The following is a 227,168-nucleotide window of genomic DNA, read 5'->3' as shown; positions in this document are numbered from 1 at the left end:
AGCAGCGTGTTTTCCTGCTGCTCACCTGTTTGAAGGTGTGCAGCACTTCCTGCCTCTGGCTGAAGTGCCTGAAGAGCAGCTGCAGCGCTCCGGACACCAGAGGGGCGTAGTTGTGCATCGTCAGATGGATCAGCACCCGCAGGAACATCCGGCCTCCTTCGTCGTCCACTTCCAGGATGCTGTTCATCTTCCTGCACAGACACAACTCCTCAGCACCCGCAGCCCTCAGGAAGCAGCGGGCCAACATGGCCGACCACACATACCCGACTCCAAACATGGCCTCCGCCTGGTCGCCGATCTGCTGCAGGTTGACGGTGGCCTGAAGGAGAAGAAGCCGTCAACAATCACAGAAAAGACGGAAAATCTCAAACATTTTAACAAAGAGTTTCAAACTCTCACCTGCTTGTTCCACGTTAGTGGTGGCGTCAGCTTCAGCCATGGGGTAAACGTCCAAAACTCCTTTTTGAAGACGGAGAGCAGGAAGGACAGACGGTAGTCCAGCCGGACGTTCAGGATTGAACTGAGGAAGGCGACAGCGTCACATGTTCAGTTACCAATATGAACTAAAATAAAAAGTTAATGTCAGGGTCTGTAATTCATTAATATCATTTTAATCTAAAACTATATTAACAAAATAAGCAACATTTTCAAATCAAAAACGCTTTTTGCCGCTAAATTGTTGAATAAACAGACGTCAAAGTTCAACAGAAATTTATTTATAGTTTAATCTTCAGGTTCTTCAATCATCAGATTTCCAGAGTTTCTCTGATCGTTCATGGAGATTCTTCAGAAATGTAGAAATGTGACATTAGCATTAGCTGCTACACGTTTAGCATGGAGATGCTATTTTAGGCTAGCATAGCTTTGCTAACAGGCTATCTCCTTTTACCACAACCTGAACACAACAACAGTCTTTTCCAGCATCAGATCATCGTTTCGACCAGAGGAGCCGTTTCCATCGCCGCTGTTAGCGGATGTAGCGTGTGCGTCAGATTTACCGGTGTACCAGAAACGCACAAATACAAAGGTTCCAGCTTGAGACTTTTGTATGTAAAAAAATAAAATAAAATTGTAACTATATACAAGATTGTATATATATATACTGTATATATATAATACAATATATAATTAATTACTACACCGACGTCCCGTGTGCTTCCTGTTCTACTGCTGTCACTTTGGATAAAAAGCAGCAAAACTCAACAACTATAAATGTGAGTGAAACGTTTGTTCCAAAGAATCACTTCCTGAAGCACAATTTATACAAGTAGAAGTGAAATGACATGTTTTATTCTGTAGAGGGCGAGATACTACGTCATCGCAAGTGTCATCGGTGAGTATCAACATGGCTGATGTTTAGCATTAGCTTCAGCTAAACACTGTGTTGATGCAGATCGTTAGCGCTGCTCATCATTAGTGAACTGAACTGCATTAGTCATTTAAATAAATACTTTCCTAACCTGTAAAATCTCCAGTATCTTCAGCTTGGTGTCCATCACCGTTAGATCCAGATTGTCGATGCAATCTTTGCTGCCTCTCTGTCCCTCCAGCACAAACCCGGCCCCCTCGGCCCGGCGCCGCCGAGCGTGGACTGCCTCCGGTTGAGGACCATGGTGGACATCATCTGTCCCATCCCATGGATGGTGCGCCTTACGTTCCTCCCTGTGAAAACAAACCACAGTCAGCTCTGATGCACTGACCTGGAGTTCTGCTGAAGTACTGACAGCAATATTTCCTTTAGCTGAGGTCTACAGATGCCATAATGCTGCGAGTTTGTAGAAAAGTAAAGGAATGCTAACTGTTGGTAGGCTAAAGGTTAGCCAGACAGATTATGTCTACTTCAGGTGCAAAACATTCCCAGAACCCTAATTTAAAAATCGAGACTATCTCTTTAAACCCTGGTAGAAGTTTCAGCTTTCATAAGGTAGGGGGATCTGTCCCGTCCATCTGTCGCGTCCTCTAACAGGGTCCATCTGTCCCGTCCATCTGTCCCGTCCTCTAACAGGGTCCATCTGTCCTGTCCATCTGTCCCGTCCTCTAACAGGGTCCATCTGTCCCGTCCCCTAACAGGGTCCATCAGAATCAGAGGGTCGTACCTGAGCTTTCCTCCTGAAACGGGATGCTGCTGTGTGCAGGGTTCGGTTTGCAGTCAATGATGCCCAGCAGAGTCCTGGTGAGTCTGAGCAGCTCAAAGAAACTGTAGAAACCAAAGTAGATCAATGTCTGGCTAAACTCACCACCTGCGTGAAGAGGAGGACAGACAGCGGGTGAAGAGAGCGGCCGGATGGATTCTGATCGCCGTAGCAACGGGAAGAGAAGAGAAATACCTCGTATGTGAGTTTGTTTTTCTCCTCGTTGTGGAACGGAAGCTCATCGTTCAGGACGTTGTTCAGGTACTCCTCCATGAACACCATGGTGTTCGCAAAACGGTTCTTCTTGTTGTCTCTGCTGTCGTCCAGGTTGGAATCATAACTGAAATGAGAGACTAATTTCATATGATCTTATAAAGATCAGCAGAAACTGATCTTTATAAGATCCAGATCCCACAGAGATCATCCAGATCTTAGAAAGATCATTTCCTGATGTTTTTCTCTGTTTGTTTAGTCTGGACCAAAACCTAATTTAGTTTTTTTTTTCACTTGGTGCCGTTTCCTTTCATAATCATTTGTAAACAAACCAATGCAGGTGATGATTGCTGCTCCAGTGCTCCCAGTGTCTCTGTCACACTGGTGTGATTATTGACAGTTTGGTATTTTTGTCTCCTGAAAACGTTGGAAACTATGAGCTACAGAAAAGTTTCGTGGTCTGACTGAGGGCTGGTGTGTGTCGGGCCCTGATAGGGCCTCTGAAGACGGAGGCAAGAGGGAGAAGAAAGGAGCGAGCCGGCCAAGACGGATGGATGCCGAGGCCACAGAGCATGCTCAGACGGGCGGGGGTCAGAGGTCAGAGGTCAGGCTAATTTGCAGCTTATTGAATGGAAACGCGTTTCCTCTGATGGATGGGTTGGGAGCCAGCTCTGGTTTTTCCACATGGATGCCGATTGTTTCGTTTTAAAACCAAACGTGATGACAAGCCGGGCCTTTGGGGTGGCGGCCATCTTTGAATCTCTGGTTCTGATCCAGAGCAGACGGAGCTCTGATCACAGGATGGATCTGCTGAATCCCAACAGGAGCTGATGGACGTTCAACACATTAACATGGTTATCAGAAACAGTCTGGGGAGGGGAAGCTGCTAAAGAAGCCAGGAGAGTCCAGATTGACCCAGTAGAAACTGTGCAGGAGGAGAAACTTGTGACAACTTTGGTGTCGGTGCTTTGAAAATGAGTGATGAGCTCCAGCAAGCTGAGCTAGCAGTTTAGTTTAGCGGTTTAGCTTGTTGGTCTGGCTTAGCGCTTTAGCTTGTTGGTTTAGCTTAGCGGTTTAGCTTGTTGGTCTAGCTTAGCGCTTTAGCTTGTTGGTTTAGCTTAGCGCTTTAGCTTGTGGGTCTAGCTTAGCGCTTTAGCTTGTTGGTTTAGCTTAGCATGCGGTTCATTGCATCATGCAGTGATTTCCGCGTTGGGACAGACTCACTCAGCATGACCTGCTGTTGCTTAGGCTGATAAAATCAGTGACCTCTGAACTCTTCAATTACTACATGCTGTGATCTTGTTGGGGGTCGGGGGGAGCAGGGGGGTAAGGTCGGCCTTGTTGCCCCCCGGGGTAACAGTCGGGGGAAACTCTGGGTGAGAACAACCTGAGAGATTTCCTCCTGGAACCAGTTAAACCTGGAATCGTTTCCAGTTGTTCTGGATCCCTGCTGGGATTCTGGATGCAATTATTCCCAGAACCTGGTGGACTACTGCGGAAACATTCAGGACTACTGGGACCATTACTGGGACCATTACGGCAGTGCTGATCTTATCTGGAGGGTAGTTAGCAGAACCGTTAGCAGCCGTTCTGTTCTTGGTTCTGGAAGCTGAGCAGCAGGTTTATACCAGTCCCTTCCAGTACCTGCAGACTGGGAGCCGAACATGACAGAACTTCAGAACCGACGGTATTTGCTGGTACCCTAACGAGGCTCGTGAACCGATTATCCTCAGCTGCTGTTCCTCTGTGTGAAGGAATCGAGAAACGTTCGGCTCCGTCGCCGCTCCACTGGTTCCTGACGGATCCGTTCGGTTCCGTCGCTGCTCCACTGGTTCCTGACGGATCCATTCGGTTCCGTCGCTGCTCCACTGGTTCCTGACGGATCCATTCGGTTCCGTCGCTGCTCCACTGGTTCCTGACGGATCCGTTCGGCTCAGGAAGCTGCTGCCTGTTCGTTGAGTGTTTTATCCACGGTTCACGATGCCACAGGTTGATATGGCTGCATTTGTTTCTGCCGCCGTTTGTCTCCCAGTCGATGATATCGACATGATGAGGTTCTGCTGGGAGACGGCCCAGTGTTTCTGTTCAGGCCCAGTTGGACTTGAAAAGGTGAAATCTTTAACAGCTGTGGAGTTAAAGTCTTTCATTGGGTGGTGGAGATGCTAACCTGCTGCTGCTCTCGGCCTGTTGGCGAAGTTAACCGGTCAATAATTATCGGCAATAATCCGAGTCATTTATCCAGTCAGGAGAAAATAATGAGTTTGTTTTTCAAAGTTACATTTTTACAAAGTTATTAAATTTCACAGTTTCAAACTGAATATGTAATTATCAAGCTAGTATTTAGCTAGGAGCTAAATGTTTAGCTTGAAAGTTTATTTGCTAAAAAGTGGAAATGGACTATCAAAATAAAAGCTGGGTTTGTGACCCTCTATATCACAGGGGTCAAACTCCAGTCCTGGAGGTTCGCTGCCCTGAAACCTTTCGATGAGCCTTTGCTGCAGAACCTGAACAGAATAATGAGGTCATTAAGGTTCTGGAGGACCGATCCACACCAGGAGGAGGAAATGAAACCGTTTTATTCCAGGGTTTTCTACCTGTGGCTCATCTAAAACCTGCAGGACTGGAGTTTAACACCTGGACATATGAGTCCTGGATCATTAAATGTTTTTCTGTAGACTGATGGAAACGTCACGTTGCCTTTAAAACGACTCATTCTGTGTTTTCACCTGAAACGAAGAATGATTCATTCAAAATCATTCATTTAAATAAATGGTGACAGAAATGACAGGCAGTGTATGGAAAGCAGGATTTTATAAATAGATTGGTTTGAATGTGAACGCCAAGCGGACCAGAGACCTAAGCTCGTAACTCTGGGTGGTTTAGGTGGAGGAGGTTCTGCAGTACCGTCTGCTCCCTGCGGTTCTGGACTCGGTTCAGTCCTAAGGAGCGGAGATCAGCTGTGCTGGAGCGGCTGGCTTCTTGCTGATGCTGCTGGAGGGTTTCAATGTTCCTGAGGGATGATGGGATGTCGCCCTGCAGTACTGACGGGCTGGTTCTGATCCGTCATGATCCCAGCTCTCATCCCGGGTCACCAGAGTTCGGTTCTGACAGAAAGAGGAAATGCAAACATTAGAGAAACTTTCTGATTTTCTTCTGGGGAGGTGGAGCGAGCGGTCCGATCCGGACCCGGTTCTGATACCTGAAGGCTTTACTCAGATATCGCTGGAGGACAGACTTAGTCTTCCACCCTTCCTTCTTCTCCTCCTCCATCATTACTTCATTTTTTCATTTTCAGCTTCATGTTTTCTCTGGTTTCCTCTCGTTCTGCCTCAGCTGCCAATAACCAAACATCCTCCTGATTTTAACTTTTTACTTTTCATTAACTTAGAAATTTGTTCATCTGTTTCCTCCAGCCGGTCGTCAGATGACTGCTGGTTCTGGCTCTGGTTCTGGTTCTGGTTCTGTTGCAGGTTTCTTCCTGGTAAAGGAAGATTTTCCTCTCCACTGTCGCTACTTTCCATCAGTATGAAGCCAATGATTCATTTACTTAGAAAATGTTTAAAGTAATTTGAATAATTAATTGAGCTTATTGTACCGTTTGATCAGCAGGATCAATCAACATGTGTGTATTGATTGTGTATCGATAAAATTAAAGTGACTCGTTTGTCCAGGACTTTGCATTGACTTTGTTGTGCTTTTGAAAAACAGATTGAAGTTGGAAGAAATCAGAATCTCTTCTTGTTCTGGAACATGAGAATCTCAGCTGTCAGTCTGTGAATCTGGTCGTTGTTCTGATCGTTCTCCTCTGGAGTTTCTGGTAAAACTCTGACTGCTGTAAGTCAAGAGGAAGTTGACTCGGTCCGTTTCTTTCTGGACGATGGAGTGCTGTCTGAACCGGGCCGATCGGCCTCCTGCCGGGCCGCCGAGCCTGGAATGTTTTCGCAGCGCGGAGATTCTCTGAGACAGAAAGTGATGCTGATATTTCAGGCATCGGCGTCGCTTTGTGAGGACAGGCAGGAAGCATCCAGAGACCAGAGTATTAAATGCTCAACGAGACGCCTCTGACCTCTAATCTGAGCCGGTCAGAACCAGGTGACTCAAATTAAAAGCTCAGTGTCCTCGGCTCCAGAAAGCATCTTGATCTGCTGATTCTTCGGCCCACTTTAAAGCCGAAGGATCCAGTCCTCTGAAGATTCGCCTCATGTGAAACAGCTTTACAGAAAACTGGACCTGGTGACCAGGAAACTGGACCTGGTGACCAGGAAACTGGACCTGGTGACCTGGAAACTGGATCTGGTGACCTGGAAACTGGACCTGGTGACCAGGAAACTGGACCTGGTGACCTGGAAACTGGATCTGGTGACCTGGAAACTGGACCTGGTGACCAGGAAACTGGACCTGGTGACCTGGAAACTGGACCTGGTGACCTGGAAACTGGACCTGGTGACCTGGAAACTGGACCTGGTGACCTGGAAACTGGACCTGGTGACCAGGAAACTGGACCTGGTGACCGGGTCGTCGTTAAGGTGTTGGTGCTGCAGCAGAACATTTTTCACTTCCCAAACAGACTCAGGCCCTTTGGTCTCACTTCAGCTGGTTAACGTCCGGGTCGGTTCCGCTCCAGTTCCGCTCTGTTCCTCGGTACTGTGGGCCGGTTCAAGAACTGCGGTGCAGGATGTTTACAGCATCTATCAGCCATAGATCTACAGTGTGGCTCCACGTTTTCATTTTTTCAAACATGCAGCCAAACGATGACCACATGACCGGCCGGCACCGGCAGAGCCGCACAGCTAATGCTACTGGAGATGAGTCAGACCCAGCCGGACCGGGCCAGAACCGGCTGAAGCCATGCTGATGGAAAATGGCTTCAGTCCCTGCAGGGATGGTTCTGGATCTGCCTGCGACTCGTTTCCATGATCCAGTTCCTCTTACCAGAACTTCTCATCCCCAGGCTTTGGGTCAGAGCCTTACCTCTGAAGGATCTTCATCCTGACGTCCTTCAGGAACAAAACACCAACTCACTGATGGTCCTGAAGGCAGGCAGGATGTTCTGTCCCACCCGGAGGAAACGGGACCCGCCTCATCAGACAGTGAGAAGCAGAACGTTCTCTAATGAGCTCCACGCTCGGGCAGAACTCCTCAAACCCAACACATCAGACGCCATCTTGTTGTGAATCGCTCACAGTTTGCTTGTCTCCAGGAAATTTGCTTGGCCGTGGAATCAGAGGGAATCATTTCCAAAGCAGTGTGTGACAGACGAGGCATCGAGAACGAAGCCAGAAGATTTTCCTGGAATTGACTGAAGTCTTGCGGCCGTTGGATTTACAATCCTCAAATTAACAAAAATACAAAACGGAAGACAAGATGAAACTTCCAGTGGAAACGACTCACATTCTGGAAGCACCGAGTTTCCATTGGATGGTGTTTCTCTGTGTGAAGTGTCTGCTGGACAGGAAGTCTCTCATCTAAAGCGATGTTCCTCCATGCTGAACGTGGCTGCAGCTCATTGGTCAGTCAGTGAAACCTTCTCTGATTGGTCGAAGTTCCATGTGACAAAAGTCAAACATTTTCCAACATTCTGTTTGTTTGTATTTCTATGTGAACAAGCTCAAAATGTCACATGTGTAACTGTTGCTTCCTGGGTCTGATTGACTTTAATGGGAGCAGAACTTCTTGATTCAAACGTCCTGGAGCGAATCGGACCTCCAACCCAGCCAGCGTTCTGCTGAACAGGCTCCAGTCCAACGTCTCTCCTCACTGTGCCTCATTGTTTCGGTTCTCAGTCACACAACACTGCAGCGCATTATTCAGACCTAAATCTTCATAATGCCCCTTTAACCTCCATAATCACATGAAGATTAGATGAGTCAGAAAACCTGAGCAGACAGAAACAGGCAGTCGTCACGTGAAGCTCTGAGTTCTGCAGAGAAACTCGTGTTAATCGAAGCAAAAGGCCAAAGACCTTTATTTTTGGTATTTTAGTTTTTGAAATATTAGTTGTTTTTCTGAGCAGATTTTGTTTCTTCTCTGCTGTCTGCTGGTTCTAAATCTGCAGCTGCAGCAGTTTTCTCCTGGTGGACCCTGAGTCGCTCCGCCGTGACGTTTACACACATTTACAGCCTAATTTCATGTAATCGATGTCTGGGTGGATTTGCATGGTTCTTCAGCAGAGAAGGCCACAAGCAGACCTGTTGTTCAGCTGAAACCCGGCGCCGCCTCCCCCCTCCGTCCTCCGTCTGTTCGCCAGCGGCTGCATGAATACCCATGAGCCACCAGGAGCTCTGCCAGCAGCTCCATTACAATCTGCACTCCTTTTCATCCCGCTCCATTCTCTCTCTGCGGGTCCAGATCTCGGCCAGCCTGCGCGGTTCGCGGGCCAGAAGCTGAACGCTGCAGAAAGCAGCAGCGTGTCCATTCCTGTGTGTTTAATGATGTGAAGGGATGAATCACCGTCTGCAGGCAGCGGCCGGCCTCCACAGCATCTACGTCCCGTCAACATTCAACATCTACATCGTTTATTCACAACGTTTCTTTAAAATGAAATGAAATTAGTTCTCATGAAATGTTTTAAAACCAACAAACGTGAGGATTAAACCTGCAGACGTTATTAGCTGAGGATATTTTTCAGGTTAGTTTTAAATGATGAGCAGTGAATTATTATGAAAACTGCATTTGATCAAAGTGAAGAAACCAGCAGGTCATGAGATAAAAACAGTTTAAATCATAAAAAACTGATTAGTGAAAATAAAACTCTGAAACTGACATGTTTAGTTACATAAGAGACTGGAGATTCAGCAACACGTAACGTTTTTACAGTGGAGTCCAAGAACCGAGCCGAGCCGGGCCATCAGAACCATCAGAACCATCCACCTGCAGTAGCCACTGTTCAGCCTGAAGAGGGCAGCACTGGGACACATTCAGGCCAAAAACTGCAAAATTATGCAAATTATTTGAAAATATCACAATTTCTATAAAAACAGCAGGGAACAATTGAAACTGTCTGCAATAAAACAGTTAACTTTGATTTAGTTACTCTTTAAAATGTTGAATGAAAAGAACCGAAGTGTAAAGAATCTGCAGCCAACCAGACTCAGCAACAAGAACTATTATTATAAATACCAGACGGTATTAATAATGTCTTTAAATATTGATATAACAAATGCAGGTTTTAGCAGCTTTTTAGTGAATAATTTGTGGGGGACCGTTTAGACTTTATATCAAGGACCATCGTCTCATCTTCCATTAAAATATGATTCTATTCTCTTTCCTATGAATATTTTGTTTTGTTTTGTTATTAAAAAGCACTGCATTTCATTGTCCATGTTAAGCTGAACATTCATTTATATACACACATGTATATATATATATATATACAGTATATATTCTGGCTGAGAGTGAAATGAGTCATGATCAGGAGCGTCTGCTGAATCTGGTTGGCTGATCAGAAGTTCAGACTGAAGGAGCAGCGGCGTCCAGATCCAGAGCTTTCTAGATGCGTTTCTGCTCTGGAACCCAGGATGGAAAACATCCAGCTGCTCCTTTCAGTCTGGACCAGAGATTCATCTGGAGGCAGCAGAACCGCCATCAGTCTGGAGCTCCTACTGAAACTAACCCAGAGAAATCTTTCCACTTTATGACTGAGACAAAAACTTGACTCGTGTCACATGACCTGCAGCAGCCAATCAGGTCTGGTTTTTTGGATTTGCTGCAGACTTTATTTTTATTGATCTGTTTCCGTTTTGCTGCTCTGACAGTTTCAAACCGTCTGCATGTCTTCCCCCAGGATTTGTCTGGTTTGGTCCCGTTTTCGGGTCGTCCCTCCAGCCGGGGAGAGAGAGGAGTCTGCACCTCCTCATTGGTTCACAGGCAGAGCAAAGTCCCTCCTTCCTCCTGAGGAGGAGGAGCAGTGAGGGTGGAGGGCCAGGCGTGCAGACGTGTTGCACAGATGGCCTGAGCAGCGGCGGCGGCGGCTGCACCGCTGAACTCTGGGACGGCGCTACACTGAGAGGAAGAGGAGGGAGGGAGGAAGGAGGTGTGGGAAAGTCCGAACTGAGGAAAACTTCCTCCTGCTTCTCCTCAGCAGGAAAACATGAGCAGAAGTTCTAGTGGATCCGTAGATGGAAGCAGCAGTTACACAGTCTGATCTTCATCTTCCTCCTCCTGCCGGTTCGGTCAGAGAGGAAAACACCTGCTGAACCCCGGAGGAGTAAAGGAGGAGGAGCAGAGGAGGAGGAGCAGAGGAAGAGCAGAGGAGGAGGAGCAGAGGAAGAGCAGAGGAGGAGGAGCAGAGGAGGAGCAGAGGAGGAGGAGCAGAGGAGGAGGAGCAGAGGAAGAGCAGAGGAGGAGGAGCAGAGGAAGAGCAGAGGAGGAGGAGCAGAGGAAGAGCACTACGCTGCAGGAGGTGAGTTTCTCCTCGTTTCTCCACTTTGCTGCTTTCAGTTGTTGCTGCGTTTGTTACTTCCTGCTGCGGAGCGTCAGCTGACAGACTGCAGGAGGAACAGAGGAGACGCCGGTCCTCCTGCAGACCAGGGCTGTCAGGGATCATTAACACACAGAACCGCCATCAGAACCATCACCAGAACCACCATCAGACCAAACAAACTGAAGGTGTGAGAAACGAAACGGTTTCCCCGATGAAGGACGGAGAGGAAAATCTTCCTCTGCTGCGGTTTAAACTGAAACTCTGAGCTGCAAACGTTCATCTAAGGTTCAAAAGTATTCATACCCCACAATGGCTGGAAATTATGGCATGAATGTGATGAAGACTCTGGAGGGAGATGAAGATTAGGGTGATGGCAAAGAGGGCCTCTTGAAGAGAAAGCAGCTGTTTGGTTTAAATACGAATTGATCATTGATTTATGATCTGTTGCTCCTGGGTTTGAATCTGACAGGATTCACTTCCATCTGTTCAGTTCAAAATGTGAATCAGTTTGAACTGAACAGTTCTTTAAATCTGGTTGTTTAGTGGAAACCTGGTAGCCTTCCTGCTCAGGTCATAATATTAATAATAATGTTTTCATTAATGAATCATTATAATTTACAACAAGCAGCAGCTTTATCATCCGACCTGCAGGCGTTACAGACGCAGCTGTTGGCACCTCAGATTCAAACACTAAATGCACTTTAGCAACAAAATGAGCAACATTTGCTGCTACATGTTTAGCATTGAGAAGCTAATTCAGGTTAGCATAGCTTCGCCGGTAAACTCGCTGCATCCAATCAGATCATTTTTTATTGTCATGCCAAGGATTGAATATTTAATTACACATCAAACGGTTCAAACTCTGGATTGTTTTTCTCTGGTGGCGTTTAGATCCGACCAGCAGATCAGAGCGACATGAAATCCACCCAGCTTCAAATCCACTCAGCTTCAAATCCACCCAGCTTCAAATCCACCCAGCTTCAAATCCACCCAGCTTCAAATCCACTCAGCTTCAAATCCACTCAGCTTCAAATCCACCCAGCTTCAAATCCACCCAGCTCCACATTAGAGAAAAACTTATAATATCAGTAAATATCGGTTATTGGCCCAGACGGCAGCATTATAGTCGGATATTGATATCGGCCCAGATTTTCACATCGGTGCATCCCCAGAAAAAAACAACATAAAGGCGCATTAAACATAAGTTATCGGTTTTTATTTACATTTTATTGAAAATTAGATGATAAAACATATTTCTGGTTAATAACCAATAAAAACATATTTTATTTATGTGAATGTTTCCTCTGGTGATTACTCTCTGAGAGGCTGGAAGGCCTCCGTACCATCACCCTAATCTTTAGCTCCTCCACTGCAGCGCAGCTTTCAGGATGAACACAGACCAAAATGAAAAATGCTGCAAATAAAAAAACAAAAAACAGGAAGCATAAAATGGTGCAAACTTATTCCACAGAACAGACGTCCTCCAGACCACCGCGGGGAGTCTGGAGTCAGAAATATCACCTACCTAAATATGCTGCTGTTCTGTAATATTGTATAAAACTGCATTATTGAAAAAAACGTTTGTTTCTTTAATTTTGACTGGACATCCTGGACGGTGGCCGACTCCCCCTAGTGGTCTGGAGGACAGCATTTTCTGTTTCTGTTTCCTGTGTTTGCAGCATTTTGTGTTGCATTTATTTTGTTTGTTGTAGGTTTTTGCTTCTGTTTTATGCTGTTTTTTCTGCTGCATTTGTTTTTTCTGTTTTGGAGTTTCCTGTTTCCCGTTTCCTGAACATTTTTACTCGTCGGCACAGAAAATTCTCCTGAACTCTTGAAAACGGAGGAATGGACTGAAAATGATCCAGTTTGAGCAGAAGTCAGATTTCATCGACTGTCTTATTTTTATGTTTAGCAGCAGGACGTTTGGCTGCGTTACTCTGGTAATAAATCTCAACCTGCAGAGCAGGAAGCCCGGCCCGGTCCAGTTCGGTCCAGCCCGGTCCGGTCCGGCTCTCGGCTCCTGATAGGTTTGGTTCAAATGGTTGAAACTCGGGTTGAACTCGAGTCGTTCTGCAGACCCTCTGGACTCCGTCGGTGTTTTTCTGGACCGGCCGATCGGACCGCTGAGGGCAGGTTCTGTTTATATCCTGAGGAGAACAGAGAGTTGGATCAGAACCTGCAGGGTTGAGCTGAATCCAAACACACACACACCGTTGCTTCATGGCTGTGGAATCAGGCGCGGTGATTATTGATCCGCCGGGTATCGATCGGGTCAGAATTGAGCCTCTGCAGATGTTCGGTTTCTGACTTCGGTCCAACGTGAAATAAAATCGGAAGCAGCTGCAGGAAGGAGTGTGATGATGATGATGATGATGATGAAGGCTGCCGTCCTTTGACCTTTTGACCCCGTGTTTGATTGTCTCTGTTGCATCAGAGGTCATGACCTCCGATGGATTTAAACTTTATTTAACCTTCGGTCTGTTTGGACCAAACTGAGTCGACAGGAAGATTCGTCACAAAGTTGATTTATTCCGATTTCATTTTCTATTTAGTTATTGTTAAATTAGTTTTATTCTGTTTTTAATTTTAATATGTGGAGTCAAACCATCAGCCTGTTGAGCTGAAGCGACGCAGCGCCGGATTACAGCCTGGATTATTTTTAACTTGCCGTTTCTCACTCTTCATATTTATTCTCACATCATTCTGCAGTTGAAGACATGAAGGAGAAACTTCTGCATGTGGAGGGAGAAGTTCAGCAAAGAAATCTGATAAATTTCCTGAAAATACTCTGATAAATGTTTTCATGAGTTTCTATTTAAAGAATCAGATATTTAATCATCAGGTTTGTCTCATTTCTGGCTCTTCTGAAGCTCAGCTAGTTTTGTTGTTTCTCACAATCAAAGAAGAAGTCCGCAGACAGGAAATGATGTTTTCTGGTTAGCAGACAGGAAATGATGTTTTCTGGTTAGCAGGCAGGAAATGATGAGCGCGCTCAGGACGTGTTGCAGAAACCTGCTGCATGCTCAGGTTTTTTTTCTCGCCTGTGGGTCATGATTCAGAAGTTCGTCCTTCCAGGTTCAACAGCGCAGAACCGCGTCCTGCAGCTAGCAGCTAACAGTTAGCTGCTAGCTGCTAGCAGTTAGGTCCAGGTGTTGACGTGGTCTGCATGTGTTGCAGGTCTCAACCCGGTCCAGACTCAATGTTTTGTTTTTTGTCCTCCAGTGGATTTTGTGACTGACTTGATTCTCGTCTGGACTGCAGTAACCTCTGCAGCCTTGAGGGGGCGCTGACACGCTAACTGTGGCTGCAGTGTTTCTGTTTCTCACCAGCGGCCCATAAATCAGCTCATAAATCTCTGCCGCCTTAATTGTCCTTCTCACTTGGCTTCATTTGGCCGAAGGTCGGTTCGCCGGCGTTGGGTTTATCTTTAAACGCCTCTGATTGGACCTCGCTCGGCTCCTTCGCTCGCATTAGGAACCCCCCCTCCGTCTTACTGAGGCAGAATTGATGAAATTGCTAATCGTTATAGACTGCTGCTTGGACCGGCCGACCTTCAGAGGAGGAAGAGGAGGAGGAAAAATGCTGAGGTTCAGTTTTTTAAAGGGAGTAAATTCTTCATGAAGCAGTTTGTAAACCCAGTTAAAGTCCAGATCTGTAGTTTGACGCCAGGTTTCCACATGAATGTGACTCAGCTTGGTTGGTTCTGATGGTTCTGTCTGAACTGTGTGTTAGCATTCACTGGTTTCATTATTAGCTACATTGGCCGCTAGCTACCTGCCTGAATTCGCACTCGGGACCCAGTTGTTGATTGGTTCTGAGTTGGTGGGGTTAGCCATGTTGGTGAGTTGCCAGCATTTAAACGGCTAACGGCTAACAGGAGGTTGAGCCGTCCATCAGTACTTCAGTGCTGCTGAGTAGAGATTTATGAAGCTTTTTAAAAGCCTCCCAAACATCAGAGTTCAAATCATCAAACTGAAGCTAATCGTCCTCAGAGAGCAAAGCTCCACCCGAAACGAATCCTGGAAAACTTCACCAAAGTGGGCGGAGCCAGCAGATGCTGAGGGGCGGGGCTAAGTGTGTGGGCGTTGCCATGGGTTTGGTTAGAGTGTTGTTAGCTTAGTGACGTTTTATGCTTAATTTATGGACTTTTCAGACCGTCTAGCAGCAAATCTGGACTTCATTGTTGACATGATGAACGACTGAATGAACTAAATGAACTAGTTCTCACTGAACACTGAGAACTGAGGTGAACCAAGCTAAAACTACAGGGTGCAGGTATAAAGTTAACGTGATCCCAATCTGTAAGCTATGAAGAAATTTCTTAAATGCTGCAAAATATGTTTTCATAAATGTTAAACCGAACAGTAATTTTGTCCATATTTGCTTGAGGAACTGTTTGGACGTCAGTGAGATTTCTAGCTGCTTCTTGTGAACGTTCATTGAATACGCAGAAGAGACAAAGTTTCTTTTTTTGTGTTGTTTGCTATGGAGGTCAGATGCTCAGGTTTTCCTGCCTCAGGTCATTGTACGGCGGTGAGGTCTTGCGTTTTTCACCGGCCAAGCAAACAGGTAGTTGAATTTCTGCTGACCGTCGTTCTTGACCATCATTTCTGAATGGCATTTTTCACTCCTGATCACAGGAAATGCAAATGAATACACACTTTGTTTTAACTGAAAGCAAACAGTAGTTTGTTTGTTTTTTTTTTTTAAAGGTTTTGTTGGCTCTAGTGGCCTTTATTTGAAAGTAGTTTGACAGGAAACAGGGTAATCAGAGAGGGGGAAGACATGCGGCAAACGTCGCCAGGCCGGGAATCGAACCTACGACCACCGCTACAAGGACTAAGGCCTCAACATGGGTCATGCTTTGCCCCTGCGCCACCACAGCACCCCAAACAGTAGTTTTAAGATAAGTACATGAAGTGTGAATGGAGCTCAGTGCTGCAGTCCAGAAACTGGAAGGGAATCTGATCTACAGATCAGAAAGATGAGAATGAAATATATGTTACCAGACATCAAAAGGAAGAGCTGATTAATATAATAAAAACCCCGACTGACTTCTGAAAGAGTTTTACTGTAACAAGACAATAGCGAGCAGGTAAATCTGAACTTTGTTCTTCGTTCGTGGCTGAGATGAAAAGTTTGAGCGTGTCGGTGGAAACGTTGTACTGAAATCTCTGAGTGTGTTTGAGGAACATCTCTTCTGTTTCACGGCTCTGATCTCTGAGTGTTGGGTGATGAAGAGCAGCGGCTGCATCATCATCTCACGATGCCGCAGCAGCCGTAAACCCACACTGCGACGGCAGCGAGTTAAACTCTGCAGCGGCGTCTCTGGGAGAGCTGCAGATCAGGTCGCTGTGTTCCTGTGGATCCATTAGCCGGAGGAGAGTGATCCACCCTGACACAACGAGGTGAAGAGGAGCAGCAGGAGGCAGGAAAATGAGCGGCAGATGAAGGTCACGGACGATTTCTGTGACTCCAGGGGGGGAAACCTGTTGGTGGTCAGACAGACAGACAGTATCCCAAAATAATCCCCTGGGTAGCTGTATTAGCTTCTTCATCTCTCCGAGGAACGGCCCCATAAACTGAAGGGTAAATATCATCGTGAGCTGTTAGACCCAAATAAATGATCGTTTCTGAGGAATTTAACAAGTAGACCAGAAAAAGCATCCAGCCTGAGCATTACACACCTTCCTCATACCCCAGTAAGATCATCATTCTCTCACTTTGTGCAACATTTTACCTCAAACTCATTCCCTCATGATCTGACCTTGAACTTTGATGCCAAACATCAATTATACACCAACCTTATACTTTGAACCTAAACTTTATTCCTCCACCCTGACTCCATACTCCATCATACTTCTCTATTCCACAAATCTGTTCAGCTTTAGATCATCATACCCAGCGTTGTTCCTACCGATGGACCCAACATTATACCCGAGCAAAGTTCCCCAATATCCTACTCAACGTCTTCCTCCAACGTCGTACGCAACATCAGACCTAAATAACGTGAGGTACAACGTCTTTCCTAACGTTGTACCTCACGATGGACCCAACAATAAACCCATTGTTGTACCCAACATCAAACCTGAACAACTTTCTGCGACATCGTACCCAACATTTAGATCATACCCAACATTTAGATCGTACCCAGCTCGGGTTCTACCCAACGTTGTACCCCAGCATCATACTCAAACAATATTCCCCCATGTCGTACTGAACATCAACATCTTCCCCCAGTGTTTTAGTGCAGTCAGTCCAACCCAATGCCGTTCCTCGGCCTCAGAAAATGTTCTGATCCATCGATCACTACAAGATGAACTCAGAGAGACAGTCTGAGCAGTTTCTATCCTTTAGATCAAAACTGCACATTTCAAAACATGACATGAAAAGGAGGCAGCTGAGCAAGCTAACTCTGACGTTAGCATTAGCATGATGAGTATCTACACAAATTGAGTGATAGACGTCCAGAACGTCTGCTGGTTTTTCTCCAGGTTGGTCTCTGGTTGGATCGTTGGTATGATGTGCTTTTAAAACCAGTTGTTTATATTTGGATTATTTCTGGGTCTCTGTTGGTGCTGCAGGTTTTCCATACAGTTTGCTCCCTGTGTTCAGTTTATCAGTTATTTCTCTGTGAATTTTAGTTTTTTACAGTTTTTACTGCCAGTTTGTGAATCATTTGGTTCATCCTGAGTTTTTATCCTTCAGCAGTTCCTCTGTTTAAACTATTATTAGGATATTTTCCTGTTAGTTTCTCTCCTTAGGAAGGTTTCTGCTTTGTTTAAAAAGCCCCGCTTGATGAATAATCGGCTGAAATTTATTGTTGACCAATCATTTTACTGCTTCAGGCAGCCAATCAGCGTTTGGAGAAAGAAAGTGGCTAAAATATTAAAATGAGTCTGGATTAAATGTTTCAGACGGAGCTTCAGTCTCCAATCTGAAACAGAAACGGATGAATCTTCACCTGAGCTGCTGGAGAGAAGAGAGAGGAGCTTTAGAGAGGAGAGGAAGAGAGTCTGACCTGCTGCTCCTCTTCCTCCTCCTTCTCCTCCTCCTCCCACATCACCCCCGGTGACCTGCTGGCGCCTCCTGGTGTGTCTGGAGGCGTCGGTGCAGCATCCGTCGATACGAAGTAGAAACTGGAGATGGACTTGTTCGGTTCTGATCCGAGTCCTTCAGCAGTCCGACTGATGCTTCCTTTCAGTCCGCCCACGCGCCGCCATGTTCCTGCTGCTTCATGTTGTTTCTCCCATTTACTTTGTTTCTTACTTTGTTTAAAATTTTACTTTGAAACAAAGTTTTCCAAGCAAACTTTGGGCGACTGAAGCTCATTTGTCATTTCCTGACCTTTAGCCTGCTGGGGAAAACCAGTTCAAATATCCATGGAAACCACTGGTTGGAATGGGAATACTTTGGCTTCTGGTAACAACTTTCCAGAATGTTTCCTTATTTTTTCCATCAGCAGCAGAAATTTGCTCATTTCTGCAGCAGAATGAAGAGAAAAGACAAAATGAATCTTGAAAATCAAATAAACACTGTAAAACTTTTAGAAACATGAGCAAAAAATACATAAAATGTATATTAATTTGAGCGATTTTCAATCAGCCTTGTGACTTCATATAAAGGTAATTTGTTGAGCTAAATTATATTATATATAATAATATAATTTATATATTATTTATATATATAACAGAACATAACTTGACTTCCAACTCAAAACTGTCACTGGAAAACTTTGATCATTTCTGGATAAAGAAGAAAAGATTCCTAATAAAATGTTTAAAATAAAATAAAAATGTGATTTTGAGTTAACAGAGATCCATCAGATAGCATAGATTTTTAGTTTATGCAATATTTTCTTTACAACAAATTTTTGTCTGTTTGTAGGCAGAAATCAGAACCGGTAAAAGTGGACCTGCAGCTGGTTTCTCTGTGTTGTTTTAACAATAAATGTATTTTTATTTCCATTAATTGTTTGTTTATTAGGAACTTGAGCTCTAATAATCAGCTTTAGAAACATTCCCGACCTTTTCAGAGCCGGGTCGATTCAGAATCGAGTCCGTCTGGAGGTCAGGTCCAGGTGAGAACCTCCACGGCCCGGCCTCGTTATCCAGCTGCCCCCCTCCGGCCCCCGCCCCCCTGTTTGGACCACCATCCCGGCTAATTGGAGGCGCTGCATCGCCTCTCCCCGGAGCCTTTTGCTCTTTCTGTTTCTTTTCCACAAACCCAGTTGGAACTGGCAGCTCTGAGCGAATCGGGAGCCGAGGCAGAAAGTCATTACTTCAGTCCGCCGGTGTGTGTGTGTGTGTGTGGGCGTGTGTGTGTAATCCCAGCATCAGTATGCTGCTCAGGCTTCGCAGCAGAAGGAGGAAATTGAAGAGAGAGAGAAAGAGAGGAGGGCGAGTCCAGCATGAAGTTCTTTTGATTACAGATGGTAAATGTGCCTCCATCGTTTTCTCACTCCGGGGATTCAGGCGACGTGAGACGAATTACTGTGTGTGTGTGTGTGTGTGTGTGTGTGTGTGTGTGTGTGAGTGTGTTTGTTCTGTTTGGGTTTTATTAGAAGCAAAGCCGGGTCACACGGGTCGACACAGAACATTGAACCACCTGAAGCTTCATTAGATTCTGTCATCCGAGCTCCGAGTCGGGCAGATCTTCATCACCACCTCTGCTCCTCTTCATCACCCCCCAATAATGACGAAGGATTCAATGTGTATAAAATAAATTTTTTGATTAAAAACTCTGATCTCAGACATTTAGAAACTTTATTGAGTTTATGCTCGACACCGGTCCAGAGCGGATACTCTGAACTCGTCCTGCAGGATTTCTGTCCTGGATCCTCTAGCACACAGGTGTCAAACTCCAGTCCTCGAGGGCCGCTGTCCTGCAGTTTTTAGATGTGCATCATGTACAAAACACTGGAATGAAATGGCTTAATTGCCTCCTCCTTGTGTAGATCAGTTCTCCAGAGCCTTAATGACCTAATTATTCTATTCAGGTGTGGTGCAGCAGAGGCACATCTAAAAGTTGCAGGACTGCGGCCCTCGAGGACTGGAGTTTGAGACCCCTGCTCTAGCAGGTCGGGGAACTTTAGGGAACCTTCTGCACAAACTCTGGATTAACTTTTTCTAGCCAAACTGGAAACATAAAAATCATTTCCACAACTAATGACTAAAAATCTGAAGGAAAGAAACAGAAGAAAAATAGTTTTTTTTGTTCCTGAACCTTGAAGGCAGCATTCAGCCCACTAACTCGACTCCAGGCCGTCTGCCTAGTCAAAGTCCGGTCCGGTTATTGAGGTGTGAACACTAATCGACCTTTGACCTCTAGGTTTAGTTTGAATGTGCAGACCGGAGACCGCTCCAAAAGCAGGAAGTGGACTACAGCGCAGGGCATTCTGGGTAAATCCAGCCAATGCTAGCGTGCTAGTCTAGCACTAGCAGCAGAAATGGCTCCTGGTCTTCAGCCAAAGACTAAAGAGAAATCCTCCAACACTAAAATCTGACGCCTCCATCTTGTTTCCATCTGGTGAAGAAGGAAGTTGCTCTCAGTGTCTTCAGAGGTTTTTGTGTCGTTTCCTTCAGTGGTTCTTGGTGCAGCGCCCCCACAGGCCAGGAGGGGAACAGGTTGGTTTAGGTCAGAACCACAGCAGCTGGAGGTGGAGCAGATGATGGAGTTCTGGTTCCAGTAGAACCGGGTCGACCGGACCATCAGGAGGGAACAGTCAGTTTCCTGATGAGCTGCCCTTCTCTGTGTTGGTTCCTACCCTCCTCTGGTTCTGTTACCCCAGGTGTCACCTGGTTTCTGAGCTAGCTGTGTTTAGTTAGCAGCTGGTTGGAGGTGAAAGGTCAGTTTGTGTTGTTGGTTTTGTTTGTGGTTTTGATTTCAGCGTGCTGCAGAAACAAGCTTTGACCCATTTCCATTCGAGGCGTGACGCTGCAGAAAGGAGCTGAAAGCTGAGCTGCTGATGCCACACCGCTCCTCTGGGACTTCCTGCTCCACCGCCGTCTGTGCTTACGCCCCTCCCACTGCTCTCTGGCAGCCAATCAGGCGGAGGCACAGGTGTTGGTCTGGAAGAGATGGTTCCCTTCTGTCAGGACTCAAACTGGATCCGATCTGCACTTTGTTCTACTGCTAAGAGCAGAAACATCCAGCCACAAAGACGGACCTGAACTGACCCAATCACAGGAAGCTTCCTGATTGGCTGCTTGGTGTTTTAAAGGGACGGCATCAAGTAAAATAATCTGTTTTCATCTTTTTATCATGTCTTCATGTTTTATCAAAAACATTTTTGTAGTGTTGCTCTGATTCGTTCATGTTTGAGAAATCCTCTAATCTCCATGGCAACCATTTAGCTGTAAACACCTTGGTGGACCTAGCCCCGCCTTCGAGGTGAAGCTCCTCCCCCACTCAACTCCTTCAGACTAGCCAGCATCAATTAGCAAACAGCTGCTGAGCTCATGATAGGAGCTGCTGCTCAGAGCAACACTGGTAACAATGTTAAAGGGTTAATAGAGGAGCCATGTTGGATGACTTCCTGGAGGCGGGGCTTCAGAGAGAGCAGGAGTTCTTAAAGAGACAGAGGCCCAATTTAAAGGTCTTAAATTACAAAGTCAAATCACTCGAAGGCGGAGCCAGGTCCACTCTGGCTTTTTGTACAGCTGAATGGTTGCCATGGAGATTAAAGGATTTCTCAAACATGGAAGAATCAAAGCAACACTCCAGGCTTGTTTTTGATTAAACAACATTAAAATATGATGTGAAGATAAAAAATATAAAATTTAAATGACACTGTCGCTTTAATAATTTCTGAAGCCGTGTGGTTCTGATGGAGGTTCTGATGGTTCTGATGGAGGTTCTGATGGTCCTGATGGAGGTTCTGGTGGTCCTGATGGAGGTTCATATGGTCCTGATGGAGGTTCTGGTGGTCCTGATGGAGGTTCATATGGTTCTGATGGAGGTTCTGGTGGTCCTGATGGAGGTTCATATGGTTCTGATGGAGGTTCTGGTCGTTCAGAGTGTTGGTGTCCATCAGCTGTGAGTCTCTGCAGCATCTATGTTAGCGTTAGCGTTAGCTCCGCCGCCTGAGCGCAGTGTAAACGTCCCAGAGGTCCCAGCTGAGCTGCTGCTCTCCATCAGGCTATTTCTGTGTGAGTGGGAAGGATGATGCTGCGCCGCAGGCGGCGGAGGAACCAGCGGCCGCCGCTCCGTTTGCTCCCACTGAGGGAAGCGGATCATCTCTCCTCTTTACACATTTATAATCCATTTCTCTCCGTTATTTTATTCTTCTGAAACTGATCCAGTTGTTTCCGAAAGTATTCAGTTTATTTTTATAAATTCACAGCGAATGTCGTCTGGACTGATGTTATAATCCATGGAGTTACAGTATATAACTAAACTATAATGATTAGACAAACTATTTTAATTAATTTGTTTAATTCAGTTAGTTGTAGTTTTTAGCGTTTGCTTGTTTTTATTAGCTAATATTGTTTAGCTTCTGGTTAGTTTTTATTAGCTATAGAAGTAGTTTTTGTAGTTTATTAATGTTTTTGATCATGAATTTACTTTAAAAGTGAATCTGTGCAACTATAACATAAATGTCACCATTTGATGCTCTGTATCAGATTATAGCAAAAGTTAATCAGAAAGGTCACAGTATTGTGGTTAGATAAACATTGACTGATTAATAAATACTCAACAGAAGATTATATTTAAAAAAAAAATGTTTTAATTATTAACAAACTGACTGGATTTTTCTCCAAACTTTTTCCGTTGCCATTTTGTAAACTATCGTTACAAACGGCACCGTTAATTACCGACATAAAACTGATCACGTTAAAACAATCTGTTTCACATCAGATCAATAGATTCATATACACAAAAACAAAGGATATTATATTTATAATTTCAGTATGTTTTAGTTTTAAAAAAGCGTGATATAGTTCCAGTTAGTTCGTTTTAGTGGAAAAGTTCTCAGTTTTTCCTGTTAAGCTGCGTTTCCAGATCCTCCCTCCACCGTCCGTCCTGCTGCCGGTCGGTAGGAGCAGCATCAGCCTGAGGGAGGCGGCGGCACTGCTGCAGCTGCTGCTGCAGCTGCTGCTGGAGCTGCTGCTGGAGCTGCTGCTGGAGGACGGAGAGACGCAGCTCAGAGTCTAACTGATGACCTCTGCTGCCGCAGCCTGCAGCTGTTTGTAAGAAGGAAGATAAATAAATAAAGAAGACAAATGTCCCGTTTTCTGTGGAGGACAAACTAAATCTTCCCTGAGGCTCTGCTCTTCCTCCTCCTCCTCTTCATCCTGCTGCTCAGAGGAAGAGCAGCAGACAAAACCTGGGAATCACTGTTGGCCTCAGAAACCTATATCTCTGCTGCATTTCTCTTCATTTATTCATGTATATTTATTGATTTAAAGTGAAAAAGAAAAAGCATAAAGAGAGGAAGTGTAACTGCTGCGTAAACAGTCATTTCAAAATAAGAGCATCCATATAAAGGTCTGGCTATTTTTGAACAGTCAATAACTAAAAGTTTAATACAGTTGAATTGTATTTAACAGCCGAATAAATTAGCAGAAAAATTTAATTCAGGGGAAGCTAAGTGTGCTAAACGTTTTCAGAGTTAGCTAAAGCGCTATAGTGCTTAGCTAACATTTAGCTTAGCGGATTAGCAGAAGTGTGTCTAATGGACGGTCAAACAGTAAAGAAAAACTCAGTCATGATGTAGAAACCAGCAGAGCGCCCCCTGCTGCTGCTGTGAGAGTCCTGCTGGTCCAAAACCAGGAGTCAGCGCCAGCTAGCGGCTAGCTGTTAGCTGTTAGCACTCGGCAGGAGGTCCAGTTGGAGGGCAAATGGGTCCGGCTGGCTGTGGTTCTGGCCGGGTTGTGGGGAATTGGGTCAGTTTGTTTCCTTCAGCGCCGGCTCTCAGAGGGCCAACGGTTCTGGAGGGTTTAACTCAGCTGCTGTTCACACACACACACACACCCACACACACCCACACACACACACACACTCGGTCCGCTGTGACTGGATCTGGTTTCTCAGGCGCCTCAGTGACTCAAACTGGAAGCTTCCTCTTCCTCCTCCTCTTCCTCCTCCTCTTCTTCAAACGATGTATCTTCATGTTTCTGACTCGGCGCTGAACGTTTCACATCAGAACCTCAGACGGATCCAGGCGCTGGAATATTAGCCAGAGCTGATTCAGGTTGAAGCTATGAAGCTACGTTTAGCCGTAGCGTAGCAGCAGCGCTCATACAGCGTGGAACGTTTTTCTGCGTTTTCTGTTCGTATTTTCTGTTTATATTTGATGCTAATTTGTGTCAATATTGGAGAATGAAGCGTCTGGGTCTGAAGAGACCTGAGGTCAGGTGATTGGGTCGTCACATGTGATGATGTCACACTGAGGAAACGGCGGCAGCAGCAGAGCTGACTTCACTCTAATCAATGACATCATCATTTATTCCAGGAAGCCAGTCTGCTTCATTCAGTTCACACTGACTGGAATATTTTGTGTCAAATAAATGTTGTTTATTGCCAAAAGATGATTTAGAGAAAAAAACACTTAGTTTGTTATTTTGGGCAGATGATGGTTCTGGTTCTGCTGAGGTTCTGGAGGCCCAGCTGGTTGACGGCGAGCTGCAGGTCGTCTTCTTCGTTGGTTCTTCTCGACGTTTTCTGGGTTTTCTGGGATCAGATGGAGGAAAGTCAGAGTGGAGTGCAGAACGCTGCAGCAACAAGGCAGGATGAAAAACAATAATAATAATAATTAATAACATTAATAATAATTAATAATGATAATAATAACAATTAATAATAATGATAAGCATCACAAATGTTCCAGTTATTATGAATCAAAATCTAAGCAGCTGGTTTCAGTCTGGATTTAAAGGAGCTCACTGTTTCGGATGTTGTTCAGTTTTCTGGAAGTTTGTTCCAGATCTGTGGAGCATAGAAGCTGAATGCTGCTCCTCCATGTTTGGTCCTGGTTCTGGATGCAGAGCAGAACCAGAACCAGCAGCAGCAGATCTTTCAGGTTCTTCAGGTGACAGAAGGCCGACTTTATAACAGTCTTTATGTGACTCTGAAGGTTCAGGTCAGAGTTCAGCCTGATTTCTAGATTCTAGCTGTAATACCTGAATCTATGTCTCTAGATCTACATTGTTCCTCCTTGGGTCCAAACATCATAACTTCAGTTGGTTCTGATTGTCTGGAAAGAGATCTGCCGTATTCTCACTGTGGCACGCAGCGATTAGCATAATGCATGGTTACCGTGACAACAGCAGTTAGAAAAGACACGTTGCCTCAGTGTCAACAACAACAAGACGCTGAAAATAAAAGCATAAAGCTGGAAACGTTTTATTTTACACACAACTCGACATGGACCGAATAAAACCGCATGAAGATGATTAATAAACACAAACATTTTTTAAACAAACTACAAACCAACAAAAGTCTCATAAATAAACCAATAACAATATTGATCACAATAGACAGGTGATCAATATCAATAAATAATACATCTGGTAGAATATTCACAGAACCGCATGGCATTCTGGGACATGTAGGCAGAGGAAAGGCGTCAGCCGCTCACCGCTAAGCTAAGCTAAGCTAGCTGGGTGGAATCAACTAACGCTCATGCTTTGGTTGCCTAGCAACAGCCTGCTCATTAACTTGCTAAGTTTCAGGTTTTCACTTCATAACTGCTTGAAAATAATAAAACATTGTGGAATAAAACTTGGATAAAACGGTGAAGCTAAAAAAACTAATAAATAATTATCAATATCTACTGATATGAAATGCTTATGATGAGTTTTTATCGTCCGGCCCAAACTAACGACTCTGACATCCGACTCCTGTCAGTTCTAACTATTTAACTAAAGTTAATTAACAAATCAAACAAAATGTTTTTATGATTTTAATACTTTTTTTGTTTTATAGTTCATTAAACTAACAGTAACAAAAACTGAACTTAAGAAAATACTTTCATTAAGTAAATAAAAACAGTAATGAAGTGAAACTGAACTATAATGAAAACCCAGATCTGTTAAGACCCTGCTCCGCCCCCCAGGCTCCGCCCCCCAGGCTCCGCCCCCCAGGCTCCGACCCCCTTCGTGACCTTTGACCCCAGGACTCCCTCTGAAGCTGCTGACTCTCTGCTCTGACCAGTCCAGCAGGCTTCCCCCTCGTTTCCATGGCGATCTGCCTGCTGTGATTCAGGTGGGCTCAGTGGACCAGCGGTCCGATCGGACCGGCCGGCCCCTCAGCCGCCCCCCTCCCCCACCTGTTGCCATGGTGATGCTCCTGCTGTCTGATGGTCCAAATTTTTACTTTCACTTTCACTTCCTGTGCTGCGGCTCTGCTGCTGCTTCTGGGCTTCAGCTGCTCCGCTCATCCAGAACCTCCTTACACACAGGCTGTCCGGTTCCGGTTCTGGTTCTGGTGATCCAGAACCTTAAACCGGGCTCTGCTTCTCCAGCAGGTTTCTCTCTGGACCTCAGCTTCTGTTTCCTGTTTCATTCTGCCTGTGAATGAATTCACAACGTAGATTTCTGGGTTCTGACCGGGTCCAGACAGAGAGGAACCGGCTGGTCGGACCGGGTCAAACCGCAGCAGGAATCAGCGAGCAGCCTGAAGGCGGAGGGACTTTTTCAGCGGCAGGAAGCAGGAAACAGGAAGCAGGAAGTGTTCTGAATTTACATCAGAGAAACGATGAAAACATGAAGCAGAAACGGGTCAAACGGACCAGAACCGACCCGGATGGTTCTAGATTGGCGCTGCTGTCACAGAGCAGGTCCACGAGTTTACACCATGAAAACTATCATCAGGTTATCAAAACCATAAAGTTTGAGATGTTTCAGTTCATCAGAGACGATAAAAAAAATATTATTGTTATTAATATTATTGTTATTGTTGTTAATATTATTGTTATTGTTATTAATAACACTAATAAGTCCTGCAACTGAAACACGTCTAAGTTTGAAATGTTTCCTTTTTCATCCTGATTTCCTCTGGATTTAAAAAAAAAAAGTTTTTTCAAGATATTTATTAAACCTGAAAACTTTAAACTGTTGCATAAAGAAATAAGTTATTAATGGACAGACAGTCGTCACTTTTCCTTCTTTTTTGCCACAAGAAAATATATGATTATTTTCATTTCTGTTTATTTTTATTTTTGTGAAGAGTTTTTAAATTTCCTGATCATTTCCGTACCTCCAACCTTCAGGCGTCGAAACGTTTCGTCCAGTCAGAAAAACTCGATTGTGATTTTATTTAAACAAAACTGAAATATTTTATTTAAACAATTAACAACTTAGATTTATTTCTGGAGAAAGATCCAGAATGAAAAGTTGCTTCAATAAAATCAAGACGTCCAAATTGTTCTGGTGAAAAAATAGAGAAAATGAATTTTGAGCAGTAAGAACAGGAAGTGGTCGCTCTGTCTTTGGAATCACTTCCTGTATTTAGTAAAACTTCAGAAATTAATTTTGCTTCATGAGTCAAAGTTTCGTCTTTGTCTTGGTGGTTTCCGTTGTGCGTACGGCCCAGTACCGTCTCCGTGGCGACCTCAGAACGTCACGGGTTGTTCCAGGATGGACGCCGACAGGCGGCGGATTTTTTCACACTGATTTTTAATCAGAATAAATGAGAATCAGGATTCCTGACTGTCGCCTGCCTCTTTACGCTGCAGCAGACCAACATGTTGGCCGCTGATCATTTCTGCTCTAATTCAAAATAAATAGTCTCCATCAGCGCCTTGTTCTGAGGGCCACACAGAATCTTTCTAAGGTCCCCTGGTGGCCCGGGAGCCACACTTTGGACCCTCTTAACAACGGAAAACCTGCGTTTGTCAGAATGTTTGGTTTGTTTTTAGTCTGGATTCAGATTTCTCTGGTTCTGCTGGTTCAGATTTCTTCTTTAAATAGAAATCTGATTTTGTCGTTATCCTGTTTTCGCCCCCTGCTGGGTGGAGGTCAGTACCGCAGGCATGTTCAGTCCGGTGGTTCTGAAGGCTGCAGGTGTTTCTGTAAAACCAGGATCATGATGCCATCTGGACTCTGGTGTTGGACCAAACCAGGACCGGGTGGAACTGGGTTCTCCAGCAGAACCGCAGCGGTTCTGCTGGAGAACCCGGTTCCTGCTGCGGGTCAGGCTGCTCTGCCGTCGCCATAATGACACTAAATTACAGTTTTCAGCTCCTCAGATGGAGGCTTTTAGCTGCTCTCTCTCACAGAGTGGTGTCAGAGGTGAGTGTTTAACATGATTTCGCTGCTCTAATGGAGGCAGTGATCAACTCCACACATAAACAGCCGCTGCTATAAATAAATCAACGTTTAATTTTGAGCTTTAAGATGGAAAATAGTTGAGAAATGTTTTCCCTCCTCAGCAGCAACAACCTGGAGACAAACATGAACTAAAACCAGCAGCCATGAAACATCTGAACGTTCATTTTTTATTTGAAAAAAATCAAGAAACTATCATATTTTATTTTCTATGTATTTGTAAAAAGTTTTGTTAGTTTTTATCCTTTAATTTTATAGCATGAAACCATTTTTTCTATTTTATTTTATCTGGTTTATTTTCCATTGTATTTATTTCAGTGTATTTTTATAAAAAGCAGTTTTATTTTACTTTTTTAAAAATCCTGAAACTTTCAAATATTAAATTTTCATTCATATTTTAGTTTTTATTCAAAAGAAAAAAGCAGGATTTTAAAAAATTAATTAATTTTTATTTTGTTTAAGTCTGAATTCTCTGATACTCAGAAACACTGAACTCCTGCAGTCCAGTTTAACCAGTTTAGCAAATAAAACCAGTTCATGTGGTTTTTATTTGAGGAGAGATTATGGAAGATCATTCAGGTTGTTATAAATCTATAAAAAGAGCCTAAATATCATCAAGCAGAAGCAGAAATACAGTTTTTGGAAAGGTAAATATATTTTTTTTTATTAGCCTAACAAACATTCAGTCTCAGTTTTAGTTTTTAGAAAAATCATTTTTATGTCAGAAATGAGAAATAATAGATTTTATGTGCAGTAAAATGCTGCGAATGTCTCTGAAGCTTTAATGAGAACTTCAGGCCGGATGGATGAATAAATAATCAGATTACACATCAAGTCATATTAATTCTGCAGGCGGAGAGAAAAGTTCAGCTGTTTTTTAATTAAAAACATGTTTTCTAATGTCATTTACTGAGGAATAAGAAACGTTTAGTCAACATGAAAACATGAAACTTCAGATTCATTAAAGCCAAAACAGTTTATGAAATAAACAGATTTCTGACTGCAAGACATTAAAGCTGCAGAATATTCAGACTGTCTCCATGTCAGATCATCTGAAATAATAAAGAAAAGCTCCTGACAAAAAACAACCAATCAGAGCCAGGAGGCGGGGCTTAGTGATGTCAATCATCCTCATGTACTCGCTGCTAAATGTGCTCATGGCAGAGAAACAGCTTACCGCCGTCATCAGTGGCTATGCTAACTAGCGTTAGCATTCATGACAGGCTATGCTAGCTGCAGCGTAGCAGAGAGTGATGGAGAGTGATTGACAGCGCTAAGCCCCGCCTCCTGGCTCTGATTGGTTGTTTCTCACTGAGGAGATCAGATTATCACCACATGGTGAAAGTTTCAACTAACAATGATTTTCTATGGAGTTACATACTGCAGCGTTAAAGAACCGCGGATCAGAACCGGCAGCCAGAACTTCCCGGCTCCTGGGTTTCTGCATCATATTTAACAAAAACAGAGTCAGAAATGAAATGTTTCAGGTTTCAGTTTGAATCCCGTCCAGCTGCAGACGGGCGAGCTGCAGGAGAGAGAGAGAGAGAGAAACGGAGAGATGAAGCGATACAGAGACAATAGAGAGAGAGAGAGAGGGAGGAGCAGTAGAAGGAGGCGGTGGTTTTAACGGTGTGGTTGTCGAGGCGGTTACCACGGGGATCATTGCCATGACCGCCACCACGGCAACCGCTAACGAGCTGTGAGGGAGAGGAGGCTCAGGTTGCCGGTTTGGTGCCGGGGGGCCCAGGAGCCAGGCAGCAGGAGAGACGATGAGGAGGAAAAGGAGAAGCTGAGAGAGATTTGAGTTTGAAACGTCAGCTGAGAGGAAGCGAGGAGAGGAAGAGGAAAGCAGAAGTGACCGGCTCTGAGGAAGACGGTTCTGCAGAGTTTCTCCTGCCGGGTTTGGACCTTCATGCTTCAGTGAGTCCGTCTGGTTCCCCCCGGGTCCGGAGATTTGTTCGGGTTTCAGAGAGGACGGATGAGCAGCTGAAGGTTTGTGGTTCTGACTTTAATCAGTGAATGTTTTAGATTTATTCTGAGAAAAGCTTCACTTCCTCCTGATTCAGGCTCAGAAACTGGACCCGGGTCCAGTTCTGGTCCTGTTCGGGTCCAGCAGTCAGACGTTCGGTGCTGAATGTTTCTCTGATTTAAACGTCGAGTTAATTTCAGCAGCTGATTTTCATTCAGGTCAGATATAAATGTTTAAATGTTATTTTAAACGTTTCTGTGGTTGTTGTTTCATTTCTGCTTTTTATGTAATAAAACTTTATATAATAAAACTAAATGATCATATACTGAAGCTGGTTTGGAGAATAGAGGAGCTTTAAACGGATCCAGAACATTTCCTGCTCGGGTTTCTGCTGCAGTCACACATTTAAAACTAAAAAAACTAAAATGTGTTTCATCATTATCGCAGTAAATCCCATTAAACTGTTCCAGCTCCAGATCGGCCGTCCCTGATCCAGTAGTTCTGTTGGGTGTCTGGATCTGACCCGCATAATACCTGAGGTTCTGGAGGCGCCATGTTGGCTGTGGGCTGGGTCAGAATCCCATCTAAATATTGAACCTACTTCTGGCTAAATGCTAGTTCTTCTAATGCTAATGTGCTACACCAACATAACACCGATACCCACCATCAGTGGAGGACACCGCTAATTAAAGTTAGCTGTGCTAAAGTGTTAATCATAAAAATTAGTAATGCTAATGTGCTACACCAAAGAAGCTAATGCTAAATTTGTAAATTCAACCACATAGGTACCCAACATCAGTGTTGGGTACTGCTAACTAAAACGTTAGCTGTGCTAAAGCTAAAGTGTTAATCATAAACGTAAAGTGCTAAAACAAAACGATAAATAAGAGCCTGAATATGAACGGCTAACGACTTGAAGAATTTGAAGTAGTTCCTGAAATAAATGAGCTAAATTACCTCCTGATGTAAATTCATCGCCGTTCTTTGGAGGCTAAACCTGAACGTTGCTGCCAGACCTCAGGAACATTTCCGTCGGTTCATCAGAGAGACGTGATGTTCGCCGTCTTTAAGGAAACAACCAAACCAATCCGAACGTCTCGTTTGTCCTGAATGAAAGCAGAAGAACAGTTTCCTGTTTCCACAAACCTCCAGTAATTTGACCAGATTCAGAACGGAGGTGAAATTTTCATGAGATGTTTCTGCTGTCAGACGCGCAGCAGCTGTCTGACTTCATCTGTAGGAAGAAACCGGAGAAATCCACCAGAAGTGGCTTCATTTCTTCAGCTGTATGTTTAATTTAAGGACAATCGTCACCATGAATCACTTCCTCATTGTTGACATGTTGAACTCTGACGCCCGACATTTTCGCAGTAACTGCACATATTAAAGATGAGAAGTTTGTGATGCTGGTCACATCTGGCCTGTTTTCTGACCGTCGGTCTTCTCTGTTGAACGTCTCCTGTGTTTGGAAACTTAGTGTTGCAAAGTGTTTAGTCTGTCAATAAAGACTTTAATTTTTCTGAGTCATATTTTAACTATAATCACACAGTCATTCATTTCTAAATGTCACAGGTCCAAACTGTCTAATTTGCGAGTTAAATATTTAGCTCCAAACTAAATATTTAGTTTTTTAATTAAATATTTAGTTAACGAACTACGTTTTTAATAGCAATCAAAATCTTTAGTTCAAAATATTTAATTAACAAATTACATATTTAGCTAGCAAGCTATGGACCATCGTGTCCTAGCAAGCTAAATATGTAGGTTGTTAACCAAATATTCAATTAGTAACTTGATTACAGTTACTAATTAGCAAGCTAAATATTTAACTCAATTTAAATATTTAACCAGCAAGCTAAATCTGCAACTCTGAACTAAATATTTAATCAGCAAACAAAATATATAGCTTGACGCCGACATTTACAAAACAAAATTCTGCTATGATAATCTAAATAATCCAAATTCTAGCTGTAAACGTTTGACTGTGTAGGTTGTAAGAACCGTTTTCTGTAAGGACACGATGGTCCATCGCTCAGTTTGTGACCTAAATAGCAAACACAGCTAAGCTAGCTAAGTGTGCTAACTTATCAGTGGCCGGTTTAAGGCTGCTGATGATTCTTTACTGGTTAACTTTGTATTTCTTGTCAGTTTTCTGGGATGATCTGAAATGTCCTCTGGTCGGTTCTGGATGAAATTTCCCTGTGACTCTATAGATCTGGTGGTGGAGAGATTTCATTCAGCTCAGATAAAAACGTACGAGTTATTTGTTTAAAAGCTGAACCTCCTTTAGTTGCCATGATGAGTTGAACATTTTCATCCATCCTGTTCCAACCTTCAGTTTATTCAGCAGCTTTAATAAAACAGCAAATATCAACCCGCAGAATCTGAATTAACTGTTGGAAAAAAGACAAGCAGCTCTGACTGTGTACACACTGGTTACCATGGAAACCCACCGCAGCAGTAACGTCACGGCTTCCCCAGTCGGGTGACCTTTCACCTCTTTATTCTTCCCCCTGCTTGTGAAATCAGATGAATATGAATGAAGCACATTGTCTCTTTATTGGCATTCGCTTCATGCCGAGTCGGTTTGGCAGCCGCCTGCGCGCGGCGGCAAGCCCCGCCCCCTGCTTCATGAATATTAATGAGCGGGTAGCCGTGATGCAGAAGCGGCATCAGGATGACGGACGGCGGCATTTCTGACCGGCGGCCGCTGCTCACTGGACCGCGGCTCCATAAAACAACATTAATTCACACTTTGTGCATCACGTGGACATAATACGGAAAATATTCAGTCTGATCAGGAGGAAGACGTCCGGCTCCAAATGCTCCTGCTGAACATAAAGCAGGTTTATAGTTTAGATGTTTTCCTTCCTGCGCTTCTCTGCTGAGGAAATAAATGTTGGTTTTCTGATGCAGATTGATTTTTAGTCTTTACAGAAAATAACTGAGATAAAACAGAAAACTCACACAGAGTAGAAATATATTTTTGAAGCAATCAGATATTTTCTTGATTTCTCTGCTTCTTGGTTTTTTCTTTATCTGTCAGATTTTACACCTGAAAAACATTAATAAACTGTAACTGTGAAAAAGACAAATGAAATAGACAGTGTGGACCTGAGGCTCTACATAGAAATTAGCATTAATTTAAATTAATTACACTGATTTTAAACACGCAAAAAACTTTAATATAATTAATAAAAATATTTTTGTTTTACATACAAAAGTTCCGGGTGGAACCTTTGTAGTCGTGTGTTTCTGGTGCACCTGTAAATCTGACGCACAAACTACAACCTCCAACAACAGCGATGAAACTGCTTCTCTCGGCCCACTGGGTTTTAATTTCGGCTTCTAAACGATCTGATTGGTCGCTGGAAAAGGCTGTTGTTGTGCTAAAGGGAGTTAGCTTAGCAGAAGCCACACTAGCTTAGAATAGCATCTTGATGCTAACATGTAGCAGCTAACTCTGCAAGTTGTGATGTTTGTTTTTCTCAACTTTTGACTTTATGATGTTTTTAAAAATGTTTTAATGATATAAAGCACTTTGAAATGAAACGTTAAACAAATGAACTTGATTGATTGATTGATTGATTGGTGTCTGGTTGGCAGATCAGTCACGGTTTCCTCTGGCTTTATGTTCTGCTGGACGCAGATCAGGATATCAGAAAGTAAAACAGTGGGGAAGGAAGAACTGCACGTTGTTCTGCTCGTCTCTCTGAACGTGAAGGAGAGTGGAGCTGACGGAGGAGCTGACGGAGGAGCTGACTGCGGCGCGGCGAGGCGCGGCGGCACGGCGGGACAGATGTAGCCGTGTTGTTAGCGTAAACGCTCGCTGGTTATTAACAGTTTCATGACGTCTCATTTTCCTGCTGCTGACTCAGACGCTCTGCTGAGGTGAATCATCAGTTTTTGGATGTTTTACGGTCAGGATGAGAATCGGATATTCCCTCCCCTCAGAGGAGCGGCTGCGGTGAAAATCCTCAGAGTTCAGATGACTGAGGAGAAACCTGGAGGTTCATTTTAACAATTCATTTATTTATTTCTTTGTTGTTTTAACAAACCAAACGTCAGTGTCTCAGATGGATAAAAATGTTCTGATTGAAAGGTTCGGTTCAGGTTCTGCTCTCTGGTCTGGGCTCCTTTGGCATGAATTACTGATGTGATCAGGAACCGCAGGTCGCTTTAACATAAGGTTCTGTTGATTCTGGTCAGATTGAGGTCAGATTGAGGTCAGCATGCTTCCACTGATACCAACGCTAACTTTGTTTAGTGCTTTAGCATTTTTGCTAAGTTTGAAATATTTAGCACACCTGCTTCCCTTCAATAGTTTTTTATTTATGCATGAAGCGGTCCCAGACCCTCGGTGAAGATCAGGCAGACCCAGACGGAGTAATCCGCAGGCCGGCCCGGCGCCGGTCCGGTCTGCTCTCAGGTTGATTTTAGGTCAGTTTCATAATGAGTGACGTAACGTTGATGCAGTGGATTAGAGAGAGGCTGAAGCTGAAAGGTCGCAGCGGGACGGACGGACAGACAGGAAGACAGCAACATCTGCATGGCTTCCAAAAACACTAAATTTTTGCATCTTAGCAGGAGTGTGCTCACAACAGGCCCAGACTTTGACTAGGCCATTCTAACATGACTCAGTTTTGATCCAAACCATCCCATAATGTTTTAGCTTTTCTTCTAACAGTGTGTGAATACATTCCTATAAAGCAGCATGCCAGGATGACCTCTGACCTTTGTCCCAGTTGAGGAACTCAGCTGCTCCTCCAGAGGCAGCAGAGAGGTACTGCATGCTGAGGATGTCAGAGTGATTAATAACAATAATCAATAACATCCAAGATGGTTGCCGTGGTGACGGCTTTAACTCCTGGATCGATTCTGGAGGTTCTCCTGGTTCTGGAGCTCAGGTATGATCTTGTATCTCAACCAGAGCCGCCAGTCCTCCAGAACACACTCTCCTCTCAGAGAGAGAGAGAGTGTGTGTGTGTGTGTGTGTGTGTGTTCAGAGTTGGATCTGTGTGTTTTGGTCCAGTCGCCCCCTGCTGGGCCCGACTGAGCAGATCATAGGTTTATTATCCAGGAACCAAAAAGCAGCCGATGTTTCCTGCTGTGGTTTTAACCTCCAGATATTATATTCCTGTGTAATTACTGCTAATTAATATTTATTTACTTTGTTTCTACACATCTGCTCTGCTTTCTGGGGCCTAGTTAAAGGCCAGCTGAAACTTTTCAGTTTTTTGTATTTATTTTATTAGTCTTAATAATATTTCTGTATTTATTTTATCTTCAAATAATCTAAACTTATTTATTATTTAATCATTTAATCTTTTTAATTATTTTTTTACTTTTTAAATTACTTATTTAATCTTTTTTCATTGTTTTTAATTTATTTAATCTTATTTATTTTTATTTTATTATTTTAGGTTTGAGTTTCATCCATAACATACAGAGTTTGTTTGACTCTCTCTATAATCTTGACTTTAGCGCCCCCTGCAGGTGTTTCCTCCCTGTAATGTAAACAGTAATTATTTTTTCCTCAGGTTGACAGATCATCTGACCCTCTGATCAGAACCGGGCCTCGCTGGCGGCCATGGCGGCCCGACTACTCCTCCTCTTCCTCTCCCTCTTCCTGTTCGTCTCCATGGCGATCGGAGACGCTCAGTTCCCGCCCGGACAGCGGATGAAGCCGCGCATCCAGAGAGACAGACGCAACATCCGGCCGAACATCATCCTCATCCTTACGGACGACCAGGACGTGGAGCTCGGTGCGGGAATCATGGGAAATGTAGTCCTCATGTCTGACTGAGGCAGATAAACGTTTCAGTCGGAGCCACATCCACCTGATTTGTGTTTAGTTTAGTCGATTAGCATCATGAAGCTAACAAGCTGCTGCTTCGCCGTTTCACTTCTTGGTTCCTGATGGGCTTTTCTCCGTTCAGGATCCATGCAGGCCATGAACAAAACGCGCCGCATCATGGAGGAGGGCGGGACCTTCTTCTCCAACGCCTTCGTGACCACGCCCATGTGCTGCCCGTCGCGTTCGAGCATGCTCACTGGGAAGTAAGTCTCAGCCAATCACAGCAGGCTGCTGGGTCAGGTTCTGGTCCAAACCGAACTGAACTGAACTGGATCTCAGTTCGGTTCGGTTCATGTTCAGTTCATCACATTAGAAGTATTATAATTAGGTGGGAGGAAATCTTAAAAAGAATCTTTTTTTTATGAATTAATTTCAAATTAAAATTTTCCTCTTTAAAAAAATCTACAATGGGCTCTTTGCACCTGCCGCGCTGACGTCACAACCGCATGCGCAAATGCGGCTCTCTTTTAACCGCTTTGAGTTACCATGACAGCTAGAAAAGACAAAGTCTTATTTCAGACGCAAATAAAACAATACTATGAACATTGCTGTCTTCCTAATATAATGGGCTTTTAAGTTTTCATGGATTTCCAAGCGGTCCTGAATTAAGAAGACGGTGGCTTGTAAATATTCGTCGCTACCAGTTAAAGCTAACACTGCACAGCAAAGTTTACAGCCTTCACTTCACTCCGGATCAACTTCTTCAGCCTAAAGCAGAAGGTAAAGGAGCCTCCTGTGTTATTTCCATGGAATCACTTCTGTATTCAGCCTGAAAGAGTTTATGGGAACCAGAGAGCAGACCAGAGCCAGACAGCCGAGCTACTGATCCGCCTGTACACACTGCTGTAAACACCGTCCTGCTTCACAAGAAACATGCAAAACTAATAAAGCGAAATAACACGGAGACCTTAAGGAACACGACCATATTTTTCTAAAAGCAACAACTCTGAACCTGAACCGTCAGCTGAACTAGAACTCCGACACCAGAGCTGCTCTACTGTTAAGCTATGGGCTTGTTGTTCCTCAGGCTTCAGAAGCAAAAAGCCTGAACCGTAAAATCCCCCGTTACTTGGTCTCTGACACTAACGACAATAAACCACGTAATATACTTAAAAACATTGTCCGTTAGAATGGATGAAAAATGTTTAGATACTTAAATAGCACATTTTTACAAGAAAAATGTCAGAGAATATTGCCTGCTTGCATAAGCTAAAGCTAATGTTAGCCACAAAGTTTAAAGAAAGTAAAACTCACCTTCGTATCTGTGTATAACGAGGCGAACATCTTAAAACCTTTCTCCAGCTTATTGTCGGGGCTTCGGATCGATGTACATCATTAACTGTTACCTTGGACAAGCCCTGCAAACACCCAGGGTGAAGAGCCTTTTTCAATAGATCGGAAACGATCGAGCCGCTTTTCCCCGAACGCGGAAGCTGAGGAGCAAAGAGCCCATAAAAGAAAAATAATATCTCCTCCACACGGCGGTGCAGGAGAAGTAATGCTGCCACCTGCAGGTGGGAGGTGGAATCATCACTGTAAATTTTATGTTTTTGACTTTTGGGGAACATTTGTAATGAACTCAGTTAGTCACAAAAAATGCAAACATCTATTTATTTTGCATGAATTTCACAGAATCACAAAAACTGGAGCGACTGAAGAGTGGAAATATTTTAATTATTTTTTGTTGTTTTTACTTCATTGTTTTAAAAAATGTCCCATTGAAGAAAATAAGCCAAACTTAAAAACTAAAATAATATTTTTTTCCTTGGAGGTTTAGTAGAAACCAGCTGTTGCATTTTAAAGAGTGAAGCTGCTTTTGAGTCGGAAAGAAGTGATTTTAGCTGGACTGGAGGTCAAAGTGTCCATAAGGCTCGTAAAGGTCACTGACCTCTGGTCCAGTTTGATCTGCTGCAGTTTTTAGAACCGACTAGTTCATATAAAGTCAGTCAGGAACCAAATGGACCCAACATGCTGCAGTTAGAATCAACTGCTGCTGCTGGTTTACGTTTTTAAAAAGTTTTATTCTTCCGTTGATCTCGACCTGATTTATTAAAAGGTTTTATTTTCTAACTGATGTTTAAGCTTTGAGCTTCCTCTCCTCTCCGTCTCTCAGGTACGTCCACAACCACAACACCTACACCAACAACGAGAACTGCTCGTCGTTGTCGTGGCAACGCCAGCACGAACCGCGGACCTTCGGCGTCTACCTCAACAACACGGGATACCGAACAGGTGAGTGGACCGCTCCGACGGTCCGATCCGGTCCTGTCCAATCCGGTCCAATCCGGTCCAATTAGGTCCAATCTGGTCCAATCCTCTAATGCATTAGCAGCAGAGCTAATAGCTTTGAAAATGTTTAGCGCTCTTAGCTAAAGCTAATTTACTTTAGTGTTTTATTAACTTGAATACGTTTCAACATCAGCTGTTCATAATTCTTCAGATACACATTTATATTCATGCTCTTATTTTGAAGTGGAAAAAGACAGCTCCATTTCCTGTCTCTTCCTCTTTTCTTCCTGATTATTTTATTTACAACTAGAAATGTACAGGAACCATTAAAACGTTATTGAACATATAAGTTATAATAAAATGAATTTCTTACTCCAAGGTTGTAGTCTTTAAGGGCAGATATAATTTGAATTGAAGCTAGCGCATTAGCACTTTAGCATTAGCTTTTGCTAAGTGCTGTGTTGATATAATGCTTTAATTAAGCTAATGTTTATGATTACTGTTTAGTTTAGTTAGCATTCTCACCACTGATGGTGGCTATCAACATGGTTCATGTTAGCACTTTAGCAGTTAGCATTAGCTTCTCCTAAACACCATGTAGGTTTAGCGTTTAGCATGAGAAAAGAATGTTTATGATTAATAGTTTAGTTAGCAGCTGATATGAAACATGTATTTGGTTCTTTATCAAGTTATTCAGTAAAATTCTTTTGTCAGTAAATGAAGTGAAGTTAAACTCTAAGCGTCCAAAAAAGCACATTTGCTCGGATCAGGAATGAGGCTGGATGAGTGATGAGGAGAACCGTTTCCATGGAGATGAGGAGGGTTGGTTCCTGCAGCTCTGACTCTGTTCGTCGTCCCGGCAGCTTTCTTCGGGAAGTACCTGAACGAGTACAACGGCTCGTACGTTCCCGCTGGGTGGAGGGAGTGGCTGGGCCTGGTGAAGAACAGCCGCTTCTACAACTACACCCTGAGCCGCAACGGCGTCCGGGAGAAACACGGAGCGCAGTACCCTCAGGTCAGAGCGCCGCTTCTGATGCTTCGCTTTCAGATTCTCTGGGTTTTGATCAGCCAGGAACCAAAGGTTGGTCCGGTCCAGTCCGGTCCGGTCCGGTTCAGATGGTCCTTCAGCTTCAACTATATGTAGATTCATAAAATTAGACTTTTAGTGCCAGATTGAAGAGAAATACTGCTGAAGTTCTGGTTCCAACAGAACCGGGTCTACCGGACCATCAGGAGGGAATCAGCTTTTGATGGATCTCTGGTCCAACAGAACCAGCTGGTTTCCAGCTCTGAGGTCCGGTTCTGAGGATTCAGCCCCTTTACTCTGATACCACCGAGGGAAACCAGTTGTGTGTGATTTACTCTCAGTCCAAATGCAACGGTTCTATGAAGCCTAAGATTTGGATGAGAGCAACCAGAACTGCCTTTGGTCCAATAGAACCTGATGTGGACCAGCTGCTTCCAACCTGCTGCTCTCCTGTTTTTGTCTCTGTGTCTCCAGGATTATCTGACCGACCTGATCACAGCCGAGTCCATCCGCTATTTCCGCTCCTCGAAGCGGATCTACCCGCACCGGCCGGTCCTGATGGTTCTGAGCCACGCCGCGCCGCACGGACCCGAAGACTCGGCGCCGCAGTTCAGCAACGCCTTCGCCAACGCGTCACAGCACATGTAGGGGCCTCACACTGCTCTGTTCGATAAAACAAAACTTTATTAACGTTCTGGAGGAGAAATATGCTCACACACACACACACACACACACACACACACACACACACACCCACACAAACACACTCCCACTCACACACACACACACAATGGCACTAAGCCGGTGTAATCCAGCTGAACAATGCAGCCGCTCTGTTCTGCACCGCAGGATAAATCCTCAACCTCACAATCCTCCAGACTCCCTGAGTTTCTTCATGGAGATTTGACAGCGAGTCAAAGTCCGAGTTCGAGTCCTGAATCAGAAACGCGTGTCGGATCGTGTCAGATCGTGTCGGATCCGTTCCCGGGAAGCCGCTTAAATCCGCTCCCAGCGCAGCGGGTTTCTCCGCAGGAATCCTTTCTGCTTCACTCAGTGCTAGCGCCGCTAGCTGTCCAGGCTTAGGAACCAGATGAAGAGCAGCTGCAGTGTTTTATTTTGAAATAATCCAGATTAGGACTCAGATCTCAGGATGTAAATCTGAGGAACAAACGGCTGCCAGGTTCCCGGTGGTTCTGAGTAAAAACCGGTTCGTTATCAGGACCGTCTTCTGATCGTCCTGACCAGACGTTCATCCTGATAAATCAGACTGCTCTTCATTACAAAGCTGCTTCTGACTTTACAAAGTCAAGTTTATTTAATTTGCATCTTTAAAGCAAAACACCATGAAAGGCACAAAAATAAAATATATTAAATTAATACCCAGTGGTGGGTGTCGCTAACTAAAAAGCTAACGCTAAAGCTCTACACAAACACGGCATTTATTGGAAGCTAACGCTAAAGCGCTACATTGACATGGTATTTAGCTGAAGCTAATGCTAAATCAATACACCAACTTAATGGAAGCTAACGCTAAAGCGCCTCCTTCATATCAAATTATTTCTTCCCATTGAAATCATAAACCTCAAGCACCAAATTTAATTTTGACGATATAATTTACATATTTTATAAAACCCTCAGATATTGTATTTATGTTTATCTTGTTTTCTGTTGTCTGTTTTTATTTTGTTTCTTGTTTAAAATAAAACATGAGGAGAGGAAACAGCTGCTTATTCAGTCTTCACCACTTCAAAATAAGAGCATGAATATGAATGGCTAACTACTCAAAGAAGTCTGAACAATCGATAACCAAAACTTCAACACAAACTTGTTCAAATGAACATTTACGAAACAGCCAAGTAAATTAGATTTAGAAAAATCTAAGTTGCAGAATTTTTCTGAATTTTACATTCATAAAAACTGAAGCTGCTGCGCTAAATATTTTCAAAGATAAAATAAACACAAAGCGAAAAGCCAGTTTGGGTGTTAGCGCATTACCACTGTTAGTATTTCAGTAAATCTCTAGCCTTGTAAAGCCGGAGGAGCAACAGGAAGGTCGTCTGGGTCCTAAACCCACCTGGAGCCGGTCTGCTGGACCAGAACCGTTTAAACCCGCAGGTTCTGCTGCTCCTGTCAGCTGTTTCAGGGAGGCCAAACAGATGTTTCCAGCTGTTCAGGCAGGAGCAGCCGAGCTCAGAGCCAGAAATTAAACGATGCCACAGAGGAGGAGCGACGGGAGTCATTCATTATCCAACAGGAGCCTGAGTGTTTTTAATGAGTCCGCTGGCGGGGAAAGAGCGAGAGTCTTCCTAACATTTATTATGAAACAGAAACAGTTTTACATGACATCATTTGAAATGATGCAGGTTGTTTCAAACCATTTTACAGCCTGGAAAAGTTTACATGGCGTCTGAAATATTCATAAACAACAGAGACGCTCCTCATTTCACTCCACAGAATAAAACACATTTTACTTTCTGTTTACTGGAAAATCAAAATACAGACAGACCAGATTATTTTCTTCTTCTTCTTTAACTTCCTGCTGCTGCTGGTTTTAAAAGGAAAAACCTCCAGGCGAGTGAACCAGGTAGCTTTATGAGGCTGTTGGGTTTTTCAAACGTAATGTTGTCACAATGTAATGATGAAAGAGCAATAGTTAGCTTAGCTACTTCTGACTAAAATATGCTGCAGTGGTTCTGCTCTGACTAGAGAACAGTTTTTGGTTCTTAACTCGGGTCGCAACATGTCATCGATCACATGACCTTAAAAGAGCTGCGTTTTTATTGGCTGATGATCCAGGATATTTCTAATCTCAGATTCCTCTCCTCTTCCTTTTCCACCAGTACTCCCAGTTACAACTACGCCCCAAACCCAGACAAGCACTGGATCATGCGCTACACGGGCCCCATGAAGCCCATCCACATGGAGTTCACCAACGTGCTGCAGAGGAAGCGGCTGCAGACGCTGCTGTCTGTGGACGACAGCGTGGAGCAGGTAAGACCCGGAGCCGGACCGCGCCAAACCCGGCCACTGGAGCCGGAGCGGAGCGGGTAAAACTTGGCCACTAGAGCTGGACCAGGGAAGGTAAAACCTGGCCACTGGAACCGGACTGGAGCGGGTAAAACCCGGCTACTGGAGCGTCTCTGATCCGACCCGTTTGATTCTGTCTCAGCTCTTCAACATGCTGGTGGAGACGGCAGAGCTGGAGAACACCTACATCATCTACACGTCCGACCACGGCTACCACATCGGGCAGTTCGGCCTAGTTAAAGGTGAGGGAGCCACTCAGCCAGTCATATTTTGATATAAACTGTCATCCAAACTTTCCTGTGATTTTAAAACATAAAATTGCATAAATCTTCACCCCTTTTGGTCAGTATTTAATTGATACCAATAATCAGTTTTATTAGATGGTTTCAATCAGTGGACGTTGAAATTTTAAAATGTTTTAGCATATTTTGGCTCACATTTATTTAAGCTTATTTTAACCTAATTTTGTTTAGTTTAGAATAGTTTATCTTAACTTCTTAGACATTTTTTCATTTCAGTTAATTAAATCTTGTTTTAGTTTAATTCTGCCTTACGACTATTTTAGCTTATTTAGCTTGGTTCACTTTAGCTAGCTTAACTATTTTAGCTTATCTTATTTTACCTCACCTTATCTTATTTAGCTTAGCTTAGTTTATGTTAGCTTGCTTTAGTTGATTTAGCTTAGCTCAATTTATTTAGATCAGCTTAGCTTAATTAATTTTAGCTCAACCTTAGCTTCCTTAGCTTACTTTATTTTGACTTAGCTTATTCTGCTTTGCTTAGTTTATCTTATTTTGCCTTAGCACAATTAGCTTAGCTCACTTTATTTTAGCTTCCTCAGTAACTTAATGCAGATAGACCCACAGATCAGATCAGGTTAAAACAATGAAGAAATTCTGGATGACTGAAGTTCAGTGGAAAGAATCGAAACATTAGCAATGAATCTGCATCAACCAGAAACCTGAAGGTTTAGCACAAAGCTAACGTTGACCTCTGCCCCCTGCTGTGTGTTAGTGTAACGCTCTCTACTGTTGTCTGCAGGTAAATCCATGCCGTATGAGTTTGACATCAGAGTCCCGTTTTACATCAGAGGACCGAACGTGGAGCAAGGCGGCATGTAAGCTAAAACAGCAGGAACTCATCTGCTCACTCACCACTTCCCCACAGATCAGTTCAGGTGTTTAATGTGGAAATCAGGAAAGAGTTTTCCCCAGCATCAGTTAGATCATCTGGCAGAACTTTAAGGCTCTTGTGTTAGAAAAGTGCATCCAATAAACGGTAAAACAGATCAGTGTGACAGCAGAATGCATCACAGCGCAGCAGATTAGATTCCTGTGTTCTGCAGAGCGACTGTGTTGGTGGAGCTGCTAAAGTAGATTACTGGCCTCAGAGCCACAGACTTACCGGGTCGCTCTCTCTCCCCGCTCTGCTCCTGTTTCTGCTCTCTGCTGCGTTCACATGAATTATTTACTTCCAAATGTTCAACAGAACCACATCCACACACATTCACTCCTCCTGATGCTGCAGTCTCAGCTTTTCCAGTTCCACTTTTTAAAAGTTTAAAGCATAAAACAGAAGGAGGCTAACGGCTCTGAGGCTAACAACTGTTAGGCTAATGCCTATGAGGCTAACGGCTCTGAGGCTACCGGCTGTGATTCTACCAGCTGTGAGAAAAACATGATAACTTCCTTGGTACGGGGCGGAGACGTTCACACTGTGTGTGTTTCAGAAACCCCCACATGGTCCTGAACATCGACCTGGCTCCCACCATCCTGGACATCGCGGGCCTGGACACGCCGCCGGACATGGACGGGAAGTCCATCCTGTCCCTGCTGGACACGGACAAACCTGCCAACAGGTGACATGATGGAAACAAACAGTGGTTGTTAAGGTCAGCTCGGTTTGACTTATTGGACCGATACTGATGCTAATTCACATGGTTCAATAACGGATCAACAGCCTTTAAATGATCAAACTCTGAGATCAGCAGACTGATATAAATAAGATGCAATGCTTTAATGTTGACCTGTAGCATATTTGCTATCATTACAACTCCACAGAACCCCATTTCAGCAATTCTGAACTGGCCCTTTAACTGTTATACTGCATGATAAACTCAACATGGGGTCATAATTATAAATAGTCTGAAGTTTAAATAAATCCAGACACTCATCATTAAATCTGATCAGATTCATTGATTAGCTGATTGGTTGTTGCTGTTTCCAGGTGTGAGTCGGCAGCAACGATTTTAGAGAAGCAACTGTAGCCCAATGCTAGTCAGTTTTTTTTGTCATTTGTGAGTTTTGCTGAGGTAAAGCGATACAATAATCTCACGATACGATATTCTGATCACGATACGATATGTATCGCAATATTTGGCAAACGATACGATTCGATACGATTCGTTGCACTTTTACAATTTTCTGAAAGATTTTAGAGGACAGAGTGATTTTAGTGACATTTTGTGTTCCATAGATTTGGATTTAATTAACTGAAAACTGATTAAAAGCACCAACTACACACTACCTGACTGATTGGACAGAGTCTAACAGTCTACAGTTGGACAAAATGAATCAAAGATGCAGTGAGAAAATTTGTTTCTGCCATTTAATTCATGTGGATTTGAGATAAAACTCAAAGTTTCCACAGTGATCCAGGATCTGAGTGGGGAGATTATCAGCCTCTAGACTCAATATGCAAATGATGGCACTTGTGTTTTCTTTTGGACATAATGTGGCTGTAACAGAGCTAGCCGTGGCTGTAAGCTGTTTACTACTAGCTGCTGGGGGAGCGGCTCCGCCTCACCCCGTAGTGATCGACTCCTTGCAGCTGAGCGGCGCCGCCGTTCCCCTGCTTGGGTCTCTGAGTAGCTGCCTCTCAGGCGGCCAGGATCTCATCGTTCTCTCAGTCTCTGATACTCTTTGTCAGTTGCTAATAAAAATGATCGATCCGCCATCATGACAATCCTCACTGCGCCCAGACTGCAGGTTTCCCCTCTTCGTTTTCAAAACAGAGCGCCACTGCATGCAGCGCGTTCATTCTCCAGGTAATCCTTTATATACAGAACAGAAACCACTGAGCTAAAAACTAATCACTAAGCAGATGCCACTAGTCGCTCCGATATCCAAACGTTGCATTAATTTTGCGACCTCACTGCTTTTGCCGCTTCTCTTTCACGGTTACTTGAGCAACTTTACTTCGTTTCTTAGCAACAAAATGCAGCCCATCGTTATTTATTGAAGATTTGAAATTTCCAAAAACAAAGGAATCTGATGTTGCATTTAGTTTTTTACGTTTTTAAGCTCATTTCCTCTCACATAACTGGAAAAGCCAGTTTTTGACATTTCTCTGACATTCGAAAAATATGGTTTACTTATTTTAGCATAACTCTGGTTTTACTTGGCTTATTAACACAATTTAAAAACTGGTGTGTAGTTAATAATGTGCACTTTAAGCACAAGCTGAAAGTGAGACTGGGGGAGGCGGAGTCTTGCTGCTACACCGTCACAAACCAGACATGTTAAAAAGACGGAATAAGCCTATGGACCCCTCCGGTTTAACGTACCGATACTCATGAATAAAAAATCGATACCTTCCGAGGGGGAAGGAAAGCGATAAATATCGTAGAATCGATATAATTATACACCCCTAAAATTTAGTGATTTTAATTAAATCTTCATATAAAAGAAAAAAGGTGAAAATAACAAGCAGACAAACTGGACACCAATATTTTTGTTACATAAATAGTTCAAATTTTGTTCCTCCCACATCGAACTTAAACTTCAGGTAGAAGTTAGAAACACTGCCACCTGCAGGTGGGAGTCAGCATCATTTAAACCCAAAGTTATTTTTTACCACTCTTCAGAAAATTTGCAATACAATTATGCAAAAACAAACATCGGCCTGGGATCTGTTGATTATGTGTGAATTTCCTCAAAAAACTGGGAAGATTCAGCTGAAAGAAAGAGCTCAGGTTGGATATGAATGTTTCATACGAGGTAAACTGGAAACTGAGGAGCGCCAGCAGGAAGTAACGCTGCTTTTCTTCCCTCCAGGTTCCAGGTGAGCAGGAAGCCGAAGGTGTGGAGAGACTCGTTCCTGGTGGAGAGAGGGTAAATATGTCTGAAGCTTCAAACCCGCAGCCTGGCGGCCGTGAACGGTTTAATGATCCTGACAGCGGCCCGCCTCAAACCAACCAGGACAAACCGGGTCAGAAAGTCCTGCCGGTTCTGGTTCTGAACCTGGAATGAGGCGGACGAGGTCCGAGACGCTTCCAGGATCAAATCAATCAGTTTTCCATCAAATCAGATTTATGTCTAAAATCAGTTTCTCCTCCTGAAATGAAATTTAAGCAGCAAGGCCCTGTGTCACGTCATATTTACTCCCCAGGAAACAAATAAAAGTTCCAACAATCTGAAGAATGGAACATAATATTTAGGAGTTATTATTGGAACCAGAACTTGTTCAGTCCAAAACACCAGATGTAACACACTCATATTTTTCTGAAATGAACCTGAATTGCAATAAGAAGCAGAATTTTTTGTTGTTTTGACAGGAAGTTGCTGCACCAGCAGGTGGAGGGGAAGGAGGTTTCTCAGGAGGAGAACTTCCTGCCCAAACACCAGCGAGTCAAAGACCTGTGTCAGAGAGCCGAGTACCAGACGCCCTGCCAGCAGACCGGACAGGTAGCAGACACACACCGGGTTCTTCTGCTGGTCCGGTTACCTCACAGCCCAGCCGGTTCCCCTGGATCCCTCTAAAGTTTTCAATCCCAACCATCAGAAACTAACTGGCTTTATCGCTCAGAGGTTAAAATCTCAGTTTCTGTTTAAAATAGTTCACTGCTTTAGGCTGAGTCATCACCAGTAACTCCAGTCCGCTTTAATCCAACTCCAGTCTGTTTGCCTAGTCAAAGTCCGGTCCAGTTGGTGAGGTGTGATCGCTAACTGAACTCTGGTCCTCCAGAACTCAGTCTGGACCCGGCTGTCAGTCATTCATGGAACCGGTGCAGAACCGGTTGATTCAGGTTCTGAACGGGTCCCTGAGTGGCTCCGGGTTTTTACTGTCCGTGTCTCTGTGTGTCCAGAAGTGGCAGTGTGTGGAGGACGCGTCCGGAAAACTGCGGCTCTTCAAGTGCAAGAACGAAGGGGGCGAGGCCAAGGTCTTCCAGAGGGGCGTGGCCAGCCTCCAGCATCCAATCAGCATCAAGTCTCAGCTGTACGCTCCCAACCCAGACGCCTGCAACTGCGACTTCAGCGACCTCCTGCCCACGAGCCTCCGGCCCTCCGTGACGACGTCGTTCAAGAACAAGTCCTTCTTCTCCAAGAAGAGTGAGTATTACCGCTGCTGGCCAGCAGGGGGCAGCAGGAGTGGAATTTGGCACAGAGAGGTCAAAATCTGCCAGAGGAAGAGTGAGAGAGACTGCAGCTGAACTCAGACTGTTTCTGTTTTTCTGTCTCAGAGTTTAAAACCCTGAAAAGCTTCTCAAGGAACCGCTATAGCCGCTCGCTGTCCGAGCTGAACGGTTACCCTGGCAACCAGACCCTGGTGGGCGGAGCCAGTCAGAATGAACCCGAGGACGAGTTCAGCGGGATGGGAGGAGTTACCGATGCGCCGGCACCATCTAGCGCCGTCAGAGTGACTCACAGGTCAGAGAAGTTTTATTTTTCTGACCAGAATAACCAATCCGTCTGGTTCTGGTTCTGGTTCTGGTCTGACTGGGCCGCTCTCCTGCAGGTGCTCCATCCTGTCCAACGCCTCGGTGAAGTGCGACACCAGAGTTTATAAATCTCTGCAGGCCTGGAAAGACCACAAGCTGCACATCGACCACGAGGTACGGCGGACACACAGGGCCTAGTCAAAGTATTCTCTCAGGTCTTCCTGGGCCTGGCTGTAGTGACACAAGGCGACTAGATTGACAGGATGTCGGGCTGCAGCGGAGCAGCAGTACTTCCTGTTACAATCGGACTCTGAGCTCCCGGTTCTACTTGGGTCTGACTGGAGGAACCGACCCGAACAGACGGGATCAGATACAGAACCGCAGAAATAAAACGTCTTCTCTCCTTCAGATCGAGACTCTGCAGACCAAGATCAAGAACCTGAGAGAGGTCAGAGGTCACCTGAAGAAGTCCCGCCCCCTGGAGTGCGACTGCAACAAGTACCTGTAAGAAACGACCAGAACCCGACCAGTCAGTGGCTTCATCCAACCATCATCCAACCATCATCCAACCATCATCCAACCATCATCCATCCATCATCCAACCATCATCCAACCATCATCCAACCATCATCCAACCATCATCCATCCATCATCCAACCATCATCCAACCATCATCCAACCATCATCCAACCATCATCCATCCATCATCCAACCATCATCCATCCAACCATCATCCAACCATCATCCATCCAACCATCATCCATCCATCCATCATCCAACCATCATCCATCCATCATCCAACCATCATCCATCCATCCATCATCCAACCATCATCCATCCATCCATCATCCAACCATCATCCAACCATCATCCAACCATCATCCAACCATCATCCAACCATCATCCATCCATCATCCAACCATCATCCAACCATCATCCAACCATCATCCAACCATCATCCATCCATCATCCAACCATCATCCAACCATCATCCAACCATCATCCAACCATCATCCATCCATCATCCAACCATCATCCATCCAACCATCATCCAACCATCATCCATCCAACCATCATCCATCCATCCATCATCCAACCATCATCCAACCATCATCCAACCATCATCCATCTCCTTCCATTCTGTGATCTCATCCAGTTTTATTTTGAAATATAATCTGTACTTTGTTGTTAAATTGGACAAAATGGGCTGACACCTGATGGTGTGTGTGTGTGTGGGCGTGGGTGTGTGTGTGTGTGTGGGTGTGTGTGGGCGTGGGCGTGTGTGTGTGTGTGTGTGCAGGTACAAAGCCAAACTGAAGAAGAAGCTTCGCTTCAGAGGAGGAGGCCTTCATCCCTTCAGGTGAGTCAGAAAGGTTGCAGTGGGGTCATCCTCATCATCAGGGTGGTCACCTGTCAACACCTGTGTGTGTGTGTGTGTGTGTGTGTGTGTGTGTGTGTGTGTGTGTGTGTGTGTGTGTGTGTTACAGCAGGAAGGGCGGGGCATGGAATAAGAAGAGCTGGCTTCAGAAGGAGCAGAAGAGGAGGAAGAAGATGAGGAAGATGATCAAGAGGATCAGGAACAATGACACGTGTTCGATGCCCGGACTCACCTGCTTCACACACGACAACCAGCACTGGCACACCGCCCCCTTCTGGACATGTACGGCACACACACACACACACACCCACCCACACACACACACACACACACACGCACACACACACACACCCACACACACCCACACACACACACCACAACAGTGGTTTAAAGGTCATCCTTAGGGATGAAGGGTCATGTGTGATGACTGGGTGTTTCAGTGGGATCGTTCTGCGCCTGCACCAGCGCCAACAACAACACCTACTGGTGCCTGAGGACCATCAACGAGACGCACAACTTCCTGTTCTGTGAGTTCGCCACCGGATTCCTGGAGTACTTCGACCTGAGCACCGACCCGTACCAGGTACACACACACACACCCCCACACACACACACACACACACACACACACACACACACACACACACAGCCTTCACAGCGCCCTCTGGAGGGCTGAGCCCCTCATAACCAGCCAGTGTTCACAGGATGATCTTTTTATTTATCACACTTTGGTTGTGCAGAAAATTTGTAAAAAAAGTATTTTGTTTTATTTGTTTGCTATTTAGAATATTTACTGGAAATGTTCTTCAATGTGTTTAATTCTGACTTTTATCCCATGTTTGAATCAACATTAAAATTTAAATCCCTCCTGGAGGTCCAGAACCTTTAGTTTCTGTTTGAGTTTTGAAAATGACGGAATGCGAATCAGTTTTAAAACCTTCCTCAGCTGTTGGACCTCAGAGGTTTTGTCTCCGTTGAGAAGTTGCTCAGATTCTGAATCCGTGTTTTGTCCGTCTCTCTGTGTCTGCAGCTGATAAACGCCGTCAGCTCGTTGGACCGGACGGTTCTGAACCAGCTGCACGTCCAGCTGATGGAGCTCAGAGGCTGCAGGGGTCACAAGCAGTGCAATCCTCGCACGCGCTCAGTAGAGCTGGGTAGGACACACACACACACCCCCACACACCCACACACACACACACACACACACTATGAATCTCACCATCCAAAGCCGGATCATTTAAAACCGTATTTTAAAGTTTCATCATCAGATTTTTATAAAACCTGTTTTATAAAAATAGACACTTTGTCACAGTGGGCCAAGCACACGGCCCTGTGGAACGCCACAGTCCATTCTGAGGGTTTTCATGTGTTCATCAGCAACATGGTGATGCTGTTCAAGCTGCTAAATAACTACCAGCTCTGAACTAACTGGTTTCACTGGTTTCACTGGTTCTCTTCATGGGTTTTTCTTTGTTGCATAAAAGTTAGTTTGAAGTTAAATCTTCAACCACATGACATTTAACATCTCAGTTTTAGAATCACTTCTAGATAATTAACAGTCAGCATGAAGTTTGAACCAGACGGTGATTTACTGACAAAGAGCTTCAACTGCTCAGTAAACTGTAAGCAGGAAATTTGAATATTTTGCTCCAGACGTGATCGCAGAGAGGAAGGAAGACGCTAAATAAATAAATATTTATGTTTAAAGAGATAAATGTAACCAAACGGAACGAACCAAAATAATTTCAGCTCCTCCGTCTCGCGGACGGAGGAGCATCAGAGCTGCTGGTGGTGCGTTCAGGTGCGTTCAGGTGCGTTCAGGTGACCTCCGCTAAACCAGCTCAGCTGCTATCAGGTTGTTTTTTCCAGGAGTCGTTGCTTAGTAACCAATCAGATGATCTTTTCAGCAGGAGGGCGGGCTCATGGCGGCTTTGGTGACTACAGGTACAAACACCAGAACACACACACCGACACACACACTCTGAGTGCTGCATGACTTCCTGCCGGCGCTCTGAGGGATGCCGGTGCAGACGGTGTGTTTGGCTGAGTGTGTAACTGTGTGTGTGTTTGTTGCATCAGGCTGTTTGAGAGGAGGAAGTGGCCGAAAGTGAAGAAGCCTTCATCATCCCGAACGCTGTGAGTCTTCCTCCATGTTCTCCGTTGTGATTGGCCTGCATGGGGCGACTTCCTGCAGGACGCCTCCGTCCTGTCTGTCCGACACGCACACACACACGCACACACACACACACACCCCATCACAACTAATGTTTTTAATCCACACTATAAAGAGGCTGTTTCCACTGAAGCTCGTTGATTATTAGAGGAAACATCAGCTGACTAATCGTCTGTTCGAGCCTCATGTCACATTCGCTGTGCTGAGACAAACATCTCCTGACCTCAGTCAGCACAGAGGTTAATGTCCAGAAGTCTCAGCCTGCAGGAGACGACGGCCACTGGGAACAGAAGGCATTTGACTAAAACTGAACGATTCTCCAGATCTAAATGATCCAAAGCCGAACACTAAAGACACTCAGCAGACTCTGAGGGGATTTGCTGCAGCTCTTTCTTACTGAGTAAATCTGGTGTTCTGGTTCTGGTTTTGTTTGTTCCCACTGTCGCCATAACAACGATATTTGGGTTTCAGGTTGTTTGTTTCCGCCTCTTGCATGCGCCTCAGTCGTCTCCAACATCGGACCCAAAGCCACTTGCAGCTGGTTTAACCTTCAGCGTTCCTGTGTTTGTGTGCAGAGGTCCGATCTGGGACGGCTGGAAGGGATAAGCTTCCTGATTGGCTGACACCGGCTCCAGACTCCGCCCACCACAGCCGTCTGAAGCAGGAAGGCGTGGCCAAGGAGGTGACATCACAGATCGACCGCCACGACCCTGTGTCGGCGGTCAGCCAATCACCTTCTGCTACTTTTGTGACATCACTGGGAGGAAACGCTGGACGCGCCTCTTCATCATCTGCTCCTCCCTCCTCTTCCTCCTCTCCGTCGGGCTGCTGCTGTCGCTCCGAGGAGGAAGAGGAGGCTGAGGCAGGAGGAGCAGGAGCAGGAGGAGAACAGGGAAAGGAAACATTTAGAAAGCATCACTGTTAAAGTCACATCTTCCCAGATAAATTCCTCCTTATTCTTGTCTGATTTTGAATTAAATTTGAGAAAATTTCTTCTTTTTAGAAAGATGAGTCAGAATCCTTCCTCCTCCTCTTCCTCCCATCGGCCGCCTTCATCCCGTGTTTTTGTATTTAGTTTGTCTGCAAGGCGCTGAAGGACCGCTTCGTGTTTGACGTCGCCACTAATGTGGTCATGTGATTTCCTCCTTTAACTTCACTGTTGGTTACCATGGTGACCGACAGCATTACTAACCCACGGCGCGCCACCGCCGCGAGAAGACGACGAGAACTTTTCTGATTGGAGGAGGAGTTCCTGACGTCTCGTGAGCCAATCAGAGACAGGACTCTGTTTTTGTGTGTGTTTGATTTTTAACCGTCCAATCACCTTCCTCCTCCTCCTCCTCCTCCTCCTCCTCTTCCTCCTTTTTATCCACTGAGCTGATGGAGGAACGGATCTGGAGGAAGGAAAAGCTTCCAGGAAAACATGACTGGACTCACACAGGAAGTTGAGATGTCAACTTCCTGTCTGCAGAGTTTCTCTAGTATTCATTCATAAAGTAGTTTCTGTTCGGTAAGGGCAGAGATTTGCTCTGTTGGGCGGGACATGACGTCTTTACTCTGCAGTTTTAACTCTGATTTCCTACATTTCCCACAATGCCTTCATGAATGTGTGGAGTTGCTGTTCAACATGTCAGCTTCCTCCTGCTAGCTCTGCTAGCTATCAAAAATCAGAAAATGCCAAGTCATTGGTTGCTATGGTGATCCCCTCCTTAAGAGATGTGCAGGTGGAGAAATTCAGCAATATTATAAATCACAACATGAACATGATTATGTTTTGGTTGAAACTTGTAAAGACTTTATGGTGAATAAATGTGATGTTTTCTGATCTGCTCAGAAACTATGGAAACCCATTCATACCATGAAACAGGAAGTCATATTATTAATCTTTATATTATCATTATTGTTGTTACTACCAGAGCTTCTGTTAGTAATACTTTTACCTATGAGAATATTGAAGATTATTACTTTATTTAATGTACTGCATTAATAAAGAACCTGAGAGAAGAATGAAGGTAGAAAGAGGAAACATCGACCGATGTTTTTCAATAAGTTTATTCTTTTATCCATTCCTTTGAACGTTTATAACTTACTGTTTTGTTTTTGTACTTTACATATTTTGATGTTAATGTTCCATTAACATCAATATATGAATATTTTAAAATCAGAGGAAGCACGGCCGTTTTCCTCTTTATTCTGACTTTAAAACTTGTATTTATGACTTCCTGTTTTCTTTCTTTAATGGCAGGAATGGGCTTCCATATGAATCTCCTCTTTCTGCATTAAAAATGTTTTTATGATTTGAGTAAAACGGAGGATCTGCTGGAAGCAGGCTGGTTGATTCTGTGTGATTCGGACTCTGGACCTGTGAAGGTTCACGTTGGGTTCAGTCCGTCTGACCCAGAGGTTGCTGGTTCTGGGTTCAGTCCGTCTGACCCAGAGGTTGCTGGTTCTGGGTTCAGTCCGTCTGACCCAGAGGTTGCTGGTTCTGATCCAGAAGCTGTTGGAGAAGTTCCCTCCTCTCCAGTGTGAATCCAGTCCGTCTCGCTCCGATCCGCCAACCTCGGTTGTGTTTGAATGTAAAAGTTTAGATGTGTTTTTATTTGTAAAGATCGGGCCGGTTCTGACCGGACTGGACACGCAGAAGGACAAACTGCAGAGCACTTTGACTGGTGGACGATTGTTGCAGCCCCACTGACCGGTGGAAACACGGGTCACTGAGTTTAGTCTGTGAATAAAGTGTTGAACGCCAAACTACTGAGTGAAAAATGTTTCTGCACCAGGCAACGCTGAGAAGCTGCATAACCAGAAATTAACAGCAATAAGTTTATTTATTTAGTCTTTCCTGAAGAAAAATGGGGATTTCTTCCTGAAAGTCAAATTTCCACCACAGTATTAATTTATAAATTTATTCCAAACTACATATTTAGTAGCTCTGGTCTCGGCACTAACTGAATAGCTAGTTCAGTGCTAATTATTTAGCATCAGGCTAAATATTTAGTTTTAATCAATCAGTTTTATTGATGAAGCACCCTTCATACTAAAAGCAATATTTAGCTAAATATTTACCTCGACTAACTAAAACTGAGTTTATAAGTGAGTAGCTAAACTAAACCATCTCCTTTCTGACACCTTGACCCTTTGGGGTCACGAGGTGCTGGTGCCTCTCCAGAGGTCAACGGGCGAGAGACGGGGTCACCGACGGGTCACCAATCCATCGCAGGACAGAGACAGACAACAGCACACTGAGTGAGACCTACGGAGAATTTATACAAACCAGTTAACCTGACAGGAAACCAGAGAACCCAGAGAGAACATGCAGAAAGTCCGAGGGAATCAAACCCAGGACCTTCTAGCTGCAAGGTAACAGTGCTACCAACTGCACCACTGTGCAAGTTTATTTGGTTAAATATTTAACTAGCTTAGAGAAAAAAAAATATTAAGTTTCAAACTAAATAAATATCTAGTTATGAGTTAGCTAAATATTTAGCCTGTAGCCAAACATTTACTTTGGAGCAAAGTAGTTTAATTTATTCAGAAAGCTAAATATTATTTTGGAAATTAAATATTTATTTTGACATTGTGACATTCATAAGTTAATGTATAACATGATGAAATGATGACTGAACCTCATGTCAGGATAAATAAACCCAATCAGCAGCAGGAGCCCTGAAGAAAGAAAACCAACCAAACTGGTAAAACTGCGATAATTAAGGTTTATTACAGAAAAACAAAGACTAAGAGCAAAAGGAAACCGAACCAAAGCAGAGAGAAAACAGCGACCCGGTCCCAGGAGGAACCTCCGCCTCAGTCGCTCGTCTGCAGAAAAACAAACGTTTCTGTTAGTAACTAATAATCGGATGTGAACCGCAGAGCGGACCGGGCCGGACCCACCAGAACCACCGCGCCGCTGTGTTCGCGGGTCCGGAGCCGCAGCTTGTTCACGGCCGTCTCGGCGATGTCTGCTCTCTCCTCAGCACCGTCCAGATCCTGTTGGATTTTTCTGAAACGGACGCTGGTGTTGCTCACCTGCTCCTCCTGGCGGACAGATGGGGGAATGACACCAAATGAAACCACCGGATGGAGACGTTAAAACAAAAGTTTTACTCTGATCTACAGATAACCTTTGACCCTTCCTGTGATGCAGCTCTTTGCGTTTTTCAGGCTGCTGATGTTTCAGAATAAAAGCGCTCTGAGCGTTCCAGACACTCACTGCGGTCTCAGCTTGTCTCTTGTAGCTCTTGGCTTTGGCCTGAAGCTTCTCGATCAGTTCCTGCATCCTCAGCAGAGTCTTCCTGTCCTCCTCCGACTGCGGGACACAGAACCAATGAAGCAGCGGCCCAACAGAACCAGAACCAGAGCAGCAGCGGCCGGCGGCGGCTCAGACCTGCAGCGACAGCTCCTTCGCTCTCCTCTCAGAGCGACGAAGGCTCTTCTGAAACTCCTCGCTCCTCTTCCTCTCCTCCAGCAGCTCCAGCTGAAGCTCCCTGACCTGCAAACAGCAGAAACTGAGATACAGGCTCTGGAACAATACATTCTTTTATTTAACCATTATTTTGTTACATCAAAGGGTTTTTGTAAAAAAAAAAAAATTGATCAAGATCAATTTGCTAAAGAAATGAACAGTGGAACATTTTGGGGTTTGGAAACTTAAGGACATTAATGTGTGTTTGGGTTCTGAAGCTACAAGCAGAAGCTCCTCTTTCTCAGCAGGTTGTTTGATTTGGGTTCCGCCCGGATCCCCCAGAATCCCTCTGGGTTTAGCGGATCAGAACCGACAGCCCGGCAGAACTTCTCCTCACTCTGGTCTCCAGCTTGTGGAGCTGCTTCCTCCCTCCTCTCTGGGCCGCCTGCTCCGCCTCGTCCAGCTTCACCTGCAGGTCTGACAGAGCATCACAGCTCAGATCCTAATCTGGAATATAATCTACAGATTATTACTAATTCAGTTACAAGTTTATGAGATGAAAGAATTTAACTTTAATATTCTGTGGTTAAATTAATGAAAACATTTTTTAATCCCTTCTCATTCCCCAGCATCAACATTAATACTTTTTATCACTCATATTTACAGCACAATGCATTCTGGGTAACCAGCCAAACAGAGGTTCCTGTTTCCTGGTAGATCTAACATTTGTCTGGTCAGAGGAGGTGACCGGACTCCGTCAGGGTGGTGATCCCGGCCCGGGTCCAGACCTTTCACTGTGGCCTCCATGTTCCTCTTCATCCGCTCCAGCAGGCTGCTGCTGTCCTGCTCCTTCTTCAGCTCCTCGGCCATCAGAGCCGCCTGCAGGAACAGCGGCGTTCAGCAACCAAAGCATCAAACGCTCTGACCGAGCGCGGGGTCAGGGGTCAGGGTTCAGGACTGACGTCAGTGACGGCCTTCTTGGCCTTCTCTCCGGCGCTGCGGCTCTCCTGCACGGCCTCGTCCACCTCTCCGGTCAGCAGAGACAGGTCCGTCTCCAGCTTCCTCTTCTGGTTCAGCAGAGCCGCGTTCTGGAACGCAGGAAGCCTCGGGTCAAAGTCTGGACGTCGGCGACGGCAGAGGTCAGAGGTCGCCTGCGGCCGTACCTGAGTGCTGAGCAGGGCCGACTCTCTCTGCCGCCTCCAGCATTTCGTTTTCACACGTCTTTCGGACGCGGTCGGTCTGTTCCAGCGCCGCTCTCAGCTCCGCCTCCTCTGCCGCCATCAGCGCACCGCGGCGCTCCGACAGAACCAGCTGCTCCTGGAGCTGATTGGCCGCCTGGACTTTATCCTCCAGCTCCGCCTGCTGCTCTTTGACCTGCAGCAGAACCAAGTGATGGGAACTGACCCATATGTGCGGGTGACCGCCTGATCAGGAGGGATTACCTGTGTCTGCAGGTGTCTGATGATCCTCTGGCTCTCAGCCGCCTGCCGGTTGGCGTGCGCCAACTGGACCTCCATCTCGTTCAGGTCCGACTCCATCTTCTTCTTCAGACGAACCGCCTCGCTGCGACTGCGGCTCTCGGCCTCCAGGCTGGCCTGCGCGCCGTCCAGAGAGCGCTGGTGGTTCCGCCTGGATGAAGGAGGCCGAATCAGAGTCGAGAGACTTCCTGTCTGAATCGGCTCAGGGGGAAAAGACCAGGGCAGAGGAGCGACTGAAGATACGTTTAGAGAAACTCTGGACATGCTGCCGTTTCCTCTGACCAGCTGAGACTCTGGTTGGGTCGTCAGTGAGGCAGAGGAAACAATTCAACACCTTGAACTGGTTCTGCCACAGTCCACCTAAACCAGAACCGTCTCATTTGCAGATCCCCGTTTTCTGAAAGCAGCTCAGCGGTAGCAGCAGCTGACAGCAGAGATCCAGGACTCTGAGGACACGAGTTCTGGACCTGGACCAGATCCAGAGACTGACCTGAACTATAGATTTAATTTTCTCATGTTCACTGCCTCATGCTGTGTGCAGAACTTTCACCATCTCACATGCAGTTCATCCTCACAGCATTTTAAAGTCTGGCTAATCGAGAAACTTAAACGTTTCTCTAAACTTCAGGAGTTTTCATGTTGACTTTTCTGATCCAGATTTCGCTGGAATGATGGATGGACTCAGACAGTCCGTGGATGATCCGTCCAATCCTCACCCAGCTCATTGTCAGACCTGATGCTCCTCTGCCTTTGGGTTCTCTTTCATTTCAGAACCGATCTGTGCTACCAGATGCAGTTTGAATGTTTCTGATTGGCTGCTTTAAGGCGTCAGGTACCTGAGCGTATCCATCTCTTCGTCCTTCTCTGCAATCTTTCGCTCAATCTCATTCCGAATCTGCTGCAGCTCCGTCTGGAATCTCAGGTTCTTGCTCTCCTCGTGTTCCAGCGTTCCCTGGTTGGAGGGGGAACCGGTCCAGTCAACCGGTCTGGTGAGTTCACAGGTACCTGGACTGAGGAGGAGTCTTACCTCTGCCTCTTCCAGAGCAGCTCTGATGTCACTCTTCTCCATATGGAGGATCTTCTTCGTTCTCTCCAGCTCATGGATGGTTTTCCTTCTTCTCCAATCTGGTTGGTCAACTCGAGGATTTCCTCTGGGAAAAGGCAGAAATGAGGGATGTTTGGTTCTGGTAGGAAGACGTTTCTCTGATTCTCTTGTCCTGAACTCTAAACGTCCCCACATGCTCAGGCCCGCCGGACACGTCAACAAACGGCTCAGCAGTGAGTGGACAGGACTAACAGTAAGGTGTGTGTCTGTATCGATAGTCAAACATCATATTTAATCGTCCATCTGTTCTCTAAACGTTTGGCTCTGATCAGACCCGGTCCAGTAGACCAGGGTCTTGGTACCTTGGAGGTTTTTGTTTTCCCGTTTGGCCGTCTCCAGATGATCCAGAGCCTCTTCATAGCTGCTCCTCAGTTTGAACAGCTCTGTGCTCAGACTGCGAGACTCTCTCTGGGACGCCTCCAGCTCCGCCTGACCCTCCTCCTCCTTCAGCTTCCAGTCGCTCAGCAGCTGCGTCACACGTCACACACAGGTCCACTTTCCACCTCTACAGCTTGTTGAGTCAGGGTTTCTGTTTCTGGACCAACCTTGTCAAAGTTTCGCTGCTTCTTGTCCAGAGCCAGAGCGGCGGCGTTGGAGCGCAGCAGTTCAGCTGCCAGGTCGTCGACCTCGGCCTGCAGACGCTGCTTGGTTTTCTCCAGTGAGGAACTCTTAGCCTGAGCCGCCTCGGTGGCTTCCTCCGCACTCTGCAGTTTCACAACTAACTTCTTCCTGCAAACATCAGAACAGAACCCTGAGACGTACAGCACAGGGTTCTGGGTTTCAACCTCTTGCGCCACAGGGAGGAACCCGCAGCCAGCTGGGTCCAGGCTGTGTGAGCGACGGGCTGAAGGCCGGTCCAGGTTTTACCTGGGACCAGTTCTGTAGAGAAACTTTGGTTGTTCCACTAGAATCCTCAGTGATGTAAAAACTGAGATCACAAAAACACCACCAACATATAGAAACCATCCCTCTGACCCCATCGAAACAGAATCTCTCATCAGCTAAGTGAACATGTCTAAGCTTCAGAACCTGGACGCTTTGGGCCGGTTGGGTCGGAGTGGAACCATCAGTGTCTTCTTACTTTGCCTCTTCCAGCTCCTCTATCTTCAGCACAGCTTCTGTCTCATACTTGGCTCTCCACTGGAGCGCCTGGCCGTTGGCTTGAGACAAGGCCTTCTGCAGCTGGGCTTTGGCTTCCTGCTCCTCCTCCAGCTGCTCCTTCAGCAGGCTGCAGTCGTGACGGGACGCCTGGACAGCGTGAGCCAGAGCAACCCGGGCCTTCAGCAGACATGCAGACATGGTGAGAGACTCAGCAAACATCTTTCTAGATTGTTGTCTCCACTTAAAGCGCAGAACTTTGCATGGGATGGGTTCAGTGTTACCTTGCTGTCTTCCTCCAGTTGCTTCTTCAGATTCTCAGTGTCTTGGCTAAGGCTAGCCTTGAAGCGCTGCAGCTGACCAATCAGGGCGTCCCGCTCCTCTAAACGGCGGCCATACTCAGCTGAGAACAGAGCAGGAATGATCTGATTATCAGTCTGACCGTTTCTTTGTGTCCTTCAGGACAGAAAGTTTCCACAGACTCAGCTGTTCTCGGTTTTAGTCAGCAGTGCTGCTGTTGCTTCTGTCATCGATCTGATGCAGATGACATTCAGCTGTTTCCACCAGATGACCAAACAATCTCAGATCACCCTCTTAAAGTAAACCACAGACCGACACAAACACTTATTCTTCTAACCTCCATCTTTCTGTGGGAAACATTTGTTCCCTGAAAGCATCAGGTCTGTATCTGATGCAACATGCTAACATCATGACTTTCTTCTCCTGACCAGAGCAGGAAGTGGCAGCAGGTCTGGTCTCGTGTCTCTGCTGTCCTGATCTCTAAAGCAGCAGCAGGTAGACTCACCCAAACTGCCAGTAATGGTTCCACAGTGACAGAACGATGCTGAACGTTTTGGAAGGACTGGAGTCTGTCTGGTTCTGTGGAGAACCAGAACCTGGAGCCCTCAGAAACCTGACTAATGTTTACTCCAGGACCCAGTGGGCTTTAGCCTGAGTTTAATGTTCACCATCATTGATGATGGCTGTTTGGTCGTTCATTCATTCCATCCTGTGTGTTTTACCGGTTTGGGTCAGAGCTCGGGCTTTCTGAGCAGAAACCTCAGCCAGCTGCCTCTGCAGCTCGTCCGCTCTGCTCCGGCTTTCATTCAGCTGGTCCTCAATCACCCGGCACATCTTCTCCACTGTCCCCTGCATCAGAGGAGCATCAGTCAGAATTACCTGCAGGCAGCAGAACCAAACCAGCCACGTTAAAGTCCTGGTTCACCTTGGCTCGGCTGAGCTGCTCCACGCTGACGGCCAGGTCGTCGGCCTCCAGTCGGATCTCGGTCTTTTCCTTCTCCAGTTTCTGTTTGACTCTCTGCAGAGCGTCGATCTGTTCGCTGAGCTCCGCCACCGAGTCCGAGTGCTTCCTCCTCAGACTGGCAGCTACGGCCTCGTGGTGAAGCCCCGCCTCCTCCAGCTCCCGCCGCATCTTTTGCAAGTCTGCCTCTCGCTTCCTGTTGAGCAAATCGACTAAAGTTACTGGAAACAGACTGAGCAGGTTTAGTTTTAGCCCCTTTATCCTGTGACTGCTGTACATCTTTAAGAGCCTGAGACACAGGAAGCTGCTGCAGTTGAGCTTCCTGGCCTCCATCTTCCCTGATGCCTCATCTGACCGATGATGCTCTAACTGGACCTGGTGCTGCATTCTGTCCCTTCAGAAGCGTTCCTGGATCCTTCGGGTTGCTTATGATTGAGCAGTGGGTTTTCCTGTCATCACTCTGGAGGTGAACTACCTGCTTAGAGCCACCTGAGCCGCTGAAGCTCCTCCTGCCTCCTCCAGCTTCTCTCCCAGCTGCTCCAGCTCCGTGGCGATGTCGTTCCTCTGACGTTCGGCTTTGACGCGACACGCCCGCTCCGCCTCCAGCGCCTCCTCCAGCTGCTCGATTCGGGTCTGCAGGAGCAGCCAAACCACTGAAGCATCCAGGATCAGAGGAAGATCCGGAAACCTTTGGTTCTGTGACCCACCTGCAGCTCCTTCATCTTCTTCTGAAGCTGATCACTCAGAGTCTGCTGGTCCTCCAGCCTCTCATGGAACTGAACCAACTCAGAGTCTTTCCTTTGGAGCAGAAAAGTGGAATCACAAACATTAGTTTTTGCCTGGTTACTTTTAGCGAAAGGCTGATCTTACTTCTTCAGTCTCTCCTCCAGATTTTCCTTTTGGTTCTCCAGGTCCTTCACTGAGTCCATGCAGAGCTTCAGGTCGCCCTCCAGCTTCTTCTTCGCTCTCTCCAGGTCACACCGAGTCTTCTTCTCCAGCTCCAGGGAGGTTTCAACCTGCACAGAGGATATGACATCACAGCGTCCCGTAGATGAACCACAAACTGTTTAGATGAGCAGGAACCTTTTCCTGCCATCTGGAACTGGTTGGTTTGACTAAAGTTTAGAGCCTTTAATTTCACCAAAACTGGAGTTTTTCTGAATAAACTCTAAACTGACGTGTTTGGCTGTTCTGTAAACTTTCACTTGAATAAAGTGAATAAACTTTAGCTTGTTAATATTAGCTTCTACTAAATACCGTATTGGTTTGTTGCGTTAGCATTAGCTGGTCTGATTAGTGACTTAGGTTTGGAACAGTTAACCTGCTGGTTAGCGCTGTCCAAAGCTGCCCAGTTGAACTTTTCTTACGTTATCCACTTGCTGCTCCAGACGGGCTTTGACCTTGGCCAGCATGTTGACCTTGTCCTCCTGAGCCTGAAGGTCGATCAGCACCTGCTGGTGAGCCTCCAGCAGAGCAGCTTTCTCTCTGCTCAGAGACGCGATGGATTCGTCCAGGACGACCATCTCGTTGGTCAGGTTCTTCACCTGCAGGGAGCGGAGAGGTTCAGCCTGCGGGAAGCGCAGCAGCAGCAGCAGCAGCAGCGAAACGCTGCGAGGCGCCGCACCTTGTTCTCCACTCCGTGCCGCTCCTTCTCCACTCTGGCCAGCGTCATCTCCAGATCGTCCACGTCTCTCTTCAGGGACAGCACCTCGTCCTCCAGGTGACGCTTCTTGGACGTCAGGCTGGCGCTCGCCTCCTCTTCGTCCTCCAAACGCTCCTGCATCTCCTTCAGCTTGGACTCCAGAGAGATTTTGGACTGGATCAGCTGGTTGCAGCGGTCCTCTGCGTCCATCAGGTTGTCCTGCTCCTGATAAGGAAGATTAAAAACTAGACTCTTAATATTTTAAATAAGATTGTTTCTATTTTGTTGGCTCCGACCCAAACGGCCCCGAAGATCTTTAAAGTGTTTTATGGTCTGAAGAAGGAAGAAAGATTTGGAGGTGAAACTGAAGGCTCAGTGTTTCTTACAGCTTGCAGCTGCAGAGCCAGATCCTTCTTCTCTTGGACCAGAACCACCTGCCGCTGCTCGGCCTCCTGCCGCTTGACCTCTGACCTGATGAAGAAAAGCCCAGCAGTCAGAGAACTCAGGAGAACCTTCTCCAGATGTTTCATTCTAACATGGAAGCCGACCGTTCAAACGCTTCCTTCAACTTGGCGAAGTCGTCCTTCAGAGCGGCCAGCTCCTTCTCCACCTGGGCGCTCTTCAGCAGGGGGCGGAGCTTATAGAAGAGCATCATCCACGGCCAGGTGCGCACCGAGAAGAAGGCCCTGAGGTTGAACTGGATCACCGTGGAGGCGTCCCTGACAGGAGGAACCACAAACATCCGGCTTCACTGTCCGGTCCGGGTTTTACCAGAACCGCCTGAGTTTGAGTAAAAACCTGGATCTTCTACACATGAAAGATTGAACATTGTTCTCCAACATGGCTGCTGCAGGAAACAGGAAGACTGATGGCGGCCATATTGACCTCTTCAGCTTCAGCTCCTGAAGTTCCATCCTCATCAGTTTCCCCCGGCACTTGGCCTGAACCGTGGTGATGATGTGGGACAGACGGCTGTCCCTCATGTCCTCCAGCTGTCCCAGCAAACCCGCCTTAAAGAAAACCTGAGGAGGACAAATTACTGAATCATTCGTTTGGGTCAAACTGGGACTGAGTTGGTTTTCTACCTTTGTGTGTCCGAACTTGTACTGGTTGTGGTCGATGTCCAGGGATCCCAGCAGCTTCTCTGCAGCCTTCCTGCTGTCCATGTACGAGTCCTCCGGGATCGCAGACGGGTTCAGGATCCGATACCTGACAGGAAAACCACGAGTCAGGAGAATCCCAGAGCCGAAGGTGAAACCTGAGCGATGCATCGTCCTTCAGTTCATCAGCGTGAAAAAGATTCAGCTAATAAATGTTAGAGATTAAACCAAAAACATGTTTATATCCATGTTTAGGCCCGTCACAGTAAGGAATAAATCAATTAATCACCTGAGAAATGAAAACAAACGCAATAATTTCATTTTGCTTGATTTATTGAATGATAACTTCTTCAGTCTGATGTTTTGGTCTGAGTTCGTCCTTTTATTAAAGGATCATTTTGTTTCCAGAGATTTCATCTGTTTTGTTTGGATATTTAAAATGTCTTCAAGTTCCAAATGTTTATCAGTTTTTAAATGTGTTCTTACATTATTATGCCATTATTACCATCATGTTACTGAAAATGGTCTCAAAACAACAATATATCGTTTATTGGAATAACTTCTGGGGCATTTTATCCCATGTTGCCATGGTAACAGGGAGGCCATTTTAACGGGTTATTTGCCAGTTTTATGACATAACGTCATCACCCACTGACATTCGTGGCTCAGAGTCGAGTGAAAAAGTGAAAAGGTCAAAGTTCAAAGAAGAAAACCCTTCTGAGAGCCTGGGGGGCTTTAAAGATGGCCGCTACGTCCAGATCACAGGGGACCGGCTCTGACCTTTGACCCAGAGTTCCTGTGTCGGGTTAAATTTCGGGACTCACCGCTGTTTAAATTCGGCGTAAGCGATTCGGTTGGGAAAGCCTTTCCGGCAAATCCGGATCCCCTCCAGGACTCCGTTACACCTGAGCTGGTGGAGCACCAGGAAGGGATCCATCACACCTGGGAGACAAACACCGGTCCCCTCAGCAGGAGGCGCACACGCACACACACACACACACACACACACACACACACACACCCGTCCAAACGACCAACACACGTTCACCAGGAAGACCAAGTACCCAGAGCCATTTCAGGAACATCATCAAACCTGCCGACTGGTTTCCCTGGTTACTGGTTTCTCTGGTTACTGGGTTACCTGGTTACTGGGTTACCTGGTTACCGGGTTACCTGGACTCTTGGTCTCGTTTGGGATGATGCAGCGAACAAAGTGAGGCTGAGTGCTGCGGAGGTTGGCCATCAGCTTGTTCAGGTTTTCCTGCCGTTAAGCAGAGAGAAGGAAACTTTACGCCGTGCGTAAATACGACTTCCTGCTGGTTAGCGCAGGACTCAATGTGAGGACGACTTCAGGAGACGGACGGACGGACGGATCTCAGATGTCTTTGTCTCTCACAGTAAGGCTGAAACTGAAGACACAGATCCTCTCATGTCTCATTAAACATTCGTTTTCCTCCAGAGGGAAGGAGAATTCAGACTCCATTTTGTTTTTTATATATTCTGTCATCATCCGTCTCCTCATGACAATGAATGAGAAACCTGTAAACTATCTTGTGATTTTGTCATTAAAAGAATGTCAGCGATATCTCAGCACATTTTCCCAACAATATGAAAAGAATCAGATAAAATGCGACAAAGACTGAACGTTTCATCATGAATGGCCCCGTTGGTCCGGTCATCTCCTCAGTTGTAGCTTTTCTCACGCCGTTCTGACTCACCTTGTGCAGCTGTGAAACCGTCTGGAAAGAAGCAGCCTTCCTCTTCCTGTGCTTGGTCTCCCCCTTGTGGTCACCAGCTGACACTGCGGCTAACAGGAGAACGGACTGTTTGTTGCTGCCGGTTGCTGGCGGTTTGTGAGTTCGGTGCTGCTGTACCTGTCTCAGAGCAGACGTAGTTCTCAAAAAGCCCGGCCATCAGCTTGTTGGAGGATTTCTGGAACAGAGCGACCACCGTCTCATTCAGAGGATCTCTGTTCTTATCCAGCCAACCGGTGATGTTGTAGGGAACCTGCAGGCAACGCAGCAGGAGTCAGGGCAACCAGGGGCCGAGCATCCAACCATACATCCAACCAACCAGCCAGAGGCTGAGCATCCAACCAACCATCCATCCAACCAACCAGAGGCCAAGCATCCAACCATACATATATCCAACCATACATCCAACCAACCATCCATCCAACCAGCCAGAGGCCAAGCATCCAACCATACATCCATCCAACCAGCCAGAGGCCAAGCATCCAACCATACATCCAACCAACCATCCAACCAACCAGCCAGAGGCTGAGCATCCAACCAACCATCCATCCAACCAACCAGAGGCCAAGCATCCAACCATACATATATCCAACCATACATCCAACCAACCATCCATCCAACCAGCCAGAGGCCAAGCATCCAACCATACATCCAACCAACCAGCCAGAGGCTGAGCATCGACCAACCATCCATCCAACCAACCAGAGGCCAAGCATCCAACCATACATCCATCCAACCAGCCAGAGGCCGAGCATCCAACCAACCATACATCCAACAAACCAACTAACCAACCAACCAGGGGCCGAGCATCCAACCATACATCCATCCAACCAGCCAGAGGCCGAGCATCCAACCATACATACATCCAACCCATCATCCAACCAACCAGCCAGAGGCTGAGCATCCAACCATCCATCCATCCATCCTCCCTTGCCTTCAGACAGCCTCAGGTGGAATAGCTACCAGGAGGCCCAGTTCTGGGTCTGAAGTGATACCAACTGGACCAGAACAGAACCAGGTACCCACCACTCCCGCGTAGTGAACCAGCTCAAAGTGGGTCTCGTATTTGCGCTTCTTGTCGGGCCGTGGGCGCTGGAAGTTGGGGGATTTCCCCAGGTGGTGGTCGAACAGTTTGGTTTTCAAGCTGTGGTCCGTGGCCTTGGGGAACATGCACTCCTCCTCCATGATGGACAGGATTCCCATTGGCTTCACACACAGACAGCAGCAGTTCAGTGTTTGCATGTAGACTCTCCTCCTCCAGGCGACCAGCAGACTCACCCTCTCAATGAGGTCGATGCAGGCCTGCAGGTCCAGACCGAAGTCTATGAAGGTCCACTCTATCCCCTCGGTCTTGTACTCCTCCTGCTCCAGGATGAACATGTGGTGGTTGAAATACTGCTGCAGCTTCTCGTTGGTGAAGTTGATGCACAGCTGTTCGAAGCTGTTGAGCTGCAGGAGAAGGAGACATGATGGATGTGAGGAGCGTTTACCAGCAGGAGTCCAACAGGAAGCCTGTCTTTAGCAGTGGGACGCACTCTTCTGCTGATGCGCTAGTTCCATTGCTAATTTTTTTGGTTAGCATTGTTGCTAACATTGAAAACGTTTAGCACACTTAGCTTTCCTAGCGCTCCCTTCCAAAGCACTAATTTACTGGGTTGTTTTGCAAACTTTCAGTTGAATAAAGATCAACGTCTGTTTTGATTTTCAGCTGTTAAGAATATTTAAGAAGTTAGCTGTTTATATTCATGCTCTTATTCTGAAGTCTGTTTATGCAGCAGGTCAGTTTCCCCACATTCTCCACCCATGATGCAGTGCAGCAGATGATATGTGTTTTGTACCCAGAATCCATTGCTGTAGAAGTACAGTAAATGTCTAAAATGTACTGGTGTGATGCGTGCTAACAGAGTTAGCGAAACCCAATAACTACAAACTGAAGGTCTGTTCCACAGAATGTGTTGTATAACGAATCTGATTCTGATATCAACATGGCTGAAGTTAGCATTTTAACACATTAGCTTCTGCTAATTACCATGTAGGTTAATGTTAGCGGAACTGATGTTTATGACTAGTGATTCAGGGTTAGCGCAGTTAGCGGTGCCTACCACTGAGGGAGGGTATCGACCCTTTAGCATTAGCTTCTGCTAATTAACATATTGGTATAGCATCTGAACGGAACTAATGTTTATAATAATGTGCAGCTAACTATTTAGCTAACCACTGGTCTTTACTAAACACTGTGTTCACATGTCAGTTGGACCTCCTGACAGTTTTAGGTAGCAAACTCAGATTCGTTGGCTCCTTTGGTGCAAATCAGGTTCAGAAAAACTTCAGTTTCTTTAAATCAAACTAAATCTGCTAATTCTGCTTTGATTTTCTAAGTGCAGACATTAAAACCTGAAAACATGATCCTTTAAATGTTTCTTGGTCTTGTTTCTTCTTTACCTCGAAGATCTCGAACCCAGCGATGTCGAGGACTCCGATGAAGTACTGACGAGGCAGAGCGGTGTACAAAGACGAGTTGATCCGCCCCACCAGCCACTTGAACATTCGGTCGTACGTGGCTTTGGACAGAGCTGCCACCGCGTAGTTCACCTGGACACAAACATCCTCCGGTCATTTTAAATCCACTTCACCGCGGATCTGGGCCGGATCTGCTGATCACCTGCTCCACTGTCTGCCCTTTCACTATGAACTCGTTTCCAACTTTGACTCTGGGGTTCAGGAGTCCTTTCAGCAGCTCCGAGGAGCTGATGCCCATCAGGTACGCCGCCTTGTCAGCACCTGGAAACACGAGACAGACCCAGAAAGATCCAGGAAGGAAATCACTTCATATGAAGCTTCTAGTATTCATGGGTCCCAGAGATATCAGGACTGAGGGATTCATCAAGGGTCTATGCTGTGGTTAGCAAGCTAAATATTTAGCTAGCAAGCTAAATATGTAGCTAGCAAGCTACATATTTAGTTAGCAAGCTACATATTTTCTTTACAGGTAAATATTTAGCACCAAACTAATTATTTAGCTTACAAAGTAAATAAATATTTATTTTAATGGTAAATATTTAGTTTAGACATAAAAATTTTAAGATTTTGTTTGTAAACTAAATGTGTAGTTGGGGCTAAGTATTTATTTTAGAGGTAAATATTTAGTCTGTAACTAAATATTTAGACTTTAGTTTTAATCTGAATATTTAGTTTGTGGCTCCCTGTGTCTGCTGAAGGAAACCAACATGTCTTACTTTCTGTCCCATCGGCTTCAGCCTGCTCTTCTCTCTGCTTCTTCTTGAACTTCATGTTCCCAAAGTGCATAATGGCTCCAACGAGTTTGTAGCAGCCGAGCTTCTCCTCCGCAGTGAATCCCAGAGTGTCCATGGCGCGCTGCCGCAGACAGACAGGAACCACAGATTATCCCCCAGCAGGGGGCAGACAGGAGGCGGGTCGGGGGTCACCAAGGTCGCCTACGTCAGTGAGACTCAGCTCCTCGCCGTCATTGACGCCCTCCACCGTGGTAACGCCCTGGGAGCAGAAGTGGTAGTCGTAGGGGTTGGTGGTCACCAGCAGCAGGTCTGCAACACATCGACCGAAAAATCAGGTCCAAACAGCAGGGGGCGCCACATCTACAACAGGTAAAATCAGGTCCAAACAGCAGGGGGCGCCACATCTACAACAGGTAAAATCAGGTCCAAACAGCAGGGGGCGCCACATCTTTAATCCAGAAAATAAGATAAAACATTTCCGAGTTTCCATGCCATAATGCCAAATATTTAGCTTAGAGATAAATGTTTAGTTTATGCTAACTCCATAGTTTCCATAAACACATCCTGTGAGATCTGAGAAGATTTTCTGCTGCTTCTTCGCTGCTTTTAATGGTTTTATTGGTTTTAATGTGGAGAAAATGTCCATCTGGTTTGTTGGGTTTGAAGCAAAGGACCAAAATGAGGCAGAATGCATTAATAGAGAATTTCAAACATTTAGATGAAACTAAATGATTTTAAGACGTTAATTCAGAAAAATGAACATGTAAAATCAGGTCCAAACAGCAGGGGGCGCCACATGTAAACAGTAAAACATGCTGAGCTAACATGATAACAAGAATTTAAAATGTTTTTTTAAATGCTTCATGTTGATAGTAAAGAAATCTGACAGAAGGACCAGATATGAAAACTTTACTGAAGAAGAATTTATATAAATACAAACAGGAGAGTTTTTGTTTAGACAAACTGATATTATTGTCATTTACGTTTGATTTTCTTTAAGATTTAATCAGATTATTATTATTATTATTAAAATTATTCAGTTTATTTTTCAGTTCTCGGTCCTGCAGGGTTTTCCGGGTCTGTGCAGGTCGTTCTCTCCGTCTGTGTTTCAACCTGATTTATTCCAGCTGTTTGATGATGTCATCGCGGTGGGCGTGGTTACCTTGCAGCTCTGGCTTGTGATTGGACAGGATCTGGTAGTAGATGTGGTAGCTTCTCTCTCCTGGTTGCTGAAACACGACTCTGGATTTTTCCAGGAGATCTGGAGGAAAAACACAATCAGGCTGATTTTCTGCTGTCAGTTCTTTGTGCAAATTTCAAAGTTGTTGAAAATTGCAAAGAAAATCAGTTTTTCATAAAATAATCATTAAACTTGTTGCCTTGAAGCTCTGGACGTCCTGAAGAGTTTAGATAAAATAATTCGACTCACAGATGTTGATGTCGGCAGACGCCAGCCTCCCAGTTGGACCAAAATGGATCCTGATGAACTTTCCCTGAAATGTCCAATCAGATTCAGTCACAGGCTGAGCAGTCCCGCCCCCTCTGGAGCTACTGGCCAATCAGATCGCGGCACTCACAAAGCGGGACGAGTTGTCGTTTCGGATCGTTTTGGCGTTTCCGAACGCCTCCATGGCCGGGTTGGCTTCGATGATCTGGTCCTCCAGGGAGCGCTGGACAGAACCAGAACCAGAGTCCAAACGTTACCAGAACCAGAGTCCAAATGTTAACAGAACCAGAACCAAAGTCCAAACGTTACCAGAACCAGAACCAGAGTCCAAACGTTACCAGAACCAGAGTCCAAATGTTAACAGAACCAGAACCAAAGTCCAAACGTTACCAGAACCAGAACCAGAGTCCAAACGTTACCAGAACCAGAGTCCAAACGTTAACAGAACCAGAGTCCAAATGTTAACAGAACCAGAACCAAAGTCCAAACGTTAACAGAACCAGAACCAGTCTTACTCCTCTCTTGATGTTCTCTCCCAGCGCCGCCACGGTGGCGAAGTACTGGATCACTCTCTTGGTGTTGACGGTTTTTCCGGCTCCAGACTCTCCGCTGGATCAGAACCGGCCCGGTCCAGAGAGAGAATCAGAGCAGCTGGATTTATTTTTTCACTGACACCAAAATGTCCCAACATGGTTTCAACAAACATGTAAAAATATGTACAAACTGCAGCTTTACGTAATAATTGTTTTTTTTTCAGACTTACGTGATGAGCATCGACTGGTTCTCTCGATCTGTGGAGGGAAGTTAAACCCGGAATGACCAAATCTGAAGAACCTTTCGGTAGTTTGGGTTTAGTAATTATTGTTTTCTGTATTTTGTTTGGATGGTGATGAATGTAAACAGAACCTGGTGGAACACCTGAACTCAGGTAGGTGAGTTAGAGCTGCAGAGTTACAGACTCAACTTTACATCAACACATTTAGCTGCAAATAAAATATTCAGGTTAAAATATTTAGTTTACAAACTAAATATTTTCATTAGAGCTCCAAACTAAATTGTTAGCTAATAACTACTTTACAAACTAAATATTGAGCTTGCTAACTAAATATTTAGTTTGGCTCTAAACATTTAGCTTCCCAGCTGTCTAGTAAATTTGGAGCTAAAAACTAAATTTTCTGACCTCAGACTTTATTTACTTTCCAAACTAAATATTTAGCTTGATAACAAAGAGTTTTGTTTGTTTGGAGCCAAATATTTACCTGGCTAACTAAATTGAGCCTAATGCTTAATTTGCTAACCTAGTTTAATTTTGAGCTAAATATTGAGCTTTCTAACTAAATATTTAGTTTCAACCCGAATTATTGCAGTTGATGTTTGAGTAAGTTTGCAGACGGCGCCTCCAGCTGAGGTTGTTCCTGACTTCCTGCCTGGCTGCGGTCAGTCTCCGCTCACAGTGACTCACTCTTCAGCAGGTCGCTGTAGGCGTTGTCAGCGATGGCGTAGATGTGGGGGGGCGTGTCCACTCGGCGCCTCCCTTTGTAAGCCGTAACCACCGGCGACGAGTAAACCGGCAGCCATTTGTAGGGATTGACCGCCACGCAGAACAGGCCGGAGTACGTCTGCGGCACAGAGCGATGCAGATGAGAGGAAGTGGTTTCCTGAGGTCCGGCTCCAGAAGCTTCCTGTGATACTTGCATAGATGATCCACATGCTGTAGCGCCTCCGGAGGTTGAAGAGAACCGACGCCTCGTTCAGGTGCGTCAGCAACGCCATGTCCTCCAGCATGTCGAACTTCGGCGGGTTCATCGGCTGCAGGTCGATTTCTTTAACCATCAGGAACTGAAACACAGCAGATCGTCAGGAAGGCTGGGTCTGCCGCCGTGAGACCCTCAGCAGGACTAGAACCAGGACCAGGACCAGGTCCAGGACCAGGACCAGGACCAGGACCAGGTCCAGGACCAGGTCCAGGTCCAGGACCAGGACCAGGTCCAGGTCCAGGACCAATACCAATACCAGGACCAGGTTCAGGTCCAGGTCCAGGACCAATACCAATACCAGGACCAGGTCCAGGTTCAGGTCCAGGTCCAGGTCCAATACCAGGACCAGGACCAGGTCCAGGTTCAGGTCCAGGTCCAGGTCCAATACCAGGTCCACGACCAGGACCAATACCAGGACCAGGACCAGGTCCAGGTTCAGGTCCAGGTCCAGGTCCAATACCAGGTCCACGACCAGGACCAATACCAGGACCAGGACCAGGTCCAGGACCAGGTCCAGGACCAGGTCCAGGTCCAGGACCAGGTCCAGGACCAGGTCCAGGTCCAGGACCAGGTCCAGGACCAGGACCAGGACCAGGACCAGGACCAGGTCCAGGTCCAGGTCCAGGACCAGGACCAGGTCCAGGTCCAGGTCCAGGACCAGGTCCAGGTCCAGGACCAGGTCCAGGACCAGGTCCAGTCCAGGACCAATACCAGGACCAGGTCCAGGACCAGGACCAGGTCCAGGTCCAGGTCCAGGACCAGGTCCAGGACCAGGACCAGGACCAGGACCAGGTCCAGGTCCAGGTCCAGGACCAGGTCTGCATCTTAAACATCTTCTCTAATCAGCCTCTTCATACCAGAGGAAATGTTTTGGAGTTCTCAGAAATGACGTCCCCAAAATGAATCTCATGTATCTCAGAATCTCAGGAGCATCATGGTTAGTTTAGGTTAGTTTAGGTTAGGTTAGTTTAGGTTAGTTTAGGTTAGGTTAAGTTAGGTTACGTTAGGTTAAACTTTATTAATCCCATAGGGAAATTGAGGTTATCTGGTTATCATATCAGTCTTTATGATCAACTGTTTGGGTTTGTTTCAGTTTTCATGTTGTTTTTTTTTGACTGGTTCAGGTTTCAAAATAAAGGTACTATAGTTTGTGTGGGCAGAACTTGTTGCTGCGTTTTTACCAGGTGTGAGTCCTTAGCATCTAATTATGTTTTTTTAAAAATGCTTAGTGTTTGAGTTGGGTGTTGTTGAGGTAGAATATTTTGTTGTTATCATTTAGATGAGCTTTTGCCCATTACATAGATATGCAATATGCCTATATTGGTTATTATATAGCAGGTGCTTGGATTGATCTTGTTAGCAGAAGTTCTGCATATTGGGTCGGTTTCAGACTGTAGTGTTTAAATCACACAAACTAAATAATCAATGCTGTGCTGCTGGACATTCATATTTAAATCAGGAAAATCTGATTCTTTAAAGATTTTTTTGACCTTTGACCTTGTGAGATAAAAACAGAATCACTTTGACTTAAAGCTGCAGTAATGAACATTTATTAAAAAATGTTTTTCTTCTATTTGTTAAAACTGTCAGCATGTGGTGATAATCTGTGAAAACATCAACAATATTATTACCACCAATCCCTCCAAAAACAACCAATCAGAGCCAGTAGGAAGGGCTTAGTGCTGCCAATCATCCTTGTGAATGCGTTGCTAATTGTTATTAGTGGTTACGCTAACTATCTTTAGCATTCACAACATTCACTGCTGATGGGGAGAAGGTGTAGCACAGGGGAGAGTGAGGCGGGTTAGGGTGAACGGCACGCACACGGGCTGATTGACAGCGCTAAGACCGGCCTCCTGGCTCTGATTGGTTGTTTGCAGTTAGCATCAGGTGAACGAAGAGCTCAAATTTTTTTCTGTTTCATATTAAACTGTTACAACATGGTGACAGTTTCTACAAATTTATAAAAAGATTATTCTTTATAAAAGTTTTAAGCACCCAAGCTTAGTTTTCCCTAAATAATACTAAGTATTAAGCTAGCTGGGCTAACTGAAGCGTAGCGGTTAGCTAACCCGTCCGTCTCTGGTCTCCACCGTGGTTTTGTCTCCGTTCAGCTCTCTGACCTCCACTTCGATGTACGCTTCAGCTTCATCCGGCAGCCAAACGCGCTTCGTCCCTGGAAGAGTTTAGATCTGCATGCATCAGATACCAAGCAAAACATTATGACCACTGGCAGGGCAAGTGGTCATAATGTCCCTCAGGCAAAAAAATATTACTGGTTATGTGTTTTTACATTTAGAGCATCAGATATTCTACAGAGGCATGTAGACCATTTCTAAAGTTACTCAGTTAAATATGAGCAGCAATAATTTGGGTTGTTTTCTGTCATAAGATTAAAAAATGGCGGTTTATATTTGTTAATCAAGTTATTCTTTTATTTTTAAATGTCACACTTAAAATCTAAATATTTAGCTAAACATTTAGTTTACAGACTAAATGTTAGACAAATATTTAGTTAATTAGAAGCAAAGTGTTTATTTAGCTAAATATTTAGCTTGCTCAACAAATATTATTTATTTGGTGAGAAGTTTATATAAAGATTAGCGAGACCCAGGTCTGCTTGTGGTCCACTTATTGGCAAGTGAATTAGCATATTAGCTAACTATTTAGCTTGCTAACTAAACATTTAGTTTAAAACTGTTACATTTATAAATGAATGATTAACATGGTGAAAATATGACTGAATAATGAACCCGGTTCATCTTCTCTCATGACAGACTGAACAACCTAAATTATTGCTGTTAATGTTTGACTGAGTAAATTTACAAACAGCAGCTCAAAGAGAACAGTCTGCTGGATTTGAATTTAATTTTTATCAGGACAGAAAACTATTAGGAATAATTACAGATCGCTGAGTATTTTCCACCTCATGTTCTCATGCATTTGACAATAGCAGGACACAAAACGGTTTAAACTTGCAGAATAAGTTTGGGTTCATTGTTTAACTTTAAATTCTCCAGATTTTGATCAAACCCAGGATCTGCAGGAAGCTGTGGCAAGTCGAGTTGACAAGTCCTGCTGACCCGGCGTCATGTCCCACATCGGGACTGTGGTCATAATGTTCTGCCTGATGCATGCGGATGTGTTTACCGTCGAAGGCCTGGGCCCTGGCAGCCAGCTGCTCCAGGTTGGACAGGCGCAGATAACGAGCAGCTTCTCCAAACTCCTTCATGTCCAGGAAACGAGACATCTGAGGACACGGAGACACGAAGTCCAACAAGTTCTGAACTCAAGTTTCTGACTCTAGTTTGAGTCCAGATGTTTAGAAATGTCACAAAAAACAAAAACATGAAAATAAAGGTAAAGGAAAACAATAGAAATATAACATAAATCAGTTACTTTTGTCTTTACTTTCAAAAATTTAAATTTATTGATAATTATGAACGTAAACAAAATATATGTAAATTTATAAAAACTTACCTATATTTAAAATTATAATCACTCACTAAACCAAGTAGACATCAGTTCTTTGTGTGAATACGTTATTGTTCAGATTTATTGTTATCCAGTGGTAGAAACGGCTAGCATAAACGTTAGCTACACTGCGCATAAACATTAGTTCTGCTAATGCTAAAGGGCTACACCAACACAGTGATTAGTGGAAGCTAATGCTAAAGCGCTGAGATGCTAACAGCAGCCATCAACGGCTTTTTATAAACTTACTAACTGTGTGTATCTGATGCATGTGGAGGACCAGAGCGCCCTCTGGTGGTCGCTTCAGTTCTATTTTCTTTCCTTTTTTTCATGGAGATATTTCAGAACCGGGCCTGTCGGGTTTGGTGAAGTAAAAACTGAATCAGGATGAAGTTTAACTTGTTTTCAGGAAATATTAAACCTTTTCTCACATTTGTGATGAAATGGAAACAGTAACGATTCGGTCCAAAGATTCGGCTCTTTGCCAAGTCCTGCATCTTCTCCAGAGCTTTCAGAATAAAAGCCTGAGTATTTTACCAGAGTCCCTCTTCACCAGCAGGCGGTGAGTCCTGAGGGCCGGACCCGGAGCGGAGCGGCGGTCTGGGCGGGTCCGGTTTCTGTCTGAGCTCATCAAGCCTGGCGGTAAACTCAGCTGATCCTCACAGCAGCTGCTGTTTGACTAACACTCACAGACTCCTGCTGTACTGCAGGTTCCTCACTAGAGGGCGATGTTGCTTTATTTACGCATCATTATATAGTTATTCCAGATTTTTGCACATACAGTATAAGACGGTAAATATTTTTTCTTTGTCACAAAAAAGAAAAAACTTAATTTTGAAAATCTTTTTTATCTAATAAATAGAATTTATCTCACAGATTATTTCAGATAAATCTGTTTACATCATCTTAAAAATTAATACAATAAGTCAAATATTAAGAAATAAAAAAGCAAAGCAAACTGTCAGCAGTTCTGTTTCTGACTGGAAAATATTATTTGGAAATTTACAGACTAACAGCAATAATTTGGGTTTTTAACTAATCATAAGAATATATGATGTTATTTTTTGACCACATTATTTATTAATTTATTAATTGCACAGTTTCAAATGAAATATTTAATAAGCAAGCTAGCTAAATGTTTAGGTTGGAGCTAAATATTTAGTTAATAAGCTTATTTAGTTAGCGATATTTAACTTAGTTAATTTTAACCGTGTTGAGCTAAATATTTCTAACTAAATATTTAGGTGCTAAGCTCAATATTTGTTTTGAAGCTAAATATTACTTTCTAAGCATTTAGCTGCAAATTTACCAAGATAAATATTTAGTGAACCAACTAAATATTTTGGTTGAACTAAATATTGCTAAGTTAGAAACTAAATATTTAGGTTGCCAACTAAATATTTATTTTCAAGCCAATCGTCCCTAACTACATATTTAGCTAGAAATATTTAGCTTAGCTAGCTCCAATCTAACTGTATTGTCAGTTCACTGTAAAGAACAGATTTTTGTTTTTTCCCCTCTACACCAGCTTGATGAGCAGCTGCCGGGGCTGCTGGGTAACGTAGTGCAGCAGGCTGTTCCTACCTTGCCGGTCTGAAGCTCTGCAGCGTTTCCTCTCTGAGGGTTGAAGTCGGTTCGGTTGTTCGGCTTTAAAAGCTCCCAGCATGTGACCGCCTCTGCTGCGGCTCACTGGGAGAACTGGTCTGACTGGGCGGCCATATAAGGTCAGACCTCCACCTGCTTCCTGCTCTTCCTTCATCCGGTTGCGTTGGAACCAAATCCAGACTTCTCCTCTGTCCTGATCAGCCAAATGGAAACTTTTACCAGGAAATTATTTTAAACCCGTTTTAGTTTCTAGATTTGTCGACATTTTAATGTTTTAATCCTTAAATAAATAAATGAAGAATTAAAAATTGTTTTATTTGATATAAACATACGTTTAGAGAAACTTTCTGATTAATTCGAACATTTTTGATCTTTTGAAAGCCTTCAGTTTAGGATGAAATTATTGGTTGAATAAAAACTGAAACATTATTAATTTGAACTTGCTGCTGAATGAAACTCTGAGTTATTTTTACCCAGCCTGGGTAGAGCTGATCCCCGCCGGCTACTGCAGCGGCAGACAGAAAATCCGGCTGGTTTCAGGGGGTTGTTGGTGCAAACCCAGGATTATTCTGCTGTGGACGTTTGGCAGACATCTGGAGCCTGAGGATGATGAATGAGAGGATGAAGAGCGGAGGCTCAGCGGGTCTGGTGTGTGGCTCATATGCTACACAGATCCCAGTAATCCCAGTCCCAGCGCTGCGGTCCCATCAGCTGTCCCAGCGCTCCGTCCATCAGCGGCTGGACAGAGGACAGAGGACAGGCATCGCACCGTCTGACATTTTCCCCCCGTTTTGTCACCATTCCTCTCTAACTCCTGCTGATTCTCTGTAATCCCTGGGAAAGTCGCAGTAAAACCAGGAGAGACACAAACAGCTGCAGCTCAGACACAAACGCTGCTGAAGCTGCACTGCTGCAGCAGAGGAAGCTGCTGCAGTTTGCATCAGTTTCTGCAGCTTCTGAACCAAAACGGCTTTAGACTCAATCTGGGAGGAAGATCTGAGACATGAAAACGTTTGAGTTAACCACTGGGTCTGGAATTAATTCATCGCAATTTAAAACAAAATCAACAGTTCAAAACCTCCTTACTGCTAAATTATCCAATAAATAATCCGAGACGCACCGATCCGGTACCAGAGGCTGAGTATCGTTAGATATCGATTCGAAACAGAAAAACTGACTTAAAACATCTCTTTTTATATTTATAAATGAAATTACAAGTTTATAAATGAATTACTGCTTTATGGGATTAATCTGCACCAGTTCATTTAAATACAACAATTGTGTCAGATTGGCCAAACATAGAAAACGACTTTAATCTGTTCAGTCTGAGGAATTAGAAACTGATAATTAAATATTAAATAATAAAGAAACGGATTAACTACAAACAATCAAACCTTCCTTCAACTGCTTCAGAGAGTGCAGTTAGAAACTCTGAATATAATGTCAAATAAATGGTAAAGGAGGATAAAGCATAGAAATAGTCTGAATAGATCTGCCCTGGTGGGCAGGGCCGGTCCAAGCCTGCATGGGGCCCCAAGCAGAATTTGGTTTTGGGTCCCTCTGGTTCTGCTAACAATGTGGACCGGCTGGACGAGTCAGACGATTGGATCATTCACACACCTGCTATAAACTTATTGCATCTCTGATATTGTAGCCTTTATACATGTATAATATAGGATACATTTATCAGCCAACTGATTTATCGACCAGCCGATTTCTGGCACCGATTTCCTTAATTTTGGGGCATCGTGATCAGCCGATACCTACATGTGAAGCCCATCTTATCTCCTGATCTGATCTTCGTCAGCAAAGGTTTATGAATCATCTTTGTCCTTTTCTGCTCTGCAGTGAGACGTTTGACTGACAGACCGGCCCACCAGGTCTGAACGTTTACAGGTAACAATATTCACCTCATTGTTACCAACTCAGTTAAACTACATTTAACGACATTTCAGACAAAAAATTTCTACCGGCCAAAATCGACCTCAGCAGGTCAGGCTGTTTAAAAATCGGTAACCGGCCAGAAAACTGCAATCGGTGCAGCTCAACTTAACACATGATGAGCTTCTCTAAGCTGCAGTTGGTGATTTGTTGTTTGCTGCTGAGCGTTTATGTGACTAAAACAAACAATATTTTTACATCAACTTCTAAGTTATGTGAAACTTCTGTTAAAATCATTTGAAGGCCCAGAATCAACCCGGTACCGGTACCGGTCCACATTCTCCGGGGAGAACGACTCACCTGGTGTGAATTAAATTTTTAGCTATTGGAGTAATGCTCAAGAGGAATGAATTTAATCATAGGATGTGATGAATTTGTGTGTATTCCATCTTAATGCAGCATCCATGCAGCCTGATGTGAAAACATTTTGCTAGACAATGTCAAACATTGAGAACTTTTATCATCAAATTGTATCAAACACGTCGTGTTTGAGCCAAAAACCCAGAAATGTACAGAACCAACCAGGAGAATCAACTCATTAACGTTAAAACTCACGCTAGCATAAATGTTTGGCTGTTGAACTGAATCTGGTTGCTACGTTTCTATTAGCAGCTTCACAAATCTTTCTGATAAACATCACATTAAAACAAACCTTTATCTTTACTTTTTTCTGTTCTTCCTCTTTCTTTTCTCCCTCCCTGAAGGAGAAATCCGTTTTTGAGACACTGTTTTGCAAACTTATCTTACTTTAGCTGAGGTTTGGACGCTCTGCTCATGTTACCGGCGGTATCTACCGCGGCCACCAGGGGGCCCTATTTATGTTTTTACTTTTTATCAATAAAATAATGATTTCTACATACATTATCAAATATATATGTTTGTTCAAACAAATCACTTCATAATAAAATTGTGTGTTTTTATTATATTGATATAGAAATCGTTGGTTAAAAAAAAGAAGAAGAAGAAAATCAGCTCCACTGAGGGGCCTCTGCGGCCCTGGGCCCTAAACGGCTGCATAGTTTGCTTATGCCTTGGGCCGGCCCTGCTTGTGGGTCCATTAGCCACTTGCCATTCAGGGATTAAGAAAACCAAAAAGACGTAAATATTTCACTCCGTTTCTCAAGAAAAAAAAGAGAAAATTTCAATATTTTAATGTTTATTTTTCCTTTTTTACTTTGACATGATTTTTAAAGTCAAGAGAAAAACTAAATTTGGTGAAACTCCAACATGTTCTTTGTTTCTCATCAGTTTCTGTTCCCATCAGGTTGTGATGCTTTTTAAACATCTTTTCCTGCTTCAGGCTGGTTCTGGTTCTGGTTCTGTTAGCGGCTCAGATAAGGACGGGTCGTTTCAGGGTTGGTTTGGGTCGCTTTGTTTTGTTAATAAATGAAATCATTTTTCATCAAACTGCTTTTGTTTTTTCTCAACATTATTTTCCCAACTGGAGCAGATTAATAACCGGTTTGAGTAAAAACGTTGAAGGTGGTTAGAATGAAGAAACTTTTGATTAAACTATAAAACTGTTGAGATGTTTTGATCAAAATTAGTTTTTGTAACAAAAATAGATCCACAGGCTTAGTTCAGGGTTTTTAGAGGATCTGTGTCCCGGCTGGACGTGAAGCCGAGTTAAACCCGGACCACCGGGCCGCCGGCAGCTGCCGCTGCTTCCCAGAATAACCCCGGGCTCCTCTGGCGTCTCTCTGCGGTTCTGCTGGACTTAGTGTCCCCAACCCGCCTCATGGACCGGACCGGATCGGACCGGAGCGACGCTAACTCCGCTGGAGAGTCAGGAATCCTGGCCTTCCGGTCCAAATGACTGTGGTCCGGACCGGTTAGAGCCAAAGAAGAAGAAGTCCAAAACCGAACCAGAATGGCGTCTCCAGCTGTAAGTTGATGACGTCATGATGGAGCAACCTTTAATGATCCAAACAGCAGGAAGTTCTGATGGAAACTAAAAACTCAGATCATATTTCTCATGTTTTTGCTTCTGTTCTTTGGTTCCCTGTTGAATCCAGAACAGAAAATAACATAAAACCCTTAAAGCTGCTGCAGTTTGTTACTTATTTTAAAAAAAAATGTGTTTATTTTACATATTTGTTAAAACTGTCAGCATGTTGAAACATTTTATTAGGAGACATTTCATCTGTGAAAAGATCGATCTCCTCTTCTTCCTCCCTGAGATATCACTGAACCAGAGCCAGGAGGAGGGGTTTAGCGCTGTTAATCACCCTCATGTACTCGCTGCTAAATGTGTTCATAGTGGAGAAACAACTCACCATTACAGAAAAAAAAGATCCGCCTTCATCAGTGGCTATGCTAACTAGCCTTAGCATCTACAACAAGAGCTGCTGAAAGGGAAAAGATGCAACAGTAGGAGGGTTGAGCAGCGCCACAGATAGTGATTGACAGCACTAAGACCCGCCCCCTGGCTCTGATTGGCTGTTTCTACTTGCACAGGAACTCAAGTTTTCCACCGAATCGTTCTCATGACATGAAGACAATTTGAACAAATATGTAAAAAATATATTTTTATAAAAGTTAATAACCGACTCCATCAGAGAGCTGATTGGTCCAGATGTTCCACAAACCTTTTCCCATCACGGCCAAAAGGTCAAGCGGAGAAAACTGAGGCGTTAAATTAAAACTGTAAAGAATTATGTCTACAGACATTTACTTTGAACTCTTCAATAATAATGGGATAATATTTTAATAATATAAACCGGGTCTGACAGAGCTGCTGTGTTAATAAATGTTTCAGAAGATTTTCTCTGTGAAAATTGTGATTCTTCTCTTTCCAGCCGTTCTGTTGTAGTGACTGCAGAACAAGCCCCAGGCATCATCCCTCCACCGCCGTGCCCGACTGTCCTCAGCTGCTTGTGCTGGAAGCTAACGCTGCCGCCATTTTGTTTCTGAAGAGAAACTCAGTAAAAACTCAGAGCAGTTTTATTAGAGGACAGAAAACGGATTTTATTTCAACATGATTTGATCTAAAGCCACAACTTCCCTTTACAACAAAAACCTTTTCCTCACAGAACTTCAACGTCTTTTTGTTTCTACATTAAAACAAACAGATTTTAGTTTAATAATGTTCAGTATTCTTCCACTCAGACCAAACAGAACCTCCTTCAGTGTCTGGACCGGGTCGGACCTTCAGCCTCCTGAAGATCCTTTAATGCATCAGAATAATTTATGACATAAAAACTAAAAGCAGCACAAACTGAAGCACAAACTGTTCAATCTGCTGCAAATCTTAACAACTCAGCAGGTTTTAGGCTACAAAGGGTCACATCAGAGCAGTGTGTGTGTGTGTGTGTGTGTGTGTGTGGGTGTGTGTGTGTGTGTTGCTCCAGCAGCAGCATCAGTCCAGCTGGATGCTGATCAGTCTCTTTAGGATTTGTAGATCTGATGGTTTCCTCCGGCGGCGCTCGGCGGCACGGCGCCGCTCGCTCCGGCCTGGACGTCCACAAAGCCCATCCTCTGCTTCCTCTTCCTCTGCTCCGTCATCTGCACACACACAGGAAGTCCACACGTCACTCCTCCAGGTGACACGACTACTTCCTGCCTGCTGCTCAGGTGGATGAACCTGGAGGTTCAACGTCCGGTTTAACCAACAGATCATTCATATTTGTCTCCAGGATATTCTGCATCCTGGTCCTAATGTCCTTATATGGGCGTGAGTTCATCAAGGTTATGGCGCTGATTGTAAACAGTCAAAAATAACAGCAATAATTTGGGTTATTTAGGCTGTTAAAAGATAAAAAATGTGGTTAATATTTCAAAGTCATATTTTCACCATGTCATTAATTAATTTATAAAGGTCACAGTTTTACATTAAACAATTATCAAACAAAACATTTAGCTAGCAAGAAAAATAGTTTGAAGCTAAATATTTAACTCCACGCTATTTGGTTAGCTAGTTAAATATTCACTTTGATGCTGAATATTTTCTTTGAATCTTAATAAATGGTTAAAAAGCTAAATATTTAGCGCCACACTAATTAGCCAGCTAGCAAACTAAATTTTCAGTTAGCGAGCTAAATATTTAGCTACCAAGCTAGCTAAATGAGCTGAGCATGTGTGGAGGACTGGTGGTTAATTTCACAGCCTGTCCTGGTTCCTTTCAGCCTCGGCAGCTCTGCAGGTGGAGTAGAACCAGCAACCCGGTACCTGCTCCTTCAGCTCGTTCAGCTGGCCCGTCAGCGTCGTCACCACCTTCATGGTCAACGCCAGCTTGTCCTGCAGCATCCGCATCTCGTTCTGCTCCCCGTCGCCGTCGGTTACCACCAGGGACATGGCCTGCATCCGTGGGAACCAGTCCAGGTTGTTGTTCTGGGACAGACAGGGAGACGGTGAGGCCGCCGGGTCGGGTCGGTTCCGTTCGGGTGGGTTCTGGTCGGGTCCGGCTCCATACCTTGATCATGTGGGCCACATAGCTCTCTGGACCCGTGTAATCCGTCTGGTTCTTCTCCCGGACCAGAACGATGAAGTACAGGTAGTTCCAGATGTTGTGCTCCAGCTTGATGTGCTCCTCGAACGAAACCGTCTTGTTGTCAAACTTATCTCTCTCCAGACCTGCAGGGGACAGACACGGCTCAGCAAAGCCAGAACAGGGTCAGAACCGGGTCAGAACCGCTACAAACCGCAGATGAAGCATGTGGTCTTCAGGATCTCCTCCTTCTTCTGCTTCTCGCTCCGCAGGTCGGCGAACGTGTCGATGATGACGCCGAAGATGAGGTTGAGGACGATGATGATGACGACGAAGTAGAAGAGCAGGTCGTAGACGACGCGCGCCGGGAACAGCGGCTCCTGCACACAGGTCCGGTCCCACATTACTGACAGAACCTTGAGTAAACAAAACCGGTCCAGAACCGGGTTCTGCTACAGCCTTACTGTCTGCAGAACCTCATTAATGATCCGGTCGTTTAAACCGACTGGACTGACGTCTGCAGATCCAATAAAACAGCAGAAACTCCAGGTTTTATAAATAAAATCATCATCTGTTCTACTTTCTGGTGCAGATATTTGAACTTTGACCTCACGTTTTTGGATGGTTTACGGAGAACGTCTCCCACTCCTCCCCCGTTTCTCAAGCCGTGGTTCAGGACGGTGACGATGCACATGAGCAGCGTATCGCAGGCCCGCTCCGTGCTGGGCTCCCCTGGAAACCAGGAGCAACGCAGGGTTAAACTCCACTTCCTGCTGTTAACTCCGCCCCCCGGGGGTTAGCTCCACCCCTGCTGTTAACTCCGCCCCCCGGGGGTTAGCTCCACCCCTGCGGTTAGCTCCACCCCTGCTGTTAACTCCGCCCGTTACCTTTAGTTGTTGTAAAAATAATATAAATATAAAACATAACTTAAAAGAAATTTGACTTCCTGATTTAACACCTTGGAATTGGGCCCTTGTCTCTTTAAGAACTCCAGCTCTCTCTGAAACTCCACCTCCAGGAAGTCATCCCAACATGGCTCCTCTATTAACCCCAAAGGTTTTTTACCAGCGTCACTCTGAGCTGCTGCTCAGAGTGGCTCCGGATCAGAACCTCGGAGTGGCTCCGGATCAGAACCTCGGAGCGGCCCCGGATCAGAACCTCTGCAGCTCCTACCTTCCTCCTCCGCCACCGTCTCCACGCTCGTCTCAGCGGTGCAGCTGACTCCGTCTGTGGAGCACGACTTGAGGAAGTCCTGGGCCGCCTCGGTGTGCTGAGGGTCTGCTGACAGCTGCAGCAGCGGATCCACCTCCATGATGAAATCCTCCTTCAGGAACAGGAAGCCCAGGATGGAGAAGAGGTAGACCAGGATGAGGGCGAGCAGCGCCGTCAGCAGGATGGAGCGCCCGTTCCGGGTCACGCTCTTGATCACGTTGAACAGCGTCTCCTCCCGGTAGATCAGGTCAAACAGCTGGACACACACACATCATCATCATCATCATCATCAGGGTCTGCAGAACCTGGAGGACTGAACGCGGCCGTACCAGGATGCTGTAGAAGAGCTCATGGACGAAGAGGCCCAGGGTGGAGGTGAGGACGTAGGCCAGGTGGTACAGGAACTCCACATCCATCACCATGGCTTTGTAGCCCATGATGAAGGTCCCGTTGTTCCCCACAAAGCTCACCACAAACACCACCTTATTGATCAGCTGGACACACACACACACACACACACTTTGCATTATTTTGTAAATAATGAGACATTAATGCAAAGTTGGCCCTTTTAATGTACTTTCAATGCAACTTTTAGAGCAACTTTGCATTAAAAATGTGGTTATTTACCACATTCATTCAGACTCCTTCATGTTTATGACGGTGTCATGTCAGTCTTACACACCCGTCAAATAAAGTGCTACCCTGGATTTTATTCAGTAATTTGAAAGAAAATCTGTCTGATTAAACCGAATCAGAACTTTTTCCACAATGCTGCTAATCCACTGATACTGAAGCTGATTTTTCACTTTGTGCTTTAGCGTTTTGCTAACTTTGAAAACGTTCAGTGTGCTAGCTAAATAACAATAGTATCAACGTGGTTGAATTTAGCATTAGCTTCTGCTAACTACCATGTTGGTCTACCTCGCTAGCATTAGCAAAACAAATGTTTATGGTTAGCACTTTAGAGCTAGCGCAGCTAACTTCTCAGCTGGCGCTGCCCGTCACTGCTGAGCTGCGTCTTACGTTGAGCGATCCGAGCAGGATGAGCGTGTTTCCGATGCCCAGGTGGTAGATGGACCTGAGGATCAGCGCCAGCGTGAGCGGCTGCAGGCCGTACTGCTTGGAGAACAAGCCCAGGACGGAGAGCCCGGTCAGGATCCAGAACAGCATCAGCAGCATGGAGTCATCGATCGCTCCTAAGAGAATGGAAGAGAGGAAGAGAATGGACCAATCAGAGGGAGTTTCAGAGCTCTGATGGTTCCTGAATCCTCAGCCTGATGAAAAACTGATGTCTAAAAATGAAGGGAACAAAAACATTCGACTAGAAGTGACCAAAGATCCATCCACACACCCTGGCCAGAGTCGTAGGGGTAGAAGAAGGCGATGATGAGGTTGATGAAGACGGCCAGGTTGAAGGAGATGGTTCCCCACAGAGTCATCCTCCTGGAGAACCAGTACAGAAACCGGCATGCCTGCAACAGACCGGACACACGCTCAGAGCTGGAAACATCCGGGATGTTAACGGCCGGCGCTCTGCTCTCCACTCCTCAGCTTCTTCTGCCACTCCATCTCTCCGTGCAGGAACGAAGTCTGCTCAAAGAAGTGCGTGACCTTTGACCCCTGCTCATCCTGCTCCGTGGTGTTGAAGACTCGGAGCTTTGACTCCTCGGTGAGAAACTCGCAGATGGGATGAACAGGAAACACGATCTGCTCCATGCTGCGGTCCTCACGCACAATCTGGAGAAATGAAGCAGGAATGACAGGAAGAGCTGGAGAAATTTCAAATTAAAAGACCTGAAACATTTAGAGGGGCGTTTTATTTTGTGAAAGTATTTTTCAAAAAGTTCTTCAGATGAAGAACTTCATCATCAGCTTGATGACAAAGTTTGGGTTGATAAAGGACCTCGATCTGAGACGTGAGCTGGTCGTAGTAGTCCAGAGGATCCTGATCCACGACCTCAGCTGGAGCCGAAGACTTCAACATCTGGGACAGAGGACGGCTCTGGAGGGTCAGCTGAGGGGGAGAACGGTTGGATGAATGGCTGGATGGTTGGATGATTGGTTGGATGGTTGGTCAGATGTATAGTTGGAGGAAAAGTTGAACGGTTCCCCCAACCATACAAAGATGTAGAGTTGGTTGGATGGTTGGTTGGATGTTTGGTTGGACGGTTACCATGGAGGAGATGCCTTCCTCGCCCTCCTTGCTGTTCTTGGGCGGCTTCAGGAGGTTCTGCAGAACTTTGTTGTGTCTCGCCAGCTGCCAATCAGAACCCAGTATCAGAACAAACAGCTGGTCCAATAGAATCGCATCAGAGGAGTCCAGCAGCCAATCAGGAGGCTGCTTGTCGTCACCTGCTGGGCCAGGATGTAGATGTTGTGTCCCACCTCCCGCGGCGACACCTCCACCTCCACCTGCTCCTCCTCACACTCGCTCTCCTGCTGGTACGCCTTCTTGATCACATCCACCTGCAGACACGCAGCGTGAGACCGGGCCGGGTCAGAACCAGGTCAGAACCTGGATCCGGCCCTCACCAGCTCCCTCGGTCGCAGGTTGAACAGGATCCTCTCGGCGTTCTCGTTGTCATGACGACTCTCCATCAGCGCCAGCAGCAGCTTGGAGGCGTTGTCCTGGCAACAGAAACAGAAACATCTGCAGCAGAAAACCCAAACATTCAACCAGGAGAAATCAGCCAATCAGAGCTGAGGATGAAGCAGCTGCTCGGTGCTGCCCTCTGGAGGCAAACATCTGTAACTACACCGCTTTGAATGCACTTCATCTGAGGTTCAATTTAAAATCCAACAGAAACCAAAGCTGGGAGGAAAAGAACCAGAACTAAAATCCAAGAGAAATAAAAGATCTTTGAAGGATGGAACCAGTCAAACAGAAAATGTGGAACAGAAAGGCAGAAAACAAAGATTTCCAGCCAACGTTGGTGTTTTATAATACAGTAAAACTTAATTATCACAAGTCTTCAGGGATAAATTTGATTCAGACAAACATGAATTATTTAGTTCATCATAAGGAAGGAACCTGAAATAAATCCTGTATAACAGCAAGTCTAAGCTATATTTAGTAAATAAGTGCCTTGAAGTAACATAAGTTGTAATTTGGTGATTTATAATAAATATGTTCAAACTGAATATGATTCCAGTAAATGAGATTATTTCATCATTTGTATCAAGTGTCACATAATTGTCTACATTTGTAGGTTTAGGTCACATTTATTAGTTTCTGAAAATCTTTTTTTCTTTGTTTCCTTTTCCTACATATGGAGAACAAAACCTGCCAAAATGATATATTTAATAAGTTGGAAAGTTTTCACTTTTTCTGTTTGGATGCAGTATTTGGCACATTGATTATCTTACCAAGCCATTTATTTTATTTCTATATTTATTGCCAGTTTTGGCAGGGTCAGTTCTCCGTACCTGCACATGTAAACGTCTCAGGTGTTGTACAGTTAAAACCTACAGACTTGTCATATTTTTTAAACTGAGGGCATTTCTAAAAGGTCTGAGTGATTTTTGTGAGAAATCCCAACCTGAAACCGATCAGATCGGATCGGAGAGGTTAACGTGGGTAAATATTGATTTGTGATCTGCAGTCACTGCCGACCAGTTCAGGTGAGAGCAGCCGACCCGCTGTACCTTCAGCTGCAGAACCATCTCCACCCGGTACCGACACAGCGGGCTGATGTCGTTCAGGATCAGCGCCGTGATGATGTCGATGCCGTTGGACTCGTGAGTCACGATACACGTCTGAAAAACACAGAAATCCACGACGGGGATCAGTTTCTGAGCCTTATGACCGTCTGGCGGTGGAGTACTGGACTATAGGCTCGCCGGACCGCTCACAGTAAAAAGGCTTTGTGGTCGAACGGACCCTGTCCCTTAAGACCGGTGAAGCCAAAGAAATCATGAAATGTGTTGGCCAGGGTTTGGTACCGATAAAGAAGGCTGGACTGGGACGGCTACAGCAGCTTCTGAACTGACCTCCACAAAGACTTTGTTTAAAGAACAAGGACTGTTCTGAAACTTTGGGTCTGACTGTGTGTTGGAGCACCTGGTTCTCCTGGCAGGGGCCCTGGCAGTACTCTGTGAGCGTCTCCAGGGTCTGGATGATCAGGTGGACGTTTGATTCGTTGATGTAGAGGCCCAGCAGGCCCAGCCCGCCGGTGGTGCTTCCACACATGATGTCCAGGAACTGCAGCGTCTCACACACCAGGTTGTAGTTGGTTTTATTGTTCTGGCAACGCAGAAAGTTCTGGGAACACAAAATCATCAAGACATGAGCTGGCTCATCTCTGACACTGTGATTCTTCTAACCACCACCAGGTGGTGCTGTGGTGACCTGGACCGGCTACAGCAGCTGATCCTCTGGACCTCGAGTAACTAGAAACAGTCCAGAACATCTTGTTTAATGTGACCCAACCGGACCAGCTGGAGAACCAGAGGAGAACCAACCGGACCTGAGCAGCGGGTTGAACCAGACCCAGGCTGGAAACAGGAACCGACCCGTTGATCCGGTTCTTATTGGTTAACATGAACCAGCTTACAGATTCCTGCTGTTTGTTGGTTGTCTAGTCACTATTGGGACTAGATAACCAACACTTACTGGTGAACTGGTCTGGTTTGTTAACTAACCTGCAGCTACAGTTGGCTAGTTAGCATTGACTAACCTGCAGGTTGTTGTTGTGGTTCTCACACAGCAGCTGCAGGAACCTCAGGATGGGCTTCATGATGGTGACCGCTGGTCCCATCTCCGCCTCCACCTCCCGCTGCTCCTCTGCCTGCTGGGTCGGCATGGCGGCGGCGGCCGTTACCGGGGCGATGCCTTGACCGTGAACCATCAGAGGAAGTCCTCCTGAACCAGGGAGAGCCAGTGATGGGGAACCACGTTATCAGAACATCCATCAGTAACCGTGAGTAACTAAACCTGAACCCTGGTTGCTAACCCGCTACTACCACCTAGCTAACCTCTGACCTAGCTAACCTCTGACCTCAAACTATCGGACATTGTTTAAACCCGCTCACCGGCCTCCAGCTCCTTCTCGTTGGCCTTGTGCGTCATTTCACCAACGTTTACAGAAACCGTCGCCTTAATGTCCATCTGAGCTTCTTTCATCCGGTCATGAAGAACCTTGAAGAACTTCTCCGACTTGTTGTCGCCCATCATCAGTTTGTAGAAGGAGTTCTGCAGACAAACAGGAGTTTTTATTCATTGATTTTGCTTGATTTTTGCACAACGGCCATCTGGTCCCGGTGAACTCTGCCGTCTCTGCAGATCCAGGTGTGCTACCTGGATCTCCGTGTTGCCTCCCTCCAGCAGACAGATGGCCAGCTGGATGCTCTCCTGGAAGATCTTGTCGTTCTTGGAGCTCATCACCAGGTCGGTGAACAGCTTCGTTCCTCCTTCCCGGTCCAGACGGCACTGGATGGCCGCCACCGCTGCCCAGTCGCGCTCCTGTTCGCCACCTGGCCCACAAACACATCATGAAGTTACTCAGTCAGTCTGAGGAGAACTTTGGTTTCACCAGCTCAGCCTTTTTCTCCCAGAATGGGTCAAAGTTAAAACGTTAAAGAGTTTTGTGTGAAAACAAATGAAGTCAACAGTTTATTGTTTGTGCAGGTTACACAGATCAATCTGAAGCTCTTTGGAGTCCCACAGGGCTGAGTATTCGGCCCACTGATCTACTCACTGATAGTTTTCTTTCCATTTAACCAACATCTGATGAGAAGAGGGACGGCTCTCATTGCAAACAGTAATTAAATAAAAGTCATGTTTGTGAGAAAATAAACAGGATGACGAACCGCTGCAGCAGAGCGAGAAGACAGAGAGGCTTTGGGTCCGATTAGCATCGGTTAGCATCTCAGCTCTGGTTTCATTTCAGTGAATCCTGCAGGACCGACCCGCCCTGATCCACCACTTACCTTTTAAATAATTATGTTCTTTTTATAGACATATCTTTTTATTTATTTATATTTAATTATTTTTTCAAAATGTAACAATTTCATTGATTTAGTTTTTCACAATTTAATAATCTTATTTAGTTATTTTTATTTTTTTGTTTTACTTAAATAATTTTTTTAGAAACATTTGTTACTGAATCTTAAAGTCCTGAGGAGGTGGATGAATGAAAGGTCAACTTTAAGGTCACTGTGTTCATATTTTACATCAAATCAGAATAAAAAACGTCTGGATGAAAAATCTCTTGAAACAAAAATAAAATCTGAAAATAAATATTAATATCTTAATTTTATAAAATATTAAAATAAAAAACAACAACAAATGTCTGAATAATGAAATCAAACTAGCATTTTTTGTGAATTAAGACTTTAGTCTAATTTGTCCTAGATGGTTTTTTAAGGCTTTTATTGTGAAGGAGCAACAGGAAGTGTTAGCATCCCGCTAGCAGCAGCAGCAACTCCCAGTCGTACCTGCGGCTCCCAGTTCAGCCAGGTCGTTCTTCTGGTTGCTCTTCCTGTTGGAGAACAGGTAGTTCTGCAGCAGAACTTTGCGCAGCATCATTCCCTGAATCAAACCGGGTCAGAAACAAACACACAAAGGATTTAGTGTCATTTTTAACCAGTGGATATTAATCTGTTTTAAACATATTTTTGCTCAGAAGAAGCATCAGAATCACAGAGACTGAGCCTCAGGTTGACCTCTGACCTTCTCATCAAAGTCCAGGGTCCTGATGAGCATCTCCTGCAGCGTCCTCAGCACTTTGATGCACAGCTTCTCCTCTGCGGACATCAGCGCCTTGGTGTGCTGGATCAGCCTGCAGAGCAGACACAGCAGTGAACACCACTTCCCAGCATGCCTCTGGCAGCGGCCGCTCAGACCCGGCCCACCTACTTGGAGATGAAGCCGCCGGACTCGCAGCGCTGCCGCGCGTCGCTTCCCTCCAGGAACAGCAGCTCCGGTTGGTGCAGGACGTCCACCAGCACCGACAGCTCCGAGTTCACCAGCGGCTTCAGCCGCTCCTCCAGGGTGTTGATGATGTCCTGGGGACGAGACGGGGGACATTAGAGAGGACGGGGGACGTTAGAGAGGACAAAACGGGGGACATTAGAGAGGACAGGGGACGTTAGAGAGGACGAGACTGGGGTACATTAGAGGGGACGGGGGACGTTAGAGAGGACGAGACGGGGGACGTTTGTTAGAGAGGACATCCACCGCAGCGTCCACCATGGCTTGAGGCGGCGTACCTGCAGCTTCTCGATGATGTTCTTGTAGTCGTAGGGGACGGGTCTGGCGCTGCGGGTCGGCGTCTTGTAGGCGGAGCGGTTCAGGGTGTTGACGGCCAAGCTGGACAACACGTTGTTGATCAGCGCCTCCAGCTCCAGAGGGAGAGAGATGGAGCGGTTCTTAGCTGAAGATGCCCAGAGGAAAACAGAAAACTGTTTTTAGGCCTTAAAGACATTTTGTCCAGAAATGCAGAAAGTTTATTTTCGTCTCTCCTGGTGCGTAGATATAATATTATATATTATATCTGTCATGGAGAAACAGAGGCTTAATGATCGGCTCAGAACGCTTATGTTTGATGTTTGGCTGCATCTTGACATCAAGTGAGGCTGAGTCAGCAGTGGAGAAGTAAGGAATACTGCCACCTGTAGGTGGGAGTCAACATTGAAACCTGATTGTTTTGGATCATTTTTGAGGAGAAAAAATGCAGGAATGTGTCGATTTTCCATGAATTTTGTGAAAAACTGGATGGACTCAAAGAAGGGTTTAAAAATATGATATGTTCAATTTAAGGAGGAGAAATTCCTTCAGAACGAACTCAGGAATCACGACAATAAATCCTCTAAAACGTCTCCAGTCCTTATCCCAGTTGTTCAGTCTGAATATGAAGCTGCTGAATCTGAGGATTTCAGAAAAACAAACCCAGCAGGGTCTGGTCTTCTGGTGTAGAGGTGAGGTCTGAAGTGGGCGGGGCTTAGTGCGCTACCTGTCAGCGACAGCGTCTTGATGCAGGCCTCCACCTGTCCGCGGTGCAGCGGCAGCAGCCAGGGACAGTCCAGCAGCCTGACGGACGACTGCAGCAGCTGGACCACGATGGTGTGGTGAGTCTGAGGGAGGGAAGAAGAAACAGCTCAACCAACCAGAGACCGCCGGGTCCAAGCAGAGACCGCTGGGGCCCACCGGGTCCGAGTCGCCCCACCTGCAGAGACGTGCTGTTCTCAGAGAAAGGAGAGCTGAAGAAGGCGGTGATGGTGTCGAAAACCACGTTGATGATGTATTTCTCCAGAACCGGGTCGGTCAGTCGTTTTTCGCGCTTGTTGCAGACCTGCAGAAGAAGAAACGCTCCGATTTAAAAACCTGAGATTCAAACAAGAAGCCGTTAAGCTTCAGGGTGGAATATCAGAAACAATATTCCACATTCTCTGCCTTTTCTTTGTTTTTTCTTCTTTTGCTTTTGGCAAATCAAATATGAAACGTCAGAAGAATTATTTTGCTTTTGTTTAAAAACAATCACTAGAATAAAAAATTAATTAATCTATAAATTTATAGAAAATCACACAATACTTTTAGTACGCAAAGAAAATATAAAATAGATAAATAAATACAAACTAATTTTGGCCAACAAAAATAAACTAAAATCAGTTTTTAAATGCTTAATAACTTAAACACACAAATGAAACAAACAGCTGTGGTTCAACTGAACATTTAGTTTCATAAGATGTTGAAAAGTGTTTTTTTAGGAACTCAAACATCTCCTGAAAATAAATAAAATCTTATTTTTAAAAATATGTCACATAAAATGTCTGAGCTCATTTCCTAATGAGGAACTTTGTTCATTTCAGTGTTTTGGTTTGTAGCCTCCATGCCCCACCGCCCCGGTTTTGTACACCCTCCTGGTTTCTGCCCTGGTTTCTGCCCCTGTTTTGCCCCAGTTTCTGCCCCGGTTTCGTACCCGCGCCATGTCCACGGTGAAATCCTCAAACAGCTTCCAGATGTGGTTGGACGTGTAGATCTCCTTCATCTCCACCTCGGTGTCGACGTAGCAGTGGTTCACAAAGTTCACGTAGGCGATTTTCACCTGCAGACAGACACGGGTGAGACCCAGAACCAGGACCGGAACCTGGACAGATCCCGACCCGGTCACCTCGGTGATGCAGTCCTCGTGCGTCACCACCCGCACCACGTCCTCCAGCGGCAGCAGCGACGTGCATTTGATCTCGGTGTAGACGTTCTTGCCCTCGGCGCAGGCGGCTAGCAGCTCCACCAGAGAGATGTGGTACCTGCTCAGGAAGCAGAACCGGGTCAAAAGGTTCAGCAGGCTCTCAGAGCTCTGGGTCGGCGGTTAGAACTGAAGGAACGACTCGACAACTCGTCAACCGCAGAGAGAAACAGAAAAACCGATCAGATTTCTTCCTTCAACAAACCAACTGGACCTGAAGTCACATCCTGAATCCTCGTCTGTCCTGGTAAAAACGTAAATCAGCTTCTGCTCTGAGACTTTTGAATGAAGTCACTCATTTACAGAAAATAATCCAGTAAATGTTTAGAATAATGAATCAGTTTTCAGTGTTTCCTCTACATGTGACTGATCGCAGTGCAGAGCCTCGTCAAAATAAAAGCCCAAACTTTCACAATGAAGGATTTTTAAAAAACGTAACGCATGTGAGATATATTCATATATAAATATATTTAGTTTATATTGGCACATTTATCCTATCCATCATCAGTTTGACATTAATTTAAACCTAAAATTGACTTTATTTTGAAAAACCAGCAGCGGTTCCTGCCACTGCGCTGCTTTCAGGCGTGAAGCGAAACTGGAGGAGCGTCTGAAGCGGAGGAGAGAAAAGGTGAAGGAAGGAGGAGTTTCAGTTCCAGGCGTTGAAAACGACCAGAACGTTACTGAATTCTGCATTTAGCCGACAGAAACGCAGCGAATTAAACGTTTGACATTCATGGCTGAAGTTTCCGGTCCGTCTGGAACCGACCGGCAGCTCAGAACTCAGAATCATTTCTGCTTGAACGTTCAGGTTATTTAAATATTTCCGGAGGAAGACGTTGATCCAAAAGCTGAGTGGTGCATTTTGAATTTCAACGTCTCGTGTTGGATAAATAAACCCGGAAACAGGAGCGTCTGATTGGATGGCGGGCGGTTGCCGTGGTTACCTGAGCGGGCTCTTCTCCCCGACTCCCTCCCTGCTCTCGGCCATCAGCTCCAGCATGGTGTTGAACGACGCTTTGTCGTTGTAGAAGACGACCACGTCCTCGCCGGCGTTCGTCAGCTGAGACACGGGGACGGCGTGAGGAGGTCGCCATGGAAACACGGACACAGCGCGACGGCGGCGCGGCGCCTCACCTCGGTCATGATCATGTCCTGGCACTTCTTGACGTACTTGCCCTCGGCCTTGATGATGGTGTGCAGGAAGTTGAGGTACTGGACGTGGCGGCCGTGCGTGGCCAGGCAGTGGATGAAGTGCTGCAGCACGCTCTCTGAGATCTCGCTGCACAGCTGGTAGTTGTTGCTGAAGATGTGCTGCACCGTCTCGGCCTCCTGCAGCTGCAGGAAACAACAGCTGAAGGTCACACACATCCTCAAGCCCCACTGAACCCAGTCAAAAAGGTCCGTTTGTGCTGCTAGTGAAAGGTCAAAGGTCAACCAGCCCCTCCCGAATGCTGCAACCAAATCTAACAAAATTCATGTCAAATATTTGAGCAAAAAGACTTTTTGTTTTTCCTGCTGTCATTTTAAAGACATTAATAAAACAGTTTCTAGAGGTCATCAGAGGTCGACCCAATCAGCTCTGCTACGTTTGTGCTGCTTTTGCTTTGAAGCTATTGATGACGACCTCTGTTGACCTTTAAACTGATAGCAGCACAAACCTTCACGACCCGCAGGTCAGAGAACCAGAACCAGAACCAGCAGCTCTATGAAGTTCATTTCCATCCAAATCATGAAAGTCAAAAAGCAGAAAGTTGTTTTTGTCTTTAATTTCTGCTCATTTCAAACTGAGATCTTTTATTAACTTTCTGCTCATTTTCCCCTAATTTTCATCCATCCATGAATTTTATAAAAATAAACTCAGGGGAAAGTTTGAAGAGAGAATATTTAAAAGGTCAAATCATTTCTAGTCTTTAGATCGTTCTGTTGTTCACTTTTAGTCTCCAGAGGAGAAGAAAAGTTGAATTTCGATCTGATTTGATTTGTTTTTATATTTCAGAATTCGCTGCAGATGGAAATGCCGTCACAATCGGCTAGTATCGAGATAATCTGCGTTGTGATGCTGAATGTCACCCCGGGGTTGAGGAACAGGTTGAGGTTCTTGTGCAGCAGCGCCTGGTTCTCCTGGTTCCCCATGCAGAACTTCTGCAGAAACATGTGAGTGTATTTGATGATCTCCTGCATCTTCACGTCGTTCTGCACAGACAGGAAGAAAAAGTTGGATTTGTAGACAGGAACTCCTCCTCCTGCATAAACCACGCCTCTGTGCTTTTATTTTGGCGGTCCGGCCCGCCTCACCTTGTCGTAGGAAACCTGCAGCAGGTCCAGCATGACTTTATGAGCTCCCATGTTCTTCAGCAGCCGCTGCTGCTTCTTCCAGACTCCAGAGCTGCACATTTTATTGAGCCGCTCCAGAATCTGAGAGGAGAGAAGAAATGAGCTGCTGCTGCAAAACCCAGCAAACATAACCCACAAAATATGATCACAGATAAATAATCCTCAATAAATAATACAAAAAAAACTAAATTATCATCAATAGTCAGAAAAAAATTATCACTCAATAATCCATAAAATATAATCCTTGCTAAATAATCCTCAGTAAACTTATGATCATAAAAGTGAAACACGGATTTATTTAAAGCTTTAATTCCAGTTTCATTAAAAATGAGTTAAATTTCATTTTTAGAAAAGAAAAATAATTTTCTTTTTCATTATTCTAAACCATTGATCTGCAGATTGAGGTTGGATTAATTTTTGATGTAATTTCAGCATTTCTGTATTATATATTGATTACATATTGATTCTTTGATCGATGGTAATCTGAGCGGTGAGCGCCTCCCAGCATCGCCCTCTCTGATTGGCTGACAGAAGAGAACGTTCTCACCTCTTTCACGTTCTGGTAGTTCTCGTTTCCTTTCTGCTGCTTCTCTTTCTTTGGCGATGGGTCCTCTGCCGCCCCCTGCAGGATGCAGAAGGTACGGCAGGTTGTGATTATGGAAAGCTTCAGGGAAACATTTGATTTGCATGAAATCACAGAAACGGCTGATATCCTGAAACCCTCAGGCTGACCTGATTGGTCAGATTCATCAGAGAATTAGAGTCAGGCTAAAAAACAATTAATTATGACAATTAAGTTGTAAAAATACAAGAATAAAGACAAAATGCAAACTAATGTAAAAATATGAGGATTAACTCATAAAAATATGCAAATAAAGTTGTAATACGTCTAAAACAAAAACGTAAAAATATGAGAAGAGGTTTGAAAAGACACAAGATTAAAGTTGTAAAAAACTAGAATAGTTATAAAAAACAGAATAAAATCATAATAATACAAGAATAAAGTATTTAAATAAAAGTAATGTCATAAAAATACGAGAATAAATAATTCAAATAACGAGAGATTAAAGTTGGGCTAAGAATGAAACTGTAATAAAATGAGAATAAAGTCATAATATTGCCAGAATAAAATCATCATATTAGGAGAGAATGGATTCATATTTTTTTATTCCAACATGAAAAAAGATTTAAACTTAAAATGAGGAATGTTGAGCATCTTGTGAAGTTTTTATAAATAAGAAAATTCTTCATCATCATCAAAGTGTCACAAATCAGCAGGACTTTAAAACGACTCTGAATTCAATCTGGAGAGACTCAGACGGAGAAAAGGGAAACAATTAGAAAAGTTTATTAACAGCATGAATTAAATCTTTGGCGCTCGGCCCCGGCTGAGGACATTATCGCAAACTTTGCGTTGGGCTCGGATGAGCATTCCATATGCTGTTAGGAACGTCATCCCCAGGGACCCGGCACTGGTGGTGGAGGCCATGAAGAATGCGGCCGGACAGCCGAGCGAGTGGAGGTGAAGGGGTGGAGGTGGGTTGAGCTCTGCTGGAAAGCACGAGATGCCATGGGTGGTGGTCCTTATCAGCTGGGGCTTGGACGGTGATTGGACGTGACGAGTCTTGGACCGGCGTCAATCAATCAACGGTGATGAGCCGGAAGCTCCGGTTGGATGATGCAGGTGGAGCTAGAGAGTCTTCCAGTTTGAATTTGTGCCTAGGCTTCATTTTAACTACATTAATCTGGTAATATCCTATAATATTATATAATAAATATCTGTGGTTTACTTTTCATCAAAACAAAAGTAAAATGCTGATTTTCCCCAAGTAATGATGCAAATAATTCCATCTTTTATCACATTTGTGTTTCTGTAACATCCAAACACTTTGTGTTAAATGTTTGATTTTCAGATGAAATATCAGAAAATTTAGTTTTATTTCACAAACAAACAAACAAGCAGGAAGGAGACGATGGACAGACAGTCAGAGCGCAGGAGAAAGGCGCCATGAGCAACTTTTCAAAGGTTGATACTAAATGTTTTATTAAAGCTGATGATACTGTCGTTTTTATGTCCTTTGACGTTTAAGCGGAGCGAGAAGCCAAGGTTCTTCCTGACTCAGATTATTTTGTAGAGCAAACAGTTTGCAGCTGCAGGTCATTAACTTCGTTCAACATAAACCAGATTTTAATTTAAATGAAGAAAATGTTCCCCTCTGATGTGTATAAAATGTAAATGTGTCGTTTCTCACCTCCCCTTTCTCCTTCTTGTCTTTCTTCCCGTCTCCTCCACCCGAGCTCTTCTTCTCCACCCACAGCTCCGACTTCTCCACCAGCGTGCGGAGGCGATCCAGGTCGGCTTTAATCAGCTTGTAGTTTTCCACGTCCAGCGTCGAGATCAGCAGCTGCACCTGGAAACACGAACAGACTCAACGGTTCGAGCAGAGGTCGCAGCAGCAGCAGGCCAAACGCCCAGCAGGAAGTCAGAACTATGAGGGTTAAAGTTATAAGTTTGAGAATAAAAGCCAGAATTATGAGACATAAATTCACAAAGGGGTTTGATCCAGTGTCTCATAATCAAGATTTTATATCTCATAACTCTAAATCATGACTTCCTGCTGGGCTTTTACTTTTTATTTCTTGGTGGAAATGAGTTTTTATGAAATAAACATGTTCCTGTTTGAGACAAACAACAAAAACTCTTTTTATAAGTTGGTAATTTTCCTTTTGAATCTTAAATATTTAAATCTGAGTTTTTTATCTTTAGAAAAGCTGAAAAGAGAAAAAAGTATTTTCTGATCGGTTGAAACAATTAATTAAAATTCATACATCATCTTGTGAAATTACTCAAAATTTGCTTTTTAAGATTTTAGAGGCATATTTTATGATTTTCTTTCAGCTGATGTTACACTGTAATAATCAGAGGTGAAAAATAAATAACTTGTGTGTCTGTAGTTTATACTTTTATAAGTTGCTTAAAAAACCTTTTACTGCAACTTGGGTCAAATATTTTACACTTGAAATCATATCTGGTGAGTTTAAATAAAAATAAAATTTGTTCTTTGTTCTCTTAATTAAAAACAATCTGAGACCAACATGTTCTAATTTTTATTCTCTTTCCATCTGAGTCCAGATTTAATTCAGATTTAATTCAGATCTAGTCCAGATTTAATCCAGATTTAGTGCAGATTTAATTCAGATTTAATCCAGATCTAGTCCAGATTTAATCCAGATTTAGTCCAGATTTAATCCAGATCTAGTCCAGATTTAATCCAGATTAAGTCCAGATTTAATCCAGATTTTTCCTTGAATCAGCAGAAACCTGTCAGTCAGCAGCGTGTTTTCCTGCTGCTCACCTGTTTGAAGGTGTGCAGCACTTCCTGCCTCTGGCTGAAGTGCCTGAAGAGCAGCTGCAGCGCTCCGGACACCAGAGGGGCGTAGTTGTGCATCGTCAGATGGATCAGCACCCGCAGGAACATCCGGCCTCCTTCGTCGTCCACTTCCAGGATGCTGTTCATCTTCCTGCACAGACACAACTCCTCAGCACCCGCAGCCCTCAGGAAGCAGCGGGCCAACATGGCCGACCACACATACCCGACTCCAAACATGGCCTCCGCCTGGTCGCCGATCTGCTGCAGGTTGACGGTGGCTGAAGGAGAAGAAGCCGTCAACAATCACAGAAAAGACGGAAAATCTCAAACATTTTAACAAAGAGTTTCAAACTCTCACCTGCTTGTTCCACGTTAGTGGTGGCGTCAGCTTCAGCCATGGGGTAAACGTCCAAAAACTCCTTTTTGAAGACGGAGAGCAGGAAGGACAGACGGTAGTCCAGCCGGACGTTCAGGATGAACTGAGGAAGGCGACAGCGTCACATGTTCAGTTACCAATATGAACTAAAATAAAAAGTTAATGTCAGGGTCTGTAATTCATTAATATCATTTTAATCTAAAACTATATATTAACAAAATAAGCAACATTTTCAAATCAAAAACGCTTTTTGCCGCTAAATTGTTGAATAAACAGACGTCAAAGTTCAACAGAAATTTATTTATAGTTTAATCTTCAGGTTCTTCAATCATCAGATTTCCAGAGTTTCTCTGATCGTTCATGGAGATTCTTCAGAAATGTAGAAATGTGACATTAGCATTAGCTGCTACACGTTTAGCATGGAGATGCTATTTTAGGCTAGCATAGCTTTGCTAACAGGCTATCTCCTTTTACCACAACCTGAACACAACAACAGTCTTTTCCAGCATCAGATCATCGTTTCGACCAGAGGAGCCGTTTCCATCGCCGCTGTTAGCGGATGTAGCGTGTGCGTCAGATTTACCGGTGTACCAGAAACGCACAAATACAAAGGTTCCAGCTTGAGACTTTTGTATGTAAAAAAATAAAATAAAATTGTAACTATATACAAGATTTGTATATATATACTGTATATATATATAATACAATATATAATTAATTACTACACCGACGTCCCGTGTGCTTCCTGTTCTACTGCTGTCACTTTGGATAAAAAAGCAGCAAAACTCAACAACTATAAATGTGAGTGAAACGTTTGTTCCAAAGAATCACTTCCTGAAGCACAATTTATACAAGTAGAAGTGAAATGACATGTTTTATTCTGTAGAGGGCGAGATACTACGTCATCGCAAGTGTCATCGGTGAGTATCAACATGGCTGATGTTTAGCATTAGCTTCAGCTAAACACTGTGTTGATGCAGATCGTTAGCGCTGCTCATCATTAGTGAACTGAACTGCATTAGTCATTTAAATAAATACTTTCCTAACCTGTAAAATCTCCAGTATCTTCAGCTTGGTGTCCATCACCGTTAGATCCAGATTGTCGATGCAATCTTTGCTGCCTCTCTGTCCCTCCAGCACAAACCCGGCCCCCCTCGGCCCGGCGCCGCCGAGCGTGGACTGCCTCCGGTTGAGGACCATGGTGGACATCATCTGTCCCATCCCATGGATGGTGCGCCTTACGTTCCTCCCTGTGAAAACAAACCACAGTCAGCTCTGATGCACTGACCTGGAGTTCTGCTGAAGTACTGACAGCAATATTTCCTTTAGCTGAGGTCTACAGATGCCATAATGCTGCGAGTTTGTAGAAAAGTAAAGGAATGCTAACTGTTGGTAGGCTAAAGGTTAGCCAGACAGATTATGTCTACTTCAGGTGCAAAACATTCCCAGAACCCTAATTTAAAAATCGAGACTATCTCTTTAAACCCTGGTAGAAGTTTCAGCTTTCATAAGGTAGACGGGGTCCATCTGTCCCGTCCATCTGTCCCGTCCTCTAACAGGGTCCATCTGTCCCGTCCATCTGTCCCGTCCTCTAACAGGGTCCATCTGTCCCGTCCCCTAACAGGGTCCATCAGAATCAGAGGGTCGTACCTGAGCTTTCCTCCTGAAACGGGATGCTGCTGTGTGCAGGGTTCGGTTTGCAGTCAATGATGCCCAGCAGAGTCCTGGTGAGTCTGAGCAGCTCAAAGAAACTGTAGAAACCAAAGTAGATCAAATGTCTGGCTAAACTCACCACCTGCGTGAAGAAGGAGGACAGACCGGGTGAAGAGAGCGGCCGGATGGATTCTGATCGCCGTAGCAACGGGAAGAGAAGAGAAATACCTCGTATGTGAGTTTGTTTTTCTCCTCGTTGTGGAACGGAAGCTCATCGTTCAGGACGTTGTTCAGGTACTCCTCCATGAACACCATGGTGTTCGCAAAACGGTTCTTCTTGTTGTCTCTGCTGTCGTCCAGGTTGGAATCATAACTGAAATGAGAGACTAATTTCATATGATCTTATAAAGATCAGCAGAAACTGATCTTTATAAGATCCAGATCCCACAGAGATCATCCAGATCTTAGAAAGATCATTTCCTGATGTTTTTCTCTGTTTGTTTAGTCTGGACCAAAACCTAATTTAGTTTTTTTTTTCACTTGGTGCCGTTTCCTTTCATAATCATTTGTAAACAAACCAATGCAGGTGATGATTGCTGCTCCCAGTGCTCCCAGTGTCTCTGTCACACTGGTGTGATTATTGACAGTTTTTGGTATTTTTGTCTCCTGAAAACGTTGAAACTATGAAGCTACAGAAAAGTTTCAGTGAATGTATGAATCCTCCACAGCAGTGTGGAGAAATTTATCTCTTATTTCATTACAAAAACAATTATTAGATGCAGCAACAAGTTATGTTCAGATATAAGTGGGAAAACGAGCCTAAGAATAAAATCTGATACATTTGAAAGAGTCCAAATGGAACCAAAATGGCTCCTTTGTGAAGTTAGTCTGGATTTCTAAAAAACTTTTTGCTTCAGTGATTTTTCTTGAATTTTGCTGGATCAGGTGTTGGATCATTAACTTGATTTGATTAAAACTATTTGCTTCCAAAGAGATAATCATCATCATCATCATCATCATCATCATCATCATCATCACATCATCATCATCATCATCATCATCATCACCATCATCATCACATCATCATCATCACATCATCATCACATCATCATCATCATCATCATCATCACCACCATCACATCATCATCATCACATCATCATCATCATCACATCATCATCATCCCCATCATCATCATCACATCATCATCATCACATCATCATCATCACATCATCCCCATCATCATCATCACCATCATCATCATCATCACATCATCATCATCATCACATCATCATCATCATCATCTTTTGGTGAAAATATACTTTTGCCTTTAATTTTTTTCTTTCACTGTACCTCAGTAAAATAAGTTCATTTTTATATTTTTACCTTTATTTCCATAAACCTTTTAGTTCCTGAGAAATATTTCAAACTTTAAAAAAGCTCCAGAACATATTTTAGTTGACAGTCCAAAAGTATTCATACGTTTACTGAAACATTAAGATCTACTGACTCCTTGATGGTGATGGAGGTCGGGATCTCGGTCCAGAGTCGGGCGAACTTCACCGGCGTCACGAGTTCCTGAGGGTCTCGGTCTACGTGTGCGTGAAGCATGAGGCGGCAGAAAGAAGCCCGGAGGTCAAAGGGCAGCGTCTCGTCCATCATGCAGAGGAAGATGAGCTCCACGTCCAGCTGCTTGGATATCTCATCTATGGCCAGGTACTGGCGGTCCAGACACATCCGAGCAAAGAGCTTCAGCTGGTACCTGCGAAGACGGCGAGGTTCACGAACGCACGGCGGCTCTGCAGGTGACATCTGGAAAAGATTTCTACGCTGAGCTCTACCTGTAGTAGGTGAGGACGTTTTCATCGTGAGCGTTTCCTTGTCTGGCTTCCTGGGCCAGCTGGCGGATGCTCTTATCCTGCTTCTCGTTGGTCTTATCCGTCCACATCAGCCAGACCTGAAACGATTAATCGCGATTAATCGATAATTTAAATAATTTTTAACGAATTTAGTAATTGATTAATAGATTAGATAGAGTATAGACTCAAAAAATACAATCTGATAAAAGAATAACACATTCAGAGCAATACTCATGCAATACTGTTAAACGATTAATTGTGATTAATCGATAATTGAATTGAGTAAACAGACTCTAAAAAGCCATTTGATGAAAGAATAAAACACTCAGAGCAGGAATTAAGCCAAAACTGTACAAAAATATAAACATTTTGGATTTAAAATAATAAAAAAATCTTCACTCAGTTCAAATTTTGTGAATTTAGTTTTTGTCTCCAATTATTAATCAGTTAATCAATAATTAATCCCCAGCTCAGCCCTACGTTGTACTGATGTTTTTAGCTGCAGATGAATCCTTTGCTATGAATTTAGAAAGTTCACTAAAGTAAAGCTGTTATTGACTTTTAGACATTAAAACGTTTATTTTTTTTAAAAAAGGAAATTAATTATTTGTTCATTTGCATTTTCCATGTTTTCCTAATATAGTATAAAAAAGGTGGAAGTGGTTAAATGAAAACTGAATTGAAGAGCTGACGTACCTCGTCCTCGTCTCCGTACTCGTCCATTCCCAGGTATTCTCCCTGAGCGGCTCCAGGATGAGCCTCTTTTGGGACCCGCCGCCTCAACACAGAAACAGGAAATGGTTTTACTGAGTTAGCGTTATCAGCGCCGGCTCAGCTGAAGTTAGTCTTTATTTCTAACATGTTAATCTGAGAAATAAAACTGGAGCGAAATAAAAATCTGGTTTTTATTCCATCTTGTTGCCTTTTGGGTTTCAGAAAGTTATCAACCATAACAGCAAAATTATCGGCCCAAATTTTGCTATCAGTGCATCTCTAGTTTTAAAACTATGTTAATATCAGTATCATTAGTTCTGTTTGTTATGATCTGTATGCTGCCCCCTGCTGGCCAATGGAAGAGCATCTGTGCCAAATTGAATATATTTTCCTATATAACATAATATCCATGCACCTGTGGCGCTGCTGGAGGATTGATCATGTTAGAATAATTATTTTATATTTTATATTGAACGTACAGCATTTTCTTCTTGTCCAATCAAATTGTTTTCTTAGGTTTTACTGATGTAAAAATGTTAAACTGACGAATCTGGATTTTATTCAGAAACTAAATGTAATTACAGATCTGGTCTGGTTAAATATGCATCTTCAAAGTTACAGCAGAGACAGTTTCCTCAGTAACAGTATCAACTCTTTTAAAAATAAAAGCATTTTTAAAAATAAGCTCTTAAAGAACAGAGAGGACGTTTTTCCTTCCTTCAGCTCTGACTCACTCCGTCTTGATGAGGATGTCCTGGTTTTTGGGGTCCAGCACACATTTACAGATCAGCTCCTGTGTGACGGGGATGGCCACGTTGTTGGACACACACAGATCAGAGAGGTAGTCCAGAAACCTGCACACACACACACACACACACACCCACACCCCCACACCCCCACACACACACACACACCAGCAGTGGTTTTATAGTTGTCCTGTGGCAGATGAAGGTGAAAGCATCAGAGGCAGCTCCCCTGCCAGACGTACCTGGGCTCCCGGTTCTTGCGCACCAGGCTGACGAACGTCTCCACCTCCGTCTTGGTGATGTGTTTCTCCAGCAGTTTGCGGTTGTTGTGGAGCAGAGCGGTGATGGTGTCCTCCGCCAGAATGTCGTAGCCGATCTGACTCTGCATCACTCCAAACTGCTTCGCTATGTGTTCCTGCAGAAGCAGTCGGACATGATGACCATTTACAAACATTTCTGTGGTTTCTTTTCTTTCCATATTGCTCTGCTCAGGTCTCTGACTGTAACCAAACACATCAGATCTTTATACAGTCAGACTATAAAAATTATGGATAAAAAGCCAATCTGCTACCACAGAATAGCAGGTTGGATGGTTTAAGTCAAACCAACCCACTGACCAACCTGTTCCCTTCCTGGCCCGTGGGGGCGCTGCACCAAGAACCACTGAAGGAAACGACACAAAAACCTCTGAAGACGCTGAGAGCAACTTCCTGTTTCACCAGATGGAAACAAGATGGAGGCGTCAGATTTTAGCGGTTAGCCAAACACTAATGGTCTTTAGTCTCTGGCTGAAAACCACAAAAGATTTCTCCTGCTAGCGCTAGGCTAGCATGTTAGCTTTGATTCCATTACCCAGAATGCCCTGCACTGCAGTACACTTCCTGCTTTTGGAGCTGAAATTCTTTTACTGAAATGTAAATATTCAGGATAGTTTTGAATTAAAGTGGATTAACTTCACTAGTAAACGATCTGGTAACAGCAGGTAACAGATACACCTGCTGGTTCAGCCCAGAGCCGAGCCGGACCAGAACCAACCTGGTTCTTGCGGTAGTCGTCCTGGGAATGCCTCAGCACCCGGTAGCAGAGCCGCAGCATGTACTGGTACGGAGCGTTCTTCTGGTCGGCCAGCTCCTCTAGGCGCAGCAGCGGGCCCTCGTCCTCACCGCGGTCCTTAAAGGGAGCCTTCAGGATGCCGAAGATCTGAACACAGACATGGCAGCAATCTCAGCAGCAACCACAGCAACCACAGCAGCAATCACAGCAACCACAGCAGCAACCACAGCAACCACAGCAGCAACCACAGCAATCACAGCAATCTCAGCAGCAACCACACAGAAACCAGGACTGAGGGAAATAAAAAGCTCCATTTGACCCTCCAGATATTTTCTTGTTATCAGAATCTTCTCTCTGTTTTTCTCTCTGGAAAAGTTTCATCAACTTCTTTTGTTTTTATGCCTCAATGAATAAAAAATCACAAGAATAAACTAAATAAATGAACAGAACTTAAGAAGCAGAAAGACTCGGATTCATCCACACAACTAAAAAAGAACTACCTGAACCCAGGAGTTCATTCAATTATTGTCACTATTTTTCTAAATTCATAATTTGCTGTATTTAAAAAAATCCATTGAAACTTAGAAATAAGAGAATTTTGCTGCAGTGGGTCTTCATGAGGCTGATTCTGGTTCTGATCTGGTTCAATGTGAATGTGGTTCAAATTCATTTTTATTTTAACTTGATTAAAATGTTGCATTTTATCTACAAAATAAGCAACATTTTCAATTCAAAAGCCCTTTTTGTTGCTAAACAGTTGAATAAACATCAGAGATGTTAAATATTTTTAATCTGTTCTTCAGGATCTTCATCAGATTGGATCAAAGTGTTTTTCTATCCGTTCATCTTCCCAGAGTTTCTCTGGTCGTTCATGGAGCTTCTTTAGAAATGTGACATTAGCATTAGCTGCTACATCGTTAGCATGAGGTGCTATTTTCAGCTAGCATAGCTTTGCTGAAAGGGTAACTCCTGTTAAGCAGAAATGAACCCCCAGTGAGCCGAGAGAAGCAGCTTCATGGCTGCTGTTAGCGGATGCAGCTTGTGCGTCAGATTTACTGGCGTACCAGAAACATACGAATAGAAAAGGTTCCAGCTCCTGACTTTTGTATGTAAAAGAAAAATACAACTTATTGCATTAAAATCTATGTAATTAATTGATCAAAATCAACAAGTTAAACTTCTAGTCCTGGTTTTTATATGTTAAATTCTGCAGTTCATCTGGGTCCAGACTGAAGTTCCTCTTTGGCCCGGTTCCGTCCCGGGACAGGAAGTTATTAGAAAAAAGCCTGTCTAGGAGTTTGCTGGCCTGTTTTATCAGACTCAGTTTCACAGGTTTTAGGGATCCAACCTGCTTCAGGATGTTCTGCTCTCTCATCAGTTTCTGCCGCTCCCGGTTGGGTTTGGACATGACCACGTCCAGAACCGGCTGGCCGCTGTTGGACACGTCGACCACGAAGAAAACCACGTCCTCCAGCAGCTTGATGGCGAAGCTGAGGGCGAGAAAACTCCATGATGAAACCCTGACCGAAACCGACGGACGTTAGCTTCGGGTCGGAACCGGCAGCTTCGGGTCAGATGTAGATTGGAATTGGACGCCTTACCGGCGGTCGTTCTGGCTGATGAAGCCGGAGTTGAACTGGTCCACTACGGTGGCCAGCATGGCGCTGGCGTCGTTGGCGAAGTCCAGGTCGCGGATCTCCATGACAGGAACGGAAACGATGGCGAAGGCCTCCTTGTCCTCCTTGGTGGGACAAGTTCCCAGCTGCAGGGAGACTCGTGATGTTCAGTCAGCAGACAGATTGTCACTAGTCTGACGTTTCTGTGAAGCTGCCGGACGCACCATGAGCCTGATGGGCCGCTCCTCGTCGATGTCGATGGGAACGTTGGTGCTCTGGATCCAGGTGTTGGTGCACAGATGTCTCAGCCGCACGTAAGAGTTCCTGAAGGAACGAAAACATGAAAACATTTTGACGTTGTAAAATAATAAACTCATATGAACATGTTATTATTTTATTGTAGCTGAAACCTTTGATTTAAATCCTTTTACAGTCATATACAGGTCATTAGGATTCATTAGGTTTGTTTGTCTTTTGAAAATAACCGTTAAGCCGATATTATTAATACTTTCTATTAAAAAGACATTTCTGTTTTAAAATGTAATTTTTTTAATCGTTGTATAGAATATATTGGACCTTAAATGTGACGGAATAATCTGAAGGCGATCTGTCGTTTTGACAGATTACAGTTCACACCTCTGACCACTTGGTGGAGACATTTTCAGCTTTACGCTCAGAACATCGTAGAGGTAACTACTGACAGAAAGGTTTTCTGCCAAAACTGACAATACATATGGCAATAAATAAATTATTTGATAAAGTAATTTACAAATAATTTATTTGTCACTCTATTTACAGATTACAAAGAGTGAGTAAACTGGGAAGATTCTTCTTTTGTTAATGTAATATTTGGCACATTTATTTTTGTATAGAATTTTGTCAGGAATAGTCCTCCATATATGCTCTGTATAATCAGACTACCTGATGGGAAACTGAGATGTTATTTGGTGCTTTTTGCCTTCAGATCAAATTTGTTCAACAAACAGTTGAAGTGAAGCTGAAATTGATTTTTTTCCCCAACAAGGATAAATTCAGCTTTAATCTGAAACATGTCTGGACTTTTATTGTGAAACAGCAGCAGGAAGTTCCTCACCGCGGGACGAAGGAGTCGGTTTTCTGCAGGGTCGTCGGGTCGAGCTCGAACAGCGAGGCGATGTCGTTGCCGTGGGGAACCACCACCAGCTTGTACTTGATCCGTTCGCCATGGAAACGCTTGCTGCTGCGGCTGGCGTCCATCTGCAGAAACACAAACCTCCCAATGTCTGTTTCGCTCTCCTTCGCCCCCTGGTGGTGAGGAGAGGAAACTCACCGAGGACGACAGCTCAGGGTTGTCCCCTTTGTACCCCGGGTTCTCCTGCAACAACAACAGTTATGTCCAAGGATTTCTCCATCCAGCAGCACTGAGGAGTAAAACACCTGCTGCTGTGCAAAAGTCTTGGGTCGCCCCTGTGGGACTCTAAACAGATTTAAAAATACTGACCTAGTTAAATCCCAGCACTGTAGCAGAATATTACGATTAATTGTGTCAAAATCTTTCAGTAAAGTAAATAAAAATAATACTGAATATTGATTTTTATCAGCTGAATTCATTAATAACATCATTATTACCATTAAAGTAGCTCTGTTTCTAAAATACAGTAAATGAAAGTTTATCCATGAAACCATCCAGACATGCTGCAGAGAGAAGAATTAAAATGTGAGTCGGAAACAGAAACATGGCGGTTACCTCGGCAGCCAGGTAGTTTCCTGTCGCCAGGTGTTTGAACCTGTACAGGCTGTTCCAATGCCCCGCCCCCCCGCGGCAGGGGTCATGGTGGACGACCTGACGGACCAATCAGGACACAGAGAGCGCTTACAGGTGGAAGGTGAGTCAGAGGGTGTCTTTACTTCTTGTTGCTGTAAATTTATCTCCATCTTTAGTCAACCTGTCTGCCGCACACCTCACCGCCGACTCACTGCTCCCTCAAAGCAGATTCTCCTCCAAACATCAAAAACAAACTGTGTGATTTCTAATCATTCTGTTTTTGTTTTTATAAAATAAAATCACAGAAGAACATTGTACATATTTTATTCTTCATCTCCTCTGTGTGTTTACCTGTTTCTGTCGTATTTACTAACCTTATGGGGACCAAAGCTTGGGCCTGCTGCAGTGTTTAGGGTTAAAGGTCAGGTTTAGAGGGAGATGTGAACTAGGCTTTGGTTTGACCAGTAATGGTCAAAAAGAAATTCAGTAAATAAAATGATTTCTGTCAATGGAAACTCTTTATTTGTGTAGAAATACCAGCTTGTGGTGTTCGTGTATGTGTGTGTGTGTGTGCGTCCGTGTGTGTGTGTGTATGTGTGTACCTCGACCTCCCACAGGGCGTTGGAGCTGGTAGCCGACGTGGCTGACTGCCTCAGAGTCGTCCTCAGGAAAACGTGCAGTTTGCTCTTGTATTCGTCGCAGGTCAGAAACTTTTCCTGCTCGGCGTGAAACAGTCGGACGACGTCGCCCTGGGAGACAGCCGGGGTTAAAACTACGTTTCCCAGGGTTCATTTCTGCAGACAGGTGAGCTGTCCCTGTGCTGACTCACTCCTTTCAGGACTTCCTCTCGGTGGTCGCTGAACATCATGAACAGGTTGATCTTCCAGCTCGTGTTGCAGTTCACAGAGTTGACCTGCAGGGGGAGGAAGACACACGTCAGAGTCTGCAGCAGTTTGAGGCCGAAGGAAATGATATCACTACATGTTATGTTTATGGTTATTTTTTAATCTTCTTCAGACATTTAGCTTCTGTTTGCCTCTTTATTGGACTCATTTTGTCTCTTTTGCCAAAATCTAATAGTTTTTTTGTTGCTCGGTTCGGTTCGAGTCCATCTGACTCTCCGATCGTTTCTCATATTTTATGTTTTTGTATATTTTTCTGATTTCCCGTCTTCCTGTCGTCTCACCTCCTTGCAGCCTGGATGGTCGCTGAGCTCGTAGTTGGAGGCGTGAAGCGGCTGGCCGGCGTTCACCGGGTTCATGATGACTTTATCTCCCACAACCACCTGCAGCACAAACAGCACATTCATCAGACTGTGTGCTTAAAATATTCTCTGATTTCTCAACGAAACTGAACGTCGTTAAACTTCTGCTCAGCGATCAGCAGCTCAGGTCGGAACGGAAAAAAATTATTAAAGTTAAATCACATAAAATTACAGTTTTTTATGTAAAATTGCAAAATGCTCAATTAAAAATAGAATTTGAGGGTTTGAATCCCTGCTCAGACTCTGCATTAAAAAGTCGAATTAAATTCTATGATCTTTGTTTTTTAAAGTAAATTCTCATAATAAATAAATGTTAAATGTGATGCTGCACAAATAAAAAAAACTTTTCTGTATGTTTAGAGATTAACAGTTTTTAATAAATATTTAGATTTTTATGCAATATATAAAAATATTTTAAACAGTCAGTAAAAGTTGAAGTTAAATAAAAATTCAAAGTGTCTGTTTATAAAGCTAATGTACTAACAAATGCAATTTTTAATAAAATTTAGCAAAATTACATTTATGTTCACTTTATGCATTATGACAGTTTTAATGAATCAATTTTCTGAAATATTTTTTGAAACTTTTATATTTTATTTTACTGAAATAATGTTAATGTGTTTAAAACTTTTCATATTTAATACATTTTATAGATTTTTTTCATTTTTGAGAATATTTTCTTAATATTTAGTGAATCTTCACAAACTGATGGCGTAAACCACGACTCAGCAGCAGCCATCATGTGAAGGTCATGTGAAGGTCATGTGAAGGTCATGTATTATATATTTTGTTACGTTGTCTCCGTTGGCCCGGAGTTTCCAGAACGGTTGGATGAAGAGCCAGGATCCCTCGTTCCCCGTCCCGTCCAGCGTGACCCGCATGGCGTTCTTCTCCAGCAGCGCCGGCAGACGCTTGTTCACCGTCAGATATTTATTACTCTTCATGTGGAGAAGCTGCACATGAGATGAACATGTGGAGAGACAGAGAAAAGCTGTGTTCACATGGCAGCAAATTATGATCGATATCCGACTTCTTCATTGAACTTCTGACGTTTTCAACCCAAACATGAAATCTTTCCACTTCCAAACCGTTTCCTGTCTCGTTTCCAGCGTCGGTTTTATCCGTCACTAATGTGAGACATGAGCCATAATTCTGCAGCAGAAGAAGAATCTGCATTTAAACAATGAAAATGATAATATGAAGCGAACGCATCACATCCCAACCCCACCTCTCCTGGTCCGACTCCAAACAGAACCGGGTCAGAACCGGGTCAGTCAGCTGTTAGCTGTTAGCTTTCTATCAGCTTCCTTCATGTTTCTGCTCACAGTTCTGTTTTTTTCCTCTCTCTGTTTGTGTTTGGAGTTAACGCCGGTGATTAGCTCTTCTGGTAGTTTCATCATCTCAGATTATTTCATCTTCCTGCCTCTTTAATCCGGAGCGTCTGATCGTTAATCTAACAGCTCCAGTCACAGCTGGTTCTCCATCCCATAATAACTGCCCAGTTTAAAGCTCTACAGGCAGAAACATCAGGCGTTTCCTCCAACTCCTCCACTCCTTCATCTCACACACACACACACGCACACACACACCCCCACACACACACACACCCACCCACCCACCCACCCACACACACACACACACCCTGCTGTCTCCACCTGTGTGTTGACACGCCGTTATCTCAGAGTCAATACTGACTGAGCTTCAGGGCCATAAAGTTATCCAGATGAGAGACGGCGGCTGGGAGGGATTCCTGCTGCTCTGATAACCTGTGATCAGTCCAGATTATAACCTGTGATCAGTCCAGATTATAACCTGTGATCAGTCCAGATTATAACCTGTGATCAGTCCAGATTATAACCTGTGATCAGTCCAGATTATAACCTGTGATCAGTCCAGATTATAACCTGTGATCAGCCCAGATTAACCAATAATCTGGCCCTGGTATACACACAGGTTAGGCTCCAGATTAACAGATAATCTATACCCTGAGACCATGTAAGGATCTGGATTAACATCTAACTCCCTGGACCTGCTAGTCTGGACCGAGGCTCTGTAACCATGGTTACTGACCCGGTTCCTATCCCAGATGCTTCGGATCGGCTCTTTGATGTCGGGAAACGGCGGTGAATCACCTGGTCGTCATGGAAACAGGGAGCGCCCTGTCCGGCCAGTAAGAAGCGAGTAAAAGTCATTCATGAGCCGCTGTTGACTCGACATCGCCATGACGACCGGGTTCTCCAGACTGACTGCAGGTAGGATACTGATGAGTCAGAGCTGCTCCACATGACCACATTCATAGAGGAACGTTTAAACATTTCTAATCTGGTGAAATATATTCATATGAAGACAAACATGACCTTTGACCTCTGTGGTCAAAGGTCAAACCAACAGTTACTGCACAGGCAGTTTGTATGTATTGATACGTCATCACACGTCAATACAGATTCTGGATCAGCTCCCATTGCTGAGTCCGGCTGAGTGGAACCGACCCGGAACCACCGGATCAGTCTGTCCGGATCTGGTCTGGATCTGGTCCGGATCCGGACAGACTGACTGAAATGTTTTCTGTTAGTTATCATTCAGACATTCTGATGATGAAGATGACAGATCTGATGGCATGGAGAGAAGCTCTGCAGGGTTCTGCTGCAGAACCAGAACCGGGTCAACCTCATGCTGTGGAAACGCCGGTTACCTGGATGACGGTTCCGTATTTGACGACGTCGCCATGGACCTTCCTGTTCTCCGTCTCGTTCTGCTTCTGCTCCAGGTTGGACGCGTGCTGCAGAACCAGAACAGAACCAGATCAGAACCAGAACCAGAAGAACCTCCTCCGCCGGCCCGGCCCGCTTACCTGCAGCTTCTGCAGCAGAACCACGTCGGCGATCTTGTCCTTCTCATGCTTGGCCTGCTTGGCCTTCCAGTACTGCTTCTGGGCCGAGTACCGGCTCATCGGACACACCTTGAACAGGCAGTCTGGAAAACAACAGAACCGTTTCTACAACTCTGTTTGGACTTTGAGAAACCGTCTGATGAACAGGAAAAGAACCGAACCCAGATGATAAAGATGATATCAGTTTTAATGACATCATTGATATTATGACCTTATTATTCCGGGAATAAAAGTTTTAATAAGTGAAATTAATCCTGAAGTTTCTGAGTTTTTTGGTGGGAATTTTCCTCTTTGTTATTTCCTTGCGTTCACTTTGTGTTGCGTTCCGGTCGCGTTGCGTTCAGACCGCGTTGTGTTCAAGGCCTCGGGGTGAATCGGTGCTTTGGGAGTGCTGACAGGACCCGACACGCAGCTCTGAAGGTTTTCACAGAAATGTGATCAGAGCCTGAAGGCTCAGCTGGAAACCAGCCAGCAGACGCTTTGTTTTCATTTTTCTGTGCGGCAACCCGGCCCTCCAGTCGCTCCCTGACCTCCTCCTCAGCCTTCTGGACCCGTCCTGGTTCCAGAACCCGTCTCAGTCCGGAGTGGGACTCTGAATCGAGATTCTGAGCCATTGTGACATCTGGACCGGAGGAGTGAAAGGAACTCTGTCAATATTGACTCTCCTGCAAGATCCTGGGTGTTTCCTGCTTCCACTGTGTGTGTTTGTCAAACAGCAGATATCTGTGTGTGTGTGTGTGTGTGGGTGTGTGTGTGTGTGTTTAATGTTCTGAGTCGTCACTTTGGTCCAAATGGGTTCGTGTCTGTTTCACACGGTACCGCCACACAGCTCTGTTTGTTTTTAACATAACCTACAAGACATTAAAAATGCATCTAAAACCAGATTACAGATTTTATTACAAAATAAATCATTAAAAATACATTTATTTTTTATGGACAACACAAGAAATGAATTTCAAATCCCTATTTTATTTTTTTATTTTGTGGTAGGACTTGATTATATTTTTAATCATATTGCATATTCTGATCATTCCTGGAGTTTCTTTAGAAATCCAGACTGTGCTAACATTACCATTAGCTGCTAAATGTTTAGCATGAGACGCTATTTTAGGCTAGCATAGCTGATAGGCTAAGTCCTTTAAGCACAAGTTGAACACAACACTAGTCTTTTCAGATCAGTTTAGAAGCAGAAATTAACCCGAGAGAAGCCGCTTCCATCGCTGCGTTGGCGGATGTAGCTTGTGCGTCAGATTTACTGGCATACCAGAAACACTGGCATGCAAAGGTTCCTACCAGTTAACATTTTTTAAGCGTTAAAATCCTTGTAATTTGTTAATTGAAGTGACCGAGTTAAAGTCCACGTATTAATTCATATCTATAAGAGACATATTTTAATTGGCTGTAAGCAGAAAATCATCATAATTAGCAGTTCGCTTAAAAACATCCGTCTGAATGAATCATTGTGATTTGTTTCACTGATGATGGATTTATTGGAATTAACAAACTTTTCCAGAATGTTCTCATTAGTTGCTGATTTTGCTTGTGCGTCAGATTTATGGCCGTACCAGAAACACGTTACAAAGGTTCCTGTTTGGGGGACAAAACAAACGGAAAAAACAATTGATTACGTTTGAAGTTTTATTATGTTAAAATCAACAGTTAATTTTTTGTTTTATTTATTTATGTGCTAAAATCAGATATGTAAATTCGACATCAGCATTTCTTCCTCCGTTTGACATTAAATCAAATTAAAACTTTTCATTACGGTCAGTTGAGATTAACTCAGTTATTTTTAGTCCTCAGTATATGGAGTCAAATCCCTGCAGGATTTTTCAGTTTTTTCACTTCAGTTGTTTTTTATGCACCAATATTCATGCACATTTTTCATATTGAGCTACTGAGCTGCACATTTATTTTAAACAGTGAATTATTTTTCTATGTAGTTCATTTGTCATTATGGTGCCGTCTCTTATTTTACTGTTTCTATGTTTCCTTTTAATCTGCTCACTGCGGGACAGTAAAGAACATTTCTATTCTAGATGTTCCGGATTTTCTTCCTCAAACGTTTTGTGACACTTTTTTGGATTCTTCCACGTTCCTCCTGACAGAACCGGTGGAACTGGGTCGGGAAGTTTTGACCTCAAACAGGAAAGTTTAGTCAGACTGAGAGTCAGAAACTCTGAATGTAAAGTTTGAGCCGTCAGTCTCTGTCTGTGATCCACTTCTAAACTGGACCGCCCCCCCCAGGTCCCGGAGGAGCCGACCAGATGGACCGGCCCCTCGGAACCAGATGGACCGGCCCCTGCAGCGGTCAGCAGAGAGAAACTGCTGGAAGCTTGGTGTTGCTGCGGCTCCCTGCGGATCGGAGCTGGACTCGCTCTAAAGGCGATATTTCTGTTCCACATGCAGCTTTAATGGCTTCCTACTGGTTCCGACCCAGGAACAGCCTGGTACCGGTTCACAGCTTCTCAAACTGGTTCAGACCCATTCATTATGCCACCATTTATACATAAATTATGTTTTATATTCCAGCTGAATGAACTAAACCAAGCAGAAGAAAATTAAAATCTCATAAATGACACATTTCATCCTGAAGAGGAAAAATTTAACTTTTCATTTTTTAAATAACTAATTACACATATTGATCATTTAATCTGATTCTTTGAAATCTAAATCACATTAGCATGGATTCATTTGTGATGTTTGTGTTAATGAAGGTTTTTCTGTATGTTCCTGCTGTTTTCCTCTCATTCAGAACCAACCTGGGTTTTTCCTGCTGCCTTTAATGCTTTCCTGTCTCTGACAATGCATGATTCATAACTTAACCTTTACCAAATGTTTTACAGTGTGAAACCACAATGATGGAAGCAGAAGGTGAAACTGATGAAATGATTTGTTTTGGAGAGAGGAAGACGTGCAGGAAGCGGTGTGAGACTGGGAATCGAACCGACGGCCCGTCCTCTGCACATGGAGACGGCCGGAGACCCAAACAGATTTTAGCTGTTTCTAATTTGAGGTTTAGGATGTTTTCCCTCCTGATGGTCCGGTCGACCCGGTTCTACTGGAACCAGAACTTCATCATCTGCTCCAACTCCAGCTGCTGTGGTTCTGAGTCAAACCAACCTGTTCCCCTCCTGGCCTGTGAGGGCGCTGCACCAAGAACCACTGAAGGAAACGACACAAAAACCTCTGAAGACACTGAGAGCAACTTCCTTCTTCACCAGATGGAAACAAGATGGAGGCGTCAGATTTTAGCGTTGGAGGATTTCTCTTTAGTCTTTGGCTGAAGACCAGGAGCCATTTCTGCTGCTAACGCTAGGCTAACACGTTAGCTTTGGTTGTATTTACCCAGAATGCCCGGCGCTGTAGTCCACTTCCTTTATAAATAAACTTATAGAAATAATCAATTTGAACTGAAAGTTGTGAGGAAAATGTTTTCCTCTAATTTAAAAAATGTAGAAAATCCTCTAACTGGCCGTTGTCATGGTAACCGGCGACCCGCCCTCAGGCCTTTCATAGTAAAAGCTTGATACTCCTGGTTTTATCTCTGGATGGAGACAGGAAGCGTTACCTCTGAACTTTTTGGGCGGGTTCTCCAGATCTCCAGCAGCCGGTTCCACGACGCAGCGATCGTCCACCAACCTGCAGACACACAAACAGAAACATTCAATAACCTGCAAACGGCCTCATAACGCTTCAGGAAACCAAAGAGAGGCGCAACAACTGAGCAAAGATACAAAGTTGGTCAATTTAACCCAGAATTAGGAATAAATTCAGTTTTATGACCTGAGAAAAACTAAAAATCCAAACTAAGTTAGTTCTGAGGAATGTGCCAAAAATACAGGATCTCAAGATATAAAGCCTTTTTTCTCCTGTCATCCCAGTGATGTTCTGGTTAACACTAACTGAGCTGAAACTCGGAACATTTGCTCCGATTTAACGTCAGAAAAACAGAAAAATGACAACCAAGTCTAAATAACTGATCTGCTTTATTCACGTTGTTTTCTCTCTGCTGATGGATGGAAGGCCTCCTGACCATCACCCTAATCTTCAGCTCCCTCCACTGATTCTCTGTCAGACTGAAAATAAAATGAAAAATAAATAAAAGATTCTGGAAACAGAAATATCTGCAGATCCAAATAAATAAAGTTGATGGTTAAAACTCCAACTCAACATTATAAACTGAAAAAAGAGTCACTGATGATGTTTTTAATGAAAACATTGTTTATGATGATAAAGTTGGAGGTTATTATGGTTTTCTTGTTAATGAATCATGAACTGATTCTAGTCTGAACCTCAAAGAACAAAACTAACAAATCGTTCTCAGATCTTCATATTAAACCTCTGGAAATAACCTAAACATCCCAATCTATTGGCTGGACGTCCAAGTGTTAAATAAAAACATTTCAGTAATAAAACATCTGAATTAAACCTGACTATTAAAAATGGCTGCCGTCCCGTTCAGCTTCCAGCCAATCGGCAGCGAGATGACGGCGTGCCGGCTGCAGGAGGCTGATGGTGAGGAGCAGGAGGACCGGATGCGACTCGTAAAGCGGCTGAAACGAAAGCTGAAAGCTGCAGGACGGCCGTCTGCGCACAGGAAGCTGATCTATTTATAGAAGCGCTTTCACGCGGTTTCTAACGCGGGCAGCGCGACTCGGGTTTTAACTCAGCTCCACATGTTGGTCAAACGCTTCACATCCGACAGCAGTTACTGTTTATTACTGTTTATTACTCGGTAATAAAAGTGCATGCAGACACAACCTGATTAGTGTTTGCTTTCTGGAGACGTATTTCAGTTCCTGAAGTGACTCCCTTGGTTGAGCAGCTGAGTTTCATAAAGAGGACAAAGTCTCATCTATCGATAGAATATAAAATTAAACACGAATTATGATGAAACTGCTTGAGAGGATGTTGAACTTTTGCCTTTTTTGGGTTAAAAATAAAGATGAAACAGACATATTTAAAAATATATCTTAATATTTTGTAATATGTATAGTAATTAAGATAAAAACAATAATAAAGATAATTTAAAGACTCATCTCAATGTTTTTGGTGCTAATTGTGTTGACGGAAGAGAAGAACTGTTCTAAAAATAAAACTTCCTGGTTATCAAACGAGCTGCACCAGTTACACTGCAGCTGTTCACCAAACAGCAATCAGTTACATTTCATGATGTTGTGACTTTCATTCAGTCACAACATCTATTATTATGATGGTTGTTTTTCATCCTGACTGTCTCTATTATCTCCAATAAAGATGACAGACAACATGAGAATCCCGCCTGCGGTTAGAAATGCTGTCAGTTGCCTGAAGTTCTGGAGCCATGTTGGGTTTCGTTCGGGTTCTGGTCGGTTCAGGACCAAATAAAGAGTTCAGACTGTTTTCATTTTTATGTTTCAGAGTTTATTTCTATTTAAGGAGCTGCTGGTTTTACTGAAGCAGTCAGAGCGAGTCTGTGTGTGTGTGGGGTGTGTGTGTGTGTGTGTGTGTGTGCTCATCAACTATCAACCTTACTGTTTAGGACAAAACAGAGCTGCTCTTTACAGCTGGACACACATGACATCATCACTCTGAGGAGCGTTTCCTCTTCAGGAGGCTGTTAGCTAACAGCCATGCTAAGGCGCCGTTAGCTAACAGCCATGCTACGAGGTTGTTAGCTAACAGCCATGCTAAGGCGCCGTTAGCTAACAGCCATGCTACGAGGTTGTTAGCTAACAGCCATGCTAAGGAGCCGTTAGCTAACAGCCATGCTATGAGGCCGTAGGCATTAACCCAGAACTGCTAACATGTTTCAGCAGGAGTTGCTTGTCTGAGAATATTGCTGCTGTCTGGCCAGCAATGTTTAGTCCACTTTAGTCCGTTTGTCTAGTCAAAGTCCGGTCCAGTTGGTGAGGTGTGAACGCTAATCGACCTCTGACCTCCGGTCATACAAACCTCAGTCTGAGTTTGGTTGAAGAGAACTCCGGTTTGCTTTGAATGCACATGAGAAAGCCAAGGGAACCAGAGACCGCTCCAAAAGCAGGAAGTGGACTACAGCGCAGGGCATTCTGGGTAAATACAACCAAAGCTAACATGCTAGCCTAGCGTTAGCAGCAGAAATGTCTCCTGGTCTTTAGCCAAAGACTAAAGAGAAATCCTCCAACACTAAAATCTGACGCCTCCATCTTGTTTCCATCTGGTGAAGAAGGAAGTTGCTCTCAGTGTCTTCAGAGGTTTTTGTGTCGTTTCCTTCAGTGGTTCTTGGTGCAGCGCCCCCACAGGCCAGGAGGGGAACAGGTTGGTTTGACTCAGAACCACAGCAGCTGGAGGTGGAGCAGATGATGGAGTTCTGGTTCTAACAGAACTGGGTCGTCTGGACCCATCATGGGGCCTTATTGACCATCAAAGCCATGAAGTTGCTCCACTTCTGTGTTTTGGTTTGGTTTTGTTGACATGTTTCCCGTCTCAGTGACGTCATCTGAGGTTGGATTTTCCTGGTTTGTAAACTTGCAGCGGAGTCTCGTATTTACATGACCGGTAGAGTTTCCTCTCACACTGGCAGCATTTTTACTTCCAGGTTCTAATAAAAAGCCACAACCTGTAAACAAATCAGGAGTCTGCAAATTATGATGCAAATTTGTCTCAGGCTGTGAGGTCGCTTCCTGAGCGCTAACCTCCATTAACTCCACTGAATACCTTCACACTTCAGACCTCATTTCTGAAAACTGCAGACCAGTTTTCTGTTTTGTCTCTTCATTGTGTTTTCCTCTAAAATGTGGCGGCTGCAGCTTTTATGTGTCATTACTCTCCCTCCACGTCTTCCTTTGTTTTTCTTTCCAAGTTGAAAGCCTTTTCCTTTCAGACCGTGTTTTACTTGAACAGCAGCCAATCAGCTCCTTTGTCTGGCTCTGGGTGTTTTGCAGGTGTGTGTCGTCGGCTCATTGCTCCATTTTCTCTCCCTCAGGTGTGTTGACTCAGTTCTGAAGCGTCTCCAACCAGACGCTCAGAATTCGTTTTTCATTCTGGTCCGCAGCAGAAATAATCACCGGGATCCGGAAACTAAACCAACTCCGTCACACATGAACAGATCAGTGTTTGGAGAGGAACGGATCTCGCAGAACGAGAACCTGCATGTTGTTCCTGAATTTCACCACAAAGGTCCCTACAAGCTGCAGCTCTTCAGAAACGACACTTTGGATCAGCCACAAACTGACGTGCAATTTGAGCCATCTCTAATTTGTTTGAAGCTGGTCCACATGGTTCTGGTTTCAGGTCCAGTATTCCCAGCTCCAGATAAAATGTAGTGGAGGAATCAGCTCATAATTAATGAATCATATTAAATATCAGCAGGATTTGTGCTTTAACGTCCTCCTGATGAACGGAGCGGCGCTGGTCAAACCAACAGAACCAGAAATGACGGCGGGTCATCTGCTGCTTCCTGCTGGCTCTGAGCCGCTCAGCAGAATTTGACTGTATGGAAAGCAGCCGGTCCATCTTCCCCTCCGTCGACCCGATTCAAGCGTCCCGCTCTGAAACCCATTTACCTGGTAAACAGGAAACACTTTGGGACAGAAAAATCCGGATCTCTGGACGTTTATCTGTGTTTGACTTGATGGGTGGAGGAAGAGCAGGAATATTTACATGGCTGCAGTCGGCTGGAGACGCTGACAGGAAGGACGATCCGGAGACACCAGGAAGTCGTTTCACTGAAACTCAAACAGGAAAAACAAAGATTCTGCCTTAATGTCCGGATCCGACCCGCTGACGTTCTGCGCCGAGGGGAAACTCAACACGACCTAATTAAAGCAGCGGAGGCTACACTGCTGCTAACACGCTAATGCTAATGTATTTTTCTATTTAGCACTTTGGCTAACTTTGTAAACATTTAGCGCACAGCTTCCCCTACATTCATTTTTCCAGATAAATTAGAGTAAAGTGCAAATTTTCAGTTGAATAAAATTAAACTTTTATGTTGAAGTTTTAACTGTTAAAATTTCTTGAAGTAATTAAGTGTTTATATTCATGCTCTTATTTTGAAGTAGGTGACGCCTGTTCTGTTTCCTGCCCCAATAAATTCATTCAAAAGAAGAAACATAAAGAAGAAAATAAAACACAGAAACTAGAGAAAAATTATGAATATAGATAAAATATCCAAGAGCGATAAAGAAAATGTTAATTATGACGTCAAAATTAAATAAGAGCTTGAGGCTAATAGCCTTTCCAGAAATTATTTAAACTGAAATGAGCACATTAGCATTAGCTTCCACTACATACTATGTGCATGCATCGCTTTAGTGACTGATTTAAACCCAACTGGGGTCAGAGGTCATTTAGCCCCAAAATCAGCTCAGTTCAGTTCTTAACAGCTGAATTCAGATAAAAAGATCCGTTTCATCCAGCGAACTGTTCATTTAGTTCCATCCAGTGAACTGTTCATTTAGTTCCATCCAGTGAACTGTTCATTTAGTACCATCCAGTGAACTGTTCATTTAGTACCATCCAGTGAACTGTTCATTTAGTCTCATCCAGTGAACTGTTCATTTAGTTCCATCCAGCGAACTGTTCATTTAGTCTCATCCAGTGAACTGTTCATTTAGTTCCATCCAGTGAACTGTTCATTTAGTTCCATCTAGCGAACTGTTCATTTAGTTCCATCCAGTGAACTGTTCATTTAGTCTCATACAGTGAACTGTTCATTTAGTTCCATCCAGTGAACTGTTCATTTAGTCTCATCCAGTGAACTGTTCATTTAGTCTCATCCAGTGAACTGTTCATTTAGTTCCATCCAGTGAACTGTTCATTTAGTCTCATACAGTGAACTGTTCATTTAGTTCCATCCAGTGAACTGTTCATTTAGTTCCATCCAGTGAACTGTTCATTTAGTTCCATCCAGTGAACTGTTCAGATCAAGCAGAGTTAAACCGGTTCCGTGTTGGTCCTGTCCTGAACACTGAGACTTTTTGTCTAATTTTGGTTGAAGAGATTATGATGACCTTTCACTAACCTTTGTTGCTATGGTAACCACACAACTTTATCGTTAGGCCTGCTGACCTTCAGTTGGGAGGCAACGAGAATCAGCAAGAGAAGTTCTAAACTTCAGACCGAGTCAGAACCAGAACGGTCGGCTGGAAACCATCAGGATGGACACACACACACACACACACACACACAGACCTGCAACAAAGGTTTCAACCCTAATTGGACCCGACCCGTCAAAGATCCACACAGAACTTCCTCTGACAAACCTAAACCGGGTCTGGACCTGGACGGGCTGCGGCCCGATCCAGCAGAACCTGCGTGGGTTTCTGTTCCGGTTCTGTTGGTTTGCAGTGAAGAGTTTTATTTGCTCCTGATGGTAAAGTTCTACCTTCAATGGTTCGCAAGAAGAACCGGTTCTGACCCGACGGCTCAGGCAGAGATCCGGTTCTGCTGCCTCCGTCCAGACCCAACGTCACCGTGGAAACCGGCTGCACCCGACTGGATCCAGATCAGCTTCATGTTTTAGATCCTCATGACTGATTTTCTATTAAAATCTGATTTTGTTAAGTAATCAGATCATCTATACATGATCAATATTGTTACCAATAAAACTTAAAATAAAGACGTGACATCTCTGGTCAGGTTTTTCTGTCCACATCGTTACATTCAGCAAATTAACTAATTAATTTGGCTTCATGTCTTCACTTTCTGATCATTTTCTGTCTGAATCTCACAAAAACGCAGGAAGAGATTTAAACCGGATCCGCAGGCCTGACGAGAAGTCTGACAACAAAATACAGACAAAACCAAGACTGCATGAAATGATGCCTGTCTGAACTTTGACCTGAGTGTAACTGCAGCTGAGGTTCATAAGATCCACGGTTCAGTCAGTCGTCTGGACTTTAAGGAGAAATCCCCCAACAGAACCAGAACCAGTGAGAAACACGGTGGTGGCAGCATCATGATGGGGAAAACCTGCAGAAGAGCTGAGCCTGGGGTCAAAGGTCAGCTTCCAGCAGGACAACCAGTCAGAGATATTATGGGATGGTTCAGGTCCAAGCAGGTCCGTGTGTTAGAATGGCCTAGTCAAAGTTCAGACCTATACAGCTGAGAATCAATGGAAAGACTTTAAATTTGGAGCCAACAGACACAGAAATCTCCAAGTTAGGATGTTTAGAGAAAAACCTTCAAAATGGAAAAATCTGAAACTAAATGATTCTTTTCCTCTTCTAGTCTAGATAAAATGACTTTATGTGTTTATAGAAATCTGATCATAGATACAACATTTCTTCTGGAAACGTCCCAAAAATAACTCAAACTACAGATGAAAGCAGAAAATTCCCAAAACACTCCCAGTCTGTCGCTTTGAGATTCTGGACAAAAATCTGATCAAAACCTAAAAACGTTCATAGAATAAAAGCAGAAAATAAAATGTGGAAAAACTGGACGATTTAAAATGTGACTTTAATCAAACTCTCTTAGATCCTCTGATAACCTGATCGCTCATTAATAATCATCTTTAAAGATATTCTTAACTCAACTTTTAGTTTGATTTTATTCTAAACCATAAATAAAACAGTTAGGCTTTTTATTTTAAACCTACATTTTTTTTAATTTTAATGTGTTTATGACATTTATATTAAATTATAAGTTTGTTTATCGTTTGTAAAATGTTTATTTATGAAACTAAGTTTGTGTTTCAGTGAAGTCATCATTATTACCACTCTGATTGGGACTCACCCCAGCGTGCTGATGAAGCCGTTCACCGAACCCTCCGCGTACAGAGACACGATGTCTCCGATGTGGAGGAAGCTGGAGGCAGAGTCTGACATCCTGCAGCCGCTTCAGGGGCTTCCAGCAGCGGGGAGATCCTGCAGGTGGAGCCGCAGATGGGGCTCCCTGCGCCGGCCTGCCTGGCTCGCCGGACCCGCTCTCCTCGGACCCGGGTCCGCTGGAACCAGAGGTTCAGTACTCAGCAGCTGCAGCCGCTCCTCGGACCCCCTGCGGGGTTCTGCATGAAAACAAAAACGCGAACCGGTTCCCAGAAACTTTCCCGGGCCGAGTGTGTGCAGGAGGTCCGGGTCCTGCGTGGACTGTGCGGGTGGCGGCGGTTCCACGCGGCGGCGCGGCTCGGTGCCTCCCTCGGTGAGAAGCGAAGACTCTCCGGCGGGGAGAACCAGGAAGTGCGCGCGGCGCTGATAAGGCTGCCAGGCGGCTTCAAGACTGAACAGCCCGCTGCAGGGCAAACAGGAGCGCTCTGCCCCGCGTGCACGCGCGCACACACGCTGGCACGTGCACGCCCCCTCCGCCTCGAAAACCAAAACAAGGTCAGCCTCACCTAAACTCAGAGTTTCGGTTTGTTGATGAATGCTGAGAACAGAGGGAAGAACAGCAAAGTTCAAAGGTCAAGCTGAACCAATCAAACCTCTGGAACCGCAGGAGCTCAGGGCTCAGAGAGAAGCACGGTGGTGGCAGCAGCATGACCTTCAGGTTGGAGTGAAACCTGCTGAGTTCCAGCAGATCAACAGCAGAACGACTTCAGCAGGAAAAACGCTTCTCAGATCAGCAGGTCTGGAGTCCAGATCTAAACCAGACAGAAGCTGCAGGAGAGACTCTGATGTTCTCCAGTCTGAGGTCAAACTGTCACATGACCAGATTCACTCACAGATTCTTCTTGTTTCTGACATTTTAACCTGACAGTTTGTTTGTTTTCATGCTAATGTGCAGAGAAGTTATTAAAACTTTTTTAAAAACTGGTCCTTAAGGTGCCATCTTTATGTTTCATGTTAAATTGTTCATTCTGCATTATTTTACCTGAAACCGTCTCTGTGCTGCCCTCTGTGGGTTGAAAAGTTGCTACTGCAGCTGAATTTTCATATTGGTTCCAATGGTCCCACTTGGCCACGCCCCCAAATGCATATTGACTCCGCCCACTTTTGGTCGTTATTTCCTAAATTTGCCAGAGGGTGGAGCTATGCTCTCACTTTTTTAAAGGATCATTTTGTTTACAGAGATTTTATAATTCATTTTATTTGTAGTTTAGGTTAATTTGTTAATTTTTAAAATGTATTTCAGCTCCAGTGTTAATATTTGTTTGAAAAAAAAGATTTTTCAGAGAGAGCTCTTGCATTTTTCTGCCATCATTATGTTACTTGAAAATGATCTCAAGAGATAATATTATCGTTCATCGCAACAACTTCTGGAACATTTGTTAACTTACAGGTCGACTCATCTTCGTTTTCTGAGTCTTTGAACTAAAACAGTCTCATGCTGCAGTTCAGCGGCCCTCCAGCAGGAGGCGCTCTCTGTGGGACTTCCTGTCTGCACTCCTGGTCCAATCAGCTGCTTCCTGCAGCCGTTGACCTGCTGAGGCGACGCAGACGGACGGTGGCCCGGGAGGACCATCTGTTTAAACGATCCCAGGTTCACCTTCTGTCAGGATGACCTCTGACCTCTGAACCCTGAGGCTGGGTGGTGTCTGGCTGAACCTTCAGTCGATGTGAACTGCTGAAGAAGAGACGCTGCGTTCCTCTCAGCCGTTTTCAGGAAATCTGTGGCTTTTCATCGTCAACCACAGTTTTCTGTCAGAACACAGAAAACCACAGAAGAAGAAGATTTCCCCCAACAGACGTGCAGACGTGTTGGCGTGTGCCGAGTTCTGCCGACCAACTTCCTGTTTCCTCTGTTGAACCTGCAGCCGGCACTCAGCCTGGCGCTGATGAAGAGGAGGAGGATGAAGATGATCCTCGCTCTGCTTCTGTAGAGTCTGAAGTTTCATCTGTAGAATTTATCATCGGGACGTTTTCAATCACAAGATGGCCGCCAGGATGGGGTTCACTGGAGAGATACGAGCAGTCAGTATCTGACCTGAGAGAGGAAGAACCATTCATCCATCCAGAGGTCAGAGGTCAAGCCTCTCAGAGTATGAAAGCATCAGTTCACCAGCAGGCCTGGTGGGAACAGCAACATGTAACCCTCTGACCTGTAGGGGGCAGCAGGGAGCCGGGTCATGGTGGAGCTCCAGTCTAACTGGGACAGACTGGTCTGGTTGCTGCTGTTTCCATTAAATGTGTATTAAAGTTATGAAACGATGTAAAAACCTGACGGGTTTCCAGCAGAGAGGCTTCAGAAAGAGCAGCGCTGCTTCAGCAAGTTACTGAAGTTTAGGAAAAGAAGGAAAAGTAAAACTTTTTCTGTTGTAAAATCAAATAAATGAGATTTCTTGGTTTTAATATCATAAGTTTGTGTTGATCGAAGCCGATCCGCCCAGACTACCCAGTTCCTCTGAAGGTTTCTGAGAGTTCAGACTGGGAGCACGTTGGTTTCCATGGCAATGGGAAAATCAGACCAACCATTCATTTGTTTCTTATGAGGCGTAAAGCTTCCTGCATGGGGAACAGAGTGAGACTTCCTGTGAGGCACCAACAGCGTTTCTCCACAAATCCTGCAGCTGCAGGGAAAACACTGCAGGTAAGGAGGAAACTGCTCAGGAAAAACGACAAAAACGGCAGAAAAACTGCAGGAAAACTAAAGAAAAACAATCATAAAGGTAATGATTTTGTTGCACCTTTCAATTTATTTCTAATATTTTGTAAAAAAAAAAAAAAAAAGAAAAAGTTAAGAATATAAGAATGCATCAAACATCTAATCCAATTAATTGATTAATCGTCAGGATAATTAATTACTACAATAATTATTAGTTGTTTGCTTCATAACCAGGGCAGAGATGGAAATGCGCTTCCCGACCGACCGCCAGGGGGCGCATGTCCTACTGAATATTCATCCGACCGCCAGGGGGCGCATGTGCTGCTGAACATTCATCCAGCCGCCAGGGGGCGCATGTGCTGCTGAACATTCATCCGGCCGCCAGGGGGCGCATGTGTTGCTGAACATTCATCTGGACGGACTTCGTTTGTTTTCTGCAGTTTAGTTCTGATGTTCCTCAGAAAAACTGACGGGTTATTGATTCTAAATTTCCACATGAAGAACTTTTAAATGATCAGAACAAACAGAACCAGGCTCCTTCCTGGCATATTAAACTACATAACCTGCTGCCCCCTACAGGTCAGGGGGTTACATGACCTGTTGTTTGATAAGACTTGAAAATATTATACTATGAATTTTTTTCAACAATTTTTCTGCATTTCTTTGGACCAAACATAATAACTTTATTTTTACAAATATTATCTATTTATTTATTTATTTTTTTTGGAGGACGGAAATGGACGAGAAACTATAAATCCTTTTATTTTGTTTGCATGAAAGAAAAAAAAGAAAAAAACAAGAAAAAAGAAGGAAAGCAAGAAATTAAAGAAAGAGAGAAATAAAATAAATTAAATTTCTGTCAGACGTCAGTTTTTCTATCCGATGATCTTCCAGTGACTCGTTTCTTCAGACCAGTTTAAAACCAGAAACCAGTCAGAACCAGCAGGAACCGATCCTGGAGGCTCCAGGGAGACTTTCCTGCTTTCGCTCCGTTTCTCCCAGTTCTGAGCTTCACATGATGAACAGAACATGGAGCCAAACATGGCCGCCGCATCTGCAGGGAAAACACAACTTTCCTTCCCATCTAAGGTGTGTGTGAGAGTGTGTGTGTGTGTGTCTGCTGACCTGCCATCTAAGGTGTGTGTGAGAGTGTGTGTGTGTGTGTCTGCTGACCTGCCATCTAAGGTGTGTGTGAGAGTGTGTGTCCGCTGACCTGCCCCCCTCTGCTGGCTAAAGCCTTATTTAGATTTTTATTAAATGATGCCTTGAATAAAAATATAATCTTTACTACATTTTCTTAAATAATAAAACATTTTAATTTTTATTATTTTACAACCGTTTTATTTTACTGACTCACCTGCTGCATCACTGTAAAGCTTCAGGCACTGGTGTCGTCATGGTAACTACAGACCTCAGGATAATCTTCTACACCCAAAGCAGATGCAAACCAAGCAGCTGGCCAGCAGGGGGCGCTGAAGAGCTCCTGGCTTCTTAAACAGATCCAGAAATTTAAATTTGGAGTTTTCTAATCCGAATCTACGTTTAAATTCACCCACATGGTTTGTGATGACGAAATGTTAAAGAGTTTAAATTCATTTAGAATTTAAACGAACATTTCAATGTGGTTATTCCAGTGCAAGGAGGAAAAGATGAACACTGGTGCAGCCACCATTAGAACTGTCATCAGTTAATGTCGTTAATGCAACGGTCAGGACTGAAGAACTGGATTCTGATCAGGGCTCTAGAAAACATTCTCACTCCTGCAGCTTCACACTGGGACTCAGCAGCAGGTTTTCCACCAGCTCAACAAACTGGTGGTTGAGACACAAACGCAGCGCAAAAATACTTCACCTGGTTTCAGGAATCAAATCATGCAGAAAAAAAGAAAAACGAAGGAAGAAAACAGGATCAGCAGCAGATGAACAAAATCTGGAAAGAGAGATTCTGATCAGCTGTTATAGTAACTACTGCAAAGATATCAATCATATTCAATACTATTTCTTTTCCACCATCATGTCGTCTCCACTTCTCTCTCTAGATCAGAGTTTAAATTACAACTTAAATCTGCTTACAATTACATAAAAAATAAACTATTTGCTGTCTAATAGTTTATAACTCAAGTTCAGGCTATTATTCATAATTGACCCCAACGTGTTTCCAGTCCGACCCGTGAATCAGTGACATACGTCCTGCTGGGGGTTAAAGGTCGCCTACAGGAGGTAAAAATGTATTTTCACATGGTGGAAATATAGAAAACGCGTCCAGATGTTTGAAACAAAACGATGAGATCTGCATGCAGTTCTGGTTCTGAGCTCACGGCGGTTTGGGAATCACTTTGGTAAAAACCTTCAGGAAGCTTCAGGTCTACTGATGAAGAGCAGCTGGGAGGAAGAGGAAGGTTTCCAGGTTAACATGGAGACATCGGCGCCGAGCCAGAACCTTCTGGACCGAACCGCCTCTGACTGGGCGATCTTTCAAAAGGATCACCTTCCAGGATCTACTGGCGCTGCCTGAATCAACCTACAGCCTGATCATTTTTCTGAGTATTGAGACCAAACTAGGAAAAACAATGATGTGAAAGAAGTCGTACGAGAATGAATGATGTTATAATGTAACAAGAATAAAGTCATGCAACAAAACATCATAAATATGAGATTAAAGTCATAAAGCTTCCAGAATAAAGTTGTAATATTAATAGAAATTAGCAGTAATTTTATTATTACTCCTACTTGAAAAATAATAAAAATAAAAATGAGGAATGCTGAGCAGGTTATACTTTATTGGTTTTACAAATAAGGAAATACGTCATTTTTATACATCAGCATGAAAATATCATCAGATCAGGTCCTTGAATCTTAATTAAGCAAACAACTATTTAAGAGAAAAAAAACATTATCCTGAAGCTTCGCTAATTTAAACAACTTTATTCTAGTAATTTTAAGAATTTCTTGTGAGATTGCATCTTCTTTATTCTACTAATATTCTAACTATCCTATAAAAACTCAGTCTGGCCCTAGTAATCCATCGTATTTTCAGAACAAATCTTTTGTGTTTTCTTTTAATAATTTAATTTAATCTTTAAAAACATTGAATGATTTAGTCGTGTTCCCACAGCTAGTTTCCGTTTCTCCACCAGAGGGCAGCAGAACTGAGCGTCTTTAAATGTGTCTGTGAGAAAGCCAGAGAAAAAACCACCAAAAGAAAGTATGCATGCGTGATTGTGCAGGCAAATGTGTGTATTTGTGAGGTTGCCAGCCTTGTTTGTATGCCAGTCCTGACAAAAGCTCCATCCAGCCGTGCAGCAGAGGGCTGCTGGTTCCCAGAGACCCTCAGAGCTCCAGGACAGCCAGTCCCTCTGCAGCCCAGACCGGGATCCGGACCTGAGCGCTCGCCGCCCTGCCCTCCACCTCCTGGAGCTCCGGTTGGATTACCGATGGATGGGAAACACAGACAGGAGCGTCTGAAGTGAGACAGTCTGAGTGTTTGCAGAGGAGGAAACTTCTCAGCTGGATGTCCGAGCACACAACACAAGTTCTGCTCAGTTTGGAAAACTCAACTTCAGCTCTCAACTTTTGCATCTGGGACCGGGATATTTTTATTGGACCAATCTTGGAGGAAGACAGTTGGTAACTTCCAAACGCAGGCTGATCAATTTATTCCAGAGAATAAGAACCTTCTCGGATACTCCTGGGGTTTTATCGGATTGTTGGTCTTCAACTTCCCAGAAACGGGCTAAATTCAGCGGTTCTGGTTTGAGCTGGAAGTAGATCTTTTAAACTTGTAGGTCATGGCTCCATCATTTGTTATTTTGCTCTGTCTTTACCTCCCGCTTCAGTTCGTTCATGCAAAGACTGTTGAGCAACAGGATAAGCAACAGAGCAATCCCCATAAATCCCCCAACAGCGTCCAGCTGGAGGCTCTTCACCTGAAGAGCGGGAAGCACTTAAAGCCTGCAGACGATGCCTTCAACCCTGAACACAGCCCCCCTGTACCCGACATGGTGGACCTGGACCGCCGGGTCCGCCTGGCCCGAGGCGCAGACGAGGATGAGCAGCAGTCCACCTTCAGCCACTCCTTTGAGAACGAGTGGGTGACGATGCCTCAACTCACAGAGTTCAGCAACACAACCAGGGTAGAACTGAACCGCAGAGACGAGATCAACCTCCAGGCAAACACCTCCAACCCCGACGACGAGGGTCCCTTCAACCCGTTTTTCCCGCTGGTGGAGAGCTCGTACGTGGCGTACGTGGTTCTGTTCCTGGCCGGCCTGGTGCTGGCCGTGGGCGTGGTGGCCAACATGGCGGTCATGTGTGTGGTTTGGAACAACTATTACATGAGGTCCGCCTGGAACTACCTGCTGGCCAGCATAGCATTCTGGGACTTCCTGGTCCTGGTGGTCTGCCTTCCAGTGGTGGCGTTCAACCACCTGTCCCACCGGAGGATCCTGGGCGACATCACCTGCCGCTTGGTGCCGTACATGGAGGTAGGCGGGCCGTGTACGTCACAGGAATTATTACAAGATCTTTTGATTGATCTGTGCAGAAGAAGCAGGTGTTGAAGCTACAAAAACAACGATATATATCGCAATAAAGATGTGATCAATATCAATAGATAATACACCTGATAGAATTTTAATAATTTGATAATAATCTAGGCAGAGGAAAGGCTTTAGCCGCTCAACTCACTCACTCTGTGGATACCTAACAACAACCTGTTGCATGACGTGCGCAGCAGCAGTTTCATGTTGTACCCAACATACTCTTGCATGTGCAATGTGGACATCTGCTGGAAACATCCCCATAAGGTAAACCTTTACAACCAACCGCATACTAAGGGATGCAGGGACCTGCACAGGAAACTGCAGTTATAAAACAGCCATTGTTCACAACTTCTTCTGTTAGCTGATGCCTGGGAAATCCAACTCAATGGGAGAAATCCCAGTTGAAGAGATTCTCATCTCTCTGAAGGGAGATGAGAATTGAGCAGAACTGCATAGGAAGGCAACAGCCAGGCAACTGTAGAGCTTTGATTTATTATTTTTTACCAATGACAGAATATTTTAGACAGTGATCCAGAGATAAATATGTGACTGAAGATAATAAAGGACTTTTCATATCTTCTAGTCCATCACTGAAAAATTAGGATCCTCGACTCATCAATGCCTTGCTTGTTCTTAAATATTCCTCAGTACGAATGTAACTGATTAAAATGATAAGTTATATAACCAACATGTCAGTGTAATAACCAATGAAGAAAGTTCTGTTTAATCAGCAACAATTCTGCTGCCAATAACAAAACCAGAACTTCCTGAACCCAAACGGAAACACACAACCTAGAACCAAGGCAGCAAACCGGGTTCTGGAGGGAGAGTGGTGCCGGTGCCGGCAGCAAATCCAGGACTGGGAGTCATGAACAGAGACGGAGTCAGAAAACTTTCCCAGGGTGGCCAGAGATTCACATCTGTCCTTTTATACTGGTGTAACAGGTATGGTACCAAACTAAAGCTTCCAGACAGGCAACCTGTGAATCCCACAAGCTCTGGAAAACCTGAGCAAGAAAATCCCAAACGTTTTCGTAGAATACCCAGTAACCTCAGGAAAGCAACCTGTACTTTCTGGAAAAGTGCCATATAAGTTTTGGGATATCAGAAAGCAAGCTTTAAATTCTGAGAAATCAACTTGTAGGTTTGAGAAAGTAACCTGTAAGTTATGGAAAATGCCTCAGAGATTTATTGAATGTAAAGAGAAAACTCTGAGAAGGAAACCTGCAAGTTCCAAAAAGTACTGGAAAGTATGGTGTAAAACCTGGGAAAGTAAAATATACATTTCAGGAGCCGCAGTCTGGACGCCTTCTGAAAGTGGCTTTAATCCCCGTAGTTTCTGAGAAGTAAAGGAACTTTACTTCTTTAAAGTCTTGAACACTTTTCAGAAAAGTACCAGGTGACTACACCCTGCATTCAGCCCACTGCCCAGTCCTCTGCTAAAGTAACTCCAAGGAAAGTAGTTATGGAAAATATCAAGAGCCTTGAAATCTCGGAGAAACTGCTGAGGTCCAGTAAAGTAACGTTTAAAAGACGAAGGTTCCTGTATGTATGTGCACCGTATCCATGTACTGCTGCCGTTTCTTTTCATCTGGTTCATGGAAATAAGCTTAAACATGTTTAAAAATCAGGATTTGACTTTTAAACATGTTAGACATGTTAAAAGTCAAGTCTTGATAGACTTGCACAGAAAACTCATGATTCTGTTTGTAACTTATAAATGTGATTCTTTAAATTCAGTACATCAGCCAAAATGGCTGACATACTGAAGAATCTGTTCAAATCTCTGATATTGGGAAGGCTACTAGTTGAGTCGGCATTCACTGAAAAACAAAACCCTGATACGTTTCTCCTGTTGGTTGCTATAGCAACCTGTTGCTATGCCTGCAGGAACGTCCTGCTGCAGCTGTCACCGTTTGGCTAAAACAAAGTTGGTTTGGAAACTTTGTTAGATTTCTAAGGTGAGCTTTGTGGAGAGCTGCTAATGTTTCGGTCCAGTTCACTGTAACTAAGAATGAGCTTAACACCAATAGTCATTTTTTAAAGTGTTTTACTAACTCAATAGTAAATTGATTTTGAAGTGCGTGTCCAAAGTCAAAGCCTTCCTGAAAACAGAGTGACGGGTTTTTGGTTTGTAGTTCTTGGCTGGGGGTGTTGTAAATCCCACCGTGGGTTGGGAGGGGTGGTTCACCTACCGGGGAACGGCAGCACCTGCCTCGGTTTGACCGGGCCTGGCTGTGGGGATGACCTTGGTGGTGTTGCAGAGAGGGGTCAGGCGGAGGAGGGTTTATGTGGGGACTCTGGAGACGCTTCATGGTGGAGAGTTTCTGCCAGGCGACTTGCATCTCTCAGATATTTTGGGATCCTTTGCTCTTGGCCTCCTGGGTTCTGGTTGCTAAAATGAGTGTTTTCAATATGGTACATTAAAGACATGGACAAACATGCAGATCAAATTTGATCACGCCTTCAAAATCTGGGCTAGCTCTCTTTGCCCCGGCTCATTCACCTCCCAACTCCAGGGTTTCCTCCAGGGTATTATAAGCCTGGCAGGCCACCAGGCTTTCTTTGCCTCCCACCCAGGCTAAGTGTTGCTTGTTCATATTAAATATGTATTTTATACACCAGTAACAGCAAAGACAGATTAAGCTAGGTTCATAGCTTGCATGCTGTTATTTCCAAATTATGATGCCTGCTCAGGCACCTTTACATTTTTGTATCTTTTAACATTTTTCAACATAAAAATCCCTGGTGAGCTGCACTAGCGGCCCCCAGAATGGTTTTTTTTGGAAAAATCCTGAAACTCCTTTTTGTTTGAAATGATTTGTTCTCCAAAAGTATCGTTTTCAGTTCAGTCACCTGGCAGTTAAATTGGGTCTGGGTCAGAAAGGCACAATGCATTCTGGTTGTTGGGTTTGTACCTGAAGACCTTGTCACACTAACCATGTGACAACATTGGTTAGTGTTCTACTGTCTGTATCCTGTATCCTCTGAAACCCACTGGGAACTCTTTACCAGTCTTAATATAATCCCAACAACAACAACGCTCTTCTTGTGCCTGCAGATAGCGTCTCTCGGTGTAACCTCCTTCACGCTGTGCGCCCTGGGGATCGACCGTTTCCACTCTGCCACCTCCTCGCCCCAGCAGAAGGCCCGGCGGGTGGAGCGCTGCCGCTCCGTTCTGCTGAAGATGCTGCTGGTTTGGCTCTCGGCTCTGCTGCTGTCCAGCCCAGAAATCTTCCTGTGGCAGCTGAGCCAGGCAGTGTCTCCGTCTACCGGAAGGATGGTGGACACCTGCACCATCACCCCGTCCTCCCCACTGTCCCTGTACCTGCCCGACTCCCTCCACTCCCTGCTCCTCAGGTACCACCAGGTGAGCTTCTGGCAGACCAGTGAACTGGTTCTTGGATCAGAACATCATGGTTCTGTCCGTAGGCGGTGCTGAGTGTCCAATCGCATCTCTCCTTCAGGGTCGCATGTGGTGGTGTTTCGGCTGCTACTTCTGCCTCCCCGTCCTCTTCACCGTCCTCTGCCAGATGGCCACTCGCAACGTCAACAGCGACTCCAGCTCTGCCCAGAAGCAGCGTAACCATGACGACCGCGCCAACAGCCAGAAGCGCCAGCAGCACCAGGCGGTGGAGCGGCAGCTGAACTGCACCCTGCTGGCGCTAGCCGTGGTTTATGGGATCTGCGCTCTGCCAGAACATGTCTGCAACATCACCCTGGCCTACACGCATATCACCGTCTCTGAGGGCACGGCAGCCATTCTGGTGCTGTTACATCACTTCCTGTTGTTCCTAAAATGCGCAGTGACGCCGGTGCTGCTGCTGTGTCTGTGTAAGGTGGGTCAAAGTTAAAGAACCACAGACTGGGGGAGTCTAAGACTCGAATCAACATAAAAACATCACGTCTAAGAAGACACGAATCCAAAGACTTGCTTAAATCTTGGCCTTTCCAGATGTCCAGGTGTTTGTCTCTCCATCACTGCAGCTGATCATTTGAGAAAACTAAACAAGTTTAGGACAAAAGATAAAAAAATATCTCCACTCAATTAATCTCTGAGAGCAGAAAGACCTGACAGGATGTCACATTTCAGGAGAGCTCCTCATTTATGCCCAGTTTTAAGCTAGCAACGCTTTGGGAATCACCTTGGTGGAAACCCTTTTCTATGTCTTTTAAACTTTATTCTTCATGGATTCCACTAATAAAATGACCCAAAGGTTCAATTTAACTTTGACTCATTGCTTAGTGATTCCATGCATTTGCTGGCATCAAATTAGATACTATTCCAGATTGAGATTTCACAAAGAATCAAAACAAACAGAAATATTACAGAGTTCATATTTTTAACTATCTTTAAGCATCTTTTATTAGCATTTCACATGAATAGCATCACTAACAGCAGTCTGTTTGTCAGGAAGTGGTGCGGGTGAGGTGGTGAGGCAGACGCTGTAGACCCAGATGAGATGAATAAGGGATGTTTAATGATAAATAAGTCCGGGAACAAGCAGCAGGCACAAGGAAACACAGAACGACGAAGAAGCTAACATTGACGAGGACCCGACGAGGAACAAGGAACACAGGTGGAGTTAAATACACAGGAGGGTAATCACAGAGACGAGACACACCTGGGAACAATCAAGGGGAGGACAGGACAACGAAGAGACTTAAGGACACAAAAAACTCTAAATGAACACAGATCCTGACAGTACCCCCCCCCTCAAGGGCGGCTACCAGACGCCCCAAAAAAAAAAAAAAAAAAACACAACAAGGGTGGGCGGAGGGGCGCCGGATGGGGGGCCAGAGTCCAGAAAAAACAAAAACACAACAAGGGTGGGCGGAGGGGCGCCGGACGGGGGGCCAGAGTCCAGAAAAACAAAAAACAACCCACCATCGTGGGCGGAAACACAAGAAGGGCCAAGAGTCCAAAAACAAACAAAAAACTACCCACAGGGTGGGCGGAGGCAAAGGAGGCAGGAACCACGGAGGTGGTCCGGCGGTCGTCCGCGGCGGCGGGAACCACGGAGGCGGTCCGGCGGCCGTCCGCGGCGCTGGAGGCGGGAACCACGGAGGGCGGTCCGGCGGGTCCGGCCGTCCGCGGCGCTGGAGGCGGGAACCACGGAGGCGGTCCGGCGGCCGTCCGCGGCGCTGGAGGTGGCGATGAGTCCCGGGGGCCGCCCACAGACGGCGACGACGAGCCCCCCGAGGCAGGGTCTCTGGTGGAGCACAGGGGGTCTCGGGTGGAACGCAGGGAGTCTCGGTCTCGGGTGGAACGCAGGGAGTCTCGGTCTCGGGTGGAACGCAGGGAGTCTCGGTCTCGGGTGGAACGCAGGGAGTCTCGGTCTCGGGTGGAACGCAGGGAGTCTCGGTCTCGGGTGGAACGCAGGAGGTCAGGGTCTCAGGAGGAACGCAGGAGGTCAGGGTCTCAGGAGGAACGCAGAAGGTCAGGGTCTCGGAAGGAACACAGGGAGTCTCGGTAGGAACACAGGGAGTCCCAGTCTCAGGTGCGCCGGCTGGAACGCCGGCTGATTCGGCCTCGGGTGCGCCGGCTGGAACGCCGGCTGATTCGGCCTCGGGTGCGCCGGCTGGAACGCCGGCTGATTCGGCCTCGGGTGCGCCGGCTGGAACGCCGGCTGATTCGGCCTGCGGTGCGCCGGCTGGAACGCCGGCTGATTCGGCCTGCGGTGCGCCGGCTGGAACGCCGGCTGATTCGGCCTGCGGTGCGCCGGCTGGAACGCCGGCTGAAACGGCCTCGGGTGCGCCGGCTGGAACGCCGGCTGAAACGGCCCCGGGTGCGCCGGCCGCACCGGTTGGGGGTGCTGGTCCCGGAGCTGGAGCTGGATCCGGGCTGGCGGAGAAACTGTGCGGCTTGGGAGGCAGAGGTTCGCCAGCCATGACGGCTAGAGCCGCCATACGCTCCCACTCTGCCTCCCTCTGCAACTCCACCAACCCCGGGTGCGGAAAGCGAGGAACCCAGTAGTCCAGCAGGTGTCCCAAGCGGATGGCGAAACCGAGGCGTCGGATGGCAGCGTATGGCTTGGCCATTGCTTCCTCGTACTCCCTGATGGTTTCCGTCAGCTCCTTAAACTCATCTGGGTCCATGATGAAAAATAAAACCAGCGTGCCTCACCGTACTGTCAGGTCGGGTCCTTCTGTCAGGAAGTGGTGCGGGTGAGGTGGTGAGGCAGACGCTGTAGACCCAGATGAGATGAATAAGGGATGTTTAATGATAAATAAGTCCGGGAACAAGCAGCAGGCACAAGGAAACACAGAACGACGAAGAAGCTAACATTGACGAGGACCCGACGAGGAACAAGGAACACAGGTGGAGTTAAATACACAGGAGGGTAATCACAGAGACGAGACACACCTGGGAACAATCAAGGGGAGGACAGGACAACGAAGAGACTTAAGGACACAAAAAACTCTAAATGAACACAGATCCTGACACTGTTAGCTGATCCCTTCTTTAGATGTAAGGTTTCCAAATGACTACCAGCATCTCCGAATCCAGAAACGACTTTTCTGAAGTTTCACTTCCTGTTGTAACAGTGTAAATAACAGCCAAGATGTCTCCTTGGAAAACTTTCTTCCACTTTCTGTTTCCTCTGATTTCATGTTTGGACACTGCAATGATTGTTAAATTAGCCAGCTCAGCTAATATCTTGTTAGCAGCGGGTTCCACACCAGAGTGAGCCGTTAGTGCTACCAGTTGGTTCTGACTTGTGGTGCATTGGACCAAACTTTCAGTCAATCACAGATCGGGCCGGTTGAGCATTAAATTGTCCAATCCCAGCTGACTTGTTGGTGCTTTCCTGGTTCTAACAGATTTAATTTGTGTTTCAGGCTCTTGGTCAGGCCTTCATGGACTGCTGCTGCTGCTGCTGTCAGGAGTGCCAGCCAACCACGGCCCAGGATTCACCAGGCTCCGCCCAGGTCAAACTGAAGGCAGCCAATGAGACTTCCATCTTCTTTGACAAGGCTAAAGACACGACGGCCATCTTGTCCATCTCCAGCTAGAGCCACACGTTCCTCTTCAGTTGTCGCTCCATGCATCGTCTCCTGCTGGATGTCCAGTCATCTCGTAGAAATAACTCCAGGTTTCCTTCCTTTCGTTTTTGTTAACTCTACACTTCTTTTGCTCTCTTCATGATCTATCCATCTTTTTCCATCACCTTTCTTCTTCCTGTGCACACCTTTTCAGCCAGACCACTGTTTTGTTCGGGACACTGCAGCTTCCTGTCTGTACAGGAACTAATGTTTAATCAGTTAGAAAAGCTGCTGTTGAGACCTGTGTTGACAGCAGGAACCTGTTCCCAGGACTCTGAAGAGACTCTGGCAGAAGGAAAACCCGACCGCCTCTGTAGATCCAAGCTGTGAAGTTATTTTTTGTTCTTACTGAAAGTAATTTAAGCTAAATCAAAGCTGTAGTTTCTATGAATGTTTAGCTGAGAGAAACCTGAAGGTCTGCTGCTACGACCAGCTGGCTTCACATCCCTGGTAAAAGTCTGGATTACTGAAACTAAAAACCGAAACATGATAAATCAATTCATGAAGCGCCAAGTGTAAAATTACAAAGTCAAAAATTAACAGCAGGAATTTGAGTAATTTAGCTTGTTTATAGTTTCACTATGTTGTTAAAGCTAAATATTGAATTTACGAGCTAAATATTTAGCTCACTAAATAAGGTCTGTAAAATATTTAGCTTGGAACTAAATATTTAGCATTAAATGTTTTATTTCCAAACAAACATTTAGCTCAGCAAATAATGTTTGTAACATATTTAATTGAAATATTTAGCTTCCAGGCTAGTTTTAGTTAACTTGGAAGCTAAATATTTAGCTAGCAACTTTTAATAATTAATTTAGTTTTCAAACTAGATATTCAGATCTAAACTAAATACTTAACTCAGAGGTAAGTATTTAACTAATACTAAATAATTTACATAGACCGAGTTGGCCCAGTTTTTCCATTTCCTGGTGTTCAGAACCAGACTGGACCCAGCTGGTTGTGGTGTTCAGAACCAGACTGGACCCAGCTGGTTGTGGTGTTCAGAACCAGACTGGACCCAGCTGGTTGTGGTGTTCAGAACCAGTTGGTTCTGGTGCGCAGCAGCAGCCCAGCAGGCGGTTCCCTGAGCCTGTTGAATGTGTGTACTGGTGTTTTACTGCAGGTGTTTCTGTAAAGGTTGTGCTGACAATGAAGCTACTAATCTGAGCTAAAGAGACGAGATGTTGATGAAGAACATGGAGGAAGACGAGGAAGACTCAGTGCCGTGATGATGGTCCGTTCAGGAGGCTAAAGTGTGTAGATTAAAGTGTATTAATGTTCCTTAACCAGAATGTCTAGAACATGAAGGAACAGCAGATTTATGTTTTTCAGGATAGAAGTACAACTAATCCCGTGTTTGTTTGACAGAAAACAGGATGCAGATTTTATGTGACATGGATGATTGTGCCTTTGTAATATTCTGTGTTTTAATGTTAAATTTCTGAAATTACAACATGTTTGTCAGGACTGTGTGTTTGTGTCTCTATCATAAGATCTGTATGAAGAGCTTAACAGCAAAGATTTGCTTTAAAAAACATCGAAATAAAAACCTTTCTACTGGTTTTATGTATGAGGAGAAGGTGAACGATATGGAGCTTAAAAAATGCAAAACACGGCCTCAGACCAAACTGGATCATTTAATACAGCAACAGATCTACAACTAATATGGTCTAATCAAAGTCCAGATTGCAACCTGATTAAAGTTCAATTTTTAGAGCTTCAGACGATGGAGGAGAAATAACCTAAATGAAGTTAGGTAGTGAACACACTTCTGCTAATCCGCTAATGAGCTAACAGCAAAGCTAATTTTTATTTAGCATCATTGATATCTTTGAAAACATTTAAGACTCTTAGTTTCCCCTAAATTAATTTCTAAAATGCTTATTAGTTTGGCTGTTTTGTTAACTTTCAGTTGAATAAAGTTCAGCATTTAAAAGTAGCCTTTTAAACTCATGCTGCTATTTGAAGTGGATGAAATCTGTTACAGTAAACAGTTTAAAATCTACCAATGTCCTTCATGCTTTCTGACCAAAATCTATTCGGCTAAATCAGTAGAGTTAGCAAAACTGAAGTGCAACCATGTAGGTAACTCTGCTTACTGTGCTATAGTGTACTATGTTATGATGTCATTGACATGTTGGGCATCAATATGGTTGAATTTAGCTTCTGCTAAATACCATGTTGGTACGGTGTTATAGCGTTAGCAGAACCAAGGTTTATGATTGCTGCGTTACGGTTAGCATAGCTAACTTTTTAATTAGCAACGCCGAACCATGATGGAAATCAACATGGTTGAATTTATTGCTTTAGCATTAGCTATGCTATATGCCTATGGTGTTGGTATAGCACTGTAGCGTTAGCAGAACTAATGTCTCTAATTAATGCTATAGAGTTAGCTCAGCTAACCGTTTAGTAGATTCGCCCACTACTGGCAGGAAGAGTGGACCAGAGACTCTGGTCATCTCATCACATGAACCAGTTAAAATGTTATCACTTCTTAACGTAAAACATGGTGTCTGTATGGTAAACATGTTCTGCTTTTCATGGTTCTGATGGGTTCTTCAGACCCGCGGGTCGGTTAGGAGCTGCTGCTCCTAACCGACTGCTGCTACTACTGTCGGTCTCCAGGGGATACCGGTCCAAATTCACTCAAACCAACTCTCAGTTGTGTTAATTTAGAAAGTTCAGCTATTTTCTAATCAGCGCCAGTCTCTTCCCTCGTTGCCCTGGCAACCCATGAAGAGGATTTAAAAGGGGGACAATGTTTCTGTCCTCCGGAGGGTCAGACAGGCTGAAGGAAGGAGTGAAAGCTACAAACTGTTTAAAAGCTCTAGACGTCCATCAGACAACGTCCTGAGGGGAAGAGGAGCTCACAGAGCTTCCTAAAATGGCGGATGAGTTTAAATTTCAAGTTCAAACTGAAGCCACTGAAAACAACACACCTGTTCCTGTTTACATCAGGGCTGCCCAGGTAAATCAGCATCAGCATCCAGTCCATCTGCGCTGCAGCGAACCGCTAACGAGACGTTCATTCAGTTCAGGTGATAGAGAAGAGCTCTATAAACTGCAGGATACAGATATTAAAGGGCCAGTGTCATGTAAAATGTACTTTTATAATCGTTCCATCATGTTATAATGTTTTCTCATCTAAATCATACCTGGAGTGTTGCTTGATTCATTTATGCACGTTTGAGAAACCCTTTCATTTCCATGGTAACCAGTCACCCGTTAAAACACCTGGGTGGACCTAGCCCCGCCTTCAAGGCATAGCTCCCTTCAGCTCCTTCAGACTATCCAGGAGCAATTAGCAAACATCTGCTGAGCTCATTAAAGGAGCTACTTCAAAAAGAGCAGGAGTTTTTAAAGAGACAGAGACCCAATTTCAAGGAGTTAATTCAGAAAGTCAAATTTCCTTCAAGTCATACTTAATATATTTACCATTTTTATAACTGAAGTAATGTAGTTAGTTGACTGGGCTGTAAAATGGATTATGTGCCTGGAAAACATGATCCTGCCTCATTAAAAATGTTTTTCCTCGTTTCCTAGTCGATCCAAACACATCCAGAATTAAAGACAGATCCAGGGAGGGTTTTTATTTCCAACACTTCTCCCAGAAATATGACCTGAGGCACAGCCAGGGCTGTTTGTGAAGATCTTTAATTTTGTGACTGGTGTTGATAAGCCTCATGTGAGCCTGACTCTGCCGCGCCTCAGTCTGATGAGCGATTAGATCAGGACTTTCAGGTCCTTTGAGGTGGTTGGAGGTTTTCCTGGACGTGTTGCGTCGTCATCTGGAGCTTTAATGGAGCTGACTCCACCTGTTGATCATTAAAAGCTGATTTTAGCTCCTGGCGATCTGCTGCTGAATGGGGGCAGATGAGGAGGAGGAGGAGGAGGAAGGTGATTGATGCAGAGCTGGAGGAACAGAGTGTTTCAGGCCTCGCTGCTGTTGTTCTCATTAGTAGTGATGAGAGCTCGCCCCTCTGAAGCGAAGCCCCGAACAGACCGCCTCTGTTCGCTAATGAACGCACACACTGAGGCGACTAGACCTCCATTGGTCATACAACAGCGTCTCTGGGGCCGACTGGATGGGAACCAACTTCAGGCCTGCGCTTGTGTAACACAGAGGTCACAGGTTCGAATCCCACGTCGTTGAGGGAGGGGCTGCTTGTTCCAGACTTTACATCCAGATCACGCCGAGGTTAAAAACACGTTTCATGAGTTTTATGAGTAACTGGGTTTGATTTGAACTTTAAAAAAGAGAAAAGTTCTTTACAGTTCAGCTGGAGAAGAAATGAGAAAACATTTTTCACGGTTGCCTTGCAGCAAGAAGGTCTTGGGTTCGAATCCCAGCCTGTGGTCTGCAGTCTGCATGCTTGGTTTCTCTCCTGGTCTCCCGCTTCCTCCCACAGCCCAAATGCATGACTGTCAGGCTAACTGGTCTCTCCAGGTTTGGTTTCATGCATGTTTCTGTCCTGTCTCTGATGAGTTGGTCGGGGTCTACCTGTCACTCTGGAGGTCGGCAACGGCCCCCATCAGGGACATGCGGGTATAGATTATGGACGGACGGAGGGTCAGAGTAAGACGCTGTTAGAGATTTTTTGGTATTATCATTTTATTCTTACTCTAGTTCACCTTAAGTCTATAGATCTTTGTGATTTTCTGTTTAAAGTGTTCTTTTTTTTTTTTTAAATGACCTGGAGGTCACTACTGTCTGTTCAACTTTACGAGAAATAGATAACACTGAGTTTCTCAGACTTTAAACCCTTTTGCAAGAACACCCCCTAATTTAGTAACTACCTGTGAGCAGTCGTATTTTGTTTTCTTGACAGTATTGACCGAGATTTGAACCGGGCTCAGACCTTTGATCAGATATCACATCTGGACCTGGGTTGTTAGATGTTTGGGTTAGAAGCTTTACGACCTCTGTTGTTTTTCCTGACTGCCCCCTTGCCTGTTCTTCTTTGACAATAAAAACAGGAGTTTTTGTGAGAACAGGTCAGAACGCTCTGTAGAACTGATCGAAGGAGAGGTTTTGATAGAGCGTTCTCCTTTTGCAAAAGCTCTACATAAAATTCATATACGTTGTCTGTGGTTCTTTCTTTTATTTAGGTTCGAAAGGAAAATACCTATCAGACACTGTCCTGCACTTCAGACAAAGTGGACCCCCGACTATTCCTGCTTCAGGACTCATGTTCATATCATATAGGAATATTCGAAGCTGAAATCCCTCGACACAATGCAGCTTGACACGATATTGGCCGATGTTCTCAAAGCGACCGATCCAGGAGCTTCCTTTATTTCCTTTGGTACCGTTTGCCTGAACCACTTTGGGTTGTGTCCAACTTTTCACTCTCTGATCAGGTTTAGACTCGACACCAGACCCGTTAACGTCTCCATTTGTTAATCTGCCTTGTAAAGCAGAGTGGTGCTATTTATGAATAATAGTTTTGAATCAAAAATTGATTTTTAAGTGAATCATAAGATGGTAAAAGATTCCCAGTCCTGTCAGAAAGGTACTGGTAAGTTAGTATCCTTAAAATAAGATAAAACTAAAATATGTGCACCAGAAACAAAAATATTTAAGATTTTGTGTTTTTGCAGTGAATGAATATGATTTGAATGAATCAGTATATGGTACGGTCCAAACGACCCAAAGGTTCAACAGAACCAGTCCCTTTAAGAGCCTGAAAGAACAAAACATTCCTGTGAAAATGTTCTGGTTCTGGACTGAAAGAGAGAGAAAAAGCAAACAACATCCAAGCAAAAGCTCAGATGTGGATCAGAACCTTTGGACCGCTCTGGATGGAGACGATAAACTTCATGAGAAAACGGGAAAAAGTTTCCTGAGACTCGAACTCACCGTGTGAAACCATCTGATATGAAGAAGCTCTTGTCTGGAAAACTGTGTGTTTCCCTCTTATGAGTGAATGAGCTGCCATACGTGTGTGTGTGTGTGTGTGGGTGTGTGTGTGGGTGTGTGTGTGTGTGTGAGAACAACAAACTAATCTGACCTGAATGTGTTAGGTGCGCGCCAACGTGAACGCTCCCTGAAAACCGGAGCACAATGTCGCTTTTGTTCAGTAAGAAAACTGATGAGGAAAGGAGTGAAGAGGGGGGGATGCTGTCGCCATGGCAACGCCCTGGGGCGGGGGGGCGCGGACCACCTCGCACTGCAGACAGGAAACACTGAGGCCTGCGCCTTTGTTGGTCACACACTTCACACTGGGAAAGAGAGGCCGAGTCCTCCCAGAGGACGGACGGTTTATCAGTGCGCTCACGTCCCAGCGAGCGTCTCTCTGCTTTCACCGTCTTCTCGTTTTGTCCGTCTGCCTTTGAGTCGATGAGAAAGCTGCACACTCGTCTTTCTTTCCTCTAAACTGTCTCTGATCCTCCAAAATGAGACTCTAAACGGGACAACAGGAAGTCTGATTCAGACGGTTCACACAAAACTCCAAAAAAATCCACAAAAATTCACGAAAATCCATGAAAATAAACGGCATTTAACTCAGACGTAGCTCCAATTCTACACAATAAACATGATTTTCATGTGTTTTACCAGTTTGTTGGACTTTTAGGAGTAAAAACCTGCTGAATGTCTGGTTTCCTGCAAGCCAGACCCGACTGGCGCCCCCTGCAGCAGCTCACCTGTAATTACTGTCACAGGTGAGCTACTAACTCTGCTGCTGCTCAGGTCACACACACACACACACACACACACACCCCACCAGGATCTCTCACACAGTGAGCATGTGCTGCCCCCTGCTGCCTCTCCAGTAGAACTGCAGCTCAGATGCTGAAAGCAGCTAAATGTCAACAGGAAGTGAGTCTGAGTGGAAATAATAAATAAAAACATTATTAGGATATTAAATTGTTTCTCTGTAGAAAGATGGACTTTAACAGAAATTATTCATAACTTGAAGACCAGCAGCAGTTAAGCTCATTTCTTTCCTCATGGCGTTTTGTCGCAACGTTTCTGTTTGCTTCTACAAACTGCAGCTGCTTCCGCCCAAAAGCAGAAGCAACAGTTGACGACGTCCGTCAACATGTTGCAGCGTTTAAGTTGCAGACCTGCAGAGGAGCTGGACATGCCGCCTGACAAACACTCACCTGAGGAAAGCCTCACAACTCAACGATCGCAAAGGAAGAAAAACTGTTCAGAAACTAGAAAATCTTTTTCCTCCACATACTTATCCTGAAAATCCTGAAGATTTCCAGGTTGGAAGCCTGGAGGTTTATCACAGAACAAACCTGAATGATTCGCAAATCTTTTCTGGATTTCAACCTTAAACATCATCAAGAAGCAACTTAAAATGAGTTCATCTCCCCTCGTCTTCACTCTTCCATAAATTACCTAAAAATATTTAAAGTTACACTGAATGTTGATGCTGCTGCTTTATTAAAGGGTCACTTTTAATTCCAGCTTTTCTCTATTTTCTCGTCCAGCTAAAGACTTTATTATGTAAAATTTCTAAATGTTCTAATCGTCATCATTCTGAACTCGACTAAATTTGTGCCACCAGTCACAACGTTGGAGTATGTAAAGTTGTTTTAGTAACAAAACTCATGATAATAACCAGTAAATTATTTCATTTAATGAATTTCTGCAAATTGAGAAGAGATAAAATATTTAAAGTGTTTTTCACTAATCTGGAGAAGATTTTCTTAAATATTTCTTATGCTGTTTAAATTTCAGGGAGAGAAAATGTTTCTGCTGGTTTTGATTTGGAGAAGAAGGAAGAAGTAAAAGTGTTTCAACAGAAATAAATAGCAAAAAAGATATTTAGTCTCATAGTTTGAGTTTAAATTAAAAATTTAATACGTGATTATAATGCTTCATTTAGTTCAACATGATGCAGATGTTTCATGAGATCACATGACACCGCTGGTCCAATCAGAAACACTGAACTCCGGTTAGACGATTCATAAAACAATAAAAAAAACAACAATAATATAAAACAAACATGAATAAAAATCTAATTCCAGACAGAAACAAAAACGTTTGTCCTTAGAGTACCACACATCAGGGTTAGGGCACCAGTAGATTATTAACATTATTCTTCTTATTAATATCTTACAAAACCAAAAACAACAGTGCAATAATAAAAAGGTTTGAACGCCTCGCTCAGCGGGAGGAAGAGACGGCGGAGAAGCAGAACCAAAACGGACTGGAGGAGACGGGAAGACAGAGGAGGACAGGAAGGACAGGAGGACAGAGGAGGTGGAGAATGGAGGGATGAAGATGGAGGAAGGTAAGGGAGGAGAGGATGGTTTAGGTTCAGGTTGTTAAAAGGTTTTTTAGATTCTGATCCAACATGGCTGCCAACGTGAAGTGAGGGAGGTTAAAACCGGGCCGACGGTTCTGGTTCTGCTGAAACGGATGTGAATCTGTCTGATCGATCATCTGTAACTCTGACGGTTTCACCGATCGCTGTGTCTCCGGTCTCTCTGTACCGTGAGACGTTGTGTTGGCTTCATTTGCTGCCGTGTCACTCAGAGACGATGTGAGTCTGGCGAGTTCATCAGCCCAGCCGGGCGCCGACGCTCGCTTCCAGCCCGATTCTAGTCTCACCTCAGGTTGACGACCTGCTGACCCGGATCGGCGCTGAGTGACACTGACTTAAAGAGTCTCTCTGATTGGTTGATGCTCTGCGTTCAGCTGCAAAACTTCAGATTTTCCAATCCGAAGCGTCGGCCATGTTGGATGTGCGAGTTGCGCCGCGTCCACATGAACACGTTGGTCTGAACGCAGCATCGTTTTGTAAACTAGCTAAAACTAAAACTCTTAACTTTCCTCTGTAATGTGCAGGAGGAAGCTGTGGTGCTGGTGTTCTGACCCGTTTCCACGGATATGCAACAGTTTTAACCGTGACCTCTCCGCCGCCGAAGCGAAGCGTCTCGGTGGAAGTTTGACCCGGATCCATCCTGGATGGAGGCGGATCAAAGCGTTTACAGGAGGTCCGTTTGGCTTCAGCAGCTCGTTTAAAGACAAACATCGGTTTCATTTGGTTCTGATTAAACTGAAATACGGGGAGAAAAAGTTGGTTCTGGATTTAAAGTGTTTTTAAAAGATTTTCCTGGAACAGAACCAGCAGCCTCAACATGAACTGTTGGAGGTCAGGGGTCACCTGGAGCTGAGGGTGAGGCGGAGGTCATGAGGAGACAGGAGGGAGGGAGGAGGGAAGGGGCGGGGTCAGGGCTGGTGGGCGTGGCCCGTTCGGGTCGGGTCGTCCCTCAGGAACTCCTCTTGGTCCTGGAGTGTTGGATCAGCCACTGCAGAGTGATGTCTGCAGACACAGAGCTGGAGGTCAGGGCGGCGCTGGAAACACTTCCTGAATTCAATCTGACCGACAGTAATGAAACGGTTCACTCAACAATACCTAAACATCACTCAGCTGGGATTATTACTACCAAGAGGTCAGGAAGGTCATGACCAGAGCAGAGCCAAAGCTCAGCTTCATTTGGTAAAACTTCATAAGCATGTTTATTAAAATATTATTCTATAATAAATGTTTTCACCACAAAGACCAACAAAACCTGCAGGAAGCAGATTTAGAGTGAATTCACACCAAAAAGTTCTTAGGTCCAGTTGTTTGGTCCCAACCAGAACCAGACTTTATTTTCTTTGTTCGGTTTGCTTTCACATTGAGCTTTTTGAAAGCGGATTAAAATATGTAAACAAAGTCACATGGGTGAAGATCAGTGCTCCTATTGGACAGAAATGACGGGGGCGGGACCAAACACACCTGGAAGTCCTGCAGCTGCATTTCCTGATGCTTCACACTTCTGCTAATGCGCTAACAGAAGAGCTAATTTTTCACTTAGCACTTTAGCTAACTTTGAAAACATTTAGCACACTTAGCTTCCTGCCTCTTCCCAGAGCCGCCAGAATAAAATGAAACATATTTAGGCCCGAGCAGCAAAGCGCTGCGAAGGCCTATTGTATCTGTACTGTTTATTAGGCCCGAGCAGCAAAGCGCTGCGAAGGCCTATTGTTTCTGTACTGTTTCTTATTAGGCCCGAGCAGCAAAGCGCTGCGAAGGCCTATTGTATCTGTACTGTTTATTAGGCCCGAGCAGCAAAGCGCTGCGAAGGCCTATTGTATCTGTGCTGTTTATTATTAGGCCCGAGCAGCAAAGCGCTGCGAAGGCCTATTGTATCTGTACTGTTTCTTATTATTATTAGGCCCGAGCAGCAAAGCGCTGCGAAGGCCTATTGTATCTGTACTGTTTTATTATTATTCTGCCCCCCTCTTCGTGTGCCTTTTTGGGGGCTTTATCATATTCAAAAACTCACCAAACTTGGCGGTCGCGACTAGAAAAATTAAAAATTTTGAATTTTAAGGTTGTCGCAAAAATCGCATAAAAAATTGCTCAACGGCGGCAACTAGCAATTTTCTGTTGACACAATGGTATGAACGTACTTCATCGTAGAGACATGAAATTTGGTACACTTGTAGAGCTCACCAAAAGACTCAGAACTTACATTTAATGTTATAAGCCAACTATCACAGGAAGTCGGCCATTTTGTATTGAAAGTCCATTTTTTACCTCGATTTTGACGTTTACTGCCTTCGTATTTGATCGAACTCCTCCTAGGGATTTCGATTGATCGGCTTCAAACTTGGTCAGTCTGATCATAAGGCATGTTTGATTTAAAGTTATCAAATTGGTGAGTTTTGGAGCATGTTGAAGGGGGGTTAGCAGGGGTCAAAGTTCACCTACTCGCCATGAAACACGAAACTCTTATATTTCCTATATAAAAACACATAGAGGGATCAAACTTTCATTGATTGATCGTCATCGGGTGCCCTACAATAACCTATGGTCAAATGATGACATCACTTAGGCCACGCCCCCTGAGAACAGGAAGTGTCATGTTTTACTGTGAACGGTCGCTATCTTAGCCCTTTGACCTAATCAACATGAAACTGTGTCCAGAGACAGAAGACATGTTGGTGTGTTGAGTAATCCAACCCCGACCGGCTGCGATGAAGCAGGTGGGCGTGGCGGCGTTGCGAACGCCGTCGAATTTCGTTTGGCTCTGAATTCCACAATTTCGGGCCCAGCTGCTCCAAACTCACTAGGATGGATCCTTATCCACCCACCGACAGGAATTCATAACAAAATTTGGTGGGCGTGGCCTAATTTCTCTATAGCGACCCCTAGAGTATTTTAAATGAACAGCCCCAGGCCATGCTTTATCCTAGAATTACGAAACTTGGTACATATGTGTATCTTGTCAGGACGTACAAAAAAGTCTATTAGAGCCATGGTCGAAACCCAACAGGAAGTCGGCCATTTTGTATTGAAGGTCCATTTTGGACCTCGAGTTTGACGTTTACAGCCTTTGCATTTGATCGAACTCCTCCTAGGGATTTCGATTGATCGGCTTCAAACTCGGTCAGTCTGATCATAAGGCATGTCTGATTTAAAGTTATCAAATTGGTGACTGTATGAGCTTGCTGAAGGGGGGTTAGCAGGGGTCAAAGTTCACCTACTCGCCATGAAACACGAAACTCTTATATTTCCTATACAAAAACACAGAGAGGGACCAAACTTTCATTGATTGATCGTCATCGGGTGTCCTAAAATACCCTGTGGTGAAATTATTTTTTTAAGTAGGCCACGCCCCCTGAGAACAGGAAGTGTCATGTTTTACTGTGAACGGTCGCTATCTTAGCCCTTTGATCTAATCAACATGAAACAGTGTCCAGAGACAGAAAACATATTGGTGTGTTGTGGATTCCAACCCCGACTGGCTTCGATGTAGCAGGTGGGCGTGGCGGCGTTGCGAACGCCGTCGAATTTCGTTTGGCTCTGAATTCCACAGTTTCGGGGTGAGCTGCTCCAAACTCACTAGGATGGATCCTTATCCAGCCCCCGACAGGAATTCATAACAAAATTTGGTGGGCGTGGCCTAATTTCTCTATAGTGACCCCTAGAGTATTTTAAATGAACAGCCCCAAGCCATGTTTAAACCTAGAATTACGAAACTTGGTACACATGTGTATCTTGTCGGGACGTACAAAAAAGTCTCTTAGAGCCATGCTCTAAACCCAACAGGAAGTCGGCCATTTTAGATTGAATTTCATTTGACCTCGATTTTGACTTTTACAGCCTTCGTATTTGATCGAACTCCTCCTAGGGATTTCGATTGATCGGCTTCAAACTCGGTCAGTCTGATCATAAGGCATGTCTGATTTAAAGTTATCAAATTGGTGAGTTTTGGAGCATGTTGAAGGGGGGTTAGCAGGGCTCAAAGTTCCCCTGTGATCGACTGTGTAATATGTAATTACAAAGGGGATCCTTTGTCATTCCGTAGGGCAATGCTGCCCTCTGGTGTCGAATTACTGAAATTACTGAAATAGTTTCATTATTTCAGTAATTCGACACCAGAGGGCAGCATTGCCCTACGGAATGACAGACACCAAACGTTCAGTTATGGATTATCATCTTGTGTCCAATAATATCCAATGGTCAAATGATGACATCACTTAGGCCACGCCCCCTGACAACAGGAAGTCTCATATTTTGCTGTGAACGGTCGATAGCTTCTGCACCAAACTTTGCACGAGTGACCCTGGTGGGATCCCTGACGACCCTATGTCATCATATTATGACGTCATCTAAGCCCCGCCCCCTCGGAACAGGAAGTGCCGTTTTTTTCCTTGGAAAGCTCCGTTTATGGCTCTCTTGACCTAATCAAGGTAATTCGGATGATAAACTCTGTCAATGCTCGCTTCTGGCTGAACCGTGTGGGCGTGGCCAAATGGCGAATATCAGTCCCTCGCCATATACATACGTTTGGCTCTAATTCACACATGGATCATCCGATTGGCGCCAAACTGGATATGTATGACCTTTGTTCACCTCTAAAGAGCCCGACGGGTTTGAGATGTAATTTGACTCCACTGCGCCCCCTAAGTTGATACATCGGCCGTATCTCCTCGACGCATCGACCGATCTGCACCAGATTTTTTGACAGTCGTCGGGGAGCGCCGCCGAACGCATTCACGCGTGTCGCCCGGTGGACGGGCGGGGAAAATGCGCGACAGCTTCCGCGGCGGCTGGCGGGCGGCGGTGCTGGAAACTGCGGCAGAGCTTCCGCGGTGGGGAGCGGGCTGCGGCTCTGGAAAACGCGCGAGAGCTTCTGCGGTGGCCGGAACCCCCGCGGTGGCCAATAGGCCGGAGCGGCGCTTGCTGCGAGGGCCGCCCGAGGCTGCTTGCAGCTTTAATTCTTCTTACGATTCTGCCCCCCTCTTCGTGTGCCTTTTTGGGGGCTTTATCATATTCAAAAACTCACCAAACTTGGCGGAAGCGACTAGGCGGTTTAAAAATTTTGAATTTTAAGGTCGCCGCAAAAATCGCAAAAAAAATTGCTCAACGGCGGCAACTAGCAATTTTCAAAAGACCCATTGCTATTCACTTACTTCATCGTAGAGACTTGAAATTCGGTACAGTTGTAGAGCTCACTAAGACGCTCAGAATTTACAAGTAATGTCATAGTGCAAGTATCGCAGGAAGTCGGCCATGTTGGATTGAAGGTCCATTTCGGACCCTGATTTGGCCGTTTACAGCCTTCGTATTTGATCGAACTCCTCCTAGGGATTTCGATTGATCGGCTTCAAACTCGGTCAGTCTGATCATAAGGCATGTCTGATTTAAAGTTATCAAATTGGTGAGTTTTGGAGCATGTTGAAGGGGGGTTAGCAGGGGTCAAAGTTCACCTACACGCCATGAAACAAAAACCTCTTATATTTCCTATACAAAAACACATAGAGGGACCAAACTTTCAGTGATTGATCGACATCGGGTGTCCTAAAATACCCTGCAGTGAAATTTTTTTTTTATGTAGGCCACGCCCCCTGAGAGCAGGAAGTGTAATGTTTTACTGTGAACGGTCGCTATCTTAGCCCTTTGACCTAATCAACATGAAACTGTGTCCAGAGACAGAAGACATGTTGGTGTGTTGTGGATTCCAACCCCGACCTGCTGCGATGAAGCAGGTGGGCGTGGCGGCGTTGCGAACGCCATCGAATTTCGTTTGGCTCTGAATTCCACAGTTTCGGGGTGAGCTGCTCCAAACTCACTAGGATGGATCCTTATCCATCCCCGAACAGGAATCCATAGCGATATTTGGTGGGCGTGGCCTAATTTTTCTATAGCGACCCCTAGAGTATTTTAAATGAACAGCCCCAGGCCATGCTTTATCCTAGAATTACGAAACTTGGTACATATGTGTATCTTGTCAGGACGTACAAAAAAGTCTCTTGGAGCCATGCTCTAAACCCAACAGGAAGTCGGCCATTTTAGATTGAAGTTCATTTGACCTCGATTTTGACATTTAGAGCCTTCGTATTTGATCGAACTCCTCCTTGGGATTTCGATTGATCGGCTTCAAAGTCGGTCAGTCTGATCATAAGGCATGTCTGATTTAAAGTTATCAAATTGGTGACATTTGAACAGGTGGAAGGGGGGTTAGCAAGGCTCAAAGATCCCCTGTGATTGACTGTGTAATACAAAGGGCTTTGTCATGTGTAGGGCAATGCTGCCCTCTGGTGTCGAATTACTGAAATAATGAAACTATTTCAGTAATTTCAGTAAATCGACACCAGAGGGCAGCATTGCCCTACGGAATGACAGTTCAGTGTTGAATTAAAGAGGAAAAAATTAAATAATTTGTAATTCTAACACAAAAACTGACAGAGACACCAAAGTTTGAGTTATTGATCATCCTCGGGTGTAGAATAATATCCAATGGTCAAATGATGACATCACGTAGGCCACGCCCTCTGACAACAGGAAGTCTTGTATTTTACTGTGAACGGTCGATAGCTTCTGCACCAAACTTTGCACGAGTGACCCTGGTGGGATCCTTGACGACCCTATGTCATCATATTATGACGTCATCTAAGCCCCGCCCCCTCGGAACAGGAAGTGCCGTTTTTTTCCTTGGAAAGTTCCATTTATGGCTCTCTTGACCTAATCAAGATGATTCGGATGATGAGCTCTGTCAATGCTCGCTGCTGGCTCAACCGTGTGGGCGTGGCCAAATGGCGAATATCAGTCCCTCGCCATATGCATACGTTTGGCTCTAATTCACACATAGATCATCCGATTGGCGCCAAAGTGGATATGCATGACCTTTGTTCACCTCTAAAGAGCCCAACGGGTTTGAAATGTAATTTGACTCCACTGCGCCCCCTAAGTTCATACATCGGCTGTATCTCCTCGACGCATCGACCGATCTGCACCAGATTTTTTGACAGTCGTCGTGAAGCGCTGCCGAACGCATTAACGCGTATCGCCCGGCGGACGGGCGGGGGAAATGCGCGACAGCTTCTGCGGCGGCTGGCGGGCGGCGGTGCTGGAAACTGCGGCAGAGCTTCCGCGGTGGGGAGCGGGCTGCGGCTCTGGAAAACGCGCGAGAGCTTCTGCGGTGGCCGGAACCCCCGCGGTGGCCAATAGGCCGGAGCGGCGCTTGCTGCGAGGGCCGCCCGAGGCTGCTTGCAGCTTTAATTAGGCCCGAGCAGCAAAGCGCTGCGAAGGCCTATTGTATCTGTGCTGTTTATTATTATTATTCTTATTATTCTTCCACCCAAATGAATTGCCTTTTTGGGGGCTTTATCATATTCAAAAACTCACCAAACTTGGCGGTTGCGACTAGAAAAATTCAAAATTTTGAATTTTAAGGTTGTCGCAAAAATCGCAAAAAAAATTGCTCAACGGCGGCAACTAGCAATTTTCTGTTGACACAATGGTATGAACGTACTTCATCGTAGAGACATGAAATTTGGTACACTTGTAGAGCTCACCAAAAGACTCAGAACTTACATTTAATGTTATTAGCCAACTATCACAGGAAGTCGGCCATTTTGTATTGAACGTCCATTTTTTTCCTCGATTTTGACGTTTACAGCCTTCGTATTTGATCGAACTCCTCCTAGGGATTTCGATTGATCGACTTCAAACTCGGTCAGTCTGATCATAAGGCATGTTTGATTTAAAGTTATCAAATTGGTGAGTTTTGGAGTATGTTGAAGGGGGGTTAGCAGGGGTCAAAGTTCACCTACTCGCCATGAAACACGAAACTCTTATATTTCCTATAAAAAAACACATAGAGGGACCAAACTTTCAGTGATTGATCGGCATCGGATGTCCTAAAATACCCTGTGGTGAAATGATGACATCACTTAAGCCACGCCCCCTGAGAACAGGAAGTGTCATGTTTTACTGTGAGCGGTCGCTCTCTTAGCCCTTTGACCTAATCAACATGAAACTGTGTCCAGACACAGAAGACATGTTGGTGTGTTGAGGATTCCAACCCTGACCGGCTTTGAGATAGCAGCTGGGCGTGGCGGCGTGGCGAAGTGACCTGTAACGCCGATGCCATACGTTTGCTTCTAGATTCCACATGTTTCGACCGAGCTGCACCAAACTTGGCTTGAGTGATGCTGGTGTGATACCTGAAAATTCTATGTCATCAGATTATGACGTCATCTAAGCCCCGCCCCCTCAGAACAGGAAGTGCTATTTTTTTCCTTGGAAACTTTCATCTATGGCTCTCTTGACCTAATCAAGGTGATTCTGTGTTGGATGACAGATAGGAAGTTGGTCTCGCTTGCTTTAAAGTGCCAAGAGTTTTCAATGGCGGCAACGCCGTTCGTATACGTTTGCCTCTACATTCCACATATTTTGACCGAGCTGCATCAAACTTGGCCTGAGTGATCCTGGAGGCTTGCCCGTCGATCCTACGTCATCACATTATGACGTCATCTAAGCCCCGCCCCCTCGGAACCGGAAGTGCCGTTTTTTTCCTTGGAAAGCTCTGTTTATGGCTCTCTTGACCTAATCAAGATGATTCGGATGATAAACTCTGTCAATGCTCGCTGCTGGCTGAACCGTGTGGGCGTGGCCAAATGGCGAACATCAGTCCCTCGCCATATGCATACGTTTGGCTCTAAATCACACACGGATCATCCGATTGGCGCCAAACTGGATATGTATGATCTTTGTTCACCTCTAAAGAGCCCAACGAGTTTGAGATGTAATTTGGCTCCACTGCGCCCCCTAAGTTAATACATCGGCTGTGTCTCCTCGAGGCATCGACCGATCTGCACCAGATTTTTTGACAGTGGTCGGGGAGCGCTGCCGAACGCATTCACGCATGTCGCCTGGTGGACGGGCGTGGAAAATGCGCGACAGCCTCTGCGGCGGCTAGCGGGCGGCGGTGCTGGAAACTGCGGCACAGCTTCTGCGGTGGGGAGCGGGCTGCGGCTCTGGAAACCGCGCGAGAGCTTCTGCGGTGGCCGGAACCCCCGCGGTGGCCAATAGGCCGGAGCGGCGCTTGCTGCGAGGGCCGCCCGAGGCTGCTCGCAGCTTTAATTATTATTCTTATTATTCTTCCACCCAAATGAATTGCCTTTTTGGGGGCTTTATCATATTCAAAAACTCACCAAACTTGGCGGTCGCGACTAGAAAAATTCAAAATTTTGAATTTTAAGGTTGTCGCAAAAATCGCAAAAAAAATTGCTCAACGGCGGCAACTAGCAATTTTCTGTTGACACAATGGTATGAACGTACTTCATCGTAGAGACATGAAATTTGGTACACTTGTAGAGCTCACCAAAAGACTCAGAACTTACATTTAATGTTATTAGCCAACTATCACAGGAAGTCGGCCATTTTGTATTGAACGTCCATTTTTTTCCTCGATTTTGACGTTTACAGCCTTCGTATTTGATCGAACTCCTCCTAGGGATTTCGATTGATCGACTTCAAACTCGGTCAGTCTGATCATAAGGCATGTTTGATTTAAAGTTATCAAATTGGTGAGTTTTGGAGTATGTTGAAGGGGGGTTAGCAGGGGTCAAAGTTCACCTACTCGCCATGAAACACGAAACTCTTATATTTCCTATAAAAAAACACATAGAGGGACCAAACTTTCAGTGATTGATCGGCATCGGATGTCCTAAAATACCCTGTGGTGAAATGATGAAATCACTTAAGCCACGCCCCCTGAGAACAGGAAGTGTCATGTTTTACTGTGAACGGTCGCTCTCTTAGCCCTTTGACCTAATCAACATGAAACTGTGTCCAGACACAGAAGACATGTTGGTGTGTTGAGGATTCCAACCCTGACCGGCTTTGAGATAGCAGCTGGGCGTGGCGGCGTGGCGAAGTGACCTGTAACGCCGATGCCATACGTTTGCTTCTAGATTCCACATGTTTCGACCGAGCTGCACCAAACTTGGCTTGAGTGATGCTGGTGTGATACCTGAAAATTCTATGTCATCAGATTATGACGTCATCTAAGCCCCGCCCCCTCAGAACAGGAAGTGCTATTTTTTTCCTTGGAAACTTTCATCTATGGCTCTCTTGACCTAATCAAGGTGATTCTGTGTTGGATGACAGATAGGAAGTTGGTCTCGCTTGCTTTAAAGTGCCAAGAGTTTTCAATGGCGGCAACGCCGTTCGTATACGTTTGCCTCTACATTCCACATATTTTGACCGAGCTGCATCAAACTTGGCCTGAGTGATCCTGGAGGCTTGCCCGTCAATCCTACGTCATCACAATATGACGTCATCTAAGCCCCGCCCCCTCGGAACCGGAAGTGCCGTTTTTTTCCTTGGAAAGCTCTGTTTATGGCTCTCTTGACCTAATCAAGGTGATTCTGTGTTGGATGACAGATAGGAAGTTGGTCTCGCTTGCTTTAAAGTGCCAAGAGTTTTCAATGGCGGCAACGCCGTTCGTATACGTTTGCCTCTACATTCCACATATTTTGACCGAGCTGCATCAAACTTGGCCTGAGTGATCCTGGAGGCTTGCCCGTCGATCCTACGTCATCACATTATGACGTCATCTAAGCCCCGCCCCCTCGGAACCGGAAGTGCCGTTTTTTTCCTTGGAAAGCTCCGTTTATGGCTCTCTTGACCTAATCAAGATGATTCGGATGATGAGCTCTGTCATTGCTCGCTGCTGGCTGAACCGTGTGGGCGTGGCCAAATGGCGAATATCAGTCCCTCGCCATATTCATACGTTTGGCTCTAATTCAAGCATGGATCATCCGATTCACTCCAAACTGGATATGTATGACCTTTGTTCACCTCTAAAGAGCCCAACGGGATTGAGATGTAATTTGGCTCCACTGCGCCCCCTAAGTTAATACATCGGCTGTATCTCCTCGACGCATCGACCGATCTGCACCAGATTTTTTGACAGTCGTCGGGGAACGCCGCCGAACGCATTCACGCGTGTCGCCCGGTGGACGGGCGGGGGAAATGCGCGACAGCTCCTGCGGCGGCTAGCGGGCGGCGGTGCTGGAAACTGCGGCTGAGCTTCCGCGGTGGGGAGCGGGCTGTGGCTCTGGAAAACGCGCGAGAGCTTCTGCGGTGGCCGGAACCCCCGCGGTGGCCAATAGGCCGGAGCGGCGCTTGCTGCGAGGGCCGCCCGAGGCTGCTTGCAGCTTTAATTAGGCCCGAGCAGCAAAGCGCTGCGAAGGCCTATTGTATCTGTGCTGTTTATTAGGCCCGAGCAGCAAAGCGCTGCGAAGGCCTATTGTATCTGTGCTGTTTATTATTATTATTCTTATTATTCTTCCACCCAAATGAATTGCCTTTTTGGGGGCTTTATCATATTCAAAAACTCACCAAACTTGGCGGTCGCGACTAGAAAAATTCAAAATTTTGAATTTTAAGGTTGTCGCAAAAATCGCAAAAAAAATTGCTCAACGGCGGCAACTAGCAATTTTCTGTTGACACAATGGTATGAACGTACTTCATCGTAGAGACATGAAATTTGGTACACTTGTAGAGCTCACCAAAAGACTCAGAACTTACATTTAATGTTATTAGCCAACTATCACAGGAAGTCGGCCATTTTGTATTGAACGTCCATTTTTTTCCTCGATTTTGACGTTTACAGCCTTCGTATTTGATCGAACTCCTCCTAGGGATTTCGATTGATCGACTTCAAACTCGGTCAGTCTGATCATAAGGCATGTTTGATTTAAAGTTATCAAATTGGTGAGTTTTGGAGTATGTTGAAGGGGGGTTAGCAGGGGTCAAAGTTCACCTACTCGCCATGAAACACGAAACTCTTATATTTCCTATAAAAAAACACATAGAGGGACCAAACTTTCAGTGATTGATCGGCATCGGATGTCCTAAAATACCCTGTGGTGAAATGATGACATCACTTAAGCCACGCCCCCTGAGAACAGGAAGTGTCATGTTTTACTGTGAGCGGTCGCTCTCTTAGCCCTTTGACCTAATCAACATGAAACTGTGTCCAGAGACAGAAGACATGTTGGTGTGTTGAGGATTCCAACCCTGACTGGCTTTGACATAGCAGGTGGGCGTGGCGGCGTGGCGAAGTGACCTGTAACGCCGTTGCCATACGTTTGGCTCTGAATTCCACAATTTCGGGCCCAGCTGCTCCAAACTCACTAGGATGGATCCTTATCCAGCCCCCGACAAGAATTCATAACAAAATTTGGTGGGCGTGGCCTAATTTCTCTATAGCGACCCCTAGAGTATTTTAAATGAACAGCCCCAAGCCATGCTTAAACCTAGAATTACGAAACTTGGTACACATGTGTATCTTGTCGGGACGTACAAAAAAGTCTCTTAGAGCCATGCTCTAAACCCAACAGGAAGTCGGCCATTTTAGATTGAATTTCATTTGACCTCGATTTTGACGTTCACAGCATTCGTATTTGATCGAACTCCTCCTAGGGATTTCGATTGATTGGCTTCAAACTCGGTCAGTCTGATCATAAGGCATGTCTGATTTAAAGTTATCAAATTGGTGACTGTCTGAGATTGCTGAAGGGGGGTTACCAGGGGTCAAAGTTCACCTACTCGCCATGAAACACGAAACTCTTATATATCCTGCACAGAAACTCACAGAGACACCAAATTTTCAGTTATTGATCAACAATAGGTGTCCTAAAATACCCTGTGGTGAAATTATGACATCGCTTAGGCCACGCCCCCTGAGAACAGGAAGTGTCATGTTTTACTGTGAACGGTCGCTATCTTAGCCCTTTGACCTAATCAACATGAAACTGTGTCCAGAGACAGAAGACATGTTGGTGTGTTGTGGATTCAAGCCCTGACCGGCTGCGATGAAGCAGCTGGGTGTGGCGGCGTGGCGAAGTGACCTGTAACGCCGATGCCATACGTTTGCTTCTAGATTCCACATGTTTCGACCGAGCTGCACCAAACTTGGCCTCAGTGATGCTGTTGTGATGCCTGACAATGCTATGTCATCATATTATGACGTCATCTAAGCCCCGCCCCCTCAGAATGAATTAGAGAGATCTTCTGTGTAATTACATAATAAACAGTACATGTTCGTCGTTTGTAGGGCAATGCTGCCCTCTGCTGGCCACTGAAATAGTTTCATTATTTCAGTAATTCGACACCAGAGGGCAGCATTGCCCTGCAGATGAAATTCTTCGATTTTGTAATACACAGGAAAAAATGAAAAATTGGTATTTCTAACACAAAAACTCACAGAGACTCCAAACTTTCAGTGATTGATCGTCATCAGGTGGCCTACAATACCATATGGTCAAATGATGACATCACGTAGGCCACGCCCCCTGAGAACAGGAAGTGTCATGTTTTACTGTGAACGGTCGCTCTCTTAGCCCTTTGACCTAATCAACATGAACCTGTGTCCAGAGACAGAAGACATGTTGGTGTGTTGAGGTTTCCAACCCTGACCGGCTTTGAGATAGCAGCTGGGCGTGGCGGCGTGGCGAAGTGACCTGTAACGCCGATGCCATACTTTTGCTTCTAGATTCCACATGTTTCGATCGAGCTGCACCAAACTTGGCTTGAGTGATGCTGGTGTGATGTCTGAAAATTCTATGTCATCAGATTATGACGTCATCTAAGCCCCGCCCCCTCAGAACAGGAAGTGCTATTTTTTTCCTTGGAAACTTTCATCTATGGCTCTCTTGACCTAATCAAGGTGATTCTGTGTTGGATGACAGATAGGAAGTTGGTCTCGCTTGCTTTAAAGTGCCAAGAGTTTTCAATGGCGGCAACGCCGTTCGTATACGTTTGCCTCTACATTCCACATATTTTGACCGAGCTGCATCAAACTTGGCCTGAGTGATCCTGGAGGCTTGCCCGTCGATCCTACGTCATCACATTGTGACGTCATCTAAGCCCCGCCCCCTCGGAACCGGAAGTGCCTTTTTTTCCTTGGAAAGCTCTGTTTATGGCTCTCTTGACCTAATCAAGGTGATTCTGTGTTGGATGACAGATAGGAAGTTGGTCTCGCTTGCTTTAAAGTGCCAAGAGTTTTCAATGGCGGCAACGCCGTTCGTATACGTTTGCCTCTACATTCCACATATTTTGACCGAGCTGCATCAAACTTGGCCTGAGTGATCCTGGAGGCTTGCCCGTCCATCCTACGTCATCACATTATGACGTCATCTAAGCCCCGCCCCCTCGGAACCGGAAGTGCCGTTTTTTTCCTTGGAAAGCTCTGTTTATGGCTCTCTTGACCTAATCAAGGTGATTCTGTGTTGGATGACAGATAGGAAGTTGGTCTCGCTTGCTTTAAAGTGCCAAGAGTTTTCAATGGCGGCAACGCCGTTCGTATACGTTTGCCTCTACATTCCACATATTTTGACCGAGCTGCATCAAACTTGGCCTGAGTGATCCTGGAGGCTTGCCCGTCAATCCTACGTCATCACATTATGACGTCATCTAAGCCCCGCCCCCTCGGAACCGGAAGTGCCGTTTTTTTTCCTTGGAAAGCTCTTTTTATGGCTCTCTTGACCTAATCAAGGTGATTCTGTGTTGGATGACAGATAGGAAGTTGGTCTCGCTTGCTTTAAAGTGCCAAGAGTTTTCAATGGCGGCAACGCCGTTCGTATACGTTTGCCTCTACATTCCACATATTTTGACCGAGCTGCATCAAACTTGGCCTGAGTGATCCTGGAGGCTTGCCCGTCGATCCTACGTCATCACATTATGACGTCATCTAAGCCCCGCCCCCTCGGAACCGGAAGTGCCGTTTTTTTTCCTTGGAAAGCTCCGTTTATGGCTCTCTTGACCTAATCAAGATGATTCGGATGATGAGCTCTGTCATTGCTCGCTGCTGGCTGAACCGTGTGGGCGTGGCCAAATGGCGAATATCAGTCCCTCGCCATATTCATACGTTTGGCTCTAATTCAAGCATGGATCATCCGATTGGCTCCAAACTGGATATGTATGACCTTTGTTCACCTCTAAAGAGCCCAACGGGATTGAGATGTAATTTGGCTCCACTGCGCCCCCTAAGTTAATACATCGGCTGTATCTCCTCGATGCATCGACCGATCTGCACCAGATTTTTTGACAGTCGTCGGGGAGCGCCGCCGAACGCATTCACGCGTGTCGCCCGGTGGACGGGCATGGAAAATGCGCGACAGCTTCTGCGGCGGCTAGCGGGCGGCGGTGCTGGAAACTGCGGCAGAGCTTCTGCGGTGGGGAGTTGGCTGCGGCTCTGGAAATCGTGCGAGAGCTTCTGCGGTGGCTGGAACCCCCACGGTGGCCAATAGGCCGGAGCGGCGCTTGCTGCGAGGGCCGCCCGAGGCTGCTTGCAGCTTTAATTATTATTATTCTTATTATTCTTCCACCCAAATGAATTGCCTTTTTGGGGGCTTTATCATATTCAAAAACTCACCAAACTTGGCGGTCGCGACTAGAAAAATTCAAAATTTTGAATTTTAAGGTTGTCGCAAAAATCGCAAAAAAAATTGCTCAACGGCGGCAACTAGCAATTTTCTGTTGACACAATGGTATGAACGTACTTCATCGTAGAGACATGAAATTTGGTACACTTGTAGAGCTCACCAAAAGACTCAGAACTTACATTTAATGTTATTAGCCAACTATCACAGGAAGTCGGCCATTTTGTATTGAACGTCCATTTTTTTCCTCGATTTTGACGTTTACAGCCTTCGTATTTGATCGAACTCCTCCTAGGGATTTCGATTGATCGACTTCAAACTCGGTCAGTCTGATCATAAGGCATGTTTGATTTAAAGTTATCAAATTGGTGAGTTTTGGAGTATGTTGAAGGGGGGTTAGCAGGGGTCAAAGTTCACCTACTCGCCATGAAACACGAAACTCTTATATTTCCTATAAAAAAACACATAGAGGGACCAAACTTTCAGTGATTGATCGGCATCGGATGTCCTAAAATACCCTGTGGTGAAATGATGACATCACTTAAGCCACGCCCCCTGAGAACAGGAAGTGTCATGTTTTACTGTGAGCGGTCGCTCTCTTAGCCCTTTGACCTAATCAACATGAAACTGTGTCCAGACACAGAAGACATGTTGGTGTGTTGAGGATTCCAACCCTGACCGGCTTTGAGATAGCAGCTGGGCGTGGCGGCGTGGCGAAGTGACCTGTAACGCCGATGCCATACGTTTGCTTCTAGATTCCACATGTTTCGACCGAGCTGCACCAAACTTGGCTTGAGTGATGCTGGTGTGATACCTGAAAATTCTATGTCATCAGATTATGACGTCATCTAAGCCCCGCCCCCTCAGAACAGGAAGTGCTATTTTTTTTCCTTGGAAACTTTCATCTATGGCTCTCTTGACCTAATCAAGGTGATTCTGTGTTGGATGACAGATAGGAAGTTGGTCTCGCTTGCTTTAAAGTGCCAAGAGTTTTCAATGGCGGCAACGCCGTTCGTATACGTTTGCCTCTACATTCCACATATTTTGACCGAGCTGCATCAAACTTGGCCTGAGTGATCCTGGAGGCTTGCCCGTCAATCCTACGTCATCACATTATGACGTCATCTAAGCCCCGCCCCCTCGGAACCGGAAGTGCCGTTTTTTTCCTTGGAAAGCTCTGTTTATGGCTCTCTTGACCTAATCAAGGTGATTCTGTGTTGGATGACAGATAGGAAGTTGGTCTCGCTTGCTTTAAAGTGCCAAGAGTTTTCAATGGCGGCAACGCCGTTCGTATACGTTTGCCTCTACATTCCACATATTTTGACCGAGCTGCATCAAACTTGGCCTGAGTGATCCTGGAGGCTTGCCCGTCAATCCTACGTCATCACATTATGACGTCATCTAAGCCCCGCCCCCTCGGAACCGGAAGTGCCGTTTTTTTCCTTGGAAAGCTCTGTTTATGGCTCTCTTGACCTAATCAAGGTGATTCTGTGTTGGATGACAGATAGGAAGTTGGTCTCGCTTGCTTTAAAGTGCCAAGAGTTTTCAATGGCGGCAACGCCGTTCGTATACGTTTGCCTCTACATTCCACATATTTTGACCGAGCTGCATCAAACTTGGCCTGAGTGATCCTGGAGGCTTGCCCGTCGATCCTACGTCATCACATTATGACGTCATCTAAGCCCCGCCCCCTCGGAACCGGAAGTGCCGTTTTTTTCCTTGGAAAGCTCCGTTTATGGCTCTCTTGACCTAATCAAGATGATTCGGATGATGAGCTCTGTCATTGCTCGCTGCTGGCTGAACCGTGTGGGCGTGGCCAAATGGCGAATATCAGTCCCTCGCCATATTCATACGTTTGGCTCTAATTCAAGCATGGATCATCCGATTGGCTCCAAACTGGATATGTATGACCTTTGTTCACCTCTAAAGAGCCCAACGGGATTGAGATGTAATTTGGCTCCACTGCGCCCCCTAAGTTAATACATCGGCTGTATCTCCTCGATGCATCGACCGATCTGCACCAGATTTTTTGACAGTCGTCGGGGAGCGCCGCCGAACGCATTCACGCATGTCGCCCGGTGGACGGGCATGGAAAATGCGCGACAGCTTCTGCGGCGGCTAGCGGGCGGCGGTGCTGGAAACTGCGGCAGAGCTTCTGCGGTGGGGAGTTGGCTGCGGCTCTGGAAATCGTGCGAGAGCTTCTGCGGTGGCTGGAACCCCCACGGTGGCCAATAGGCCGGAGCGGCGCTTGCTGCGAGGGCCGCCCGAGGCTGCTTGCAGCTTTAATTATTATTATTATTCTTACCCCCTCTTCGTGCGCCTTTTTGGGGGCTTTATCATATTCAAAAACTCACCAAACTTGGCGGTCGCGACTAGGCGGTTTAAAAATTTTGAATTTTAAGGTCGTTGCAAAAATCGCAAAAAAAATTGCTCAACGGCGGCAACTAGCAATTTTCAACGGAACCTTTGCAATTCATTTATTTCATCGTACAGACATGAAATTTGGTACACATGTAGAGCTCAAAAAGACATTCAGAATTTGGTATAGATTTCATAGTGCAACTATCACAGGAAGTCGGCCATTTTGTATTGAACGTCCATTTTTTACCTCGATTTTGACGTTTACAGCCTTCGTATTTGATCGAACTCCTCCTAGGGATTTCGATTGATCGACTTCAAACTCGGTCAGTCTGATCATAAGGCATGTTTGATTTAAAGTTATCAAATTGGTGAGTTTTGGAGCATGTTGAAGGGGGGTTAGCAGGGGTCAAAGTTCACCTACTCGCCATGAAACACGAAACTCTTATATTTCCTATACAAAAACACATAGAGGGACCAAACTTTCAGTGATTGATCGTCATCGGGTGCCCTACACTACCCTATGGTCAAATGATGACATCACTTAGGCCACGCCCCCTGAGAACAGGAAGTGTCATGTTTTACTGTGAACGGTCGCTATCTTGGCCCTTTGACCTAATCAACATGAAACTGTGTCCAAAGACAGAAGACATGTTGGTGTGTTGAGGATTCCAACCCTGACCGGCTTTGACATAGCAGGTGGGCGTGGCGGCGTGGCGAAGTGACCTGTAACGCCGTTGCCATACGTTTGGCTCTGAATTCCACAATTTCGGGCCCAGCTGCTCCAAACTCACTAGGATGGATCCTTATCCACCCACCGACAGGAATTCATAACAAAATTTGGTGGGCGTGGCCTAATTTCTCTATAGCGACCCCTAGAGTATTTTAAATGAACAGCCCCAAGCCATGCTTAAACCTAGAATTACGAAACTTGGTACACATGTGTATCTTGTCGGGACGTACAAAAAAGTCTCTTAGAGCCATGGTCGAAACCCAACAGGAAGTCGGCCATTTTAGATTGAATTTCATTTGACCTCGATTTTGACGTGTACAGCATTCGTATTTGATCGAACTCCTCCTAGGGATTTCGATTGATCGGCTTCAAACTCGGTCAGTCTGATCATAAGGCATGTTTGATTTAAAGTTATCAAATTGGTGACTGTATGAGCTTGCTGAAGGGGGGTTACCAGGGGTCAAAGTTCATCTACGCGCCATGAAACACGAAACTCTTATATATCCTGCACAGAAACTCACAGAGACACCAAATTTTCAGTTATTGATCAACAATAGGTGTCCTAAAATACCCTGTGGTGAAATTATGACATCGCTTAGGCCACGCCCCCTGAGAACAGGAAGTGTCATGTTTTACTGTGAACGGTCGCTATCTTAGCCCTTTGACCTAATCAACATGAAACTGTGTCCAGAGACAGAAGACATGTTGGTGTGTTGTGGATTCAAGCCCTGACCGGCTGCGATGAAGCAGCTGGGTGTGGCGGCGTGGCGAAGTGACCTGTAACGCCGATGCCATACGTTTGCTTCTAGATTCCACATGTTTCGACCGAGCTGCACCAAACTTGGCCTCAGTGATGCTGTTGTGATGCCTGACAATGCTATGTCATCATATTATGACGTCATCTAAGCCCCGCCCCCTCAGAATGAATTAGAGAGATCTTCTGTGTAATTACATAATAAACAATACATGTTCGTCGTTTGTAGGGCAATGCTGCCCTCTGCTGGCCACTGAAATAGTTTCATTATTTCAGTAATTCGACACCAGAGGGCAGCATTGCCCTGCAGATGAAATTCTTCGATTTTGTAATACACAGGAAAAAATGAAAAATTGGTATTTCTAACACAAAAACTCACAGAGACTCCAAACTTTCAGTGATTGATCGTCATCAGGTGGCCTACAATACCATATGGTCAAATGATGACATCACGTAGGCCACGCCCCCTGAGAACAGGAAGTGTCATGTTTTACTGTGAACGGTCGCTCTCTTAGCCCTTTGACCTAATCAACATGAAACTGTGTCCAGAGACAGAAGACATGTTGGTGTGTTGTGGATTCAAGCCCTGACCGGCTGCGATGAAGCAGCTGGGTGCGGCGGCGTGGCGAAGTGACCTGTAACGCCGATGCCATACGTTTGCTTCTAGATTCCACATGTTTCGACCGAGCTGCACCAAACTTGGCTTGAGTGATGCTGGTGTGATACCTGAAAATTCTATGTCATCAGATTATGACGTCATCTAAGCCCCGCCCCCTCGGAACAGGAAGTGCTATTTTTTTCCTTGGAAACTTTCATCTATGGCTCTCTTGACCTAATCAAGGTGATTCTGTGTTGGATGACAGATAGGAAGTTGGTCTCGCTTGCTTTAAAGTGCCAAGAGTTTTCAATGGCGGCAACGCCGTTCGTATACGTTTGCCTCTACATTCCACATATTTTGACCGAGCTGCATCAAACTTGGCCTGAGTGATCCTGGAGGCTTGCCCGTCGATCCTACGTCATCATATTATGACGTCATCTAAGCCCCACCCCTCGGAACAGGAAGTGCCGTTTTTTTCCTTGGAAAGCTCTGTTTATGGCTCTCTTGACCTAATCAAGATGATTCGGATGATAAACTCTGTCAATGCTCACTGCTGGCTGAACCGTGTGGGCGTGGCCAAATGGCGAATATCAGTCCCTCGCCATATACATACGTTTGGCTCTAATTCACACATGGATCATCCGATTGGCGCCAAACTGGATATGTATGACCTTTGTTCTGCTCTAAAGAGCCCAACGGGTTTGAGATGTAATTTGGGGAAAATGCGCGACAGCTTCTGCAGCGGCTAGCGGGCGGCAGTGCTGGAAACTGCGGCAGAGCTTCTGCGGTGGGGAGCGGGCTGCGGCTCTGGAAAACGCGCGAGAGCTTCTGCGGTGGCCGGAACCCCCGCGGTGGCCAATAGGCCGGAGCGGCGCTTGCTGCGAGGGCCGCCCGAGGCTGCTTGCAGCTTTAATTATTATTATTATTACGATTCTGCCCCCCCAAAGAGGCGCCTTTTTGGGGGCTTTATCATATTCAAAAACTCACCAAACTTGGCGGTCGCGACTAGAAAATTTAAAAATTTTGAATTTTAAGGTTGTCGCAAAAATCGCAAAAAAAATTGCTCAACGGCGGCAACTAGCAATTTTCTGTTGACACAATGTTATGAACGTATTTCATCGTAGAGACATGAAATTTGGTACACTTGTAGAGCTCACCAAAAGACTCAGAACTTACATTTAATGTTATTAGCCAACTATCACAGGAAGTCGGCCATTTTGTATTGAACGTCCATTTTTTTCCTCGATTTTGACGTTTACAGCCTTCGTATTTGATCGAACTCCTCCTAGGGATTTCGATTGATCGACTTCAAACTCGGTCAGTCTGATCATAAGGCATGTTTGATTTAAAGTTATCAAATTGGTGAGTTTTGGAGTATGTTGAAGGGGGGTTAGCAGGGGTCAAAGTTCACCTACTCGCCATGAAACACGAAACTCTTATATTTCCTATAAAAAAACACATAGAGGGACCAAACTTTCAGTGATTGATCGGCATCGGATGTCCTAAAATACCCTGTGGTGAAATGATGACATCACTTAAGCCACGCCCCCTGAGAACAGGAAGTGTCATGTTTTACTGTGAGCGGTCGCTCTCTTAGCCCTTTGACCTAATCAACATGAAACTGTGTCCAGACACAGAAGACATGTTGGTGTGTTGAGGATTCCAACCCTGACCGGCTTTGAGATAGCAGCTGGGCGTGGCGGCGTGGCGAAGTGACCTGTAACGCCGATGCCATACGTTTGCTTCTAGATTCCACATGTTTCGACCGAGCTGCACCAAACTTGGCTTGAGTGATGCTGGTGTGATACCTGAAAATTCTATGTCATCAGATTATGACGTCATCTAAGCCCCGCCCCCTCAGAACAGGAAGTGCTATTTTTTTCCTTGGAAACTTTCATCTATGGCTCTCTTGACCTAATCAAGGTGATTCTGTGTTGGATGACAGATAGGAAGTTGGTCTCGCTTGCTTTAAAGTGCCAAGAGTTTTCAATGGCGGCAACGCCGTTCGTATACGTTTGCCTCTACATTCCACATATTTTGACCGAGCTGCATCAAACTTGGCCTGAGTGATCCTGGAGGCTTGCCCGTCAATCCTACGTCATCACATTATGACGTCATCTAAGCCCCGCCCCCTCGGAACCGGAAGTGCCGTTTTTTTCCTTGGAAAGCTCTGTTTATGGCTCTCTTGACCTAATCAAGTTGATTCTGTGTTGGATGACAGATAGGAAGTTGGTCTCGCTTGCTTTAAAGTGCCAAGAGTTTTCAATGGCGGCAACGCCGTTCGTATACGTTTGCCTCTACATTCCACATATTTTGACCGAGCTGCATCAAACTTGGCCTGAGTGATCCTGGAGGCTTGCCCGTCAATCCTACGTCATCACATTATGACGTCATCTAAGCCCCGCCCCCTCGGAACCGGAAGTGCCGTTTTTTTCCTTGGAAAGCTCTGTTTATGGCTCTCTTGACCTAATCAAGGTGATTCTGTGTTGGATGACAGATAGGAAGTTGGTCTCGCTTGCTTTAAAGTGCCAAGAGTTTTCAATGGCGGCAACGCCGTTCGTATACGTTTGCCTCTACATTCCACATATTTTGACCGAGCTGCATCAAACTTGGCCTGAGTGATCCTGGAGGCTTGCCCGTCGATCCTACGTCATCACATTATGACGTCATCTAAGCCCCGCCCCCTCGGAACCGGAAGTGCCGTTTTTTTCCTTGGAAAGCTCCGTTTATGGCTCTCTTGACCTAATCAAGATGATTCGGATGATGAGCTCTGTCATTGCTCGCTGCTGGCTGAACCGTGTGGGCGTGGCCAAATGGCGAATATCAGTCCCTCGCCATATTCATACGTTTGGCTCTAATTCAAGCATGGATCATCCGATTGGCTCCAAACTGGATATGTATGACCTTTGTTCACCTCTAAAGAGCCCAACGGGATTGAGATGTAATTTGGCTCCACTGCGCCCCCTAAGTTAATACATCGGCTGTATCTCCTCGATGCATCGACCGATCTGCACCAGATTTTTTGACAGTCGTCGGGGAGCGCCGCCGAACGCATTCACGCGTGTCGCCCGGTGGACGGGCATGGAAAATGCGCGACAGCTTCTGCGGCGGCTAGCGGGCGGCGGTGCTGGAAACTGCGGCAGAGCTTCTGCGGTGGGGAGTTGGCTGCGGCTCTGGAAATCGTGCGAGAGCTTCTGCGGTGGCTGGAACCCCCACGGTGGCCAATAGGCCGGAGCGGCGCTTGCTGCGAGGGCCGCCCGAGGCTGCTTGCAGCTTTAATTATTATTATTATTCTTACCCCCTCTTCGTGCGCCTTTTTGGGGGCTTTATCATATTCAAAAACTCACCAAACTTGGCGGTCGCGACTAGGCGGTTTAAAAATTTTGAATTTTAAGGTCGATGCAAAAATCGCAAAAAAAATTGCTCAACGGCGGCAACTAGCAATTTTCAACGGAACCTTTGCAATTCATTTATTTCATCGTACAGACATGAAATTTGGTACACATGTAGAGCTCAAAAAGACATTCAGAATTTGGTATAGATTTCATAGTGCAACTATCACAGGAAGTCGGCCATTTTGTATAGAACGTCCATTTTTTACCTCGATTTTGACGTTTACAGCCTTCGTATTTGATCGAACTCCTCCTAGGGATTTCGATTGATCGGCTTCAAACTCGGTCAGTCTGATCATAAGGCATATCTGATTTAAAGTTATCAAATTGGTGAGTTTTGGAGCATGTTGAAGGGGGGTTAGCAGGGGTCAAAGTTCACCTACTCGCCATGAAACACGAAACTCTTATATTTCCTATAAAAAAACACATAGAGGGACCAAACTTTCAGTGATTGATCGGCATCGGATGTCCTAAAATACCCTGTGGTGAAATGATGACATCACTTAAGCCACGCCCCCTGAGTACAGGAAGTGTCATGTTTTACTGTGAGCGGTCGCTCTCTTAGCCCTTTGACCTAATCAACATGAAACTGTGTCCAGACACAGAAGACATGTTGGTGTGTTGAGGATTCCAACCCTGACCGGCTTTGAGATAGCAGCTGGGCGTGGCGGCATGGCGAAGTGACCTGTAACGCCGATGCCATACGTTTGCTTCTAGATTCCACATGTTTCGACCGAGCTGCACCAAACTTGGCTTGAGTGATGCTGGTGTGATACCTGAAAATTCTATGTCATCAGATTATGACGTCATCTAAGCCCCGCCCCCTCAGAACAGGAAGTGCTATTTTTTTCCTTGGAAACTTTCATCTATGGCTCTCTTGACCTAATCAAGGTGATTCTGTGTTGGATGACAGATAGGAAGTTGGTCTCGCTTGCTTTAAAGTGCCAAGAGTTTTCAATGGCGGCAACGCCGTTCGTATACGTTTGCCTCTACATTCCACATATTTTGACCGAGCTGCATCAAACTTGGCCTGAGTGATCCTGGAGGCTTGCCCGTCAATCCTACGTCATCACATTATGACGTCATCTAAGCCCCGCCCCCTCGGAACCGGAAGTGCCGTTTTTTTCCTTGGAAAGCTCTGTTTATGGCTCTCTTGACCTAATCAAGGTGATTCTGTGTTGGATGACAGATAGGAAGTTGGTCTCGCTTGCTTTAAAGTGCCAAGAGTTTTCAATGGCGGCAACGCCGTTCGTATACGTTTGCCTCTACATTCCACATATTTTGACCGAGCTGCATCAAACTTGGCCTGAGTGATCCTGGAGGCTTGCCCGTCGATCCTACGTCATCACATTATGACGTCATCTAAGCCCCGCCCCCTCGGAACCGGAAGTGCCGTTTTTTTCCTTGGAAAGCTCCGTTTATGGCTCTCTTGACCTAATCAAGGTGATTCTGTGTTGGATGACAGATAGGAAGTTGGTCTCGCTTGCTTTAAAGTGCCAAGAGTTTTCAATGGCGGCAACGCCGTTCGTATACGTTTGCCTCTACATTCCACATATTTTGACCGAGCTGCATCAAACTTGGCCTGAGTGATCCTGGAGGCTTGCCCGTCAATCCTACGTCATCACATTATGACGTCATCTAAGCCCCGCCCCCTCGGAACCGGAAGTGCCGTTTTTTTCCTTGGAAAGCTCTGTTTATGGCTCTCTTGACCTAATCAAGATGATTCGGATGATAAACTCTGTCAATGCTCACTGCTGGCTGAACCGTGTGGGCGTGGCCAAATGGCGAATATCAGTCCCTCGCCATATACATACGTTTGGCTCTAATTCACACATGGATCATCCGATTGGCGCCAAACTGGATATGTATGATCTTTGTTCACCTCTAAAGAACCCAACGAGTTTGAGATGTAATTTGGCTCCACTGCGCCCCCTAAGTTAATACATCGGCTGTGTCTCCTCGAGGCATCGACCGATCTGCACCAGATTTTTGACAGTGGTCGGGGAGCGCTGCCGAACGCATTCACGCATGTCGCCTGGTGGACGGGCGTGGAAAATGCGCGACAGCCTCTGCGGCGGCTAGCGGGCGGCGGTGCTGGAAACTGCGGCAGAGCTTCTGCGGTGGGGAGTTGGCTGCGGCTCTGGAAATCGTGCGAGAGCTTCTGCGGTGGCTGGAACCCCCGCGGTGGCCAATAGGCCGGAGCGGCGCTTGCTGCGAGGGCCGCCCGAGGCTGCTTGCAGCTTTAATTCATCTTATTTTGCTGAACTGCTTTCCATCCAGTGCTAAATAATAACAGACACCAGTTGGTTTGTGTAGATTCAAAAGTTATCTTGTTTTATGTGATTAAATCTTTGCATTTTTACTTCTTAATGGAAAGCACATTGTGTTGTTTCATACAGAGTAGATAAACGTGTGTGTGTGTGGGCGTGTGTGTGGGTGTGTGTGTGTGGGCGTGTGTGTGTTTACCAATGTTGTCTTTTTCCTTGCAGGAAATGGAGTAGCAGCAGATCTCTCTGTCCTGGATGGCCGACAGGTTCCTGAACACAACGACCCGAAACACTGAAACAGCAGCAGAACAGCAGAACCTGGAGCTCCAACTGGACCCCCACTGGGTCAGAACCGCTGTTCTGACTATCTGTGCTACCTTGTCAGATTTTCCTGCCATAGCACAGATTGATGGCTATATCTATCTGTAGGTGCTACCCGTCTAAAACTGCTACCCTGGTGTTTACAGACTAAATCTACAGCAGGTTTAATAAAAAGAGTTTAATTAAACTAAAATATTTTAAAGTGTAGGAACAAAATGTCCCAGAAAAATAACATATTTTGTCTGTTTAGTTTACAGTAGTAACGACATTACAGACGGCAAACTAAACCATTTCTAAATGTTTACAAGCTGCCTGTCATGTAAACTTAAATCATGAAGAAATACAGCAGCTTACTGAAAGCCACGTCTAAATAAATTAAATAAAGCTTACTGTAATCTCCGACGAAATAAAACAAACGAAACGAAACTTCCACAGGAAGGACGATAAGAAATCTGCTGAGTCAGCAGAAAGTGACAAGGTAGGACGGATTGATGGGTAGCACAGATAGTTAGAACACCGGGTCAGAACCTGCAGCTCTAACTGGACCTCAGGGACCAACCGGGGACCAGGTCAGAACCGCGTCAGGACTTACATCCTCTCTATGAGCTCCTTCTCGTCCAGAGCGCCTGGCAGGTCCCGCTTGTTGCCCAGAACCAGAACCTGAGGACAGAGAGGAGGAGGACGGGTTGGATGCAGCAGAGCCAGAACCAGAACCAGAACCAGAGCATGCAGGTAGAACGCATTCAGTGCTGAGCGTTTTCCGATGTGGGCCTGAGGGAGGCAGTCTGTCGTTTCAGGAAGTGAAGCTCATATTTTAGAGATTTTAAGTTTTAGTTCTTGTAGTTTTGATGATTCTGTCACAGAGAATAAAAACAAATTCAGTTTCAAATCTACAACGATTCACATTTCGCTTGTTTACAGAAAACTGACTGACTGTTTTTAGTTTATTTTCACTTATCAGGTAAACATAAAAAATCGTTTTGCAAAAATAATGATAATAAAAAAAATATATACTAAGTTTTGTGGCGGCTGGAGTTTAAACTTTCTATTTTTGGCCCCCAAGCCAAAACGTTTGGACAGCGCTGGCTGCAACAGTTTGGAGGAAAATTTCCAATAAACTCACAATTAGAAAAAAATGGAGCAACTGTTGATTTTGAATGAACTGCCAAAAGTCGTAGAATCGATGAACTGATGAGATTTATCAGCAAGCAGCTAAAAACTGATTTGATTTCTAAAGTTAGATTTAAACACACAACTGTCAGCTCGAAGGCTGGTTCTCTGCGTCCCTCTGGAGCCCACAGGGCCACATAAAATGCTGTGGCGGGCCGGATTTGGCCCCCGGGCCTTGAGTTTGACCCGTGTGTGATCAGAGCAGCCGGGTCAGCGCCGGCCCGTTGCTCGGAGCTCAGCTCTGTCTGCGCCGGGTTTCGGGTTTTCTCACAGGAATCCCCTGCAGCTGCGGTTTGTCCAGCAGGTTGTGCAGTTCGTTCTTGGAGGCTTCGATCTTCTCGGGATCGGCTGCGTCCACCATGTAGCTGCAGCAGGACGAAAACAAACGTCACAAACCAGAAACAGAAGAAATCCAGCCAGCCGCCGAGCCAGCAGCTTCCTGACGACGATTTAATCCTGAAAAAGATCCGAACTGAAGAATCGAACCATAAATCTGCACAAAATGAAAACATGAATTTATTTTCTCATCATCTCACTTAATGACTCGGATTCTTACTGAGATAAAAATCTCCATAAATCCAACGGGAACACAAGACAGCAGAGGAACTGAGGGATTAGGAAACGGACAGAAGGTCAGATTAGGATTAGGATGAAGATGACAGGATTAGGCTTTGGACAGAAGGAATGATTGGATTAGGACATGGACAGACAGACGAGGTTACGATACGGAAGGACAGACGTCAGATTAGGATTAAGGATTCACAAAAGACATATGAGGATTAGAGAAATTAGGATTAAAATATGGACAGATGGCTAGATTAAGATTAGGACAGAAGGGCAGATTAAGACGTGGATGAACTGATAGTTGGATTAGGATTAGAATATGGACAGACAGATGGTTGGATTAAGACATGGATACAATCATATGGATGAATATGATGTGGATTGGGACATGGATGGATTTATGGTTGGATTAGGATTAGAATTTAGTCAAAGGAACAGATTAGAATTAGAATATGGACGGATTATGATAGAGATTAGAATGCAGATGGACAGATGGATTATATATGAGTGGGAATATTTGGGCCTCTGCTGCTGTGAGGAAACTCTTCATCTCTCAGAGTTCTGGTTCTGTTGGGGCTCAGGAGCCGCCCCCCGCCCTGCCGCCCCCCGCCGCCGCCGCCGGACTTACACGATGGCGCTGACGCCCCGGCAGTAGCGCTCCCACATGCTCCTGAAGCGAGGCTGGCCGCCGATGTCCCACAGCTGGAGACACAGAGACAAAGAGACAGGCATGAGAGGACAGAGCAGGACAGAGAGACGCAGGGAATCAAACTACCAACCTTGATGGTGACGTTGCCCTTGGTGATCTTCCTCATGTTGAATCCCACCGTAGGAATCATGTCTTCGCTGAACTGACCCGACTGAAACACACACACACACACACCGTCATGTTTTCAGGTGGAACAGCTGACACTAGCAGAGAACTGATCGATCGATCGATCAGCAGCCTGGCCTGCTGATTGACGTTCTTTGACTGAAATGTCAGGTGACCATTGTTACCCCAGTGGCTGATTGTCGGCCTTTGCTGGCAGGTCAGATCAGTGGATAAGATCGGCTTCATACGGACGCATCGGTCGATAACCGATCTCACAACACGAAGGAAATCTGGGCCGACTGATTCGCTGGCCGACCACTTCCTGAGACCGACGTTCAGGTAAGGCTGCTCTGACTCTGGATACATCTCTATGAAGCTCTGGTTTGTGTTTTTCCTTCCACTAAACTTTCCGTTAATATGGTCACAATAAATCAATTAATCGCCTGATAAATTAAAACAGTTTCCATTTGCATGATTTATTGTTTTTCTCTTTTTACCACAAACTGGATGATAAAAGTCTTCAGTCTGCTGACCTTTATTTCAGGATTTCATAATTCACTATTGTTTTGTTTTGCTTATTTATTTTGGATGTTTATAATATCTTTTAATTTCAGTGTTAAATGTTCATTAGAAACTAAAGTTTACTGATCTTTGTGTTCTTGCAAAAACGATCAATTATTGGGCTTCTTCTAAAGTATCATGTGATTAATTGATTTATTGCTTATTGGACAGGCCTGTTTCTGCCTACTTCCTGCTGTCAGACGGGTTCTGGATAAATAGTTTCATGATTCGAAAGGTGTGGAAATCATCTGACCTGATTGTGAATCAGATATCATCACATATTTCATGACCTAAAACCGAAGGAATCTGAAAGGAGAGTAAATACTTTGGCTGTAAATATAGAATTTTTGCCTCATTTAAAGTTTTTCTGCTTTTTCACTGGAAATAAATCCTGAGCTGTTTGATCGAGCAGCAGACCGGCGGCCTCCAGATGTTCCCAGATGTAACATCATTCCTCTTTGCCTTCAGCGGAATCAGACGGGATGAATCCACACAGATCCGCCTGGAGGTGGAGGAGCCCCCGGGGCCCCCGGGGCCCGGACCTGCTGGACTCCACCCCGCCTGCCTCCAGCTGACCTCACCGCTGCAGGACAACAATGGACGCCGCCACATCCAGCAACACTCACCGCTATCACATTCACAAAGGTGGTCTTCCCGGAGTACTGCAACCCCACCAGGGTCAGCTCCATCTCCTCCTTCCAGAACAGAGCCTTGAACCAGTCCAGGAGTTTGTTGATCAGCGCGATCATCTCTGCGCTCCGTCCGCTACAGCTGCTCGGTTAGCTGCTAACTGGCTGCCCGGTCCGACGCTCCGCTTTCTCTGCCGCTGACAGCCGCTGAGACACCCGCAGATGGTAAGAGGGAGAGCCAGAGAGCCAAGCAGCCTCACATTAACTCTGGAGCTCCGGTAGCTCGGTGTTTTACTGCTTTAAAACCCACCGAGTCGCTTTTCTCTGCTGTTTACTAGCTGCGCCTTTTCCTGCTAGCGCCGACAAGGAGGAAGCAACGCACACGAACACATCCGGCGGAGCCCTTCAGAATAAAACACAAAGAAAATCAATTGTGTCAAAACTTACAATAAAATACAATTTTTACACTCAAACATAATGTCCTTACTTATTAAATCAATTCATGTAATCCTAATGTGCTGATTATTCAACATAATATTCACTATTTTGCCTTTTTAGTGATTTCAAATAAACGAGTAAATAAAACTTCGGCACTATTTCCGGTTTGGGTGGGGTTGGTAGAGGAGGCAGAGGAGAGCAGAGCAAAGACGAGGCAGAAACAGAAAACATATAACCAGTTCTAAAACACTGACCTCTGTTGGTTCACTGCATGATTCTAACGATAATCTAATGTTTTCTATTTATAGTCTGGTTACATCTTAACACAGAAACTGTAGTTTTGGTTCCCATTGTTCCCCATTAGAACATCTTTAAATAGCAAATGTTTCGCATTTTAAAATAGTGAGGTAGGGTTTGGACTTCTTCAGTTTGTTTTGTGTCATAAAATCATCCATCCATTGTCTGTTCCTGCCACAGGACAAGTTGCCACAGAGACTTGAAGGATAATTTTGTCAAACTCATTTTTGTTTTGGGCCAAATCTAATTTCAAAATATTTACGATATTTGTGCTTATATATGATGGTATAAATAGTTCACTATGATCTGACATCAATTAAGGTCGAGGCAGCTGTTAGCATCACTTGAACCCAAATGTTTTTGACCATTTTGTGGAAAAATCAGCAGTAAACTCACAGATATGCATTAGTACAAAAAACTGCAGGGATTTGTTGATTTTTGTGTGAATTTCTTTGATAATTTGCAAGAAACTGGAGAGACTGATGGATGAAATCTAACAGAAAATAAACAAAAACTGCTTTGATTTGATTGATTAAATAATATTTAAGCACAGTGTTATCTTGACGGTTGGCACCAAGGGGCCACATAAAAAGGCTATGGGGGCCGGATTTGGCCCCCGGGCCTCGAGTTTGACACACGTGATTTAGAGAGATCAACTGAACAGTCATGTTTCTGGACAGTTGGAGTAACAAAAAACAGACAAATATGTTATTGACATGTATATAACAGCTTCCCAAATACTGCAATAAGCAGTCCCTGGTGGTTTCTGCTTTAACTGTGATAACTGCAATCTACCACCAGCTTCATGTTTAGGAATCATGTCAGATGTATAATGTTTATTGTTGACATCTAGTGTTCATTAGTGGTACTGCACAACTCCGGTATTCAGGAATCAAGTCTCTGTCAGGATGTGTGTTTTTCTGTGTTTATTTCGAGTTTTCTGTGTCTCTGTGTCTCCGTGTTGTCCTGTCTCCCCTCGATTACTCCCAAGTGTGTCTCGTTCCCTGATTACCTGTGTATTTAGTGTCACCTGTGTGTCTGTGTCTTTGTCGGGTCCTCGTCTCATTTTGGCGTCTGTCTGTTGCATGTGTTCTTCAGTTCATTCGTGTTCCCAGTTGCTACCTGTGTTGAGCCCTGGTTCTCTGCTCAGCAGTGCTACCTGGGATTTCAACTTGTTGAATCTTCCTGGCTGTGTTATTTGGACTATTTATCATTAAACATCATCATATTCACCTCTACCTGGGTCTCCAAGCGTTCTGCCTCACCATCTACACCGCACTTCATGACAGTCTCAGCTGCTGAAGGAGGAACGACATCCAGCTTATCCATCAACAAAATGCCGTTATTGTTCAGAAACATCCATCCATCCATCCATCCATCCATCCATCCATCCATCCATCCATCCATCCATCCATCCATCCATCCATCCATCCATCCATCCATCCATCCATCATCTTCCATCTTATCCGGGGTCGGGTCTCGGGGGTAGCAGCTTCAGAAAGGAGGCCCGGTCGTCCCTCCCCAGCCTCTTGTTCCAGCTCCTCCGGGGGAATCCCAAGGCGTTCCCAGGCCAGCCGAGAGACATCGTCCCTACAGCGTGTCCTGGGTTTTCCCCTCCTCCCGGTGGGACCTGAACTCCTCACCAGGGAGGCGTCCAGGAGGCATCCTGACCAGATGCCCCTCAACTGGCTCCTCTCGATGTGAAGGAGCAGCAGCTCTACTCTGAGTTCCTCCTGGATGACTGAGCTTCTCTCTCTAAGGGAGAGCCCAGACACCCTATGGAGAAAACCCATTTCGGCCGCTTGTATCCGTGACCAGGTACTTTCAGTCATGACCCAAAGCTCATGACCATAGATGAGGGTGGGAACGTAGATCGACCGGTAAATCGAGAGCTTCGATTTTGGCTCAGCTCTCTCTTCACCATGACGGACCGGTACAGCGCCGCTTGACGGCAGACGCTGCGCCAATCCGCCTGTCGATCTCCCGCTCCCTTCTTCCCTCATTCATGAACAAGATCCCGAGATACTTGAACTCGGGATCCACTTGGGGCAGGACATCCCCCCCGACCCGGTACCCCATACTCCCGGAGAACCCCCCACAGGGCTCCCCGAGGGACACGGTCGAACGCCTTCTCCAAGTCCACAAAACACATGTAGACCGGTTGGGCGAACTCCCAGAACCCTCCAGGACCCTGCTGAGGGTGTAGAGCTGGTCCAGTGTTCCACGACCAGAACCAGAACCACCCTGCTCTTCCTGAATTCGAGGTTCGACTATCCGACGGAAAAATCAAGAAACATCAAGAAGCACAAATATTTTTAATTTAAAACAAACCTAAATTTATACATTTCTGATAAAAAAAACACAGAGAACTGAAGCAAACAGCCAGAAAATAATCTGAAGCAAGTTTTCAGACTTTGTTTCATTAAAGCTTCCAGTTCCATTCAAAAGTTAATATTTTTTAAAGTAACTTTCTGAACCATGGAGGTTTAGTTGTTGACTGAACAGAACCTGATGGTCGGGTTCAGCTCTGCTCTTCTCTGAGAAACAAACACAAACATGTAAACAATAAATCTATTTCATTTTAATAATCAAATTTTTTATTTCTCTTTTCAGTCCTTGATGAACATTTTGGTTCTTTGGGTTCTCCATACTTTCAGAGCCAAACAGAAGATCCAGTTCTGGTTCTGCTGTGTTGCCCTGATGGATCCGGTTTCATGTCAGTCCAGTTTGCTGCTGACAAGCGACCCTTCGTTTCTCCTGGTTCTTCTGGTTCTCCTGGTTCTCTTGGTTCTCCTGGTTCTCCTCTGCTGTGCTGCTTTCCTCAGATTTCTTTGAGGGCATTGCTGGTTCTGTGGGTTCTGGTTTTTCTCAGTTCTGCAGTCGAAGGTTCTGCAGCCGCACGCTGGCCTGGTCCTCAGGGGTCTGCTGGTTCTGTGAGTCTGTGTTGGTCTGGTTCTGGTCCTGATGGGGAGAAAACACGGTTAAACTGGCAGTTCTTCCACTGAGACGCAGAAAGTCGTTTCTCCTGACTTCGTCGAACTTTCAGCAGGCGGGTCTGACTGACTCCTCTGAAAAGGTTCTGGGCTCGGCTGTGTGAGGTTCTGTACCTGGTTCTGCTGCAGCTGGCGGCTGTACTGGGCCAGTGTGGAGTACAGGAACTGGTACTGCTCGGTGGTCTGGATCATCCCACCCCTGCACAGGACAGAAGAGGAGAAGCATCACATTTAGACGAAGGTTCTGGAGTTTAACGTTGGGACAACAACACAGTTTTCTAACTTTATGCAAAAGAACTTCAGTGTCCAAGACGGTCCATCAAGCACCAGAACCGGCCCGTGATAAGGAGAACCTGTCAGAGTAAAGAAGCCGCCAGCCCAGAGCTTAACTGACACTGCAGGAGGTATGAGTAGATCTGCAAAGTGTGGAGAAGATTTCTGATCAAGTAGGAAAGGAAAGAATCTGATTCTGTTCTTTGGTGGGCACCGCTAGCTAAAACTAGCTGCCCTAAAATATTAATAATAAACATTGGTTCTACTAATGCTAATCGCTATACCAACATAGCATTTAGCAGAAGCTAATGCTAAAGCGCTAATCCAACCACATGTCGTCCTCACCAGGATCCAATCTGTCATTAATCACCTTCCTGTGTCGTTGTGCTTCAGGAAGTAATTCTGCTGAACAGAACTTTCCCTCATGGTTCGGTCTTAGAGCTGTTGAGTTTTGCTAACTATGTTTTGTCTCATTTATCAGCAGAGCTTCAGTCAGAAAGCAGATTTTAAATCGTTTATTGTAATTCTACGGACTGTAACTGCTGCCCAAACATCCTTCATCCACTTCAATAATTATAATAATAATACATTTTATTTATAGTTACCTTTCTCGACACTCAAAGACACCACACAAAATACATTAAATCAATTAAAAGTAAAATAATAAAATCAATTGAATAAAAAAGCAGAAAGTATCAAATAAAAAAATCTGTTTTAAACAAATCTGTTTTCAGTTATTATTTGAAATGAAACCAGCATTTTAGAATTTAGAAAAATGAATTCAGAGGAAGGTAAGTGCACTAAATGCTCTCACGGTTAACAAACATGCTAACACGCTAAATGAAAAATTAGCTCCAGTGTTAGCGCAGTAGCGGATTAGCAGAAGTATTGCTGCCACTGATTCTGTCCAAGAACATCTGAAGAGCTACAGGAAGTTCAAGGATGGGAATCAGCTTTCTGCTGCAAAGCTACTTTCTCAGATGAAACCATTTCCTGATTGGCTGGAGCATCTGGAAGGAAAACTGTGAGGCGCTATGGGACCTGATGATACCTGAAGCATCATGATCCATTCATGTGAGGTTTCCAGGGGAAAATAAAGAGAAGATCCTCCAAGAGATTCTTCTTCAAAGATCATCAGTTTAGTGACGATCTCCTGATTTTTCCTCCTGATATCATGAGGCTACAGGTTGGCGAATTGCTTTTGGACCTTTCATGATCTGAACCCCACTGAGAACCTGTGGTCAGTTCTCCAGCAGCAGGTGGAGAGACAGAGAATGGGACACCGTCAGTCAGCCAAACGGGTCAGAGAGAACTACAGCATAAAGCGAGGAAATATTCACTCTTTGCAGACATTTGAACAACGTTCTTCAGTAGCGACATGTACGAACATCCAAACCAAATCACCTTCAGACGACCTCACCTGTCGAGTCGGAGCTGACAAACCGTCTCCAGAATGTCCACCTGTCCGGTTTCTCTGAGCTGCTGGCAGCAGATGCTGCTGGCTATGAAGCAACCCGTCCGCCCGATGCCTGCGCTGAGGACACAACACCAGAGCAGACCTTAGAGTTTCACTGCAAGAGCATCGTTTAGATACAAGGAGCGTTCAGGAAAAAGGCTGGAGCCAAAATCCTCTTTCCTGTCTGTCAAACTGCCATGGGTTCACCTGACTCTAATGTCTGAATGAGTGGGAACTGTCTGAAACTGTGATTTTACCATTTCTCATGTGTTACGGTCCATTTTCCCCATAAATACTACGTTGTGAGGACCCACTGCTCCTCTTGGGACCGAGAGCCCCACAGAGGAAGTGATGGCTTTGGGTTAGGCATGTTGTGGTGAGGTGCAGGGTAAGCTGTTAGGCTGTAGAAATTAATGGAAGTCAATGTAAAATCTTTGTGAAGACAGGAAAACATGATTGTTGTACTTTTGCAAATTGCCCATTTCGGACAAGCTCAGGTGTTTTTGCCTGTAAAGAGCGATACGCCTCATTGGGGACCAGTTCATACTCTTGTTCTGATTGAAGAAGATGCCTTATGAATTGAATTATTTATTAATGAGGTGATGGTGTTCGCTGGAGGAGCCAGAGATGTGGTCAGAAACTACCCAGAGGAAGCCGCAGCTCCCTTGGCCACCCCTTGGGGGCGCCACTGCTGAAGCCAGGCCTCAATGTGGTAGATCTACTTTCTTAGAGTTAGCCTTTGAAGTTTGGTGTGAATGAAGTTTAGGGTTAGGTTGGGCAGAAATGCCACCTTTATGGGTCATTTTCACACCGCAGCAGTTTATCTGCCTTCCAGTCTGCGGTCGGCTGTTAGCCGCTACGCTCTGACAGGAAGCAGGGTTGGAGGCATTCGCTGCTCTCGTCTGAGACATTTCAGACTGGTTTTGCTGCTCAGCTGAAAACAGTTTTTCTGTCATAAAGTTCAGTTTTAACCGTTTTTTCTGCTGGTTAAAGAAGAAACAGGTTTGCTCCATCAGGACTGTTGTGTTTTTGTTTTTGATGAACCTCAGATTGATTTTTAGTATTCAGTCTGATCTGTTAGCGGTAGATCATCGTGTTTAGATGATGGGATACATATTTGCTGTGAATCATGCTGATGTTTATGATGCTGTTTTATAAATGAAGAGATTAACTTGGTTCATTATGGTCCCATTTAAAGCTGTTCCTGCTGCGTCTGGAGAAAATGTGACAACTTATGGAAGACAGAGTCCAGTTTTCTGCTGTCCTACATGGTCAGGCTGCTCCACCTTCCCTCCTCCTGTAGACTGGAAAGACTAAAACTAATGACCTGACCAGTAAAACTAAAGTTTTAGATGCAGATCTGGAAGGAAACCAATGCAAAGCGAGGTAGAAAGGCCTGTCTGGTTGGGATCAATCTCTGGTTATGAATGTCTTTTCTCTTTAATTTTGAGTTTGCAAATTAACTATTTGTTCTTCAACATATAAAAAGTGCCTTAAATGACTGAAGAACAGAATCTAAAATGTGTTTGTGTTGCAGTAAACTGGAGGTTAAAGCTGTTTTCTTTCATAAACACCAACCTGCAGTGGACAATGATTGGTCCGTTACCCGGGACGGCGTCTGTGATTGGCTCAAGGGACTTCCTGTGCGTCTCCACCTCCTCCACCAGCTTCAGCAGAGAAACAATGCATTCTGGGATGTGGTGGTCGGGCCAGGAGCTGAACCAGTAGTGTCTGATTGGACGGCGCTCAGAGTTCAGCTGGAAGACAGTTCAAGGTGGCAGGAGTTGGAGTTTCATTAAAGATGGTTCAGAAAACGAAGGTGAAGAAGACAGAGACGATGAAGCTTCTTCAGAACCATCCCACAAATAAACAGAACAAACATGGAGCTTCTGGACCATCAACCATCTCTGAAAGCTGTAAAGAGGAAAAGTAGAATACATTTTTTTATTTACTAAAAGGTTTTAGCGATAGAAACTGAGGTCTATCAGTTCCTGATCCAAAACTGAGGATCAGGAACTAAAACATGAAATCAGAGATTTGACCCGAAGACGGGAAAACAGCGACATCTAGAGGCTTTTAAAGGTAATAACCAATTTTAAATTGCTCCTTAAAACTTATTTTTATTTGTTGGCTTTTAATTGAGGCCTGATACTGTTGTGATATGTTACTTATATTTTATTTTTTTCTTGTTATTACTCTTATTCTTTTGTATTATTATTTTTTCTCTTTCTCTTTTCATTAACTTATTTTATTGTTATTGTTTTTGTACAGCAGTTTTAAACCTGTTTTTAAAATGCTATGAATAAATAAATTTGACATTAGAACTAGAAAGACAGAATTCACAGAAAGTTTTACAAGAGCACAAAAAATGAGACAAAACTAAAATAAAAACTATAATAACCACAGACCACGACGGAACCATGAAGCTTGAGTTTGTCTGAACTTTGTTTCCTGGTTCTGTTTTTATTTCAGCTGCAATTTGTTTTAAAAGCTGGAGTTTAGACATCCTGACCAACCAGGGTTTAGATCAGATCAGGCATTAAATATTTTCAGCCTGTTGGACCTAAAAACATGAACAGGATCTGAAATGAATCTGTGAGAAATCTCCACAGGTGAAACCAGATATTTACATACACAGACACATTTTGTCCTCACTGGCTGGAGTTAAATCTTGTTTTAGCTTAGCTACAATCACCATTTTTTTTTCCATTTGCTGAATGTTAGAAAACTGAGGGATAATATTTTTCAGAATTCAGAAGTTTACATACATTTGGTTAGTTTCAGGGATAAGAATGACTGGTTAAACTTTTTGGTAACTAAAAATAGAAAAGTTTGGTTTGATTTAACCTCAGTCAGGAAAAATGTATATTTTTATTGAGTAAATAGATAGATATGTACATAACAGAAATATTTTATATTTTGTGTACTGTGTTGGACTCACCTGGATCTGCAGATCAGAAATGATGAAGCCGTTTTTTTCCCGGCTGTCTTTAACTCTCAGCAGGAATCTGCCGAAGCGACTCGCCTGTCCCTCGTCTTCGTCCCTCTGGATCTCGTCCTGCCGGTCCTCGTCCTCCTCCTTCACCTTCGTCCCGTCCCTTGGCTGCGGCCAGTACGGCTCGCATTTCTGAGCAGACACACGTCAGACGCTGAACGCCGCGGACGATCTGGTGATGATTCCACAGAGAGGAACAAACCAGCGCACCTCGTTGTTCTCCTTCAGCTTGGTCACCATGACGATGATGCTGCTCCGCTCCTGCCACACCATGTCCCAGAAGTCTCCCACAGTGTGCAGCATCGGCCCCTGGGTGGCGATGAAGGCCCTCGGAGCCCCTCTGTAGCCCTGCAGGACATCCAGACCATCAGAGCTCAAAGCGTCTCTGATGCGACTCTGACTCCAAATTCATAACAACACAGAGTTTTTTTTTTTTTTAGCAGAGTTATAAAGTAAAAAACTAAAAGTACTTTGTAGATTTTTCAGGTATCTGTACTTCACTTGAGTATTTATCTTTCTGACCAACTTTTACTCTCTACACAAGAAATTTCTATACTTTTTACTCCTTACATTTTCACATATTCACATACTCGTTATTTCCATGATAAAAAAATAACGATGGAAAAAATCCACCGCTCACACAAGAAGAGTGTTACAGTGTCTGTATTCAGTTGGATGCAACGGGAGGTTTTCAGGAACCTGTTGCTTTTTACCAGGTTGTAATTATTCTGTCAGGCCAACTAGTTTTGGTGAAGAGACAGAAAATCCATTCAAATGATTCCAGCAGCGGAAACGGCTGATCGGAGGTGTGAGGTAAACTTTCGCTACGTCACAACTTATTCAGTAAGTTTCCAAAAACCAGGATCTAAATGTAAAAACATTTTTTCCAAACTGAGGAGGTTATTTCAAATTTTGCCGTTTCTAATGCGATACTTCAAAATGAGCATAAGAAACGTTGATGGAAACACGGCTAACGACTCCAGACCTGGAAGGAACAAGTCACCTTTAAACGTTTAAACCAGGAACGGCCCCATACGGGAATCTAGGCTGATATCAATATCCGATATTAATATCCCTGTTACGTCAACAAGTGAAACAGCTGATCACTCATGTGAGGTAAACGTGTTTACTCGTTTTTTCAGAAAAACATAATCACCTCATCGTTTGACAAAACTGAGGAAGTTGTATCGAATTTTCCATCTAACTTTTCTGACATAATCCCTCAAAATGGCCATAAAATTTTCTGATGGAAACACGGCGACTGCAAGCTTCCCAGGTTTTACAGCCCAGATCATCACTCCTCCACCGCCGTGCCTTAAAAGTTTAGGACTCGGTAAAAGTCTTTTCCTCCGTTGCTTCTCCAGGGTCACTGCTGATGTTTTCCCATCTCACTGAATCTGTCTGCTGTAAATCATCTGGATGCATTGAAGATAAATTTTATGTCATTTGTTCAAACATTTCTAAGTTAAAAACCATTAAAATGGTTTAATGTCATGTTTTGATAGTTGATTCTATGCTGATGACTTTGTGTTTTTGTGTTTGTTGTGATGTAAAGCACTTTGAAATGCCTTGCTGCTGAAATGTGCTTACAGATAAAATTTGATTGATTGATTGATAAAATGCTGCATTTCTTCTGACAGATAACTTCAGTTCTTCACACAGTAACTTTCATTTGCACTAAACTGCCGTCTTCATTTCATCTGCTGTTTTCTGGTTATTGCATCAAGCAACCCGCAGCTTCTTTACATCCCCTCAGCTTCTGAAACCAGCCCACTTCCTTGACGCCATCAAACAGGAAGTTAACGATTAAGACACTTTTGTTCCTCAAAATCAACTGTCAGGCATTCAACCGGCAACTCACGAGTCACCGGCCAGACTTATCAGAGCAGGTGAGCCAAAAGACGGAGCCGCAGGTGCCAGCCTTATGAAAACTGTTAGTACACACACTCTACACACACTCCTGATGCGGCGGAGTGAGGGATGCGTGGGCGGCGGAGAGGAGGGGGTGAGTCAGGGACAAGTCACTTCCTCCCTCACTTCCTGTGGCTTTTCTGGTTGTCAGACTTCCACGTTGACAAACTGGCAGCTTGCACCTCAACTTCTTTTTGCTTAGCCATTAGAAACAAACACACACACACACACACCCCACCCCACACACACACACGTTTGTCTAGAAAAACAGATAAGCCAGAAGACGCCCACGCTGAGTGACGGAGCTGTCACACACTCAACCAGCTTCCTTTCTCTTTAATAAAACCCAGAAGGCAACATGTTTCTCTGTTGCTGAACCTAATTAATCGCAGCTGTGACACTTTAATAATAAGACAACTTAGCAACAGCAGACATGTTCGTTTTAACTTGAGCAGAAGATGCTCAAAATGAACCTTTTTGCCCTGGAAATAACAGTTTCTTTGTCTTCCAGCCTCATTTTGCACACATTGCTTTCATTCTGATTAATTTGGTTCTCCGTCTATCGGTCGGTGCTGAGGCGGGGAACATCCTGGACATCACAGGACAACACACACACGCCACTATGCACCCCCACACACAAACACACACCTAAAGCCAGCCCTTAGAGATCCGTCAACCCGAGGCCACGTTCACTCAGCAGGCTGACGACGAGAATATTCTGATCTCTGCATCCCACAAAACATCTAATCTTCCCACTTCCACTGGGTTTTCAAAGCGTCTTAACGCTCATGTCACATTTGATCAACTTTTCTTTTTTTAAAAATCTTTATTGATTCTCAAGGAAGTAACATTTACATGACCTTTGGCCTCTACATCACAAAACTAACTTCAATATTTGAAATAAGGTGGACTAGTAGACATTACATTATATTTTACCGTCTTTTCCGTCATTAACGTGAAACATGCGTCATAATTCTGCAGCAGAAGAAGAATCTGGATGAAAACAATTTCTGATCATGATAATAATGAAGCGATGAAAGCAGCCCGAGTCAGTGAACGCATCACTGACTCGGATTCCTGGTCCGACTCCACATCCAAACAGAACCGGGTCAGACGCTGCAGTCAGTGCTCCATTAAAGGCTGTTAGCTGTTAGCTTTGGATCAGCTTCCTTCATCTGCTGGCCACGCTGACGCTCTCAACAACCTTAAAATCCATGCAGAGACGGCGGCCATCTTTACTGTCGCAGACGCCGACGTTCTTCCAAAAACTCAACAACTGTGGTTAACAAACTTGGTGAATTCAGGATGATGATCCTTTCAGCTGGATTTGCTTCCAATAAATCCAGAAATCGCTTTTGACAATCGCAGAATAGTTAATGAAATCTTTGTTTCACTGTTCTGTCACAAAATGCACCTCTGCATGTCTTCAGATTTTATGGTGACTGATTAATATCTGGCTGCACAGTGGCGCAGTTGGTAGCACTGTTGCCTTGCAGCAAGAAGGTCCTGGGTTCAATTCCTGTCTTTCTGCAGGGAGTTTGCATGTTCTTCCTGTGAATGAGTGGGTGACCCCTGCCTCTCGCCTGGAACGTTAGCTGGCGATAAGCACCAGCATTAGAAAATGGATGGATGGTTAATATCTATCCTGGTTTACAGTTTCTAAATCACACAGAAGCTTTAAAATCTCCTGGTCCAGAAATTGGAAACTTACATGCAGATGATACAGGTTGTTACCTGAACGTTTAGTCTGACCTGTAGTTTGAGTTCTCCTTATATTTTGGACCATTATCTGCTGATAAACCCAGTGACCACACATTTTGAGTTTTCATTTCTAATGTTCATTTTCATGATAGATGTACAGATTTACAGACTCTAGTTCATTGGTTTGAATGAAGTAGAGTTGATGGCTTGTTTTATTAATGATAATCTATGATGTAAAACGTTGCAGCTTTGGATTAGTTTATTTTTTTACAGTGTAAGAGGTGATAAAATGAGAGAAGTTGGTTATACCTGAAGCTCTAGTTTAACAAATGGCTTAAATGGAAAAACTCACCAGTACTGATTCCACAGACAGTTAACATTTAAAATGAACATGTCAAACTAAACAGAAAAAAGTGACTACTTATTTTCCACTTTGACCAAAGTGAAACTCTAATCGGTGTTTTCGTTTTCATTCTTAGAGATGTTTTCCACTGCGGTAAAAACCTTCCTGTTCGCTCTTCACCTGTTTCAGATTACAGATTAGATTTAATCTGCACTTTTTTCTTATTTAAGTGTAATTCAGATACTTTCTGACAGCAGGACGTTTCAAACTGACTTTAATCAGCTGGAAACAAAGCAAAGCTCTCACCCTGACATAGTTGGCGTTGATGTAGCGATCCGGACCCGGTTCTTCCTCCAGGTTCTTCAGGATCACCCGAGTCTCTGGGTCTGAGAAGCAAACCGCAGTGATGAGTCGGAGGAGAAGACAAGAGGAGCAGAGCTGCTGCTGAGGCGCTTACTGGGCAGGATGGTTTTGTATCTGTCTTTCATAATGTGTCCCGGAGCGTCGAGCTCGGCTGCGCTCACGAAGTTCGGAGGAATCTTCTGCAGATGAAAGCAGAACAATATGAATAAAAAAATGTATTCACAGTTTTCCTGTAATCCATCCAGCTGCTGGGACAGATGCATTCAAGCAGCAAGCTGGACTAAACAGGACTTTGGTTTGATTTTATTACTTTGGGTTTAGTTTTGTATAATTTTGAGTTATGTTTTATTTTATTTGTTGTATTTTGTTCTGTTCTGTTGACTGCTCCAGATTTGGTTGTCATTTGTGTTTGTTGTTTGTTATGGCTTAGTTCATTTCTCTGTAGAAATTAGAAATGATTGTTTTTAGTGTTTAGCTCAGAGCTAAATTTCTAGATAATTCACTTTGGTCTTCTGAACTTCTTTATTAATCGCTTCATGTCAAATCTATAATTGTAGCTTTTCCTCTTGTCTTGTTCAACATGTCAGCTAAAAACAGGATGAGACGTTTGAACGGCACCACAGATGCTAATCAATGGATCTATAGGGACATCAGCATTGAAGTGATTCAATTTCACCAGCAGGTGAATACAGCGGTTCTCTGGACCCAGCTTTTATTTTGATAGTCCACTTCTACTGGTGAGCAAGTAAATTTACAGAGAATTAGCTAAACATTTAGCTAGCTTAGAGCTAACTAAATATTTTTTCTATATCACTGCTAAATATTTATTTTGGAGCTAAAGAGTTGGATTGATAACTAAATATTTAGCCTCAAGTCTTTAATGTGGAGCTTAATGTGTAAATTGGAGTTTACCAGTTATTTATGAAATGCTGTAAAGCAAGAGGTCAATACTTTGACAGATTAAACCAAAACTTTTTTTATAGTTTTGAAATGTTTTATTTTTACCCTTTAAAATTAAAAAAAGGGAGAATTTTCAGTGGGTTAAATCTGTGGTGCTATGGTAAGAACATTTTAAAGCAGTTTTGCTTTAGTCTTTGAAGGATAACTCTTTACCTCCACCTTAAATGTTCCTTTGAAGCCCTGAGTAAAACACAGAGGAACCTCACCTGGTACTCCGTGTTCAGAGCGCTGGTGTCTGCCGCAGCTTCCTGTAACTGCGCATGTGCAAGCGATCGGGACGAGGTATGTAGCAGCTGAAGCCACACCTCTTTGGGCGTGGTCACAGAACAAACTGACTCCGCCCCCAGATTGCTCACATCCAATAGCAGCGACAGGTTGGAACCCCGCCTTTCGAAAATAAAACAATTGTTTTGAAAAGATTTTAAAAATAAACAACATTTATATGAATCTTTTACATTCTGCGGATGTTTCGGTGGGAAAAATGTTTTTTAGAAACTGCTTCATTCATGCTAAACATTTGATGCAAAGATTTGTTTAGATTCAACTTTCTACTAATTGAGATTATTTTTGAAATGCAGCAGAAAATCTGGATGTTAGAGGATTAAATGTGACTCTTTCCTTTCTGGACGAAACCTAATTTTCTTGGCTCAAGATTTTAACCATGAAAGAGCAACAACAAAGTAACAAAGTCAATGTGTTTGAAAACTAGTGAAGTGAAATTCACCCAAATTTAAGTAAACTTAATATAAACTGAACACAAGTCAATTCCAGTTCAGTTCTAATTAAGTAAATTCTGAATAATTCAAATTAATTTCCAGTTTAATCAAGTAAACATAAATATCTCCATAATGTCACATATAGTTTTAAAATCACACTTGATTTCTATTAACTCAATTTCAATCAAATCCAATTTAATTATGTACAGAAAAGCTCTAATTTATCTCTATTTACACAATTCCTTTTCTGTATGGTTTCAGCCCAATTCAAATCAGATTATATTTAAACTCCACATCTACTATCTGCTCCCATTCAAGTTCAATTGAGTTACAACGATGGAATCAAAGTTATTATAGAGTGTAAATATATTTTGTGTGCATTCGGTTGTGCATTAATTGTCCAGCTGAGGAAGCCAAATCATTCTCATTGATTCTGTAGTCATGGTTCCTGGAGGCTCCTCACCGTTCCTGGAGGCGGACTGAGGCTTTCCGAGGGGGCGTGGTCAGTGGCGGCGGCGTCACTGGTTCCTCAGCAGGAACGAAGCTGAATGAGCTCATTATGAGTGTTTTCTGTTGAAGACGATTTATTTTCTGAGCTGTGCTCAGCTCCTCAGCTCAACACCATGCTGCAGAAAAACAAAGACAGCATTATTGCATTCTAATCAAAAACCACATGTCAACAAAATAAGCAACATTTTCAATTGAAAAAACCTTTTTTGCTGCTACTATGGAATAAACAGGAATAAACTCAACAAGAAAGATATTTATTGCTTTTAATCTGTTATTTAGGTTATATAAGTTTTGGTTTGTCTTTCAGCTTTATGGAGTTTCTCTGATCATTCATGGAGCATTTTTACAAATGCAGACTGTGGACGCTCACATTAGCATTAGCTGCTACATGTTTAGCATTGAGATGCTATTTTAGGCTAACATAGCTTCACTGACATGCTAACTCCTTTTAGCACAACTTGAACACAACGATAATCTTTCAGGGCCAATCAAATCATTTAAAAGCAGAAGTTAACCCTCAGTGAGCCGAGAGAAGAAGCTTCATCGCTGCTGTTAGCGGATGTAGCTTGTGCAACAGCTTTATGGACATACCGGAAACGTGTGAATACAAAGGTTCCATCAGGAACTTTTACGTTAACATTTTTATTGCATTAGAATCTATTTGAATGTATGAATAAATTAATGCTCTAAAGTCAGTTTAAAATAAAATTTCCTCTGTCCGTCTCTTTGAACACTCTACCTTTAGCTAGAGACATAAGACAGACTTTCTGGCTGAGCTACGTTTTAGATGTTATTGCATTTTATGTTCAGTATTATTTTTGTTTGTGTAGTTTAGTTCTCAGTCTGGTTTTATCTTATATATTTCAGTCAATTTGGGGGTCTGAAAAAAGTTGCAGTAAAACAAACTTGTTTTTAGCTGTGGCCTTTTATCACATTTATATGGAATTTAGTTTGATTTTACAATAAATAACTGTAATGTAGTTTTATTTTACAGAAAGGAAATATTGTGTTTTTATCCTGTAATGCTGTAAATAATTATTTTAGCATAATTTATTTGCAGTGTGTTTCTAGTACAGCTGGAAGAGCTGGGTCTGCCTTTACGTGTTTTAATGGCAACACCAGCTATTCATTACCAACAGAAAAACAACAAACTTTCTCCAAAACCACCAGGACAAGTAACTAGATCCAAAATACAATTTATCCAGAAGTTCAGCCAAAATGTTGCACAAAACAAGACAAGTCAAAGAAAATAAATCAACATATAAAACAAGTATCAAAAACCTGCACATTAAAAATACATAATACAGAATAAAGACAATAAAAACAGCATAACATCTTACTCTGAGCCAAACCTCACTGACAAAAGATTTAAGAGACTCAAAAGCAGGAAGCAAACATGCCTGTCTGAAATTCAAAGGCCAGAACAGAAAAAGTTCAATCTCCTCTCAGTTTCCATCTCGTTTTTGATCAACTAAAAAATATCCGGTCTCCTGATCTGAGGGTCCACAAAGGAAGGTACGGCTGCAGTAAGTCAGATAGGTGGAGCTGTGGATTGTTCCTCTTTTGGGAAACAGACACTGAATATTTACAGATTTGTTCAAGAAATTGTCTTCATCAAAGGCCAAACCAAACCAAGCAAAACATGGAGGAAACGGGAAAAAGCCTGAAGGCATTTAATGCATTGACTGCATTCAACACAGTTCTGACCGCTGGATGCTTCAGTAACTGCCTGATAAGAATGTTTCCCCCTCTGGTTCTGTTCTGACCGCAGGATGCTTGGGAATCGGATCAGTTACACCTCATCACATCCACATCAGACTGTCTTTCCGGGTTCTTTGCTTGGCATCGAGCAGCTTTTCACAATCAGTGAGTAAAGTTTGCATTAGTGCCACAGAATAAAAAGCATCTCAAGTGTGAAAATTTAAAGTGCAGGTTAGCAGATCGCAGCAGATCGCAGCGGAACGCAGCAGAACGCAGCAGAACGCAGCAGATCGCAGCAGATCGCAGCAGAACGCAGCAGATCGCAGCGGATCGCAGCGGAACGAAGCGGAACGCAGCAGAACGCAGCAGAACGCAGCAGAACGCAGCAGATCGCAGCAGAACGAAGCAGATCGCAGCAGAACGCAGCAGATCGCAGCAGAACGCAGCAGAACGAAGCAGATCGCAGCAGATCGCAGCAGAACGCAGCAGAACGCAGCAGAACGCAGCAGAATGCAGCAGATCGCAGCAGAGGTCCAACATGGAGGACAACAGACCCAGCAGTGTTCCTGTTCACTTCAAAAATTCCCAAAGCTTTAGGAAACGATGCAAACCTGTTACTGGGGGTTAAAGCCAGCATGAAACAGCTGAACTTTGACCTTGTTAACGGCAGAGAGCTGAGGAGCGCTGTGGTCACACAGCTACTCATTTCAAATAAATGCAAGGTGTTATCTTCTGTTCTTTACGTTTTATTTCATTAATCATTTATGTTTCAGGTTATTTAAGTATTTCTACAAAGTTTCTCATATTTTATTCAGAGAATAAAAAACAAATTTGCATTCAGTCAAAGAATGCAAATATAACGTTAGACTCCCTGTGAATTAATACAATCATTATTAACATATTTGACTAGGACATGACTAGGACATTAAGAGATTTGACTAGGACACCAAGCAGAAAAGAAACAATTACATGTTCAGTTTGTTAGTTTGACATTAAGCAGTTTTTTAAAAAAATGTCCACCAGGTTCTGACTGTCCGTGTGGGCTGGGTTCAGATGGGCAACACCAGATCTTAGAAATGGATTCAAGTATTATTCATCTATAACTGAATACCTGAACGAGTGAATGCAAATCAAAAGTTTTCCCTCTCCAAACAGCTGAATGCCCAAACCCCACACATGTTGAGCTTTTAGCTTTCTTGCTACGTTAAACCTGACCACACTCACCATTCTGATCTCCGCAGATCCTCTTTTCTTGCTTCTCAGGTTCACTTTAAGTTAACTTTAAACGTCTGACGTGTTTTTGTTATGAATGAACTTCCTGACGAGACGAGGCTCATAATCCAGAGTCGTCTGACAGAAACCGAATCGGCTCAAAGTCGATGTCTGATAAACCAGCCACTGCTGCGATGAGGAGGCATGTCTCTCTATGATGAAGCAGAAACTGCTGGAACGGACCTCTGGGTGTGTGTGTGTGTGTGTTAGAGATCTATGTTTCCACATCACTACAGATCTGAAACGTTTCAGTTTGTCTCTGTCGGAAGAGCGTTTCCTCAGAGCAGGAAGTCAGCACGCCCACGCTTACTCAACGCGCAGAACACAAACACCACAGACGATACGGCCAAACATTGAGTCCAAACGGACTACTCTGGACTCTGAAGGCCAACAACTGAATATTTGGCAAAAAAAAATAATAACGAAGGGTCACCAATATTCTCTGCAGGGGTCACAAACTTCCTCTGAGTTGTTCAGTTATTCAGCAGACGACGGTTTTGAGCTGATTTTTAGCTTCTCTTTAAAAACATGCTGAAGGTTTGTTGATGGGCTGAATTTTTTCAGTTTCAGTTTGAAGGATTTGGCGAGCAGACGGTTTTCAAATGTCAGCAGGCTGCTTTGACTCTTGAAGCCCACATCACTACACTCCCACCTCTGTGCATTTGCTGTGGTAGGCCAGGATCAGCCTGACCTGACGTGATTTTTACGCTGTGGTGGTGAAGGTTGAGGGGAGTTTGACCTCATTTCTGACCTTCTGACCTTGACTCATTTTTGCTTCTTGTCACAGTTCAGCATTTTTGGTTAGCTTGGCCACGGCTCGCTTCTCAGTTCAATAATAACAGGAAAATCCCAAGAACTGAGGCCCTTAAAGCTGCAATATGTGGCTCCTATAAAATATTTGTTTACATATTTGTTGATGTCTCCTGAAATGTTTGCTGGAGATAGGCACCAGCACCACTCCCAACCCCACCAACCGCGTTAGGAAATGGATGGATGGACATATTTGTTGAAACTGTCAACATGTTGAGACAATTTATGACAGATAATCTGTGAAAAAAAAACCCCCAACCTTCTCTGCCTTCTCCCAGTGATAACTAGAAACAACCAATGAAAGTCAGGAAACGGGTCTTAGCGATGTCAAGCACAGTCCTTGTGGCGCTGCTCATCCCTGCTCCCGTTACTGTCTGCTACAATGCAGCTAGCATAGCCTATTATGAATGCTAAGGCTAGTTCGCATAGCCACTGAATATGGGCGATAAACGGTTTTTCTGTAACGGTAAGTTATTAACAGCAAGTACATGAGGTGATTGACAGCGCTAAGATCCACCTCGTCGCTCTGATTGGTTGTTTTGTTAATTTCTTCAGACAGTAATAGTAGCTCAGGGAGGAGGAGGCAGAAATTGATCTTTTCACAGATTATCTGTCTCATAATCTGTCACAACATGGTGACAGTTTTAACAAATATGTCAAACAATGTTTTTTTTAATGAAAGTTGCAAACTGCAGCTTTAAAGCATGAATGGTGTTAAAACTTTTGTTGATAAACTAAAGCAGAATAAAAAGTCAAAAGTCTGTAGGACCTGCCATAAAGAAAAGGTGAAACCCTGCAGGAAAACCTTTCAGCTGCTGTGGAGCAAAAGAAGAGCAAAGGTCACAGGATGGAGGAGGAGGAGCTTAGTTCCCAGGAACAGTCAAAGTCTCAGTCCTGTGGTGAAGCTGCGGAAAAAACAGATCACAGAACCAAACAAATAAATGTGTTTTCTTAAACAGCCATGGTTTGATGGGGATTGGGTTGAAGATGGGTCAGAGAGATGAGGGTTAAATTCAGCTTCTCCACCTTATCTCAGTGTCCTTAAGCAAGGCACTGAACCCCGAATTATGAACAGATCAGTGTATGAACATGTAAATAATCAGAAATGTTGTAGGGGGAGTGGCAGAGCTTATCGTAGCAGGGGTTCATCCTGGACACCCGCATGCACCCCCCACCCACCCCCACACACACATGCACGCACGCACGCACGCACGCACGCCTATACAGGTATTTGTGGCATAGGTGGACATTTTTGCCAAAGAGGCCCGGAGGTGGTTTAGATGGACTACCCTTTCTCAAGTGCTTAGAGCAAAGGGAGGTGGCTTAAAAAAACTGCAAAAAATCTGAAAAAATTGAGCTCACCTTAGGTTTCAAATAGGAGCTGCACAGCATTTTTTTTTTACATCAACACATCAACCTGTGTATTTGTGTGTAGTGGCACACACAAATATATTACCTCAAGAGTAAAGCAATTACAGAGATTTTCAACTGACACTAAATCCTGACTGTATTTCTTACTGCTGCCACTGGGGGAGTTGTAGGCTTCATTTACAGGTAAACAGCATTTATAATAATAATTATAATATGTGAAAGTTGCTACAAAAGTTTATGTTTTCTGCCGTAAAGCCTGGGGAGATCAGTTAAAGGAGCAGAAGGAGCAGAAACTTGCTGATTGATCTTACCGGTAGCTCCATGTTGTTCTGTTTTTGTCTCATTTAATCCTCCTGACTGTCTCCTGATCAGCTGTAACGTCAACATGATGAACCTCACTGAATGCAGATCTGACCTGCTAAATCACCCACCAGACCAGCAGCTGGACTAACCAACCAACTAGCTAAGCTGCAGCCAAACAGACGCGAGCGCCTTGCCTCTTTCCACCCTTCCTGAAGTGAAACGTACTGTGAAACCAGGGGCAAGAAGAAACAAGTGAACTGAGGGAAAGTGATAGTAAAGCTGCAGGAAGAGAGAATATCGAGTGAAGGGAAAAGAGAGGCAGCAGGATTAGACTTGTCTTGTTTTTTCTGGCCGTTATTACCCTGGTTCTGGGTGTTCAGGTGGAGAGACCTGAGGGAGGAGAAAGGGAGCGTGAGTCAGGCAGCGAAGGAGAGGAAGAGAGGGATGCTCCAGGCACTGATTATTAACACACCAACGGCAGCGTTTCATGAATCATTTATGTCAAAAGCAACAGAAACGTGTGCGTTAATGTGCCGCACAGTCTCATCCAAGCAGAGATAATAAGCAGCGACCTGATCCTGCTCCCTGTCATGACAGAGTGAAAAACAAACAGATAAAATCCAACAGTGAATCAGCCTCACGCCTCCGCTTTGTTTTCCATTTAACAGCCCCAAACTGAAAGTTTGATCCTTTTAACCCCAAACTGACGGCATTAACAGGATAAAAACACTCTCATTACGAGGCCTGACAGCTTGATGCTGTTTTAATTCCTAATCAGAAGCTGCTTTATCCCAGGTTGGTCTCTAAACAGAAACACAAAAAGAAGGGAAGAACTGTGAATGTCATCAGCACCTCCCTCCACCGCCGCCTGCTTCGCTTTAATCTGATTTTAAAGTTGGACAAATTGGTTCAATTTGGTGCAGAAGGGAGGAGACTGAGCCTCAAAAACAGAGGAAATGGATCTTCTGGAGATAAATTAAATTGTGCTGAGGAGAATGAACGGAGCTGGATCTCAGCTGTTTGGGTCAGTCGGACTCTGGCTGCGGTTTTATTGTCGTCAGCTCACAGATGTTCCTCAGTCCTTTGCAAACATACAATCACCTGACCTTCAGCTGGTCTGGTTCTGTTGGACTACAATTTAATTACTTCTTAGCATTTTTAATATTTTATAAAATAAGCTTAAGTAGTTACTTAAAAATGTGCCAATTTTTTAGTTGATTAATCAATACATAGTTCCCACATGTCTGAACTGGAAGTGATCCACGACATCTAGGTAGGCAAGCATAAAGCACAGATGAACCATGACTCCCAGACCAACAAAAAGAAAATATAGTGACAATCTGGACCAATGTGCAAGAGAAATATATATCAACAAAATGGCTGCTGTCGGCGTATGAGACATGATAATGCAACATGTCTGACAATGTGACATGTTCTGAAAATTTGAGTTGTCCTCTGATCTCCTACCATGACATAGTTTGCTACTTAGTGAATACGAAGAGTTTATACAACATGGAGGAGCTTCACCTGGAATCCATGGCTGCATACAATCAGTGTTTAAACGGATTTATGAAGGACATACAAACTCTTCAGGTGAAGAACGAGGTTCTGGTGACTGGCAGAGTAAGCTCATGTACAGTAACACACAAGTAGGCTACATGTCCGTCTAAGCTAGTCTAAAAGCTACATTAGTCAAGCTAATGTTGCTAATTCGGCAATAATTAGTAAATGTCACCGATATTTATCTTATTACACAGAGGAGCGTACTCAAAAACTGCAATCCAGTAATAGTTTTAATGTACTTATAATGTTAGAACAGAGGCGAGAACTGGTTCTAAGCTTGTGACTTGTTTATTGTTGTCATAGCAACTCCATAGTATCTGCCTACCAAGATGGCTGTCAGTGACAAAGTTTCTAGAACTGTGATGTCATGAGACCTATGTACTGATCATCAGAATAATCAATAGAGTGATTGTTTATTAAAAGAACAAATAAATAACATTTAAATACCAAACACATCAAATACATAGTGACTCATACAGCTAATAATCTTACAAGTCATTTTTTTCAAAAAGCCATTTTTTTGTGCACAAAACAGCTTTCGGAAAGAGAAAACTGTGATGATTTTCTCCCCACCAAAAAGTCACTTTTAGCAAAAAAATTATTTAGGAAATTATTTTAGGAAGGTTTGACTGTAGAGTCTTCTGTGAACTGAAGAATATTAACTAGGTGATTGTTGAACTTTGGTCTCAGTCATTTACAGCCTGACATAAAGAAACTTCTGAAAGTTTGTTATTCTAAATTTCCTTTGGATCAACCTGGGAAGCATACATTTATAATCCACATTCAATTAAAAACACAAATAAAACCAGTGAACATCTGCTCCTGCTGACTGGCTGCAAGTCAGCCTCTTTATCTGCTGCACAGTTTCTTCTTCTGGAGGAGAAATAAAACTCAAAGTCAGCCTGCCGAGCTCTTCCTTTGATAAGTGAGTATAATATAAGACAAAATTCAATTTAAATATTAGATTGGAGTCATTTCTTTCATTGAGTGAATAGATTCATTTATGCAACCCAGTTCAGAGATAAATCTGTTTCACTGAAATAATAAAATAAAAGTAGGACTAACAAAATGAAAATCAATCAAATAAACAATAGTTTGCTAAAATTTTAAACTAAAATCTTGCATGAATATACAGCCTTTATATCTTAATCAGAAATAAACAGATGAAATACATAAAACTAATTCTGGTTTAGAGGAAACTCCAAACGTCTGAAGGTCTGAACTGTGGCTGAAGGTTTCGACAGGTTAGAAAAACACCCTGAAGCTCCAACATGAAGTCACCGAACTGTTTAACGGATAGTTTTAGTTTGGAGATCTGCTGCCTGCCGTTAGGTTGGCTTCACAGACAAACAGAAACAAATGCCCTCTCCACTTGGGCAATGTTGCACCCAACTACATCACTGTGCCACACTTAAAGAGCATCTAAAGTCCCAAATCAACTTTGTTGTTTTATTTGGGACTTAGATTTAGACAACCTTTACCTGTCTAAATTGGTCCTTAAGGGTGTTATCGTTATGTTTCTGTGCAATATGTGACATTTCAATACAATTTCTTTAAAATTCTGCAATATTTGGCCTAAAACTGTCTCAGTGCTGCCCTCTGTTGGTGGAACAATGGCTACTGCAGTTGAATTTTTTCTTTTGATTCCAACAGACCAGTTTGGTTGATGTCTATGTCCCTGCCCTAACTTTGGGTATAAGACCATCTCGCCTCCTGGTGGTGAGTCAGGAGATGGACTAGCAAGTGGCGCCTAGGGGGCGACATACAGTAGCTCCCCTGGAAACGTCATAGCACCCCCATTACACCTCCAAAAATATTTAATTTAGGGGTGTTATGGGGGTTATCTAATTATACATTTTTAATTTGTCGTGGCCTTTTCTGCAAAAGACACAAAATTTTCAATAAAAAAAATCTATTATATATTGAGTATAAAAAAAAACAGGATTTGAACTTTGTGGATGCGTATCATCCGGGAAGCAATGGAGAGGAACAAGTAATGCGAATATGGATCGTTTTTTGCAACCAAAAGTTCCACGGATGGAATCAGAGAAGGATGAATTTTTGGAAGCAGACTCTGACCAACAAAGAAATATTAATCTGGATGAAGGAGAAAAACTGTGCAGCTATACTTCCACCGCTGCTGAGAATGCTAACTGTGTTAACACTGGACAGCTAGCAGATCTAAGCAGAAGTCCTCAAGATGGACCAAGACCACCACTTCTGCAAAAATACCTGCCACGGTTGTTTGGAGTGCAACAGAGAGCTTATTTTAAATGTGAACCAAGATATGAATTTATCAGAACTCAGCAGAACCTGGAAGTCTTGGAAGAGCGATGCTTGGTCTGAGCCGCTGGGTTCAATAAAACATTTAGTACCGCACTCTGAACCAGGTAAAAGCTAAATATTTAAATATCACTTTTTAAGAACTGCTACTCCTTGCAGTGTCATTTGCAGTAAAAGTACATCATAATTTACATAAATAACTGTATAATTTAAAAGAAAAACATACTAGTTTCTAAAGATTTACTCAGTAATTCAGCAGATCAACTTTATATTCTTGGCTTCATCTGAATAAAACTAGGATTTTCTCTTTCATGAATTGGTAATGATATTAAAATTAAAAAAACTTTATACTCTAAAAGATGCATATCTATAATCAACATAATAAAAATACAGATCTTTGCTGAATTTTTACTGTGTTCAAGAATTCAAAGCAAACCTTCAGACAATCAAGTTTTCATCACCTTTCCCTCGTTCTCTTCCTCCTCCTCTTCCTCCTCTTTTGCTTTTGATTTTCAACTCCGTATCCGTCTTCCTCCTTTTTCTCATCTGTTGCTTTCTGTTGTTCTGTTTTTATGTCTACCTTCTCCGCCACTTCCTTTCCTGCACCCACCCACTCGCTCATTACCACACACACACACACACACACACACACACACACGCGCGCGCCCGCACACAAACACTGCGTTCCCCCATCCAAGGTTATGGGTCCCCTTCAGACTGCACGCCACAGGCTTCTGCATTGTTTTTCTGCGTGTTTGTGAAGCCCACAGCAGCATCTCTCAACTAGCTGATGTTCCACAGCTTCTTTCCTCTCCAGCTGTTACATGAACAGAACAGAGGGTCCAAAGTACATTAACCGGATCTGTTGTCTTTATCAGAGTTGAAAAGAAAATTAACAGAGAAGAGCAGGCTCTGCAGTTTACCATCAAGTCCTTCCTCACATTTACGTCCAGTCATAAATAATCTTACATCAGACGATTTATCTTTACGTTCTTCTAAGCTTCTCAGCATCTACAGTCTTAAAAATGTTCAGAGTAAATATCTGGAATCAAACAATCTTTGGATTTAACTAAAGGTTAAATGACAGGAAATAATTGGAAACAGGAAAAATAAAAGACAATAAAACAAAAAAAATTTAAATATATAATAAATATTATAATCTGAAAGACTATGTCTCTGTCTCAATGTAGAGTATCTAAAATATTAAATCAGAAATCAAAGATGCTGGAGGCTTGACAGTGACAAGCTGCTAGCATAACATCTCTGGCACATAGTTGCTAACATTTTCTGAACCTTTTCCATTTATCTTAAAAAGATGAGGCTGATTTATGGTTATTGGACCAAATCTCTAATTTTTTAAATCTTTTTTTGCCACATCATATGTTTTGTGATTATTTAAATTCTCCAATTTTCCAGGTTACAAAACGCGGGCGACCAGATATCTTTTTTCCAGAAATGTCCACATTTCATGTTCTGTTCAGGGCTTTTGAGGGATTTCATAGACTGATAAAAATGTTTGGGTTTTCATCAGTTAGCATATTTAAATTGAGTGGTGTGATGCATGAAATATGACAGCCTCTCATTAATGTGACGTCCTCCCTGAGCTGCTGCCTAGTGGTTGTTGTTTTCCGTTCATGTCCAGAAGAAACAAAGAGCTGCACTGCTGCTCAGGTTTCTAAATGGGCAGCTGTAAGTTTACAGACAAACTGGAAAATAAATTTCTTTCACAACTTCCTGGATGCATCAGAGGGTTGGAAAAACCCTTCGAGTTTGTCGTTGGATGTTGTCTCAGATCTGACAAGCTGAGGACAGTCCACTATTTGGCCTTGTCTCACCAGTTCTTCCACAGGCTCCTCTAAATGTCCTGCGATTGGTGATCTGAGTTCGTGTGGCGTCTCCATCCATCCATCCTGTTTGTAGTTTGACTCAAACCTTGGGAACTCATTCCTCTGCTGAGAACATTCATGTTCTGGTTGACCTGATTTCTCAGCAGGGTGTTTGTCCAGAGTGAAACTGTTTTCAGGTTTTAGGAGAATCTGGTCAGGCATGTGACGCTTCTGCAGAAAACCTTCAGTAGAAACAGGTTAGTTTAAGTGACAATCACTTCTTTATGACCTCTGACATCAGTCATGTGCAAACTGTGCACATCTCTCTTTGCTTAAATAGCTTGGAATGTTAACCCACAGTAAAGTATTGTATCCAGTTATTATTTGACATCTTTAAAGAAAATTATTTTAAATGTACAATTATCTTTTTTCATCAGAGAAATATTTGTGTAAATAACTCCAAATTAAGCTCCTTATGTGTCGTATCATCTCTTTAGCACTTGTTGCCTTTATTTCATTTTATTTTGTATAATATATGGTTGACTTCCAGTTTTTGATTTGATGCTTTTATTTTGATAAGAGAGCTTCCTTTGTTTATATTACAGAACGGCAACTTCACCACAAAAATGTATCTGGTTATTATCGGCCCCCTAATGTATGTTTATTTTGTAAATAAGGAAATTTCTAATATTGATCAGGTTGGAATTGTGAATTTGTTTCATTGTAATCAAATAGAGTATAGTTTTTGAATCAGAGTTGATACTTTTAGTGGTTTGTAGCTTACGCTGTCTTTATGTGTGTGTGTGTGTGTGTGTGTTTGTACGTACAGCTCTTAAGGTGAAACTTCGGGTTTTACTTCCAGTAAAATGTTCATCAGTAAAGCCACAATCCTTCATTCACAATATGAATAACAGCCTATTATGTAAATGTTTTTAGAAAATCAGCATTTCCTTTCTGCTTTCAGCTGTTTTTGCTCCTTCTGCTCCTTGTTTTTGTGGATGAGAGTAAGCAGAGGTCAGAGGTCAGCATTATTTCCACAGCTCTAAATATCAAGTCACAGCTCTGCCTCAGAGGCTTCAAGGCAACTAAAAACATACAGCATGTTCAGTCAAACAACCAGAGGAGTTTCAAACTCCTCTGCAATTATTCCCCTCCATTTGGACGTAAAATGATGAAGACTTTTACGTCTCGGTTATTATTGCTCTGCAGTCCCTGCCTGCTCCTTACCGACACTTATGACAAACTGGGTTATTAGCACTCATGTGTTTCCTATAAATGGCTCAATCCAGAATCTGCTAAGCAAATCTCCCTCAGCAACAATAAGAGCCAAACGACTGAAAGAATCAGACCGTGGAGCGTTGATGAAGCTCAGCGAGGCCGACTTCAGCGACTCCCTGTGAAGCTGTTTCATTAGTTTCTGCAGGAAAATAGTTCACTGTGGAGTCACAAGTGAAATACTTTAATTCAGATGTTAATGCCACACTCTGTCGTCTGGGTTGTAATGGGACACAGGGAGCTGACGACGAGAAGAAATGGCAGAAATGAACGGGAGAAGGATAAACTGGTAGAGATGGGAAAGAAAAACAAAGAAAAAGAAAGGATGAAAGGAGGAGTAGAGCTCTATTTAAATTATTTATGTGCAGTTTAGCCCAAAGTTATTCAGACATCCTGCAGATATTTGAGAAATTTGTTTCTGATCAGCAATGAGGAGTTTCTTAAGACAATAAAACTGTAAAAAGAGAACATCAACTTAAAAATATGGATTTTCTGTTTAAAACTTTCTATGCCCTTTTTAAAATGTAGTTTAAATTAAGTTTACTTATATGACGTCAATTCACAACAAATGTCATGTTAAAGCAAAATTTAGTAGAAGAATCTTTATTGGTTTTCACCAATCAATCACTTTGATGAAGCTTTGGTGATGAGATAGGAAGGCCTTTTTGCCATCACCCTAATTTTTAGCTCTCTACACAGATTCTCTACAGTAAGGAAGTCGGTACACATAAATATTCATATTCGCTCCGTCAGAAGAAACATGGGTAAAATTTAAAGATTACTTTAATCTAATTCTAGCAACGGTGTGAATAATTTTAGGCATAAATGTGTCAGAGGGACATCACAAACAAACTAGGACATGATTAGATGAAGATACACGAAACGTTTTTCATCTGATGTTGAAAAGGGCAAAAAGTGATGCAGTGTCGCCCTCTGGTGGTGGTGTTGTAGATTACAGCTGCGCTGATGTCCTGCTGAAGGTCCGACCATCTTTGGGAACATTCAGACAAAAGAAATCTGAGGCTCCACCTTTCTGCAACCTAAAGAGATTTAGAATTAAATTTTCTATTTTAGTTCTGGGCGGGGAGTTCTGTTTTCTTTCTGGCTGTTTTCACACCTGATAATCCAGTAGACTTGGTTTGATTGGGGATCAAAATTGAACATTTGTTATATTTTCAGGACTGTAGTTTGCATTCACACTAAACTGTGTAAAACAATTCAAACTAAATGAAAAAACCTTTCCCCCCCGTCGCCTGTGGGGGCGCTGCACCAAGAACTACTGAAGGAATCGACACAAAAACCTCTGATGAAGACACTGAGCGGAGGCTCTTTTTGGCTGGTGTTGGAGCCTATTAAAAATTAGACTAATGTATTTTTTGCTAAATTATTAATGTTAGAGATCTAAGGTTATGTAGATCTATTGTTGTTTATTTGTTTTGCTTAGCCCCTCCTCCTTGTCAGTCAGTCTCCTGCTGTGATTGATCTGATTGTTTGGTGAAGGAGTGAGGAGTGAACAGTTTTTCTACCACAAATTAACGTTTATATTTATTTTTTTTGTATGAAGTCAACTCGGAGAATATTTCTGTTATCTTTATAAGTACCATACCATACCAACTTTTTTATGAAGCACTTTATACACCGACAGGACCAAAGTGCTAAGTAAAGAAAACTCTCTGCGAACGTCTTGTATGAAAGCCTTTACCTCCTCTACTCCACGTCTGACCACCAGCCACTTTTTCCTCTAACGGTGGAAACGCGCAGCTGTTATGGTTGTTTTGACACAGAATGCTCTGCGCTGTAGTTCACTTCCTGCTTTGGAACGGTTTCTAGCCAGGTTGCATTCAGATATGTTTTCAACCATGCAAGAGTTCACTTCAACCGGAGGTTTTTAGGTGGATCAGAGTTCGTTTTTATAGTCCGTTTTGGAATTCAAATTTACATTCTCACCTCCCAAACGAATCAGACTTTCTAGACCAGTGGTCTCAAACGAGGGCCCTTTAGATGTGCCTCTGCTGCATCACCTGAATGGAATAACTAGGTCATTCAATCAATCAATCAATTAATCAAATTTTATTTGTATAGCACATTTCAGCAGCAAGGCATTTCAAAGTGCTTTACATCATTACAAACACAGAAACACAATGCAATATAGAATCAATAATCAAAACACGACATTAAGTCAAGTTCCATCAATAAATTTGTAATTGATTACATTTCAAATACAATCCTAAACAGGTGGGTTTTTCAGTTGAGATTTAAAAGAAGTCAGTGTTTCAGCTGTTTTACAGTTTTCTGGAAGTTTGTTCCAGATTTGTGGTGCATAGATGCTGAAAGCTGCTTCTCCTCGTTTGGTTCTGGTTCTGGGGATGCAGAGCAGAACCAGAACCAGAACCTGAGAGGTCTGGAAGGTTGATACAACAACAGCAGATCTTTAATGTATTGTGGTGCTAAGCCGTTCAGTGATTTATAAACTAACAACAGTATTTTAAAGTCTATTCTTTGAGCTACAGGGAGCCAGTGGAGGGACTTTAAAACTGGTGTTATGTGCTCTATCTTCCTGGTTTTAGTCAGAACGCCAGCAGCAGCAGTTCTGGATCAGCTGCAGCTGTTTGATTGAATTTGTTGGACAGACCTGTGAAGACGCTGTTGCAATAATCAATACGACTGAAGGCTCATTAAGGCTCTGGAGAACTGACCTACACCAGGAGGAGGTAATTAAGCCATTTGATTCCAGTATTTTTTATCTGTGGTGATGATGACTCTTTTTAAAAACAATCCAATTGAGTGTTAAAGAATTCTGTAAAATGTATTTTCTGGTGGGGAATAAATCAGGACACTCCAACTTTTATGCCTTCTAATGATTAAACTCACTATATCTGTATCACCTCAGCTGTGAATGCCATAGTGAGATGCAAAGAAGTCTCTGATCTCTGAAATCAGCTGTGTCATGCAGAGTCTGCAGGTGGAAGACATTCAGATTAACTCTCTATATGCACACATATGTCAATCCAAGCAGGTTCCATGATTACTGACCAAAATACGTTGAAAGAAGTCCAAAAACCCGTAAATGTCCTAAAGTAGGGTCTTGGTACTGCTGTTCTAGTTGTGCATGTCTGTACAATCTGAGAAAGACATGAAAAGTCTGAGCTTCAAGGAAACCTTTTGCCTTGTAAGAATGCCAGAAAGAACGCAGAGAAACTTCTGGTACATTGTTCTTTGGGTAGGAGAGCCTAAAACTCAATTATTTAGACTCTAGACAGAGAACATGTCTGGCATAAACCAAGTACAGCAGTCCAGGAGAAAAACTTCATATCAAATGTGAATTATGGAGGAGGAAGTGTTGTATGCTTTGCTGCAGCAGAACCTGGTCAGTCCACCATCGTAGAAACCACCATGGATTGTACAGTGTATCAGATGAAGCTTCATAAAAATGTCAGACATAAACTGAAAGCTGAGACAGAACTAGACCCTGAAACATAACAAGGACCCAAACATACCAGTACACCCACTAAGGACTGGCTAAGAAGTAACAAAAGGAAAGTCCTGGGCCTAGTCAAAGTCCAGATCTTGGTGTCTTTGATAAGCTAATGGATGACTTGGAAATTACTAAATGTACAAGAAGCCCCAAAAACATCTCACAGATGGAAGTGAGAGGTAGAACAAATGTTCCTCAGGCTGATGTGAGAATAGATGGAGACACGTATCGTCTCACTGAAGCATCATCAGGCATTTAGTTATAGACAGTGTCAAGAAAATCCGAGCTCTTGGGGCGTGCCGTGGTGGCGTAGGGGTTAGCGCGACCCACATTTGGAGGCCTCAAGTCCTCGACGCGGCTGTCGCGGGTTCGACTCCCGGACCCGGCGACATTTACCGCATGTCTTCCCCTCTCTCCTTCCCCCTTTCCTGTCAGCCTACTTCATGAAAAGGGACTCTAGAGCCCACAAAAAGACCCCCTGGAGGGGTAAAAAAAAAAAAAAAATCCGAGCTCATCCCACTTCCCCATGCTGGAGATTTTAGTTTAACAGTAATAATAAATAAAGTTATCTTTAAAATGAATCACTCAAGTGACATCAAGGCCCAACAGTAGACTTAAGTGTCAATAAAATAAATCTGGTTGTGTGTGTTGTTTTTGTCTAAAGCAAACTTTGCTTTAATTCTACTTTTTTCTATCTAATCATAAGAAATCATAGTCAGTCAGAGAGAGTCATTAAACAGGAAAAGCAGGTTTCCTGGAAAAAGAGGAAGTAAGTTTCCAGCCTGTAGATTTATAAAAATAGCTGAGACTATTCCTTATCTCAAAGGTTAAAGTTTTAAAGAATTAAATCTAAACATTTTGAGTAATTTGATAAGATTCAAAGTAAAATACTTATATTAATAATGGTTTACTTGTAATAATATTTACACGAACATTTGTGGGAACACTTACAAGAAAAACAAGTAACTGTAATTTTAGTATTAAATAATTAGAATCATGTATTATTCTTTGGGTTTCTTTTCAGAAAAACATCTGTAATAACTCACATTAGGATTATAATAAGTATAATTAATAAGTTATGGTTATAAAATCATAAATGAATGATAAATCAGAGAAGCTGAAGAAAATAAATGTGATATAAGTTATGGTTATAAAATTATAAATGAATGCTAGATCAGAGAAGCTAAAGAAAATAAATGTGATATAAATGTGATTTTTACATTGAACTTGAAATGGTGTAAAAAGGTGTAACTGCAATTAAACATCACTGATATGTTGGAGGTAGAGAGTAGGTGAAAGGTGAAAGGCAAGGAACTAACAGGAGAGCAGAGATGATCAACACCTTATTTAGGTGAAAGGTTGTGCAGGCAGCAGACATCAGGACATAATGTCGGGACATAGGAGGTTGAGCAACCCTGAGACATTAGCACAGACATCAGGAAATGTCTGTAAGACAGTGATGGATATGAGATCATCTGTCTGAGCAGTCAGAAACCCTATAAAAGGTGGGTGCAAAAGAGGAACCTTTTGTTGGATCCTCCGGGCAGCTTCGAGCCAAGAGATGGACAAAGAACTCTGCAGCTGAAGAAGAGCCGGGGCCACAGAGCCGAAGACTGTCCTGCCATGAGGACCAACCCGTCAGCCCTGCAACATGTGGCTTCGAATCGCACTTCTCTCATCGGCTGGGTTCAGACCCCAAAGACAAAGATGAAGACAAAGACAAAGGCAAAGACAAAGAAGAAGAACTGGTGCCTTTTTTCCTGCCAGCACCAAGTCCTGTGTGACCTCACCATCCATGCGGAGAAGAAGATCATCAGACCTACAGAGATTCCTGCCTTCGCCGATCAACATCTTCCTCCTGCTGCAACACCTTCTTCATCATCAAGCCAGGTCTGGGGTTCGAAACGCCAAACTCCGTCCGTCTCTCTCAAAGGTTCCCTTTTTTTTTTTAGTTCTCAGTATCAGCAGTAGGGAAAGATAGACTAGATGATTGATTTTACTTATTTGATTATTTCTGCTACTGAATTAAGCTGTACTGACCCTTGCAAAACTGCCTTACTAATAAAATATTTAGCATAAAGAAAATCTAAAAGATGTTGTGGACATTCAGTTAATGAGTCACCTTAAAGTTCTTTGATGGTTGTAAAATAGCTGTGATGTTTGATTCTGGAGAGGAAAAAGTTTAAAATGTTTTTAGGTTGCTGGTAGCCCAAATTTAAAACGTCATCCTTGGGACTCGCCCGAGTCACTAAAACCTACCTGGTTCAATAACAAATGCAAGTTGTAAAACTGGGACTGAGATATTTGGCTGTTACTTTCCTGATATCGGTAGTAGTCTGACTTGGTAATCCTGATCTAAATTACTACTGTTATTAATCATTGCCCTAATCAGATATTTAGTTATTTGCAGTCAAAAGTAGAATCCTACGACATCGATAACATGTCTGTGAAGGAAGCGGACAGAATGTAAATACTGCTCAGTTAATCACTGAGTAAATTCAACACAACCGAAGGGTCCAGACGTCAATTTAAAAACTGAAGTTAGTTTTTAAATTTATTGATACAAGACAATGAAATTCACCAACAACAAGGTTATAGAACCTGATTTCTGTTAATCAAATAGAACTTTGTGACTTCAAAGAGCTAAGCACCAGTTTCTGGTCGATAACGTAGCAGCTGAAGACAATAAACTCATGCTCCTCTGATCTGACACCAAACATAGATCCTGAAGTGCTTTAACTGTAGAATATCGACACATGCCAGTCTGAAGAGGAGTAATCATTGGCCATCTTTTCATGGATGACATAAAGCTGCATGTCAAGAACGAACTAGAAATAACTCACTGATCCTAACCCTGATATACAGAAAACTCACTGGAACATCATTCAGACTGCAGAAGGTTTCGAATTGTTTCCAAACAAGGCAAGGTGATCACCGCTAAACACAGAGCAGCCAGCATGAAATCAAAAGGAATCATCTCTAGACCTCTGTGACAGGATTGTCTTGAGACATAAATCTGGAGAAGGATCCAGAACCTGCCCTGTTTTTAACACAGGAGGACTGAAGCTGGTTTTTGAGTCTTCAGGATGGCCGAATGCTCTTGTCCTCTGCCACAGAGTCCTTCTGGCATGACAGATCCCACTTCTGACATCAAGAATGTGGTGGAAATTCCTTATCAAACAGCAAGAGAAACCACTCAAGAATTGATAAAGTTTCAACTTTATCTTTCAAGTGTTTTATTTGAAGGCAGTCAAAAGACTCTGAATCCAAGAGAGTCAGGAAAAGCAGAGCAGCATTTCACAGATACGTCCATTTTTAATACACTTCTGTTATCAGAGAGTACATTCCATACAAGAACACTGTTCTGGACAGAGAAGCAGAAGTGGCAACATCAGCCGGTTTGGTCCGGTTCTAATCAGTTCTTATGGTAAGTAACTCTTCACGCTACCAGGAAAACGTCCTTGGCCGAATCCTGGAAGATTCTGCAACAACTTGAACACTTTGTAAAAAAGTGACAAAAACGAGAACAGACAGTGACTTACTCAAAGATTTCCACTTCACAGACAAACAAACTGAAGGTATATAAAGTCTGTGTTTCCATCTCTGAGACATCCTGTGACCAGAAACTGCTGCTGGAACAGACTCTTCAACTAATCATCAAAACAAGGTGACATTTAAAGTCCTACTGTTCATCATGATGCTTTATGTCTTGATTGAGTTGATTTGTGATACTAATTATGAACTTTCCTAACGATTCTTTCTACAGATGGCTGCCGGTCTTGTCTTCACTCTGCTTCTTGGTCTGAGCTTTGGACTCTGGGATGGAGCTGATGTAAGTATGGAGAAGGACTTAAAACAATGACTGGTATGTCCCTGTTGTGAGCTTTGGCTGACTGACGTAGATCAGATGGAGCAATCTGAGCCATCATTTGGTCGAAGTTCAATGAGGAAACTTTGTTTTGTTGGGAATTTTGTGCTAAAACTTTGGGTTTTTCCGTCCACAGGCCGGATGTCGACTGAGAGGTACGTGCTTCTTTTATTGTTGGAGTTTCTATAATCTAAAAAACGACAATTACTTTGTGAGAAATTCTTTAAAAAGATAGGAAACTTTTGCTTTAATGGGTCATCCTTTCAGCAAAAGTACAGGACTTAATTTCTGTATAACGTAAATTAATAAATTGTTTAGTCAGTACATATTGTATGGAAACATCCCATCCCACAAGGCGGATAGGTCCCAGTAGTTTTTACAGAAGGCAACTAAAATAACTGAATCAGAACCAATAAATGTGTCATTTCAGAGTTTTTATTATGTGAATATATTTTCTCATAACTGTCATTTCCTAAATCATTTTGTTAAAATGCAGTATCTTTACATGATTATTGATTTAATTTAACATTGATTATGCTTTTTTCATAATTATTAATTGACATTATTCCCATTTTCATAAGCTGTAATTTGGATTAATTTCTCATATTTTTTAATGTATTTTTACCATAATGTTTGAAGAAGCTGAACCTCTTGACTGTGTTTAGTATTAAAATGATGCTGATCATCATATCTATGTATTTACCTTCTTTCTTCATAGATGCCACAACAAGTGTTTGTCCTGAAAGTTGGACTTGGTACGATGGTCGCTGTTTCAAGTTTTTTGAAACTCGCAAGACCTGGGATGCAGCTGAGGTACAACAGATGTGATGGTCACAGCAGATTTGCTACATTCAAAACGAATGTAAATTTATTGATATAACACAATAAGATTAACCAACAACAAGGTTATAGAAACTGATTTCCGTTAAACAAATAGAACCATAATTTCTAAAGGTCGATATTCAGCTGCACCAACTGTCTCACTGCACAGAGGAAAGTTTAAACCTGTTTTGTCTTTTTCAGTTCCACTGCCTCTCATTCAAAGGAAATTTGGCCTCAATCCACAGTGGAAATCAGTACAACTTCATCAGAAACCTTGTCCACAATGTATCTGGAAGAGACACAGAAAGTTGGATTGGAGGTCATGATACAACACAGGTGAGAATTTAAAACCATATAAATAACTCTGTTTGGTTGATGACTTTTTATGTCAAGATGCATTTCTCATGGCACTTTTTGTAAATGCTTTGAGACGACCTTTGTTGTGAATTGTTGTTATATAAATAAACTGAATTGAATTGAACAGGTGTTCCTAATAAAGTGGTCAGTTCAGTCAAATACATTCCAGTTGATCCTGGTTATAACACGATGCAGTTAATTGCAGATTAGAATAGCAATTGGTCAACAGTTATCTCAGGAAACCCAGTTAGTTGTATTGAATAACTGACTATGCTAAACTCCCTCATGCTGAGGAAGCATGTGGCAACAGTGCAGAGGAATGAGAGGAGACCTCCAACAGAACCAGAACCTGCCTCTGTTTTCCACCGGCTGCTCTGACCAGCTGAGGGTTTTAAATATAAACGATCCAAACACAGTTCATGTTTTCTATAATGAGTGACAGAAGTCTAGGTTGGTTCTGTGTGATTTGTTTGCATAGGAACTTAAAACTAAATGTTCTTTCAGGAAAGGTACTTTTTTTGGACTGACGGTTCCAAGTTTGTGTTTAATTCCTGGGGCGTGCATGAGCCAAACCATGCCGTTTCAAACGAAGACTGCATGGAGATCAACTTTCTTGGTATTTATTACTGGGAATTGACAATCTGTAATTTAATAATTTCATTTAAATGTATGTTTTCATAAGATCTTTATATCCAGTGATTTAGTAGGTGGGAGTCTGTCCTGTGATTGGTGGGTTGCTGGTTCGAACCCCTGCTCTCTTTGTCTCTTTACAGAACGAGATTATGTGAATGATGAACGCTGTGACAAAGAGCTTCCCTACATCTGTGCCAGTGTGCCATAACTTTTCTCTTCTTATGCCTAATAATCTGAAATGCCCATATGGCTTTCCTGCTGGTGATGTCACTTCCACCTGGATGTCAAGCCTCGATGACATCACTGCTGGAAGAACCTGATTTCACTTCATTTGACCACTTAAATAAATGTTTTCTTTCTCTGAATTTTGATTGTTTGATTTAATTCTAGCATTTAATCAGTGGCGGGCCGTGCATTTCACACCTCGGCCTTCAGCAGTGCTCCGTCTGAATCAATCCAACCCTCAGTAACTATTTTATGGCTATAAAACTTCTACAGCTGCGACACACATAATAAAGCATCAAAAATAACCTGATAAAATTGCAATATTATTTAGGAATATAGCAACATTTTACTCACCAAAAATCCTGATTATTTGTACACAAAATCCATCCTCCTTTCTTTCCTCAAGAAGATTTCAATTACTCTGTTGTGCAGATTATCTGTGCGTTTCACGTTCCATGAAGAAGTCCTTTTCTATCGCCATCGAAGCTGATGCTGAAAGTCGAGCCTGCCCGGTCCTATTTCTGGCATAAGTTTTAGTTAGTAGACTGAAAGTGGACATTATTAAATCCTTTTCCCGGTTGTGACAGGCTTGCTAGCTCCGGAGTTGCCTGACCTAGCTTAACAATGTCCAGCTTTTCTTGAAAAGTCCGTCTTGAAAATGGCTTTGACAGTAAATCTCCAACCAAATCCATTTCTTCTCCTCCTTCACCCATTGTGGGTTGAAAACCAGCTATTAAATCAACACAACAATATCTTTGCTTGTGCAGCTCGCTACAGATGCAGCTTGCTAGCTCTGGCTAGTACACGCTCTGACTATCCAATCAGAGCGTGTGAATACGCTGACGTTTCCGTACGCCTGCTAGAGGGCCTTGGTGTCGCCAACTCAAAATCTGATTGGTTGAAGCAACAGTTTGATCGACATTTATTTTATGCTACAGGGCCCGCAGAACTGATTGTGAAGGCCTCCAGGCAGATTTCTTTGACCCTGGCAACAAATAGCGGCTGAAATGTGATTAAATGCTTAAATATGAAAATACACGTCTGGAAGCAGCACAGCCAGGGGGACTAGCAATGAAAGGAAGCGGACAGACCATTTGGATTTATTTAATACGTATTCATGGACAAAATATAATTAATATCAGTTTGTGATTCAGATATTTTTAGGCCAGCAGAGAAGGCCTTGCAGGCCCTGACGGCCCACCACTGCATTTAATATATGTTAACTTAATCCCAACAGCCTTTGGTTGACCATGGAAATGTTAGGAAGACTGAGCTGCTCTTTTCTGAAAGGCATCTTTACATTATAATGACCATCTTGAAGAAATGCTGAGTTGTCCATAATCTTTAAAAATCTGATGTCTTCCTTTGACATTCCTTTCTCGTCTGTACTCCTTTCATTGTAGTCATGATTGTACTGGTTTTTAACATCTCTTGCAGGTTACACAGATATTCCTGTTGACAGCAGCCACATCAAGTCCAGTTTTACATCCAATGTTCTTGCTGTCTTGAAGAGGGCCATTAATTACCCAACCAAGTACAGTCTTTACTGCACACGGGCCATTCCCTTGGTTGCTGACAGCGTCCCAGGGTCCCAATACCTTAGGGGTGTTGGTACCAATCAACTTGTCAACATTGGCATCTATGCAGTGAATTTGAACATTGGAAAGGTAAGGCCATTTTGCCAGCTCTTGTTGTGTGACAGTATTTCTAGAGGTAACAGACATTTTGTTTTGTGTGAGAACCCCTGGAAGACTGTCAAAATGGTTACTGTCAAGCCCAGCCACTTCCAAACCACTCAAAGCATGAGTGGAAACCTCTCTCTTTCCCCATGGCATTTAAAAGGACATTTGTTTTTCTTCTAACTATATTTAACCTTTGCATAAATTGCATAAATTGTTCTGAACATTCTGTTCAGAACAATTTATTGCGGAGGAGAAATCTGCTGTTCGGGCCACAATAACTGTGGAAAAAAAGCCAGATTTTTAAAGTGAAAAATAATATATGCCTTCCATGTGTGGCATTAGTGGCATCTGCTATTTAAATTATAAAATATTATGACCGACAATGCCACCTGGGACATTAGCCCCAGAATTATTCAGCTTCCTATACTTCAAATTAATTATTTATTTTCTCCAAAGTTTAAAATAGGCCTACAACAATAGAATATATGCATAAAAAACAACTTACAAACTTCACAGAATACACAACATATATATTGCACATCAGCTCTTCAACATCAAGCTGTTTTCAAACCCAATTAATAACTAAGCAAAGAAATAAATACAAAAAAGAACACTGCAAACAAAACAACAAAAAATAGATCATGCAGAAAAAACAAATGGCAAAAAGCAGAACATGCAGAGCAAATGAACCAAAAAATAGCTAAACAAAACATGCAAGCAAATGACAAATTAAACCTAAACGCAAAAGAAAAACAACTACAAACTGCAAATAAACATGCCGAAAAATTATAAGGACTCGCCATGAGCGGTTGCACACCGACCTAAATGAAAATAAATTATTAATTGGGTAAATGACAACCCCCATGTCCCATGAACATTCAGGTTAGGTGCGCGCACCAGGAAGCAGAGGGGAGGGGGGAAGCCACAAACAATTCACCACCAAGTCCCACAACAACTCGGGATCTTGGTTAAGAACCCCACGCACTCTCAGAGAGCGGAGCAAGACCACCAACCCAACTGCGGTCCTGAAAACAATTGCTCGACATCTGAGGAAGAACAGGATTATGGAAGTCAACACCACGCCATCTCCACAGCTCAGTACAAATGTGTGTGAGCATGCACACTACACACTTAGCTTTAAAGGCTATGTTGGTGCTGCCCATCACTCACCTTATAGGTGAACCTGCACTAACATACCACACATGCATTGCATGGAAGGCAGTGCTGTCAGGTTCAAATCAACCTAAACGCTTTCACACAGACACAAGAAGAGAGACACGTGATTAAATTTGTACTCAAGGAGAGTAAGAGAGGAGAGTGTGATTATTACAGTCTCCAAAAATCACTCCGAGGTTCCTCTCTTCCTGCTCCTCTTTTATTAGAATCAGGGAGCCCTGGTTACATTAGTTAGCAGCTGCTGGAAGGAGTGGGGCAAACAAACACCATCTGCTAACACACACTAATAAATCTTTTCAATACAATGGAATCTCCGGTCTTAGTGCTGGTGAGGTCTCAAGCGTGTCTCTGGGTCACAAGCTTTGACCTTTAGCCTTCGGGTGTTTTTCCTATCAGGCCAGCTCTCAGTTTTGGCCCCAGAGTGGTTGGCATCTGCTTCCAATTTGGCACATTTATCAGCTCCCTGCAGACATTTGAAACACAACTCAAGTTCCAGAGAAACACAGAAGCATATATATGGGATTTTATTTACAATTCTAACAAGTACATTGGCTTGCTTTCAAGTGTTTTATTTGAAGGCAGTCAAAAGACTCTGAATCCAACAGAGTCTGGAAAAGCAGAGCAACATCTCACAGATACGTCCATTTTTAATACACTTCTGTTATCAGAGAGTACATTCCATACAAGAACACTGTTCTGGACAGAGAAGCAGAAGTGGCAACATCAGCCGGTTTGGTCCGGTTCTAATCAGTTCTTATGGTAAGTAACTCTTCACGCTACCAGGAAAACGTCCTTGGCCGAATCCTGGAAGATTCTGCAACAACTTGAACACTTTGTAAAAAAGTGACAAAAACGAGAACAGACAGTGACTTACTCAAAGATTTCCACTTCACAGACAAACAAACTGAAGGTATATAAAGTCTGTGTTTCCATCTCTGAGACATCCTGTGACCAGAAACTGCTGCTGGAACAGACTCTTCAACTAATCATCAAAACAAGGTGACATTTAAAGTCCTACTGCTCATCATGATGCTTTATGTCTTGATTGAGATGATTTGTGATACTAATTATGAACTTTCCTAACGATTCTTTCTACAGATGGCTGCCGGTCTTGTCTTCACTCTGCTTCTTGGTCTGAGCTTTGGACTCTGGGATGGAGCTGATGTAAGTATGGAGAAGGACTTAAAACAATGACTGGTATGTCCCTGTTGTGAGCTTTGGCTGACTGACGTAGATCAGATGGAGCAATCTGAGCCATCATTTGGTCGAAGTTCAATGAGGAAACTTTGTTTTGTTGGGAATTTTGTGCCTAAAACTTTGGGTTTTTCCATCCACAGGCATGTCAACTGAAAGGTACGTGCTTCTTTTATTGTTGGAGTTTCTATAATCTAAAAAACGACAATTACTTTGTGAGAAATTCTTTAAAAAGATAGGAAACTTTTGCTTTAATGGGTCATCCTTTCAGCAAAAGTACAGGACTTAATTTCTGTATAACGTAAATTAATAAATTGTTTAGTCAGTACAGAAGGCAGCTAGAAACGCTAAGAAAGCAAATTATTTTCTGAATAAAATAGCTGAATCAGAACCAATAAATGTGTCATTTCAGAGGTTTTTCATTTGAATATATTTTCTAATAACTGTCATTTCCTAAATCATTTTGTTAAAGTGCAATATTTTTAGTTGATAATTGATTTAATTTAACATTGATTATACTTTTTAAATAGTTATTAACTGACTTAATTCCCATTTTCATAAGCTGTAATTTGGATTAATTTCTCATATTTTTTGGATGTATATTTACCATAATGTTTGAAGAAGCTGAACCTCTTGACTGTGTTAGTATTAAAATGATGCTGATCATCAGATCTATGTATTTACCTTCTTTCTTCATATTTCTCAGAAATTACAGAGGTTGACTGTCCTCCTGGTTGGACTTGGTTCCAGCGTCGCTGTTTCCTGTATGTGAATGATCAAAAGTCCTGGGCTTCAGCAGAGGTACAACAGATGTGATGGTCACAACAGATTTTCTACATTCCAAAAAAAGAATGTAAATTTTTTGATATAACACAATAAGATTAACCAACAACAAGGTTATAGAAACTAATTTCCGTTAAACAAATAGAACCATAATTTCTAAAGGTCGATATTCAGCTGCACCAACTGTCTCACTGCACAGAGGAAAGTTTAAACCTGTTTTGTCTTTTCAGAATGACTGCCTCTCAAAGAATGGAAATCTGGCCACATTCCACACTTCAAATGAGTACTACTTCCTCAAAAACCTTCCCTACACGACAACTGGCAATTACACAAGAAGTTGGATTGGAGCTCATAGTACATCAATTGTGAGAATTTAAAACCATATAAATAACTCTGTTTGGTTGATGACTTTTTATGTCAAGATGCATTTCTCATGGCACTTTTTGTAAATGCTTTGAGACGACCTTTGTTGTGAATTGTTGTTATATAAATAAACTGAATTGAATTGAACAGGTGTTCCTAATAAAGTGGTCAGTTCAGTCAAATACATTCCAGTTGATCCTGGTTATAACACGATGCAGTTAATTGCAGATTAGAATAGCAATTGGTCAACAGTTATCTCATGAAACCCAGTTAGTTGTATTGAATAACTGACTATGCTAAACTCCCTCATGCTGAGGAAGCATGTGGCAACAGTGGAGAGGAATGAGAGGAGACCTCCAACAGAACCAGAACCTGCCTCTGTTTTCCACCGGCTGCTCTGACCAGCTGAGGGTTTTAAATATAAACGATCCAAACACAGTTCATGTTTTCTATAATGAGTGACAGAAGTCTAGGTTGGTTCTGTGTGATTTGTTTGCATAGGAACTTAAAACTAAGATGTTCTTTCAGGACGGTACCTGGTTTTGGAGTGATGGTTCCAAGTTTGTGTTTTATTCCTGGACCCGAAATGTCGCAGCCGAAGGGAAAAAATGCATGGACATCAATGTAGAAGGTATTTGTTACTGGAGATACCCAATCTGTAATTTAATAATTTCATTTAAATGTATATTTTTATAATATCTTTGTATCTGGTGGCTTAGTAAGTAGGAGTTTGTCATGTAATCGGTGGGTTCCTGGTTCGAACCCCCACTCCATTCATGTCTGTTGTGTCCTTGGGCAAGACACTTCATCTGCCCTGCATGCTTTCTGCAACTGATCAAATCATGTACCAAGTCTTTGTCAAAGGTTTGCAGTCAGGATTTGTCTCTTTGTCTCTTTACAGGACAGTCACTTTTGTTTGGTGCCAAATGTAACACGAAGCTTCCCTACATCTGTACCAGAGTCCCATAACTTTTCTCTTCTAATGCATAAAAATCTGAAATGCCCATATGGCTTTCCTGCTGGTGATGTCACTTCCACCTGGATGTCAAGCCTCGATGACATCACTGCTGGAAGAACCTGATTTCACTTCATTTGATCACTTAAATAAATGTTTTCTTTCTCTGAAATCTGACTGATTGATTTGATTCTTTTATTTAAAATATGTCAACATTGCATTTATGCAGCAACTTATAAATTTACTGGTAATAGTTCTAAATCTCAGCTATAACTTTATGCGGAAAAACATCAGAAATCAGAGCACCTACACCAATAAACACTAGAACATTTCACTCTTTCCTGCCAAAGTGTGCCCTTTCTTTGGAACACAGTGTTCTTATGCTGAAAATTAGCATCAACGCTAAAGTAATGTAGCAACATAGAAACATATAAATATTTCCATACAAATATTTTCCAGGTGGGATAAATTACAGTTGGATGAAGTGGGCCGGGATAAAAGAATGTCAGTGGCAAATTTAGTTATATAACACTTGCACGCACGCACGCACACCCCCCCCCCCCCCCCCCCCCCCCCCCCACACACACACACATATATATATATATATATATATGATATATGAATAATAAGAGTAATATTAAGTAAAAATGAAAATTTTATAAAACATGTGGACATGATGTTGGCGTAGGGGATAGCGCGACCCACGTTTGGAGGCCTTGAGTCCTCGACGTGGACAATCCCACAGAATGTTCATCCTACAGGCCAATATCATTACTGAACAGTGATTATAAAATATTAGCAAAAGTGTTGCCCTGTCGCCCGGAGCGAGTCTTACCCAGTGTTATATCCCCAGATCACACAGGGCTTGTTAAAAGCAGGCGCTCTTCTTATAATATATGCTGTTTACTGAATATTATGCATACCCCTTGTCAAAATAATTCTGAATGCCTTCTTTCCATGGATGCAGAGAAGGCATTCGACAGAGTGGAGAGAATCTAAACTTTGGACAGATTTGGTTTTGGCAGGCCATTTATATCTTGGGTCAAGTTACTGTACTTCTCTCCGTCAGCCATGATTCTGACAAATAACTTTTACTCCATTCAGCTTGTACCACGGGACCTGACAGGGGTGCCCACTTAGCCCCTTACTTTTTGCTTTTGCTATTGAGCCCCTGGGTCTGGTGATAAGGACAAGCAACTCTATTAAAGGTATTACCAGGGGCAGGGTTGGGCATAAGCTCTCTCTTTATACCAATAACCTTTTGTTATACATATCGGAGCCAGAACTGAGCATCCCTCACATTTCAACACTCCTCTCTCAATTTGGGGAAATCTCTGGGTATAAAGTAAACATGCACAAGAGCAAGTTTCTGCCTCTGAACACAAGCAACCTAGATTATATCACAAGTGTTACACCTTTTAAGATAGCTACTCATAGCTTTGTCTATCCAGGTATTATAATAATGACTTTTGATGACCTCTATAAAAATAACTGATAAATTGCTTACTGAGACCCAAAATGACTTAAATAAGTGGTCAGCACTCCCCCCCTCTCTCTAATAGGAAGAGTGAATACAATCAAGATGTCAGTGCTCCCTAGATTCATATATCTCTTTCAGTGTCTCTATGTTGTTGTTCCAGGCGCATATTTTAAAAAATTACATTTGGCCTTTTTGACTTACATTTGGAATGGCAAAAAGTCTCGTCTTAAGAAAGACCGCCTGCAAAAATCAAAGCAAGATGGGGGTCTGGCTCTTCTCAATATCCGACACTTTTACGGGGCATGTAATTTGGGTTGTTTGTCCTTTTGGGTGCTCTACAGCTGCAAGGATGGTAGGTCCCATTTGGGTGGAGATGGAAAAGCTCTTATGTGCCCCTTTTTCTCTGCCAGTTTTGATTGGTGCAGCCTTACCCTTACCTCTTAATCATGCTTCCTCTAACCATATAGTCTGTAACTCCCTGGCAATCTACTCACAATTTAGGAAACACTTTGGCTTTCATCAGATGAGTCTTTCCAGTCCAATTGCGTTTAATAACCTTTTTCCTCTTTCGTTGCAGGATGCTACTTTTGGTGTGTGGCAAAGTAAAGGTCTTTATATTGAAAAGAAGTTTGCTTGTTTTGAACAACTGTCTAACAAATAAGAATTGCCTACCTGACACTTCTTTAGATATTTACAGGTTAGGCATTTTATTACCTCATATACAACAAGATTTCCTGACAAGCCTCCCGATAACCTAATACAGTTAGGTTACAATTGATGAGTTGATGTTCTTTGATCCAACAAGGAGTAAAGCGATCACTTCTTTGATAAAATTGATCTCCCATTTAGATTCCCGATCCTTTGTCACAATTAAATAGTCCTGGGAGCAGGATCTTCAAATTACAATTAGTGAGGCAGTTTGAGCTGATCGTTTGGGGGAAATCCACTCATCTTCAATATGCGTGGAATATAAATTAAGTGAATGGGAGTTTGTTGGATACTGGTTCCATGGTGTCTACGATTACTGAAAGCTTCTTTCACCAACACTTTGAACCATGGGGTATAGATAAGCTTCAAATATGTAACTAGCTACAGCTCAGGGCTGCTAATGGATTGGCTATACCATATATTGGCTATCTAGAACTTGAGGTTGAACTTTTTGATAAAACTATGATGCATTGTGGTGTGTTGGTGGTCAAGGACACCCCGGGGGGTGGTTTACCTCCCCTCCCTTGTGTTATTAGGAGATGCTACAGAGAACTTTTTGGACAACATAGTTCGGCTTTATTTGACCTGCCAGTGTTATCTCAGGCCCCTGAGTCTGTTTGGCAGGCTTTGCATCAGCCGGCCGAACAGTGCCTACCTGACACTAATGTAGTGTCAGGTAGGCAGTGCATCAGTGAGAGCCATGCTCAGGTGGGGCCTTCATGTCTCACCTGAGCGTGAAGGCCTCAGGTGGGGCCCCTGGAATTGCCAGAGTGGGTGGTAAAAAGGCTTGTCGTATCCCTGGTGGCATGATGAAACTGGTTGCAGCCACCTGCTCTCAAAAATATTCGGGCACGAGTGCTTTGTTTGAACCCTTGGAGTCTGTCTTACCAGCCCGATTGCTTGCCTCACTTGCTTTGGTTAGGGTGGAGAATGGCATCGCTGACATTCTGGTCATCAATTGTGTTGTACCGATGTGCTTCTTTATCCCCGAAACAGGGTTGGTACCCTGGTTGAAGTCACTATGGCAAGCTTGCCAGCTGGTGTTACAAAGGTGTCACCCTGTGCTGCAACCGTGTTTCCAGTCAGTTTCCGAGGTGGCACTGGATCAGCTGAAGGATGTGAACTTGTCAAGTTTGTTAGCAGACAACCAGGAGAAGGTGAGGTCTCTCCTTAAACAGTATGCATCTGTTTTCTCAGCACATGATGGGGATTTAGGCTGCACTAACCTGATTGCCCATAAGATCCCTCTCATGGATGATGTCCCTGTTCGCCAGCACTTCAGGCGGATCCCTCCATCTGATTATGATGTGGTGAAGGGACATATTAACCAACTCCTGAACACTCAGGTAATCAGAGCCCATATGCATCCCAAATAGTCTTGATAAGAAAAAAAAGATGGCAGTCTTTGAATGTGTGTTGACTATAGGCAACTTAATAGTAAAACCAGGAAAGATGCCTTACCTCTTCCTCGCATTGAGGAATCTTTAGATGCACTGACAGGTGCATGTTGGTTTTCCACCCTGGATTTAGCCAGTAGCTATAACCAGGTCCCAGTGGCTGAACCAGATCGGGCAAAAACTGCTTTTTGCATCCCTTTTGGGTTGTTTGAGTGGAACCGCATGCCATTTGGCTTGTGTAATGCCCCTAGCACCTTTCAGCGACTGATGCAAAGAATCTTCAGTGATCAGCAGTGCCAGTCTCTACTGCTTTACTTGGATGACATTGTGTTGTTCTCTTCTACTATAGAGGAGCACCTAGATAGGCTGAGGGTGGTGCTGGGGAGGCTGCAGAAAGAACCTCAAGGTAAAGTTGTCAAAGTGTGCCTTTTTCCAACAGGAGGTCCATTACCTGGGTCATGTCATTTCTGATAAGGGTGTTTCCATAGATCCAAGTAAGGTTGATGTGGTGGCCAATTGGCAACCTCCAAGTACCATCTCAGAGCTGTGTTCATTCTTGGGTTTTGCCAGTTACTACCGTCGGTTTGTGGAGGGATTTGCCAAGTTGGCTGCGCCACTTCATAAACTAGTGGCTGAAAGTGGAAGCACAAAGCTCAAGAAGAAACAGGACCAAAGGGTCCTGGATCATTGGACTGAGGTTTGTCAAAGTAGTTTTTTTTGTTGTTTTTTATCGCCCCACAAGGGGTCTTTTTGTGGACTCTAGTGTAACTTTTTCAAAGTAGGCTGAGAGGAAAGAGGGAAGGAGAGGGGGAAGACATGCGGTAAACGTCGTTGGGTCCGGGAGTCGAACCCGCGACAGCTGCGTCAAGGCCACGTTGAATGTGGGTTGCGCTAACCCTTCCGCCACCACGGCACGCCCGTCAAAGTAGTTTTGAGGCCCTGAAGAGAAAGCTTACTGTGGCAACCTGGGGTGGACTTTCTTTATTATGAAACCCAAATGTAAGATGTTAAAGTTTACAATATGGGAAACTGACAACGCCACCTGGAATAACTCCAGGAAAATATAATGGTAATAAGGACACAGGTAAGTTCTACTGGAAATAAGACAAGATTCAGAAAGTTCTACAAAAATTTATTAAACTTCAATATGTTCTTTAGATTAACAATAACCTGAAATTGAATGGTTAAAACAGTGAATGCATTTTAATGAAATTGATTATAAGAAAATGTTTAAATTTCAAAGGAAACTGAGGCTTACCAGTGTGTGGGGGGGGGAGTAGTGAGGAAAGGGGCAACATCCAGTGAAGAACAGGGATCAGGGATCACCCTGGACACTACAAAAACATGGCAAACACACACACACAAAAAAAGAAGGTGCTCCAACAAAACACACAAGACAAGACACCGCCACCAGGGATCACCACCGCCACAACAGAAGCCTCAGTCCCTAAAAAAAAGACAAAAAATGAAACAATATGAATAAAACAGTGATACAATAGCACTACAATATTGCTCTTTATCCCGTTCGTAGTGCCATCAATGCTCCCGGCAGCAGGGGAAAGTTCATATAAGTCTTTTAAAACATTTCTTCATAGGCAAAACAGCAGCGAGTGTACATCCAAATATGATAGTCGTCAGGGACTCAGCAGGAGGCTGTAATCCGGTAAATTACCACACTGCCAGATAAACAGATCCACAAGTCCGCCTATGCAGCGCAGTTTCCCGGCAGCAAACAAACAAACGAACAGATTGGTCCAGGTGTTGGAGGAGCAGCAAGGGAGGCCAGCACAGTTCAGCAAACAAGAGGAAGCAGAATGAGTTGACAGTCATGACGCAAGTAGTCTCATGGTAGGTAGAGACCTGCTTATATGCAGCAGCTGAGATTGGCCTTAAAGTGGCAGCGTACCATTTATGCTGCTACATTACCAATGCACCTGTCCTAGCTTATGCTGACTTCTCTCTTCCATTCATACTGGAAGTTGATGCAAGCCATGGTGGGCTTGTAGCTGTGCTTTCACAGGAGCAAGGAGGCAAAATGAGACCAATAGCCTGTACTAGCAGAGTTCTGAGACCCCTGAACAGAATATGACCAGTTATAGCTCTATGAACCTAGAACTTTTGGCACTCAAGTGGGCCATGACCGAAAGTTTCGTGAATATTTGTTAGGCCATAAGTGTATTGTCTACACAGAGAATAACCCGCTAAGCCACCTCTTCTCTGCTAAGCTTGGTGCTACAGAGCAGCGCAGCTAGCATCTTTTGACTTTGACATAAAGTACCGCTCAGGTAAAAGTAATAAGAATGCAGATGCATTGTCTCACCTGCAGGGTTTGGAAGCTATGCTTCCAGGTACTTTGCTTCCTAAACCTTTGCAACAAGCTTTGGGGAAAAAGAGATCTCATTTGTTGGTTTCATGGCCAAATGAAATCCCCGCCATGGACTATACAGTGTTGGAGCCTTCTCGTAATGGGTTGGAGAATGTTCTTGTTTTGACAGTTGTTTTCAGCAAGTATACATTAGCAGTCCTCACACGTGACCAACATGCATCCACTGTGGCACAGGTTTTGGTGACGGAGTGGCTTCTCAAAGTTTGGTGTCCCAGTTTGTATTCATTCAGATCAGGGACGAAACTTTGAGAGCACTTTGATCCCACAATGGTGTAGCCTATATGGTATTGAGAAATCCTGTACCACACCATACCATCTTGCCAGTAATGGGCAGTGTGAACGATTTAATCGAACATTACACAATTTGTTGGGTACCCTGCCAGTGTCCCGTAAATGGAACTGGTGTTCTTGTTTGCAACAACTTCTATATTCTTACAATACCACACCTCATCAGGCCACAGGAAAGTCCCTATTTTTCCTTTTGTTTGGCCAGGAGCCAAGATTGCCAGTTGACTTCCTGTTGGGGAGGGTTCAGGATCCTGTAGGTGGCAGTGTCCATGAATGGATCTAGAAGCACCAAAGCCGGTTACAGGTTGCTTTTGAGAGTGCTAGGGAACATTTGAAGGAGGCTGCCGAGCGTAGAAAAAAGAATAATGACCAGTGTGTAAAAGATGCTCCATTGAAAGAGGGGCAGTTTGTATTGCTGCGACAGCTCGGTGTAAGGGGGCACCACAAGATCCATGATGTATGGGGTTCTGTAGTGCATAAGGTTCTCAAAGCACCTAAGGAAAGAGGCTCTGTGTACACTATTGCACCAGTAGATGATGAGCTAAAGGTTAAAACTGTTCACCGTACTATGTTGAAAACAGCAGTTTGGACTGGGTCTCCAGTTGGGTCTGTGCTTAGTTCACCCTTACCTGATCGTTTGCCATCAGAGGAAGACCTGTCAGAGGAAGACGATTTCTTGGCCCTGCGTACAGAGTCTTTATCTTCTCCCCCAGTACAGGGTGCTGTAGTGACCCAACAAACTCCTCACCCACTGGCTACAGTTCAACAAGATCAAGAACTGCCTGGTCCTTCTAGGATGCAGGGCCGTTTGGAGATGGAGCTGCCATCACCCCGCCAACATGTTACTGGTAGGGGAAGTGTGTGGTGAACCCAGAGGTCAACTGCAAGTCAGCACTCAAATGTGCATCATCTCCCTAGACCAGTAGAGGGCCCTGAAAAGCAGGTTGGGAACCTACTTGATCCAGTGTTAAATGCTGTAACAGCTGTTTTTAGACCATGGTGTTAGCTGGATTTTGGATTAATTGTCAGGGCTACGATTCTTTTGGTGGGGGTGGAATGTAGCAGGATGAAGCCTGCCACAGGATTGAGGACACCTGGCACCTAATTTCCTCATAATGGGTGTGAGCATAAAGGGAGACTCTCTCACCTGTTTTCTTTATGCCTACATTTGGTCGCACTTAAGTAGGAAGGTCACTTGGTTAACTTTCAGTGGTCAAAACTAACATCAGTAAGTAATGTTTCTTCTCCTGTATAAGATCTGGCAATTTTAGTTGGTTAACTCAAATTGTTTAAATTTAGAATCTGCCTGAAGTCACCTGTTTGGTACTGGGGTGTGGCTGTAATTTACCCTCCCCAGTTCAGCTTGGCAACATAAAACGGGTATGTATTTTTTTTATTGCATCCATCCAGTTCAATAGCACAAAAATGACAACTATTTATATATAGAAAGTACTTACAAGCTGCTGCTGCTGCTGTTGGGCCGGAAGGGTCTCTCTGGTCAGGGTGGACTCATTCAGCTCCAGTAGGTGACAATGGCTTCCTCTACCTTCTGCCATTTTCTAAAATCACCTATTAATCTGTAACTTCATTTCAGACATAAAGCTGCTGCAGCTTGCTGGAGACTCTGCTGCTTTGTTTCTTTTTCAACTATTTGTTTGGTTTCTTAGTTTTGTGCTTTTTGTTTAAATTTGTTTGTTTTGGGTTATTCTATTGTTCTGTGTGTCCTCCGGCCTTGCTGTGGGTAGCAGTCTGGTTTTATAGATTACTTAATTAAGACATTGATTTTTAATGACTGGTTGTGTCAGAGGTTAGGGGTAACCTCATTTTAGCACTTTATGTCTAAATTGTAGTGTCTTTTCTTTTTATGTATTTGCTCTGTTTAGCCCCACCCTTTTGTCTCCAGGCTGAGAGCTGAAAGCGGTGGAGGACATCCAGGGAGACTGGACCGTTGTGCTGTGCGAGTGACTGGTGTTGGGATTTCTTCATGATCAAGTGTCTGTTCACAA

General features: G+C 44.0%; 9 protein-coding genes, 1 long non-coding RNA gene and 1 pseudogene across 18 annotated transcripts in view; 4 read left to right on the top strand and 7 right to left on the bottom strand.

The window, feature by feature from the left end:
• Positions 1-450, bottom strand: part of LOC116718879 (inositol 1,4,5-trisphosphate receptor type 3-like) — an 18,511-nt gene extending 18,061 nt beyond the window's left edge. Inside the window, 3 exon segments of the mRNA XM_032561137.1 lie at positions 26-191; positions 264-318; positions 400-450. Of these exon segments, the coding sequence (XP_032417028.1) occupies positions 26-191; positions 264-318; positions 400-439 (261 nt within the window). The 5' untranslated portion in view covers positions 440-450.
• A 403-nt stretch (positions 451-853) lies between these two features.
• On the bottom strand, positions 854-2,510 carry LOC116720686 (inositol 1,4,5-trisphosphate receptor type 3-like; annotated as a pseudogene).
• Positions 2,511-5,137: 2,627 nt separating this feature from the next.
• Positions 5,138-5,844, bottom strand: LOC116718944 (uncharacterized). The gene is made up of 2 exons (XR_004339028.1): positions 5,545-5,844; positions 5,138-5,449 (listed from the first exon to the last, which is right to left on the bottom strand). It is a non-coding gene; the product is annotated as an uncharacterized LOC116718944 (long non-coding RNA).
• A 4,805-nt stretch (positions 5,845-10,649) lies between these two features.
• sulf2b (sulfatase 2b) lies at positions 10,650-54,107 on the top strand. Of its 7 annotated transcripts, none has more exons than XR_004339013.1 (24): positions 29,644-30,029; positions 35,547-35,771; positions 35,946-36,066; positions 37,977-38,095; positions 38,956-39,107; positions 39,594-39,763; positions 41,960-42,110; positions 42,289-42,388; positions 43,188-43,263; positions 43,876-44,004; positions 46,202-46,258; positions 46,702-46,831; positions 47,233-47,476; positions 47,608-47,794; positions 47,883-47,979; positions 48,215-48,309; positions 49,106-49,165; positions 49,293-49,465; positions 49,624-49,766; positions 50,214-50,337; positions 51,091-51,127; positions 51,263-51,319; positions 51,932-53,759; positions 53,832-54,107. XR_004339013.1 is itself a non-coding variant. In XM_032561160.1 (23 exons), the coding sequence occupies exons 2-23, from the start codon at positions 35,597-35,599 to the stop codon at positions 51,960-51,962; spliced, it is 2,628 nt and encodes an 875-aa protein (XP_032417051.1). In that variant the 5' UTR covers positions 10,650-10,746; positions 35,547-35,596; the 3' UTR covers positions 51,963-54,107. The 7 variants fall into 7 exon arrangements, 4 of the variants coding, with proteins under 4 accessions (XP_032417051.1, XP_032417071.1, XP_032417080.1 ...); XR_004339014.1 differs by having other exon boundaries at positions 53,796-54,107; XR_004339017.1 differs by having other exon boundaries at positions 51,932-53,795.
• A 942-nt stretch (positions 54,108-55,049) lies between these two features.
• On the bottom strand, positions 55,050-77,249 carry LOC116718852 (myosin-7B-like). The gene is given in 49 exon segments (XM_032561105.1): positions 55,050-55,172; positions 55,248-55,391; positions 55,567-55,662; positions 55,741-55,845; positions 56,156-56,235; positions 56,547-56,637; positions 56,721-56,846; positions 56,922-56,939; positions 56,941-57,132; positions 57,201-57,387; positions 58,073-58,188; positions 58,264-58,343; positions 58,346-58,387; positions 58,644-58,809; positions 58,887-59,070; positions 59,423-59,619; positions 59,724-59,842; positions 60,462-60,588; positions 60,665-60,896; positions 61,176-61,333; positions 61,408-61,498; positions 61,571-61,716; positions 62,068-62,244; positions 62,325-62,567; positions 62,729-62,813; positions 62,891-63,061; positions 63,228-63,364; positions 63,428-63,551; positions 64,267-64,384; positions 64,616-64,703; positions 65,161-65,249; positions 65,317-65,449; positions 66,223-66,402; positions 66,475-66,645; positions 67,639-67,788; positions 67,859-67,977; positions 68,433-68,571; positions 68,656-68,759; positions 69,613-69,711; positions 69,880-69,943; positions 70,028-70,120; positions 70,413-70,506; positions 70,661-70,688; positions 71,360-71,516; positions 71,593-71,736; positions 73,727-73,830; positions 74,805-74,904; positions 76,713-76,926; positions 77,207-77,249. Coding segments are annotated over 47 exon segments (5,820 nt in total). The 5' UTR covers positions 76,713-76,926; positions 77,207-77,249; the 3' UTR covers positions 55,050-55,160.
• Positions 77,250-81,603: 4,354 nt separating this feature from the next.
• LOC116718844 (inositol 1,4,5-trisphosphate receptor type 3-like) lies at positions 81,604-124,527 on the bottom strand. The gene is given in 60 exon segments (XM_032561094.1): positions 81,604-82,178; positions 82,842-83,003; positions 83,086-83,246; positions 83,315-83,480; positions 83,714-83,832; positions 84,274-84,568; positions 84,642-84,806; positions 85,336-85,508; positions 85,664-85,772; positions 85,774-85,784; positions 85,857-86,049; positions 86,216-86,326; positions 86,486-86,569; positions 86,665-86,778; positions 86,845-86,940; positions 87,958-88,068; positions 88,373-88,573; positions 88,989-89,173; positions 89,344-89,503; positions 89,609-89,784; positions 90,748-90,841; positions 90,983-91,091; positions 91,169-91,317; positions 91,522-91,685; positions 92,265-92,385; positions 92,478-92,603; positions 93,231-93,356; positions 93,423-93,558; positions 94,445-94,560; positions 94,635-94,835; positions 95,571-95,693; positions 95,796-95,915; positions 96,382-96,456; positions 98,087-98,245; positions 99,191-99,356; positions 99,429-99,483; positions 99,564-99,684; positions 100,629-100,831; positions 101,232-101,376; positions 101,463-101,607; positions 102,743-102,994; positions 103,074-103,189; positions 103,788-103,869; positions 104,540-104,659; positions 104,794-104,966; positions 105,587-105,751; positions 106,953-107,094; positions 107,206-107,366; positions 107,445-107,544; positions 108,314-108,456; positions 108,530-108,574; positions 108,947-109,042; positions 109,567-109,713; positions 109,794-109,877; positions 110,151-110,249; positions 111,023-111,181; positions 112,921-113,007; positions 113,080-113,201; positions 116,690-116,760; positions 123,820-124,527. Coding segments are annotated over 60 exon segments (8,019 nt in total). The 5' UTR covers positions 123,912-124,527; the 3' UTR covers positions 81,604-82,061.
• A 5,816-nt stretch (positions 124,528-130,343) lies between these two features.
• Positions 130,344-139,618, top strand: LOC116718834 (G-protein coupled receptor 37-like 1). Its single transcript, XM_032561083.1, has 4 exons — positions 130,344-131,047; positions 134,166-134,474; positions 134,572-134,943; positions 137,948-139,618. Exons 1-4 carry the CDS (start codon positions 130,352-130,354, stop codon positions 138,119-138,121), a joined length of 1,551 nt encoding a protein of 516 aa, XP_032416974.1. The 5' UTR covers positions 130,344-130,351; the 3' UTR covers positions 138,122-139,618.
• A 7,315-nt stretch (positions 139,619-146,933) lies between these two features.
• Positions 146,934-176,406, bottom strand: LOC116718824 (ADP-ribosylation factor-like protein 8A). Its single transcript, XM_032561072.1, has 7 exons — positions 176,008-176,406; positions 174,786-174,866; positions 174,635-174,708; positions 173,714-173,807; positions 172,865-172,932; positions 172,151-172,221; positions 146,934-147,438 (listed from the first exon to the last, which is right to left on the bottom strand). The coding sequence occupies exons 1-7, from the start codon at positions 176,128-176,130 to the stop codon at positions 147,386-147,388; spliced, it is 564 nt and encodes a 187-aa protein (XP_032416963.1). The 5' UTR covers positions 176,131-176,406; the 3' UTR covers positions 146,934-147,385.
• A 2,635-nt stretch (positions 176,407-179,041) lies between these two features.
• Positions 179,042-200,778, bottom strand: LOC116718809 (tyrosine-protein phosphatase non-receptor type 7). 3 transcript variants are annotated; one of them, XM_032561058.1, is made up of 11 exons: positions 200,731-200,778; positions 190,920-191,082; positions 189,947-190,127; positions 188,875-188,959; positions 188,724-188,803; positions 184,673-184,810; positions 184,409-184,594; positions 183,046-183,224; positions 181,432-181,545; positions 179,853-179,937; positions 179,042-179,706 (listed from the first exon to the last, which is right to left on the bottom strand). In XM_032561058.1, exons 2-11 carry the CDS (start codon positions 191,012-191,014, stop codon positions 179,614-179,616), a joined length of 1,236 nt encoding a protein of 411 aa, XP_032416949.1. In that variant the 5' UTR covers positions 191,015-191,082; positions 200,731-200,778; the 3' UTR covers positions 179,042-179,613. The 3 variants fall into 3 exon arrangements, with proteins under 3 accessions (XP_032416949.1, XP_032416933.1, XP_032416941.1); XM_032561042.1 differs by lacking the exon at positions 200,731-200,778 and adding an exon at positions 196,432-196,670; XM_032561050.1 differs by lacking the exon at positions 200,731-200,778 and adding an exon at positions 193,892-194,760.
• Positions 200,779-210,151: 9,373 nt separating this feature from the next.
• Positions 210,152-212,890, top strand: LOC116718748 (galactose-specific lectin nattectin-like). Its single transcript, XM_032560974.1, has 7 exons — positions 210,152-210,512; positions 210,612-210,677; positions 210,850-210,868; positions 211,432-211,526; positions 211,737-211,871; positions 212,397-212,508; positions 212,666-212,890. Exons 2-7 carry the CDS (start codon positions 210,612-210,614, stop codon positions 212,731-212,733), a joined length of 495 nt encoding a protein of 164 aa, XP_032416865.1. The 5' UTR covers positions 210,152-210,512; the 3' UTR covers positions 212,734-212,890.
• Positions 212,891-216,197: 3,307 nt separating this feature from the next.
• On the top strand, positions 216,198-219,073 carry LOC116718757 (galactose-specific lectin nattectin-like). The gene is made up of 7 exons (XM_032560985.1): positions 216,198-216,607; positions 216,707-216,772; positions 216,946-216,961; positions 217,509-217,603; positions 217,816-217,950; positions 218,477-218,579; positions 218,850-219,073. The coding sequence occupies exons 2-7, from the start codon at positions 216,707-216,709 to the stop codon at positions 218,915-218,917; spliced, it is 483 nt and encodes a 160-aa protein (XP_032416876.1). The 5' UTR covers positions 216,198-216,607; the 3' UTR covers positions 218,918-219,073.
• The last annotated feature ends 8,095 nt before the right edge of the window (positions 219,074-227,168 follow it).

The sequence above is a fragment of the Xiphophorus hellerii genome, chromosome 1 (assembly GCF_003331165.1).
Source record: "Xiphophorus hellerii strain 12219 chromosome 1, Xiphophorus_hellerii-4.1, whole genome shotgun sequence".
Classification (NCBI taxonomy): Eukaryota; Metazoa; Chordata; class Actinopteri; order Cyprinodontiformes; family Poeciliidae; genus Xiphophorus; species Xiphophorus hellerii.
The sequence above is the reverse complement of the archived record's forward strand: the minus strand, read 5'-3'. Positions and strand labels throughout refer to the sequence as shown.

Excerpts from the sequence above, each read along its gene's own strand:
- sulf2b (XM_032561160.1), top strand. The coding sequence starts at position 35,597 with ATGGCGGCCCGACTACTCCTCCTCTTCCTCTCCCTCTTCCTGTTCGTC. Across the intron at positions 46,832-47,232 it reads CCTGCCAGCAGACCGGACAG|AAGTGGCAGTGTGTGGAGGA; the intron begins GTAGCAGACACA and ends CTGTGTGTCCAG. Across the intron at positions 50,338-51,090 it reads CACGCGCTCAGTAGAGCTGG|CAGGAGGGCGGGCTCATGGC; the intron begins GTAGGACACACA and ends TGATCTTTTCAG.
- LOC116718809 (XM_032561058.1), bottom strand. The coding sequence starts at position 191,014 with ATGAGCTCATTCAGCTTCGTTCCTGCTGAGGAACCAGTGACGCCGCCG. Across the intron at positions 188,804-188,874 it reads ATACAAAACCATCCTGCCCA|ACCCAGAGACTCGGGTGATC; the intron begins GTAAGCGCCTCA and ends TTTGCTTCTCAG. Across the intron at positions 179,707-179,852 it reads GCCAGCTGCAGCAGAACCAG|GACCAGAACCAGACCAACAC; the intron begins GTACAGAACCTC and ends TCTCCCCATCAG.
- LOC116718757 (XM_032560985.1), top strand. The coding sequence starts at position 216,707 with ATGGCTGCCGGTCTTGTCTTCACTCTGCTTCTTGGTCTGAGCTTTGGA. Across the intron at positions 217,604-217,815 it reads AGTCCTGGGCTTCAGCAGAG|AATGACTGCCTCTCAAAGAA; the intron begins GTACAACAGATG and ends TTGTCTTTTCAG. Across the intron at positions 217,951-218,476 it reads GAGCTCATAGTACATCAATT|GACGGTACCTGGTTTTGGAG; the intron begins GTGAGAATTTAA and ends ATGTTCTTTCAG.
- LOC116718834 (XM_032561083.1), top strand. The coding sequence starts at position 130,352 with ATGGCTCCATCATTTGTTATTTTGCTCTGTCTTTACCTCCCGCTTCAG. Across the intron at positions 134,475-134,571 it reads TGCTCCTCAGGTACCACCAG|GGTCGCATGTGGTGGTGTTT; the intron begins GTGAGCTTCTGG and ends TCTCTCCTTCAG. Across the intron at positions 134,944-137,947 it reads TGCTGCTGTGTCTGTGTAAG|GCTCTTGGTCAGGCCTTCAT; the intron begins GTGGGTCAAAGT and ends TTTGTGTTTCAG.
- LOC116718824 (XM_032561072.1), bottom strand. The coding sequence starts at position 176,130 with ATGATCGCGCTGATCAACAAACTCCTGGACTGGTTCAAGGCTCTGTTC. Across the intron at positions 174,867-176,007 it reads CCTTTGTGAATGTGATAGCG|TCGGGTCAGTTCAGCGAAGA; the intron begins GTGAGTGTTGCT and ends TGTGTGTTTCAG. Across the intron at positions 172,933-173,713 it reads CGCAGCTGCAGGGGATTCCT|GTTCTGGTTCTGGGCAACAA; the intron begins GTGAGAAAACCC and ends CTCTGTCCTCAG.
- LOC116718748 (XM_032560974.1), top strand. The coding sequence starts at position 210,612 with ATGGCTGCCGGTCTTGTCTTCACTCTGCTTCTTGGTCTGAGCTTTGGA. Across the intron at positions 211,527-211,736 it reads AGACCTGGGATGCAGCTGAG|TTCCACTGCCTCTCATTCAA; the intron begins GTACAACAGATG and ends TGTCTTTTTCAG. Across the intron at positions 211,872-212,396 it reads GAGGTCATGATACAACACAG|GAAAGGTACTTTTTTTGGAC; the intron begins GTGAGAATTTAA and ends ATGTTCTTTCAG.